Below are 288,358 nucleotides of genomic sequence, written 5' to 3' on the forward strand. Positions count from 1 at the left end.
AAATTGAAGGTGGGCCCGACCTTCTATGAGGGAGAACACAAGTAGCTTTGAGGCCGCCGCCGCTAGACGGCTCAATCCGTCATGGGAGTCCCCCAAAGCGTTGCTGGACACAAACTTCATCCTCTGCCTAAAGTTCGACCAGTTTTTGCGTGTTTGTACGCGTCCTGCCCACGGTGACGTTGCGAAATCAACTGGTTTCTCGTGCGTCCGGACGTAATGGAAACGTCGTACAGTCATCGTCACTGCATCGACCACCATGGAGGCGTCACGACGCATCTAGTCGTACGGGCAGTGGCTCCAGGCAACACAACTCATCGCTGAAGAGGCGTTCTCTCGTCTTGCACTGAAACTCGTGTAGGAAGCGGCCGCAGCGAGGTGCCATTAAGTGCGTGTCCACGCTACACAACCGACGCCAACGGCGCCTCGTCAGACATGATCGTGTAATTATCGATCGCGTTTGTTCACCTCTTGAAGAAAGCAGCTATAGAGAAGAGAAAATAGCATTCATTGCTGTTGTCTGGCTGTAAAAAAAAACGCGAAGCAACTATCAACATGAATTCGTTTGGTTACGCGCGTGCTAACAAACGCACGTGCGAGCGTGTATGTGCGAACGCGCAGCATTTGAACGAACTTTGTGCGCTTACATGTGCGTGTTTACGCATTAGCATGCATGCCTATAGTACCAACGCATTGCTATAGTACTCGAATATGTACGCATACGTGCCCGTGTGTATTCTGTGCGCATCCACCGCACGGAACTTGCTACATTTGATAGATTCGGGTGCCAGTATAAGTGTGCATGCAAGGACATTCCTACATTTGGAGGCGAACCAGCCTGCTTTGATAACCGAATATAACTTCACTATCCCGCCTGTTGTAATTACACACATGCAGCGGCGTGCCACGTAAGAACGAGCATTTGTGAATTTGATTACGAAACGTTTCACTAATAAGCAATTGGTAATCACTTCCGCTGCCCCAAGAGCATCTCCGAGAAGGCCTCAGGCCTGATTGTCTCATGGCAAGTTACCGCACAGTGGCGTGGATATTTGGTGGCATGGGACCCGAATATTCAATAATTCCTGCCTACAGTATGGAGACAAGTCAAGGCGCCCCGCCATTGGGGTCTAGTGGCTAATGTACTCGACTGCGACGACAGCGTTTCGGTGGAGGCAAATTTGCTGTAAACCCGTGGGCTCATATTTGGGTGCACGCTAAGGAACCAAAAGTGGTCAAGATCTCCGGAGCCCTCCGTCTCTCATTATAGTATGGTGGCTTCAGGCCGTTAAACCCCACATATCTATCAATCAACAAATCATGGTGACTTACGAGTCTTTTCGTGTTTCGTCCATTGATAGTATTTTGCATCTTTGCTCACCTTTTCTTTAATTATAAATTATTCTCGCAAAGGGCAGATACTATAGCACACAGATAAATCTTATGCACTTACCTATTCGTCAATATCTTCTCTGACTTTCAGTGAGAGATATAATGCGCGCTAAATAAGACGTCTTTTCAAACTTAGCACTCGGCGATAGTATAAAATGGAAACCTAAACACTAAAAAGAAAGAAAAACGGCATCGACACGCATGAACTAGCACATCTAGGGACATTTCGCGTTGATTTCCCACTCATTGAGCAATATCTACGTATTCTGCCACGGCGAAGTCGACAGTTTCTCGCCACGGGCATTCGAGCGTGACGTTAAAATTGCACCACTGGCGCCGCAGTCAACCGTGATCGCCGAAGCAACTTACATCTGTTGAACAGGATCAGCGCATCATGCGGGTGTTTCCTTTTTTACCTGATTATAGCATACGCTCTGCAAGGGCGTTTCCCTCACGGTTAAGCTTCGCTTGAATTCAACCGTACACTGAATGCCAAGACATATATAGGAAGCGCACGTTTATTTAGTTGTCTCGAGAAAACGTGTCACAATTTCGTAGACATTTTAGACATCATCTTCGCGAATTGTCCGCCCTGTCAATGTCACACAAGGCATTCATTCCAGACGGGTTCGGAGCGGCCACTTTTTTAGATTATCAAACTGGATTCAAAAGAAAAAAGAGAAAACACAATGAAAATGTAGCATTTTTTCGTCTATAAGCCATTTGCACACTTAATTATGACTGCGGGGTGTGTACGCATACAGTCTCTATACATATTTCAGAGTTCGATTGTCTGCCCAATTAAGCCATTACAAAATTTCGGTTCAGCCATATCATCGCGTGCGGGTGCTGTATTTGAGCATAAGTGAAAGACAGTTGATTTCAACGCTGCACTGATTTTTTTCTAGTGTGTCTGATGCACTTGGCACAGTGGCTCTTTGAATATATCCCGTTCTGCTGGCGAGCGCGAGGTTATCAGCTCGCCTCCCTGCGGCGCAGTGATGTGTTGACGAAGTCGAACGGAGTGTGCGACAAATATTCAGGGTTGATTCAAAATATTCTCAAGATACTTCAGGGACGTTCACTTACATAAACTAAACATTACCTTTCGACTTTAAATCGTAGTAATGAGTGAGCGGACTAATACTCTCAGTCTATTAGTGCTGATACTATCTATCTATCTATCTATCTATCTATCTATCTATCTATCTATCTATCTATCTATCTATCTGTCTGTCTGTCTGTCTGTCTGTCTGTCTGTCTGTCTGTCTGTCTGTCTGTCTGTCTGTCTGTCTGTCTGTCTGTCTGTCTGTCTGTCTGTCTGTCTGTCTGTCTGTCTGTCTGTCTGTCTGTCTGTCTGTCTGTCTGTCTGTCTGTCTTCCGCACAGCAGTACAACTAATATGTAACATGATCGTTTGAGAAGAGGACATGAAGAAGCGTAGAGACAGCAATTGGTGCTGTTATACTCAAAACGAACGAGCCCAACTGTATAAGCTTACCAATACCACTTGTATTTGTTACAAGAGAAGGCGTGGTATGCGAGTAACAATGTATCTTGAATGTTCACTGCACGAACTATGTTAAGGGCAAACACGAATGAATTACTGGTACGAGACTGAGCCTGTCAAGCGAACTTAACCATCGCCCATACGTGTCTGCATTTTGAAATTGACGCGTAGAGGCACGTATGTATATTTTCGAGAAAGTTTAGTAACAGTTGAGGATCAAAGCGGGAAATACTTTCAGCATGCATTAAAAGGCTCCAACATGCCGCCAGGAAACATACTCCTGCTCCTCATGCATATGAAGCGGAACGTATTGTGGGGTTAGGTGCACGGTACCCTCATTTAAAACGAGCCTCACCCTTTTCTCAAGGCTTTGTAATCTTCATTGCTGAAAGGTATGTACGAAATATTTCTTTTAGTACCGTTATCCATCTTAGCTAAATACCCGGTTACTGCGCTAGTTACCAAAAACTACCTTTAACTACTTAGGTCATTCACTTCAAAAACAAACCAGCAGCGTGTACTTAAGCAGCGATAAAATCGTGTGTTAACTTACCACACCGCACGTGCGGTTCCAGCCCGCAAATGAACTGGGTGATGAAATAACAGACAACGGGAAATGATCGAAGACATTTTCCGTAATCAGTTATAGGGCAAGCGTACGCCTAATACCGCGTCCGGACCCACCCTAGCTGTCGAGATTCATCGAAATCCTTCTTCGGGGGCCGAATCAAAGTCAACCGCTACGGGGCGCAGCACGGATCGGCGCTGCTGCACGTGGCTTCCGTCGCAGCAAGTAACAATTAAGGCTGATCTTTCATAGACGATGACGATACATGCGCGCGCGATCAAAGCTCGTACCTCAAGCCATTTTCCTGGGTGGAATGTCGACAGCCGGGACGCCTCTTTAAGCGGAGCAATTAAAGTTGGGGGATCCCCGAAAAGAGCTAAAGCAGAACCACGGCCTTCTTTGGTGAACGCACAGGCTCCGTAGTCGATCCCGTTTGATAAAAGGTTCGCGTGTAGTTTTTACGGTAACGTCTCCGACCTTGCGACGCCGGGGGGCTGTCGGTGCCGCTGCGAGGCGCTACCAGCCTCGGGGTTAAACGCCCTCTCTCGGAGACAGCCCGGACTTCCCACGGTCCCCCCGCTAGGCTCTGCGCAGCCCGCACTTGCGAAACGGGGACAAGATGAAGAAAAAAAAAAGGGTGATTACACCGACGTGCTTGACATCTCGAAACGATGTCCCGCGCGTACCCCGTTATTAGAAGGTCCCGTTTTGACCACGGGACATCGGACCACCGCCGACGGACACAGGTGGAACCTCCCCTCATCCCCATCCCTTCATGTTCCTTCATGTACACCGCGTTTCGTCGCAACCATCGAAGTAAACTTAATCCCACACAACTCAGTAGTAAGTGCGCGTTTCGAAGCTCTGCTCGTGTGGTGAAGCCCAAGGCGTGCCATTTGAATCTACACGTCTGCGAAGCTAACACCGTCCTCGACGGCCCGTATGCATTACGGAAACGCAGTCGTAGCAACGAACTCTGCGATTCCCGCGGGCGCCTTGGCGGATAGCCTATAGTAGGCGCTACAACACTGGTCAGTTTTAATGAGAGGGAAGACAGCTCTTCAGAAGTCGAGGGGAAACAGCGTGTTTGCTCACGAGTGCTTACAGCGCCTATACGTTGCCGACGGCGCCAGCTCACTCTCGATATTTAATGAGGGATTGCTCGCAAACCCTAACTGCCGCAAATGTCATTGCACTTTTGGTTTATTTTCTCTATTAGCGCAGCGTTTGGCGCCGTTTAAATGACCTCTAGCATACTGGTGGTCCCTCTCTTTCTTTTGTTCGTTCTTTATTTCATTGGTTTCTTTCTTTCCTTCCTTCTTTTGTTGCGCTAAGCACTTTCGGTCCCGCGGACAAATGATTATTCGACACATCTCTAAATCTTCGAACGAACGGCTTGTCCTTATCTGGGTGTACAGCCTAAGACGGCGGATCGTTCTTCTTCTTCCTCAAAAAAAGGCGCGCGTTCCCACGGAACGCTGACGCCGGAAAAGTGGCGGGGAGTTTCGTCCCGCGATAAGCCCTGCGGCGGCTAAGCCTTAAAGTTTCTGCATTGTGCGGCGAAAATGAAAAGGCGGTCCATCCGTAATGCGCACGAAGTATCATTTACCAGTAATTATCGGCAATCTCTGTATTTATGCTGTGCCATTACATACAAACACTGTCTCGCTCGCAGAATCGTTTAACCTCTCAATGACTGAGAAAAAAGGTAGTGACCTTTAAGTCCCTGTGCCCAAAAGTTCAAACACAAATACTAATAGCGCCACGAAGACTTTACCGCAATACCTATATACGTTACGTATATTAAGGCTCTCGTAGGCATTCTTTTACATTTCATTTGACATCTTAGCTTAATTTATTGATTTACTGATTGATTTATTTAGGTATCCCCTCTAGCAATTTTTATTCACACCATCTCAAACATCTCACCAAGCACTACGCAGAAAGGAAAGCACCCGGGTATGCGACCATGTTTCATGACTACACCAGCCTGCGGCAAACAGCATGCACTCAGCTTTTTGATATACTCGATTCCCATTCGATCATTTCTTACTCTTATTATTTCGATAGCAACTAAAGCGACACTCTCGGTGGGTTTTCAGCGTCGCCGTCTTGTCTCGCGTATGTACATGTATCTACATCTACATAAAGGCCACAAATTAAAAATAATCGAGAGGAACAATTCGCCGAAGCGTGTGACCGGCGATTCTCACCTCCGACCCCTCACTTCACATCGCTCTGCGTTAGACGAGTCCGCCACGCTGTATACATCTTCCAGCACAATAACGGCAAGCTATTCGCACTTTCCAGCACCTGTAGGTGACGCGGAGAGCGTTTCAATACGGCTGGTCGAGAGGTGATGGAGGCTACCCGAAAGCGTGTGCGTCTCGACAATCAGGCGGCTTTCGGGCCTCTGGTATATCTCTAAGCGCTAAACACAGAAATGCATTGTCGCAGGAGAGGCAGCATTTATCGTCGGTCACGTTTTGCAAACTCTGTACGATATGCGAGAATTTAGAGCGAACAGCGGTAGCACTGATTAGAGTGCCTCGATGCGCGCGCCCCCGCTCAGGTGCTGCTATACCTTTTGTACTGTTTTTTTGCCATTGTAGTGCCTGCAGCGTCTTCGGTCAGGTGTAAACAAAGCACCACACGTGCGTTTATGGCGAGATGTGTGGTTCCCCGCACCGGCTTAGCTGCGAAACGATTGTTCAAAGTTATTGAGTGACACGGACGCAGTGAAACAGGGGTGATTTAGGAGATAGGAACGCTGCACATGCGATTGCTCTTCGCTCGTAGCCCGTCTTTTGTCATGGTGCAGCACGACTACGACGCGACCGCACCAACCCATCACCATCTTCCGAAAAACTCCGCGCAGTGGCGCTAGCTGATCTGGAAAGTGTGAATTAATATACACCATTGGTTACGCAGAGCTCGGAGGTGCTTCAGCGTGTTCCCTGATTGATTGATTTGTGGGGTTTAACGTCCCAAAACCACCATTTGATTATGAGAGACGCCGTAGTGGAGGGCTCCGGAAATTTATACCACCTGTGGTTCTTTAACGTGCACCCAAATCTGAGTACACGGGCCTACAACATTTCCGCCTCCATCGGAAATGCAGCCGCCGCAGCCGGGAATCGAACCCGCGACCTACGGGTCAGCAGCCGAGTACCTTAGCCAATAGACCACCGCGGCGGGGCTCAGCGTGTTCTCTACCACCCGCGAGATGAGGCCATCGCCTCACTGATCTCCGTTTCATACATCAGCTGCGACTCTAGAGAAGCATTCCAAAAAGTGTCCGTCAGCAAAATTCGTAAGCCTCCGCACGTCTCGCGCTTGCCTTTCATCGTTGTCAAAGCTCGTGCAAGACGAGCAATAGCGTGTGCGTGAGGCGTCGTGACGGGCTGCCAATCAAACCCTAATAAACGGAAAGAAAAAGCTGCTAAAAGATTCAGGACAAGTTATTGACAACCGTGCAACTATAGTTTTTTTTTACGCTACAAAGTAACTTTCCTTATTACTCAGCCTGAAAAAAAAAGACAAATCACGTTGTGGTTGGGAAAGTCATCGAACGATTTCTTGGTGCGAATGCATCTACTGCAAGATGTACTGACAGCCTGCATCTAGACACATTGTACTCCGTTTCATACATCAGGCTACGTCTGATGTATGAAATTGGGTATAGTAGCTCGTTGATAGGCTGCTGTTGTGTTCGGAGGAACAGCAGCGTTTGAGAGTTAGATCAAATGCACGGAACGCCGCACGCGGTGAAATAAAAACAGAAACACAGCCTAAGCACTAGGGCGTTCATTCGAGCTTTCGGTGTTGGAGCTATGTGTAACGAGGCCAAAAACATATTAGGCCAGAAGTCACAACCCATACCCTTACATGGTTCCCGGCTCATATGGGAATCATTTACGAAGGAATCATCAGTCTCAATAAGTCGGCACACTTTAAGGCGGGAGGGTTAGCTGTCCGCGGCCATCGGAGACCTCTGGGTCGACCTGGAGATTTGGTCAATAGGGATCCGCCGATTATATAAAATGAAATTACCGGGATCTTGCTCTGAATATGAAACAGTTTCCACCTCTACAAAGGAAGCTAAACAGAGCGCAAACGCTGACACTGGGATTACTTCAAACGGAAACGTACCCCATAACCCTGCCTTTCTCCACAAGCTTTATCGGGACGTTTATTCATCTAACTTGTGTACGAAATGTGGCAGCTTAGCCACATTACACCACATGCTCTGGGGGTGCCCGTCGGTATGCGGCACCGACACAGCATCGTCCAGCAAGTAAGACTCCGCTATGCGGAATCCGGACAGGAAATCGCAACTTTGGTTTATCCAGCGGGCGCACGATACGGTGATAGGTCTCGGCCTTACTTTCCCGTCGTGGGGGCATCCCGCCATTTGCTAGGGCAAACGTCCTCGGACTTTCAAGATTAAGGTTGTTGTTGCTCATGCTCGATAATTTAAAAACAGAAAAGGTAATTTCAACATAAATGTGGAATCAAGTCTCCATCGCTAAACATACGTGAAAAGAGACAGCCATATCACATATCATACGATTGTACCTCTCGATGACGCCGTAATTCACACGGTGGAGCATCGTGGTGAACCGCGCACCCTTCCTTGAGGAAGAGGCATCGCGGGAACCACAATAAGCCGAGAGCGTAGCGCCATCGCATGGGTAAGCTTCTTGAAGAAAGCACGCGGCACGCGTCCAGGGCCAAATCCGGTTGTCACTCAAGTGCGCACATACGCCTCTTCTATCACCGCTTTCAGGATGAGACGAGCTTAACGAGATGTACGGTGATTGTAACACCCATCCGGCAAAGGACCGCTGCTTTAGTATACATGCAGCAGAAAGAAGGCCTCCTCTTGGCGAAAGAATGGACCAGCGTTGTAGCCTTCTTGACGTTCGTGCCTCCCTTCTGCTCAACGGACTTCCGTGCAGCAACGATATTGGAGGCAAAACGGTGCATAGAGCTGATAGCCGGATCTGGACCTTCCGAAGTTGGTCGGAACATATAAGGGCCGTAATCTGCCGCTCTGGTTGAGCTTCACGTTCCTTGCTAACGCTTTATTGGGAAGCATCACAAATACAGGTGCAACCGGGGTCCAGCTACAGCTCAGGCCGACACACACGCCTTCCTTAAATAATGATACGCTTTCCTATAGCTCTTTGAATGATCGTTCATCTGCAACTGTACACCTTTGAGACAACCAGCAAATATAAGAGAGATCGAGGTCGGGATATTATTTCACTGTTGAGATCAATTGACTAAATATTAACAAAACACTTAAGGTTATGAGTCACTCTGGAAGCTGGAGCAATTTCGTGTGGTGCACTTAGCAGCAATGGATATTATCAAGATAGGGTACACTGTAGACACGAGTAAAGTTAGTCCGTGCTATTAGACAAACTACAAGAAACGCGGTATCAGCTGATAAACACTGGAGAGACTCTTGAGTGAGAACAGCGATGGGGAGAGAAAACTTAATAAATGAGTCCCGTGATGCGCTAACAGACCTTCACATCGAGAGAAATCAGAAGTTTGTTGGCTCGATTAACTGCTCTCTGCGACAATACATTAGAAAACATGACATGAAACGTTGCGCAGGTAAAGGAAGACGGTAAGTATACTAACTAATTATATTCGCTCGACACGAGTGAAAACTTCTTCGAGCATATCAGCAACGCTGTGTTATCCGTTATAGCTTAGAGGTTGTCGCGCTTAGTTGATGGCATTAAATTGTATCATGACACTCATTGCGAACGGACGAATCAGACGTAAGATTATCAGGTCCCATCAGTTGCGTCAGATAATAATAGGCGACTCAGCTTTCTCGGCAGTGCACCGAACTAAAAGGATCAGGCGTAACGCTTCGAGAAGTGCGCGTGGTGTTGGCATCCGGCTGCTGTCGAATGGCTGGACGGACAGCACAAAAACCGAACGGGCGGGTCGCTGCGGTCGCGGTGAGGATAATCGAAACGGCCGAGTACAGGGCCGACTCGCAGTGGCCCTTGGCTGCCTTTTGTCAGTTCACGGCACCGCACCACCTAGGGCTTGATAATTTCTCAACGCTTAGGGGGCTTTCCGGCAGCGGTCATGGCTCGTCAGCCATTGTTAATGAACAGTCGCGCGAGGCTTGGGCAAGTGGTGATGCACCGATTCCTGTCAGTACCAGCGGTAATACATGTCTGACACTAACATACATGTCTGATATCCCGAGTCCAGCATTATATGGAACGCAACAGTGTTGGTAAAGTTTTTTTCGTATGCTCACTTCTTTCTATATTCATATTCTTTCATCCATTAATCCCCTTCGCCCAGAATAGGATAGCGAACTGGATAAACGTCTGGTTGACGTTCCTGCCTTTCCTTCCTCTTTCTCATCTTCCTCCTCCGGAATATACCTATACGCGCCTGCTAAAAGCTACCTTGTCGAACGTGTAGAAAGAAATAAAGAAAGAAAGAAAGAAAGAAAGAAAGAAAAAGAAAGGAAGAAAGAAAAAAAGAATGAATGAATGAATGAATGAATGAATGAATGAATGAATGAATGCTTTGTACTATACGCAGCTGCCAAACATGCAGGTGTGTTTGAAAACGAAAAAGCTAAGAACAGGCGCACTCTACAGCCTTCTGTAGACGACGTCGAGTTAGTATCAAGTTGTATCAAAGTATGAAAGCAGCAGTCTAGTATATGATGTATTAAATACGGTAGCTGCGATCCTAATATTTATGAACTGCAAACTGAACTTATTTTTATGAATTAACATTTCCGTGACGTAACCTGCCGTGAATAGCGTTGATATCTCCAAGCCTATATATAACCGGTCGTTAGACATGTGACCACATATTTTGAAAGCCCCTTGCCCCACCACGGTGGTCTAGTGGCTAAGCTACTCGGCTGCTGACCGGCAGGTCGCGGGAACGAGTCCAGGCTGCGGCGGCTGCATTTTCGATGAGGCGAAAATGCTGTAGGCCCGTTTGCTCAGATTTGGGTGCAAGACCCCCAGGTGGTCGAAATTTCTGGAGCCCTCCACTACGCCGTCTCTTATAATCATATGGTGGTTTTGGGACGTAAAACCCTACATATCGCCCCGCCGTGGTGGTCTAGTGGCTAAGGTACTCGGCTGCTGACCCGCAGGTCGCGGGTTCAAATCCCGGCTGCGGCGGCTGCATTTCCGATGGAGGCGGAAATATCGAGGCCCGTGTGCTCAGATTTGGGTGCACGTTAAAGAACCCCAGGTGGTCAAAATTTCCGGAGCCCTCCACTACGGCGTCTCTCATAATCATATGGTGGTTTTGGGACGTTAAACCCCACAAATCAATCAATCAATCAACCCTACATATCAATCAATCAATTTTGAAAGCCCCTGTTTGTATTCTAAATGTTCTTGACCATCTGCAGGAAAAAATGTTGATATCAGTGACTATACCAATGTCTAGTGCTTGGTACTATTAATGAGCTAATGTATCTAAACGTCACGTTAAGGAAATGAAGCTCATCTGTATAAAATTAGGTTTCTCTTTGTTTGTTTGTTTGTTTGTTTGTTTGTTTGTTTGTTTTTAGGTTCTCGTTACTATATCGTTATCTATGAACACTTCGGGGTAAAGAGTTATGCGTTTCCTCCGAGACGGACATGGCATGACGTCTAGCGTCGGTCGGGCGACCATTTATGACTGGCGACCAAAAAGCGACTTAAAGTGAGCGATGTTCACACCTGCGCATAAGACATATAATCCCATCGCTGCACACATTTCTCGTCTGCTCTCATATGTCTTGCATGATTGAGTTTCCTATTATTACAATAAAGAGAACTCCGGCGCTAATATCAATGTAAAACATGCAACACATAGCGCTTCAGCCAGCATAGGAATGATGGGTTAGCACACGAATTTGTCGAAACGTCCTTCTTTCGGCTCTGTTTGGCTCCATGTAGCCCACCTTCACTTTGTCGCAAAACAAAGTTCAGCAAGCGTTCAGAACTTCTATTTCCCCCAACTTGAATTTTTCAGGCCCACCAATTCGAATTGGCTTACGAAATTAACAATGGTTATTTTGTATTGTACAAAAGAAAAGCCAGAACATAACGATAAACGAAGCAGGTTCGTCTTAACCTCAAGCACGAAGATTAGCCAAATCCACGTACTGCTCTATCATGGTGTATGAACGATCGCAACGCCAAAGTTCCCTCTAGTAAATATTGTAAGTAACTCTATGACTGTCATTGCCCCATAAATAAAGTGATTTCGTGCTTTTGCGCATGCGATTGGTTCAAAAGTTTGCGACTGCAGTCGCGCAATCACGATTGAAAAAAAAAACTGAGCAGTGAGTGACTGAACCAAGGCGTGTCGCTTTGCAATTAAAGCGGTCATTCGCGACCGTTCGTGACCAGTCGCTTATTCCGATGGTTTGAAACGCCGTAATGAAGTGGGGATGCGATTTATTGTACGCTCAGTCTACGTTTACCTCCACTGTAGCACATCCTTATACGCATCCACAGGCTTCCTCCGTAGGCATCACATTTCTATCTACACACCCAAAACACATCGTGTACCTGTTACCACGGTGTCAATGACCAGTAAGCACGCACACTCGCGGCCTCTGCTGCGTGAAGTGCCTCGATCATTGCAAGCATCATCGAATGACCTTGTCGGTGTCAACGAGTGCTCCTCAAGGCGCCTCCGTTTGGAGCTGCCATTCACGATGCTCTTTCGTGGGTGAACTTGTGATGATTCGCCCAAGATGAAGCTTGATGAAACTGACAGAACCAATGATGGCCGGTTAGAGAGGTGACGCGTCGTTTGCTATTATTTTCCCTTCATACATACATATAGAGATAACAAGTAACAAGATATAGGGTTAGACAGTTTTCTTCCTGTTTGATACATTAATATATCGCCACTCCCATTTATCTCACGACCATTGTCCAGAAATACACCGTGCGATTTGAGGCCTCTTCGATATATGAACCCAATGCACGCGATGCATTAAGAATAGCTGACCTCTTCGAAACTCATGGAGTTCGTACGCCCGCACAGAATTACGTGTGTGGCTACACGTACGAGATGTGTGTTTAGAAAAATTGTGAACGCTTTATACCACTATGCGCCCTCTACTATGGGAGAGCACAAGGCTGTCCCGGTAAAGGCCAACGAGTACTAGCATACTGGACAAATTAGCTTCAAGAAGGCGGTGCTCACAATGACGTATGCGCTTGTACACGCCACCATTACTGGCGAGACCAGCACTCCCAACTCGGAATATGCATTCATCTTACTGTAGCCAGTGAACAACCGCAAGTTATGATTGCTGTTCCGAACAGTGCAAAAGAAACGGATGTAATCCGTTTCATAATATTACAAAAATTATATCGAAGTGCTAGGAATAAAATGTAAGATCTGGTCGCCATGTCATCATAAATTCTGCTTCTGGCTTTCTTTCTCGCGATTATGAGCAGAAAGCGAAGTTGCACCATCTACGCCGCGTGTACTGCTGTTGATGATGTATTGGAGTCAGGGATACCGAGTGATTAACCCGACTTTTTTCATCCTTTTGTATTATTCCTTTGAGAGTGCAGAGACAATAGGCCCACACACACGTGCGCACACCTTACAGGGATTGTCGCAAGTATACTCATCCGTATTCTCTCTCTTTTTTTAGATGCGGAGCATCTTATACTCGCGCCTTGTAGTGCGCCGTCCGCGCCGTCCGCGCCGTCCACACCGCTTCTCGAACATTCGACAGCTGACGCGCGCGCATGCGCCGTCGCGCCGTCGCCCACTCTTCCACCATCTGTGCATCCCTTCCTCCTCTACACACCGCGCGCGCTTCACTCCTCCACCATCTGTGCACCCTTCCTCCTCTACACACCGCGTTCGACATCTACAATTCTCCTGATTCTCCAGTGGACGCGCATGTGGCGTCGCGCTTCGAGAACATTCAACAGCTGACAGTGCATGCGCCGTCGTGCTGTATATATACTCAAGGTCGGCGCTCGCTCGCTCAGTTGCCGCTCGTCGGTTGGTTTGTACGGCGCGTCGACGTCCAAGGTCGCGGTGAAATGAATTCCAACGAATCCACAAACACAATGATCGACGTCCCTTCGACCAGCGCCGCCCTTTCGCATACGTGTGTACGTGTTCACTCATTTAACACCCCCTCCTACAACCACGTTAACCAATTTAGCCATCGACCCAAGTAAGTCGCAATTTAACACCCCATTTCACAACCACGTTAACCAATTTAGCCATCGACCCAAGTAAGTCGCACTTTAACACCCCGTTAACCAATTATATGCTCCGCATCCTCCTCAGTGTTCCCCCGAGGGAAGCTGCGGGCAATTTTTTTTTACTCTAGAACAATCTGCACAAGTCTGGCAGCAGCAGCAGTCAGCAAGGAGGAGAAAAACCGCCACTTCTTGACAGCAGGGTCGCCTCCCTTTCATTAACAATGCAGAACACACACAGAAACAGCTGGATCCGAAAGTAGGCTGGGATATAGACGCCATGACAAGTCGAGCGAAATAAACGCAGAGTGCGCAACTCTCTCGAAAACTGCAAGTGGCTAAAACAGCAATTGGACAACACGGTCGCTTGAGCTCAGTCTATATAAATATATAGAAGATCTCTTCGAGTGGTGGGATAACTTTCTTGCGTTCAGTGCGGCAGGATCAAGCGAGAAGGCCGCCACGAATCTCGTCACTGCCTTCGGAATCGAATTCAACGAGCACAAAGTGAAAGAGAGGCAAAGGCAAGAGCGGGCAATGGGAAGTGGCACCAGAAAATAAGACGCGGAAGCTTCACCTATAGACGAGGGCCACGCCACACGAACTCGTCGCTGACTTCGATGTTCTGGCAAAAAAAAAAGAGAAGAAATACAAGCGAAAGAAAATGAGACACGGGCGCGGAACAGCAGTTCTCTTGAGACTGCGAGTATAGAAGAAGAAGATCTGAAACGAGCAGCATAAGACTGTGACACCGAACAACGCAAGGGCGTGTCTTGAACTCCCCTCCGACCGGGTCCGGGTCTCGTCGAGTCGCGGGGAATCACCGAGGCCGTGTCCCCTGCCGCGGTGGCCGTGATCGCTTCTACGGTCGCGGAGATTCGCTGGCGCACGTTCAGTGACCGCACGAGTAGCGGTTAGGATAAGCATAAGCGAAAGAATGAGGACGTAAAAAGAAAAACGAGAAGGAGGCGGTATAGTTAAAGGAGCGCAAAAGGGAGCGGCAGAAGAACATGGAGACCGTTTAATCGAAGGGCAGTCCTCGTGCTCAGGAGTAAAACGACCCTCGCGGTATTGCTCCAGCCGCTGCCTCTTGTTACGGAAAGCCGCCGGCTAGAGAACAAACTGCCCAGAACAGAAAGTCAGCCGGGAGCTATGGCGAATGAAAAAAAAAGAAAGAGAGAAGAAAAGTGTTCAAATGAAGCCTTGTGCCCCGTGGCAGTACAGAAGTTTCTCTTGGCTGAAGGCACGTGCAAGGCCATCACCATTCCATTCTATTTACTCCAGTTGCTTAGGTCGATTGCCCTCCTAATTTATTTTCCTTTCTATTTCAGTCTCTGTAGTGCACAGTAAGAACAAGTGGAATGTAGAATGCGATCGAGGGATATGCTAATCAGGTGGCCGGCAATAAAGTCAGCAACTCAAGTAGCCACACTGGTGAATTGGATAAACTAACTGTATGAAAAAGCTTATAAAGCCAAACTCAAGAGAAGGGCCGATCCCTCGAACGAATTCCGGAACCATAATGTCGTTTTGGTGCAGTATGCTTGTGAAGGTTGTTTCAGGCCAGCCATGGTTGCGCATTGGTTTTAGTTACTGCAAGATCCGTATTCCCGAAAAAACATCTTCACGGTAAAAAATATTGTAAGATAATATTTCAGCCAATCACACATCATTAGCGAAGCCGGTTGACCAATGGGAAAACGCACTTACGAAAAAAAAATTGTGGATACTGCGTCAGCTGACAAGCACCGCGTTTCGGGTTTGACTATACGCCTCTCAGTAAGCGCATCCTGTTGGGACGGAATGCAAAATTTTACCATGACGAAATCCAAGCGATCAGAGTTAATCCGGTGCCCTTCAGTCACGGCGTATTTCATTGTACTGCATCGTGGCGTTAAGCCGTGCCAATCGTCATGCACTGCGAAAGAAATGGGAAGCGCAAAAGTGCGTTAGTTGAAATATCAATCATGTGGACCAACCCGACCCTGCGCCAATGCTGATTTCATCGATTCAGCCGTGGGAGAAACTACGTTTATACTCATCGGTCTGCAAAGCCACAAGCGGTTTCACCTCTATTTGTTGTACGTGCGGCGCCCAAACGTGTATTCTGTGGCTCTTCAGACGAACCGCTGGCGCCGCGAGATCCTCCCCTTTCATTATCGCTCGCGTCCTTGACACGATGCGCGTGGAGACGAACAACGCTCTCTGCCGGGGGAGAACAGTCGACTTTACACTAAGGCCAATTCATGAAGGACTTCGGGTTCGGGGCATGATCGATCATGAGAATATAGAGAAAGAAATAAGAGGATATAATGGGGACAAAGGATTTTCCAGCCGCTGTTGATCAATGGGCGACACGTCTGTGGTGCTTTGTATAAGAGCGAACAGAACAATGACGCCACGTTCTTGGCGCTGATTAGCCTTTCGAGCGCCGTCATCTCTTCATCCAACGTCGACTACGTTCGTTGGGCACGGACGAAGTGCGTGGCTTGCTTCGAGACCACGAAGACTGAACAGTTGGTACGTTATCCCAAAACGAAATTCTAATGCAGCTTTTTTTTAACAACGTAGCATCATTTACTAGGCTTTCCCGCTAATTCGCATCCGCTTGTAGATACAATACGCTAAATAGGAGAGCAAGGGTAGCAGGAAGGATGACCGTCTTCGAGAAATATATCAGTCTATGAAAGATATGCTGTATAAAGCAATAAATGGCCCCATCGGCCTGTCTATACCACATGCGCCCCTTTGCATTCAAGTCTAGCGAGTTAACGAATACCTTAAGCTGTTCGAGGGACGCTAACGAGTGCTTTTCGTTGTAACGTTTATGGCGTCTCGCGTCAACCTCTCTAAGCCCATTTGTTCTGCTTTATATTACTCCGCTTTCTGCTCAATCGCTCACTTTTTGTGCGCCCCCTCGTTCTCCGTTTTCTCAAAGGAGCAGCTACAAAGGTCCAGTGGACGCCATGCGAGCGCTATCTATTCAATTGTCTTTCCGCTCTGCTGCCTTCACCTGGTCGCTGCCAGACCGACCTGGCGGGCTTACGCCAACCGCGCACAGTCTACGCACTCGCAGTCTCTCGACAGCCCCCAAACTGCGTCCAAACACACAGTCGAAAGACGACGGCGAGCATAAAAGTTCTGCCATAATGTGGAGACAAACACACACGCACACACCTGCCTCGATTTAAAACGCTCCCCGCCGGCGCTGAGGCGACGCTTGATGAGAATGGGCCGGCCATCGTCATTAAAGTACTCTGCAACGCACTTTTTCTTTTTCTTCCTTTAATCTCTTCGTTCTTGCTTCATCATGCAGGCCTGCCAGGCCTAGTGTGCCTGTAAACGCCGCGCTATTTCTGCCGCGATTCGGCCGGTTGTCCACCCATTCGCGTGAGCAGGGCTGGCCACTGCACAGGAAGTGGGCGATTTCGTCGCCGCGCGAAGGTCGGGTCACACCGGAAAAAAAGCGAGGGGAGAGCGCAGATTAACGCTCCGTAGCAAAATACGCCAAGTGCGCGTATACTATATAGCTGCGCGGTGGATGCATGCTTCATGCTGCGTGAGTGCGTGTGTGGAAAGATGCGGCGCCTCCGACGAGGGACTCATGCGGGGCAGGTTGCTCTCTGGGAACAGGTGTAATCCAGACCGGGCGGCCGAACGGAAGTGATGTGTGTGTTGCGTCCATCGTAAAAGGCTCGACCCGAAATGGGCAGTGCATGTGAGGGCGGGTGTGTCGTTGGGGCAACAACGCTATAGTTTCGCTGCGTTTCGTCCCGTATAAAAGGGCCGTCTTATAAAGAGAATAAGGCTATCTTGCGAAAGCTTCTCCCACGTGCTGACCATGTTGCTTTCTTTACGTATTCGTCACTGAACGACTCGGAGAGACGGTGACCATTTTTCGCTTTTTGTTTCTCTTTTTTTTTGTCCGGAGAAAAAATTAGTGTGCAACCCGCTTCATGAAACTTGTAACTATTATATACTATGAAGAGGCTCGATCACATCTAATGCTGCACGTTTAAATCAAGCGGGCATCACATTTCAGGTTGACTACTTTTTCACTTCGTACGTTGTGTCCCACAAACAGTTCAAGTGACGCAGCCATTACAAGTATATATACCTCGTTTTCGGAAGTTAGGTTTTCTGATCGGAGTAGAGAGCACAAACCGATTATTCTACGTAAACATAAAACCTTTCAAGGCATGCTATATTGTGGTCTGCCTACAATGTATGATGAACAGCGATACATTTCACAAGCAATAATTTTTTCGACATGAATAAAACGTGCGTTCTTGACACACAAAGCGCTTGGCTCGTGGCCAAAATGTATGCGCTGAAAACAGGCGTTGTTCAGCTAATCTAAGAATTTTCTGGTGTACCGCAATCTATTGAATGTGTCTAATTCGTTTTAGTAACATTTTTCGCGGACCATGTTTAATATACAGGTAATATACGATCGATATACTGCATTGGTGACACATTCAAATACTTTCAAATTGCGTAAATTTGTGTTGTGGCCTGCGAGGGCATGTGTGAAATAAATACAATGTTTCTTAGGCAGGACATGGTCCCCTTTCTTGTAGTTCCTTTGAATACACTACGTAATTTCTTATTGGGAACAGGGAGTTTCAAAAGAAGGAAAGAACCAAAAGAAAGAAAGAAAAAAAACAGAAAGAAGGAAAGAAAGAAAGTAAGAAAGAAATAAAGAAAGAAAGAAAGAAAGAAAGAAAGAAAGAAAGAAAGAAAGAAAGAAAGAAAGAAAGAAAGAAACTTAGCAAAATAGCAAACATCAGGACTAAATAGGTGCCCACCAGTTCCTCTGTACCTTTAGCATTGCGCGTCCAGAGATAGCTAGCCTTAATATTTATTTATTTATTTATTTATTTATTTATTTATTTATTTATTTATTCACACTCACTGTCTTTGTTCTCTTTATCTGAAGAATTATCGCATCCCAGGCCAGACAAGTCGGCGCAAGCGTCCTGGGAGCGAAGCATAAAGTGAAGAAGAGGATGACGACGAGGAAGATGGGGACGAAGAGACTGTGTGCCGGTTCCTGTTGATGACAGTTTTCTGTTAGCCATGCACGGAACAAATGACGGCCTAGAAACAACGCTGGTGTTATAATGTTGAACACTCTGCGAAATATGTCGTGATTGATATCACATTAAGGGGGAAACCGAGAAGTCGGCTATCCTGTTCGCCAGGAATAGAAAAAGATGCAAGACGCATAACAAAATATGCTCGCGTACCCTGATCTGCAAATGTGGTAGACAGTGATTTATAACTCCTTATTACTAAAGGTAACATCTGACCATGTACAGACGGGTCCATTGTTAAAGGGAACAGCTGCATGCACAGCACATTTGGTTTTCGCTATCTTACAGAAGCATAGTGTGTTAGATTTGCTTAAGGCCTCTGACGGTCGAGCGTTCTATCTCCCTTAACAACCTAGCGTTGTACATTAAGATTGTTCCTTTGTACACTTGCTGTTAGATGGCCAGCAATATTGATGGTGTTCATTGGAGGTGTTCATTGATGGTGTTCATTGTTCCCTTTACCAGTGAACCAGACTGTACATGTACAGCATTTTGCAAAACCTGTAATACTAATGGGAAGCAGATTTAACGAACCAGTCGCGCTCTAATATTCGTCCCTGCTCTTATCTTAATAACGTGCCACAGTACCAAGACTTTCTTTTGTTGTGTGTAGCTTTTTGGAGTCGACACAATACGACGCTGTTATTTGCTCGAGAACATACGGGCAGGACGTGTGGCCTCCCAAGCAGATGATGATCAACACAGCAGCCACCCCTCTGCCTTTAGCACCCTTTCAGCGACCCGTATACTCCCGCGGTGACGTCGCATGATCGAATGCGCGCGGCCGTTGTCAATTAGCGAGTCTCGACACCCCTTCTCTTTTCTTCCATAGCTACCGTTTCCCATGAAACCGCAACACAAGAGAGACCCCCGTTCGCGCGTATAGACACTACAGAGATGCACGCGCACACACGGATCCGAGCCGCTAACTTGGTCGGCACGAGCTTTGTGCGGTGACCCGTTCGTTTGTGTTGTGTGAGTACACACAGTAGACACGCGCAACTTTCGGGCTCCAAGGTCGGTCACGTTTTTTGGAGCGTCCTCGGTCGCGCCACGCTCCGAGCTCTTTTCTGCCTTTTGTGGGCGACGTGTTGGAGCGGCACGTGCCAGCCGTTCTGCCCAAAGGCGCCTTTCACACTCGCAACGCAGAATGGAGGAGCTGGGGCGCACCGCTTTGTGGTTTTACCGCACTCCATGCAACCCCCCAATCACCCTGCTGTGTGCCGTCCCGCGGCGGTGCTCCTGTGGCTGACGCATGTCTGCCGGTGCCCCGAGGCCACCTTTTGGGTTCAGGAACTCTGACCTTGGATTCGAAGAGTGCCTCCGTCGTTCTTTTTCTTTATAACCTGCTTTTTTTTTTCTTGTGACATTGTGACTCTCTTTACTCCTTACAATGAGGGCAAACTTTTTTGCTCGGTATTCTCTCTACGTTCTGTTTCGTTTAACACTGGTGTTGACTTGCTTTTGGCGCCTCTTTTGTTGACTTCATTCTGTCCTTTGTTGAGCGGTACCATTTGTCGAGCTGTCGAAATGCATCGTCACGCAGCTCGGTCAGTGTGCTTTTCCGGCTTCTGCTCACTGAACCAGTGCTCTGGTGTGCTTAGAGGGGGACTATAGAAGAATGGAAGCGATTGGGCTTAGGCATCCTCCCTCCACGTTGTGGGCTGCATTTCATTCTCTTTTATTTGATGGTGACAGATTGAAAAAAAGGGGTACGTACATTTTAAGTGAGTTGTCAAAGGCTTGGTTAATAGCAACCATGTTATTTACATTTTTTTTGCTTCACCTTTTTATTCACGCAGCCGCGTATGCGGCTTTTTCTTTTTCTTTTCATTTTCGAGCGCGTACTCTCACGTAAGTAACTGCTAGAGTTCGACATGAGAGGACTCACTTCGCGGCGTCATGGTCAACTTCCACAGAGTGAGAATAAACCACGAGCCCAACATGAAGCGTATACCGAACGAGACAAACCAGATCTGTAATTCATGATATTTTTATTGGGGAACCTCTTTCACCGTGCTATCAAGAACTCTCGGGAATTTTCGCAATATCGGCGTTTCCCGGCACATAATCGTTCTACATGCCGCCACGAAAGATTGCTAGAAAGACACAGCCTCGTACGAGGGCACTCGCAATGAAGGTGGCTATTATGGCACTCCTGTTCCTACGGGTTCTCTCCTTCTCTCTCCCATATTTTTGCTTCTTCGCCTTGACAGATCAGTATAGCCACGGAGAGACAATGTATTATACGCTTAGCGAAGCGACCGTTGCAAACTGAAGTGTACCCGAAACTGCCCAACGGCCGCCACGAAGAAAGAGGACGAAAGGAGACCTTGCGAAACTCGTAATTGCCGCGTTTTTTGATACGAGACGGCCGCACCTGCCAGAATGAGGCAGAAAAAGTCAAAGAAAATGGGCGGAGGCACGCGTTAAGAGGTAGGGACAGGTAGAGATCTTCTAGCTGGCACCATCGTTGGCCTCCAACGTTTCATTCATTCACGCATGCCGCGACCAACAATGGGCACGCACGGGGTGGTTGGGCAATCTCGGGGAGCGGTCGAGAGGGGACAGGTGAGTCTTCCAGGGAGGACGTTGACGTTTCCTCCTCCCGGGTCGTTCCTTCTTCCGCCGTCGATGCGAACCTGGCTGGTTCGCCTCCGGCAGAGCACCCCAAATGGACGCGGAATAAGTCGAGCACAACCGCCGCGCCCGGGTCAGCCAAGCGCGACCGTCGCCGCTGACCTTGCCCGTCGCACCTGCTCCGCGCGTACACCTCCGCGAGATGTCCCGCCGCGACCTCCTTTCGCCTGTCCGGCAGTGTGTGCACCGAAGCCGGCTATGCGGGCAGTACTCCCTCGCACCCTCTACTTCAACTTGGCGTGGCGTTTTCTTGTTTATGGAGCCCTAGTCTTCTATGATAGCAAGTAGCGAGAAACAAAATGACTGAGAGGCACAAAGCTCTTATTTTTAAGCCCATGTCCGACGCTCACGTCTAGTTGGTCGAGTTCTCAGCCAACATGTCTTTAAAATGCGTTGAACGAGAAACTGTAGATAGCCCCACGGAGTAGTTAAATGCACCAGTCCATCCATAAACTGGAGAGTGCACGTTTAGAATGAACGGTGACGCCATAGGGTTGGAAAAGAGTGGCTGGTGACATCCGGTATTTTAGAGAAGCTGGCATGACCGCAAGGGTAAGCGCGACTTCAAACCTCAATGCTGAACAGTAGGCGGCGGACATGAGAGAGTGTAATGCTGTAGATATTTACGTGCTATTAACGAGAACGTGTGCGCATCTCAAAAGTTTAGAGCGTATTTCTGCTCATGCGTACGCGTATTATGGGGCATTACGTGTACATTCATGCAGATCAGTGCATGATAGTAGCATGTGGTAGGTTGTTAACTAGATAAAAATTATACAAAAGGAGAGTAGGTAAAAGAAAGTCCCTACTAATGGTCACCCTGTTAACGTATCTAGCACGATCAGCTAACAACTAAACGGTAATAATCACTAAATTAGAGAAGGGAAGGTAAGGAAGAGATGTAGTGTCAAGACGTCTATGTACATTTAGTGTTCACGTCGAAGCACTCTATAGCATCCGACCACGCTTACGACACGAGAGTACTCTGAACAGAATGAACGGGCAAGAGCATGGCTCAAGTCAGATCACTAGCAGCCCCGTGAGTCCGTGGAGTATAGCAGACAGCTCTAAAGTCAACCCACAGTCACCCACTGACTACTAACTACATTCGTGACCAACTCGGTAGAAAGCGAGGGCGATCGCCTACAGCCGAGCCACGCTGAATAACACGCTTATTTCGGGCACGGACGGGTCGGAGGTGCCCCCGTTCCTGGAAAAGAGGATGCCAGAAAGGACGCGAGAATTATTTTCTACCGATTAACAATCTTCGGCGGGGCTTCAAGAGGGCGGCATAGAGTCGAGGGAGATAAAAAATTAGTAGCCTAAAAATCAGCAAAAGAAAGGGGGGGAAAAGCGGCGCCAAATAACATCCCGAGACCTTGCGCATTCTCAGGCACCCCTTCGACCAGCGCTCCTTTCTGAAAAGGCGTTCGTTTTGCCTATACCGGAGCTCTTGAACCACATGATAACTGCGTCGCCCTCTACACTGTACCCCCTGCTCCTCTGAGTTCCCTCCTTCCAACACCCGTTTCGCGGAATTGAAAACAAGGCTCCAATAATAAACTGCACAAAAGGAAGCCACGTCCAGGCGGACTCCCCTGGTTATTATACCGTACTATACTTTCCTTTTTAGCCGTATTTATAGTTTTGTTTCCGTTCGGAATTCCAGGTCCGCGCTTAAAGAGCCCTTGGTGCTCGGGGTTGCGGTTTGCCAGACGTGGGGTGCCCCCCTAAAAGCGGAGGGTTGTCCTCCGGTTCGTTTTGTCGGGCAAAAGAATCGCGCACCGTGGTTCTAACGCAGTGTGTTATATACTGAAGGAACTAGATGAGGGGGGGGGGGGGGGGGGTGTCATCGGTAGTGAGTGGAGGGAAGGAAGGGAAGGAGGGATAGTTGCGGTGGTTCAGTTAGCGAGGGTGATCGGGCCGCCGGGGCGGCGGCTAGACTGTATACGGCAGCGGTGGGCACACTCGAAATCATCCATCATGCTACGGTGGTTTTAGGATACGCTCCGGCTAACCTCTCCGCTTTTTCCTCTCTCCTTCATCTCTCGCTTTACTTGTTTATATTCTTTCCCTAACATCCGGGGGTGCACAGCTCTTCCTCTCTCCCTGTACGCAGTGGTTTACGTTCGTTTTCTCCCTTTGACAGATTGGCTCATTTTTTTGCTTCTCACATGATCATCGTTTTTTTTTCCTATCCACCCCGCTCTCGGGTTTTCAGTTGCACCCGCCGGCCAGCTTCGCTTGGAGGCCATGCGCGCGGTCTGGTTATAGTTCGGCGACCACAGCACGTGGTGGACCGCGTGGTGGTGGAATAGACAACGTGCGGCCTCGGGTTCTCGTATGCGATAGCGCGCGATTATTATGCGTGTGTGTGTGTGTTGGGCGGTGAGGGGGGGGGGCACTCTCATCTGCATGTAACGAGGCTGACTGTTGGTCGGCGCGCCATCTGCCGCCGCGACGGCTGATGATGTCCTCCTCGCGAGGAGCTTCGTAACGCCATGCATGATGGCTTTCGGATTGTCAGGCATTAGGGCGCGCTCATGAATGCACGATGCGCGTCCACTGTTCGGCCGAACGTGATTTACGCGCTGGAGTGTTTGAATAAGCGTCGCGGAGAGTGGGTGGCCTCGCGTTGAGGGCGTTAAGAGAAAAAAAAAAACGAAAAAACAAAACTATCACAGTGTCTCAAGAGGAGAGGCGTATATATCGAGGACCCCCGAAGAGAAAAAAAAATTGAGCCGGATGAACGTCGTCGATTTCTATTATATCAGCGAACAAGTGTAAATAGTACACGTCACTCGGTGCAGCAGCAAATGAGGAGTTGTATAAGTCAAACACTTCACTGTTCACGCGCACGAGGAGACCCATTGAACAGGTGTCGTTGAAGGTTGGGTTTCAGCTTGAAGGACCATGTAAAAGATGACGGCTGTAATAACGTTCTAGTCTGTATACATACCACTCTTTTTTGTTTGTTTTTTTGTTCGTTCTTTTTCTTTGCACAGAGGTGAGAGGCGGGTGTTTACGAAAGGATGTTCTAATAAGCGTGATGACCTAGGAAATACAGCTTTGGTGAAAGCAGCCACGACACACCCGCAAACTAATCGCTGTATGTGTTAAAGCTATATTTTGCAATATTACATTTAACAAACTCATAAGGGCACGTGGTGTTTCTGGAATAAAATCTCACCCTTCTGCTTACGGAAGTGCGCCAGGCGCTCCTGATTCTATGTGACAATGAACAAGTACTCTGTATGTCGTATTGGGTTGCGTAGCGGGGGTGTGCCATACCAGGCCCATGCCCCCCATTTCCTCCCCAAAATCTTTTCGCATGACGTACAAAGCGACAAATGACCATTTTAAGCAGGATCCCATCAATCCAACAATTCATGGCAAGCGCTGCGGGACACAACTAATCAGCCGTGTTTTTTTTTTTTGTATGGGCAAGATTACGTCATTACCTGATACTCCAGTGAATTTCGTTAAAATCTCAAGCAACGTTCTCTCTCTCAGGCACCCTTAATCTTCGTAGTTATAAGCTGTGTCACGATGGATGGTTTGGAATAGTAATTGCGAATGCCTCAATCGTTTGAGTATTTTCCTTTGCTTTTTTTTTTAGGGCGCACCTGTAACATACAACAACGTGGCCATAAGCAGCACCTAAATGGTCAGACTCCTCGCTTCACACCCAAAATTATTCAGACGTTCAATAAATATTTCTTCGGCAGATGTACTATCGGCGTCAAGCAAAACGCTAACAGCGGCAATCATTAGCAGCAGTATATACTGCATGTATATTCTCCATCCAGTCATCACAATACACATACACCAAACTGGAGCGCTGTACTCCTCTCAATGACAATGACAGGACGGTGCGCAGTACGCCAATGCTAATGCTTGCCGTTGTTGGCGTGTCATTTGTCGCCGATCGTACTTACAAAACCGAAAGTCCCACACCCCTCCCTGTTTTTATTTTTTTTTTCCTTCTGGAATGTATGGTTATAACTGTGCCTAAAGTCTACCGTGCAGACATTTCTAAATTAACTATTTATAATTGCGTCCAGTTTATGGGATCGCTGTATAGTTAAGGAAAGAGGGGTGTGCCGGGCATCTCAGGGTACAGAATATATACGCCATTAACAGAGTATGGTAACGTAATATACAGGGTGTTTCAAGAAACGTGCCCAATATTGTTTAAAATCGGCAAAAGATTATATTTGCTCGCTGTCTTCCCAGTTACTTTTCTTATAGCCGCATGCATCTTGATAGGGTTAAATACATCATTTGGAGCAGTAATTAGGAACGTTAAATTCATTACCTTTTTAATTAGTTAAGGTAAACAGTTACGTCAAATGAGACGAATGAAGTGCTTGATGCCAAAAACCCATTGCCACTTTGTGATTTCAGAAAAGGGGCCTCTAGTAATAACTACAAAATAATGAAATGCTCTTAAATTCTGAGGCGAAACCGAAATCAAAAGGCCGATGAGACGACTACAATGACGTCACTGTTCGAAAGGGCGGTTACAGGGTTGCAGTTTTTTTCCCCGTTCGTTGACGTATTATCGCCATGTGTGCTGTAATTGCCAGCGCAGCCCACACATGCACACAACGAAGTCGGTTGATGTAACAACGCTCCTTCATTACAGTTGCGCTCATTGGTGTTTCGGTTTCGGTTTTGCCGCAGAATCAGGGAAAACCTCATTAATTTGCAGTTATTACTATGAGGCCGCTTTTCCGAAATCTCAAAGTGGCAATGGGTTCTATGCATCATGAACTTCAATTCTCTCATTTGACTTAACTGCCTACCTCCACTAATTAAAAATGTAATAAATTTTGCGTTGTTAATTACTGTTATAAATGATGTATTTAAGCATCTTAAGATGCCTGCCGCAAAAGGAACGCAACTGTCATGACAGCGAGCAAATAGCGTCTTTTGCTGATTTTAAACAATATTGGACAACTTTCTTGAAACATCCTGTATATACCGTCCTGCAATTAGTCTTCGCTGCACTCGTTATCTTAAAAACACGAAAAAGCTTTACAGCATGTAATTATTTGGCGCTGTGAAAGTATGTCGTAGGTGAACACGCACACAAAGAACAAATTAAATAGTCGAGCACTTAATTTAACGGAATGACTTAACTATGCATATGTTAGCTGGGCAATGCAGATATCCACAAACGTTGATTTAAGAGTGCAGCCTCGAGGATTTACGAAACGGTGAAGCAAGTACGTGATGTGAGAGGGAAGAAAGAAAATGATTTTTTATTATAATACATTGCTCCCAGTTTTCATAGTACGACGCCAACAATAAGTTCCACCGCTGCGGACAATAATGAGGCTATCTGCCTGATTGTGGCGCCACCTTGAGAACCGCATAATAACGTCGTCCGAGCAGCCCACTTACAACGGGCTAAGCTGAACCCCTAAAGCTTAATTGCGACCGCCGCAGATGATTGCACGTAAGCACTGAAATCCACCGGTATCAGACACTGTACCAAGTGTACGGGCCTTCAAATAACTGCATATACAATGGAAACCAGTACATGGCGAAGTGACGTGGTTTTAATGAAGCCGCCGTAGTCTTAAGGACTCCTTAACACTTTGACAGTAAAAAAGTAGCAGTATAATAGGAATGGGGGTGGGGGAGCATCGAAGTATACACTAATATGACGGGCCAATGAAAAGCGTTTTTCCATACCTACTATATAGTGCTGGCGCAGAGAACAAGGAAATGACAATTTCGCGACTGTTCTGTCACGTATATACACTTTTGTTTCTTGATCGAAACGACAAATCTCGTTGAGCGAGTTCTCCAACGGGCCGTATAATTTCGACGGAAATGGACCGCAGAGGAGAAAGGGCATTATTATGCGAACCCTCTGGAAGACACATCAGAAAGAAAAATAAGAGGAGGAGAAATCGGGTGGGAGGAGGAAATGTGAGAAAAAAAGTTACGGCAAACCGCCGCGCTGCACGCTGATGCAGTTGCTCATTGGGCACTTGGCGCGGTCGAGTTAATAGAACGAGACCGATATTGCTTGGCTCGATTCAGCGCGGCGTGTACACCAAACAAACCGCAAGAAGGGGGGGGGGGCAAGGTTGTACCGCGTCAGGAGTGCGACCAAGAATCGAGAAGCACTGACCGATCCATCCTCCTGGCATATCTATATATACTGAGTACTTTTGCGCGTTGGTATAACGTCATTGAGTACGCGTGTGAGTCGCGAGCGAGGCTTCCGAGCTAATGACCGTTCAACTGCTCCCAGAAATGACCGCGTGGCATTTACTCTATATAGCGGCAATCAGCTCCTCAGTGCGGTTAAGCAAAAGCGGATAGAGAGAGAGAGAGACCACCTCTTAAATTAACGAGTTCATTATTCGGGCCGTATAATTGCTGCCTGTGTCCCATGCTTTCCGGTTTAACTGCAACTCCGACTTCATACACACTCCGCACAACCTCTTCCACGCACTCTCCCTTCCTTCTCTCTTCAAGTCCCTTTCGCTTTTAATACGACCGCTCCGGGTGGCTTCGGCCCGCCGCTGTGCGCAATCACATCGCCGCACTTGCCTCACCATTCATGTACATCTCTCGCGGCTCATTTACCTGGATTGTGCACGTAAATCCCGCGAGGTGCTGTCGCAGTATGTGTCTCTGCAGCACTCGCAATACAGACCATGCACGTGCGCGTGCTATAGAAACGGCTTCACGAAATAGGTTCCCCAGTGTGTGTGCGCTTTTTTGTTGTTTTATCACGCAAGTTTATATGCGCTTATGCATGCAGAGTCTCGATGTTCGTATCAGCCAAGCAGATCAATAGTGACCAGCATTTACGAATACACCACCCGATGAGGTCGTATAATGAAGCGCCGTCGGGAGGAAATGCCATCATCATCATCACAATCACCATCACTCCTTTCATTTCTGAGACAGCAGAGAAGGTGGTTAACGAAGGCTACCTTACTATAACATACCCAGGAAAAGTAGCGTGAACGACTCGCTTTGAAGCCGATGAAGCATAAACTGTGGAAGTAAATCTTCAAGCTGCCGGAACTTACGGAGAACAAGTCTATATTTTGCGTTTGCTACCGGAGAAGCAGCTTTCTGCGAAGTGGAAATTGATGACGTCACTCGCGTAGAGCTGTAAGTATGGAAGTGTGTGAGCACGTTCTTGGATAGACGAAATTTACGAACATCTCGTAAGATATCGCAAGAAATTTAATGTGAAAAACGCAGGCTGGCCGGGTTATCATGCAGTATGTAGGCGATGACCTGCGGCATGGCGGCCTGCAGTTGGAGCCATAATTATTTGCCCCCTCGTTCTCTTCTTTTTCCTTTAGAACACAGCTCTCTCAGATAGCTGCTGGAGATGGAGAAGGAGTGTAATTGCTTTCCCGCTGCCCTGCTTTAGCTTAGCTTTACATAGCCGACTCGACTTTGCGTAAATATGTACAGGGGTGTCAAATATTCCCAGGCAATGCGTGGGATAGTGATCTGAAAACTTTTCACCCCCACCCCCTCACCTCATAAATCATCATCATCGTCGTCGTCGTCGCCACTATCATCATCAACAACAACAAGACTGCGCTCACTGCAGGGCGAAGAACTTTCCCATGTTCCGCCAATATACCCGGTCTTGTGATTTCTGCTACACCTGCCAACTTCTCCGTCTCGTCTGCCCACATCATTTTTTGTCCGTCTATCATTCATTGCGTTTGCCTTCTCTTGAAATGCAGTCAGTCATCCTTAACGGCCAGCGGTTATCCTTTACGTATACGCCCTACTTTTTCGGCCAATGCCTATTTCTTATCGATTTCAACCGTGATTTCCTCAACGCCCGTTAAGCGCCACACGTTAAAGCCCCAGTTTCTCCGCCTTAAGTGACTGAACCTTCTCTTCAACTACCAACACTCGAACTTCCATGTCTCCTATTACGTTTATTCGACCAACTTATCGTAGGTGAAGAGGGTAAGCACCGAGAAACCATGTAACTAAAACAATATGCTCAAAACAAATACACCTCAAAACACGCCGAGAACGGTGCTACTCTGTAAGCTACGCACCTGCGCGTTTGTCTCGAGGAGCTAGACAAAAGCGCGTCCGGATAAAGGGTTGCCGGTCTACTTCGTAAATTTCAGTTACCCATGGCGGCAGACTTTTCGCAACTTCACAGGCGTGCACCCTGCACACTATACTGTGCAACATTGCTGCAAACATTGAAAACTCCTCAGTCTTCTGCCAGGGCTCGCCTCGCTTTTGGCACCTGCTGGAGAACTCGTCTCGCCGAATATTGGCAATAAGGACAACTCAAAGTGCGCTAGAGCATTAGATGACGCCATTATTGCCACCTAAATAGTTTATTTCTCTAAAGATGCACATCATTGGATGATTGGTTCATCATATTGAATTCACTAACGAATTCAAGTGCCACGTGAATCTGCAAACCCACTCATTATCAGGTCACACCACAGAAACAACCTCGCTTATTTCGATACGTTTCACCAGCGAGAACAAGTAGTGGAATAAGGAAGAAGCACAAAGGACGCTCACGACACTTGAAGTCAAAACATACAGCTCAACTTCCAGCGTCATAGCATAAGACGGCAAAATGAGGTCGAATTACTCGAACTTCCGCGTATACAGCGTCACTGCTGCAATGTTCTCCAATTTCGTGACCATCAGTGCATATAATTTGCAAAGTATCTATTAAATAACTGTCCAGCAAAATTATGCGTGCTTAAAAAAACTGCGCAGGCGTCTTACACACAGTGCAGAATATCATGTGCTCAAGGACAATTGATTTTAGATGCGGAAGCATCTTATACTCGCGCCTTGTAGTGCGCCGTCCGCGCCGTCCGCACCGCTTCTCGAACATTCGAAAGCTGACGCGCGCGCATGCGCCGTCGCGCCGTCGCCCACCATCTGTGCCGCGCGCGCTTCTCCTTCGAGAACATTCGACAGCTGACAGCGCATGCGCCGTCGCGCCGTCGCCGTCTGTGCCGCGCGCGCGCTTCTCCTTCGAGAACATTCGACAGCTGACAGCGCATGCGCCGTCGCGCTGTATATATACTCAAGGTCGGCGCTCGCTCGCTCAGTTGCCGCTCGTCCGTTGGTTTGTACGGCGCGTCGACGTCCGAAGTCGCCGTGAAATGAATGCCAACGAATCCACAAACAGAATGATCGACGTCCCTTCGACCAGCGCCGGCCAAACTGTTGGCGGAACCGCTTCCGCATCCTCCTCAGTGTTCCCCCGAGGGAAGCTGCGGGCAATTTTTTTTCATCGCGTCTTGATACGTATACTTCCCACATGAAGGTGTTTGTGAAATGCAACATGCTTCGTGCAAGCAAGAACTTACACTGAACACTGCATCATCTAAAAAAGAGAGGCACGTGTCTCTATGAAGGAGAAATATGAGTGGGAAATTGCGCATTTGTACAATCTATATGGCGAGATGACGAGTGTTAAACAGCCACTAGTTATGGTTGTAGTGCTTTCCACCATTCCCGCGTTGTCGTTTTCGGCGCCATTACCATGCTAGTCAGCGGGAGATTAGATGGCGATACAAGTATACAAGGCCCCGAAACACATCGTCGTAAAAGTATATTGTTAATTGACGCGATAATTACATCACATCGATCTAATTTTGACGTGTGCGAGTAATGAGCTAGCGTCGCTAAAGTGCAATAATAACGCGCGTTTGGCTCTGCTTTCATGCCCCGCAGATAAAGGCTTATTTTCAAAACGTTCGACATGCATTGATCAGATCGATGCGTCTTCAGAAGAAGATTGAACTCGTTTTAGCTACGTCTCTCTGTCCGTCTCTCGCGCCCTCGGTGGGTGGTCACTCACGAGCACCTTGTCTCTGCACCTTCTTCCGTAATTTTTTAACCTCAGCGTCCTTTCGAAGAAAACACCGACTTCAAACAATTTCAAACTGCCTAGCTCCCTTTGCCTGCAAAGCGGGTAACATTTACTTTGGGATAATTGTTTCTACTCCTTTACTGGCTCATCCCTCAGGCCACCAGAAGGCGCCACGAGGAGCGTTATACCAAAAAAAAAAAGCTTTAACAAGAAGCACGTTGTGTTTCTTGGCGACCGAAAAACGGACCGCGGGCACATGGTGCCCGCAGTGCCCACAAGCGAGGCGCCATCTCTTGCCAGCCTCAGGCAACTCATTTGCATATTGAGAGCGAAGAGCGGGCGAGTCGTCTGATGCCACCAGAGGACGCACGAGTTGCATGGCGCGCGCTACTGAGAGAGAGAGAGAGAGAGAGAGCGAGTGCGCGAGAGAAATCAAAGTTGCAAGCGCGACCAAGAGGGCGGGGCGTGCGACTAACGCGTCACAGCCGGTAGCGCGCGCGGCATTCAAGCGCGTGCAGGCGGGACACGTGCTCGCAAAAAAGCCACGCGCGCCTTCGCAGCCGAGTGCGGGAATCGGCGCTGCGCGAGGCGACGCGAGCCAACGTCACGCTCCATTCGTCAGCGCGCGTGCAGCATCCCCGATTTTTTTTCTCGGTGGATCGTTTTATATTGCTCTGTCGTCGTTAAAGGGACCATACCGACAAAGAATTTGATCTAATCAGACTGGTTATGTGTTTGCTCAAGACTTTTGATTGTTAAAAAAAAATATCGCGGACGCTGAAGTTATTTGTTGAAATGAGCAGCGCCTGTACCCAACACCGCTTGTCTTTGTTCATGAATTTATTTTTTTTGCGATTTTTTTCGTGGATCGTTTAATATTTCTCTGTCGCCGTTAAAGGGACCATAACGACAAAGAATTTGATCTAATCAGACTGGTTATGTGTTTGCTCAAGACTTTTGATTGTTAAAAAAAAATATCGTGGATGCTGAAGTTATTTGTTGAAATGAGCCGCACCTATACCCAACACCGCTCGTCTTTGTTCACGATTTTTTTTTTGTTTCTCTGAGTCCATCGCGGTGGAGCAGTGCTCGGTGGTCGATTCGAGCATTGCGCGATCTATCACATGCATGGCTGTCAGATTTCGACGGAGGCGAAATGTCAGGGGTGTGTGTACCTGGCTATACTGTGAGATGGCGGTGCACACCAGATTGTCGGGATTTACGGAGGAATCCACCAAGGCATTACTCATAATCAGATCGCGGTTTACGGACGTAAAAATATAGATATTGTTATGAATAATAATAATAATAATAATAATAATAATAATAATAATAATAATAATTGTCCTGTCTCAATTAAGCTCCATGAAACATATCACGTTAAGAATTCAGCTCCTTCAGAGTACAATACTGTTCATGTGTGTCGCCAAACCAGGAACGACAACACGTCTTGAAGCTTGCATGACCAAGTTTGAGCTCGCGCAGGAATTTCAACGCAGCGTCGCCACTATGTCATTATGTACTTACATCTCTGTGTATCACGCCAATATATGCTCAATATCTTTTAAGCCTGAAGTTTCTCAACAATTGCGAAATTGATCAGTGTCCCCCGCCGGTGGCGTCAACACGGGTGCTGTACTCATCACGATATCACAGCACTCCTACATTTATGACGTCGTCATGACGTCTGACTCTATTTAGCCATACACCATTGACATATACATAAAAGCACAACACATCCATGGTCTGACATGAAACGAAAATAGCTGCATTTCACAGCTTGACTGGCCCCTTCAGCGATAAAATAGCAAAAAAATACAGAACTGAAGGCAGTGGCAAACGACATTACGAAAAAAAAACATGCATATGAGCCATGATAGGAAATAATAAAAATGAAGCTCTGCAATATATAAAAGAAATATTCATAGCAAAGCAATCTATACCTAATGACACTAATTAAACTACACGGAGATCACCCAACTAACGAACAGCCCAATCTGCACATCCAATGTAACATATCAGCTTTTCATAATAAACGCTAACCCTCAGTTGTCAATTTCCACTTGTTCATTACACTTGTAAACAGTAATGTAATGTTTCTAATCCATGATTAGTGTGATGGCATGGCACATACCAGGTCTCTGTATAACGAGTGAGGTGAGTGGCAGGATTTGGTTTCAAGTCGGCCAAAGTACGCAGAAGAGCACGTCCTCTGCGTATTTCTGCTTTAAATGATGTCAAGAGCTGCTATTCGTAGTAACTGTCTAGCCTTAAAATTCTCTAATTTGGAAATAATGAAGCAGTGTGTGCCTTATTGGACACACCTTAAATCCACCATATAGGACATTTTTATAGCACTACCAGGATATGTGAAGATGCTTTAGGTGCATGGGGCGTCACGTTACGTCATCACATGGAGTCACGTTTCATAATGAGACGCAACATGTTGTCGTAATCACACGACAACACTGCTTGGTCAAGAGTGAGCCGATCCCGGAGGCTGTAAAAACAAGTTGAGGTGCAGACGGTCGCGAATACCTCAGATCTTCGAGGCATAGCAAATCTACGTTGCGTTCTCAAAAAAAAAAACTGTCATTTAATTCTTTCCGGGTAGTCCTGACATGCCACGTATACGACTCTCTAATAGGAGACACGTTGATTTTCTTGTGAGTTACGCCACTCTCAGAAGATAATATGACTCCTCAAAGAGAGCTGACGTGCCTCTTCAAGCAGAGTCACATTCGTCGCAAACCAGAACTCCCTAAGGAAGAGTCAACTATTTTTCTTCCAGTGTAGTTGCAGAAAGCTGATAGAAGGGGGCACGTGAGATCCACTACATCGGCTTAAAAGAGCTTTCGCCTTCAAATTGACAGGAGGGTGCATCAGGAAACCTGCGATATTTATCTGTGGTGTCCGAAAATTTCAGCTGATCCCCCACATTCTAGGAGTCGATGTAAGGCGAAACAGTAGGAAAGTATAGTGGCCTACACCACACTTTTTTTATTTTAGATGTGAAGCAGCTTTTTGACTAGCCTGTGCAACGCTGTCCTTCCGTGTCTCCGTGCCAACGCGCCTCACCGTGCTCTCCTCATCGCAGTTGCTGGAATGATGCCAAGGTGGTCCAGCTGCAGCTGCGCGTTGACGTCACTCTCACCCTCCCCCGAGGCAGCTGCTGTGCGAGCTGGCAACACACTTCTCTCTCGCTTCACTCTCTCCACTGTTCGCAACGCTCGTCTGCACGTCGAGTGTAAACACCATACTTCCGGCTCAATTATCTGCAATGAAACTTATACGAAATCCAACCGGTCTCCCATCTCTTTGCATTTCCAACAAACGTTTACTCGAGTAAATACTTCGCCGAGTTTCGTTTCAAACCATTCTTGCAGCACGCACGTCGACGCCCGTTGCAACGGGGTCAATGCCGAACGCACCACTGATACATTCCATCGGCATACCTTTCGGTGATATGGTCCATAATATGTTTATTGTTTTGAGCCATGCTTTGCCTGTTGGACCAACGTATTAGCGCACTAGGTATTGAAGGATTACATACCATTTCATTTAAAGATGCAGAGAAAAATGAAATGCTTGGCATCTTCAGCTTCCCGCGTTGATGATTACGCGCAATACTACTGTGCATATATTAAGAAACGTTTTCAGAGTAGCAGACAGATCGAATACCTACGGCAAACGACGATGGGCTCCTCTCAACTCCATACGAGCAATTGCACGAGTACAATGGAAACAAGCGTGTGTGTGTGTGTGTGTGTGTGTGTGTGTGTGTGTGTGTGTGTGTGTGTGTGTGTGTGTGTGTGTGTGTGTGTGTGTGTGTGTTTGTGTGTGTGTGTGTGTGTGTGTGCTGCGAAAAGTGGAGATATATAGTGGCCGATGTGATATCAGCCTCGTCCTCTCCACACCAAACCGGTAAAAACAAACCTGAACAAAGAAATATTGATGCACATGTATACTAATACAAAGGCCATCGGGCTCCAGTTGCGAAAGCACAGTATGCCTGAGCGGGCTCCTACTCCTGCGCCAGCTGATCTCACATAGTACCAGCACTGTTCTTACAGCCTCGCAAGCTGATTAATAAAGGATAGCCTCGACGATAGGCGAGCATGCAGTGTGAGAAATGATAACAAAAGAATGTTTGGGAACAGCATCAATAAAGAAAACAACGGCTGCATTTCAGCGCCCGGTTTTGCTCGTCGACGCTGCTGGAAGCCGAACCCAGTCCGTGCCTCCGGCAGCACGCAGAGGGGAACCGCTGCCACCGCCCCGGAGGGAGCAAGGAGCACGCCCTTTTTGAGAAAACGAAACAGTGCGCACACACAATAAGCGCGGCTTAACACGCGCGCGCAGACTGCACTCGCCCTTGCGTGCTTGGTGTGACGCTAAGAGGAGCGTGGCCGGTGCTGTGCCGTTATAAGCGGAGGTGGCCAGTGACCTCGTGTGACCTTGTCTGACCCCTACTCCTCGAGGAGGGGCAGCAGGACCCGCGCTGCCGCCGTAAACCTGTTCTCTCGGGTTGCGCTCGAATAAAAGAACCAGAAAATGAGGAGAAGAGAGAGAAAAATCGGAATCGTTTCTTCGACTTTTGCCGAAACCGTGCCTGGGCTGGCCGCGGAGAGTCGCTTGCCGCGCGCTGCCCGTGCCATACATAGAAGTGCGGCAGCTTGGGCTAGTTGGTATGGCATGACGATAGTTCTAGCGCGAGAACAAAACGACGACAAGAAGGACGTGTCCTTCTTGTCTCTGTGTCATCGTTTTGTTCTCGCGCTATAACTATCGTCACGCCATACAGCAGCACGGCTGTGCTGCACGTTGGATGATGCTTCACTCTTCGCGGTGGTGATTGTTTCTCCGTACTGTAGTAGCTTATGCAGCGAACTTTGCTTTCTTATAATTATTAATATTTGGCGGGAGTTTCGCGTCCAAAAAAACACGATATGATTACAACGGACGCTGTTTAGTGGTGGGCTCCGGAAGTTTCGACTACCTTGCGTGGGTTCTTTATTGAGCACCTAAATGTAAGCATACGGGTCTCTGGAAATTCGCCCTCGTCGAAATGAGGCCGCATTTGTATGCAGGCAGGATGCTGGAGGCTCGTTTGCTTAGATTTAGGCGACGACGGGCCGCGATTCGATTCCGTGACCTTCGGCCAGCAGTCAAGCAACATCGCCACGGTGGGTTATTTTTTAAACTATTGCCTTTCTTATGGCTCTCCTGGGGACTAGAAAAAGAGAGAGGAGGGGTTTATAACGCCATAGCACGCGAGCCTTAAGTGATATTGTATATCCTCGCAGTATGTCTGCAAATTGGAAATTACTGCGTTACTTCGAACACGGGAATCGATAAACTTTTCCCAATATATTGTACATTGCTCATAGTTTCCGGGTGCGTTCAATTTTCTTATAATGGCTAGAATGGTTGGATAATGGTCAGATTCCGCCTCCCGCCGGCTACTTGTAACCAAACATTGGCAAACCATCTGCACTTTTGTCGAGTGGAGCAACTGAAAATAAATATACTCGTAGCTGCATGGCAGCCGTACTGTATTCTGTCCAAGTCCACACGTGACAACTGCAACTGCACAGAAACTCTCCACCCCGTCTCGTGCCACTGTCCCGACTTCGGACAAGATCGCCGGGCTCTCCAGTGTGTTTTGAAAAGACTGGATGATCGTGCGTTTACTGAGGAGAAGATCTTGGGTGCATGGTCTTCCAAGTACCTCAGCCCAGAAAGCCGGACGAGCGCTTCTGCAGTTCTTGAAGGCAACATCAATGAGCGACCGCCTGCGAAACCCTGCACTGTGTATGGTGTGCAATGCTCATCACCTTCTCTCTCTTTCTCTCTCTCTTTTACTCCCTCATTACCCTCTCCCCACGTGAAGGGTAGCAAACTGAACTTAGTCTAGTTGACCTCCCTACTTTTCTTATATTTTTATCCTCTTTATTTATCCCCCCCTGTTAGTAATTGACATGTCTACGCAACGATTCCATATCCGTGCCATTATAGAGGACGCGTTCGAAATATTCCACTACATCGTGTCGTCGTGGTTTAAACTCTGACAGGAAAAGCAATGGCTTCGCTTTGAAGTGATCTCAGGCGAGTAAGGGAACTTGCGAATTTATACATTCGCTTTTTTAGCCAAATCGCAATCGATTATTTCCAGTCCATTCTATAGCACTGACCCGTAACTTGAAAATATTTGGTCGTGGTTAAAACAGCATACGTGTCTTTTGATTGCTCAGTTATTGAGCAAGACGCGTTGCGATGAATGTTGCGGAACGAGATATGCTATCATGCAAGTGTTTGGAATTACGTCTAATTTTCTTCACTTTTTACGTTCTGACACACCTCTCTGAGCGCCTCATTTTTACGAGTACACACATATTTACATGTTTTCCATATTTGAGCATACCGTTGTTTCGCTCCTCGATGACAGGAAAAAGAATCCTTATTGCTTGATGCAACTGTACGTGGTGATTCGCAAGATTAACGCTTTTTTATTTTCTTATAAACCATGCTGTTCTTTTTTTTTTTCTTTTGTCAAGATTACATTCCCTTACTGTGCAAAAACAAAATCAATGAAATAGTACCCTTCCGTTCCTAGCCGATCAAGCAAATGTTAGGGAAATACTACAGCGAGAAGTTAAGCTTATGCAGTGGAATTCGAAAACGAACAGGTTATACACGAAAAATAAAGGATTGAGCTTACTCGCCGTGAAAACCTACGGATAGCGAAGCTGCAATGATGAAAATAAATAGAAATTGACAATTCCCCATATGTAGCACGGAGCTGAAAGGAAATCCACATGGTTTTCTGCGAACTACCTAGTTCCCGAAAAATTCGTCCTTCTCTGGGGATCGAACACGGGACCAACGCCTCCTTGGGGGGGAGGGGGGTCGTTCTACCTATGGAGCTAACCAGGATAATTGATAAGTCGGGTTTAACGTCCCAAAACCACCATATGATTATGAGAGACGCCGTAGTGGATGGCTCCAGAAATTTCGACTACCTGGGGTTCTTTAACGGGAGCTAACCAGGAAGCTATAGCGATTGGTAGTGGAGGAGGGGGGGGTATTGTGAATTAATCGACAACTCGAAGTGCACGAACACATTCATATTTTTGTAAATCAGCTCTGTGGAAACCCCGGAAGGCGGCGGAAGGAACAAGAAAGAAAAATTTGCAGTCATGACTTCCGGTACAAAAAGTCACGATCATCATCATAATAACTTTTCGCATCATCATCATATCGTTTTTACTATTGATACTTCGATGAAGACGACAACTAACGGCATATAGGGTGACTAAGACAATTAACGCGCTCTTCTGGCATTTACGCGCAAACCCATGTCGAATTACAGTGTCAATTAACGGTCAAAATATACCGTATCATCGATCTCACAAATTTCTGGGTGTCATAGTCGACAGAGACATATCATGGAGCCCTCATGTGTCGTATTTGAAAAAGCGATTGACAGGCATATGCCATCTTTTCAAGTTTCTCGCTGGAAAGACTTGGGGAATGCAGCCTAATGCTATGTTACGACTGTATAGGGTGCTTTTCCTTGGCTTTTTACGATAGTCTGCCTGCATTATCAAACACCACCAAAACAAGTCGACGCATGATACAAAGCGTTCAAGCACAGGCGCTTCGAATATCTCTAGGTCTGCCTCAGGGTGCCTCAACGATGGCGACTATAGCTATAGCCAAAGACCACCTCGTGCAGACCCATATTGAAGTTGAAGCTTTGAGAACACACATAAGGCATGTGGGCCGGACTCTCCATCACCACCTAGCCTCTCTGCCAGTGGATAGACCTCATACGTCATTTTGTCGAACAATAACTACACATGGTGACTCCCTACCAACTGGTTTTACGCCCGCGGCGAGACCTTCAATTCCTCCATGATGCCTCAAACAGCTAGTCATCTACCTGACAATACCAGGCATCCAAAAAAAAAAACGAGATTTCTCAATACCAGCCCTCAAGCAGCTCGCATTACTTCTGCTTTACGAGAAGTACCAAGACTGCACCCACGTCTACACCGACGGCTCTGTCCTGCCAAACAGCTCAACAGCGGCGGTCGTTATTCCAACGCACGCCACAACCATCAAATTCAAGACAGCTCATGCAACCACAACAACGGCAGCAGAGCTTGCAGCGCTTCGCGCTGCGCTGCATTTCATTAACGACCAGAGCACGCAACGGTGGATGATTTTCTGCGACTGCAAGGCGGCACTGCAGTCACTTTTGTCAAATCTACGCCGTGGTCCACACGAGCAGTTGGTATTTGAAACAGCAGAAATACTACACCATATAACAGAGAAAGGGCACCACGTTATATTTCAGTGGTTGCCAAGCCACTGTGGAGTTATCGGTAACGAACGAGCTGATCAAGCTGCCCGTTCAGCCCATACAGAAGACAACGACCAGTCAATACCTCTCTCAAGGACGGACGCTGCTAGGAGGCTCCGCATGCTTGCTCGCCAACGCTCCCTGGCTCTTTGGAATGAGCCTCTCTTTACGCATGCAAGATTACAATCCCTTGATCCAACGTTAAGCATGCAGCTTCCAACAAAAATTCGACGAGGCGACGCTACTGCTCTGTGCAGACTATGGTTGGGAGTCGCGTTTACCCGTGCGTACGCGTTCCGCATAGGTATGGCCGACACCGCCGACTGTGCACACTGCGTAGATGAAGAAACAATTCGACATATCCTGTGTGACTGCCCGAAATACAACCTGGAAAGACAACACCTTTCTAATAAACTAAACAGGTTAGATGACCAGCCGCTGTCAGAAGAAAGTATACTGCGCCATCGTCATGACTCATCGTCACAGAAGAAAGCCGTGCAAGCGCTACTGGGCTTCTTACGAACTACTGGCCTGACGGAACGCCTGTGAGTGGACTGATTTTGTGCGTGCGTGTGTGTCGGTGTTTTTCTCTTATTTATTTTTTTACTCTCCCTTTCTCTTTCAACCCCCTATTCCCCAACCCCAGTGTAGGGTAGCATACCGGATACTAGCATCCGGTTAACCTCCCTGCCTTCCTTATTTCTCGTTTCTCTCTCTCCCTAACGCCGTTACCAAAACCGATTCGTAGTGTGGTGGCAATGCAAGTTTTTGACGCGTAAGATACAGTGGCCGAGGTTAGAAGGGCAAGAGTAGGGGCTAGTTGGTTGAACATTGTTGAGACTCACACCGCGCTGGAATTAAACACACAAATAAAAGACACACTGAAGCACAGGTAGGACACACACGAGCGCGAACTAACAACTGTTTATTCGATGGAAATGTTACACACACATATAAAGGTTGACAGGAAAGAAAAAAAAGAAAAGAAAAAAGAAAAAGAAAGAGCGTGAACATGCGCACTGCCCACCAAGATAAAGCACCCATCAATGCTAATCAAATCCAGCCTTGTCAACTATCTAAAATGTCTACGTAAAAAAGTATATTCATTGTTTGACAAATGAATAGATGGCACACTAACACACCTGTCCTCACCAAACCTGCGCATCATGAAAGCTTCAATAATTTCTCTTTCCCTTTTGTCTTCTGATCTGGATAAAACAATGGTCTTTTCAAAGTCCGGCTTACACTGACACTTCATGCAATGGGTAGCTAAGTTACTGGGGTGACTGATTTGCCTGCAGTTATAATCATGCTCGCGTAAACGTGAGTTAAGGCACCTACCAGTTTGCCCAACGTACCAATTTCCGCAAGGCAAAGGAGTACCATATACAACATTTGTTTCACATGGAACAAATTTGTTAACATGCCTAACCGAACATATGTGGTTGTTCCCTTGGTTGCCGCTGTTTACTTGGTGACACAGTGAAATTAATTTGTGAGGTGCCGTAAAGGTCATGGGTATGCCATGCCTACTTGCAATTCTTTTCAGTCCATGCGAAATGCGGCATTTCGCATGGACTGAAAAGAATTGCAAGTAGGCATGGCATACCCATGACCTTTACGGCACCTCACAAATTAATTTCACTGTGTCACCAAGTAAACAGCGGCAACCAAGGGAACAACCACATATGTTCGGTTAGGCATGTTAACAAATTTGTTCCATGTGAAACAAATGTTGTATATGGTACTCCTTTGCCTTGCGGAAATTGGTACGTTGGGCAAACTGGTAGGTGCCTTAACTCACGTTTACGCGAGCATGATTATAACTGCAGGCAAATCAGTCACCCCAGTAACTTAGCTACCCATTGCATGAAGTGTCAGTGTAAGCCGGACTTTGAAAAGACCATTGTTTTATCCAGATCAGAAGACAAAAGGGAAAGAGAAATTATTGAAGCTTTCATGATGCGCAGGTTTGGTGAGGACAGGTGTGTTAGTGTGCCATCTATTCATTTGTCAAACAATGAATATACTTTTTTACGTAGACATTTTAGATAGTTGACAAGGCTGGATTTGATTAGCATTGATGGGTGCTTTATCTTGGTGGGCAGTGCGCATGTTCACGCTCTTTCTTTTTCTTTTTTCTTTTCTTTTTTTTTTTCTTTCCTGTCAACCTTTATATGTGTGTGTAACATTTCCATCGAATAAACAGTTGTTAGTTCGCGCTCGTGTGTGTCCTACCTGTGCTTCAGTGTGTCTTTTATTTGTGTGTTTAATTCCAGCGCGGTGTGAGTCTCAACAGTGGCCGAGGTTGAAAAGTTTCACGTGGCTTGGCGAGAGCCTTGCTGCGCATGCCCGAGCAGCGGTGACGTCACACGCCACACAGATGGCGCCGGAGAAGGCCTAAAAGCTTCTGGAGTGACGTGTCACTATAGTGAGCAGGCACTTGACTCGCGTGAGCTCAGATCGCTAGTCCTTCCGTCCATCCATCCGTCCGTCTGACTGTCTGTTTGTCTGTCCGTCCGTCCGTCCGTCTGCCTGCCTTCCTGTCTGCCTGCCTTCCTGTTTGTCTGTCTGTCTGTCTGCCTGCCCGTCCGTCCGTCCGTCTGTCTGTCTGTTTGCTTGTGTGTCCGTCCGTCCGTAGCTCACGCTGCATATAGCGTGGCATAGTCGAGCTTAGCAAGTGTTAATGCTTCTACAAGCATCAGTGAAATATACCCTTTTCCCAAGACATCACTTCATTCATACTCAATGAGTGACGTCACTTAGTTCCCCAGGTAAACTAGTTAGACATAAATTTGGCATTTTACCAATTGAAAGCGTAAACACCAGTGAAACAGCACATTGTAAAGCGACGACGTTTCCACAAAAAGAAAAAGATCGAGAGAAACGACGATCAAACGACAACAACGTTACACGAAGCGCTGCCCGCGACACACACTGGCGCCGCTCGCGTGGTGTCTGACGTCGCCACCGCAACGCCGAGCACCAAAGGGGGGCGCAATATATATGCACGGCTTTGCGTAACGCACGTGGCCATATCCGCGAGCGCAGACACGGACAGAGAGGGATGTCGCCAAAAGGGAGAAAAAAAAAGATTAATAACAGAATATTATGAGTCACACGCCAGCAAAGAGGAGGCCTTGGCTTCTCTCAGCCTCCAATTTTTATTCCTCCTCCTCTCCTGACGCATCTGTGCTGGAGCGAGTTCCTCGCCTTTTTTTCCCCTTTACTGCTTCCTCTTCCCTACATCGTGGCTTCCGGCGTCCACGTAGGGAAGAGAAGGGAAGGGAGGAGGGCAAGCGACGGGGCATCGCGACGACGCCAGCCGCACATACGCATGAGCGATGGTCGCGGCCTCAACCGCAGATAGGAAGGAAGCGGAGCTCGGTCGCGGTTTAAAGCCCCAACGGTGGTGGTCGGTCGCGCGACCCCCGAGGTTCGACCCTTGCGGTCTTAACACTGCACCCCTCGCGCTTCGCCTCCGTTATAGCCGCCCGCAACGAGCCGTGGGTCTAGTGAAAAAAAAAAAAAAAGAGCGACCTACAAAGCCAGCTCACGACCTCCCTAACGAAGGAGAAAAGAACGAACAGATAAATTGGGAAGGGTGGAGAAATGGGGGAGAGGGGGCGCAAAATACCCGGAGAATATCACTCGGTGGCTTCCCGGCGTTGTGCGTCGTACAGCGGGGGGGGGGGGGGGGTTACATATGATGAGGGGGTGGTAGAAGCGGACGCCCCTGAGACTGGGAGGGCGAAGGGGATGCATGAAAGGAAATGCGCGCGTCTAGAGAGCTCGGGGGTCGCGGGGCCTGTGGTCGGCTGAGGAGCGCATATTAAAAAGCAAATATTCAGGAGCCACGTAGAAAATGCCCGAGGGAGAACGCGTGCGGCTGACTGAATGAATCAAAATATGGCCCCGAACGACCGGGATAAAAGGAAGAGAGAGCGATGTCGCTGAGCTATAGGGGTGGTGCGACTCGCTGACAAAGCGGCTCGGAATGTTGAGGTCATTGAGGGTGATAACCCCCCCCCCCCTCCTCTGAAAGAAACGGCCCGCAAGTTCCGTGTGCATCAGAAACGCGCATGCACCGCGCGCGATTGCGAACTTGGTGAGCTTAATGTCGCACGGTGGATGGCGTCATGTTCTTTGACATTGCATTTTTTTTCTTCGTTCTTTTTTTACTGCGTATGCGTAGATTGTACACGCTTGTGCCACGCAACTCAACAAAACACGATGTTGTTTTCTTTACCCCTATACGCCCTCCTACCCCCCTTTTTTTTTCTTTTAAGAGGGAGTGAAAATACGAGCCATTTTGTTGACAGATGCGCCAGGCTAAATGGAACTCTTTGGTGGCCGTGAGGGGCCCTAGTGTTGTGGGCTAATGGTGCGCCTTTTTCACGCTACATTTGTATCAAACTGTTCAATAATGACCCTCGGAGCTGTCGTAAAGAATTAGCAAGAAGCAGTTATGTGCCTGCATCCTTTGATTTTCCTCCGGTTTGGTTCTGTTTGCAGGGAGAACTGTTTCTTCTCGACTCCGCATAAGTATAGAACCAATTGAAGTCGAGAAAGGCAGAAAGCTGGATGAAGTCGAACGCGCTATAGTTAAGTCAGAGTGAGTCGACCCGCTTGGTTATGTTATTGTAAGTTCTGATGCCTTCGACTGCCGCGTTACAGGCCTGCAGCGCACGTTCTTTGAACAAGGTTCGAGAGCAAAGAGAGTGTAATCCGGACGGAGTGAGCTCGAAGTTGCATCCTGCTGATGGCGATTGGTTACAATGCCCTTTCGGGGATTGACTTTAGTGGTTCGGATTCGGGAGTTGTTCCAAACGAGTTGTTATGCTCCTACCACATACAGGAGCATCAGGAACGTGGATGCGGCCCTGTGTTAGCGGAGCGTCGTACTTAGTCATGTATAGCTGATCGCAATAAAGCCACTGTTCTTATGGTTGCTTCGTGGTGAAAGGGAAGTTCCAGAATATGGGGACTTACATATCTACATATGTGTACGTAGAGTCGGCAACGAAGGTCTTAAAGGCCAGGAGCTGAAAGACAAAGTGGAATATTAATGCTGTTTCGGCAGGCAGCCAAGAATTCAATCTGCATACGGCCTGTTATAAAATGCGACTGTGTCGTTCGACCAAATGCAGTACCAAACTGTTGGAAAAATTCAAGTTTTCCTCAGTCGTATAGGGATCTATAAACTTTTGACGCCGACTGTGCATATCAAACTGAGCTCCCATGGAGCTGACGTGTTTCTGGCTACCACTAGAAATCCACAAGCTGTCCGCTTAGGTATACGTGTGCGTACGATGGAAGCAAAGAGAGAGGGGTTGGCCGCTCCTCTAAAATACTAGAAGGAGGTGGGGAAGGGGCAGTAGCCTGCCCCTTGCGTTTGTCAAGTCATGCATGTCTTTTCCTTAACAATAATGACGGGGCCATGCCCCTGATTACGCATTTCAATAACTGTTTACTTCACGTATTTATATAGCTCAAGGAAGTCAGGGACTAAACGCTATGTCACTAATAGTGTTGACTAGGGGGAGTGGCTGCTGAAGGAATACTTGCCCCTCGTATTCAAAGACATTGCTACAGTAAGAGGCACGATTTTGGCTGCCCAATGCAGGCAGCGTGGCTCAACATATATGAAGGATACGAAAGTGTAATATAGCAGACAGGTTGACTGTTGGTAATTCATGTGGTGCTAAGTGAGTATCCGTTTGGCAGGGGTGGCCATACGTTGGCATTTGGCGCACTCTTCGGCTTTCGTTGGCAGTTAGCCCACTATAACTGTAAAAGTCGCCTTGAAGCATTCTTCCGTGAGGGAGCTCTATCAACTGACGCCCAGAAATTTGTGTGGTTGAATTACGGTTGATTACACCTTAATTATTCATGCGTTTGCGCATAAAAGCCACGTGAGCGCATCACACATACCGTGCATCAAAAAGTGGTTGATTGGCATCTGTCGTCTACTAAAGTTCCTCGCAGGGAACACTTGGGAAACGTCCCATGCTGCAGCTGTACTTTTTCTTGGTTTCCTGTGTTTCAGCTTACCTGCATTGACCACCGCAAGCAAGACAAGCCAGCGAACGTTACAAAGTGATCAGAACCAGACACTCGGGATACGCCTCGGTTCGCCTCTATATATATATAGTCGACGGCGGCTATATACTACGGCGATTGCTGGCGACCAGCTTGTCGCGACACAAATTTGCGTTGTAATATTCAGGACACATATAAGGCATCCTGCTCGTACTTTTCGCCACCACCTATCCTAACTACCAGACAACAGTCGTCTCCTTGGCCAAATGGCAACCACATATCGTGAATTTTCACCAAAATGCTTCACGATCATCGTGAAACCTTCTCTCCGTGGGGCCTATATATATAGGAACATCGGGTTAACCAATACCTTCCACCTAGAAATAAGCAGATATGTTGTTACCTGCTCTGAAGTAGCTCGTGCTACCCCCGTTATAAGAGGAGGTGTACTATACTCCTATACACCGACCGCTCCGTTTTGCCAAACAGCTCCACCGCAGCTTTTGTGACACCTAAAAGGGCTCACTGCGCTTCGTACCTGATTAATTTTTTTTGTGCAGAAGTGCTCTAAAATTGACTATTTTCAGCAACTCGAAGGCGGCACAGCAATAAAGTTACAGGGCGTTACCTCTCACCGATATGTTACGGGGCTGGTGACTTCTGTACAAAATGCATTTACAGAGGAAACACCACAGGCAAGAGTCACAATGGCTGATCGGCACACTCGCGCGCCTGCCAGCTTCTGCCCTTCGTCTTCTTTGACTTCATCTCCGTAACAATATATATTCTGTCTCCTTTACGCCGCTGCCTGCGCAGGCAACAGCATGGTGTTCGAAATTGCAGAAGAGACACACCATTAAAGTGAGAAAGGACATGAACTAGATTTTCAGTGGCTTCCAAATCAATCAGTGATTGTCGGCAATGAACGGGTCGATCAAGCAGGCCGTTCCACTGAAACAGAAAAATATTAAATGTTAATTGCGCTCTCCAGAACTGACACCCAGCGGAGGCTTCGTGCGCTATAGAGCTCACGCTATAGAGCGCTATAAAGCTTAATCATATGGGGGTTTTGGGACGTTAAACCCTACATATCAATAAATCAATCGATCAATCAATCAATCAATCAATCAATCAATCAATGCTCTATAGAGCTCGCGAACGCGCCACGTCGGATTGGAACGAGACACACTTCAAGCACGCTCTATATAAACCTGACTATCAGTCTTCAAATTCCTCCGGGACTTCGCTGATGTGGCAGTATACCCTACTGTAGAGGTTATGGTTGGGTGTCGCATTTATCCGTCTGTACACCTCCCCTTGCGATCACTGTGGCAGTGATGTAACAAACGAGCAAATTTTGTATTAACGTTCACAATAACTGTTCGTTGAGATAGTCACTTTGCAGTGCGTTTGGTCAAATGGATGACCAGACTATTGTGAAAGACAAAAAAAAACTATAGAAAGGACTTAACGTGAGAGAAAAGAAGGTCAAGCAGGTGCTCTGCGCACGCGTTTAACAGCAGTCTCCCTGATTGGGACGTCGTGCATGTGTGTCCATCTGGGCATGCATTCTCTGAAGAATTCGCGGATATGCAGCAGCCTTGTTCGTTTTTCTTCAGTTCTCCCTTTCTGTCCTCCTTTGTCGTTCTTGTTCGCTTTTCCAGCGTTTTCCAAGCTTTTTACTCTTCATCTTTCTTCTTGCTATTCCCTCACCACCTTTCTTTTTCTCTCTCTATATTTCTTGCTTGCCTCCTCTTTCTAATAAAATTTTTGTGAGTTGGTTTCATTTAAAGTGTTCCACATTTAACATCATCATAAAGGCGCTTCGAAAACAAGAGCTAGAAGACGCCTCTTCGGCGCGTGCGCTTTTGTGTTAATCTGGTTTTGCCCGCCTTTTTCCAAAGACGGTGGTATACAGCATACGATCGCAGCATACGACAGCCCGGACACCTAAATTGATCTGCACTTAAAGAGAGATAATATATTGATTATTAGAGCTACCATAGAGCTTAGTACTGAGTGCCACAAAGGAACCACGAGTAGTCCCATATAGTGTCATGGTAGATCAAGGCACTTCTAGACGATCAACTGGACGACAAGAAGTTATTCAGCTGCAAATAAACTTGGTGCCGCTACACCATAGCATGTTACGGAGCTACAGAAGCCGCATTCAGAGAATCTCGAGCACTATATTCCAACCACTAAATGCCAAATATGCCAACCATCATTGGTGTTGAAGGACGTATCATGCTTGCGATAATAACGAAAAAAAAAGCTAATCAGTGAAAAGCAGAACTCGCGAATATTACTTGCTGATATATGTCACCTCACAAATTAAAAACTAGATGTTCATGTGCTGTTTAAAGTTGAACCATGTGGGGCCATAGCGTATATAAGTAACTAAGTTATCAGACAGATCACGGGAAAAACCGTTTATACGATAAAAAAATAACAGCAAACTTCGAAACGTGTGCCAAGACTACACGAGTAGATAATGAAGGCAGGAAGCGAAAAAAAAAACATAATACAGGAAGGGGACACGTGCGCTGTCGTTGCAGATTAGAGCAAAAAATAAAAAAAAACAAAGAAATTTCTAAGAATAGTTTAAAGAGCAACCAGTATAAGTTACAAATCTGCTCGTGAGCATTTTCCCTAAACCAACTGCTATTCGAACAATTCAAACGCAATACCCCGTCCGCCCTTCTTGCCAGGAACAACATCGCCGAAACCGCAGGTGCGTCGCACGCGCGCCCCCACTCGTGGTGAACAGGAGGCACGCGTGGCAGCGATGATGAGGCGGGCGACAAAAGCGCCGCTCAAACACACGACGAGCCGGCAGTAGCAGCAGAAGCGACAGCGTTCCGCGACCTCTCAACTCGGGAGAGGCGACCCAGGGTCCCGGGTCGCGCAGGTTTCCGCACCTCTCACCCGCGTCACTGGCGCCTCTTCCCGCGCCCTCCCAGCGCCTCAGCGGCGAGGCTGCACGTTGCCCGACAGCCACGCGCGCTGCTGCTGAGGCGGCGGCGGGGGGGAGTCCGGGGAAGGCGGGACCTGTGCGCATGCGCAGCGGCCCGTCGGGTGGCCTCGGCAGCCAATGAGCGGCGGGGTCCCGCCCGTGCCCCGAGAGATCCCGCCAGGGCACGACCGCGGCACGGGGGGGCGCCGCGCAGAGACGCACTAATCGGCCCCGTGAACCATGGCCGGCCGGAGGTGGCCTCCCGGCTCCTGCTGCTGCTGCTGTCGCCGTAGCAGCACCCCGTGCGCGTAGCGGGCGCGTGCGTTGGGCGCGACGCCACACCATGGCGCTCGCCATGACGCCCTGGAGAGACTCCGTCGACCCGGCCGACCTGGTGATCGGCCTGCCGCCGCCGCTGCCCCCCGGTACACCGCACTCCTCGTCGTCTTCGGACAAGAACGGACAGCACGCGAACATCGAGTGCGTCGTGTGTGGCGACAAGAGTTCTGGCAAGCACTACGGCCAGTTCACCTGTGAGGGATGCAAGTCGTTCTTCAAACGCAGCGTGCGCCGCAACCTGACGTACACGTGTCGCGGAAACCGAAACTGCCCCATCGACCAACACCACCGGAACCAGTGCCAATACTGCCGCCTCAAAAAGTGTCTCAAAATGGGCATGCGTCGAGAGGGTACGTGTCTGATGGATCGCGGGGTCCTTTTTTTTTTTTTTTTGCCCGCAACCCCTACCACCCGTACCCGAATTCGTCGTCATCGATGTTCGTCGTTGTGATGCCTCCCTCCCCCTCCCCACCCGTTCACTTGCTCGGATGTTGCATACCTCCCTCCTTGCCTCCCCCTTCCTTCAACCCCCCCCCCCTCAACCCAGTGTCGTGTGCATATTGTTGCCCCGTGCCCTCGCTGGGGGGTCGCCGCTCCTGCCTGCACCGGTGTGATCTGCGATGCAGTTCTTCTGTTTCGTTTTTATGTTCGATGTTTGTGTGCCTTGTGCTGTTCCACGGCGCGTTTGACGACACGTGATTGCGGGCCCGGCCACTGCGAAAGGTAGGGTGTATTTTTGCCACATTAACGAAATCGATCCTCTAAAGACCATTTTAACCTCACCGAGAGTGTGTTTTAACCTTGAAGCGATTGACGGACGCAGTTTCTTTTTTTTTTTTCTTCGGTCTGACTCGTCGAGCTAGCTCGTCTGTGCCCGACCACGCGTAGCTGTTACATAGCGCTTGGCCTTGCGCGCTCTCGGTTTTCTGTTGCTCGTTCGCGCGGCTCAAGGTCACGTCGACAGCGTGCTTGTCGTCAACTGCTTCAGGAACTTGCCCTACCGCTAGGAAGCGCGTGAGAGTACAGCAGGATCTTCGCGCAATTGCATGCGCACGGAACGAATGATCACGCCTGCGTGGGACATCGTGCACGCCCGCAGTCCCACGGATGGCTCTGCGATGTGCCGTAAAAGCTCGGAGTGCTGCTGACTCCGTTGACACCGTTCGTTTTCACTATAACCGCCAGCCTGCCGCATCTGGCAACTTTCCAATGCAATGTCGTCGTGCTTCGGAGCCTGTTTGGCTCTGCGCTGTCTGCTTCGCGATGTGTATTCATATCTGCTTTATTTTGTTTCCGCGGCAGCCTCATGGTCAATATCCTCGATATTATAATAAACAAATCACATTTATTGTGCTGCAGTTGCAGGTGAGAGTTGGGGAGGTTGTGCAACGTACCGGTCCAAAAAAAAAAAATTGATGCACGCGCAGAGAATCGACTATCGTCAGTGCCACAGAGTTGTGAAATTAGAATTCTCTCCCATACAATTCGGTCGCGCGCGCAATGCGAATTAATGAAAAGCGCGCTTTAATCTCATTAACTTGTTTTCTGTTCATTAGCAAGGAATATTAATAGGCAGCACCTATTAGGCAGCTAGGAACAAATTTCGATATTTTGGTGGATAATGTCAAGAGTGTTTTATTTCGTTCCGATCGCCTAAGGCGTCTTTACTTCGTTCTAGCACTGGACACAATCGCCGAAAACAACAAAATGCAATGTCAGTTTATGCACGTGTCCACCGCACAGGGAGCGAAAGGCGTCGCCAACACAACCTTCGTAAACAGGCCGAATGAATGCATTGCCGTGCCTCCTATACACCACTGCGCGTGTGTGTCTAATTTATGGTTTGAACCGAATGCGGCGCAGCTATGGGTCTAAGCAACTATGGGTCTAAGAGGGTATAAGCAAAGTACATGTCACTTGATGTGTGAATCTATTCACGTTGGCCACCACGTGGCATTTCTTGTGAAAGTGTTAGTCAAAAACTGTATATGTTCGATGGGAACCGAAGTCAGTCAAAACACAAAAAACATATTTCGGAATAAACTTTCTGCGATTCAGTGTTATATCGCTTTTGAGAAGGGTCCATACATATAAACGTGGGATCGTTATCCAGTGCTCCGAACCTCGTACTTACATTTGCACTCATATCACCGCTGACCAGGGGCATTCGAGAGGAAACGCATACGTTAGACACAGCAATACATTAAAACGGTTGCCTATTCACGTATGCTTACAGCTTAGCTGATATCTCCTCCCTATAGCGCTCGGATTTGTCTAACAAAAAACTGAGAATACGCCTTCCTATTCTAATAATACTTATGGGTTAAGTGGCGTGCTATACAAACGAGTGAATCCGCACAGTTGAACACTTGAAACACCAAAGCAATACCACCTCTAAGTTCCTTTCTTCCAGCGACGGAGCTGCTTTCACACTCTCCCCTCACCCTTTAGCCGTATATCAACGAGTTGCGGGAAAGACTTCGCTAAATACCCACTCGGGCTGTTTTTCTATGCGACCTTGTTCCCTTTATGGCTCGTCACTTCTCTGTCGGTCTCTTCGCTGTCGAGTGAAATGCGCGCCGCGGGGTTCCTAATCCTCTTGTCACATCCCCCCCCCTCCCAATTTTCATACTTCTCATTTTTCTTACGTTTTCATTTCTCTCTTTCTCTAATTCTCGGGGTCGATTATGGGGCGCCGTCGCAGTATATTGCCGCGCTTTATCCACGCGGCTCCGTCTTAGCTCCGCCTCGCGCGGGGTACACCTGTGGAATGATTACGGCCATCCATATCGTTCGCGTTTGCATGTCGCTCTGCGGAGGCTATGCGCGGCGAGGACGGCCTTCACTTTGCCCGTGCGACCGAATGCCGCTTTCTTTCTTTCTTTTTTTTTGGCAATATAATCTCCGTGGGTATACATATTCATTGATTCAGAGAAGCAATCGTAAAGGAATGCGAAACGAAAAAAAAAGAGAAAATGTGGTACGGCTTCAAAAAGATAGAAAGAGACAGGGAAACGCGAAGTTGCCTGGTCTTCTCGGTGCTGACAGGCGAGTAATATTGAGAGCGCTTGCTCGTCATTCGCTTTCGTAGCGCACGCAGCAGGCGAATCGTGGTACGCCGAGTGAAGAAGGACAAATGCGAGGGAAGTACGTTTTCTAGGCCTCGTTATGTTGCACGTGAAATGCGGGTACAGATTTGGAAATGTAGAAGTAAATAAATAAATAAAAATATACAGCAGTGTGGAAGAGCATTTGCAACAAGGTTTTGTTTGAAGATGTACGTTGATGTATGATACTCTATTGTGAATGCTCACGTGTCTCATACAGTTAAACCAGCAAAAAATAGCGCGTATATTTTAAATTACACGGTCAAGACTGTTATCTAAAGGCGAATTCTTCAGTGTCTTCAATTGTGTATATACATACACTGCAGATATTGCTGCATGTAATATGTGTTCACCAACCAACCGAAACCACTCAGCAGGGGCGACTGCGTGACTTTTTTCTTCTGTTTCTGTTTAAAAGTATGACTGTCATAATCAATATTCGTGCCACTCTTGCAAATTCTTTTATCACTTATTATCTGACCACATGTGTGCCGGTTGTTTCATGACAGTCCGCTGTGCGTGAAATCTTCCAAAGATTGATTGCTTGAATGATATGTGGGGTTTAACGTCCCAAAACCACCATATGATTATGAGAGACGCCGTAGTAGAGGGCTCCGGAAATTTCGACCACCTGGGGTTCTTTAACGTGCACGGGCCTACAACATTTCCACCTTCATTGGAAATGCAGCCGCCGCAGCTGGGATTCAGTCCCGCAACCTGCGGGTCAGCAGCCGAGTACCTTATATCCACTAAACTGCCGCGGCAAGACAATTTTTTTAAAGACGTCACTGACGTATGTAGTGTGATTTTGGTGTTTAGCTGCAGGCTACGTTTACCGTGTATTGTTTTCTGGTGTTCGTGCTAAATGGGAAATCAGTTCTCACGTTTCTCGAACTCCACAAGGCATGCTATATTTGGCAGAACCAGATTTGCTTAGCTGCCCGAGTTTTCTTCGCATGCGGTTCCTGCCGTCAGAGTTGCACTTTCAGGCTCTAGAAAATCTACTTTGGGTTAGCGTTATCTGCTCAGTTAGGGGCAGGAGATGCAGTGTACCAGGTTGAAGGGTAATTTATTTGCGACTGCATACGCGACGAGTACAAGTATACCAGACAGATTAATAAGCATACGATGAGCACCATGGCAGCGATGGCCAAGTGAATTAAGCATAACTTATACATTGCTCTCAAACGTTAACGTTGTCTAGTCAATAGGGAGATTTAGAATAGCGTTAGCAGACGTTGCGGGCGCCATACCAGTTTTAGAATAGCGTTTGCCCCCCACCCCTCCTTCCCGAAAACACAAATGCACGATGGCAGCCACAACTATAGCCTCGACAACAGCAAATTGCGGGCCGCACGCTATTTCGAATTTTCTGCGGGCGAACCGCAAGTGCGAACGGCAGGTCCAGTTACGACGCATGCACAGTAGCAGCGACCGCACCGCAAGTGCTTGCAGTGCGCTATTTTAAAACTCCCGAATGAGGGACTGATTATGCGTTGAACAAGAAAGTGCTGCTTGATTGTGTGGGGCGAAGCACCTTTAGAACGCACAATATGTCCCTCCGTCCATAAACCGTCGCCCGGTGCCTACGAGAGATGTATAGAAACCGAAACTTCTGTTGATTCATTGATATGTGGGGTTTAACGTCCCAAAACCACCATATGATTATGAGATACGCTGTAGTGAGGGGCTCCGGAAATTTCGACCACCTGGGGTTCTTTAACGTAACCGAAACTTCTGTGAACAATAAAAAGGTTACCAAAGGCTGTTAACCTTAAGTGACAAAATAAAAGGCCACAACACCGAAAAAAATTGGACATTTGATTGATTCATTGATATGTGGGGTTTAACGTCCCAAAAGCACCATTTGATTATGAGAGACGCCGTAGTGGAGGGCTCCGGAAATTTCGACCACCAGGGGTTCTTTAACGTGCACCCAAATCTGAGCACACGGGCCTACAACATTTCCGCCTCCATCGGAAATGCAGCCGCCGCAGCCGGAATTCGAACCCGCGACCTCCGGGTCAGCAGCCGAGTACCTTAGCCACTAGACCACCGCGGCGGGGCGACATTTAACCACCCATCAATGAAAGCATATGATATAACAAAATATTAACTATGACAAAATAAAAGGCTGTTGGATCGAACAAAATAGAAGGCCATGATTCAACATCTGATGCACACTGCTTCGCCACATCATCAGCATTTACTTCGTTAATATGCGTGACTTTTTGTTGTTGTTGATGATGATGTAAATTAGAAGGCGGCTGTACTTTGTCGGCATATTTCGCGAGACATGCGGGCAAAGGAAGCAACGTCCAGAGGTGCGCCGTTATTGTCTAAGGAACGATTTTTTTTCTCATCCGAAGAAAGTCACACTGTGCGGGTACGTTGAACTGAGTACTTTCATCCTCTTTCTCTATCTCTCTGCTCACCCAAGTCAAGTACTCGTACATACGTTCGCGAACTAAAAAACCGGGATTACATACTGATTAGACAATGAAAGGAGAGAATTCTTCAACTATTTTGTTTTTGTCTATACATATATACTATACCACTCCGTAATGCCCACTGGAGCTTCATGCCCGACCTGTCGCCATTTCTGACTCGTTTCATTATTGTCTTATGCCTATGCATATACGCAGTCCTTCGTAACGCAGTATAGTATAAGATATGCAGGGTTGCACCCAACTGAGGCTGGTTTGCACATGACTAGTACTGCGCTGTTTGTTCCGATCCGACACTGGCCAAGTCGACTGGCCAAGTTGACTTGGCCAGTGTCTAGCTGAACACACAGGATATCAATATTTGCTCAAGGCGCCGTGTGTTATTATATGTTGCGACCATGTTATGTTTCGTATGTGACCATATGTTGCACGAGAGAGAGAAATAGAGAGGAAAGGCAGGGAGGTTAACAAATCTTGGCGCGGTTGGCTACCTTACACTTGGGGTGAGCTAAAGGGGGAATAATAAAAAGGAAAGAGATAGAAAAGAAGAGGAGAAAGAGAAGAGGAGAGATGGATGAATAGTCAGCTCGATACTACACAGCACGTTCTCACGTTGTTCTTTCACAAGCGCTCGTGAAGTCTGGTGGTCCTTGGGAAGCACAAGAGGGCTTTCGTGGCTTTGCGCGTATGCGAAACCGTCGGCCAGGGTCCCAGGATCTTCTTTCCTCTAAGCGGACGTGAATCCGGCTGACGGAGCTTGGCTTCCATAATACGTCGTCGTTTTAGACTGGTATGCTGAGCAGTGGCGTGGAATGTGCTCAAGCGTTTCCTCGCAGGGGCAAATTTTGCATGCCGAACTGCTCGCCATTCCAAGGAGACAACAATAAGCATTCGTTAAATGCCACGGCCAACCTCACGCGACACAGCAAAGTTTCATCGCGCCGTGGGAGCCCGGATGGCAAACGAAGTTGCAAGTTTGGGTCGATCGATTACATTTGAGTGCACGTCAAAGAACCAGGTGATATATGAATTAAGACGGCCTCAGACACTATAGCGTATGCCTTATACTCAAATCGTCGTTTTGGCACGTAAAATCGAAAAGGAGAATCTCTACATATAACAATTTTGCTTGTTGCGTGACAAATATATATATATATATATATATATATATATATATATATATATATATATATATATATATATATATATATATGTGTGATTTCTTCATGTTGTTACACATTCACGTGTGCGCGCAGACACCGGTTTGCTGATGCCGCATGCACTCTCCGTGAAGATGTATTTACTGCACTGCAACGTGGATAGTTGATAAGCAAGCGTACGCGAGTCTTTTGAAAGTGAAACGTGCGCGCCCCCACGTGCTGTATATGGCCGGCGATGTTTTGAGTGCAGATGTGCGGCACGTTGTGAAAGAACTGCGGGGCAAGCCCGCCCCGCCGTTGCTCAAGCGTCTCACTTGGCATTGTCCCCCCCTCCGGAGGAAGCCTTGATAAGCCGTTATATGCATGCGTGCGTCGGCAGTTTATCACGGAGGAGATTGCTCATGTTGCGACCTTGGATTATCTCCGGCGGTTCTTTCTCATTTTCCTCCCTCGCTTTCTCGGGACGCGTATATATACTCCGTCGTACACAACTTTCCTTCGTTTTATTATTAATATTTATTTTTATCTCACTTTCACTCTCGCCAAGCTCACTCGCCCTTGTGGGCAACACCCTCTCAAGATGCGGCTTCGTGCGTATGTCGCTGTAGGCGCCTTTTCTTTCGTCAAGATCCATGACTTCCCGCTATTTCTTTCTTGTTTTTAAACTTCTAAGTACTTCGTGGGGTGATGTAATGCATTAACTAGGCGGGCAACATGAATTATAAAGCCTGGAGGGCGAGGGCTGAGGCATGACTGGCTTTCCTGCACGAGGCTATGTACTTGACCAATTAGTGGCTGCGTTATGACTATAGACGCCCCGAGATATATATATATACAGTAGGTAGCGCGGGACAATGATTTCATTCGCTGCAGTCTAAGAAGCTGGGATGTCGGTTCCAAACATTGTTACGGACAGGCCGTGCACCGAGATATAGCGAAGACGCTTTGGTTTATACACCTCTGCCGTCAAGTTGTACAACTCGTATAGGCGCGATGTTGGCCACGACCGATCTGATATCTGTGATGTTCGGGAGAATGAAATGTGTTCGTTATGAATAGGTGCGCCAAGAAAGTGTGGTCCCCAATGCCAAAACCCTCCGCCGCGACTCTTCGAAGCGTATTCACAGACGAAGCCTTAACGCATATAACTGCATGCGAAGGAAAATTCTACTCAACCCAGATGCTGCACACCAGGCGGTAATAGGAAGTAACACGTGCGAACCAGCTAAAATGAGTGATCTTACACACTAAACAAAAATGACCTGAAATAACCTCAAAAATTGGGTAAACCCTTTGTCCTCTAGCGCACTACCTTTCCTGGGTTTTTTTTTTACCACCTACTACCGAGGTAAAAATTTACTCTCGTGCTAACTGAGTTTTTGAACGTAGGAAGAGTAGTAAATATTTACCCCAGTGAGGTTTTCAGCGAGTATAGAGGGAGTAAATTTTTACTACCTTCACAAGGTTTTTGAGGTTATTACTGGGAGTTATTTCTGGTGGTAAAAAATAAAAATTTGACGGGTGCATTCGGCCAGAGACGACAATTTATTGAATAGCAGAACTGAATGAAATTATTGAATGGCAGAATTGGTGACACATAGATTCACATACAGACAAACACGCACACACAACAAATGCCGATTAATACACCACTAGAACAGACTGCACGCGTTTCTCGACTACACTTTGACAATCCGGTATATATATAGGCACGACTTTTTGACCGGCCAAGTAGTACCGGTAGGAGAGCTCTTTTTTTCCATCGATTAACAACAACGCTTGAAGGTGCAAGCGTAAGCTTCAGGTGGGCTGCAGGGCACTAAATGTCACACCGACCTTTTATTATAAATCTACACGATCTCACCTTTTTGATTATCCAATAATTGCTTGGCACACCGGGCTCTTTGCCCCACGCGTGTTAGCACTGCTGATGCACAAGTCCATAAAATATACCTAAGTACACACAAACCATGGTAGCTCAATTATTTTAGTTGAGCGATGGTGCACAAACACAGTAGCAGCACGTATTCATCACAACGGGCGTAGCGGAGTGGTGCACGCCTGCACACAAGCTTCTTACCGACGGCGTTCTAGGCCTTTTCGAGGAGCACGGCTATCCGATGAAACACAGCTGGCGATCACATAACACATATCCTGTGCGAGTTTCATCGTCATTTCAGACACAGATGAACACGTGACCGCTATCTTGCGGAGACGGGGCGGTGTATGCATACTTCCAACGAAAGACCACCATCCGGGCAGGTCCGGGTTTTCTTCGTGCTCACCGGCCGCCGCTTGTTGGTTCCGTCTGCCTCTTATCGGCTTCGTGCTACATGTTTGAGAACAGTTGGTGCATGAGGTGGGCAATTCGGGCAGCACTTTACTCGTGCAGACATCGCCTACTGTGGAACAAAATATATGCGATGCTTCTTTCACCTGCCCCGGCGACACACTCCCACTGGTCACTGGTGGGCGCGGCTCGGTGCCGACGACAGAGTGAAGCATTTTGCTTATTGCTTCTCCAGAAGCACGGACGATGACACCAGATTGATTTTGTTACCACTGGCAGATCTGGAGATATCCGCGAACTGGAGATATCCGCGACGTGCAGGTTCGGAGGCGCTTGGAAGAGCATGGTCGCTCGATGATGTAGGAAACACGTGAGATCCATCTGCCCAACCAGACACACAGATACCGAGCTTCTTGCACTGTCTGTCTCCAAAGCCACCACCGAGCAAAAGCAACAATTTGCGAAAATATGCAGGACAACTTTCCACAGCGGGTTTTCTTTCTTTTTTTCTCTTTTGAGAGGCCTCCGTCTTTATCTTTTTTTTTTCGTTCAAAGAATGCTGTTCTCGCTTGTTGTGCTTATGCTGCCCCCAGTTCCAGTAAAAGTGCGCTGACTCAAAGTCGGTCCAGAGACACGGCGATGAAAAAAAAAACAAAAAAAAAAACATCTGTGGGCTTCGCGTACCTTCAGTATCACTGAGAGCGTCACAAGGGGGGTATGGGGCGAAAGCCGCCGAAGCAGCTGCACCTTGCAGTCACGTGGTAATAAACTCTGAAACGCAGGTTAAAAATCACGTGATAGAAAACTCCCTAAGTGGTAAAACTGGATTTTGACATCCTTTTACTACTTGCCTGAGAGGTGGTGGTAAAAGTATGTCATGTACCATATTTTACTCCTACGCGAGGTAGTAATTTTAAACGCGAGAGAGTTTTCAGAGGTCATGAGCCGGAAAAACCCCGAACTCGGATAGTTCGGGGTTTTTCCGGGTCTCGGAAAGACAGTAGCTATATATAGCTACTGTCTTTTTTTAGTCGTACAGCCAAAATATTCTGTATTCCGATTGTTTGCTTGTACCGTTACGTATGTTTGGTGAGGGAACTAATGACGTCGTCAGTATTTTTCATATTATTTAGTTATTATATTATTGTACTGACAATAAACCTCTTGCAGTACAAATAAAATAGGTTCTATCGGACATATTATTAGTTATGTCAAACTTAATAATTTGTTAACACTTCGTGCGAGAAGGGTAGTTTGCCACCGCAGGTGCTGTACACAGATTCACATGTGGTGTATCGCGGTTTCGGCAGACACAAACAGGAAAAACGTCCTGAAGACGTGACAAGCGACCTCAAAGCGCGCGACATAGTATTCACAGGGTACACCACGCTTCAAACACGTGACATAAGTAAGCTGACCTGCACGGCTTTGCTAATTTGATTCGAATTGCAAAATTAACCTGTTACGATAGAAGCGAATCAGCAGCCGCGGCGCCTTTTACAATCGCGCTAATCGGTTTTCGATTCGCAATCGCGCACGGAATCTCTGCTCTCAAGTACGCCCTCCTAATCAGCTTTACTGGCGCTCCACTCCCACCATCTTATACGCAGCATCATTTAATACCTCCGTCGGGAATTGATAGCGATCCCATGGTCTCCGGTGCCACGGAAAGAAAATTTAAAGAGTCGGAGCGTCGTACTCTTATACGTCCCATGTCCCAAACTCTCGCGCGTTTCGAGCGCACCGATGCTGTAATTGCAGCATCGGCTGCTGACCCGCAGGGCGCGGGTTCGAATCCCGGCTGCGGCGGCTGCATTTCCGATGGAGGCGGAAATGTTGTAGGCCCGTGTGCTCAGATTTGGGTGCACGTTAAAGAACCCCAGGTGGTCTAAATTTCCGGAGCCCTCCACTACGGCGTCTCTCATAATCATATAGTGGTTTTGGGACGTTAAACCCCACATATCAATTAATCAATCATCAATCAGCTGCAATTCCAGCACTAAGTCTCGGCGCATGAAAAATATGAAAGCGTCCACTTATGCCTCTTCCCCTTTTTTATTTATGCCCCTGTGCCGCGGTGCGGACATGCAGAGCCGCGGTTCTCTTATTCTTCTTGTTCTTGTTCTTCTGTTCTTCGCGAGCTAAGCGTGTAGTACGTATACACGGAGGTGCACGCCGGCGGAGGGATAGGGCGAAGAAGCGCCTTATCGGGAAATACGTGCCGACTTGACCGTTGACGGCGGCGGTCGGCGCTATACGGAGACGTGCTCGGCAACCAAACGCGAGTTGCGTGAACCGGCGCAGCGGCCGGAACGCGGAAAAAGGCGTGCCCTTCCCTTCCTCTCTGACCCTCTACGCTACTTCAAATAATAATAGGAAAAAGTGCCCGTAGGGAGGTCTGCACGTATTTAGAACAATTTCGCCCGCCATCCGAGCGCGCGGTGAGCTTCTTATCGTCTCAGCTCTAGCAGTCGTTTGCCAGCGCCAATATTCGTGCCGTTGTGACTATGTATAATATGTGCCGTCACGTCATGGCCTGACATGTATCATGTGGTGAATGCGTGCTGATCGCTTTAGTTTCAATGCAAGGTACACCCGGCAATACTGAACTGTGATGCTCTTATATATTCGTCTTTGAGCGTGTGACGTCGACATAAAGCGCTTTTCAAACACTGAATTCTGTGCTCTGCTCCGACGTGTATACTGGGGGAAGGCCTGTGCGTGCGGAGGGAGGGGGGGGGGGACGCACAGTTGCGCCGCTATTTCAATGCAGCTCTGACTCGGAGCTTCCTAGGCATGCGGTCGAGAATTGTATTCTCAGTGTGCGCGGTTGTCCCGTTACGTTGGGGCTGATGTAAATGCATGATGATGATGATGATATGTGGGGTTTAACGTCCCAAAACCACCATATGATTATGAGAGACGCCGTAGTGGAGGGCTCCGGAAATTTCGACCACCTGGGGTTCTTTGACTTGCACCCAAATCTGAGCACTCGGGCCTACAACATTTCCGCCTCCATCGGAAATGCAGCCGCCGCAGCCGGGATTCGAACCCGCGACCTGCGGATCAGCAGCCGAATACCTTAGCCACTAGACCACCGTGGCGGGGCGATGTAAATGCAAATGCATGTCAATCCTTGATTTCCGACAGATTACTATTTATTGGTATATGAAATATATTATCGACATCTCTGTCGGTTTGGGAATGCATTAGTGTAATTGTTACGTACAGGCTATCGGATGGTGCTATAATTTATAGCCTTCAGATTGAGACGTCCAACCGTTTTATCCTTTTTAAAAAAAAAAAACCAAAATCGCCGCGTCGCAATTTACCACTATATGACTCATCATTCTGATTGGCAGCCGGGAGCCCGCGTCTATACCCTCCGAGCACTTACCCCCTCATTCTCTCCATATGCTTATATGCACCGTTCCACAGCACCATGGCGAAACTTCGCGCTCAACCGGGCAACACAAGGAAAAGCGCTACACTCACGACTGGTTATACTCACATACTCGTATATGAGTAAGGGATATGCTATGCGCAACACGTGCGTGATAGTTGGCGCGGCGTCGATCACAGGTCCGGTTGGACGCGGCGCCTTCAAGCGGCGCTGCGAGCGTTTACACGAAGAAGGAGAGGCATAGATTGATCTACGCGGAGGGGAAGGGTGAAGCAGCATACGAGACTCCCCCTGGCGGGCATCGCAAAATACCTCTCGCAGCGGCGAAACTTCCGGCGTGTTGTGGCTGCTGCCGTTCGCGCGTCGCCGAAGATCATGCGCGCGCGAATATGCATGACAATTCCCTGCAGCCCGAGCCTCGACGATTGTATTAACCGTATGCGCAGAACCAGAGATCTTCCCGAGGACGTTCTTCTATATTCCTCCCGGTTCGTCGTCTACATACATTGCTCGCGTATGCAGTTGTGGCTATCTTTACGGTTCCACATACTGCATGCAAGGCGGCGTCCGTCCGCTATATCTGGCTCGCTGCTGATGGCCTTCTCTCCCGTCAGCGTATGCGCAAACGGGCGCGAGGGTGCCGCCGGCGATGAAGGCGCGATGCCATATATGCATTGCGTGTCCAAGACGTTATGCGCGCAGGTTCAAGAGAGGGCGGCGCGCCGTCATTATAGCCGGGCAGGACGCGGGCGCGATTGAGCGGTGATAAATGGAAGATGCTTCGAAGCCCTCCCGTTTTCGTGATATCATAAGCCGAGGGACATTTCTCCTCCTTTTTTTTTTTGTTCTCTACTTGCGTAACGTCTCTTGTCTCCTTCTCTTCGATTAACCTCTTTCCATAGAACGTTTACCTGTACTCCATGATACAACCTTTCATGAGACGCCGTCGCAACGATCTCGTATATATATACTCAGCCGCATGGCGCGCTGCTCTTTACGGCGATCTATATTGCAAGAGCTTCGCTCTTCGAGACGAAGATCGCTGCGGGAATGTGACACCTTGAATGCTGCTTATCTATCGTGTCTTTTCGATTACGCTTCCGTGCCGCGTTCTAGGGCGCGGTCAAGGTGCACTTCGAAGGAGCGTGCTTCGGGGTGTGCGCGGCCTTCGACACTCGAGATAACATTCGCTGCAATCAGTGGTGTATTGAAGTGGTCTTTTGCTCACTGTATACACTATCCTCATTGCTTATCGATAGCATCACTGGGAAGTACACACGCGTATACTCTCGTCTAGTCAATAGATGCAATTCGTCGAAGTCAAATGTTGTTTGTTTTAATGCGATAGCACTAATAGGGTCGTCCTGTCCGTGACCGAAAAATAGAGAAAGATGCAAATAATTCATTATAATTATATTCAGTTCCAGTAAGAATCGAACCCAGGCCGTCAGCGTGGCCAGGAGGCACTAGAGATTGACGCTTTTGCTTAAGACTGCTTCGCAAAAAAAAAGTATGAATATCATGCAGTGATAGAAGTCTTGTCAACGCATGCAATATTGCACGGAATAAGTGTAGAATCGCGCCAGGGGAGCTATCCTCGCAGTGCCCATCAGTGGACAAGTCCACTACGGCGGAGTCCATTCAGTTACTCGAAGTGACGTACCAAAACGTAACGGAGAACAGATGTGGATGAAATGTGCTGTAATGTACAGTAAACAAGCTTGACAAGTGTGAACTTGCGTACGAACATGTTGAGATATCTGAAGAACAATGCAGAGAATGCATCAGGTGGGTGGTCGGGTTACACCTAACTAAAGTGCTAACGTGGCTAGAGTTCATGCATGGCCTCTTAGATGTGCGTCCGAGAGAGGACTAGAGGCAACTCTGGCGCTATAGTGTCTATGGGAGCTGCAACGCACGGCGCTTCAGCGAGCATGCGAATGATGGGTAGTACGCACATTTGTCTAATTTTTGTACTTCTGGCCGGCTTCTTGCTCCGTGTGTGTCCGTGTGGCTTGGAGCTGTTTTTTCATGAAAACATAAATTAGCAAATGTTCACCGTTTGCGCTTCACGACCTTATTCTTTTAGGCTTACCATTTCGAATCAAGTCACTAAGTTGAAAAGGGTTTGTTTTTTTTTTCTTCAAAACAAAACCGTAACCAGCAATAAACAAAGCCGCAAGCACGATTCGCCGCCCCCAAGTACGATGACTAGGCAAATGTGTGTACTACCCATCATTCCCATGGTCGCTAAACGATCGTAGCGCCGGAGTCCCCTCAAGTTAATTTTAGGAAACTCTATGGTTCTATGACTAAACGACCCGGTGCTGATACGTATATCAGTGGCTCTGCGTTCTAAAAAAAAGGCTTTTGTTTCTTCACATTACCGCCAGATAGTGCCATACCTCATGCAAGCAACACATCCAAACAGGAGATTATCGTCTTTCGGTGTTCTTTGCAGTGATTCACGGAAATGCAGGACCATTTTTTTGCACGGAGAACGGGTTCAAGTGAAGTCTCAACCATTTTGAACTGTCATCGATTAGAAGCTATTGCGTTCATGAATCCGTGATTTATAGATGAAAATGACCAGACACATGTGCGCTGCGCTGGCTTCACTAAAATGTTCATGATCAATTAGTAAGAACTTATAGAAAATGTCTATAAAAAGTTCGAGAAAAAAAAGGGTAAAAGGTGGCAAAATGATGATAGAAAGGGGATTAAGCAAGACGCTGCTGGAACATGACTGAAGTTTGTTCCTAAATGTAGACGAATAGCAAGCATATTCGTATGATGACAGATTACTCTCGTGTTATTTTCAACTGAACAAAAATTTCGAGAAAAACTGGCAGGCATGCAGGAAGACAGGAGAGTTCCCGTCTTTTTCTGTACGTTTACGCTCGTAGGTTTTTGCTGAAAGGATGGCGCACGCAACTTACCGACGTCCTCATTTCGTCAGATGCGTGCCAATAAGCTTATCTACGTGGCTAATAGCTTGCGCGATACTATCTGTTAAAATTGATCACCGAACTCCAAGCGCTGGACGTGCGAGCGTCGGTCGCATTGCCACGCATGCACGGTACAGCAAGAACGATGCGGTCTCGCGAAGAGCCTCTTCTTAGTTGTTTCTTTCCGGCGCGAGGCACATAGCGCACTCAAAGCGGCCGCGGAATAACCCGGCATTTCGGCGTGGGGGTGTGTAAGGTAACAGATGAACCCTGGATACCTGAAAGGATTAAAGTACCGCTAGGAGATTAGCCTCCCTTCGCGAGACGTTCGCGAGCATAGCGGTCGTATACAGCCTAAGGTATTAGCGGGATTACAGAGCAACGCGGGAGCGTCTTCCGCGCTGGATCGGAGGGACCGGGTCCGCCTTTCTCCGATAAGCGGGCGGAGGAGAAACGCTGCATGCAGTGTGTGCCGCCTTGCGGTGCAGTCACTGCGAGCCGCAGTGTAAAGCGTGTATACACCCGACAAAGTATACGCGCCGAAAACGGTCTTCGTCATGACGGATGGTGAATTTAAAATTTAAATGTGGCGCTTGTATATGTACCCGTGGACGGCAAAGCCTTGCATGTGGCTCTCCTATATGTGCAAAAGTGCAGTTGTACGCAATGAAGACTATCAGTATTGGGAACATGTTGATCGAGTGCACTGGCGTACAACTGCCCGAGCGATAACCTATATACCCCGCTTAGTGGTTAAGTCTGTAGTAATCGGCATGTTCTTTGGCCTCACGCACACATTCAGTCATAACTTTATTGTTAGAAAGTTGCTCCTTCCATTTGTAACTTTCTGAATCTTTTACGAGCAATTAACTCATATCCCCATTTCATTGACGCAACTATCGTGGTAACGGGGCGTTGGATTAGTGGATACAAGAGCAAGCTATTTGCATTCCGGGTGGAATGAAGGGTCAATAGTCAACTCCCGCCGGAAATTGTGGTGAGCGTCAATGAATGAACAAGCGGCTCTAACAGCAATGTCACACACCGCGAAAGACAAGACTGGACTATGACTGAGTGTGCGCGCGTGTGCTGCCGAATGTGCTGTGTTTATCTCTCTTCCCTCTCTGCTCTCTTTCATCTACTCCATCCCCCTCCTGTGCGCAGGGTAGCAAACCGGCTGCCTAGAGCGGGTTAACCTCCCTGCCGTTCTTTTCCACCTGTTTTCCTTCCTTCAAAGAAAGAACCTGGGAACGAAATAATCCAGCACCCTTCAACAATGGTTCAACTTCAGTAGCTCCGTACACTTACCATGTAAAGTCAGTCAGTCAATCAATCAATCAATCAATCGAATGATCGATCGACCCGAAATAAGAAAGAGCAAAGCTTTTTTACGTAAAATACGCTTGGTTGCAGCATATATCTGTTGCCCACTCGACGCTGCTCCTGCTCAATAGTTGTGCTGTGAGTGGTCAATTTCATTTACACTTTTTTTTGGGTTCTTTATTTTCTGTATCGTAACTATATAAGCAAACATCAGCCGATGCGTCGCGTGAACAAAGCGCGCGAGCTGTACGTATAGTTCTACTACAGACCCCAGATACGTGCATACACCTGTCGGAGTGAATGACAAAAGGCGCGGGCCGCTAAGCGGTATACACGAGTTTGTTTTGTGTGCAGCCATCTCTCCAGCATGCCTCATTAACTTCTAGTGTTCTATGTAACAGTGTAGACAAGCGTGCTCGAGTGGGAAAGAAGCGTACAAGCAACCAACCGACGATAATGAAGACGTGTTCGTGGCGTACGTGGATCGTATTGTTTCTCTGCCATTGAGACTACTTCGAAATACTCCCCATTCATTAGCGTAAATATATACACACGACATTCGAAAGCACGTGTAACTAGAATGATAACCAGTCTGAATGGATAATTACCGATACGTATATACAGGGGGCTGATGGCGTTTTCTTAAAATATTATGAGTCTATATACATCAACATAACCTGTCATATAGCAAATTCACGGCACCCGGTTAAGAAAACAGACCGGATGTTTTTTATAGGCAGGAAAGCTGTCATCTTTCGTGATATTTACTTCAGCAAGTAGTACGTGTTCTGTTCCCACCATGCCCCGCCGCGGTGGTCTAGTGGCTAAGGTACTCGGCTGCTGACCCGCAGGTCGCGGGTTCGAATCCCGGCTGTGGCGGCTGCATTTCCGATGGAGGCGGAAATGTTGTAGGCCCGTGGGCTCAGATTTGGGTGCACGTTTAAGAACCCCAGGTGGTCGAAATTTCCGGAGCCCTCCACTACGGCGTCTCTCATAATCATATGGTGGTTTTGGGACGTTAAACCCCACATATCTATCTATCTATCTGTTCCCACCATTATTGTCTGTGTTACTATGATGGGTGTTCCTTCTATTCGTTTTATAAACATCACTGTGGTAGTTTCTATCGGGAACTTCGCAGCACATTCATTTTTGCTTTGAAACATCAACGCTGAAGGTATACACTTGCACGTCCTCGGCAGGCAGTTATTGTCTCTCTTACAACGTCATGGACATCGTTTTACTCTTGACCATTATTTCAATCAGCAGAACACCCACGCATGTGCCTCTATAGCAAGCGCCACCACGAGTAAAATTTAGATGGAACATCGAATACTTGTTTAATCAACGATTAACTCTAATGTAGTGATGTGAATGGCTCGCATCGAATTGCCAGCAATGCGTGTACACTTGAGCAGCTATAGCGTCATCAACATTTTTGAGCTCTCCAACTGCATTTAGCAGTCACGGCCTTTAAACGGTGATTTCACTGTTCCTGTCTATATGACTCATGACTGTATACGGGTTTGCTGTGCATTGTGCTGTTTTTCTACGGTACAATTTTTCTGTCTTCCCGTTCATCTTTCTAACGGGTGCATCAGAGAGCGCATATAGCTGATGCAAGGCACGTCTCCGAGTCCGTGTATTTATTTTTTTCCACTTGTCCGTTCGTATGAAAGACCGTACGCCAGTGCGTCCCCGTATACGTCAAGTTGATGCAGCGGGACGCCGTTTGTAATTTAACTGTGCCGATCCGCATGCAATGGACGCCCTAATCTAACGTTATTAGGCCATCTCGATAGCGTCGCGCGACAGGCGTAGCGGGTACCGCGCGGCCAGAACGTCCCTGGGACCACCTAGAGAGCGCGGGGAGCTTCATCTCCCGTTCCCATGACGCTCCACGGACACGCCCGCGTGGCTTCCGCACCGACCTGACCTACAAACAAATCGCAAATGCCTTTACGGGGTGACAACGCGCGTTCGAGTCCTCGGCAGTGCTCCTGTTTTGCCGGAGTGAGCCCCCTCGCATTCCCCGTCACCAGTCTGCGCGGACGAGTGGTATATGGGATGTGCATGGTAATGAACGGACAGATTCACCCCCTTATTATAGCGCCAAATTCGCATCGATTCAGATGCGCGTGGGTGGCGCGATGGTGACGCTCTTCGCTTCGGAAGAGCAGTAAAACGTGATTTGTGGGCTCGTTAATGTCTTGCGGTAGCATCGATGTCTCTCTAAAGCGATCGGCACACGGGGAGAGTCCATGTGGTTGAACTAGCGATAGAGGGCACACTCTGTTTCCAGGGCACTGCGCATACGAACAAGTCCCGGAACCATGCACAATCGTGAGTGCATATCGCGAACCCGAGCGTATCTAAGGTACTATCGTTACTGGTCGTGCATATATTGCGAGTGACGAGATAGTTTTGTTTCTTGAAGAATAAGGTGTTAATCGCTTGTTCGGGCTCTTGAAGTGTGATGAGGACTTATCTCAAATGCTTTTTCCGTGATTATTTTTATGTTTATTTAATACAGACTGTACTGGCAAGTGTTACCTGTTTTTGTGGTATCTGCTTTGTCGTGCTGAGTTTTTTTGTTGGTGTTAACCATATCAGGAAACGCTTGCCTTATGCATGGTGAGCTATGAATTGTTCAGCACTCACGAATCGGTCATTATTCTCTGGAAAGTAGACTTTTGTCGAGTAGGCTTTCAAACTTGGGTGATAACAAAACGTGGAATTGCATTATAAACGAAGTGAGAACACTAAATAGGAATGCTGAGTTGTGAAGTAATCGCTGCGTGCAATGCAAAGGTACTTTAGAAGCACGCTAGAAGACACCGCCATGTGTCGCTGCCTATAAGCACGTGGGAGCGAACATCGATGCTATAGGGAGAAGCACCGCCGACAGACGCTCATTCACTGCACCTAACCGTCCCATACCACCCGGGCACGTAATTTTACCGGCGTGGTTTCTCTTCACGTGTAGATTCGTTTTTTTTTAACAGCGAAGCAAGCTATTCGTGATCGGGCCTTTTATGTCCGGGATCCGTGGTAATTACCGCTTGTGGGCATCATAAACAGTTATGCACCACAAACAATGCATAAATCCTACCACTTACCACTGGTCCACCAAAAGTGAAGGCAACAGTTGCCCAACAAGTGGGTACGTTCACACACAAATCTGTGTGGCCAATCAGAATGCTATCATCATCATAAATGTGCCTGTGCAACGTAATAAGATCAATCCCTCCACCTGCAACTTCCACGAAAGAGAAACAAAGCAACAGTTAGCTCAACAAGTGACGTGCTTGTTACAGACCGCTGTCACGTGGTGATTTGGCCTTATAAAAGTTGTTGCGTATACTACCACCGCAAAGCTTACAAAAATCTTTAATAAAGAGAAGTGATACAACATATTGGAGCATCTTAAGCGAACGCTTCTTTGTAAACATGTGTATAACAGTGGTATGGTCAAGATACAATGAAAACAATACTACACCTCGAAGCTTGACAAATAGCGTTTAATCAAGAGCAGTGGCACGATATATGTGAAAGGCTTGCGAAACTAGAACGCGCTGACGAAGTAGAACGTCACCAGCTCCGCTGTTTTTCGGTCTACGCGAGGTGAGGCTCGTTGTATTTTTTTTCCAACTTATAGTATCTGTTGACCAATTCTGGGCTGTCCAGAAGGTCTACGATGCGTCGGGAAGGCTTGGCCTTCCTGTCCCAACGTGGGAGCGGCCCGCAGTCTTGCCCCTATAAAACGGTGTGAAGACTCTTCCGGACTATCTATCTATCTATCTATCTATCTATCTATCTATCTATCTATCTATCTATCTATCTATCTATCTATCTATCTATCTATCTATCTATCTATCTATCTATCTATCTATCTATCTATCTATCTATCTATCGATCGATCGATCGATCGATCGATCGATCTAGTCCGCTTCACGACCAAGCGTCTCTAAAGGGCATGTTCAGCGAGCATAAACCGAAACTATGAAGTAGCATTCCGCGCTATTCACGGCAGATGTTTCTTTAGCGAAGTTAGTTGCCCGTGGCACCTCGCCGATTGTGTGCCTTGCATTTTCTCACGAACGAGTCGTCATGCCACGCATCGCAGCGCCGCGTGCGTGCCCTCGACTGGGCGCCCACTTAAGCAGCGGCGCCGTAGCTGTTCTTAATGATCCCGACACACCGCGGGGCCGCGCTGGTGCGGTGGCGAGCACTTGCATGGGTATAGTGTATACGGCGAGGCAATTTCGCGTTCCGGCAGTGCAGCGACACAGCCTTTCAGCCGCAAATAAGGTGCGATTCTTCACCGGCATTTGTCGTCTGTATGCACGTTTTACTGCGCTCTACTGACACTCTTTTAACGCCGTTCCTATGGATGCGAGGCAGCGCATTAGCTCGCGCCACGCTGTCTGACCGGTCGTTGCAGTCCTGCAGGGGCGCTGTTGTATGCCACAGCCGTCGTACATATTTCATCCCATTAACGCTTTAAGCACTTGTGTATAAGTTTAGACCGTGTCTCAGTGCGTTAATTTTCGTGTACTAAAATGCCGCTGTGTAGTTACAGCGCTGGGTGATTCGAGGGAAAACTTCGCAGTAGCCGATTCATTTCAGTGCCGTACACTGTACGACCGGCAAATGAAGGCGATACGAGAAAAGGGGTTCCGTTGCGGTTCGACCTAAACGCCACTGTGCCCCATCGCATTTTTGTTGATATCTTATACGGGCCGTATTGTGGAGGAATGCCGGCAAAGAAGATACGATCGCTTGCGTCAAATCCTGATCTGTGGAGAAGCCTGCTTATGCTTCCAGAGGGAGATATGGTATGAAGACAAGCAAGGAGGTTAACCGGAAAGCAAGTATTTGGTTTGTTATCCTGCACTGGGTAAGGGGTAATGGTAGACAAAAAAAGTAAAGACAACGGTGTGAGAGAGAGAGAGCGGGAGGGAAGCGGCAACACACACACTAGAATGTCACAATCGTTCGACGAGGTGGGTCGATCGCAGAAACTTCAGGAGGGCCTTCGTCGCTTTTCGGCGTGAAATTCGATTCTTCCGCCATTCCAAAATTAATTTTTCGGAAGTGGCTGGTCTTCGAGGCGTGCAAATACTGTTGACAGGGACTGTCTCTGACAGCCGCACTGAAGGCACTGAGACAAAATACACTTTGAAATCTCTGCTTTCGCTATGATTTGCTCGTACGGTAATTTATTCCAGCTTGCCCGATACGTATACCAGGAACTTACAGCCGTGCTGGAACTTCTGCTGAGTTACGCAGAAGTCGAAAATGTACCCCTCCTTCTTTCTCCCTCTATTAATACTATTCTCTGACTGACTCGCTTGACTGTATACTTGATGCCGGAGCCTGCCGTTTGGGTCGAAGGTGCATTAACGTTTGCTTCCGTCTGTTAGATATTTACAATGATCGCTTTATATAACAAAAAATAAAAAAAACTGCTTGATTCTACCGATGTTGTCTGCGAATTAAATGGAGATTTGTAGGCAATTAAGTAAGCAAAACGAAAAACTAAGCAGACTGAGCAGTCAGCACGACTGGCGTTCGCTTCTGTCCTCTCACTTGTTGCGGCACGAGGCACCAAATGTTAAATATAGCAAATGAAGGAAGATATGTGCGTAGTCATCATCATTGCAATTCAAGTAATGGGCAATATAAGGCAAGATTCGCTTGAACACAAACGCATTTATATTGTAATAAGGGACACTATGCTTTGGTTCATTCACATCTATCTATCTATCTATCTATCTATCTATCTATCTATCTATCTATCTATCTATCTATCTATCTATCTATCTATCTATCTATCTATCACACACACACACACACACACACACTATTTCTCTCTCCATCGTTCTCTCTTTTTATGGATTGCATACGACTCACAACCAGGAATGTTGCAGCTCGCAGATAATGTGCCTCTACGCGCATGTCCCAGTTCCGTGTATTGTCGAGGCCACCTGCACCAACGGGTGGTAAGGCACCTTCGATCCTGATGGAACGTCCATTCCGCAGTTTGCCGCGGGGCATACCGAGCAAGAAAAAAAGAACGAAAGAAAGACTGAGTTTTCGCCTTACAGTCGACATCCTCATCATACCTGCGGGTGTCACAGTAACCGGCGGAAAGTCCGCATTACGCGAATTGGCAGGCACCGCGCGCCGTGGCGTCGACGTGCGCGCGCAAAGTGCGGGCCAATCGTCTCCCTTTCCAAGGACGACGCGGCGAGCTAATTATCTCCGAATGACCTAGGCCCGAACGGCTTCTTCTATGCATAGCCTGCCCGGCGCACTGTGTGTCCCTCCCCCCGCCCCCCCCCTTTTTTTTCTTCTTGGCCCTTCGACCGTTTGAGCGTCGTTGTGTTGTCTATGTGGGCGGCCAGTGGCGGGCTGAGTGCACTCACTGGTTATCACGGTGTTATAATTTATAGTTTCTCTGCTACGTCGGCGTAATTTCTTTCCCCTTTGCGAATCAGTGATTGGCGCAGTGATGTACCCCGTGTACTGAACTAACTCGATTTCGCTGCATTGTTTCTGTTGAAGCTAGAACATCTAGCTGGTGCAAACTGGCGCCAGTGCTATCGAAGGTGGCCAATCTATTACGAAAAAAAAAATCGGTTGGGGGGTTCGCAACGATGGCTCGATGCCCCCAAGTGCTCCTAAAGCCATGCTACTAAAACTAAAGAAGAAGAACAAACAGGGGAGATTTATTGCAGTGGCGTCTTTTGTTGTGCTCGTTACGTGCAACTATTCGTTCGAACAATGAGTCCACTTTGTCTGTCGTGGTGGTGTGTATGTAGCTGTTACGACCGGTGCTCGACTACTGATCCGAAGGTCGCGGATTCGATACCGACCGCGGCGTTCGCGTTTCGATGGAGGCGGAATGGTAAAGGCCCTTGCATACACAGTAATTTTTTACACCCTTAAGGGTGTAAAAAGGTGTTTTACAGATTTACACCCTATTGAATGAATGTAACACTTTTTTCTTTGCTGGTACACCCTCAAAGAAGGGTGTAAGTGGCATAAGGGTGTTATTTTGCCGTTTGTGAGGGTGTTGACGAACAGAAGGGTGTACACCTATACTGTGCGATGTCGGTGCACGCTAAAGAACACCAGAGGATCGAAATTTCGGGAGCCCTCCACTACGGCGTCCATCGGGATCACATGGTGGTTTCACGTTAAACTCCAGATTATTATTATTAACGAGTGCACTTTTTTCTTTAATCGCAATGCAGGAGCTCATATTTCAAAAGGCTGACAAAAAAGCACGTTTCGCTACATGTCCAACTCTTAAAGCTTCCTTTAAATGTGTCTGCCTATCATTCACGTTGTAGATATGCATAGTGATGGCCGACAAAGATTGTGCCACCGTTGCCTTTTACTGAAATGGATGCTTGAAATTACAACAGGTGATCTCAAAATTTTTTTTCGATGATGTTTCGTGAGCTCAGCAGAGGGTACATTGCAATTCAAAATATGTCAATGGTGAAACGTAGCGTAGAATGAAATACTAAATGGTTTTTACGATAGTGCGCATGCGCAAAACTTCTTCAGCTGTCATAGGCTTCTGAGGAATGTCCTCGTTGTATTTGGCAACGTCCCGCCAGTTGTATTGCCAGCAGAACGTGCCAAACATCTTTCTCGTCACAATTATGTTCCTTAGGCGACTGGTATGAGGTGCATTCCTTGCATCTTGGTTAATTATTTCTCGCGGCGCAAGATCCCTAACGAGGTGCGTTAATTAGAGTTAGGCGAGACGTTGGCACCGATCTAACGTTGCAGATTAAGAACTGTCATATTTGCCTCAATTGCTCGCTTATCTTTTCTGACGTTCAATTTTTTACGTGTTTATACCTCTGGACGCCGCATCACGTGGAGCTGTAATTTACACGGCTTGTTTGGCCTCACTGCACGCTTTGCGCTATGCAATGATCTTAAAGGATATCGTGAGAACTCGAGTCGATATAAGAGATATATATTTGACAGTTCAATTTGTTTGCAACTTGACACGGGACTGAGGCATGTTGCCCGATGACCTGTATTTTTTTGTCATGACATGCGGAGAGAGTCAATTTTTACCATGATGATGAAATGGGGATGAGAAACGTTATATCAGTGATTTCAACTTATTGGAAACTCGAATTGTCTATGCTTTATGTGCGGAACTTCCAATGGAAATCTGAAATATCTCGTTGAAGACGCGAACCCTGGTTGTCCATCACGTTCGCTGCGTCGTAAATGCGGGTAGTTCGATTTTTTTCTTTCCTTAGAAATATGATAGACGCGCTTCCTTACATTACTCTACAGCCGATTTTGTACGCTGGCCGGCATTAGACTTCTATTCGTGATTTAGCCAACGTGGATTAGTTTTTTCTTAACCCTATAGCGCAGTGCCATAAATCCCGGAAAATGAAGGTTCGGAAAGATCAACTGTACCTTGTGTCATCCCCAGAGAAGAATGTGTGCGCAGGCATGTATCGGGAAGCCTAGAACAACTGTACAAAGAATTCCAAGTGGTTACGAATGTTGCTATTGTGGAAAGGCAACACGAAAATGAGTAACGAAGAAATTTCCCTTAATGGTTGCTGTTCAAAGCGGTATATTCGTAGTAGCAAATTCTTCGATGAGTTCGTTCGCACGTACAGAACGTATTGTAGCTTAAAAGGCATTGACGAAGGAGATGAGGAGACACCACGTGTGCGAAAATAACTGGGTTTATTTTGTTATTGCGATAAAAACTTGCCTTCAAGGCATAATAGTTTTGCGTGTATGTGTATGCGTATTAAGGTGTGCCGTTAAGCCTGTGCTGTGTATGAACTGAAGTACTGTCTTGTGAAATGTGAGATTAACTTTACGCTTCACGCTTTAAGTCATGTATCTAGGGGATGTAACTGACTGTGTCGGTCTGTCGCACTTGACTGGGTTTATTGGGTCACCTCATAGCGAATCAAACAAAACGATTTAAAACACAGTCGAGGGCATGCGCCCAGGTTCTTCGCGACAAAGGAAAAGGAAATTAAAAAATGCGCGTCTTGGTCCCGAATGAACGCATCGACAAGCCGCTGGCGCGATAATTCGTGCCGTGTTTTACAGAAAGCTTCCAACGGTCAATGTCTTTTGCTGCACAATGACCGGCTGAAAGCTTTCAACATATATATATATATATATATATATATATATATATATATATATATATATATATATATATATATATATATATATATATATATATATATATATATATAATGGGTCGGCGCTAATTGAGTTGCGTGGCGTGTAAATTGCTTCCTTCTTGCGCTATGGGTATAACCGTTACTGGTCACATGACTATGCAATTCCATTAAATATCTCGTTGCGCTGCATATTTTCACTTCGTGAGGAGGCAGTGGCAGTAGCCAAGGATGGCATGAAACAACAACGAGCCGTGACCGAATTTCGGCGAAAAGGGGGCAGTGCCAGCGGGCGTTCGTGGAATTGGTGGCTTGTGCACCTTCTTCGGCGACTACTGACGGTTAGCAACGTTATGTACGCGAGCAAGTATCCGGAAGACAGCACACGGCGCCCGGACCCCCCATTTGTTTCAAATACTGAAACGATTAGGTGTAGTACGCAAAATGCAGTAAAAGCATGTTAACAGGAGGCTCGAAGGGCGTTATAAAATTCTTCGAGTTAAGGACACAGGATAGGGCAAAATTCGAAAATGTTTTTTATTCCTTCGAAGATTGGGTAGGGTGTTCCCTTGTGCATATTTTCCACATTCGTGCTTTTCTTAAAGATCATTTTTTTCTGTGGCCCAAGGCCAGCTTTTCAGAAAGGAAGGCGTGAGAGGAAACGCACCCTAGGGAAAGCCAAGCCCCTCAAGTGCGCTCGGTGCTTACGGTCTATTTTTCTAAAAACATGTACATGTACAAAAGCACAAATGCTTCTCAAGTGTCAGCTGTATAATATATATATATATATATATATATATATATATAATATATATATATATATATATATATATATATATATATATATATATATATATATATATATATATATATATATATAAGAGAACCAATGAAATGTAAATAAAAAGAAAGAAAAGTGGATGAAAAAATTACCAACTGTGAGCAGGAATCGAACCTACGACCTTCAAATTACGTAGTTCGAAGGTCGTAGGTTCGATTCCTGCTCACAGTTGGTAATTTTTTCATCCACTTTTCTTTCTTCCTATTTACATTTCATTGGTTCTAATAACTTCCCCTGTACATTCCTTGGCATTACTGTCTGTTATATCTCATTAAATTGTGTTAAAACACGGAAAAACGAGCCCTTAGGTATACACTCCTTTCCTTTATTTCATTGAACGAGGGTCTCGTACTGGCAGACTTGGTGTGTTTAGGTTGTATAAGAGGGACAAATAATCAGCTGCCTGCTCATAATAAGTTCACGTGCTACGTGACGCCAAACATGCGCATAAGAGTGTTTTCACACTCGCCATTTGGCTTATAGATGGCGCTGACTGTCACTCCTACTTCTAAATTCACAGATAAACCCAAAAAAGTGGATGGAGGGAGGGCCGCCGTGATAGCTCAGTGGTTAGAGCATCGAACGCGTAATTCGAAGGTCGTAGGTTCGATTCCTGCTCACAGTTGGTAATTTTTTCATCCACTTTTCTTTCTTCTTATTTACATTTCATTGGTTCTAATAACTTCCCCTGTACATTCCTTGGCATTACTGTCTGTTATATCTCATATATATATATATATATATATATATATATATATATATATATATATATATATATATATATATATATATATATATATATATATATAAGGCAGGTGAGGACAGTTCGCCCATCGTCTTCGAAGCACATATCGCTTCGAACACTTTCAGCTCTTATAGCTTCATTACACCTTGTGTTTGTCGTGCTTGTCGATAGGTTTAGACGCTGAGTGTAAAGAAGGTTTTCAGCAAGTGTGACGTTCACGACAACTTCCACAGTTCTCTTGTAAATATGATTAAATGTCAGTGACGTACTGAGTCGCTGATCCCTGAAAGTGAGCTCTTCATCAATGAGCATCGCAGCCTTTTCAGCGTCCTTCGAGATAAATTGCGTGCAAGGTTACGATGGATATGCTCGAATAAATATTACTATTATTTGTAATGAGTTAGAGCGAATAGTGCGGGCGAACTGTCTGGTGCAAGTGTTCAGTTAATTCGGATTGCGTCGCTGACCCTTGTATTCTAGAACGTTCCTTCACTCAACGCTTCACCTTCACTTGAGAAAGCCGATGGGAGCGCCGTCTCTAGGCCTGGCAAGTCACTGCATATAAGCGATAATCTGCTGCGATTCTTGAGTTGCGCAGCGTCATTTTCAGCCGAGCGGTGGCGCAGTGCTCAACTCTGTCAATTGAAGGGTGGAAGTCGAGTCGAGGAGCGTTTGTGAATACGGGGGTGAGTCTTTGTTGTCCTTGTTTAGGTCCAAAGTCTCAAGGATTGCGACAACGATATTGTTTTTGTATTTACTGATGGCAGTATCACACCAACCAAAATTCACAGATAGGATAGAAGACTGGCCAAACTACTTTAAATTTGCTGGAAAACGTTGACCGCGGTCGATAATACATTGTGCATAGAGCTGCACGACAGCTCACAAACAAAGCAAGGCCTTCCAGAACCTACAAAGTAAGAAAGTGAGTTTTGGAATAATTAAGAAGCATTCAGCTGCTAATTGAAATAGTTTATGGGCTTTTTTACAAATTGTGTTTGCTTATAAGCCGTTTTCTAACATAAAACTATCTGAAAGGTATGTTTTTGTTTATATGTGTACTACTATTTTATATGGCCCCGCCGCGGTGGTCTAGTGGCTAAGGTACTCGGCTGCTGACCCACAGGTCGCGGGTTCGAATCCCGGCTGCGGTGGCTGCATTTACGATGGAGGCGGAAATGTTGTAGGCCCGTGTGCTCATATTTGGGTGCACGTTAAAGAACCCTAGGTGGTCAACCCTCCACAACGGCGTCTGTCACAATCATATGGTGGTTTTGCGACGTTCAACCCCACATATCAATCAAATCAATTGCTATTTTATATGCTTTGCAAGATGACCCGCTAAATATTTTTCGTTTTTATTGTGCATCAATGCATACAGTTTCTGTGTTACAAAGTTTTACAGATGCCAATCAACTCATAATGTAGGTAATCATTGCTAAAACTTCGAACTAATTCTAATATTTGTAAAATTTAAACTGCTGCTTCAGTTAAAAGAGCGGAAAATTCGGAATGAAGTTGTGTATAGATTATGTAAGTGTCTCTTTTAGTCACGCAGAAAACGTTATATCAAAATGATGAAAAATGCATTGGGACGTTTAGGACCGAAAATGCATAGGACGTATAATTGAGGAACGCAAAAATGTGGTGTCCTTTAGCGGAGTTCGAATTAGTGATGATTGATATGATTGATATGTGGGGTTTACCGTCCCAAAACCACGATATGATTATGAGAGACGCCGTAGTGGAGGGATCCGGAAATTTTGACCATGTGGGGTTCTTTAACGTACACCCAAATCTGAGCACATGGACCTACAGTATTTCTGCCTTTATCGGAAATGGAGCTGCCGCAGCTGGGATTCGATATCGCGACCTGCGGGTCAGCAGCCGAGTACCTTAGCCACTAGACCACCGTAGCGGTGGTCGAGCACTAAAATGAACGGACGTCGCGTCACACTGTGTGGGCAGAACTCAAAGAAGCCACCTCTAGACTAGTTATCGTTAATTAGGTATGTGAATCTCTAATTGTGAACGTAATTGATCAGTCAGGGATGCGCCAGAAACAAGCAGCGACATGTATTCATCTGAGCAGTGAGCTTTAATGTCGATATGTATGACGCTAATTATGCTCTATAACATGATCATTTACGTGGCGGAGCTGGCGCAATCAAATTGAAGAGCAATTACTAATTTGCTTTTCTTGTGCTTCTTATGTTATGACTCCATGAGTAATATTGCAGCTGGTCCAAAAGCTCCAGTGCAACGTCCAAATTTCCATCTATAGGAAGAAATGCTGCTGTTTTGTTGTTTTACATCTCTAGCGAATTTGGTTTGGTTTGGTTTTGTGACACATTGTGGTTTCTCTGGGCCGACTTCTACGAGGAGCGATAGAAGGCAGTGGGCTTCTAGTTCGAATTAAGCGCTGCGGATACCGACGCGTTCAAAGTATTGGGAGTTTTCCGCTCATAGAAATACACAAGGATGTGCTGGGGCCAGAGCGTCAGCTCGTTGTAACTATGAATATGAATGAACTGAGTTTGAATGAACGAGTTTTTAGGTACCAACACGCGGGCAATGCTCTCTGTGGTTCAGGCTCAACGGCGTGTCGGTCAGCGCAGAAATAATATTGAGACAAGTCATGACTATTACCAGCGTCCGCTCTTTCTTTGAAAGCAGGGCATTAACACCTTCCGCGTAGGAATAGGGTAAATAATGATCTGGGAGGTTGTGTTGGAGAGTACTAATTAAAAATAGATAAATACTAATTATTTGGGGAGGAGCTTAGAAGTGACTCAACAAGCATTGGCGAAAAAGAAACTGAACATCGATATAAAGTGTGCGTTCGTATGAAAAGCACAATTGAAACACCAGTTTTTTTTTTTTTTTTGCTCCGATAGCTTCAAATGTCATATAGGCGTCAATATTACGGAAAATGTGTTCGCGGTAATGCCTATGTCAACGCATATTGCTCAGCTCTCTGAGTTTATTGTAAACACATTGATGTGCTATACATCGTTAACGGATCGTTACTCTTGTACAATATTCTACGTGCACTAAGCTGATTTAAATAAACGTGCTTACACATAGTTCCGCCTTCTCTCGTGTGTCAAAGCCAACTTGAAACACGCTATTGGCGCGCCGCATGTTGTGTTATCAACATAACTTCGTATAGCCCACTTTCATAGTCACTAATTGTGGGACATTTTAGGGTACCAATGCTTACGTCAGTACAATAGTTTTAGCAGTTTCTAGTTAAGAGTGCAATACAGTAGTGGATCCCATAGCTGACCAGATGTTCGCGGTGCGTAGGACAGATACGGCATGGCACATCGCAGTCGCCATAGACTCTTAGTTTTGTTTCTTACGTCGCATGCAGAACTCCTTGTTTCGTCGTGTTCTTTCGCGTGCACACTTTGCAGAGCAGTTGCCTTTAGTGAATAAGTAAGGCTATTCTATAATGAAGTCCATGTAGCAGTGCAACCACTGCAGATATCGTGACACCGAGCACATTTGACGAGACCCGCAGGTCGCGGGTTCGATTCCCGGCTGCGGCGGCTGCATTTCCGATGGAGGCGGAAATGTTGTAAGCCCGTGTACTCAGATTTGGGTGCACGTTAAAGAACCCCAGGTGGTCGAAATTTCCGGAGCCCTCCACTACGGCGTCTCTCATAATCAAATGGTGGTTTTGGGACGTTAAACCCCACAAATCAATCAATCAATCAATCAGCACATTTGACGATAACGCCTGCGTTCTTAATGTGTATACACGTGACTGGCCCTGCAGCCGTGAGGACGCTGCTTTTGGCCGATTATGAAACGACTAGGTACTTCTCTTCATTTACTCGAAGCGTCTTGAAGCTGGCGAAATCTCCGTTGCTTCCACCGAGGTCAGATAACAAACCGGCCGCCTCGGATCGCCTTTGCCGCGAGCGTCAGCTTGTCAAGAGAGCATACATGAGAGAAACGGACCAGGGAATGGTGAGGTAGCTGCATTTATCTTTATAATGTCTGCGCCGACACAGCCGAATGTATCAAACGCCACCTCTTCCATTGGCGGACGCATTCATTTTTCCACTTCGCCTAGTGTATTCCGCATTGGCCGACAGGCTATCTTGTGTTCCTAGTTGGCTCCGCGTGCACGCAGACCTAGCCTGGGTAGCAGTAGATTCTTCCGAGCGGCCATTACGTGCCGGGGGCACGTCACCGGGCGTCCATTGAGTTATCGTCGCCCAGGAGAGCGTTGACTGGGCGTGACGCTTCCCTTTTGCCGACTTTACATCCGCGATGTAGTAGCGTACTTGCGCGTTCGGCGGGAGGAGAGAGTTCCGGCAAAGCGTGTGAATTCACGCACTTTGCTTAGGCATCCTGAGACCCCCCCCCCCTCACTTCGTGATCCTGCTCGCGTTTGCTCGCTCGCAGGCGCGGTTTTAAAGAGAAGCATCGCCAAAAGCAGCGACCGCCGACGCCCGGCTATCAGACGGCCGTAATGACGGCGTTGGCTCGGAATGCCCCTCCTCCCCTTTGGTTCGCTCGGCACGCACCACTAGCACCAGGCCGGGAGTCAGCGACCCCCGGAGTCGCCTTTGTCCCTGGCAGCCGTTAACCTTGGTCCCTTCCTATCAGAACGCAAACAGGGTCGGTCGGCGCGGCGGCCCGGTTCGGAGGACCTTTTTCTTTCTTTTCCCGCGGGACTTCGTTTGGCCCGGGTGGCGGCTTGCCCTTGCTCGCTGCTGGCTTGCTCACTTGTGTTATCGAGGAGAAGAAGACCACGAAGCCGTTTTCACCCTCTCCCTCTCTCGTCCGTGGTGTCACCGGGGCGGCTGACCCCTCCCCCCCCCCCCCCTCCGACTACTTTTGCTTTCCGCACGTTTCGTCACCGCCGCCTGTGTAGAGTTTTATGCGCGGATCCCTTCCGCTGCAGCCACCTGACGTGTGCAGGAGGGTTCTCGACCCAGCTGCTTGCGCTTACGTCACTTGGCACTCATCGAGTCTGTTTTGGGAGTGTGGGACTCAGCGCTTTTTTTATTTGTAAGATTTGTTAAGGTCGCAGCGAGGACATAAATACATCCCGGAAGCAGGATACGAGGTGGCAGCCGATACCTTTTTGTCTCCAGTAAGGTGGGGTGTACATCCTTGCGAGTTTTGTCGCAGGAGCTAAGCAACATTGCGGTATCGAGAAGTTCTTGCTGTTAATCCGGCACCTTCTAATAAATTGACAGTCTCGTCTGTGCATTGGGTCATGTAATCAACAGAACTAGTTCTGGCGGAGTTTGGAGTTTTATAGCGTAATTATCTTTGGTAGCACAGGGTTTCTCCAATAGCATATCTCCGTCAGTTCTCCCGTACATGTATGTTAAGCAATAACCGAACTAGCCGCGTTGTCACATTGATATTATCACCATCGTCTGATTACTTGTATATCAGCACCAAATGACGATCTGGGAATCTGATCTCTCATACCTGGCGTCCAGAAAAAGGCCAATTTGTCGTCACCGGCTCTTAAACAGCTCACACTACTCTTGTGTGAGAAATACCAAGACTCCACACATACATACACTGACGGATCGGTTCAGCCGGACAGCTCTACAGGAGCAGTAGTGATACCAAAGTATACCACGACAATTAAATTCGTGGTATACTTTGGTATACCACGAATTAGTGATACCACGACAATTAAATTCAAGACATCTCACGCAACAACATCAACGGCAGCAGAATTGGCAGCATTTCGTGCCGCGTTGCAATTTGTAGTTGATCAACCTACACGCAAGTGGACTATTTTCTGCGACTTGAAGGCGGCACTGCAGTCTCTACTATCAGCCTTACGCCGTGGACCACACGAGCAGCTGGTACTAGAGATAGCAGAGGTTATACACCACCTGACTGAGAAAGGGCACCAAATTACATTTCAGTGGTTGCCCAGTGACTGCGGAATCATCGGCAATGAACGGGCCTATCAAGCTGCCCGCTCAGCCCACACAGATGATCATAAACTGCGACTACCACTTTCTAGGACAGATGCTGCACGAAAGCTCCGCAGGCTTGCTCGCCAGCAAGCCACATCACAATGGAATCAGCCACACTTCAAGCATGCCCGACTGTACTCGCTTGACCCTACGCTAAGTCTTCAAGTGCCGTCGAGGCTTTGCCGAGCAGACCAGACCCTGTTATGTATGCTGTGGTTGGGCGTTGCGTATACCAACGCCTACGCTTTCCGCGTTGGGATGGCCGACACCGCAGCCTGTGGCTACCGTGGCAAAGAGGAAACGATCCAACATATTCTTTGTGACTGCCTAGCGTATAGTAAACAACGACTATGCCTTCGCAAGGAACTCAACAAATTAGATGATCAACCTCTGTCGGAGCAGGGAATTCTGCAGTATCGACAGGTTGCGACTTCACAGAAGAGGGCCCTGAAAGCGCTACTACACTTTTTGCGATCGACCGGCCTTACTGAATGGTTGTAGCTAGGACGCCCTTCCTGTGTGTGTTTTCGTTTTCTTATGAGTGCGCGTGCGTTTTTTTTTCTCTATCTACCCCCTCTTTCTTGCCCCTACTTCCCCGCCCCCAGCGCTGGGTAGCAAACCGGATGCCAATATCTGGTTAACCTCCCGGCCTTTCCTTTCTCACTCTCTCTCTCTCTCTGATCTCTAATCCAAACTGATCACCAATATCAGCTAATCACGGAAGCCGGTGGAGCGTAGATCGCGTAGATGTATTCTGATATGTAGAGTAGCAAGATACTCTCAGAACAAAATAAACATGACGAGTTTGCCGGCTTTGGCACGGTCTTACAGTTGTAAATTGCAATAGGTTGGCAGTGTTAATTTCTTTGCCTAGACTACGGTCGAACGTTTTTAAGTTAGCGTAAATCAAATTGGTGAAAGCTAGTCCGCATATCCCGTTAAATTTTTTGCAACAGGGCCACAATAACCAAAATCGTGTAGGAGAGCTATACTCGAATTTTCCGCGCGAAGTCTACAGCGAGGCCCATTGTCTTTGCAGATCACTCGTGGACGAAATCCAGGGTAGCGACACCACACTGCAGGAACAGCTTCGCGTGCTCGGTACCCATAGAAAGTGGTGCTAGGTCGTCCCTGCTAGGGCTGATCGAAGAGCGTACCGCAGCGCTATCTGAAGGTACGTTGTGCCCTTGCAGCAGGCTGCGATGCTTTTCGCATCATGCATAAATATACTTGGGAGAGATGCTCCGAAAAGCAAGTCGTCATTGGTGATATAATTAAGGAGAAAAACGGTTAAACATGTTTGATGCTTCCCGGTGTGTTCCTTTGTGTGTGTGTGTGCGCGCGCGCGTGTGCATGTAACTCCCAGCAAATAGCCTTCGTACAAGTGGAGCTAAAGAAACGGTAGAAGCGCATCGCTTTGTACGAGCTGCCTATGTCAGTATTGTGCGGACTGACGGGTCTCGGGTGCCAGCGTACGCGGCAATCTGTCAACCAAAAGAAAGCAAATTTAACCACGTTTCACTTTCAATTAGGAGTGCGAATGCAACTTTGGTTTGCTTTACGCCTCAGCGCAAGAGATGGGGGCATGTGATGGTAGCCTGGTGGCGTGGTAAACAATGTCAGACGTCATCATGATTGAGCAATGTCGCACCCAATGGTTCACTGCGCAAACCGGGCTTGAGCAATAGAAACAGTTGTCCCTGCACACGCCGGTACTTTCAAGACGTAGCTTTGCAGCGACGAACACCGGATATACTATCCCCAAAAACAATGTACCATCAAGGAACTGGAAGGGCGAAAGAGAATACTAGCTTAGATTAACGCTGAGCTTATTTGAGAAGTTCCGAGCCGCAAGCCAATCGGGACTTGGGCGCTTCGAGCAAACTAACGCCGCACCGTCGCTGCACAGACACGACGTCCTGACAACGAGCTGGAGCGCATCCCAGTGCCATTGAGCTCCCAACGACTGGTGCTCTCTCGATCGGCAACGCCATTGTTACGAAAGAGCAGCCCCAGACAACGGGACTCCTCCACGCCCGCCTACCGGCTCCCGACATGGAGCGCCGTTCCCAGCGCATGCGTTTCCCGGGAAAAAGTGCTCGAAGTGTATCAACAAGTGCTGTCGTCGGCCCTCCCCCGCGCGTCCGGGAGCCAGTGTCCACCCACCAACGAGGCCGCGAGCAGTGCCATAGGGTAGCCTTCCCCCGCAGTCGCTAAGAGAGCTCTCTCCTGAAGAGAGAATGGAAGGGAGAAGGGACACTCGAAGGCCGGAAAAGGACGGCAAGGGTGAAATTGGGAGAAAGAGAACGGCGGGCTTGAACCGCGAGTACGGAGGAGAGGAAGGGACTCGGAGTCCGAGACCGAGGAGGGCGGCAGCCCGTGAGGAGGAGGGCACGGGACCGCCTTCTCCTCTCCTCTTCGACATCCGCTCAGCTCGACTTTTTTCTTCCCCTTCTCTCTCCGAAGGCGAACCGCGGTTCGATTTTTCCGAAACCTAGCGTAGAGAGTCCAAACACCGAGAAGCTTCGAGTCCGGAGCCGGCGTTCGAGGTTCGCCGCAGAAGCCCTGGTGCCGAACGCCACCAGCGGAGCGTGCGCGTATACGCGCGCCGCAGGCGCGCGCTGGGCGCCGACACCCACGCGCACCCAGAGGATTGTTGTTCTTGGTGCGAGCATCACACGGCCATGTCAAAGCGGCCTGTCTGCGCCCGCGTCGTCGTCGCCTCCACGGCTCAACCATTCTACTAAACCTCGACGGCGTCGAGAGTTTCAACCCTCTCCACCGGAGCGGCAGAAACAGGGACGGCAGCATCACGGCTTTTCTGACGTGCAGTGTTTTCCCGCAGTGACGTTTCCTCGTTGAAATCCTCGCTGTCACTCCGAAGCGCCATTTGGACAGCTGTCACTCCACGGCGAAACGTGTTGATGTGATCAGTGTGTTCCGTGAGGCGCACCTCTCTCTCGTCGCTGTTCTTTCTTGGGCGCTTCTGAATGCGACTGCTGACATTCGGACTGGAGCTCCTCAGCTTTGATCTATCAACGCCGCCCTCAGCTCTGGAACCATCCATTGCGCTTCCAGCTTTAGAGACGTTCAGCAGTTCGCGTCGCTTCTGCACGGTCTAAGCGGCGCGTTTTACTTTTTTGTGCCGAGTAAGCTGCCTTCGCTGGCTCGGCTGGCACGCCGCTTTTTCATCTTCCTCAAACAGCGCTGCGCCGAAACTGCTATCGTATCACGTTCTAGTTGCCGTCTCCTCACGAACTTTGCAAATGACCACAGCACTCGGCCGTTCCCAAATACCTTCTTTGAAAATAACAGTCCCGTAGTTTACTTTTTTTCTTGTTAACTCGTGCGTCCCTAAGTTTCAGCGGTCGGCACGTGCTAGAGACAGCGACGCGGTTAATAAGGCGGCGCCATGTGTCTTTCCTCTGGCTCGTAAAACATGCTCTCCGCTCGACTTTCATGCGCACATCTTCGAAGAACGGACCGCCGCTTCGCGTAGAATAGTGGGGGCACTCTTTTACGACGGCTTTTGCCGCACGAACCATAGACAGCCGTGGCAGATGCCACTTGTCGAGGCGCGCTGGTAAGTTGTTGCTTATCGGGCCGGCAGCGCGTTTCGCGGCCACGGCGTTGATGCCGCCCGCGAACAGTCGTGTAAAGTTACTTGCTCGCGCCGCGAAGCGAGATCGCCCATGAATCGTGTCTGCTGTCCACCGACACCAACCACCGCCGGCACTGCTGGGCGCGGCTGCGGAACGTCTTTCGATACTCGGGGAGGGTGTATGCAGGCGGACGCCTCTCGTGCATCTGGCCTATCTTAGCTAGGGGTCAACAGCCGCGTCTAGATAACGCCCGCGCCGTTGTCCTTGTACCAAGGTCCCCAAGCGAAAGAAAGTGACCTCCGCGAGGCATATTCCGCTATCTTGCGGATCCCTTATCGCTGTCATACGGGAGTTGCCAAGCTGGACTAATTTTGGACTATAGCTGTTCTTCCTTGTGCGAGAGAATAGTACAACGGTGCCAATGTACATACGTCGAGTTGGTATTTCTCGCGTCATTAATGCATGGACGACCTCGAGCGTTGCCCTTTCAGATCATGTTCCTGTTGCTCGCTGCCGTCATCGCGCGTGGGAAAGCGTTCCAAGAAACTAAGGACTGCATGAACGAATGAATGAAACTTGTGTTCCTCCGTCTTCCAAGCTGAACTCACCATAGTGTTTTGATAGCTATTTAAACAGGGATCGCAACTTTAGAGCGCTATATTCATTGTCTTCATTGTCTTGCCTACGAAGCTCTACAGTAGGCCGTGTTCACAAAACGGGCGAGAAGACTTTAGCCTGCCTGGTGTAGTCAGGTGGGCAAAGCTGTTCTAGTCTGGTTTTTTTATCTTACAGCTGCTGATACGTTTACACTGCGTTCCTTTTCTACATATCTTATGAGTAATCGCCGAATGTGTATGGAAATAACAGGGTATCTGGACTGCTCAGTGTCTCTGGGCCTTGACCATTTAGCATTAGTCACAGAACCTTGCCGACACTCGGGTGTTTCGCGTGTTGCGTCATGTTTTTCCCCTGCTGTAGAAGAGAAAGCCGTACACAGTTCTGAAAGCAGTTGACGACGAGTCGCGGTCTGTTTAGAGCACTGCCACACCCTTCTTTCTGAGGCTGCACGCCTGGTATAGCATGCCATACCGTACCAGTGGAGCTGTCTAAACTGTTGCCATAATATAGGCCCCCAGCCAGCGCCATGCCCGTCAATCCGGCGTCCAACGCGCTCTCTGTGGAACGGCTAGTGCCCTCGACGACATCGTCGTCGTCTCCTCTGACGTCGGCCAATGCCATAGTGACGAGCTCGCCCGCGTGCACGCTGTGTCCTCTCGCAGCCGTGCAGCGGGGCCGGGTGCCACCGTCGCAGCATGGTGGCCTGCCGGGTCAGATGTCGCTGAGCAACGGCGATGCGGCGGCCGCAGCGGCGCTCAACGGCCACTCGTACCTGTCCAGCTTCATCTCGCTGCTACTGCGCGCCGAGCCGTACCCCCCGAGCAGGTACGCGCAGTGCATGCAGCCGAACAACATCATGGGCATCGACAACATCTGCGAGCTGGCTGCCAGGTTGCTCTTCAGCGCTGTCGAGTGGGCCCGCAACATACCCTTCTTCCCGGACCTGCAGGTGAGTCATTGTCCTACGTGCAAGGGCACCGGCTTTGCAAACGCTTACTTTGTATGATGTCTTGTGCAGTAACGTCAATTGGTATAGCTGTTCTGCACTTGCTTCGTGGGGTTGCGGAGATTTGACAAGATGTTACTGTGTTACTTCGTTTCAGTGGAAGCAACTGGCCATTCAATGGGCGTGAGCAGTTGAGGAAGGTGAACGCATGTGAATGTGGCTACTTACGTGCACGTCATACGCGATTCTGTGTCTGAACTCCGTATGTTGTGTCTTGGAATGTCAGAGCGCGCTTGGTGGCTTCCACTACAAAGCTATGCGTCATACTGAGACTTAGTATAACCATTCACAGATGTTGTCTAGCGCTATCCTGGCACTGGGACATAACGTGAGTACTTCGAACACTGGCAGTAATGTTGTGGGATCAAACAAGTCTTTGCATCAAAATAGTAACGAGTAACTTACTGATAGATGGGTATTACACATGTCAATATAGAAATCCATACAGGCCTCAGTTTAATTCGTTGCCTTGTGGAAGCAACTGGGGCAAGAGAGAGAGAGAAAGGAAGGCCAGGAGGTTAACCAGATAGTGACATCCGGTTTGCTACCCACCACTGGGGGTGGGGCGATAGGAGCAAGAAAGAGGTGGTAGATAAAGAGGGGGAAAAACACGCGTGCACACATGAGAATACGAAAACACACACAGGAAGGGCGTTCTGGCTACAACCGTTCAGAAAGGTCCGTCGATCGCAAAAAAGTGCAGTAGTGCTTTCAGGGCAAGAGTTTTCATGTGGGTTTGCCTTCTGCAGTTCTGTCAGAGCAGACTGTTTGGTGTAAGCTCGTGAAATAAGTAAACCATAACTTCAACTTTCGGGCTTAGCATTTATGAGCAGGCTGGGTTTTGTCAGTTTTGCAGAAGAGTATCAGGCTTGTTCCCAATGTTCGTTACTATATGATTTTTCCAGCTTGCTCGTTTCAGCCTTCGTCACTGGCATGCCATAATATTGAGGCCCTTAAGATTTTGAGAAATGTTTATGTTGTGAATATGCAACAAGCGAGAGACCTCGTTGATTCATCGTTCACTTCGAAAAACTTGACACGTATTCAAGGTCCTCCGATTGTCAATTCTGCAAATCCAGACAATACTATAGGTGGATATACCAGTGTCATTGCCGAAAGTTTGTGGCTGCCAAATTCGAAAAAGTACTTTGTTCTGCCTTCTCGTCGCCGATATTCAAACTATAACAGATTGATAATAACATCAACGCTAGAATCCCAAAGGCCTATGTCACTAGACTCTCAAAGCGGCATCGCACATTTTTTGTCTGCTTCACTCTTACCTGTGCAGCAGCGACTGTTGGTCACCTGCGTTGGTGTTGTTCAGGAAATAAACAAAACTTCCTTTGTTTCCGTGACCCCTGTATGTTCGCCTATATTCCTCGCATTCTTTCTATATTATCCTCTCAGCGGGTTTATCTTGCGTAATTGGTATGGGTGTCCGGTTAGCTAGAAATAACGACTATCGAGGTTCTAGTTCCTGTCTCTAATTTTTTGTGTGCTCTATATGAGGAAGCATTGCTAAGTAGCAGAAGCAAAGAACAAAGAGCAAGTTGTTTTTGCCTGCCGCTCACATAAACCATAGAGTTTCTTGAAATTAACGAGGGGGGACTCTTGCTCTGCGATCGTTCAGCGACCATCGGATTGATGAGTATAATACACAGATTTGCCTAGTCTTCGTACTTGCGGGTGGCGAATCGCACTTGTGGCTTCGGGTATTGCTGTGTTTCTGTTGTGTTTCGAAAGAAAGAGCGAACCCTTTTGAACTTCGTGACCAGATTTGAAATGGTAAGCCCAGAAGAATAAGATGGTGAAGCGCAACCGCCGAACATTTGCCGGTTTTTGTTTCGTGAGAACACAGCTCCCAGCCACACGAACTCGCGCGGAGCCAGAACTACGAAGATTAGATAAATCCGTCTACTGCCCATCATTCCCATGCCGGCAGAAGCTCTGTGCGTTGCAGCTCCCTTAAACACTGTAGTGCCAGAGTTCTCTCTAGTGTGTATTTAGGAAACTCTATGATATATACCGCCGACGCTACAATCGTCATCCTCCTTTTCCTCCTCCATGCATTTCTTTGTGCATCGCGCACTGAGTGTGTGGTCGCCAGAATGTCAAGCCGGCATGTGTCAATGAAGATGTCTCGCATGCAATATGCGAAAACCCGTTTTAGCAACTCTCTAAGCCGTGGGAGAGTGAGTGTGTGTGTTTGTGTGTGCATATATGTGTTTGTATACGCACGTGTCAAGATAGCCACGAAAGAAAGTGCGGCCACTGGCTAGCTGGGCAGCTCGCTTCGGTCCATCGTCGCAATTAGGAGCGTTTAGACCACGGATGTCACTGTGATCGGTGTGCGTTCGCAGCGTTACGTGTCATCTCGATAAAGTAAATGGATGCCCGACGCTCGCATACTGACATTTCGGAGTCTGTCGAGCAGCGTCCGCGACGTCTCAATCAGCTTAGCTTGTAGACGTATACATACACGTGTGTCTTCGGGGCCACGTCGGCTGAGGCTCACACGTCTCTGAGGCGCCGATCCGCAGACCGCGTTCCTCGACAGTTTTCTCGCGTGTTCGAGCGAGTGCCTATATAGCCTGTCGTCTCCGCATACCTGGACGAATGACACGGAAAGAAAAAGAAATAGAAGCCGTACGTGCTTGGCCACCTACCCGAATCTGCGCGCTCGTCGTGATGTGGCGTGTGCACTGCGCACGCGCGACGCCGCGTGTAACGGCTAATTTCACGGCGTCCAATGGGCTCTTTTTCTGCCTCGTCCCGAGTTATCTCGAGAACGTGCAGCGCCAATCGGTAATCGGCGTGAACGCCAGTTCGTCCTCTTATTCAGCCGATTCGACTCGCACCCGCACAATTTTGCCGCTTCCCCTTTATAACATCGCGCCGTCCGCTGTATAGACGTGAGAGCCTTGTCTGCGTCTTTGAAGCCGAGAAAAGAGAAGAAAGATTTACGTACCGAGAAACGTGGCGAGAGAGAAACGAAGCGACAAAACAGAACTGATTTGGCGACTTGTTTAGCTGGCAACACTCGCTGGTGCTTCGAGACGGGCAGTTCCTCTTTGGCCAGCCTTTTTTTCATGGAGCTTTCGACTTGCCTGCCAAGTCCGGATGACGTTGTTATTTAGGTGCGCTTCTCGTGTCTCCTTCGCCCCACGCGCCCGGGGGCACAGAAAAACAAGTCGGTGACTGTTGCAAAGGTAGCGCTCTTCTACGGTAAAGTTGTACTTGTCGTTTTGTTAACGCCACCCAATCGGTAAAAGCATCTACACCCTCCCCTCCCCACGCCCTATAAAAAGAAACCTGTCACAAAATTGTGTCGCACGCGTGGAGCTCATTTTGTGACCGTCATACACGTTAGTTCTCATTTTATTGTTTAAGTCACCGCTCGTTTAACTATAATGGTTTAGTGAAGGGCAACTGCGTTCAAGCTGTTCCTACACTCTCCAATGCCCGCAGTCCTGGTCTGTATACACCATGACGGTCTGTAGTAACATTACTACTGTGTGAAACGAGGCCGTCTCTGTAGTACAGATGCCAAAACGTCTGTCTTTTTTCTGTTTATGCCGAGAATGTCTGCGCCGTTTAATTGCAGCTACTGAGACACTCGCTGCAATGAAACGCCATGCAGCGCGGTTTTGTGAGAGCGTTAGCACGAAAGTGCTTCGAAGGCACGTATAGGGCGAGCCTTACGAACACGCTAGTGTAGCTAAAACAATGCCTGCAGGACTCTTGATGAAAACTAGACAGAGAGAAAGAGAAAGAAAGAGAGAAAGACACAGTCGGGTTGGCCGGCTCTCAAACAGACTAAGTGCGGGATCAGGTTACTGCTACTTCTTCGGCCTGGAATGCGAGACGTAAGTTCGGCTCATGAGAGATGAGTTGTTTTCACGCACAAGCAACATTTTGGTTTTCGTTCTTTCAGTTCTCCAGAGTAGCACGGTCTTCAAACAAAGCAATAAGGTACTCGTCGAACGTGGGACGCCTTAAAGCGAGGTGCTTACTTAAAGCGAGGTGTTTACTCAGTTCAATAAGCTTACTTAAATCCATTGTTGCGAAAGAGGGCTATATGCTCAGTGTACTGTTGCGTCGTACAGTTTTCGGCATTGAGAAGGTCATGGGAGGCTCCGGGGACAACACGAGAGGAGCTTATTTACCTTATGAATTCTACACAAAGTCGTACACAGTAAAACCTGCTGTAGGGCTAATTTTTTGTGCAGTCATACACTTTGATGCAAGTGCCGTCGCTTCTCGAAATCGAATGTCCGTGTGTAACTAGGTGACATGATCACACGATAAGGGAGGCTGAGCTTCGCATCGTTTCTGTAGAGAACTACAGTTCCCTCGTTACATTGGGTGTGGAACGCAGCTTAGGAAAATGTAGATAGTTTCTCAACATCTGACAGCGTAAAGAGCTGCGCAGGAAAGCCTTGCCCTTCTTGCGCGGTGCTCGCCTCTGCAAGGGCGAGTTGTCCTCGTCTGACAATGCATTTGACATGTCGCAGGTGACGGACCAGGTGGCGCTCTTACGGTTGGTCTGGAGCGAGCTGTTCGTGCTGAACGCGTCGCAGTGCTCTATGCCGCTGCACGTGGCGCCCCTACTGGCGGCAGCGGGTCTTCACGCGTCGCCCATGGCGGCGGACCGCGTGGTGGCCTTCATGGACCACATCCGCATCTTCCAGGAGCAGGTCGAGAAGCTCAAGGCACTGCACGTGGACGCCGCCGAATACAGCTGCCTCAAGGCCATCGTGCTCTTCACCACCGGTCAGTCCCACCTGTCTTTTTCGCATTAGGCGCCCAGTTTGGCCATGATCGATGGCCAGGCATATGCTGCAGGATCTCTCCTTCACACATCCAGACACATCCCCTTCCATCTTCACCTATCCGCAGCCTCGTCACGCATGTCTTAAATGCTTTACAGACTCGTTACTGACATTCTGTATTTTATTGGTTGTATATTTGTTTTATGCGAGGCGTCAATTGACCTCAGATTTCAGGGCAACGTTGCGCGTTAATCTTACTTGTGTGAAGTTCCCAAGGAAGCTAAAAATATGCTATATGTTGTTTGCGGGTAGTTACATAATGCTTGTCCTCCGACAGTGACACCGAGTCCACTGTCCATAAAACTCAGTTCTTCGTCAAAACCTGATAGCCAACGTCCCTTTTGGGGGCAAAGCTCTGACGATGTTCAGCACCGTATTTTCTTTCCGTATTTGGCGGTGACTTTGGCTGTTGGACGAATATGTCACCAGACGTTTTTGTGGAGGAGTTGATGGCAACACAATAGAACGGCTTCGCACACCCGCCCGTTCTGTCGTGGATTCTTGTCCATGCATAAGGGTACGAAAACGTTGAAAATATACGTGGGAATATGTCTTTGAAACTTTTTAATGGGCCAAATCAGCTTGCAAACGTGCGTTCGTATACAAACGATTCATGTTATGGGTCGCGCTGATAATGCTCCTAAGCTTTAGTGGTGACACGATGGCTATACATGATGAGCAAAGCGCTGGGATTTTGTCATTTTCATTGAGTGCGGTGATATTTCAGGAGGCAGCAGTCTAAATTCAGTCAGTTAACTGCAACTGTATCGATACCTATACGTACACGAGTTGTCTTTGATGTCGTGCGTGTTCCAGGAGCATTAACCATGCATTAGTATCCTAAATTGTCATCGCCTTGAACAAAATATTATATTAGCACGTACAGTGATCCGTCAGTCTTCTACATGAAAACCATGCCTCTGCTGGTCCGCCCTATACGGTGCCTTGCGCATGACTTAATTTTCGTCCGGTCACAATTTTGAAAGCTGCGCTGCCGGCAGAAACCCCAAACTGCATGATTACGCCTTCCCCTAAAATCTTTTAAACTCTTACACAATCTACCCGTTCTCTACATGCTCCATACCAAAGGAAGGCGATGTTTACCGCAGTCATCTTGTTTGCACTCGCAGCAGAACCGCGCGCTCCGCAGAAAAAAAAGGAAAGGAAGAAGAATGCCTTTGTCTTTGGCGGATGTGTGCTGTTGACCCAACGGCGGATAAACAAGTTGGCCGCCTTGTAATCAACGGACACGCATACTGATACGTAACACGGCCCAGGCGTGATGATCCGATTTGTCCTTATCTCAAAATCTCTAGCGCGTTCCTCACGACGTTAGGTACCTGCGCGCGCCTCCGCTTACATAGGCGTCGTTCAGCGGCGCCTCTCTCTTCTTCACCTGACGGGCGAAACGCGGCTCGTTATTCACGCGGACACATATTTCCATGGCGCTGCAGGGCCCTCGGTGGTGTGTCTATGCCCCAGCGTTTACGCGAACGGCCTCTGCGCCTCTCCATATCTTCTCGTTCTCAATGTAGGTCCAACGTAATAGTGGTCCGCTCGTCTTTCGCGTAGAATGGACCACGCGCGCCCCTTCGGCCTCAATAGGTACGAGCTCTTCGGAATCCGCTTTTCTGTCTCAGGCTAGCACGATACGAGACGTGTACGTAAAGGAGGCGAAGGAAAAAAAAGAAAGATACGCGAAGAAACCAAGTGATGGAGGTGAATAAAGAAAAAAAGATACGGGAAGAAACCAAGTGGTGAGCCTGCGCAGAAGCTGGTGGATGGCGGGATCTCAAAGTGAAGAATACCAAGGTTCCGCATGTCCACGCTTCATGTTATAAGAGAGAGAGGGGGGACAGTACAAGGTGTAGGAAATGGGAGTTCACAGCGGAGCCTCGCACAATCGGTTCAGATGATCGGACACGATAGCTGGGCGTCCGTCCTTTGCACAGTTACGCGCTTCTTGCCCTTATTTCTTTTTCTTCTTTTCGCGCCTTCGGACCTACATGTGGCGTCGTAATAACGATTGGTGCCCGAGGCGACCGCCCTTCTGTCTCGTTCGCACCTCAGGCAAGCTGCCGTACGAACGAACTACGGCAAAAATACATGCATAGAATGAGAAAGAAACAAGATCACCGTATACTTCGCCAAGCCCGAAGACAGCTTCGGGCCTCGGGACACGGCGGCTCCTGTCGGGGCCCGCGGGGCTACACAGAGCGCGTGCGCGAATTTCGAAAGCGCGACGAATCTCTCGTCTCGTATATATATCGCCGTCGTATTCGTGTATATGCCTGCGCCTTCGCAAAACAGCCGCCGCCGTCGGGGGTTGAGTGCTCCCGCGCCGCAGGCCGTCGATCTCTTCGATCGCCCGTTCGGTTCGGCAGTCGTGGCCTGTTATAAAGCTGCCGCTCTGGACAGTGCATATCGGTACTTGCGGAACCCCTCTCCTGTACAACTCCCGTCTCCTTCTTCATGTTCGCCGTCTAAGGAGACTGGTACCGTCCGTTGTGCCTCCTCGGCAATTTCCGTGTTGCCCGTTCAGTCAGCTGCTGCTGCGTAGTCTTCGTGAAGAGGAAGCTATGCAGCGTATATACGCGTCCACACGAGAGGGCCACGATGCAATCTATCGCACCTCTGTAGAGCAGCAAGGCCGAGAAAACTACGTGATCTCTTCTCTCCTCCGAGTTGCGCGCGCGCGTTTGTGTTCAAGTGTCTGAAAGGTGTTTCTTCTCTGTGCATCGGTCCGATACGCCGCCGCCCTGCCTCGGACACTGCGCCGTGTTGCGAGAAGGGGTCCAAGCTGTGTGTATTTTAACAATACTGATTGTTGGCCTAGTTAATACTGGCTTAATGACATGCTTTGGCCGCAAATAACACAAACACAATGTTAAAGAACACGCAACGAAAAGCACAAGTGGCATATGTCTATTTGCTGCATATTGAAAGCGAAAAATAACGATGCCAGCTCGCGAGATTCCCTGACGTTGCCTGACTCCCCCCCCCCTTACACACACACACACACGCACAAACCGACAAGAAGAACGTGGGCTCTGTCCGCATCGTCACGTCGCGTATAGTTGAATGCCGTAATTGAACACTGCGAAAGATATAGCAGCGCAAAACGCGATAAAAGAACCAGTTCTGCGAGTCTTTGTTTTCGTTGTTTCGATTCGCGTTGCGTAGAACAGCGTTCAGGGTTCTCAAAAGTGAAACTATAACGTAAAACAGCGCAGATCACGCCGTAATTCTTCATTGAAACACTATAAAAGGCGTGCCACAGACAGACGCTGGCTGAGTATTTGGACACTGAAACATGCAGATTTCTTGTACTGACTGATCGATCGGCTTCTGAGGGAACCTGCCTCGGACATGCATGCGCTTCGCGCTGTTTCAGTCGCCGATCTCGCTTTAGGAGACGTCCCATTCGCAAACTAATAAATAAAATAAAAAATGGCTGTTTATCTTTCTCCACAGAAATGCCCTACAGAAACTACTCATTCCCTGCTCGTGAAAATGTTGGAACGCACCTCTTGCTTGATTAAATGGAGATGATTGGCCGAACGCCGTATGTGCTCCTTGCAAAAATTAGCTCAAAAGTACGGCCTGACTTCAAGAACGGATATTTGTTGGCCTATAGGAGTAGAAAAGTGGACGGCGAACCGACGACAAAGAAGAAAACACCACCGTCGTCTCTTTGACAGAGGATCGGCCTATACTGAGCCTTGCTCTGGTATTCTGCCTCGACCAACCACTGGGCGAAACCACCTCGCGCTCGGTGTGGATTTCTTTCGACGACAGCCCGTGTGGCGCAGAGATCTCGTTTCGTCGCCTAACTATCTTCAGCCGGACCTTTGCGACCTACTTCCGGGTAAACGAAAAAAATATCAGCGTTGCATCGCGCGGCGATGAAACGGAGCACGCAAAGATATGTCACTGCTTCTCAGGAACGGACTTGCGGGGTCAGGTGGATGCAACGGGAGGAGCGAGACGGAATCAGAAACGGTGCCTCCCTTAATTTTTTCTTTTCCCTTTATTTCCTGCTTGCCTCGTTCTGATATCTACCTCGAAACTTTATGTTTCGTTCGTTGCGTGATCCGCGGTGGAGTCGTTCGGACATAGACGCCGCGGACTGCCGCTCTATAAAAGAGCGGACGAATTGGCCAACACAACTGCTCACACCGATGAATGCCTGCTCCGCGGAAATAAGTAGAATAAAGAAACGAAAATACTGAAGGGAAATAAAGTAGGAATGAACGTAAGCGAAGAATAGCAGTCTCGAAGGGTGTATAGCGAAAGAAAGGCTTCTTCTTGTGTAGCTCGGCTGGTCAGCGATTGGAGACGGTCCAGCGGATATCGGAACGGGGTCAGCTAGGTTTATTTTCTTTTTTTATGACGGCGGAGGCATCACTGACCCGCTTCGGCCCTACGAAAGCCTCCTCTGCTCTCCGTGTGTCCAGCAGCGACGGGCGGAGAGCAAACCGCCGAAGCCGCGAGGGTAGGACCAGTTTGGGCACTGGACTGGTTCTGCAGCTATACGGAGAGGGGAAGGGTGAGAGAGGAGCGCGCACCACGCGGCGTAACGACGACCGCGAGATGCGACGCTGTGCGAAATGGCACGCGGGCTTGCCTAAAAGAATGGGAATGGCCGGGAGGCGTCGCCTCGGGTGATGCTCGTCTGATCATCTCACCATCCGCAGGATAAGCATGGATTACTTATATGTAGCGGGGAGAGATCGAAGCAATCTGACTTTGAACCACGTTCTTTGCGTGCGCGGAGGGAGAGTTTTGCGTGAAGTGTGGAGTGAATTAGTACACATTGAAAGAAAAAAAATAGGAAGGAAGGTGTGGGCGGGGGATCTGATTTACTATTTTGGGGGAAGTCCTGAGTTGGTGTGTATATGACACTCTTGAGAGAGACATGTTAACACTCTTTTGGGCCAAACGATTTATGAGTCGAATTACGAGTCGAACAAAAACGAGTTGAATTACTTTTTTTCGAGCGTGATAGGTGCACATAAATTGTATCAAAAAGGAATTGAAGGCAGAGAATGAACGAAACGAGTAACCTCAGTGGCGCGTTAACAGCGATAGTGGAATCGAACAGGTCACATCCGACTGTAAGCGTTTGTTGTTAGCATGAACCGATATTCGTGCTTTACGGGATACGACATTAAAGATACGAGATAAAGGGCAATAGACAGAGGGATATCGGCACTGTGCCGAACAGTGCAGTGCAACCGTTGTAATCTTCTTTAATATAGTTCGTTAAGCACCTTGTTTGTTTAATGTGTCTCGCCTTGTAATAACTAGAGAAAAAGAGGGAAATAGAGAGAGAGGACGGTCATTTTGCACCTCTAAAACACGGATAACCGTGGTGCTATTTTCGTTTTTAAGGCAAAGGAATTACGAAACTACGCCTGTTGTTCTTTCGCGCCAAAACATTTTGCATCGGGAATGTAGCGGGACGTACACAAGAACACGACGATGATTGACGGCTTCGGTAGACCCCCTGGGGCACATTTGTAGAGCCTCTGCAACCTCTGCTTGACCTTGTACGGGCTTCGGCGAGCTTTGCTTGCGTTTGAGCTAGATGGTCACCTGTCACCGAGTGCGGGACTACGCATCAAAACAACAGCGCTGAGCCTCGTTCGCGCACACCAAACAGCCACGTGAGGTCGGGAGGCACTTCTCAGGCGAAGGAGAACCGGGCGCATCTATACGGCAGCCAATGGCAGCCCGTTTCTCGAGTCTCCCGTGAGTCCGTGTAATGACAGGGTCTGTGCAGGTATATCTATAGCTTATACACTCTCGATTGACTGCCTCTTCGTGCCATCTTGTATGCGAAGCCGTTTTTTATACGTGTGCCGCCGCCATGGTTAAGCAATGCTGGACGGCAGGAAAGCAGTTGGCGTTCCTGTGTCTCACCTATAGTGAGTATCCCACCCTCCTCTCCGCCCCAACCGAAAGACTCGTATTTGATGAATGTTCACCGTCGCAGTTTATCGACTCGTTTCGTGCCTGTTAACGCCGCGTCACCGTCACGCCTCGCGCTGCCTTTGACGGGCCGCGGCGTCACGGAGAAAAAAAAAGGGGGGGGGAGGGCAAGGATGCAGTGTAGGCTTTCTGGAGAAGAGAACCGGTTCAAACAGCGCGCGCTTTTACCGTTTAAGAATCTTCCGCGTTGCGCACCCACCGGGGTTTGACGCCCGCGTGAACCCGGCTCGCCACCCGCCGCATTCTCGCACGCACGGTTGTCGGCTATGTATGCCTCATCGGGGCCGCTCAAGCATGCGCGGATGGACTTGTAGATTGCCCGCCATTCGTACAAGACGAATGATCGAAGCGCTTCCCAAACTACTTCGCGCGCTGTCCCACGACTCGGTGGAAATGTGAAGGTCGCACGACATATCGCGCTGCAGCACACGTTCGACGACCTGCGAAGGTAGCAGGTTCGCCACCTGTATCGATGCACTACGTGCACTAATGCTAATCGCGGGAAATGAGCCACTAATGGTTGGGAATGCGTCTAATTACTTTGTTTCTTTATTCCGGTAGTTGGTCCTCGTTCTAATTTGGTTTTTGACGTGTCGCGCCACTCGTGTCGCCGAGCTGTGCTCTCACGTGCGCCCCCTGTGGGATGGCGACGCGACGGTTGCAAACTAACACGCCATCGTTATAAACGACAGCGCGCACGCATATGTGCCCGCTTTACGAATGCGCTGACGCACGCAGACTAAATACGCGCAGTTGGGAACTACACTAAGCCAGCCTTCATGGCTATATAGGCTTATCGTAAGGATATTTGCAGTAAAGTACAGCTTAAAACCAAATCGTTTGTACAGCACAATCGTCAGAAAGGTTAAATACACATTGCCACTGACCTACTTTAGTGTCGTGTAATTAGAGTGCACCCGTGTTCAATTGCACACCTCAAAGGAGATCGCCGAATGCTGCCTCAATACAACGCGATAAGTATGCGCCACGCTCAATTCTCTTTCTTGGTAAGTCCGGATTAAAACCTTTCCTACCGACTTGATATCGACGGTACTCACTGAATTACATCAAACGTCGCTGATGGCGTTATAGTATTACCACATTCACGGAACCATCTTACCTTTCGAGCGTCAGAACGGACACCTACGTAAGCGTTTGTTAATTCGATGGGGAAATGACCATGTATGTACGTTCTATCAGAGTCCTTTGGTTCTATGGTGGCACCGGTCCCAGAGCAGCAACGCCAATGGGAGTGTCTTTCAGGAGGAGAGGGACGGGCTGTGGCCTGCAGGGGAGAGAGAAGCAGAGGACATAGGTCTGTACAGGAAAATGCGCGTTAGCAGTGTGACGTCAGTGGACTTTATATAACAGTGTGAACTGCATGCAATATGCATGATAGTTGCGTGCGAGCGCCCATTGGCGCCGTCTGGTAAATACGATTGTGCGAATTGGTTTTCCTTTAACGGAATTTCGCGCAATTTAAAGGAAAAAAAAACCTGCTTGCCTTGCCTGTTGTCTTCTATCTCTTGCTGGGCAATATATGAAATATTTATGTTCCTTACTCTCCTTCCTTGAACGATCTTTTCCTTTTTCACCCGAGAAAGTGACAGGCCTCATTTCGATGCTTGGTTTATTGCTGGACCGATGTGTGCGACGTAATCCTTTTGCGGGAACTATACACTTGCGCACCGAACAAGATAGCGTGACTCGTACTTCTTTCTTCTGTTGTTCGCCTGCTTCATTGAACTGGATTATTCCTTATGTTGTTTGTTGGCCTGTTGACCATGCGCGTATCCTATTGTTGGTGGCAGTTGAAGCCAGCAATCCGAGTTCATTATGGGCGTAACACTTCATTCCTCTAGTTAACTGTATAGTTTGTTATGAAGTGAGCTGTTCACTTCACGAGCAGCCTCGGCTTTGTTGAAAGGCTATATAGCGATTTGCTGAGGCACTGTTCATGCGGAACGAGCTTATAAAACAGTCAGCCAGTTCCACGCCGGTGAGGTTGTCGGCCAGGGAAGGTGTAAGGCTCGAGTATATGCGACTCCGATAGCTAGATCCCGCACATGATCATCGTTGAGTGTCATCATCATATCCCTTTATTCATTTGTTCACTTCCTCCTTTGGTCTCATCATCTGTCCCGGACGCTCGTTTCAGCCACCTGCACGTCGACATTGTCGGTCCCTTTCCTTCATGCGGAAACCATCGCTACTTGTTAGCCTGCGTTGACACGTTCACAAAACGGCCTCAATCGATGCCTGTTCAAAACACAAATGCGGAGTCGACAGCTCGAGCACTCCTCACTATCCGGATGAGCTGAATTACGACTGACCGTGGTTGCCAATTCGACTCAACATTGTTCGATAATCTATCTCGGCTGCTCGGTGTCAACCTCATCAAAACTACCTTGTACCAACCCATCGCCGATGGACTTGTCGAACCTTTTTATGACCAACTGAAGGCGTCGCTCATGGCTTCCACTTTTTAATCATCGTGTACCAAACGCCTTCCTCTCGTTATGCTTGGCATCCGCACACTACTACTACTACTACTACTATCACTACTACTACTACTACTATCACTACTACTACTACTACTACTACTACTACTACTACTACTACTACTACTACTACTACTACTACTACAGAGATAACTACGGCACAGGGTAGACTAAGCTTTACTGTAAATATGTATTCGGCATTCCTGAATTGCATGGAAAAAACAAACACAATTCTTATAAACAGACCACGTTAATACGCATAACGCCTGCCTCTCACTTTCGTCACCAACGACGCGCCAGTGACCCGAGTGGGCAGCAAGGACGTAGTCGATTCCAGAGCAACTTCTAATCGTATGTGTATACACCTGTAAACTTCTGTATGCCCCCATCGCTGCCCGCGTCTCGGAGGGGTAATTTTGTCTTCTTAACCGGAAGCGAAAGAAAAAAAAACGCTAAGGACTAACCATCATTCGAACGAACGCCCGTCTAAAGAACGGCGCACCAGAAATGGCGGTAAACTGAAGAGACACGGAGCAAGCACGGAGCGAAACGACCACACTGTTGCACGCACGCAGCACCCTCGAAGTTCACTGCGCTTCAGTGCCTCGCGGGGTACGCGCGCTGCTCCCTGACGTCAAAGTAAAAATAGGGAACAGCGAGAGGGGAACCTGCGGTCGCGACCATGGTCCTTTGTTTTTAAAGAAGCGTGGGGACGAAGTTGCGTGGCAAGGGGTTCGCTGGCTGAAGAAGTAAAGCCTTCACTGCGACGCGTCTTGATCGCCGCGGCTCCTGTTTCCCACAGTCGGGACACAGTCTGTCGGCAGAACGCGAAAAAAAGAAGAAAACAAAAATGGCGTTCGCGTACGAACAAAAAGAAAAAAAAAACGAGAAAAGGTGAAAAACAATGAAACGGGCAGGCGGCAGTTTTCGCCGCGTTGGCCAGATTGGCGCGCGTCCACGTTGGTTGGTGACATGCTTCGCTGGCGAGCGTGGGCGCCCGCATGCAGTTTTTGGTATGGTTCTGCCGCGCACGTCAACTTTCGCCCGCAAGTGAACTTGCGGCCTCTTCAGGGTTCGTTGCGTGTTGTTAGAGGAGGAAGAGGAGGTCGCTCCCGGAATCGAGTAACTTCATCCTCGAAGCTGCACACACACGCAAACTCTGAGGTAGAATGAGAAGCAGTTGCAAAGAAAAGTGCGTGTAGTAGCGGTGGCCGGCAACATCCACAATTACCATTGATGACTTGCGCGCTTGTTGGTGCTGCCTTGGCTAGCTATCTGAAAGAGCTGTACAGCTTGACAGTTTGCTGCTTCCGTTGCGAACTTGTCTTGGCTTTCCGCTTCAAGTGGTCAGTGTTTGTTGGATGACATTGCGAAGCTCGAATAATATCTCTGCGCGATTCTTCTATATAAACAATGCAGGAGAGCTTGCTGTTTCAAACCACTGTACGAAGCACTCAGCTAAAAAAGAAGAGAATAGAAAAGCAAGCAAGACCCTGGCGACCTTTAACCGGGCCGTCCTGTAAGTCAAATCATGTTAAGAAAGCACTGGCACGTCACGCAGGCGTCCAGAAACAACCGCTTCTTTAGGCACACGTCAACGAAAGGGTTTAATCTTCTCATTAAGCCTTCAGTACAAAAGAGCGCACATTGCATTAGGGCACCAGCATGTAGTAGCACCAGTATCACGCTAGGCGCGCATCTTACAAAACGGAACATCTATCAGCGCCCAGAAAGACTGGCGCCTATACTCGTTCCGTCGCACCCTTCTGTTCCACCTCGATCGTCTCCACACCGCGCTAGGCTCGTTCATCGTGGGAGCGGCGAGAGACAGAGATCATCGCGGCCGCACGCGAACAATGGCCTCCGCCAGCCAGGCGTGTAGGAAGAGAAGGGGCTACGGCATGCGGTGGCTCCCGTAAAAAATAAGTAAGCCAGTGCTAGGCGCGCGTTCTTCGTGGCTCTTCTCTCGAGTGATAGAAGTCCGAGGGCGCGACGATGATGACTCGCACAGCTGATGGTTCCTCGTGGCTGAGAGTCAAGCAGCTTGCTTCGCCGTTGCTCCCGAGTTGCACCGCTCCTCTTGCCCGAGATCGGCAGCCTGATGACCCGACGTGCCGTGGGTGCTTATGGACACGACTCGGTTGCCGCGCGCACTCTTCCTCGCCGACACGTGCGTGTGTGCTATGGCGATCCTTCTTCGTCCCGGCGTGAGAGCGTCTGTGCGTGTGTGTCTGTGAGGCGTCGTGGCAACAACGCGATGTAGTGGATGTGTACGCTGGACTAGCGATGGGAGAAGCTACCGCGTGCGCAGTTGAGGCCGTCGCGAGGCACTCTTCTCTTTTGCGCTGGTAGTGGTCTGCTCCTGTTGTGCGCCCGGGGACAATGGCGCGCCGAGGGTTTCTCTACAGCTGCTGCTGCAGTATACGCGTGTGCCGAGCAACGTGGCCGCTGCCCAACGAGGCTGGACGAGGAAGGAGAAACCGCGCCTCTTGTATGACTATGAAAAGGAGACGACATCTTGTTGCTCCAGACCGCACTCTCTTGGTTGTCTAGGCCCTTACTCTGGGCCCGTATTGCCTTTGCTAGAATTTTTCGTAAGAGAAATCATTTTAGCCAGTCATGATGCGAGACGTTGGACTAGCCAAGCCAGCTGGCTAATAGCGAAGAACACTTGCAAAAGAAAAGCCTTGTGAAATGTGGCTCCTGATCGGCGTGCGTAGCTTCGCGAAAGCTTTCTTCGTGTGTGGCGCGATGTGCCCAAATACGTAAAAACGCAAAAACAAGTAAAAATAACAGATGAAGAAAAGGTGTGCGTATAATTCGTTTGCACACAGTTATGTTAAATGGCCACAACAAAAGCACGGTGATCGCTCTATTGAAGTACTGCAATGATGTATACAAGTTGTAGGAATAAGACATTAAGTTTTATCGTAAATACCGCAAAGTAAACGAGACAACAGAAAAGAAGGCGTTGTCCCGTTTGGTTGCGCTCTTCGCGAATAATTAAATGTCACAAAACCAACTCGCCTATCATTCAGATTATTAGAACACATTGTGCTGCACCTATATACTCCAATAACATTAAATTTCGTAAAAAATTTCTGGTCATAACGGCACAAAAGGGGAATGAATATGGGCACGTATCTCTTTTTTTTTTCCCTCAACTTTTCTGATGTATGTTCCGAATGCAGAGGTTGTCGAAATTCATTCAGAGATTAATATCGCCGACTTACGTTTGCCGTTTTCACGGTAATGTAAACGGCAGTTGATTTTCAAATATTGGTAGAGCGCTACTTTCGGCCGCTCTCAAACTTGCACCTGCGACTCTATTAAGACGAAGCCTCGGGCAATTACGCCCATAGTCGATGAAAGGCCTTATATAACCTCGAGATCGCGGAGTACATAACGCCGCGCCACTTTCTCGCTAAAGGGGGCGCTTGTTGCGGCAAGAAGGTGCGCCTTATATAAGATATACCCTCACTTGCGTGAAACAAGGCGCTGCGATGAATTGAGAAAGAGTTGGGAAGGGTGCAGTGCATGATAAAGGAGACCTGGGAGGTTGGGGCCGGGAGGTGGTGAGGCGGTTAGCTCAGTCGGGGCTGATTCAAATAGGGCAACTCGTTAGCGTCGCTTAATAGCGGCCCCTTCCACCTCACGACCCTGGCTTAGAGCACCGAGGCGCGCCTCGGACGCCTGGCTGGCCTCATGCAAATGAGGTCAGCTGGGGCCGATGAATGCATGGCTCGTGCCTAACGATCAAAAGGGCGCTGCAACGGAAGTGCGACGAGGTCCTCGGTGGGCGCGGGCAGCGTGACACTTGCGGTGTGATGCCATCATTGGCAGACCTACGTTCACGTTGACAAACATATCGATTTCTTGGTGTAGTTGAGGCGTACTAGACAGGGAACCGCACGTATACGTCGGCGCTTTGTTAATACGGCCTACCTATATTTAACCTTGTGTTTCGCCTCTGCTGCTCTCAGGTGTGTCAGCACCTGTGGCGAATCGTTGTTCGCGGTGCGGCGACCACAGTTTACATTTTCGGCGACCTCGGCTCGTGCTGAGCCTTTTACGCTCTGGAGTACACTAACATTGGCTACAGTGTGTAGAGAGATTTTAATTGTACAGCTTATGCCCATTTTCGTTTAAGTATTTTAGTACATCTAATTAGGATTACGTGTACGGAACCGCCCTGCCTTGTAGATGGCACCTGCGCCGTTGTATTATCAAGTGTTTGAATTTTTGAGTTTGAGTTTGAGCTTATTTAACCACGTGACAAGTACACGAAAATACAATGTATACGTGGTTTCGTGCGAAGGAAAAAAGCTTCATTTCACAGCTTGACTGGCCCCTTCACCCAGAAAAAAAATAAAAACTACAAATTTACAAAAAATTACTTCAACTACAAACTTACAAAAAATTCGTCTCCAAAACTCGGCAAAGCGTGTTATCAATTACTGAGTGCCTATAAATTGAAGAATCAATATACTCGCAGGCATACACGCGTCATATTGTGAATTTCTTAGTTCACTGAAAGACGCCTGTAAATAAAATTTAAAGCAGGAACATTTGACTACACAGCAAATCATCCGTCCTGCACCTCGCAAGGACATGAAAGTTGTGCGAAGTATCGAAATAATAGGTCCCAGAACGCACTCATATGGCTAGCTTTAGCCCAAACAGGGACGGGGAGCCGGTTTTTTTCATCGGTCGACGGAATGGCCGCAGGCCAATTTGTCGATATACCGGGACAGTTCAATGCCCCGCAGGAGACATACGCACACACGGGCAGGAGTATGATTGCAGAAAAAATGGAATAGGAAACACCGGCCCGCTGAAAAGAACACGAATCTGTAGAAGTGGGAGAGACGGGAAATAGATAACAAACACACTCGAGGAAGCAGCCCTATCATTGGCGCGGAGCCGTTTTTGGGCGACATTTAGCCGCAGATGGCGCGCCACCCTCTCTCGCTCGAAGACATTGCGTCGGGCCAAGAAGTCGTCAATGCTAATTGGACTCGGAAAGAGAGGGCGAAAAGGCGCAGCCGCAGGCGTGCACTGTAGAAGGGAAAACTCGCGCCAAGTCTGGAAATGGGCTAACGACTTGCGTTTTCACCGCTGCTGTCGAGCGTGCGCGCCGTTTGTGCAGGGACCGCTAATTTGGTTTGATGAGTGTCGTCCACATTCAGAGTGGGGAGGGGGGCGCGCAATCGGCTCGCTTGCGTCTCAACACTCGAAAGCGCTGCCCGCCGCGAAATATTTCTATCCTTTCTGGGAGAAACAAAAAAACGTGACCACTGTGCCCGCACGTGTTTGTAGGAAACTGAAATTCAGAGCAGTGTGGAGGAGAAAAAAAGGGCCTTGCCTGTCACGTGTTATTAGCGCACGGTTGACGGGAGCACGTGGTGGCTGTGTGCAGAGAAAGCTTCTAAAGAGGAACATTGCTTCCCATTTTTTTTTCAGAGAAGTTAATTTCTCTTTCTAGTTTCGTGCCAACTAATTAGGCATAAATTATGAAAGGGCTTTAACCTGTACTCCGCGTTCTCGATCTTTTGTTGTTGTTGTTGATGATGATGGTAATGCTAACGTATCAACCACCTCATAACAGTGGTTTCGTTTCACCGTCACTAGACTTCGTTCTTGGTTCTGTTTAGCTGTACTGTTCCTGTTGGGAAATATTTACTGTGAAAAGGCAGTTTATTCATGTCCGGCAGGAGTGGCTAAATCAGTGCCATGCTTGGCACGTTTCCTTCATTTCTAATACAAGACTAGAGAAACGAAATTATAGAAAGAAACAGAACTAACAATCATTGTCGGGGTCCTGCGACCCAACACCACGATATGATTAAGAGATGCGTTTCAGTGGAGTGCTTTAGAAATTTGGACCAACTGGGGCTGTTTAACTTACGTATAAATGTAAGCACACAGGCCTCCGCCATTTCGCTTCCACCGAAACCGGGATTCGATCCCGCGACCTTTGAGTTGGCTCTGCGCCTGCTACTCTACACTGGGGAAAGGGTACAAGGGAGCGAAATTGTATGATGAATGATGGGGTTAGTTAGGGAGATCGGCAGTGGCGCAACATAGCCACAGACCACCGTTGCGGGTAAGGAATCGGTAAAGAGGAATGAAAAATAGGATTGAAAGCAAAAGAAGCACTAAGGGAAGAGAACATGTATGTTCATACTCGCAGACAACGACATACAGGAGCACGCAATCACGCGCATATATAACGCACCACGTGCAGTTAACGAGCGCACATCTTTTCTTTTCGCAATGACTCCCATTTAATCGCGGTTCGCGTAAACACACCGCTCCGTTCCCCGCGTCCGTTTTCCAAAGTGCGTGCCTGCATGCGAGTCGCCAAATCGCGGCTGAGTGGAGGGTGCCTCGCCGCGTTACGACACGCCATGCAGCGGCGCCGAAGAACGCCCCTCAAGGTCTCGGCATCCACTCCCTTACGCGGGCCGAGCAGAGTGCTTATGTATATCTGTACGCGTGGCCAATTACGGAAGGCAGCTGCGTTGCCTATCGTGTTTTGGACAAGTTCGGTATTGCGCGCGTTGTGCCTTGCCAAGAATCTCGTGAAAGGTTTCAGAGTGGGAAGGTGCGCGTCCTTCTGCCCATTTACGTGCATCGTGATAATTAAATTTTTCAATATTTTTCCGAAGCTTCCATGAATTGGTGTTGGAATGTATATGAGTGCGTAATTTCTCCGAATAATTTTCCTTGGTTTGAAATAACAACCGATGAGTTCTCCAGGATTAATTAAGAATATGCGACGACTCCTAGTTTTCAAACGATTGCGGATATGTTGATTGGAGTCGGCTATACGCTGCGACCCGTCCGACCGAATCATCCTAGTTTTTCTCCTTAGATAATTGTTCGGAACAGTTCCGCGCATGATGTCGTAACCACACAACGCTTTTGAGCAGGTGCTCCGGTGAACGTTGTTGGGACGTCTCTAAAAATGGGGCAAGTGGTTCACGTGACCTGCTCAGAGAGGCATATACTGTGGTCCGCACAATGCTCTTCTTCTTAGTCGACACCACTAGTGGAACAGGCCATACTTTGTTCTGTATATCAATCAATCGACAAATTAATCAATCAGTACACGGATCAATCGCGTTTTTCGTACCACGAGAAAAAGAGGTGCAAAACTAAATATTCGAGCCAGTGTATAGCCGTTTTCGAACATCCCATGAAGGGAGCGATTCGACGCTCGTAGCAACTGCGTAAAGTTCAGAGGGTGTGCGCTAGTACTGTCTTCCTCGGGTATCATGTACGAGACCGGACTGTGGCGCGTGATCCAGACTATCCGATTGGCTTACAGCGAGCGTCTCCGATGCACGATGAAAGGAAATCCGCGAAGAAACGGAAACCACGAGGATAGCGCACATGGCCGCTGCCGATGCCCGAGTGGTGCGCGCGAGGAGGTGGGAAATAGGGTGAAGTACAGGAGCGGGCACCGTCGTCCTTCGGACTCTGGATGCTGCCGATCCGAACGCGAGAAAGGAAGCGAGAGCTGCGTGTCGGGTTCTCCCGCCGACGGCTCCGCCGCCGCAGCAGTCGAACTCTGTTCGGACGGCCTGACGACGACACGACTCCCGGCAGAGGAGGAAGAGCGGAAGATGTCTCGCGCGTCGGTGTAATTACGTGCAGCGCTGGTTGTCACTGGCTTCCGCTGAACTGCGAAATCTCGGGCGTGACTTGTGTGGAGTTGTTTGTGTTTGACGAATCGCGCAGTGTTTACGCCTTCCGCTTGGCTGCTTCGACGTTGAATATCAGTGAACAATATACGCTGTGCCTCATTTCCACTGCCCTCAGTGCACCACCAACGAGAGAGAAAGAGAGATAGAGAGAGAGAGAGAGCTCTTAAGCAGAGAATTTGGCCGGCATATATGAATCTCTGACTTGCTACTCTGCGTGGGCAAGGGGATTGGGGATTGAAAGTACAAATAGGGAGAGAGAGAGAGAGAGAAGATGTAAAGTTAGAAGATAGAATAAAATATAAACAAAAAAGGTGTAAGCGTCCTAGACCTCAACGAAAAGTGTGTGCAACCGCTCAGGCAATGTTGAAAGCATACATTTCGTCCCACCAGGACACTCGATTGCATTGATATCATCATGTCATGATGACATCACAAATTTGGCGATTTGTGACGTCATTGCGATGCCACATGACAGTGCCATTGAACACGTGACAACACGCCGTCATTGATGTCAGCATGTGACGTCATTCGTGTGGTCAATGCTCGACTTCGTATTTTTCAAAATACGTGATCGCTAAGCCGTTCGTCTCGATAAACTGTGGCATATGCTTGAACGGAAAACAAACAAACGAGGACAGGCAAGCATCAGCGGCGATGAATAGGTATACAGCTATGACAGCTTCGCTGTATCTGAGGCCTAACACTTCACTGCATGGAATGCCAACGGCTCACTAAGCCTCACTGCACGCTTCAACTGCGACCACCGATTCTCTTGGTGCTTGGTGGTGTCAGCTGTGGGTAGCGTGTCTGCGCTGGCCGCCGAGGTGTGCTGGAAACGGAAACACGATACCTCTTAGCCGAGCAGCTGGGGAGAAGGCGTCTGGCCGAGAGCGAGAACGGCCCGTCGTGGTGTTGCGAGAGAAGAAGCAAAATCAGGCGATGAGAACACTGGTGTACGGCGCAAGAGCGAAGCACCTCGCGCTATACTATATAGATGTATATGCCACTTTGCTGTATAGCAATCGATGGTTTAGATAGCGGCTTCCTATCACTCGTATTATCTCGGCATTTACGGCCTTTTGCGGCTGCGCGGGGCGTTCCTGTATAGCTACGTATATATCAATAGTGGCATCCGATGACGGGCCATATGTTAAGCGTTGACAAAAAGTAAATAAACAGACCCACTCTCGGTGAGACGTCCGTTATACCGCATATCCCCTGCACACTCCTTCCGTACGCATGCGACACGTGTCTCTAGTAACGCTTACCAGGCAACTCCTTACGAAAAATAAGTCAGCAAATAAAGAGGCATTTATGCGCACCCATGGTCGCCGTGAATCTGGGCGGTGCATGCTCGAGCGAGCTTTGAGAAGCATCGTCGTGCAGCGGGTAGGTAGGGCACGCAACTTTTAATACCCCTAAACCAGCAATGAAGAAGGACCTGTTGTTTAGGCGAACCGGGCGGCGTAATCGTTGCGATGCCGTGCACGACGGCCGTATACACATGCGGGCCTAGCTCGCACGAAACGGTACGCGCTGCGTGTTTAACCCGTTTGAAGCTGCGCGTCCCTTCTCTTATATATAGCCAACCGACGCCATCACAACCACTCTGCGAGGTGGCTATTACTTTTTGGCTGAACAATGGGGACGTTTCGGCGTTCAGTATCGCGCCGCCCTCAACACGGCCGCCGGTGTTATATCCGAAGGATCGCCGCGCTACAAAGGCGGGGGGAAAACGTAAAGCGGAGAAAGAAGAAGTTTGGCAGGGACGGCGTTTAAAGGGGTAGAACAGCAACAAACGGGCCGCAGGCGACGACTGGTCAGGCTCGGATCCAATACCACGTTACGCTGAAGGACGAACCAAAAAGCATGGAAATACAAAAATGGCGTATCTGGTAGGGCGATAGAGAGAGAGAAGGAGCATAGCACGCCGTCGGCAAACGCGAGAAAGCAACAACGAAAACAAGCAAGCAAGAAGAAGTGGAAGAAAATTGTTGGAAACTTCCAGGTACGGAGCTCGCTCGACCCATCGCTTGTTGGCTTGTCGTGTCTCGTCGGCGCGGCACATACTGTACTCCACCGAGGGAGTCGTCATTACTGTTATTACGTGGTTCAACTGGCTTGCTTGGCTTCGGCTTGCCCAGTTGTTCGCTCCATTGTTTCAGAGCCGAGCTCGGAGAGAACTAGAAAAACAACAGAAATTACGAGGGAGGTAGAAAGAAAACAAGTGCGCCGAGATAAATAAAGCACGAAATGACGCCGGCATTCGCCGTTCGCTGGACACTGCTGCTAGGCAAGTGAGGGAGAAGTGCGTACAGTGATGGAGGAGGATCAAGATGGAGTGTACGAGAGAGGCGGGCAGATATTTAGTTCTGGTTTTTTTGGTGAGAGGCGAATCCTAGCAGCTGCGTTAATTGCGGACGGGAACGCGCGCTCCTCGGCACGTGCTCTGGCCCTCAGGACAAACGACTGCGAGATCAAGAAACCAAAAAAAAGGGGGGGGGAGGGGAGTGATAATCCACGCAGATACGGCTGGGAATACACGCACGCGAGGTGCTGCCACTGCGATACGCACCCTTTCTCTGCCGTACAGTTGAGAAGGGACGAGTGATGCACAGCCTAATGCACTAATGCACAGCCCCGAACAAAAGTACACCAGAACCAAGGATGGTTCAATGCGTGACACTGGCGTGGTTTTCCTATCAATACGCTGGGTGAACTGGCAAACTAACGAGACAAACGAAACTGGGAGACAAAGACGAGTGATAAAGAAGGCGAGGGGGGGGGGGTTGGAGGGGAGACGGTTGCGCACGGCTTTCTTAAAAGGAGGCGATTTCTCGAGTGTGGGACCCCCCTCCAATTATCTCCCTTCACTCCGCGGCTCGGAACAGCGGCAGTGTCGGAATCAAGCACATAAAAAGGCGAGCCCGAAAAAAAAAAACGCAGTGTGCGTGAGAGACAGATGAAAGCAGTGCTGGCAGGGAGAGGGAGGGAAAACGGAACAAACGATGGACTACGCGCACAGTCCGTTCGCGGCCTCGGCGCTATGGCGGGCCTGCTCGAAATTGAGGCAATTGAGGCAATTTGCTTCTCTGCAGCTTCTGGCTTGGCCGTTGGCTCGACTACTTCTTCGCCGGCGCAGACGAAACAGTTCGCTCTTGCCGACGACGCCGTCCTTCCTCCTCGTCGCCTTCCCTTCAGAGTAGACGATGAAAAATGGAGGATACGCGAGACGCAGCGCCGCTTTGCCACAGTTAGACGAGCGTTCATTGATGTCGCAAGCGAAGAAAAGGCGGCCACCGGGAAGATGCAAGAGCAAGAAATGAAGCGCTGGTTGAGGGTTGGCCCGGACGCGGCAGACAAGAGAGGCTAAACCATGAGGGTGGCGCGAAATGCTGATCGATGAAAACAGAGACAAAGGAAGTGATTTCGCCAGACACAGCCTCTATGGTTCGTACAGTAGCTCTATGCTGGCCTCTTGTGGCGCTTTCGGAAATGGCGACCGCCAGAGGGATTTGGCTTATCTGTGCATTCACAGTCCTCGTTTTTCTATTTCCTTCATTTTCTGAGAACGTGAATTTGCGGTGCTTTCTGCGACGCCAAATGGCCGACTCCTCCGATGGAAAGCAGATAGACGGCATCGGTAGCGGTGAGCTTGCGTAGTTCGGCTGGATACGGCGCGTTGTCCTCGGAAATAAACCATATTAAAGATAGGATGAGAGAGGAAGAATGAGCAGCTGAACAATTGTGCACTCAATGTCTTTTGTTCTCTAAACGTGGAATTATTGCTTCTCACGGAAGAACTGCCCATCGCCTCTTTCTACTATAACAGCGTAAAGCGCCTCTCCTTAAGTGTAAAGGTTACCTTAAAAAATAAAATAATGTTCGTGGGACTAAGGTGTCCACGACAGCCTATAGCGCAGTAGGAATATGTCATCAAATCGTGTTGTGAATAAACAAGTTGAAAGATATAACTCCCTTCATGGTCTCGTGATCTTTACTTAGTGACATCACTCTATTACAAGCTATTACAACGTTGATCTTAAGAGTGGCTGGTATCTTCGCAACCAACCACACCCTCACTTTTACTCGCGAATACACAACGAAAATGTGTCAATTTCTTTTGTCTGCGTGGTGGTACATGTACACAAGCGCCAATATACGTCTTATACGATTTCACGCCTTCTGTAAATAATAATACCTGTGTATGCGCGCATACGATCGCGCAGAGCTGCCTCCGCAACGTCGCGTATCCTTCGTGGAAGGCGCAACAGAAAAAAAAAATAGTACGTACAAGACTGTTACGCGACCAAGATTGCAACGTGAGGAGTTACATTTCATTGCGCCCAGAAAAAAAATAAAAGTTATTTAGGCATTCCAGTGTAACGACAGGTTCGACTTTAGGCAGCGACCTTTTGAAAAAGGGCTTGTGTGCTTAGATATTGGTGAACGTTAAACAACCGCAGGGGGGTTGAAATTTCTGGACCTTTTCACTGCGTCGTCTCATTTTCATATCGCGGTTCAGCGACATGAAACCGCCTGAAGTATTACTATAAAAAACCCGGGGAAAAAGAACTCGCGTTACATTCGAGTAAATACGGAAGCAAGGTAGGGGCCTATATAGCCACCGCTCGAAATTGCGGCTGGGTCTCGTTTCTCTGGGAGGTTGGCAACAAGGCCGCGAGGCGCACTGGCCCCACGCACCTCTCTGCAGCGGACGGCCGGGCGCGATAACGACGCTCGAAAGAAAAGGTCCGGCGCGCGCGCTGCCGATATCGGCGCCGCCGCGGTGTGCAGACGGGTCACCGGGTCATCTTCATTTCGCGAGCATTACTCAAACCCGGCGCTGACAGCCTGCGAGAGAGCAGCCCTCCACGGCCAAGCGCTAACTATATACTGCGCTTCGTTAAAAGCGTACAGTGTGTGTGAAATCAACAGAATGGAACTTAGCCACAGTAAAGCAGAGATTGTAATTGTGAGTGGTGGCCCTTTCTGGGCCTCCTCAAACTTACTCCCATTGCAGTAGCAATAAAAGTTTTTTTTTTTTCAAGCAAGCGTCGTGTAGTCACATGGTAGCATGAGGCTGCATCTTATACGTTGTCGCATATGTCCAAAGGTATACGTTTTGCATCAATGCTGCCAGTGACGCACTTCACGATTCGGTGTCGTTTGGATGCGTCGTGCCTTTGTGATTCCGTAACCAATGGTTGCGACGGACCTCTTAACATTGAATGATTTGATCGAATGGTCACCCAGTCTATACCGTAACCTTTAGCGCGTTGTTGCATGTTACCCGCTGCAGCCTAGTGGGCACAATGCTCCTGATAGGCTGCAATAAACAGACACCCTCACTTTCTACAGTACTGCCAGGTATTACTGAGTCCGCGCGTGCGCGCATAGTCAGCCGCTGCATCTGAGCTCAAGGATGTGCCGTCCTGCTGGCACAATTTCTTTGTGTTAGTGCATTCAGGTTATATACGAGCATCACAGGCAGATCGTTTCATCCGGAGAAGCGGCTCTCGCTGATGAGGGTATTTATATGAGGCGAAGATAAACGAAAACAGCAAAAAGACTGAAAGAAAAAAAACGGAGAAAGCTGTAGCTCCTCCGAAGCCGCTCGAGCGCGGCGTGTCGAATGCTAATTTGACCGCTTGTTTCTAGCGCGCGTAGGCGATTGCGTCGTGTTTAAGCTTTCAGTGCCATGGTCTGCCCTTCGCTCGCTGTATGCTGCGCCGGAATTCTCGCGACCGTTGCGTCACTCGCATAGGGGGAGCCGCTTGGAATACAGGTGGTCAAACAAGCGGGCGGCGTTATTTTCTTACCACTTCGCCGTAAAATGGCCGCGCGCTCATAATTACACGAGCCCCATCGCAATCTGCGTGCACTACATGCCTCGTATCGTCATCGTCTTTATTTCATAAACTGGTTAGGTGTTACAAGAGTTAACGCGCGGTAAACAATTGCGATGCACGAGTACAAACTATAGCCAACAAAACCATCTTTGATAAAGCTGCGTTTTCCGTATGCAAATGCGTACAAGAGAGACATCTTCGGGCGATAATTTCTTTGAATGCGCCATTAACTGTGCTATGTGGTGCGAAGGGTGGTTCGCTCTAAGTCGTTGTAAAGATGAAATCGTGACGCATATAATGGGAGAAGGGAATGCAAAGAAAAAGTTGAGATGTGAACGCCTACTTACCGGATTGTTTCGAGTGCGTTGCATGTGTACGTTGTTAACATTGCAGAATATTAACAGCGATTGCATGCCGCACGAGTGTTTCGACCTAAATTCTTGTCATTTATTTCCCATTTTCCCATTTCTAATCCCCGTCCCGCTTCATTCATGCGCTCGGATTTGATTGCACGTTAAAGACCAACTCTGGCGATTTTTCGACCATGTCAAGGCTGTGGTGTTTCTATGTTTTTAAAGCACTCTTGTCACGAGCCCAACAGCTAATGTGCTCGGCAAATTTGAAAAATAATTTTTAGTAAGCAAAAATGTGGAATACCTAAACCGAAACCCAACTGAGCGCCCTGTCTGCGTATGACGAACTATTTGGTAGAGCCGGAGGCCGTATACTGGTTCCGCCGGCGCGGAGTATGAAAACTGGGAAAGCCAGTCCAACGAAGCACCAGCCAAACACCACAGAGGAAGGAAGAAAGTATTCCCGTGCTATACCCGAGCCAAACACCGCCGCTGTCGCCTTGTGGAAAGCACAATGAACGCTGTAGCGGCCAAAGCAGCAATGCCATCGGCTGCGTCACTTCCGTTGACATGCCAAACATGACGTCACACAAAGAGTGTTGCCAATAATACTGGCAAGGGAGGTGAGCTTTTCGAGGCAATTTCTAAAATTAATTTGCAAACGATCAGTGCATCACTCAAACCTGTAATTTGGCATTAACGACGAAAATGTACAAAGGAACATAACCAGCGAGTTTCATGGAGATTCATTGACCTCGAAAAATTGCCGGAGTTGGTTGGTCTTTAAGAACCCCAGCTGGTCGAAATTTCCGGAGCCCTGCACTACGCCGTCTCTCATAATCGTATGGTGGTTTTGGGACGTTAAGCCCTACATATCATTATCCTGCTTCATAGAGTAGCATAACGTGTGTGTGTGGGAACCTCTCTCCTTTTCCTCGTTGCCCTCCTAGTCTTTGAGGCAAACTGTAGCCTAACGTGTAGCGGTAAACATGCGTTGAGTAGACAAACGATAGCCACAAACAAGCAATGCATGTGGTAAAGAAATCAAGCACTGCGCTGACTGAACGCGATGATGAAACTCAAGAGACAGTGGGATTGGGCGTGTTGGTATAACATCATAAAGGGTGCTTACCAGCGCAAACGACAGGGCAGGAGTTTGCGTTGGTAAGCACCCGCAAACTTCTCCCTGTCTAAACGACAGGGAGAAGTTCCTGACTTCTTCGCTCCAGCCTCATGTTGTTCAGCGCTCTGTCTCGTCTCTTCTCCTGTCCCCTCCTGCCCTGTCGTTTGCGCTGGAAAGCACCCTTTACGATGATGAAGAGAGTTAACATTATCATGATGATGATCATTGTCATCAGTGAGCACTGGAGGCATATGTTTTTTTTTCCTGTTGCGATGAAGAACGACGAATAAAATGCTATGAATGGTTATAGAAAAAAGCAGCTGTTTGACGTTCCTCCTGAACTGCTTAGCTTTTAAGGCTGCAAAATATGGGTACTCTCATCAGATGACCATGGTGTTTTGTGCATTTGTTTAGAAAAAAAGAGGTATTAAGTTACATATTTCAAGAGTTATGGAGGTTTGCTGAACCAGCTATGCACTATTCTGCCCCACACTCCACGCCCCTGCATTGGAAGTAAACAAAAGTTATGTCCATCTAAAGCAACCTTGAAGACAGCAGCGATATTGAAGCTTGAGTATGGAACAGCATTGTGAAATGAGTCGCTTTTCTACTGAGCATTGTCTCTCTATGTTAGCATGTCTTGTCATGGGCCAGCTGCATATTTCTATTCTGCCATCTGTATACTTTTCATCTCATTTCCTCCTTCCCGCGTGTATGGTAGCAAACCGGGTGCAACCTGGGTGACCTCCCTGTCTTTCTTTTTTTTCTCTATCTCTCTCTGTGATGCCTACATATTTCCAAAATCCAGGCGGCATTGCGCTTTCTCTTGCAAAAAACAAAGGCAGCTTGCTTATCCGCTAAAGCTTGCTTCTCTGCAAGAAGAATCTTTGTGAGGAGAAGCTAACTTCAGGCATTATTTTTGTTGGGTAGTTTGCTTATTCGCTAAAGCTTGCTTTTCTGCAGTAAGCGTCTTTGTGAGGAGAAGCTAACTTTAGGCATGCTTTTTGTTTAGTGAGAGATCATCCGCATTTTTCAGGTAGATATTCCCGTGTGTAGTGAGGTGCAGCATTTGTATTTAAAGACCGATGTGTGATGTGGGCCGAAGAGATTAAAAAGTTCGCAGGTTAACGTGGCAGCAGAAAGCGCAAGACCGGGTTGATTGACGGATCACGGGAGAGGCATTAGCCCCGCATTGGGAGTAGTCGGGCTGATGATGATATGCGGATAACTGAAGAATAGGATAAAAAAAGAGTGTGTAACTACACTAACCTGCATGATGAACATCAGTTGGTTAGTCAGGTACGTTTGGCCAAAGTAATACTCGGCGTGCTTCTGCAACTTTCTCAAAACGCAAATGCAGGAGTACGCAAAAATTAGGCATTTCTTCGTGACTGTATGCAGGTTTTCAGCGCTGTACGTTTGAATTAGGAATAACTGCAGCTGCAGCTGCAAACGAGGCATTACGAAAATGGTGAAGTGGCAGTCACCGCAATTAGTGTGTGTGCAATACAGTCAGTGCGGTTGTTCGTGATTCTTCGGCAGCAAGCTCGTGGCAGTTCACTAAATTGTGTGTGAGCACTGGACGTTTTAGCACATTTAATTTTGTGCTAAGTTTCTTTTGTTTTTTGACTTGCGAAAATGAATGCAGAAAGTGCGAAAAAGGATGTGCAGTCACAATACAAACAAACAGCTAATCAACGTAGTTAAAATCGTTGGAGAGTGGCTCCGTACTTTTTCTAGCAAAAGCCGTCGTTTTCATGATCATGATGAAGATGATAGTCCTCATCTTTTTATTTCTTCATTCACCCACCCACGTCTGGTCACTTGACCTGCGTGACTACTACTACTACTACTACTACTACTACTACTACTACTACTACTACTACTACTACTACTACTACGATGACGACGACGACGGTAGGTAAACGTAGCGTCGCTGTAATAGCGGCATTGCAACTACGCGAACGAGATGCTAAGAGATTGAAAAGTAGCAAAACACTGACTCAGCATAGGCATATTGACAGCAAGAGAGGAAAGAAAGAGGCCACGACCCGTCGTGTACGCTAATGCCGACGGAGTTTTCTTCGTGCTCCATTTGCGAGATCGATTCGAGCCGATCGTCAAACTTGCCGACGGGCGGCCTCCCCGATACCGACGTCGTCGCCGACTGACACATCGCACGCCGCTAACGATGCACGACGACGCTGGCGAGTGGCCGTTCGGCTTGAGGGAGGAATCGCTCGCCTCCTTCTTCTTCCACGGATAGGCGTGCACCGCGAAGGTCAACCACCCGACTCCGCCGCCACTGTCTGCGTGACTGCGAACTCCAGGCAGACTGGCCAGGCCAATCCAGGCCGCCACGGCTCTCCCTTGTTTTCGCCGACAGAAGCGACCATTCCAGGGACGGTAGCCGTGCCCTCTGATTCCGCATGGGCTCCGTCACTGGTTTCGAAGATTGACCGTGGCTCTACTGCTTTTCAAAGTTGCTTGAAGCCAATGGATCGCACTCGTTACGCACCGAGTAGTGGTGCAGTCATGGCGTGAAGTTAACTTCTCTAGGAACTGTGCTAGAGTACTTATTTGGGCTGGTTGGGGTACATGTTCATGGAAAATGACAGAACAGTATGAACAGGACAGGGCGAAGCTCTGCTAAGCTTTGCTCCTGCTAAGCGCAGCTTTCAGTTCATGCCCGCTCGCGCAGTTTCTCGTTTTCTTCAAGAAATATTCCCGCTCTCCCTGCATCAGTGCCCTTACAATAAGTGGAACATGCTTGCCTCCCTCCCCCTCGCACACACGTACAGACATGCGCTCTAACGCAAGAAAATAGAAGTGGAGTGTTCCTTTCTGTGGAGTGTTCAGAGTGTTACTTTGCTGTGGTAATTGTCATTCCCCTTTCTTGTGACGTACGTCGCAAAACAAACACAGCACTGAAGGAGGTAGATACATGCAGCGCTGATAACACTGTACATGCATGCTCCTGAAATAGACTGCATATCTGGAAAGCCAGAATAAAACCTCCGAGTAGGAATTGCTGTGTCACACAAGTGTCAGGTCAAATAACGTCATTAGTGACCGTGGGCACAGGTCACAAGATGGCGACCTCAAGCGATGGCGGCTATTCATATGTTGATGTCACCTCGAATTGTAGGTGACGGCAAACAAGAGACGGGGCATGCACATGTGCACACAGAGAGTGAAGATACCTTGTATACTAACAAAGAGCACCGTAACAGCGCCAATAGGCGCAAACTGTAGTACCTGTCGCAGCGAATCGCAACAGCAAGATGCGCGAAAAAATCCACGGTCACAGCCAGACACCTCGCAACGATCGGAGGCGTGTACGCAGCGTCAGCGTCCGCTAATCAGTGCCGCCAGCGGCGGCTTTGATCGGTCCAGGGTCGCGCTCCCGGCCGCCGCACAGTCACTCGCCGTCACAACAAAGGCATTTCGCTGCGATTACGGCATCGCGAGGCGCGCTACCTTTGTCACGGCCGCGCTAGGAGACCGCCGACGCCCTTCGCAGCGCCCGCGCTAGGATAGCCTCGCCGCGTCCGTCTGTGCGTATGGCGTTGCTCCTCTTCTTCGAGCTTGCAAAGGTGCGGCGGTGTCCTTGACCTGGAACTCCCGGCAGGTCTGCCCCCCCCCTCTCTACTCTTCCACCTCCTCACCACAGTGGCCGCGAAACCGGTTCTTCGTCGCTGTGGCAAGTATGCTCCGTTCGGGTGGAGTTGAGTGCAGTGCTGCGATCAGCTGCATGCACAGTGGCCTCCGGCAGCCCTTTCCAGTGGAGCACAAAGAGTGCGCGCGCTCAATGGCCGTTCAGACGCCATATAAACTTCGGCTGCCTGTCAGTGATGTCACTTCTGTCGCCCACCGCGCGCATATTTCCCGCTTCGAGAAAGTCGAGCTGGCCTCTAGCTGCCACCTGTCCGATGCGGTGCCGACCATAATCGCCGCGACCGCTCTCCATTGAAAAGTGCGGCCGACAGGTGCGCAGGAGCCCTTGCTTTTTTGGCGCCCACTTGGGCTTTGGCGACACTGCACGGGACCGGTCAGGTGGATGGTGAAGGCAGAGCGCGCTCAGAGCGCGCTTGCGGGCCTAACGCCCAAACCGGAGGATGGTGGGGCTGGTCGCGCGAGGGAGGGCAGCCCTGCAGGGTTCCCTCAGACTACGAGGTGACGCGCGAGCCTTTTGGATGCACAGTGTAGCTCCTCCGCGGCTTCTTCCTCTACTTCTTCTTTTGTTGGTGCCATCGGCCGTCGCTTGCGGCATTCAAAGAGCATTATACACTTGTCAAGAGAGAGAGGGGGTTGATCTTCTTGACCTTTTATTCAGAGTGGTTGCGGTGGCGTCACAACTCGACGTAGCGGGCTGTGATAACGGTAGAGAAAGAAAAGAGACGAAGGTCACATTTCGATGAGGCAGACTAGGAAGCAAACGAGTCGACAATCGGAGCCTATCTATGAAAACTAATTTCTTTTCCGCTTTCGGTTAGTGTTCCTCAACCTCGCAGTATGCTTGACTGCCTTCCTTTTTATGTATGCGTATCGCGCCGTTAACTCCATTCCTTCTACTCGCAAAGGCAGGAAGCCGTTTATTATTGGGTACCGTACATCCAGAAATTTTATCCTGCCTGCTATTTCCAGACACTTGCGTAACACCACACCTCAAGTACGCGCGAGACGTTGCGTCAGGAGTTTATGCGGAGAGAACTAATTCTTTTTTGTGACATAACGTCGCTAAGACTAAAATATAGTTTTTTTTGCTGGATTTAGTAACCTGCTTTCCTTATATTTGCTGTTTCAATAACGACAGTCCTGTCGCGTAGACCTGATAAAGATCACTCCGACCGCCTCAATATACGTTAAGACTGAACGGAACATCGTGATGCATGCCAATAACGAAATATTTAAATAAACCAAAGGCACCGTAACGAATGAATAATAATAACTACTGGGGTTCCAGGTGCCAAGACGAAAATGTAAGACCCAGGCCTTTATACAGGGCTTTAGAAATTAGACCATCCGCTGTTATTTTACGTGCACACAACACGGGCCTGCAGCATGTTGTTTCCGTCTAAATTTGACCGCTGCTGCCGGGATCAAAACCACGACTTTTGGGCCAGTGGGCCAGCGTCATCTAACGAATTATGTGCTTGTATTTATAAGTAGTGGCACTCTGTAAAGCAGCAGACCCATCTTCGCGCCTGCCTGCTTACCTCGGCATTCGCTGCGCCGGTCTCCGTCGCCCGCCTGCCGACCACGATATTGCTCTGGACGTGCACCGACCCGTGTCTAAGCATGCGTACGCAGTAAGCGCGTCCTTCGCTGGTTCGTACTGTCAGAGGTCCTCCCGACCGGAGCTGCTACTTTGTGTCGGCCGCGGCGTCCTTTGCAATGCACGTATGCACGCTTAGTTCATTATATGCCACTAGGTTTTTTTCGAATCTTGACAGCTGAGAAACACTGCTTGCTCAGAACAGGCGAGGTAAATTTGATGTTTTTTTATTTATTTCCCGTTGAAACGGGGATGCTCATTAGAAAAGTTAAGTAAGTTTAGAGGTCACAGAGCACGCTGACGTTCTACTTTCAGAGATTGAAACGAATTTGATAGTGGACTACTCAGAATATTGTTTCTTCACAAGTAGGCCATTTGTATCATGTTTAGGTGCACAGACTTCGTTAAATTATACGATGGAAAAATTCTAACTTCCGCGTCAAATTTCGTTATTTAAATATTCTTTTGTCACGTTTGCGCTTCTACTTGCTTACGATTATAATGTACCGGGTTATAAGCTTCGTTCATTTTCTTATTTCGCCTTCACTACGGCACACATGACTGTTACGTCGTAACTCTAGGTTACACGTGATACGCGTCGCTGAACACTTTGAGTACACATGCTGATGCCTACCCAAAAAAATGAAATGGGAAGTGTGTTTCTCCTCACGCGTAGTGTTAGTGCGGAAAAGACCGCTTTGGCGAGAGTTTTGTGACGAGCTACGCACCCGCAGTTGTAATTCATTTTGGTGGCGCGTATAGCTTTGTACGCCGCTGAAAATAATCTACAACATTTAAATTAAAGCCTTTTTTTTCTACGCAAAGTAGCAAAGCAAGGTCATGCCTAGGCTATTATTGTGGCTGTGCATCTTCACGAGTTTTTTTTTTATATATATATACGCGCTTTTTCTGAATGACTCTCTGCTTGTAAAACCCTTGTCGGCAACCAACATTTGCGTCTGGCGTTATTTTTTTTATGAGTGCCTCGGTGTATTGACACAATGGGTGGAGGAAGACTTTATAGGTCACCGCCACGATCTCCTTGCCGCTTGTTTAAAACAATGGAGCGTAGAGCATACCTCAAAGACACGTGGGCAGCCTGAAGAAAGGCTCGCTTGTATCTGCTAGCCTTGGGAGCGAGGGTGGCAACGGGTAATGAATTGCTAATCAGCCAGCGCAGCTTGGTCAGTGCAGAATGTTGACGCTTGCTCGGTTGTAATATCAGACGCTGTGCCGCCTGCTTTTACGATGTTTCAGATTGAAGAACTATGCTGCTTATCACGAGATGGGGCAGTCCTTGCTGGGAATACGTACTTTCCAGACGATACCTGTCACTAAAAGGCACATAATACATGCGAAGCTGCAGCGGGAATTCCCACTTTAAAGCTCCTCCTACGTAGTCATTGTAGACGGCTGTCCTTGCGCATGCAGTGCATTTATTCGCACCTGGCCATGGCTTGCAAGAAAGGAAAGAATGGAAAGGGCTCATATTACCAGCGTTTTTTGGACCTTTTGATTAAGATCAAAGTGTGGTTGTATATATGTTAGCGAAACGTGTCGCCCGAAACGCACGAAATGACATAGAAAAAAAAAAGAACTGATAAGATGTTCTGCAAAGACTGTACGCGCAAAAGACTGTACATGCACGACACGCTCTACAGCTAATGCGTACGCGATAAACTGGCCCGCATGCAAAACATCACTGTTTAGAAGCGAGGTAATTAGCGGTTTTGCTTTGCATCCCATACGTTTTCTTATATGTCCAAAGCTACGTCCTCGCATCATTGGCTGATTGTATTCACATTACTTTTTCGTTTATTTTAAGCATTTTAAACATATTTGACTCGCGTTCAAAGTGAAATGAACCTAATTTCATGTCGAATGATGAGTCGCAGTGAATGAAGCATCACAGAACGACTGACACACTCATTCAGACCAGCCTAACGATGCACAACTCTTAAAGAGCTGTCCGCCTGCATCGCATAAGGCACCCCGAGCAGTCACGAATTGAGCGATAAGTGCGAGATCGCGCATTTCTCGTGAGCTGAGCGAGCGTGGCAATTTCCGATGCGAAGTATTGTTACGTCGCTCGTGGTCTAAAGGCTGTGCCATTCGAGTCGCTTTGGGAAACCGTTCGCGTCCCCCTTGGATGTATCTCCAGGCTGCTCCCCGTTTCCTGCCGCGTACATCCAAACAGAGCGCCTGTACAGCAAACCGAAGCGGTCATGACTCAGCTAATGAATTTTTCTGGGGAAACTTGGTCAGAACGCGGCGCGGCGATCTCGCTAATGATAATAAACGAAACGAACACGCCGACCCGGCTTCGTGTCAACCTTCGCCTCTGCACTCTGCAAAGGAAACACGGAAGAAAGAAGGAAAGAGGAACCGCAACCCGGACCGATCCGCTGGCCCCCTTTTCGGCGTCGATGCCAGGTTTTTCGCTCGAGCGTGGAAGTTCAGGACTAAAATCATTAAAAAGGAACATTAATTATTGGCAATGAAGGAAAAAGCACAAAGAGCGGCGGGGAGATATAGCGGCCGGAAAGCCTCCGCGGTTCGACTGGAAAAACGACAGACGGCTGGCCAAATGTAGAAGACGCGATCAAAACAAAAGAAGAGCGACGCCTGTGCAGCGTATAGTAGAGCGCTTTTACTTACACAGACCAACGTACAGCGAAGGGGAGAGGGAAAAAGATTCGCGGCCGTGGTAGCTTTGCGCACGCAGCAGCCAATAGCGGGAACCGAGCCAGTGGAGAAGATGGGGGAAACGACGAGGAGATGTAATTACTCCGTTTGTGTCCCTGTTCATGCGGGCTCGAACGCGCGCATTAGTATTGCTCGCCGCGCCGCATTTGCATACGTGTTGGCACGTTCGAACACGAGTTGCCTCGCGCGCCACTTTGCCGCCTGCGTTTCCCCCTTTACTTCGTTTGAGCACGGATACGAGGAACAACAGCACGAGTATATACTCACTCGGAGCGAATGCGCGGGAAGCCTATTTTTCCGGATGGCTCGCGAAAGAAAGCGAATGCGCCTGCGGCGCCGATGCATGCAACCCGGTCGCGCGGGGGTCCATTGTCTATTGATTCTTAATTACCGAAAACCCGCCTTCGAGCAAGGCTAGCCGGCCTTTTTCTCCCCCGATTGTTCTTACGCGCCGGGCTCTTGGCTTCCTGCTATCTTCGCGGCCTGACGTGCCACAGTGCATGGGTGTCTTCGCCTTTGCCTTGTTTTTTTTTTTTCTCTCGTTGCTTCGCGCATGCATCTCTGGATGCAGCGCTCAAACGCCGTACGGTAGTTAGGGTAAGTTCGTTTTTGGCTGCGGGGGCCGTCTTTGGCGGCCGTGCGCGAGGAGTGTTGGCGTTTCCGGCTATTTGGCGGCTTCTTTACGGCTCCGCCGAGGCTTTTAAGTCCGCTATACGCCATCACGCGCACTAAGCTCGTGCTTCGTTTCTTCAGCTTTTTGTGCCTTTGGGCTGCCGCGCTATCGCGCAGCCGTTTAAGCTCCCCAATATGTATGGCATATACGGCGCTTCGAACTGGCACTGTAGCCGCTAAGAGAGCGTTTAAGGCCAAGCTGCAGCGTTGTGGCTCGTGGATGATTCGCCGTATATAAGTGCACACAGCGCCTTTGTTTGCGTGCGCGCTCTTCCTGACCCATTTGCCACTTTTATGAGTCGTCAAAGTATAAACTTATGCACTTCGTCGCGATTGGTTCGTAAGAGGATAAAGAGCAATAGAAGCGAGTCGCGTAGGTTCGGACACCTCGTATGCATATTTTTGTTCGTATGCGGTACTTCCCATATGCTGAAGTGGCGGTTCTAAAATGATTTCAAGGATATGTTTCACACTCTCTGTTCCGCAGGCCACAATATAGAGTTAGTTTCCATTCTTATTTTTTTTTTTCGTATCGTCACCCGCTGTGAATGGGTAACGGACGCCTATTGTCGAGCTTTGATTGTGATCACAACACTTTGTCCGCGCACCTAAACGCGTCAGTAGAAAGAGGTACATGAGGTTGCAGACCAGGAATACCCAGTTCATGTAACGACATAATCAGCGCCTACAATTTTTTGGCAGTTCTTGTACGTACACACTTTTATTGAAACAACCAACGCAGTCAGCGTAAGGAATGCACGTTTAGTGACGTAACCGCTTATGTCAAGCGAACGCTGCCTAGAAGCATGCGATAATGACAGGCTAGGCGCTATCGGGGTCGCACTTTCCGCTTGACCCGCAGCCCCCTGTTAAAGATGGCTGCCGTGCAAGTGGTGGAAAATTCTGGTCTCTGCTTGTTCCTCGCATGAAAGAAGCTGAACACAGCGACGAGAAACCGCGCACAGCTATCAGCCTCATTTGTCGTTTAGGGAGGTGACTTGCTTTCTACGACTGTACTGTTAAGCTTATCAACGAACGAAAGATAGTAATATTGTAAGCCCCGCGTTCCACGTCGTGTTGTGAAGCGCTGTGAACGCCTCGCAAGTCGTGGTCGTTCACTATACTAGCACTTTGTCCCAAACTATCGGTACAATCGGATTTCTTATCAGTCGAGACCAAGGAACATGTGTCGACAAGGCCTGCTGCGTAGTTCCAGGCACCGGAAACAGCTAGCAAAACTCGCACACTGGGCACAGAACTCATGTTTAGCCGTGAGAGCAGGGTGCCAGTATTTTGCCAAGACAACGTCGCGCCTGAAGAATACGTTGACCATCGAAATTAAAGTTTCGTTGCGTTCAGCGGCACAAGAACATGCATCTTTGGTGGTCCGATAAATTATTGCGGAGGATATGACATACTGAGATTAACTTATTTAAGTCACGACTGGTTTGAGCACTGCTTTCAATCAAACCGGTAACGTAATTACTTGTTGCACTCTGGCACGGTTAATGAGGTATTAAACATGAAATCGCATGACAGTAATTACAATAAGGATTCGGAATGCGGCGTTTCCCTCGTGTGTTAAACTTGGAAATAATTTGTAGCTATGGGATATTGTTGAAAATATCTGGCGAGTAAATTTTCTAAGACGTCTCTGCGTAGCTCTTGTGCTATAATTACTTGTCTTCCTGAATACTAATTAACAGTAGCGTCGCTTGAGGTAACAGCATAACAGAGAACCTATTAAACATTAAGGAGGAGGAATAAATGAGGAAGGACAGGGAGGTTAGCCAGTTCTCATTAAACATTAAGACTTACCGAAACATGATTGATGGTGCAACAGTTTGTTGTCTTTTTTGTGTGTGCATTATTCTTTTTTTTTCGTGTGATCGGTTTTGCAGGATCAAATACGAACTTCGGTTAAAAGGGCACTGCCAAAGTTTACTGCGATAGGCGTGCATTGACAGAGATTGGTGATGTAGGCTTAAGAACAATCACCAAGTTAAAGCACTGTATAACGAAAATTAAGTGGAAATGTACAAAGATCCAAACTTAAATGCGTGTTCACAGTTTCTAGTTACACGTAGCGCATACCGAATGCGGCCTTTGTGAATTAGTTCATTTTTGTCCGTATGTTCGCATTATTGAATCAATTACTTACAGTGCAGTCATGAAGTCTGTTGCTAGAAGTTTCATAAAAAATAACGAAGATAAACTAAGATGCTTACGCTCTCACAATTTTGACGGTATATGAAAACAAGAACCGACTGCTACTTTAAAATATATATATATATATACACAAAGCAGCGCAACTTCGTGAAAACAGTGTCAGGGGTAAAAAATAGAAGAGAAGTTGAGCAGTTCTGAAGAAGAAAAACAAAAAAAAAGAAACGCGTATGAAGAAGATGCATATAAATCTGGTGTCACCGCGGCGAGAACTCCCAAGATTGTGCGAAACAATTAAATCGATGAATCACCTCTACTCCCTGTCCGAGCGTATGCAGTTTTTCTTTCTTGAAAAATAATAAAAAAAGCGATAACTCTTCAGAATGACGAGGGAAGTGTACAGCGTGCTGCCAAGGCTTTTTAAATGTAAGGGCGATAGAGGAAGCAATTGAGAATCATCAACTCCTGTTCCTTTAGAGTCGGCCGCCTGTTTTCGTTTCCTTATTTTAATTTTTCTATTGCGCGTTCTGGCTCTCTTTGCTTAGCCGACTGGCTGGCTGGCGCCGTCGTCGGCCGCGTAAGAGGTTATTAATAATTTTCATACGGCTGGCGGCGAATTCGTCGTCGAAATTGCGACACGACCTGGGTCGCCAGAACAGATTTGACGCCCCCCCCCCCCCCTTTTTCTTCTTTTTCTAAAAAGAAAATAATAAAACCGCGTCACCGGTTTTTTGTTATTATTTCCTCATTTCTTCCTCGAATGAAGTCGTGCCGCTTTATAGAAATTCGCGCGTTTTTATTTCGCGCAAAATTTTGTGGACTTGCTTTTTCGCGCTTCGAATGTCACAAAACCGGCTCTCGCATTTTGTCGCGCCCCTTTCCACGAGGTCCTCTTGATTCAGATTTTTTTTTTTTTTTTTGTCAGGAAGGCGTTCGACTTCTTTCTGCTTGGCTCATATTTTGCCTCTTCCAGTTTCCTTTTTTTCTGTTTATCATTTCGACTTTATGTATACGAGCGGCTGTCTATGCCTTCACGATCCTTACGTCTCGAGCTTTTTATTAATGTACGGTAAGCAAGGCGAACTTCGCGCTCAATAAGTCACCACCAGCGGAGGACGAACACGGACTAGCGGCGCTCCGGTTTCGTAACATATCGCGCCTCACGGCTCTATTTGCACAAAGCGAAGTACAGTCACGTATCGCGTAATCCCAGTTCTCAAAGCTCGGCTTAGCCCTCCCAAGATGTTATCGCATGTAGGCGATAAACACCTTGTTGTATTCTGTTATGCTTGCCTGAGTGTTTCCCACGTGTTCAAATCGCCTATATAACACAACGTGAGTGGTGTGGTTGTGCACTTTAGCGTTATATTGCTGCCAAGTGTTTACGTTTGCCTTTTTACATGCGGACATAAAGGTATAGTAAACTTGCGCAAAATATCGGAGGTAAGCTGTAAGAAAAGGGTGTATTTGAGGTAGATAACCTGTATTGTTAATGCGCTATAAATGATCGTGTTCTTGCAGTATGGGTCACATGACATCGACAGACTTGACAAGAGCGCCAACCTTTTTGTCTTTCGCAATTGTGTAATTATATAATATATTATTACTTCGGAGTTATGTGATTATGTAATGAAAGAATGCTGTACTTTATGTGAGAATGATCGTCATTGTTCTGCTAACTCTTCGATGGCTTGGCAGGGGCACAGCTTGGGAACACTCTCTCGCAAAGATTTGGCTGGGGTATTATTTCCACGCTACATGTGCACTTGAATTGCATCGAACGCCGTGAGCATCACGTGATCGCTTCACATCTTGTCTCCTTGTTTTCACCGTTACACTACCTGACCGCCTTGTCGCGAAAGTCATGTCTGTCACTCGATTTACCGTTAAATAGCCGCATGGGGGCTCCCTTCTCGTGATGCGCGTGTACAGAGACAGTCGTTGGGGGCCTTACATTAGAATTATCGAAAAACTAAACTGTAATGAGTAATCGTAGTTGAAACCAGGCTGTGTATGCACTATTCAAAGCAAGTGGGACTGATTTGCGCTCTCTCTATATATATTTCTCTCTTTTCTCAAGGTGATCCATTTAGCACCTAAGAGCTGTCCGCGATGTCGCGCCCCAGGAATTGCGATTTGTGTGTTTGTGTGTGGCGCGCCGGCGCGCTGTTGCTCAGTGCAGCGGGATCAAGTGCTCTCTCTCCCCTCTCTCCCCCCCTCTCTCTTCTACAAGTATGTATACAAGGCAGCTCGTTACGCTGGCATAACACGTCAACACAAGCGCGAGCAATAGAAAACACGCGCGAGCCCCCGTGTGGTGGCGTGCACGGTTGGAGGCGCACGTCAGCCGTCCGGGCGTGACGGACGGGGTGACAACGCCCCAGACTCTCGCACGGCCTTTGACGAACGTCCTATGCCACGCGCCTTTAGGATACCTTAATGACGTGCGTCACTATTTCGTTTTTTTAAGTACTCGTCCATCGTTTCTTCATTTTTTCCCCTCCGCTCGACAGAAAGCCGTCAAGATCTAACCCGCTCTTTCTGATTGACTGTAATAGCGGACGATGGCCACTTAACTTAGCGTTAATTGCTTTGAGTGTGTGAAATACATTGTACAGGGTTGTTTGCCAATGAAGGTATAAATAGATAGCGTGTTATGCGGTGGTTTTAATTGGACGTCATCAGATCACGACTATGCACAGGGTCCGAGATTTGCTTGTTACAACTGTTGTGTGAGTGTGAGGTCACTGAATTGCAAACATTGCTGCTACTGCTCTTGTTGCATTGAAGGAAGGGGGTGAGCATGAATCAAAGACAGAGAGGTCATCTTCGCTAGTACCAAATAGGAGATGTGCAAAAAACGTCAAGAGATGAGAAACTCCATCTAATGTCACCGATGTATACATACGACAATCCAGCGCAGCTTTTGTGGCATCCTGTAGCCTCTATGTGCGATAACATGCTCCCAAGGTTCAAGGAGCTTCTTTTTTCTTCTTTTAACCCTCCTGAGACTTCGCGGAGGCGAACTCTTTCATTGTGAAATGACAGCGATAGCACTGGAAGTGATCTATTTATATAGACTCACTGTATTATTCACACTATCTATACAGGGCTACGAAAAAGTGTCGCATGTAGCTCATTTCTCTCGATATATGCGCTGCGCTTGTGCCTTAATCTTGTCAGCTTCACCTCATATTTCTGAGGCAATTGGGGCGAATCACGTCCGTAGGCGAATAATTTCCCCACAGCTTCCCTTCAAAAGCTTCTAATGTATATCTTCATCAATTATTCATCTCTACCAGCTCGATTTTCCCTGTATGATTTATTGTCGAGCACTCTAATTTATCATCCGAAAGCTTATCAGGAAGCTGTATTAGCTCGTGCACACCCACGTTATCTCGTTTGGGTTTGCTTCTCTGACATTCGAACGCACCTATAAGTGTGTCAGATGCACTAATGATACAGGTTATGTTGGTTCATCTTACCACATGCGATAGAACGGCCGATAGTTTCTGTTTTCGACTATCGCGTGTCCCGGACTCGCCTGCCACTCCATCTCTGAACTTCAAAGTCTACAGGCGTGGCTCTGACCAGCGATAGCGGTGACCATTAGAGCCGCGATTACTCGGCATGCTTAGATCTCCTTCTTTCCTTCTCTGTCTTTGCACGACCCCTACCCCTTTTCTTTTTATTCTACGATTCAGGGTTTCGCAATTTATTATCTCCGTGTAAAGACGATCGCGCCCACAGAACGGGCTCCTAACCATGGTGGTAGCTTTTAGCAGAACCGCAACGTGGCCGAATTAATGGCTGAGGCACGCCGACAGGCTTATAATTGCTAGCCTCCCACAGAGATGTTGAAGCCGATGGTGCTCATATATCTGCGGTCACCCCTTCTGCTTTTCTTAGTCCCCTACGCCTATCTCTTTTGCACGATTGCCCTCTCTACGGCGGGTGCCTGGCACAACGTTATCTTCGTTTCCCGCCCCCCGCTTATCTCTCCTCCGAGATCACGCTCCCGTTATTTGCCCTAGCTGCGCGCTCTGCCGCCGAAGAATCGTTCGCACAAATGTGTGCATGCACGATCGCTTCGGAAGACGCATCCGTTCCATCTTCTAACGAGGACGGCGTTGTTAGCTGCGCTTGAAGTCCGCGACGTGGCGCTTCACTTTGTTTCGTGCGGCGCTTTGCAAAGGACGACGCCATTCCGTTGGACCCATTGCGCACACTGCGTGCACGAGGCATCGTGAGCTCTAGCCCTCACGTCGTTTGCAATACGGGCAGTCGTAGATGTCTTCATGCTACGGGATTCCCGCTATAGATTGCGGGCTTGAAAGAAACCTGCTACGACGGCGTGCGTGAACTGGAACACCGCGAGCGTCACTCCGTGACGTCACGAGTGTGATCACTATCGCTTGGCCATGCACTCGACGTTGTTCCGCGTTCTAGACGCCGTTAGCGTTATGGGTGCCTAACGGCTTACTTGTCTTGTCTCTCTAAATGTTCGCGCGTTTGTTTTGTTCGGCGGACACGCTCACCTGTACATAAAGGCAGCCTTATACATACCGTGAGCAGCATGTAAAGGACAGAATGGCCGTATATGTTGTAAGGCGTGGTTAAGACGTGCTATATAACCGTTCGCATGCTCGACATTATGTACACACGCATGTGTGTTGCTTGGTAATGCGCCTGAGAACCATTCGTAACACCGGAAAAACACGTCTTTTTCGGGGTTTTACTTGGTGAACGTACTAGTGAAGCTGTCACCGCGATTAGTGGTAAATGTCACTAGACACCATGCAGACGTTGTGCCATCAGAGACAGTTGTTTCCCGGAAACCGGCCACGAACTAGCACACCTCTCGCAGAGGTGTAGTGATATAGTCCGTGATACTCCGTGAAAAAGACTACCTTCACTTTTCACTGCCAAACTTGGGCATAAAATACCGTACGAGTGCACCAAGACAAATTTAGCACGACGTCTATAGACATCTACAGCAGAAATATCACAAGTAACACATTTTAATAAATACACAAGGCTTTCTTTGTTCGACGGGGCTGGTAAGCTTTGAGAATTACAATGTGTACAGAAACAATACAACAGTATTATTTCATACAGGTGCTAACTCGTGTCACAAAAGCAACCAGGCAGTGAGGAAGAGAACGACAGTACCAGCAGTTTCACGGTGTAGAAATATAGGAAGAAAAGGCGGCAACGTAATAAGCTATGGAATGAGGGGAATAACCAATCATCAACATCATCATCATCATCAACCTGACTACGTCCACTGCAGGACAAAGGCCTCTCCCATATTCCCCGCCAGTTAACCCGGTCCTGTGCTTGCTGCTGCCAATTTATACCCGCGAACTTCTTAATCTCATCTGCCCACCTAACCTTCCGTCGCCCCCTAACCCGCTTGCCTTCTCTGGGAATCCAGTTAGTTACCCTTAATGACCAGCGGTTATCCGGTCTGCGCGCTACATGCCCGGCCCATGTCCATTTCCTCTTCTTGATTTCAGCTATGATATCCTTAACCCCAGTTTGTTCCCTAATCCACTCTGCTCTCTTCTTGTCTCTTCAGGTTACACCTACCATTTTTCTTTCCATTGCTCGCTGCATCGTCCTCAATTTAAGCTGAACCCTCTTTGTAAGTCTCCAGATTTCTGCTCCGTAGCTAAGTACCGGCAAGATACAGCTGTTATATACCTAATAACCAATATGAATAACCAGTATGAAGTGCCAACCCCTGTCGGTGATCGAGCACAACGACGCGATCCGATGACGACAGCGGGGGGCGAGGAGGACCAACAACAGACGGGGAGACAGCGAAGCCAAGCACAGTTAAGCGCTCGCGACCTGCGGCAGTCCGTTATACGACTTGAGCGCGCAGCCGCAGAGGCTGCAGTCGCGGGCTGGCACCGCGCTGTTGACGACCAAAACATAGCGCGACCAACTGAGACGGGCGACGACGCGTCATCCACGCACAAAACGGCAACAAAACTCGCCGCCGCTTGTAGGAAGTCCCTCCGTCGCAGAGCTTCCGTGGACTGGCGCAGCTCGGCAGCGGTCCATTATGGCCGCGACTCTTCAGAGAGCAGCGCCCACTGAAAGCTCTGCTGGCAGTTGCGGAGGGGAGGAACTAAGCCAGCGAAAGAATGCGATGAGTAGAAAAAAGAAATGGCGTTCAGCGAGCTATCTGGCCATGTCTGTGGAAGATGAGGAGCAAAGTATGAAAGGGGCGCGCGCCATCGTCACAAATGGAGCAAGCGGGCGGTGGTGGCAAGTGCGGCTGGAAGGGCGGGTTGCTGAGCGGTGTTTGTGCGACTCGTCGACCGGGCCCGAGACCGAGGCAATAGACCCCGGCGTGGCATGCCGTGCAGCCTTCGTTGCGGTCGACGGCATTGCTTGATGCTGCTGGTAGATTATTTTTTTTTTTGGCGGCTTTTTCCATGCTCCCAGAGAGCAGTTTGTGTGAAGTGTCTTTTCGCTCGCTCGCTCTTGTTTGCGGTATCGCCGAGACAGAAAAAAACAGTCGTGGAAGAGCGGCTCCGTGCTATGCTGTAGCGCAGCCGAAAACGCTTTCTCCCATCTCGGCGCTTCTTGCTTTCATTTTTCAAGAGAAGAAGGTCGAATTTTCATTCTCCTCCAGAGTTCGTATAAAACGAGGAAAGAAAAAAAGAAAGAATGGAAAATGGTTCAAAATTATATGTAGGAAAAAAACACGACAAAATTCACACTTGTAGCAACCGCCACAACCCTCCTTTCCTGTTGCTGCGACCGCGCTGTTGCACCGTTGTCGCCCGTCCCGACTACGCTTCATTCAGTTCACGGCGTAGGAGGCAACGTCACGCGTGACGTCACAGCCTTTTGTTACGGCTCGCCACGTAAGCTGCTCATCGCGAGGCGCCAGAAAGAGCGCGCGCTGTTTCGCGTTGTGTATAGTCGCGGCTTTTTGGCGCCTATATTCAGCGGCTCCGGCGGTTTAGTTTCGCTTGGTTGGCGATGCTTGCATTTGTAAAGAAACACGTTGCGGTCGCCGCGGCGCGTTTGTGCTCGCGTCAGCAAGGGATGAGCTGCAACGTTCGTCTCGCAATCCCGACACGCATAGCGTGCGTTGGAACACCGCCGCGCGCGGGCTTGCTCGCACTAACGGGCACTGTGCATGCACTGATCATCGACACTTAACTAACGGTAACATCACCCGGTTTTCCCAGTGCAATAATCTTCTTTTGTCGGCCGTAAGGACAAACTACGGCAGGTTCTCAACCTTATTTACTAGCATAGCCATTTGGAATTCATTGCCTTTCGAATTGAAACCATCGCATAACATTCGTATTTTCACTTTGCGCAGTAAGAAATATTACATTCAGGAAATTATCAACTCATTCGATTTGTGTAATTAACTGTTAATAGCTCTCCACAGCTCTGTGCTATTTTACTACTTCAATTTGCCCTTGTATAATTGATAGCACTGATAATGAAACGTGTTGCATTTGTCACGTAGAGTTCCTTAATAATATTTTTTGTCTTCACTTGCTTTTGACTATTTCCTTGTTATTTTTCAATAGTGAGTATTACCATTATGTTGTGTATTGATCGTATTTTTATTGTTAATTAAGATCATTCATTATTACTCACAAGTCCGTATACTATTGCTGTATTTTTTGTAATTACCCCATCCATGTAGCCATAGGAGGTCCCCCTGTCAGTTTCTCTGAAACTTTGAAACCTCCTGTTGTAATAACGCTAACCATGTTACTCAACTGAACTATTTAATAAACTTGACTTGACTTGACTTGATGCCGCTTTGCGCCACTGTGACCCGTAGATATTCGGCAAGACGTTGTCGGTGACTAGTTATTTTCTGGAGTTTTTAGCAATGCGTTTGAAATTCGTTCGTTATTGCTGATGGGAAAAGGAAGACGAAGCGTCAACTAGAAGCTTGAGTAAATTGTTGCTCACTCTGTTCGTTTTTTTTTTTTTCAAACATGCACAGACCACCAGCCTACCTTTGACAGCGCAGAGTGTCAACAGCGTTTGACAGTTTTTGGAGTCACAAAATAACTCCTCTTTAAAGCTTTCAGCCAACATTCAGCACGCTTCAATCAACGCGGGCGTGAATTACTGCACGGGCGTTCCAACCGAATTCTTTGAGGTCCGCGTGAAACGTTCAATACAAAACATTTTCGCCACTTCATGTGAACTATAGAAGAAAGAAATACGACACTGGCGTTGATGAATCAATGTATAGTGGTGACTGAACCAAAAGCTTAAATTTCTACCACATGTTTCTTTAAGCTAAAAATCTCAGGTCTCTGTTATTTATTTCAAATATGGAACGAATCGATGTTTAAACAAAAGGGTGTCATGATCACAAGAGGGCCAAGGAAATTGACAAAGTCTTCAGACAGAAAGAGAGGGCGGGAAAAAAAAAGTGGCAGGTAAAGTCACAGGACAATATCCCAAACCCAAGTGAAGTGCTGTGTGTTGGCTATTGCCACGTCAGCCTTGAAGCTTGTATCATAAACAGTTCTGTTACCGCTCTGGTGAAGCCGCGTTACGTTCAGCACCTATAGCACTTGGAGTAAACTTCATACCTCAGCCCGTTTTTTCATCTTTAAATTCGTAAGCAAATGGTATTGAGTGGCTCCACGAGCTTTTCTCGAAAGATTGTGTAAAACGAGAGGTCATCCTCTGCTGTCTACACGTAAAGAAAACCGTTTTATGAAGATCAAAAACATGGTCGCTATATCGACCAAGTTGTAGCACATAAAAGGTGGCGTAAAATACATGAATATGTGAAAAATCGTTCAGCAAAGAGAGGACAAAATAAAAAACAAAAAAGAGAGAGGCGTCTGGAGACAGCTGCAGTAGATATCACTGCCCTGTTTCGCTCAAGTCTCCCTTACTCTCGCTGAACTCTTCCTCCTTTCCACTCCTCATCTCATCTTTCCAGACACCAGCGTTTTCTCCCTTAGTACTCTCCAAATACGGACACAGTGCGCATGCCTGAACCCGAACTGAATGCGTAGTCTCGCTTGATTTTTAAGGCGCGAAAGCGTGGTAGGGTGGCTGTTAAGAAAAACAATATATGAAACGAAGCAAAGATGAATGCAAGAGATGCGAAAATCTGGCAGCCGCCTGTTGTTTTGCGAGCATGGCTTCCATCATTTGCGCTGGCACTGGCGAGGCAGTGCCTCTCCGCAGTACGTATACTCTTCTGGGGATTTCGGAAGGGTCCAGCCGTAAGAAGAAGCAGGGAGCACAGTGCGGGCAACTCGCGCAATCTCTATACAAGCTGCAGCTCGAGAGACAGCGAGAAAATGTAGCTCCAAAAACAAGGCCTGGCCCCTTATTTTCGCCACGGTCTCCCCAGTACAGCGATTCCCTTTTCTTGGCCTCACAGCTTCCCAACCTTCTCGGAGCATAACGAACCCCCCCCCCTCTCACCCAGCGTGCCTCCTACCACCGAGCCTCTATGCAACCCCCCCACCTTTACTCTTCTTCACAGTCCCTGCCCTATTCCTCCCGCCTTCCGAACAAAGAAGAGAAAGAGAAAAGCTTGATAATAAGGTGACCGGAGCAACGCTCACACTCGTACGCAGTGAAAGCGTGAGCTATGAAGAAAAGAATCCGAAAGAATCCAACCAAGGTCACGTGCGCGCGGCCCCTTTATAATACTTGCTCGCTGCCACTTGCCGCTTTTCCGGATGCGAGAAAACGACTGCCTGCGTCTGTTGGCACTCGTTCTCTTTTTTTCACTCTTTCAAGTTGCATTCGACGTTTTCAGCACTACGTTTCTCCTTTGCGTCGTCGTTGTTTTCAGAGGTGCTTGCGTGGGTCCGGCTACCCGCACACTTGTGGAACGGTTTTGTGTTCGTCGCCCCGGAGGAGGATTTGTTCTGCCATTTTAAGAGCTCCCTCTCCCTGTTCCCCAACTCCTGGACGCCGATCATTGTGAGAGGAGCCAGGGTTGCCACTGAGTTTCGAGTGGATATCGCCAAACGACGAGCAAAAAGTCGCCGAAAGTCGCCGTTTCTCTTCACAAATTTCGCCAAAAAAAAAATTCGCCACTCTAGATACGTGTGAAATGTCTATGGTGAAAAAAAAATGCATATAATGTATAGACCCCTATAATGCAAACTCCCAAATTGTACGGACGTTTTCGCATTGCGCGCTACCACGGGAGCGCTTGGTGCGCCTGGTTTTCCCACCAGCCGTGAGATGGGCTTGATGACGCAAAAGTAACCACTCGTTATGAATGGAACGCTTATCCTATGCTTCCGTAAGAGCCCGCTTGTTTCACAGATGGAAGTGCGGTAAACTTAGGCTGAAAAGCGCTAAACCGTTGTTTGCAGACAGCTTCACGTCCCCATATACGAATTATATTGAAGGTAACACGACAGAAGTCTTGAATGAACAAATTATCAGTTATTCTTATACCGTTTGTATGAACTCATATGATTCCGGATGCCACTTTCTACTTGTCATATAGTAGCTTATATTTGCACGCTTTGATTCGATGCGTCTGAGGCACACAACAAGTGAACACGTAGACAATGTAAAATGTTATATAAAAACTATTTTATAGCGCACCCTCACTGAAAACAGCAGAAAACACTCAGAATAAATACACTTTTTATTGCACACTGGCTACGTATCGACCTCTCGGCCATAAATATTCCTGGTAAATAACCCCGACGCACCTCCTGCGTTTCACTGATGGGACACTACTGGTTATTGCTGTACACCCTGCTGGGTCGTTCGCCGTTCCGCTAACCACACTTTCTGTGCGGTCAAGCTTGCGCTACGCGTTCGCATCACACCGAGTTTGAGAAGGCTGTCCATGGAAGCCGAGTTCTTGGTCTGCCAGAAGGTTGCGCTAGTATCGAAATTTAATTAAACTCGACGTACCAAAGCATAGGGGATACTGCGGCAGTGAAGAAGTCAACAGACTATTCAGAACAGTTGGGGCTATGGATCCTAGTCAACCCACAAACGTAGTTTAACACCTCGCGGCGTGCGAAGTTGTCCGCTGACATATTTTGCTGGGAGGTTGCTGGTGGACGCACCAGTATTTCCGTGATTTATAAGAATTAAGAAGATATATACAAGAAACTGTATGGACGCACCGAATGGTGCGTAAAGTGCGCCTTTTGCTAGTGGGAGGGTCTGAAACAAATAAAAAAGCGAAAAAAAATCATATCTTTCATTTGTTCGGAAGACACTGAGCCTGGAATGGATAACCGTCTCGAAACCTAAGACAAAAATCGCCAAAAATTCGTCGTGTCTCCATTCATAAGTTTAGCTCGCCACGGGCCTCTCCGATTCGCCAATTTGGTGAAAGGTGACAACCCTGCGAGGAGGACGCCTGAATCGGGCCGCCTCGTTTACCCGACCGCGCTTGCGTGAAATCCGGACGTCGCACTTAAAAGGAAACGGCTCGCGCTGTTGTCGGTTCAATTTTGACGGTGGATCGACTTTGTTGGCGACCCGTCGCTGGCGTATATAAGGACGACCGTGTGCTCGCGGGAGCATGAAAATGACGGGGGCCGCGGTGCCGTTGACCTAGATCGAGCGTGGTCCGCCTTCCCCACGTTCGTGCTTGTCGCGTGTATAACTCGAGCGATAACTGTGAACTCTACCGCTCCACAATCGGAACGCTCGCGTGTCCTTCTTTCCTCTATTACTCTTTTTTTTACCACTTTTTCACTATTAGTTACGCCAGCAGGCCCATTAAGGTTTACTGGTGCTGCAGTCTGCGCCGGAGGGAGACTGTACACTTTCAAATGCGCTGAATGACCGCTGTTGGCTATATTAAATTGACGCACAAATGTGCTTCCACTGGCTGGCTCTTCGGAGGGAGCAGGTCACCATAGGAACAAAAGGCCTTTGTCTGTTGCTATCATTTTGCTCAGTCGAAGCCTGGAAAGAGAGAGAGCTCGTGCACAACCTCTCCCACTCCGTTGTACATGCTCTTCAACACTATAGCGTTGAAGAGCATGTACACTGGAGAGAAAGATGCACTTGGAGAGAGAGGGGGGTGAAGAGGAGAGGGAGATGTGCATGTTTTGTAGAGGATATACATATACTCCCTCTTTCTTTCGTCGTTCTATTCTTCTCTCCCATATTACAAGCTTTTCCCACACAAACGCTTTTTTTTAGTTACCCCCTCCCCCTACCCTGTATTCTGTTGGCGATTTTTTTCTCTTCATTTCATCCTGCATGGCACCTAGCAGTACTTCAAGAGTAGGCTACTTGGTAACGTTGTTGCAAAGTGGCATTCACATCGTGAAACATGTGGCTATATTAAGTATAGCTCACGAATTTCAGAAATGCTACAGATATGCGGGAATATGAAGGCTTGCTTTCGTTACTGCGGGAGAATGAACGGGGAAAGGAAGAGAAGAACACCTCGTAGCGCTGCATGCATGACGTGTTGAACTCAGAGGAAAATCATTACGCCGTTACGTGTATGCCTCGATTCGCATGAAACGGTGTTTCAACCTTGCATTGTCTCAGCAAGCACGGCAGGAATTCTCACCTTTTTGGCTTCCCGCTGCGCCGGTGTAGATTGTTGGCGGCAACTCAGCCATCTCAAATAATGCCTGCGAAGAAATGGAAAAAGATAAAAAAAAGAAATTATCCGTAACCCTGGCCTGTCTAACGCGAACATAATTCAAATCGCGCGCCGTGTGCGATACCGGCGTGACGTGCGTTCGCGCTCTGTAACTAATTGTCACGTCCTTGCCTCGCGAAGGTCCTTGCGCACGCAATTCATCAAATTCGCGCGCATTATCAATATTCCTGCAAATGGCGCGCGTAAGCGCACGCAACGGCCTCGCATGCGCAACCTCGAAGCTACAAAGCTCTTTCCGATGTCATGATGGTCACGCACGTATTCAACTATCGAATGGCATTCAGAAATCATTACGAAACGCTTGCTCTTCGCCACTTGTTATTTCATTCGATTCGCGTAATATCGCGATGCGGCTGCAGTGGTCGAAAATCTCGCTACCTGCTATCAGCGGTGCCGAAGGACTTCCAGGTGTCGTAGTGCGCCCTGGGTACCCGTTAACAGAAATTGTTCTGCAAGCTTAGTACCGGAACAATTTGACGCAAAGCCTCGGGTAGTTAGTTAGTCTAAAACCAAGAAGCATGCGACGATCCTAGACTGGCACACTGAGAAGGAGCAAACGAGAAGCGTGGAATTGCCGAACGAACATGCGTGCGCGACTATATATGGAGTAAACGTTAAAGTTTTAGGCACCTTCATCTTCTACTTTTCCTTGGCAGCGCGTTTCTCTGTATACCAGCATTTTTCTCATTTCACGACACGTGCACTTCTACTCGTGTTCGCTTTATGAACTCCCTCAGCAGCGCTCTCCTTATTGCGATGATTTAGGGGGGGGGGGGGGGAGGGGGCTTGGAAAAGAACCGCTCTTTCCAGACCAGCGTCTCAACTTGCAATCACTCTTGCCATATTTGCTGATTTCTTTTTTTTTTCAAGGAGTCAACATATTACTCTTCCTACGCATTGCTTCATTTTTTTTTTTTTGCTTTCTTAGGCGTCTGTTCTGGAACATGAGCGAGTGGGTGCCCTCTATGCTCCAAAACATCTTGCCCTCTGCACCCCAACTGTGAACTGGCTGTCTTCCCGTGTTATTTACTTTACGAAACTGCCCGCCTCGCCTTGCGCATGAAGTTTAGTGGCTGCTTTTACTTCCGCTCTCTTCGTTTACCGCGTTTATTGTTCCACGTACGTATACTGCGTCCGCTTCTGTAGATGTTCACTTATACCCTCTTCCTATGGCTGCCTCCTCGACTGCTCTTTCACATAGTCCTCGTTCTTTTTTTTTTATCTATCGAGACTTCGCTGCACGCCTCCCCTTGTCGTTCTTGTCTGCGTGTCAGCCGTCTCTTGAAAGTTCCCTTTCATCGTGCAAACTGCGCTGGTGTCTGTGGCAGAGGCTGCGGTGGTGAAGGGGGCACTCGCCGCCACTTGTGCGATGCCCGAAAACTCGGCGTTCTCGGAAACGCGCGGAGCAAAACAACCTCCAGCCGGCAACGAGACGAAGAAGGGGAGGGGCGTGTGGTGGAGTGTGCGTTCGGGTGTTGTTGAGAACAGCGCACTCGGCTTCCCCAAGTTGCTCGGGTGTTGCGAGCGCGTGTTGCAGGCGCCGGGGAACAGCGGGAACGTCTCGGAGTTTATCAGTAATCGACTCGGCGTGTTAAAGTGTAGTACTCTGCGTATCCACTGCAGCAGTTTTCTTGTTTGTTTCTTCTTTTATTGCGATAGCAGTTACACGGGCATTTTCCGCTGAATTGCGCCGTCGGCGTCGCCGTCACTCACCGTATATATATATATATATATATATATATATATATATATATATATATATATATATATATATATATATATATATATATATATATATATGTGTGTGTGTGTGTGTGTGTGTGTGTGTGTGTGTGTGTGTGTGTGTGTGTGTGTGTGTGTGTGTATGGGATATGGCACAACGGGAGCGTTGTCAAAAAGGATAAATATATTTATTTCCCAACAGTTTCTGGAGGGGTCCTCCCTTCATCAGAGGATGAATTATACTGACATGAATTTCCAAACTTCGAAGTTTGGAAATCCATACCTTCACAAAGACTAACTGGCCCATTGAATTATTACTTCCACTATATATATATATATATATATATATATATATATATATATATATATATATATATATATATATATATATATATATATATATATATATATATATATATATACATTGAGTCGCTTGACTTCACCACTCCGATCCTTGTCGCGTAGTTTAGGCAGTTCAATCAATAAGTTTTCTAGTGTTTCATCCGCGTAATTATTTCTACAACATTTCCGATGGAGGCGGAAATGTTGTAGGCCCGTGTGCTCAGATTTGGGTGCACGTTAAAGAACCCCAGGTGGTCGAAATTTCCGGAGCCCTCCACTACGGCGTCTCTCATAATCATATGGTGGTTTTGGTGCGTTAAACCCCACATATCAGTGCATCGGGAACAGACGGTAGGGTTCGCGCACACATGACTTTTCTGACCTAACTTCATGCACTTCCAGCCCTAAAATGGAAGACTGGTCGGTCCGAGTTAGTAATGGCTTCGTCAACATCATATATAATACCCCAGTGCTCACTTCTTTGCCCAACGGTGTATGAGAGTCGACTTCCATACCATTAAGTTCCCTAAGTTCACGCAATCTGTCTAGCGAAATCACATGATTAATTTCAATCGCTAAGATGTTATTGCGGCTATTCCATCTGACTTGCATTACTTCGTTCAACAAGAGTGCCTCTAGCTATACAGACACGGATTGCTGGTTGAGGCGTCTCATGTCACTAGCAAGAGCTGGCATGAAGAGGATGGGTCCGCGAGGATCGCATGGTGGACCCACTCAAATCGGGTGACGTGCTCAGAAATCGCCTCTTTCTCTTGCGGCTCCTCACAAGCTCGAAAGTGTCGTACCCGGATTTATGACTGCTGACGTAGCAGTATACTGTGTCATCGCTGTCAGTGCCGCTCTTCGAGCTGTAGCGCTTCCTCGAAGCAACGCCCGTGGTCACTCCGCTGTCTGGGAGTCTTGCGTAGAGCTCTACTTCCATCGCACACCAGCAGGAGACAGCGCTTGACAGGTGAAATGAAAATCGTTCACACACAAAAAAAAAACCATGGAACTTGTCTTGTCGCCTAGAAGATCTTGGCTCATACCCACAAGGGGGATTGGCCACACTGTACCTTAAAAATGTATGAACATTCGGCATTCTACCACGGTGGCACTTCGTCGTCGTCTTGCTCTATCAAACGGAGAACATGGTATATTTATAAGAGGAAGCCGACCGAAACGCTTAGTTAATTGCATTGGTGAAGGGATATTGACAGATGCATCCATTCTTTTTGCAGACAAAAGCGTAACCAGACTCAACAGTTCAAGATGACCTGACTCGAATCCCTTCATCTCCATTTGCACGCGAATCGCCCGCATACTGCCCAGTCTTCGAAATGTATGGCTTTCGAATGAAAAATTATCGGCCTTGCGAACGAAGGATACGGAAACAGCCTGGCGATTCTTCTAATGTGATACATATACTTAACAAATGCATCGCAACGAGTACTCCGTTATGCAAGAACGAACATATATTGAGGCGAAAAATCAGCTGTTCCGCTTACATGCTTTCCGTACAAGCATGTGCAAGACGGCATTTGTCACTTAAGTGTGTTACTGTCGGTGCAATGTGCAGGATTAGGTCCACGTGCGCATTTAGTCTGCATGATGTCCGCCATTCTACTCACCCACGCCTTACTGGGTTGTTCACGAGGTCAGTCGTATCATTCTCCGTCTTGTATGAAAAGTAAAAGAAAAACTGCGAGTTGATGTTGCTATATAGCTGTTCAAGTGTTCCCGCATAGCATCTTGAGAAGAGATCTCTCACGAATCAGGCTACATCTCTAAATGATGCAATTTTCCAAAAAATGCCCCATTTGCAACGCCAACAACCAACAGAGTTATGTGCAATTAGCGCTGCGAGTCAGCAGGTGGAGCCCGCAGCGCGAATCTTTATTTGTCAACTTGCGTGACGTGCCCGCGTGTCTCTGTTTGTGCGTTTGACAAATTAAAGCAATTATGCCGTCCGAGAGGGATTAGAGCACAGGGCTTGGCCGCAAGAACGGGCCAAACGGATGAGCTAGCAAATGCGGATGACCGTCGAACATCGTGCGTAGGATGCGGAGCCGGGCGAAATGGCGCAGGCTTGACCGCTCCATGGATGCGCCTTATATACGGTGGAAGCCCGTCCTTCGTGTGTCTCTGCTTATCTCAGCGCTTTCATGTTTTTTGTTTGTTTTATTTTGCCTTATCGGTATTTCTTTCTGCCTTGAGGACGACGCGCGAAAGCGCGGTGGGGCTCGGCCGCATGCAGGAAGTTTGGCCGGTTTTTTGACAGAGACCGCTGCGTTGGCCTTTAAGTAAGACGGATGGTGCGCGCGGCTCATATGGCTCTTCCCAATGGGATTCCCGCGGTCCTCCGCCAAGACGCAGCACCTCTCGTCTCGCGTTCTGCTGCGACGACGACTGCGCATGCGCGGAGAGTCCAGCACGTTTGTGCGGGCACTATCGTATTTGGGGCACGCGCTCACCGAAACCCTCAGTGACACCTGTCGCTGTCAGATTTGCGATAAAGGCGTCACGTTGCATGTGACCATTGCGCGTTTTGAAGGAGGTTAAGCTACATGCGTCGAGGGTGTAGTAGTTATTATTTGAGAACAAGGCTTTTCACGGCCACACTACTGCCTCTATCTTGTCTGTCTGTGCTGTTCTGTACACGTCTTGGTAGACACAACGTATAGGAAGGATTTGTTACTGTAGCGTCTCGCATTAGAAGAACAGCTATGGGAAGTGCAACGGGCCCGCGAAGTAACGTATAGACAGGTTTTCCGATCCCAAAAGGGAGCGGTGCTTCGGCATAATTGAAACTAGCGCGACCTAATAGACCCAAATAAAGTTTTTCTATCCGTTCGTCCATTGTCGGAGCAGGTATATATAGTACGCGATGCTTGCAACGTTGACAGAGCAAACATTTTTGTTCTACAGCTTTCCTTAACTTGAATATGTTTTACGGCAAACGATCGTTTTTCCGGTACTATACACGATACACTATGTGTCCCTGATGGGTATCAGTTCCTGATATACAAAATATGAAAGAAAGTAGAAAATGTATTAGTATCTGGGCTGCCGAAGTGACCCAGCGGGACAGCAACACAAGAGTGAACAAAGTTGTTTATTGACAGCGGTTATTGGAAAAACGGCAAATTGGGGTGTGTGCTTTGATAACAACAAAGGTGCTCTGTGCGCATATATCAAAGCGCACACGTGCCGATACGATACAGAGAAGGGTGACGAAAATCTGCCAGAATCGTTGTCTAAAACACCTGATGGAAAGTGCCATTCAGGAATGATAAGCAGCACTGTACATATGAAATGATACAAGGCGCGGGAAAGATTCAGCGAAATGGGGCAGCTAAACAGCTTGGATAAAAAAAATTTAAAAAGCAACAAATTAAGCTATCTTTAAAGATGGCAATACTATTTTACTGCACTCTTTTTTTATTACTGTCCCGTATGCAAACTGGAAGAAAGAGGTGAGTACACACAAACGCAACTAGAAATTAAACCAGCACTCTTACGCTTGTGTGCACGTTAAATGACGTCGTTTGTACACGAACAAACCTTTTACACTCGGTTTGCCGGATGAGGAAAGATTCCATGCAGCGTGCGCTTAAACGTATACTTTACGCGCGCGCCTATATACTGGCGGATAGGTTGTGTTCCGTGTATGACTATTTATAAGCATCGCAAAGGGGCGTGTACTCCGTAGGTTATAGCGGCCGCTGGCCGAACGCCACAGCGTGCGCCAGTCCTACGCACGCACACATGCGGAATCCGTTCCGTCTTTATTGGGGTCGCCACTGTCGCGCGGGCATCCGGCTCTGCGGGTACGCATAGCTTCTCGTCGACGTTGCGTATACACACGCGAGGCGGCGTTGAGCGCGCAAGCAGGTATTACCGCGCGCAATCCGCTTTTCAAGAAGCGTCTTTTGCCCATTCAGTTGACTTAGCGCCGCGGCCTCGGGAGGCGACTCTGCGCTTCCCGGTGGTTATCGCTGTTTAACTTACTTTATTGCGTAGCCTCGTCTACTTACGTATACACGTCAGCTTGAGCCCACCTTTTACGTGCGTGGCAGTGTTTCGCTGGCGTTCGTTTTATTTTCTAGCGTGAGCTATAGGGAGTCAACATACGTGTGCACGAGTGAGTGTTAACCTCGTTTCTGTATGCGGTGACCGTGCCGAATTCCGCGCTGTTCGGGTTTAACGAACTATGGCGCTGGCCACTGCAACTGCGCGACGTGGGACGTGATACATCGCGCAGGCGCATCAACGAAGGACTTATACTTGAACGTGGAAGGCGACCCGGAAGAAAATAAATTTTCTGGCAACTATACGACTGCGAACGAAAGGTCGATGCTTTACGCTGCGTTTAAATGGGCGTTCACTCGCGTTCTTTTTTTTCTTCTTTTTTTTTGCCAGTTTCTAAGAGACTGCAGTGGGGGATAGTAAGGCATGCGAGTGAAGCGCGAAGGACGGGTGGCCTAACGTAAAACGAGAGGGTCCAAGTAAAGGAAGAAAGTTAGAGGTTTGAAAGTGGCTACTCGACTCGGACACAGAAGGGGAAGCCGTTAGCAAGAATGACACAGCAGTAACGGTGCAAGAATCTAGCCAGCTGTATGGGTCTCTTGCTTGTGAAGAGCTCGTTGAGAGATTGCGAGGCATACAAAGAAGAAACGACTCGAGGAGGAAGCACTCTCATTGCAGGCTCCTCTGAGAAGGGTTGTACAGTTATTCGTTACGACGGGTAGAGAAGCAAGGGCAAAAAGCAAGCACAGACAAGGGAGGACATAGTGCAGGAAAGAAGGAAGATGGCCTGGTCAGCCGTTTCGACGCGCCGAGAAGTCTCTGGACAACCGAAGCGACGACCCCTTGTGCCCTAGACCTTTGGTTTCTTGTTCTTGTGTTGTGGTGTCCGTGGCGGGAGTTTTTATCAGCGGCGAACCAGAGGTGCCACTGGAGGTGCCACTTCTGGAAGCACGGGTGCGGTCGCACGGCCGACCGCACCCACCCACCCCACGTGGCCTGCGCGGCCCCTGATAGCGCGGCTTCGCTCCCCAAAACGCTGTTCGTGTGGAAGGAAGCGCGCCCTTTTTGCTCTCTTGCGCGCCCGAGTCGGTCGTGCGAAGAATGGGTGTTCTCACATCGCGCTCGAGTCGCTCGTTTTGTCGTCGGCTTGCCTCGGGTCTTTGTTTTCTGATCTCCTTTAGCGCTCCTTTCAGACGTGACAACACCGGTGCTCTGGCGCCATAAGTATCGACTCTAGTGTTGAAAGACGTCTGCCCCGCCGCGGTGGTCTAGTGGCTATAAGGTACTCGGCTGCTGACCCGCAGGTCGCGGGTTCGAATCCCGGCTGCGGCGGCTGCATTTCCGATGGAGGCGGAAATGTTGTAGGCCCGTGTGCTCAGATTTGGGTGCACGTTAAAGAACCCCAGGTGGTCGAAATTTCCGGAGCCCTCCACTACGGCGTCTCTCATAATCAAATGGTGGTTTTGGGACTTTAAACCCCACATATCAATCAATGAAAGACGTCTTCCTGTCCCTGGGTCGGACATCCCGATCCACGCTTGCGCGTGTTTCGTGTTTCTCTGCGTTTCAAAACACATTTCAGGCCGTCCTTAGTGGTGGTGGTGGTGGTAGTGGTTAGAAGAGGAGAAAGACACCTAATTTCTGCAGCCCGGTCGGGAGCACGGCGCAGTGCCTACCGGCGTTAGTCACTTAACAAAGCTCCGTCCCTGCTTCGTCCCCCTCTCTCACTTTCTCTCTTCAAACTCATTAACGCAGTCCGTCGCACTTTTTGCCCTCTGTGAACACCCATTTATATTAGGCAATAACGCGTGTACTCGTATTTTAGTTCATGCTCTCACATCTTTTGCGTCCCATTTCATTAAGCGCATGATAATCGTGGAAAACTATGTCTCGTACTCCACGCATTTGTATGTATCTATACTGAATCTTAGTTTCGCGGTCGGTGCAGCTCTCGCAGACGCAGATATACCCGGCTATCTTCATCGTGCTGTCTGTCTGCATAGTTCGTCCCACGCATCGCCACACGCAGGCATGTCTGCCAAATGCCCCTAATGCCCATTTTGACTCCGAAGGCCACCGGTCCGTGCTTCGTGCTCTATAGCTCATTGGCAGGCCGTCTGTGGACAGTATTCGAGAGAAAAAACCAAGGCAGTGATGAGAAGCGGCTTCGATTTGCTTAATTCCCGCGATGCGATCATTATCGTCTCGTTGGCATGGCCTAAAACAGCCAAACTTGTTTTCCCCGTACCGAATAGCGCACCGGTATTCCTGCGGTCCGGCTTACACGCAAAAACGCATCGCGCCAGTGCATCGCGATCGTTTTCGCCTCCACCATCCGCCGAGCCACTGCGCGCAGCTCCTTGCATCTCTCGCAATGCTCGCAAAGCGTAGATCGAATTCGATGCCGGCGCGAGATAACTGCCTCGATTAGCGAAGAGTGCCGTACTACGACGCCGGAGAACACAAGCAAGGAGTGAGTATAGAGTGGATTCCGAGAAGAGCTAGATAACGCAAAATTACGATGAAGAAATGGTATAAGAACGTGTATATACTAAAGGCAAAGGCTAGGGGGGTCGCTTGAACTGGTGTCTCGAAGGGGGCCCCAACGAGCGGAACCTTCACACGGAGCGGGGAAGTCGTGATCGTCGCTTCCTTGAAACCCTCGCCGAGGATTCCTCGTCACGTCGTATATGCTGAGCAGCTCACAGACACACAAACTGCTGCCAGGACTCGGTGGCAAGCGGCTCCTCCGAGGCGCCTGTAAGCCTCTCGAATCTGAATTTGTATGCATGCAAAATAGGCATTCGCCGGATGAAGCCCAAGTCGCGGCGAGCAGACAAGGCCAGTCGCGTTGAAGTGAATAAGTGACCTCTGCGCCGTTGGCTACTGATTTATGCCTGTTTCTTTTTCTCTGCGTGTACACGCGGCGAAGACGGGATGTCAACTGGTTGCCGCTTACGTGCGCACGTATACACGCGAAAGCTGGTGCAATGGCGGCGGAGTTTTTTGACATAGGTGGGCGCGCTTACACCGGGGGAGGGGGACGTGTTGTCTCTGTGTTCGTGTAATGCCCGAAAGCAAACACGGTCGAGTAATTTGTATCGATTTATAGTTTTCCTTCTCGTGTGTGGGCGGCATGTAAATTCCACCTTCTCTTTCGGCGTTTACATTCAGGGCGATGCAGGTATGAACGTGCTTAGTGAGACGGAAGATAAATGCGATATTCAAAACAGGCTTTCGCTAAACACCGGTTATGCCTATGCGATAGAAGAAAAGGATGAGCTGAGTGCGCACGCACATGTAACGCGATGATATCATTGAGCGATGACACGCCGACAAACTATAATGCAAGTGCCGCAAAGCAGGGCGGCCAGCGTATATACAGGCTCTCCAAATTACTATTCCGGCGCACGCTGCAAACCCGCGGAATACGACCTCATCGTTCACAACATCTCTGCAGCTAACGTGGTACACGGACCACCTGCGGCGCTGGCAGTGTCTCTCGGCGTCCAATCGCAACGGCACACCTCGCAACACTCGCGCGTCGACTCGATGTAAAAGCCAGGTTTACGCTTATAAGTGTTGCGAGGTGGAAGATAAGTGTGCCTGAAGGTATACCTTGATATTTCCTGCTGTCTGACTTCACCATACGGCCGCCGGATAACTTCCTGAGCACTATATATCAAAGGAAGACGTGTGCGTGTATATATGCAAACGCTGAAGAAACGCATTAAGCAGCGCAGTCCAGTTCCGAGCGTGCGCCGGTACTACTTTAAGCGTCATTATACTCGCAGTGAATACACTTTTTTTTTCCCTCAGGGGATGGTGATGTAGGCTTTGCAGAGGGTGGTCGCATTTGTTAGGTATTTGATACCGTCACTTTTCTTTGCGCACATGCGTTCGTCGTTCAAATGGGTCTGGTGTCCTTCGAGAGCTCCGTTTGGTCGCGCTCTTATGGCGCCTAAAATCGCGAAATGGTATAGTGAGAACTGCCGGAGGAACTCGTCATCCAGGTGTGGAAGGAAGTTATAGTGCGGTATCTTCTTCAAATATGGGTATAGAATAGGTTCCGTACTGTATGCTTTTGCGGGACAGCAGGTGAAGAAGCAAAGCGCATGTCCGTGTTGCCTTCGCTTTCTTTTCTGCTCCGCCCAAATTGCGACCTAACTTTGCGGACTGTGCTTTGTCGGAGCGATGCTGTGGAAGAGGCTCGCAGCACGTTGCATGAATGCAACATTAGCAGGTACTCAAATGAAGTTCACCTTAGCGCGCTCTTAATTGTGTTGCATATGTAGTGCTGTTTTCACGGTACTGGTAACGATTTAGTTTACCATGCAGTTTCTCAGGGAAATAGCGAGCATGAGATTGGTTAAAAGTGAAAACGGAGGGGGACGATTAGCACTGGGATATCTGGCTTACGTTTCTACTGATGACCGTTTCCTCATGCCGAATGCAATTGGAGGTACTCATAATGGCGCGCGGGTGACCGCGCCAAATGCTGGCTGGATGAAAATAACAGATGGTTCCTTACAGCGGGAGGACAAATGTTGGTCGACTGAGAGAGACAGAGGCAGGAGCGCTAAAGGGCGACACTAGAAAACAACCGTGAAAGGGGGGAGAGAGGACGGGTGTGGGCACCAGACGGGGCGAGATCGGGTGGAATGCCTCCTCTGCGACTGCAGCAGAGGCATCTCGAAGGAAGATGCAGCAGCCCGTTCGTGTCCGGCGTGGTCGGGGCGGGGCGGGCAGCCACAAAGGAAAAAAGATGGCGCCGCCGTCTCGTGCGCGCGTTCTCGCCTCCCTTCCCTCTTTCCTGGTGGAAGAAGAGGAGGGGGTACTTCTGCGGCGAAGAAGAGCCCCCTCCGTGGAATCCGGATACGAGGGACAGGTTCCCCGACGTAGCCATCGGTGTGGGCGAAATCGGCGAGCGGCCACGGAGGCACGCAGTTGCACCAGGCGCGCCGCGCGCCTTTTTGCTGCATGCATGCGCGCGCAATTTCGTGCAGCGGAGTTTGCAAGCATCGGCGCGGAATCGGTGCATGCCCTTAACCTTGTCGCTCGGGTTCTCCTACCACTACATCATCCTTTTACGACCGTGGCCTGAATGGAATGGCTGAGGTGGTTGCTTGAGATGACTCCATGGAAAACGAGGGCCTGGATCCTAACTCAAGTCGAAACAGTATGAGTTAACATTGGGGGCCTGTTTGGCATCAGGAAGTGCACGCAGATGTTATCGGATCTGAGATTTAATGAAAGAGTGTTGTCACTGTAGTGTTAGCTTTGTTTGACCTTTCACTGTACCATTACACTTCTTCCCAATTTCTCTCTGTCTCTCTACCCTCCGTTCACAGTAATAAACGTGTACAGTATACAAGCGTATCGATTCAAGAGAGCTGAGAGATTGCATTCAGCGCTACCGTACCGTTGCTGCCTTGGCACTCTCTGTATTATTTATCTTGAATCATATATGCTGACTTAGGCGCACTGGAGGTGCGCGATGCTTCTGGAGCGCAAAGTAAACAATGTGCCTCTCTGACGGTGCCACGGCGCATGCGCTCCTTCCCTAGCGGGAGAGTCGCGAAACATTGCACGATTTTCTTTTCGACTCATAGGCGCCGCCATCTTGCACTGTAGATTGTTTGTAATTGTTTGTTTTGTAGATTTTCTATGTCACAATATGAAATGATTGTCGTCATGAAACGTTGAATGTGCCGGCAAAGTGATTTTGTGCGTGTGAGTTGACCGTACCACTGTTTATTTACTTAATACGATTAATAAACTGCAACGTTATCAGTCCAAGATGGCGGCTCTTGAGCGCATTTGTAAAATGGTGTTATCACAGCTTCATATCTATTTGGGTGCACGTTAAAAAACTCCAGGTGGTCGAAATTTCCGGAGCCCTCTACTTCGGTGTCTCTCATAATCATATGGCGGTTTTGGGACGTTAAACCCCACATATCAATCAAATCAAATCAGCTTTATATCTCGGAGGCTTTTTGTTCTAGCTGACCCGATTGTCCCAGATCACCACGCGAATATCCGTCCTATAACAAAACGCCAAAGGGCACTACAAGAGGAAAATAAAAAGAAAAGAAAAAGAGAAAGCGGTTTGTGAGTGGTAGTAATATGTTCTGTTCCTTGATTGAAATGTACTTAGGTATGGATGCATGCATTTCTTCTTGCAATGAGGCGTGTCAAAGTATTCGTCAACGACTACATCGGAAGAAGTATAGCTCTATAGATGCGACGCTTTATTATTGAATTCAAGCGTGTGGGTTTGGTATCCGTTCCCTGACCAGTACCACGTTCCTATCCACAAAGGGAAAAGTGCAAACATAATCTTGTATAGCTACATGTGTGCACGTCAATGAATATCAGGTTGTCAAAATTGTTCCACATTCTTCCAGTGCATACGCCAATATCATAAACCGTGCGTTTCCTTTTTTTGTGTTTCGATGGAGAGGGATTACTTGAAGAGGGGTGGGGAGGGGAAGAAGCTAAGCAGCATCAATAAGAATGCAAAGTGACTCATTTATTGTCAGCAGTCGCACCGCGAGAAATGCTGACATTATATATATATATATATATATATATATATATATATATATATATATATATATATATATATATATATATATATATATATATATATATAAGTGGGTGAAAAGATAACTTGCCGTGGGCAGGAACTGAACCTGCGACCTTCGAATAACGCGTTCGATGCTCTACCACTGAACTACCACGGCGGATATCCTCCCAACCACTTTATCGTGTATATATGGTAATTTAAACGTGGGAGTGTCAGTCAGTGCCATCTGTAGATATGGGGGCGAGTGTGGCACACTCTTTATGAGCCTTTGTGGCGTCATGTAACACGTGGACTGGCAGCTTACCAATATATTGTTCCTTGTATACAACCTAAAGCACCAAGTCTGCCAGTACGAGACCCTCGTTAATGAATAAGGGAAAGAAGTGTATGCTTAAGGGCTCGTTTTTTTCGTATTTTGACACAATATTAATGAAATCGAACAGACAATAATGCTAAGAAAAGTATAGGGGATACCATGGCGTTATTGGCTGTTATATTTCATTATTATTGTGTCAAAACATGAAAAAACGAGCCCTGAAGTATATACACTTCTTTCCCTTATATAGCATTATAGGCTAGGTTAGGTTAGGTTAGTTTAAACTAGGTAGCGTCGTGAAACCACCAAAAACGACGTCATCTAACGAGATAGTGTTGTTTTATTGCGAGTACGAAACTGCGATAGGTGAAATATTGTGAAAGCGCACAAAACGGCATGAACAAGCCAGATACTGCGGCCTTTTGAGCAAAGTACTGCTGTGATAATCAAGACAACATGCGTAATTTATTAGATGGCTCCGCAATACAAGTCAGTTTTAGAGTTCGAAGCACGGTAAGCTTCTGCAATGGCACAGAGGATTTTAACTTTAGTACAAACTTTATCATGCTTCGAGTATTCAAGAAAATAAGAATGCGGTGTGGGGAGGGGTGGTGGCTCACAAGACTGCTGAAATTCGTGACCGTTGTCTTTACCGTCAGATAGAGGGCGCGCATAGTGGAGCCGTCTGCAGTTCGGTGCACTGGGTGCAATTTTCGGGCACTCGGTATGGTCCATGCGGCATCTGCGGCCTCTCCCCGCGCAGTGGTGTATCGCCGGACCGTCCGCCCCGCCGACTGGCTAGTCCGCTTTCTTCTAGCACCGCTTTATTTATCATTATTTTTTTCTTCACCTTTCTAATGGAAGCCTACTTCGGCCGAGATGACCCTTCTCACCTCGCCCGGTTCCTCACTTTTCCCGCTGGTGGCGCCTCCACAGACCTTGCGCAATGGAGCACGCCTGAGCTTTCGCTTCGCGAAATTCTTTGAAATTTCTTTGAAATTCGCTTCGCGAATTTCAAAGAAATTCGGAGGGGCTGCCGACGGCTACGTGGTAGCGTGCGATTGCGAGCACTGCTCACTCCTCCATAAGCGCGCCGGAGATTGTTGTTTGTGTGGCTCAGACTTTCGCCTGTAGGGGGGTAGCGCTTGGCATCTCTTGATGCTTCGATCGCAACACATTTAGCGAGATTAATGCGTTATCATGAGGTGTTCCCCCTGGCTGTGTTGTGTGTGACCGGAGCTTGTCGTGCGAGTGAACGGGTTTAGTCGTGCTAAGAGAACCCATTATTTTGGCAGAGTAGGAAATTTTTTGAAACACGCGCACTTCTCACTATTTCAAGAGACGTGAATCATCGTTCCTCTCCCGCACCCAACGCATCAGCTCGACTTCAGGGATCCAGACAGATGCCAGGTTCGCTAAGCCCGATCCGACAGTGTGTTTCTGGTACTTTTATTCTATATTTTTGCTGGCGGGGTAAGAGAACGCGAACATATCACAACAGTGATCAACAGATCACGATGATCTGTTGCATCACTCCAGTTGACGCCACAGACGCGGGACACCGACGGTCCATTTTCGCATTTGATCAGGAATCTAAGGATTTCGCGTTGAAAGAAGGTTATGTCACATCCGGCTGTGACCGCGCAGTAATTTATTCAGAGTGGTTATCGGGAGTCACGACTCAGGAGTGAGCAGCATGTGATGCGAAGATGCCGACCGTGCCTTGACCTCGTCGCACAGGCCGTAACAGGGTGCTTCCGACAGGGCGCGCAACAATAGGAACCGACATTGCGTGCCTACACTCGGAGGACGCTGTCGCTATTCTGGTCGTGTCAAAAGAAGCCCGCGCGTATACGTGCACTTGCGTCGCGAATAATGCGCCCTGCTAAGACAGCCGCAAAGACGACTCCGCCGCATACGATTTGTCTTATGTAAAGGTCTACAAGCGTGGGAGGGGGCAGGACCCGCACGAGCAGCGCAACCGGATGGGAAACAGCGTGACGACGAGGTCTTGCGCCGCCATTGTCATTCAGATTTGCGGCACGCGTCGACCTTGCGAGCGTGCTTTATGCCCCGCGAAAAGCTGCAGCCACCCGCGGGGTGATTCTTGACGCCACCCCGAAACCGAGAAGCTCGCGCCTCGTCAGGCCTTGGCGCGTATGCGAAGACCGAGGTGAGGCGACGTAGAGGTGAGCCAATTCAAAGGGGGCGCCACGCTATTCACGGCAAAGAAGCTTCGCGCGGTGACACCGAAGCTCGTCTTCTCCATCGGCACCTCCGCGTACACCCTGGTTGTAATGTATAGGAGGGCGCAGGGAACACACCGCGGACGAGGAGGACCGGCAATTCCACCCGGGCGATCCTGTGTGCGGGCGGCTTCGTAATGATCTCCGATGCCGAATTCGAGCACGAGCAAAGACGATTCGGACGACCCCCCCCCACCCCCCCCACCCTGCAGATAGTCAGGCCCGAGCAAAGCAGGGATGCTATACAATCAGCGTTGATGGAAGAAGGACGTGGAGGTGCCGTGATTATGCGCGTCGTATGCGCACATACACACGTTCTGTGCTGCCTCTACAGGTTGGCTTCGAGTGTGCAGCTAGCGGCTCTCTGGCGTGGCCCCCTTGGGCGACGTGAACCTCTCTAAAGAAAGAGTCGCCCTGGGCTAAGTGTGGCGGAGTGCGCTTACATAATCGCGCCTTGAAGTCTCCCTCCTTTATCATCCCTTCATTGCCAATATGCAAACGAAGGCGGCAAAGAGATGGCTGTTGAGCGTGTCTCTCTGTACGGCCTACGCGCCCAGAGCCGCGTACGTATGCGTTTACCTCGCGTTGCGGGCGGCGCTCCTGCGATGGCTATGCAGCTGCGTCTCGTGTGTGATGAAGGAGCTTGACTTGTAAGTAGGACAGGATATGCTGCTGATCCGAAAGCTCGGGAGAGTCCCGATTGCTCTGTGCTCCTCGTTTCATCGGTCGTGCGCTGTGAGGGTATTAGGAGGTTGGGTCACGTGGTTCTCGATCGTGGATTTGGTGCGTCGTTTCCCAGGCGGAGGATTTTCGTAATCCGCGTCATGGTCACACTGATTGTCGGGGAGTCAGGCGCAGGAATTAATTGGGGCGCGTGCATTTAGAACCGCGTGTCTTGGGAGGAAAGACACCTGCGTGCGCCTTACACACACACACACACACACACACACACACACACACACACACACACACACACACACACACACACACAGAGAGAGAGAGAGAGAGAGACAGACAGACAGACAGACAGACAGACTTCTTCTTCAGCCGAGCAGAGTCACGTTAATTACGGGAAATGGAGCTGCACACTATTTGCCCTCCGCGCCACTCCAAATACGGGTATACACGGCATCGAGTGACTTATATACAAAAGCACACAGTGGCGTGGCTGGCGGTGCGTTTCTGACAAGAGCCCAATTCGAGTTATAATTATCGCGCTCTCATTGATGCCCCAGTAGTCTCACCCACACTTATTGGACATGCACACGTACACGGTAATTGCGAGGCCGAGTGCTCGACGATCTTTACCTCGTCTTGAATGCCACACGTGTAACATCTCCTCGCCCGCGGAGAAGCCGAACGGTGGCCGTATTACGCTTTTCTTTCTGTATCAGCTTTATATGTATTTATATATAACCACTGCTCGCGTTCCTTATACGCAGTGTCGTTGCGTCACTCGGTTCTCGCGTGAGAACAGGGCTAATTGCTCGACATGACAAGCCCACTCTGAGGCGTGCTTAATTGGCGTTGTATGTCAGCCGGCGCAACAAAGTGGCGATTGAGCGACGACTTATATCGTCCCTGTGCTACGGAGAGCGTCAGAGATTATCCGAGCCACGTGCTGTTACACATGCAATCCACGGTTTTCGTCCTTCCCTCCCAACAGAGGCCGCACATGCGAGGCTTATCTCTCTCTCCATACCACCGTTGCCCATTTCCTCGCATCAAATTCGATACAATCCAGCCGCGTTGCTCTGGAATCTAAGAGTCGTGACATCGTAAACCCGCGCCATAAAAGAGGAAATTATTGGTTGTTCCCATGGGTTATAACCGCTCTGAGAAAGAAGAAGCCGCTATACGCCTCCTTCGAGGGTCATCAACGATGTGCTTGGAGAGCGCGCGCTTTTGCCGCCGTGGCACCCAAGAACTGTGTTGAAGTCGTTATAAGGCCGTTTGGTCTCGTAGATTAACGTCTCTTCCGCCACGCAGGCGCAGCTACGTTGTTCTGTTTGTACGCGGCGAGCAAGACACCGTGAACTTTGTGGTGCTTTTTTTTTCTCCCTCCTTTTTCAGCACAGTGACTTACACATAAGCCAGATGGGTGAACGAGCTTAGGCATCTGTTTACATGCTCATTGTTATTTGGAATACGATGCAGATAGCTTGCAGCGTGGCAGCGAATGACGTGTAACTTTTTTTGTCGAGCTTTTGTTGACGCGCTGGACACTGCTGCCATTTCTGTTGGTGCGTTGAGCGAGTCCAAATCAGCAAATTAAATAGTGGTGTGTGTTTTGTTGTTCAGTTTAGTCTTTACCAAAAGATGTACTGATGTAAGGGTAGACGTTACATAGCGACAAAACATCGAATTGATGGCAATAACTTCCAGTGCTCCAGTTTCTAATTGCTCGCGCCGAATAGAACTGATTACATTCTGTTGGCAGGACTGTATAGACAGAAAGAACCCAAGAACCATAGGCCTACGTGACCACCTTTAACTTTTGTGTAGTGCCACCGCTGCATACGCGCCAGCCGATTAACTGACAATCCTCCTTTTTTTTTTCTCTCTCTCGTTCTCTTCTCTTTCCTCTCTCTCTCTCATCTTTATGCCCCCTTCCATTCCCCCAGCGTAGGGTAGCAAACCGGGCATGTGCCTGGTTAACATCCCTGCCTTCCCTCTTGTTGTTTATCCTCCGAGATAATGTCATCCAACCAGCCACCTCAGGCAACGCAGTTCCGCTATGTGCGTGTCTCTTCGGGAACACACTACGTGTGATCAGGAAGTGACAATGGCGTTGGCGAGCATCTTTTATTTTTTTTTACCATGTACACTATATATACTTTCGTTTCTCAGACTTTTTCAAAGGTCTCTCAGAACGATCACGGTACTTTGAGCCTTGATGCGTGCGCCCTTCGATATCTCGCTGTATTCGCGTCGCCGAAACGTTACACTGCGTCCTCTTCGTTGACTCTTCTTCGCCTCCCCCCCTCCCTTTAACTTCCTTTGAACTTCTAATCGCCAGGCTGCCGCAAAGTGTGCGCGGTCGGAAGCCATGAATAGCGCATTAATCAAAGCGCTTCCGATCGAATTAACCTTATCGCGCTCATGTTTTCAAAGCCGGCAGCTGCGGGTCTCGGGGCTGGGGTTACAACCCTTCAAAAGAAGAGTCGCTGCCCTTTGCTCGTGGGTGCATTCTTCCATAAAGCGTGCCATTTTGCCGATAACCTTCGTATAGAAGCACTCCATTGTAACGGCGAAAGAATGTACCGTGTCTCGGCGTACCTTTATTATTTTTTTTCACTTTCCAGCCAGCTTCCACTTTACGTGGCATCGCTCGTTGAAAGTATGTGGCGGCCATATATTGTGCCAAGCTTAGCAGCGCAGCTCGCTTGTCCTTTCTGTTTGTATTGCACGTGGCGGTGGAACACTTCCTGTATATACATACACAAGTGTGTACAGAAATATATACAGCAATCAGTACGGATTTTCTTGTGGCTTCGTGCTACAGACGGGTGGGTGTCCTCTTTCTCTTTCTTAACCCTGCCGTTATACTTAAGGATTCCCGCAGAACTCATTTGCAGTCATGTATGCACGTTGAGCGTTAGCAATGAGTTCCACTTCAACTCTCGTTTTTTTTTTTTTTTAGCAATGTAGCGATACATAAGATCAAGTAGACTTTTCACAGGCTAGGGCTCGTAGTCCGAAGACTGTACGTGAACCCACGATGAAGAATCTAAGTATTAAATGCATAGATGCAACCGTCTATGACGTTCCAATAAGTGCAATCTCTAGAGAAGAGCGTGATACACGCGTAATTCTTAAATCAACGCGCGTTTTTTGTTCGTGTCCATATGAAACTTATTTGATCGATAGTATCACATAAGCGTATAAATTGAGATTTGTATTGATAGGCAAAAAAGCGGTTGACTACCATATATTTATAATTGCTCTTCCGTCTGTTGCAAGTTGAATATGGTTAAGGTACTGTTAGTTTCCAGGGAGAAAGGTACAGTGTTGTTCCGTCAGCGTCTGGGCGTAGCTTTCACCAATGCCTACTCATTTAACATTGGGATGGCCGACAGCGCGGAGTGCAACGACTGCGCCGTCGATGAGACTATTGAACACCTCTTATGTTACTGCCTGGCATACACAAACTAGAGGCTTCACCTGCGCAGTGTTCTAAACCAACTGGACAGATGTGATTTTACTGTCGAGAAAGTATTGGGACCACGGCACAGCCCATCCCAATTCCGAAAGGCAACGAAAGCGCTGTTGCTTTTTCTCAAAGACACCGTCCTGTTTCATCGTTTGTGATGTGAAACTGCTACGCGTCGGCCCAGTCAGTGACTTTTTTCTTCTCTTCTTTAACATTCATTGCCCCTCTCCCCTTCCCAATGCAGGGCCGCCTACCATGGCTCAGCCCTGGTTAACCTCCCCGCCTTTCTCCTTTACTTTTTTTTCTCTCTCTCTCATTCGTGAGTTGCGTCATGTGGTACTACAGAATGATCTAAGCACTATTGAACACAGCGACAGTGTTTGCCACTCTATAAGTCGTCTGTTCTTCTTGCGGTGGCATATGCTGCTCTGCCAACGTGACACCGCCTCCGCAGTGGGCTGCGTGGTACTTCAGGTGTGCTTTGCTTTCTGCTGATACTCTCATTATCTCGTTGCCTTCGTTGAAACTTCAGCGCCGTTGCTAAAGTGACGTGTGACAGCAAGGTTAACACAGCAATACATTAACGACACCAGAGTTGGAACACGAGCGTCGCAAATGAGAGAATATATAGTCTCCGGCCAGTTACAATGCGCAAAAAAAAAAGCTCACAACAAATGAAGTGAAGCTTCAGCAGAATAGCAAACAAGAACATCCTTGTTAACGGGGAGGAGATGAGAATTGCGTAAGGGGACGATGCGGACTTCAGAAAAAAAATAAAGTGCAGTAAAGAGGGAGATGAGAATTGCGTAAGGGCACTATGCGGAACAACAACTAAAAAAAAGAAAGTACAGTAAAGCGCGCGACCGGTGAAGCCTACAGGGGCGACGTGATGAGGAATGGAGCAGGAGGCGAGGAGTCCACTGAAAAGAGGCCGTCGGTCGAAGGCGGCAGATTTGACCACGCAAGATTGAATCCGCCGCTGAGATAGATACGGCGGTCGCCGAGGTCGGGAAAGGCGACGCTAGTGTATCGAGGGCGACGCGCAACGCGCCGAATAAAAGACGTCGACGAAAAGAAGATGAAGCAAGGACGGTCGTTGCTGTGGGGCGGGGGCCACCATAAAAGAGACGGCGGTGGCACCTCCGTGAAGCGTAACCGCTTGATAAGCGAGGCACGCATGTGGCCACTGGGGTGACGGGACACTACAGGAGAAGGATATATTTTTTTTTTTTTGGCTCTCTCTTTTCTTCCTTCCTGATGCGACAAAGTGATTACCGATAATGACCCTGTCTTCGGTCGACCGCGTTACGCTGAGGACTTTCCCTGCACAAACCGGTGGCCCCGCCCCCGCACACCCACTCCCTCATAGCACGTACTCGTTAGTAACTTTTCCTTTTGATATATATATATATATATATATATATATATATATATATATATATATCGTCTTTGTATACAACCTTCCTTGTGCCTGTGGCTCTGGATCTGAGTTCAGTCACGTTGCGGAGTCTTCGCTGTCAGACGCAACCTCGGTTCGCTAAATCTCTCTCATCATGCGAGTTCCGTATGCGTCTTGGCTGCCGAAGCTTGCTGCGCCGCCACTGTTGCTCTTGACGACCTCGACTGCACTTTGTTATAACTGAGTTGCATTTCTTCACGTTTTCTGTCTCTCTCTCTCTCTTTGTAACGTTTGATCCAACTTTAAGAGACGGATCTCGGCAATCAAGCGAAGGCATTGTTCCGATTCGGCAGCTTCGAGTGCGGTCATTTATATCTGCGTTGTATGGGTACAGCTGTTGAAAGTCCGCTGCTTTGAATCGACAGCGTGGCGATTTAACTGCAGCTTCTTCGCGCACTCTTGGTGTACGTTTGCAGTAGCCGAGTTCATATTGCTCTGGGAGCAATATTAAACCCGTTTCAAGTTTTATATATAAAATGGCCGTCGTCCATTTCGGACTTATTTATCAATATCTTGAACGTTTCGTTACCCTGTTACATATGCACACATATAAAATCTTATAGGATCTCTGTATACACTGTCGGTTCGAAATTATCTCTGACATACTGATACCTTCGTGACGCCTTCCGCCAAGTTCTTTTTTTTTTCGGGATGAAACTCCTTATGGCGTGGCTTGTGCGTCCCTCGTTGTCGTGCGTAACCACTGGGGGCACATATCCGAAAGAGCGGTCCTTGGAATGTCCGCTGTATGGCGGTACTTGTATATGATGAATACATGACGAAAATATGTGATATGGCGGTACTTAAGATGTTCACTAGAGAGACGGACGGACGGACTTACAGATGGAGGGACCAACAGGCAGATAGAGGGCTGGACGCACGGATGGACGGACGGGCAGAGAGACGAATGAACGTATGGACGCATGGACGGATGCACGGATGGATGGACGCACCGACGGTCGCACGGATGAACGGACACGCGGACGGAGGCATGGACGAACGCGTGGACGGACGGAAGCAAGAAAGAATGAACGGACAGAAGCACGGACGGACGGACGAACGCTTCGCCCCACCGGTCATCACTCACTCTGTGGATATGCTGTGATTTTTTTTTTTTGCCTTTCAGATTGCAATCGCTGGCGAATAAAACACACTTTGATGTACCCACACATTTTAACCTACTCGTTACACTTGATTATTGCCTGAAGCAATCTATATAAACTAAGAATGGATGAAGCAGGAACAGTTGCAGCATCATTTTAGCAGCAACTAGTCGAGCATGCATGTTTTCTGTTTTATTATACATTTAATTATAGAGCTAACGAAGCACTTGGTTTGCGCTTCTTTCTTTGCTTTTCTGCATTCCTCCTTTTTGAGCTTTTTCTTTTTTATAAAGAGGCAGGATACGGTAACACGGAACCGCTGTTTATGCAGCCATCACGTGCGTCGTATAGCTTTACTCTGCCTTCTCGATAAAAGAGGCGCGTTTTTGCCCCGAAGTCACGTCTACCGGTGCGCGATCTCGAATCACGGAGGCAAGCCGAGAGCTCCGGTTTCGGCAATCGATCGCACATCTCTCTACCGAGCAGTGTCGCATCTCCAGGAGCCGTGCTCGGGATTCAATTTTCTGCCTCGCAAAGTGGGTCACCGTGTCTCCTCCGGTTTCGTCGGTAGCGTCGCCGGCTCAGCCGAGCGGGAACCTCCTTTCTGGTTTAATTTTTTTTTTGTTTTTTCGTTAGTTTGTCACTGTTCCGCGTCTGTCATCAATATTAGCCAACTGTTAGTTTAAGTTATCGTTTTCCCCACAGCACTTTCGTGCACGGTGCTTTTATATATATATATATATATATATATATATATATATATATATATATATATATATATATATATATATATATATATATATATATATATATATATATATATATATATATATATACACATACTCTGAATTCCTACCGCCTGAAGCTGCATGAAAGTTTTCATCTCACTCTAAATTGTACAAATTGTGTGTTAATAATGAGGTGCGAATTCGGAAACGTGCAGAAACAGTTTTTTTTAAGAGGGCACATTGCTCTTGATGGTGAAGTGTTTTACACGCTTTGAGTACTCTCAAGCTGTGCGCCGGTCATTGTTGGCCTGTAGAGGAGGGACTCTCACAGGCCAAGTCTCACATAAGCCGTCCGGTTTGAAAGTGCGCTTCTCTGCATCGCATTCTTGCCCAAATGAAAGCAGCACTCTTCACGCATTAAGTTAAGATTAAATGCCTTTCGCCAAAGTCGTGGGGATTCAAGTTGCACTGATGTTTTCGTCACGATACACTTGCGTGTTTTGCTTTTGTTTTTCAAGCTGCTATAAACAGTAGCTTTGGCAGTCCGAGAAATACGAGCGATGTCGTGCAGAAAAACAAGAAGAGAGAGAGTACAACAGCAGAAAGTAACCCCTGTTAAGTTAAGAAAAAAAAGTGCGTCTTTTGCAATTCAACACATTAGTCAATATTCTAGTTCTTTACTCTGCCTGTACAGGTGCAGTAAAATCTTGCTGATTCGGCACTCATTAATTGGGAAAATCGGATAAAACGAACGTGTTTTGTGATTTTGACCTGCACACACATTGTTCAATGGCGTCAATATATTGTTAATTTGATCATTATTACTGCTGTACGACTAATTCCGACAATCCTCGGAGCGTGACAAGGCCGAAGCTCCGCTAATATGCGACACAAAGCAGCAAAAACGGCATTCGTGGACAGAGGGCACGGCCGGCCGAAGGCTTTCGGAAAGGCGTTGGTCGTTATCCACAACCACATTGCTGGCGCAATAAGTCATGGGTTGATAGCATGTTTTGGCTTAAGGCATGGGGTCCTGAGCGGGGTTCACGTTGTGAACGAAGTCGCAAATGACGAGAATTACGGCTTTTTTCCTGCTCTTGTGCAGGATTTTCGCTGGATGCTCGTATTCAAGAAAATAAAATGGCACTGATGAAACAGGCATTTGTTAGTTGTTTGCTTGGCACCTTGAATAATTTAGAATTTGATTAATTTGGACAGTTTTTCAGATCACGAGATATCCGAATGAACGAACTTTTACGGAATCTCGCGCCAAGTTAGACGTGGTCACAAAACGCTGCACATGCAGTGGTACGACTATACGTGCGCTGACTCAGAGTTTCCTGATGGTCTTGCAATATACATTCAGGTTTTAAGTCGTGACACACACGAAAAACTTCGCGACTCACGGTCGGAAGTAGCTATGTCTATTACGAACTCGTCCTCACCGCCAACTCTGTGGGCTGTCGCCCCTCTTACGCTAATACGCCAGGCCGCAACATTCCCTTTTCTCGTACACATCTCTCACCCCTCACACAAGCAGAACCGCATCTCGCGCGGGCGCCGAGTCTGCATAATTTACGAATGGAAAAGTGCGGGCCTTTCTCATCCCGAAGTGAAGAGAAAGAAGCGAAACGGAGCACAAAGAAACTGCGATCCCGCTGGACTTCCACTCTCCGTCTGAGAGATTCTCGACAGGAACGGCGAGCTGCGAAGAACAAGAGCGCAGGTTGGAAACGGCATCTGTCTAAGGCCTGAAGCAAACACGCGCGTGACAGGCCAACAAGTTGGACGCGCGCGCAACACCATGTTTTTTTCTCTCTCACTCACTGTCAGCTGTGTTGCTCCGCGGAAACAAAGCCCACGCGAAGCGGTGGCATCAGATGCAACGCCGTGCGGGACAGAAATCAGAGGGGAAGAAGAGGCCGCGAGAAGGAAACGAGAAAGCGGGACCAACGCCGCGATCCGCTTCCTTTCCTGGGAAACTGCGGGTGCAAGTCTACACTCGCTGCTGCACCAAAACATCGCGCCACACAGCGTTGCTCCAGACGGCTCGTGCTTCCATCTTCTCGTGCCGCCGGTTTCGTTCTCATGGACCGGCAAAGGCTGCGGCCTCTGTTTGTGTCTCTGTCCAGTCCGCTTCGCACTCAAATCCTTCAGGACCCCAGAGCGAGGGAACGAGGCACCTGATGCCGAAACACAACCGCCGCCAGCGCCGCTTTCTTTCTTTCTTGCGCTCACGCTTCCCCACGTGGTCCGGGGAGTCACCGCTCGGCGTGGTTTCTTTCGTTTCAACGCTGCGTGTTTTCTTCGTCTCTGGGGTGTCTTTTTTCTTCGTTCCCGCGTGGAATTCTATTTCGCCGAGGCCAGCATGCCATGCGCGCTCCGCAGGTATACGGCACCGTGGGTTGCTGCTCCGCGCTTTGTTGCCTTTTTGCCGAGCGCTATCTGACGCTCTTCGTCGGATCTCGGAATGCCGTCTCTGGTTATTTCTTCTTTGTTTCGTGTCTCCGTTCGCGCCCAGCCTTTACTTTTTCCGACAGGTATGCTGCTCGTGCGTCCAACCCTTTGTCTTTTCTTCTGGCCTCTTCGACCGCTATCTCGATCAGCTCTCGGAAATATTACTGTATGGACTCATCTTGTTCGGGCTCATGCCTTGTCGTTCTTTCGTTCGTGCGTGCGTGCGTGCGTGTGTGTTTTGGTGCGCGTGTGCAGTGATATAAATTTCATTGTCTTGTTTGTGGTGATATATAAAAATATACTAGCATATCTTAACATATAAGTATGCCAAACATTAACTACACTAAACATAAACACCACGTGCTTTCATATTCAGGGAGATAATATACAGTATACTATAGCAGTATCGAAATAAAGCGCTCTTGAGTGTTACTTGGGTCGACTGGTGAAGATGACGCGTGTGCTTCTGTACGGACAATTACACTTTGATGCCTTTGATTGATGCTTAAGGTATCAAAATCTTCGGCCTGCGAGCTGTCAATAGCAAGAACATAAAGGTTGTGTCCAGATTGCGGTTTACGTCCAAGCTGGCGCTACTTTTGTATTAGCCACCTTGATTAAGGTCTGTTCGTTTCCTGTTTCACATGCACTTTTTTATACCATTTCAACAGTAGCACGTTTGCCAAAACCGCTCAATTACGATGTAAATTAGGAATTACAACGTGCTAAACACGTTAGACTTGCTGAAATTAACGGGTGCTGTCGTCTCTTACTATATGCATGAAAACGCACCTACACGTGAGCGAGTTTATTGAAAGCAGCGCCACCACCAACAACAGCGATGGCAGAATTGATCAGTCATCCGGCGGGCCGTTAATGATATGCACTACTCTGTCAAGTTGCATCTTGTACACTCCGTCAGTACTACGCGAAGTACCGTGACATCCGTATGCTGGATTTCTTTGACGGAGAGCAACTATATCACATCGTATTCTAGAGTTATGTAAGGCAAAATGTACGCGCAACCTTTCCTTCTTGCTCATTTTCCTACTGATGAACCTTCCGTTGTCTTTTTCATTTCCCAAGTGTAGGATTTTAAATTCGCGAAGCGTTTTTCGTCGCAGCACAAAGGGAGGGACGTCCCGATTGCTGAGAGGCCATTTCTTACGTTCACTCGTGCTTCTTTTTTTTTGCTTCTGTATTCTCCTTTTAAAGAGCCAGTCGAGACTTTCGTTACTAGCCCTGCCATTTCTCTTCTTTGGCCCCAGCACTTCGCGCTCCGCGCACTTTGAGCGCAAAGCCAGGCAGACAAAAAGCGGCCCGCCGTCTGTGCCATAGCATCGAACCGCAGTCAGAGCAGGAGCCGAAGAGATATAGGTGGGAAAGCCGAAGCATACGGTTGGAATCTGATTAGAGTGTGATGCATTGTTTCTTGGTTTTCGGTGGGTAGCCATGCCGGAGAGCAAAAAAAAAAGAAAAAAAAGGCCAGGAGCAGGCGAGGATCGTGCCGCGGCACGCGGGGAGAGAGAGCCCCGCACTCTTGCTTATGATGTTCTAGAAAACGAGTTGTACTGCATTGGTTCACAGTGCTGCTGAAAGCTAATGCTGTACGACAGGTTTCTTTGTGTTTCTCTCTCCCTGTTTATATTTATTGGGCCCCTCGTTTTTTTTTAAATCTTCCCCATTGTTTGTGGGTCGCGACCGCAGAGAAGCTGCTGCGGAAAACTCCGCAAAATGTTACCAACAACCGCGCTTAAATCTTATGCAACGAAGAAAACAGGCTAAGTCACCGTGTGGGATTGACCGGGGGGATTATTAGAATCCGTCCCAGAGGGCGCTCTAGATTTTTGCTTGAGTGTACGCTCTCTCCGTTTTTAATTTTTTTTTTTTACAGTACCGTCAGTCTCGTATGTTTTTTTAATTATTTATACTTGTGCTTCGAGGATTAAAGCGTGTGTTGTGCAGCATACGCAAAACTTCGTTTTACTCGTACGTCTCGTAAACTTTGATCCCATGTTCCCCCGTGCTCCGCAAGATTTTCGGAAGCTGCTGCTTCTTTAGTAAAGGATGGTGAGAGGTGGCGAACTCGGGGGCATAGTGCAGCCTGAAAGGCTCTTGCTGCGTATTCTGTGCCGCATCACAATGCTGACAGTAAGCTGTTGTGGTAGCCTTGTTCCTTTTTGTCGCCTCGGACCACTAAAGGTTGTTGACGACAAGGTTATTTATTTTCAATACGCCCCGCAGAAACATGCCACGCGGCATTGGTTCTTTTATTTATTAGATGCGAAACAGCTTATGGCCGTGTTGAATCCGGCGTGTGTGATCAGCCTGAGCACGTGCAGCAAGTGCGCCAAGCACTGCCAGAACGCGCTCGCGCGCTAGCGCGTTCCGGACTGTGTATTAGGGTTCTGGCTGAGATGCCGTGGCCTCTCCTTTTACCCTCTCTCAGCAATCACGTGATGGCGTCGGGGAAAGAGATTCCGTAGACGCGCGTGATGAACGAACGTGTTTCCCGCGAGGCTTAGAGATGAAGCCGCGTGACGTGCTCCGACAAGGAGTCCGGAACGAGTTGTTCGAGCAACAGAAACGACAGTTCATGGTGTGTGCTCCCCTTCTCCCCTTGCAAAGATGCGCTAACATCGGACGAAGTGTCCTTGGCGAACGGAACTTTGAAGTCGACCCATGCGCTGCTTCGCATGCTACTCATGGTTCTCTTTAGTGGGAGGTGTTCTGGTTTTCTTTTTTTCGATTTAAATGGTAGCCTCGCCACGGTAGTCTAGTAACGTACTCGGCTGCTGACCCGCAGGTCGCGGGATCAAATCCCGACTTTGGCGGCTACATTTCCGATGGAGGCGGAAATGTTGTAGGTCCGTGTGCTCAGATTTGGGTGCACGTTAAAGAACCCCAGGTTGTCGAAATTTCCGGAGTCCTCAACTACGGCGTCTCTCATAATCATATGGTGGTTTTGGGACGTTAAACCCCACAAACCAACCAATCAATCAATCAATCAATCAATCAATCGATCGATCGATCGATCGATTTAAATGGTAGTCAAAATAAGTAAAGGTACTACAGTGTCATGTATGATAACATTCCTCATATGAAGCTACATATACAGCGGTAAGTTCACACTTTCCTAGAAACCAACGGAAATGGGTTGCGTGTGCAACTTATCGTAGTTTAATGCAGCGGCTCAACAACTTTCGCGGGCAGACTCTGTATGTAATAAAACATTACATTGACACATTATTATATGTTTAGCATACCAAACTTGGTAGAACAGTATCCATGCCGCTTCATTACGCAAGGTTGCTAGCTCAACCACGGCCGCGGGATCATGACGGTGGAGAAATGCAATGATGCTATAGTGCACCCGTTCGGTGCGCACTAAACGGCTGCTGCTAGGTAACGTTAATTTGGCGTTACCCACTGTACGGTGTTCCCCTTATTCAGACAAGTGTCATGGTTTTTTGTATTTGTACTTCAATCACGCGCAAGTAATTTATCTAGTTAGCAATGATACTTGATTCGTATCAGTTTTAGAAGTACAGTATTTTGGATAACGGCCAGTAATGTCTCTTTCTTTTTTGTAGCCAGGACGTAAGAATTTCTCTCTCTCTCGCCTTTTCTGAATTAAAAAAAACGATCAAAAAAGACCTACAAAGTACTCAGCGTCTATGTTTTCCTTAAAATACCGTGTGTGAAAACACCGATCATAGGTGGTCGTTAAATAGGCTAAAGTTTTTTTTTTTTTCACTTGGCACTTAGATTCGTTGCACACGGTTAGCCCGTTTGATTCAAGGCGCATTTCCGTAAAATCGAGATGATAAAGCGCCTGAGCTCTTAAATTTCAGGTGGACTTGAATAAGTATATTTAGTCATAACTGTTAAAAATAAAAATAGATAAAGACACGAAGGTGTTCAGTTTGTGTCATCGACTCAATAAGCTTCACATCCTTCGGTGCATGCTCTGCTTTCTCGGCGGGGAAAAGTTAATGTCATTAATTGCTAAGGAGTGAATACCTAGAAAAAAGCATTATTGCTGAGAACCTTCGAGTTCGTAATAGTTTGTATACCTGGCCCCCTGGTGCAAAAACGAAAGCAAGAACCTGTACCTTGCGGCTTGTTTAGGCATGGAATGAGTGGGAGATGAAGAGAAGAAACACTTCGTACGCCAGAAGGCGATGCAGGCGCAGCTGTTGGAGAGAAGGGCGAGCGGGGCGGGGGTAATGAGGGGTCCGCCGGTGATTAATTTCGATGCTCCGAGAGGGAGGCTAGAATATTTTTCACGAAACCGCAGGCCACGCTCGACGTGGTGCCAGAGCGAGGTAAAGTAAGCATACTACTGTACATAAGCGTGCATGTGGTTGGGGAGGAGACCTTGGAGAGTAAGACGGGTTATACCACGCACAAGAAAAAAAAAACATATATCGTTCTCGATATAGGGAGCAGCGCGACTTACGTTGGAGGTCTCTGTGGCAGTAGCAAACAAACGTAAGCGCACGCGTGTATAACAAGGCTACGCAAGAGAGCGCGGTTTTGAGAAGAGTCCGAGGGCAACCGTCACGAATGCGCGCAGATTCTGCGGACTGTGAATCAAAGTATGAAAGTTGAACGAGCGAATGGGGCTTTGCTGGGAGAAGAAGGGGGGGGGGGCTCTTGGAAAGCAAGATGGCGGCGGTGAATGTATGAGACGCGTGATATAAGCCAAGGGAGATGTGTGAGACCGAGGAAGAAGAGAAAGATGCAGAGCGTGTGTGTGTGTGTGTGTGTGTGTGTGTGTGTGTGTGTGTGTGTGTGTGTGTGTGTGTGTGTGTGTGTGTGTGTGTGTGTGTGTGTGTGTGTGTGTGCCAGAGATGAAGAGGAGGAATGTGGGGAGATAAGGCTTGGAAGAAGCGCGTATAATTACGAGGAAAACGGCGCGAGAAAGAAGAAAGTCACGACGGCGAGATGCGCCGCGCTTGTAAATAAACAGCGCGGCCGAGAACGACCCAGCCTGATGCATGCAGGTATACGCTTCGGTCGGACGCGCACAGACAGATAGATACGTCCGTGATTCCCCCGAAACATTACTTGGTTCTTCGCGAGGTAGACGTGTGTGTGTGCGTACCGAGTGTGTGTTTCGTCGTGTGTATATAGGATGCTGCTAAACAGGGGGACGAAGAGTGAGTACGACCCCCGTGCTGCAGTCCTGTCTGCTGCGTCCAGTGTGCCGAGTGGGTGGCATATGATGCCGCTCCGCTAATTTGAGGCTCGGCGCGAGGGGAAGGCGTTGTGGAGGGGACTCCATGCAGGCTCCTCGTAGCGCCGCAAGGCACGTGGGAAAAAAAAAAACGGCCCGGGGGAGCGGGTCAACGTAAGTGCGGTTCTTAAAAAAAGGTGGGTGGAATAGGCGCCTTTAATGAATAGACATTATTTAAGCTTTGATGTATCTTACTACTTGACGCTCTTTTTCTTTTTCGTTTCTTTTTCTTTCTTTTCTGAAGACTAATGCACGCAGTTCGAACCACGGAGGAGATTTCAGGGAGACAGACATTACCTCTCTGTATTTTTGTGTATTTGGCTCCCGGTGGTTCCTTCACCGGGAACGTTCTCCGCACGCCCCCTGGGGGTCATTGACGGTGTTTCTGGGTAGCACGGAATGCCCCAGCGCAAATTAAGAGTTATAGTCTGCGTATCAGGAGGAAAAAAAAACACACGTATGTACGTACATATGCGATTCAAACGGATGGATCAATGACTCTCGAGTTTTCTTTCCTGCCTTACTCGCTCAGTTCTCTTAGAAGTGAAGCTCAAGATTACTATCCGGGTCGACTCTAAAATAATCCCCCTATGTTAAGGGGAAACGTTGATGCAGTGCCAACTTGGAGCATACCCTTACAAAGCGCACTTTTCCAATGAAGCATCTGTCGCTGCGTCGCGTCTCTTGAAGTACATAAACGGTTCTTTTTCTACACGCACGCTAGTCAACTCTTCACACGCCAAGATGTGTTGTCCACCTTTCCGATGGCACATTTATTTCGCCGAGCAATATAGTACGTATTACAACCAACATGTGTGACTATGTTGTTGGTTGCGATAAAACGAGATGAAATTATCCTATACGCAGCAGTCATGGGCAATATTCCTTGCGTTCTTTTAGGTGGTCGTTAAAGAGCTAAAGTTTTTTTTTTTTCACTTGGCACTTTGAGGCACTTTGATTCGTTTTACACGAGTTAGCCCGTTTGATTCAAGGCGCATCTTCGTAAAATCGAAACCATAAAGCGCTCGTGTTTTAAATTTCAGGTGGACTTGAATAAATATATTCAGTCATAACTGTTAAAAATAAATTCCGAGTTGCCCACAGAGGCGTAGGCTACTTAATCAGATCAGGGTTTCGAGACACCGAGCGACAAAATTAAGAGTTGTGGCAACGACTAATTGTTCCTTTACTATATAACACCAAACTCTCTGATCGCAAAGCGTGACTGAACCTGCCCTGGTTCTGCGCCTGCGCAGACAGGTTCGCACCTTCTCCGCATTGCCGTACATGCGCTTGCCCGCACAGGTCTTCTAACATTTCCGATTCCGCCCACACATTCGCCAAGAGTCACGATCCGCGCGATCCAAAGCCTTGTCCCACAGCTCATTCGCGCGTTATATGTACGTTCACGCGTGCGCGTCTGTCTTCCGTGAGCCGCGTCGCTGTGTCGTATATATCTCAAGCGGCGCGCGTTGTTGCGGAGGCCTCTTGCCCACTTAAGCATTCGCCGGACGCTGTCGGGGAGATGACCGACTTCGGCGATAATTGGCGACGAATGGAGCGTTTCGGCCATTGCTAGTGAAGAAGGCGTGCAGGTTGCAGCCCTTCGCTTGTATAGCGCGTATAGGCACACGCTTTCCTCGAGAACGGTCACGCTTGTCTTTGGCTTACACTTCCTAAGCGCGCTCCATCCACGTTCCCTTTTCTCATCGGCTTGATTCGCCGATTCATAAACAGGCGGAGCGCGTGCCGCAACCACTCGCGTGGTTTCTTCCTGCATCTCGATGGCACACGCGCGAAAGCGGTGCCAAACGAGTCACACGCACCGGGAGAAAAAAATACAAAAAAAGCGCGTCATCACCCCCGCAAGATGCTTGACCCTCTTCAAGAACCGCATTAGTAATGCCGGCCAATAAGCGAAGCCTCGCTTTTCCGCTGTAGCCGCGGTGAAAGAGAGAAATAGAAGTTGTGGCATCTTCGCAATGGCGACTTCGCGTGATGAACAAAAGGCAAGCCGCTGTATCGTGGTAGAAGGGCGCCAGTAGCGGCGCCTCCACGAGCACGACGGCGTTCAGGCAGCTATAGAGACAGCCGCGAGACAGTATCGAGAAACGAGACACAATCAAACGAGAGGAAAAAAAAAACAAGACGATTATTAACTGTACACATGGCGATGTAAGCACGAGTGGTAAAGTAACTAGAAAGGACGGAGAAAAAGGTAAAAGAGACAAATGATACGTCGAAAACACCTTGAGTGTGATGGCAGAGAGTCTCCCCCTTAGCTGGCTTGCCTGCCTTGCCTGCCTGCCCTCAGCACGAAGTGAGGGTATGCGGAGATGCATTTGCATTTTTGGCAAGAGGAGGGTTGTTCATTTACTTCTTTTTCTGCGCGCTCTGTATCCGTTTATACGACGATGAAGAGACGGCTTCGGTATAATATCGCACGAGGAACACCTTTCCTTCTCTTACTTGTACTGCTTTTCTTTTTTTTTCGATGCGGGTAAGAGGGTGAATTCGCAGATGCGGGTGGATGTGAGAGTGCAAGGGATGGGGACATCGAGGAAGTTCGAATAAAGCCGAACACGAGTTGGCTGGCGCTCTGGCATGCGACGAGCGGCATCTACTGGATACCGAGAGGGACGGTGTATTGGCATCGCTACGTGTGTCGTGGGCAGTCGCGCTTTTAAGAATTACCGTAGTAAAAAAAAAAGAAGATGCCACGGAAGGCAACTGGCAATTCGTGGCGTGCTTGATAATTGAACGCACGTATATATGCGGGCGTGTGGGCGTTGACGTCATCAGCTCATTAAATTATTAGCGTGTTTATTCGAGTGCGAACAATGGAACTGGCGATGAATGGAGGAAGCACGTACGCTCACTCGCTGATTGCCGAGAGTCCAGAATAATCGCCGCGGAGACGAACGACGTCAAAGCTCAGTGGGAACTCAGTTTGTGAAGAAACGTCGCGAGCTGCTCTTCCCATTTTCTGGTTATTGTTGCACGTTTATCGCTTGACATCAAAGGTGCAGTCGGGTTTAAACTTTTGACTGCATCGGTACGACACAGAATAAATTTGTTTCTGGAGTTTTACGACCGAAACTCTGGTGTGATATGAAGCGCGACTTAATGTAGGGCTCTGAGAAATTTGATCATCTCGGGTTCTTTGGTGTGCACCTGAATGTACGCACATGGGCCTTTAGCATTTTTCGCTCCATCTGGAACGCGACATCCGCGCCCAAGGTCGAAGCCGTGACCTTCGGTTCAGCAGCCGAGCTACGTAACCACCACGGGTGCAGCTAGAAAATGTTGCGTAAGGTTGGGGGGCGGGACGTGCAAAGCACACCAACTACATTTCAACAGCTTGAAAGCTCATAAGCTGCGTTTCAAGTCATAAATGTTTACCTATACATTTTCTGAGCATCCTATACTCCCTCTGTGTGTTTTCTTGATCTCTCAATAAAATAGAGTGATTATTCAAATTGCCTACCTATATTACAAGCCGAGTGTTTTTCTTTTAGAATGGACCATGACTGCTCTAAATGTTATATACTCTTCCCACTCCCCCAAATATAATTGCACTAAACTGCACCCATATCTAAGCAGCCGTGTAATCTGTACATACGTCTTGCTTCTTCAGGGAAGATTAATGACGGGGCGCAAGACCTTTAGTAAGCTTTTTGGCACAGCCTATCACAGTTAACGCCCAAGTTTGGTGCCTTCGCCCTTGTTCAAGCAGGCACTACTGAAAGTTTAGAGCAAAACTTTCAATGAACGAGCAGGCGCCGACGTTTCTCTAAAGAAGCAACGTTGTTAGGATAGGTTGGAGCGACACCGCGTGAACGCGCAGATAAAAAGGAGGTTGAGGCGTGTAGCGTTTGTAGAGGAGGCGACAACTCAAAAGTGCAACAAGGATGGGCAGGAAGCCAGAGGGATAAGAAACGGAGGTTTCGTGATGAGGGAGGTTTGGGGCTTCGAGATGAGATAAGGAAGACGGAGCAGGGCTCGGCGACCACCAACGGGGGCCCGTCAAAGCGTCGTGGTCTGGACGAGCGGGCACCAGCAACAAAAAATACTTCGGCCGCGGCTTCCTATCTCGCCGACCGCACGCCGGGGGAAGCCGCAATTTGGCGCGGAACGTAAATCACGACAACTCGAAGGAAGCAAGCACAAGACACGCAAAAGGAAGTCTAGCGTGGGCGACATAAAATGAAGCGGCGCGAATGTACAGAAAAAAAAACGGTATGGAAGAAGCGGCTGAGAAGAAGATCGAACGAAACGGAGAAAAGATAGGGGAATGGTCGAATACTTCATACATAGGCATGCGTCGATGCTTCGCGGGAAAAGAGATGAAGGCGGGGTGGAGGGGGAGGGCAGGGTGAGGTCGCGAAGGGATTCGAGTGAAGGGAAGGCTCCAGAAGTGTGGGCAGGTATAGTGGCACGTCTTTCATGCTTATTCATTCGATGTAGTGGTCCGGTCGTTCTGGGGAGGCGGGATTAAGCGTCTGCTGACTATTGAACGCTCGAGAGACAGCTTCCGGAAAAGAAGCCCTCTTGTTTATACTCGATGGCACGTTGTTGAGTAGGGTGGTGTAGAAGTGCCAGCTGCCGGAATTTATCGTCTGGTATAGAGATTTCTTTCCTGCTGCTACACCGCTGGTAAACTTTAAACCGTTCGAGGCATTTGCTCAACATTAGGCTCAGTTAGGCTCAACATTAGGCTATAAATGTAACTTGTACTGTGTTTAATGCTAAGGGTACCATGCAATAAATAGAAGGCGTGAGTTGGCAAATGCCGATTCGGTGTAACTCGCCCCCCCAGGAGCACGCACCACCTGACTCGTGCGAGATGAAAAAAAAAAAATGCTGGGCCGCGCGTGACTCCGCTTTGCGTCGGATCATCGCGGCAAGAACAAGGATCTGTGGGTTCGTGCATGTGTACGGCTCCGGGTTCCTCTAAACTCTTCTGTCGCTGGTGGCCACCGTACACGTATTATACACTATACGCCCGACCCTCAAATGCAGGATGTGCATCCGACACCACCATTGGTACACAAGGGCCATTAGTGAGTACGACACCGGGTTACTGGGGTTGCGTTTCCGAACCCAACTCGGCTTTGAAGGCGTTACGAGAGTAGACAACTTCGTGCGCTCCCATTTCATTCAGCATCCGGCTTATTTAAATTGAATGATCTGAGTCGCTGCCGTTGATACTCCCGTTAGAAAAGTCGATAGCATAATCTAAAGTAGCGCACACGACTAAAGGCCTGACCACACGTCCCCTTTCCAGCGCGTCAGCGCGTGGCTGTTTCGACGCGGCGCCATGCCCTCTCTCTATAGAGAGAGAAGGTGTGGGGCTACGCGAAGCGGCGCGTCCTCTCTCTCTCTCTCCATAGAGAAAGGGCGTGCAGCTGCGTCAAAAAGACGCGCGCTGACGCGTGGCAACGAGTACATGTGGTCAGGCCTTAAGCAGTTACTTCTCCGACTATTCATGCCTCTCTTTCTTACTCCTCTTCTTTTCTATCCCTTTCCGTTCTATTATTCTCCTTTTCCCCCACCCCAAGTGTAGGGTAGCCAACTGAGCCAAGCTTGGTTAACCTCCCTGCCTTTCCTCTCTATTTATCTCTCTCTCTCTCTCTCGATCGAACAACTCGAGAAATTCACGCGAAGTAGTTAGCCTGTTCTCGAGCTACCACGAGACAAACAAAAAGCCTGCTCGAGATCAATTAAAGAGCTCCATCCCGACAGCGCACTCTGCAGTTAACTAATGACTACTCATGCCGCCTCAGTGAACACAAAAGTCATTCTAACATTCCCAATCATGGTGTTTCAATCCCGCTTCTTTCGCAGCTATCACGAAGCTTGCGCACGGCCCCTGCTCATCGCACGTGCGCCACTCCGCGCGTTCTCGGCAGCCTCGGAAATTCTCGGCAGCCTAGGAAACGAGGTGCGAAGCGCGGCAGCGCCCGCCGGTTGCCCTCGTCGAAAAAAGGTGCGACGCCGGGGTCGTTACACGGGCTACACACGCTAAGTGACAGTCGCTGTCACCGCACGGGATGCCCTAAAGATGGCATGCATGTATCGGTAGTACGTACACGCATTTACACGCTTCTTGTTTGCTTTTGCCACGCCTTCATCGCACCTCCGTGTTTGTGGCGTCGCTGTTACCGTTACGTCGCTTTTTTGCTTTTCTTGTGCGGTGAAGATTTTTTTGCTGCCACGTCCTCTCACTCCTTGTTAGCTGCACAGGGAGAGCGCGCAAGCGCGCTTTCTTTTCGTTTTTTCGGCGGCAAGACGACGTGCTCCCGCGCTTCAGAGACCTATACGAGCAGAGGCGGTGTTCAATCGAGCGGAACCGGAAACCGGCGTGTGAACGCGCATGGGGCGAAACGCGTGCCCGGCGCGATCTGTTCGTTCGTGCGGCGCGACGCGCATCGCTGGTCTGCATCCCGAACGAATGCCGCGCGAGGCCCTCTCCACAAGTGCTGGCACGCTGCGGGATGTTCCTCGCTTTGTAGCTCCGGTTTTGGATTCTCTTCACCTTGTTGGCCTTTCAGCGCGCTTGCGCAATGAGGCGTTGTGTTGGCCATGCACATTCATTGCGTTAAAAAAGAAAGTGTATCTGACGTCATTGAGCTGCGAGGCACGGTTGGTCGCCACATGTATGCGCACCTCTACAGAATTGCAGCGATAAGATGATGCGACACGGGCATCTAGCTACAGTGATGACCTTCAATCTGTTTGGTAGTAAGATTAGTGTCCTTTGTAGATATCCCAGATTATTGCGCCGGTGTTCTCACTTGATACTACTACCGAATGAAAGCGTATTACAAAAGTTGGCTGCTTCGCATTGCTTAGCTTTAGGGCGACGAAAAAAAGATGAAACGGTGTATGTGATAAATGATGAAACAGAATTACTTATAACAAGGATATGTATAAAATTACGGTGTAAAAATTAATAAAATATTTGTATAAGAATAAGAGTAAACGTCATGTCTAATTGGTAGGTCGTCGTTTTCTTACCTTTAGGGATATTAAGAATACTTATGCCCTTGTACATTTAGTCACTATAAAAAGAAGATGTGCTTTTTATGCCGTATTATTGGGGGCCATACCGTGGAAAATTTCGGCAACAGCCAAGTAATCGCCGCCTTTTCAACAAGGCATCACCTGTCCAGCGCAAGCAATAATAGGAATCGAAATGGGCCCTTTCGGAAGGAACTCCTTTCCGGCAACGAGTGCACTTCGATCATTTTGCAACCTTTGTGTATACGTAGCACAGTGCTGACCCCTCCCTCCTCCGACGCCCCGTACTGAGCCGCCTGATGACCATAGAGCGCGCCTCATTGCCGCACTGCGTCCCGGACACTCCGAAAGAATGGAAAACAGATAGATATCCCCAGGCTTCACCACCTCGGCTGACCGTAGGAAACCGCAGTGCGAAAAAGCACCGCCGCCAGGGGCTCTCTGTGTCGACAAGAGGCCCTGGCAAGACAAAGTACCTCATCGGTGGCATCGAGAATAGGCTGCCCGCGGCCTTATGGACACGAGCCCCTGGACACCTCGCTAGGGAACGTGGCCCTGGCGTTGCGGAGAGCACCGGTAGTGAATAAGGCGGGGGGAAGAGGGGATGCTAAGAATACTCTCGCAGGCGACAAACGCCCGAGCGGCTCGCGCACATAAGCAGCAAACGACGCGTGCCCACAAAAGGGAGCCCAGCCGTATCCAAAGACAAAAGGCCCGCGTGAAGAAGCCCGAGATTGGAGCGGAGAAGTGTAGGCTAGGACGAAGGAAAGAGAAACGAAGAGGATGCAATGGAGTACAAAAGACGAGGTATAAGACAGAAATGCGCGGCAGACAAATAACACGACGATGTGTACGGCACGTGCGCAGAAAAGCGCGCGCACGCACAGACAATGGGAGCATGCCTTTTGACCAGAAACAGCGGGATGGCGTGAGCGCCGCTGAAGCACATAACAAATGAAGCAGCTCGGGGAGATCCCGAGGGCGCGACACGCAGAACAAGGCGCCTGGAGGCGTCTTCGCCGTCCTATAAGCGATTCCCCGGGAGGAGCACTATGCGTGGACTGCGGCAGTCGACGACACCTCGGGGACCCCGTCCGCGGCTTTGCAGTGATGCTACGATCGCGAAAACAAACAGATGGACACCCGTACGAACGAGCTGCTACCCATCTCGCCCAAAGTTCACCCCCGCGAACTGCATCTCGCTCGTTGGCATGGTTCGTCGGTCAGCGCCGAAGAAAACGACGACAGTTGCTGGGTAGAGATGAGAGAGGGGACGGGGGGAGGACGTAGGACGTTGTCGGGGAACGCTGGGACATTTATAAAAGCCACTGGAGGTCGGTCGTTGTGGTGGCAAGCGAAAATGGGGCGATTAGGTGGCCACTGAGCCGAGACCCCCTTTCTTTTCTTTTCTTTTTTTCCCATTTGCACGAGCATCGTGGCTCGTTTTGTCGGTGACGAGTTCCTTTTTCTTCTTTTGTCATAGGCAGTCGCGTGTAACATCCGGGGCAGCGAGAATGACTGTCAGTTGCGGTCGTTGTACCGTAGTTGTTTTTTTTTTCGCACTGTACCTGCGGTCTCTAGACTCCGCTTGATATGAGCGATCAACGTAGGGATTGTGGAATAACGTGGGTAGCTTCCCTACTATCGCGACAGCGTTCCGTCGTTGCCGGTCGCTGATTGCTCCAACTTACGCGACCGCTGAAAATGACCACGTGCCGAGTAGGGCTGAAGTCAAAATGGGCGAACAAGAGAAGTGGTAGAGGAAAGCGATTTGGGTTTAATGGTTGGGAGGAGTGTTCCCGCACATATTCGAAATGCGCAGCGTAAATGACATTGCACTAGGAAGGTGTTAAGTTCATTGGACGTGCAGTTTAATTTCTCCCCAGTGGAACCGATGATAAAAAGAGCACCGCTTTGTAAATACGACGCCACAAATTGAAATAATTAGCATTGTATGTGCCCACCTTGGTGCTCATCAAGTTGCAGATTCCTTTATGAGCATGACAACGTAACCCTTCCGGCTCGTGAAACTTCCGACGCGCAGGTCCAAGTCCCCGGGAGGACTCCTTAAAGTTGGCTGCCTCGCACCAGAGAATTCCAGAGCTCCCAGAAATGGTCGGCCTCGCGAAAAGCGAGCTTCGCCTGGAGGATTGACTCCCGCGCAAATGTTCGGGCTCTTGGCGACGCGGTCGCCCGGAACAAACGCCGAAGGGAAAAAAAAAGATATAAAAGGATACGCCAGGGAACGGCGGGTATCAGAGCGAGAAATGGCCACACAGTGCCTCTCCGGGCCACAACATCGATGAAATCGAAGAATAAAAAAAAAGAAAGAGGAACGTACGGAGCGCCGCCGTTCCCTCGAAAGTCATATAGCGAACAGCCGACAAACAAACAAGCCAGTGAGCTAGACAGCAAACATGCAAAGCATTGCTGGAAAGCCAAAGCGTCAGGGCTGGGAGGGTGGACAACTTGGGAGCAAAACGCTACAAGTGCGCATAAGGGAGCGGACATGCGCAATACTCTCCGCGGCCACGACTTCGCTGACGACCGTATAGTATTTGTATTTGCTTACAGACTCGTTCGTCGCCGTTGCCCCCCTCCGTGCGCAGAAGAGAAACGCCGGCCACCGACGTCACAGTTCTCCGTGAGCCCCTCCTCCTTGCTGTCATTTTCTTCGTGCCACACTCCTCCACATTTCGGGCCCGCGCTTATTTACTTCATTTTTCGCTGTCGCGTCCTCGGCTCGCTTTTTCGTCCCCACTTTCGCATCAGTTTCGCTCCGTTTCGGCGTATTTTCTTCTTCTGTCTCCGTGTATTTGTTCGCATCTCTTCTGGGCCGCCCCTTTGCTGCTTTTCGTAGCCCAAGCCCCGAGATTACGAAGCGGCTGCCCCCTGTCGGTCGCCAGTGCGCGCGAAGACATATGGCCTCTCGCCGGTGGAATCGCGCCGCGCCAAAACTCGCGAGATATCCATAAGCCAGGGTCTAAGGGGGCGCGCGGGCGTTATAAATATAAGGATCTATTCCGCGAACGCCATCTCGAGGCAAATACACAAACCACCACTGCGGGGCCCTATATCCCTTATGACTCGCCCTCCCACCTTTCTCGACTCACCTAACTCCCCTGCTACGTACCAAGAGTCCGCTCGTGGGAGCGCGAAGTCACTCCTTTTCTTGTTCTTTATCTATACTAAGTTTTACTTTGCTAAAAGAGAATGAACGATGCAGGTACCACCGCTCCATACTCGGGCCGACCCACTCCGAACCCGTCTCTCCCACTCCTCTCGGCATTTCTGTCTCAAACTCGTAGTCTACCTAAGTGCGCCTTTCCTACAGCTTGCCAGAAGGTGTAGGACGTTCGGAGATTCATACATGCGCACAAAGTCAAATAGAACAGCGGCTTTTCTGAGCGACGCGACGAGTAGAATGCATATGAGGAAGAAGCAGCGGGAGGGGGGATAGGCCGGAGTGTCGAGCACGGCGTCGCGCATTACTCTCCCCCCCCCTCGACCTACCTCCCCCACCCTTCCTCCACGCCCCGCGAGAACGAGGGGAGTGGTGGCAAGGACATTTACATCTCGCGAAACATATCGGCACCGTAAAGCACGGGCCGGCGACTTCGAAGGGCGCCGCTGAACTGCGCCGAGAAAGAAGGAAGAGATGTCGAGAGACAGGTTCCGCGAAAACAAATACGCTGGAATGCGGGTCGCATTGTTTCTTTCCCTGCCTTTTCTCGGATCACGGGGCGCCGCTCCCGTTTCTTTTTTTTCTATTTGTTGGCCTCCATTTCCGTTTGTTGGTCCAATCTTGGTCGTTTCTGCGTTTTCGTGCACTCGGCTTCGCGGACGTTCCGCTGGAAGGCTGTATTTTTCTTGTCGCTTCCGTCCTTCGTGTGTCTGAACTCCGGAGGATGAAGGGCCCTATCATTCGCATACATTGGAGAGAATATGGGATCTTCGGGGGCGAAGCGAGTAAAACGTCGTGTTTATATATATTCGCCCACGCAAAGACGGGCGAGCGTGCTTTAGGGAAGACGGAGGGACCGCCGTCGTTGAGAGGGGATGGCGCAGCGCGCGTTGTGGTCTGTCCCGATCCGAAGCTTTGCGACTGCGTGCGTCCGTCGCGGACGCTCCAGAATGGATGGCGGTGTCCCGAACGCATACGTTGTATTCGGCCGCGAATCGCGAAGAGACCTGCAACGTGCACTGCTGGCCTCACCTTGTGCCTTCGGGAGGGCGCGTGGGCAGCCCAACGTATACGTTGGCGCGTAGGCTCTGTGTTTATCGTGTTTTGCGCGTCGTATATTGCTCGCGCGCGCGTGTATTTGTTCGCTTACGCTGTTGAGAAATGTCGAGACCTCTCCCGGACGTAACGTGGCGAGTGTATATATGGGCAGTGGAGCTGAGAGGCACCTCAGAACGGCAGATAAACGATCTGAAAACTACGACCTGAATGTCGAAGTGAGTTTGTTCTCCTCGGGTCATAAACAAAAGACTGTCGGGGTGAAGGGGAATGCATAAGTTAAAGGCCGCAGTTTCTTTTTTTCTTTCTTGAATTATTTGCGCCACCCATTGTTCTTATTGTTGCCGGCAGCAATTTATGTTCGGTCTCTTTCGTTTTATTATTATTATTATTTGATTTTCTTTACTGGTGCATTTGTGGACTTCGGGCCACTACCTCATATAACGACATTTATTCTCACGAGCACGTGAAAAACGAACCTAGAGAGATTTTCGCGACGTCGCTCATTCAGTCTGCCCGCACATTTTCTCTTTCGTTAGTGCTCGCTGAAGTCTCTATACTTTGATCTAGGTACTTGGGGAAAATCTAGGGACTTTAGTTCTCACCTAATGCGTTGAATACACGTACATATAGTAATAGAGGTATAGCAAGAAAGTAGGAGATACTAGCCTTAATGGAGGAGAGATGATGAGTGGTTAAAAAAGAAACTGTTGGGCGAAGAAGAGAAATACATTTGACAGCGTTAATATAGTAGTACAGTCGGTAAACACGTGCTAAGGTCCGTATATTTGGAAAAGAACATTGTTTAGCTTTCTGCGTGGACTTACGTGTGTGAGGCCATGTGTAGTCAGCACGCGGTATTTATGCGAGTCGTTGATCGTTCTGTCGACTGAGCCCTTCTATTGTTTTGTGCTTACGTAATGGCGTAGTGCAAAGTGTCTTGACCATATGCACTTTTGTGCCGAGTGTTTACACGTGTATCTCTCACTCTCTTACACGCATTATTTCACTACCCTTTTTTTCTTTCATGTTTGCACCGTAGAACGACGTCTGCGTTGTTGTTGTTGTTTTAACTGTTTTGCTGTGGAGAGGTTGAGGAGCCTATTGCCTCGGCTACTCCATATCACAGAGTTCTGCAGCGAAAAATAAAATAATAATACAGAACGGTACCCAAAAATTAACAATGCGGAAAAGGAAAAAAAAAACACATAATAGTACACTGAAACCAGTTCAAATAACATGTCAATACACAGTTTTCTTCACGCAGTTCACACAGTCATAAACTATTTTCACGCACACCTTACTACTCTAATGCCAGTATATACATGACCACACTTTACATAATACTCATTTCTGGCTGTCAGTCATAGGCGCTTGTCCAGTCCGGTCTCCACTAAAAAGTCTGTCAGGAAGATTATTGCCTTTTTCTGAAGATGCATCTCAGGCCATGGTCCAAGTAGTTTCTTTATTGTGAGGGGCCGTCTGTCCAAACTTGCTAATTTGTTCTTTAATTTTTCTCTTTCTTTCGCGTATTTAATGCACTCCAAGAAAATATGGCGAACATTTTCTTCTGCATGACCACAATGGCATTCCGGTAAGTTGGATCGATGTATCTTGTGCAGGAAGCTGTTTGTGTATGCAACTTCCAATCTAAGTCGGTGGATCAATGTCTCTAGGTGTCGTGGAAGGTCTGTCGCTATGGAAAATTTTCTGTGTGGATCAACTTCATAAAGTACCGTTTCCTTTGATTTAGGGCTCTCAAACCACTTCTCCATCGAACAATGGTTAGCTCCTTGCGATATAAAATGTCGAATATCCGTCCCAGATATAGGGATTGTGCAATCCCGTCCTTCCTTCAATGCTTTCTTCGCGAGACTATCAGCATCTTCATTTCCCTTTATTCCAATGTGGCTGGGTATCCATTGGAATACGATGTTGTGACCCTGCGATGAGGCATATTCCACAGTTTCTGCGATACATTGTGGTATTTCACCATTTCTGTAGGGTGATCTCACATTTCTGATTAGTTGAAGAGCAGGTTTGCTATCAGTGCATATCACCCATTTTCGTGGATGTGGATTCTCGCAGATAAGCTTAACTGCTTCAAAGATAGCCACCAATTCTGCTGTCGTCGATGAAGATTTGTGCGATAATTTGTACATCTTCTTTTCCTGAATTTCGGGTATAAAGACCGCACAGGCTGACGCTTCTTCTGTGCATGATCCATCTGTATATATCTTCGTTTTTTCATTATGCATTACATGAAGCTGATGAAGTACCAACTGTGCCGCTACTAGAGGTGCCATGGCTGCTTTCTTCTCTATGCCGTTGTGTTCGAACTAATAAACCAATAAATATATGCCAGGTAATGTGCTTTCCAACTTACAGAGATGCTATAGAACATCACGCTTAAACATTATGTGTGCCCAATAAATGCACTAGCTTTGTTTCGCTTGGGAGTGTTGCTTTGGAATGAGCACTAGTGTTTACCTGTGACGTATCCGAAGGCATCGCGATATAACGAATAGCAAGAGTTATTACGTCTTTTCTTTCGCATGTATTTTTTTGTGTGCGTGTGTCGGAATCCACTTGACCCAGGACCATTTTGTGTGCAGAAGATACTAGGACCTTGGGCATCTGCATCAGTTGCGCAGAAAGCGACTAAAGCACTGCTACTTCACTTAAAGTCAACAAACCTGAGCGACCGCCTGTAGACTGTTTGTGCTCCCCGAGTGTGCTCGTGGCTGTGTGTACCTTCTCATCTCTCTGCAACCTCTTTTCTCCCCTTCATCCCTTCCCCAGTGCAGGGTAGCAAACCGGATGTGCATCTGGTTAACCTCTCTGCCTTTCCTTGCATCTTTATATCTCTCTCTCTCTTTTGTGTGTTGATTGCTACCTCAAAAAGAGCGCATTCTCGTGCGCGAGTTCTGCCGGTCGCCGCTGCGAGCGCGCGTGTCGACCCCCGGCGTGGAGGAGCGTGCGCGCGATTGCGTGCGTGCTGGTGGTGATCGCGAAGCGTATGCAAATTAGGCGCGATCGCACGGGCTTCTTTGGTCGGGAGTGCGCAAGTAGTAATTAGCTCTCGCGAACGAGGACGCATTAAATTCATTAGCAGAATCATAATTCAGACGAAAGCAAACTACCGCTTCGTGGAGGAAAAAAAAAATAATGGAAAGGGATAGCGAGAAATAAGTTTGAAACATAAGTTTCGAATAAGTGTGTGGAAACGCGAGCACTTTAACCTCGCCCTGTTTCGCAGTTTGAAGAAAGCGTTTATTTTTTGTTTGCTAATTTTAATAGTCTTTTTCTAACAAAAAAAAAAGGAAAAACAGAGGGTTTGGAAGGAGAAGCGGCTGGTGTGCAATTATGGCACCGCGAGTGAGAATTTCGGCACTTTTTGCGGGACTTCGCCACGATGCGAGTTCTCGCGAGTTCGCGCAGTTCTTCAAATCGAATCAGACTGAATGATTGCTCGAGTTACCGCTTCTGCTCCTGTGCCGCCTTGCTTCGCGATCTGTATGTGCTTTCATCGCGTCGCGGCTCCTTCATTAGTCCGCACAGCAGTTTCTCTCTTTCTTTCTTTTCTTTTTTTATATATAAAAATAAAGAAAAGTATTGCGCGAACTTGAAACATTGTTAAGATACGTTGCTCCTTTTGGTTTTGTTCATAACGCTGCCTTCAACACCTGCAAACTTATGAGAACGCTAAAGCAGTCTTGGAGTGCAGGGCGTGGTGCTAAGCTTTATGGAATCCTTGTAATATATTTCCGGGTTTCCTTAAAAAATTCACCCGCACGCTTCCGTGTTGCGAAGAGAGGCAGCTCGATAGAAGAATTATATAGCCCTGTATGGTTTTTAAAGCTATACCGTTTTTCTAACCTTTTTTTTGTTCCATATTTATAGGAGCATACTTCAAACTTAGAACCCTTAGTACACATCGTCCGCCGTAAAGTGTTGCGCTGGGAAGAGCAAGGGGTCTAATTCCGACTCCGGCCATGGCGGTCGCATTTCGTTGGACCCCAAATGCAAAGAACACCAGTGTACCTAGATTCAGGTACACGCCAAAGAACCCAATGCCGCCGATAATAACACGGTGTTTTCTCCACTCTATATACCGCGATATCACATTGCGGCTTTGGCATGCAATACCCCTGAAATCATCATCGAGTCTAGAGAATTTAAATGTGATTTGGTAGTGCATAAACATGCTTTGTTTAAGCAATTTCGCACCGAAGACAGTTCGCAATAATAATTTCGGTGCTCATGTTAACAATGTCAATAAAGAGCATGGTTTAGTGAACCTCAGCCAAGTCATTCCATAGCAACTTGGTTTTTCGCGCTTCTTGGGTCATTACATATTATCCCTATAGAGCCAAAGTCTATTAACGTTTCGGCATTCATATAGTAATATTTATTTGGCATTGTACCAGCCTTCTTCTATAAGCACGTGCCTCGTGGGACTTGCTGCTGTTTTCGCACGTTAACGGAAATGATTATTAACGCGTAGGCAGCGAGTTCCCCTCCGCGCTGCTATTATTACTTTTCAGGGAAAGCGGTGTTTTCTTACGCACTCGCGGATGTTGGTCGTGCATAAATTACGTCGTGAGTGTATTCGCGACGTGATTATTCAATTTTCTGTAACCTTGCCGTGTTTCGTTTCCATTATTTTTACCGTTCTTTACTTCGAGGACGTGAGTATAACCGAAAAGAGAAAAGAAATGTTGTTGCAATATAGTAGGTCGTACCGACTGACTTTCACTGCCAAGCGATGCAGCTGTCAAGGCTGTTGGGTTTGGAGCAGGGAGCCTTGGAAATTGAAAATTAAAAATTAGTTTCTCAATTCAGATTGAATCGCAGTGACTTCTTCCATTTCATCTTTACCCGTTGAAACGAGACCTCTGTTCATTCATCAGTCTTGAGTAAAGTGTGTTCATTTGGCTAATCAACCTTGAAGGGTTAATCAACCTCGGAGACAAATGATATAGACTGTGCAAACTTTTGCTGTTTAGTTCTGTGCCTTATGCTGTTCAATGTAGAACGCTTGACCATATTGAAGGCGTCATGCTGACGATGGAAGCAGTAAATTATCACTGAAAGAAGCCGGCATTTGTTCCTATAGCGATAACGAAATATTGGAGTTGGAATTTTCAAATATGCTGACGATGGAAGCAGTATAAATTATCACTAAAAGAAGCTGGCATTTATTCCTAGCGATAACGAAGTATAGGAGTTGAAGTTTTCCAATAGCGGGCACAAAGTGAAGGAATGGTGTAAGCCTTGCGTAAATTAGCTTGCACATTAGGCGCATGCGCATTAGCACGCTGTGTGATTTTGTTGGTCGCCAAGCGTTATCTCGTCTTATTGCCCTAAATACCTTGATTGACATTGTTCGTTGGCGCCGTAACGTAGCCGTGATGTGTTCGAGTTCTCGGGAGCAGTTTATGTGAACACGCTCGCGGAAACGAATGGTGGACAACCGGTGACGCGTTCCGTTTATGGGCATGAGTCGTCTCTTCAACCGCGTATATACAGTCCCTCTCGCGTGCAACTCAGCGGGCAGTTGGCCTGACGTTCTGTGCGTGGCAAGGCAATCATTCTCATACGGTTATGCGCCACGAAAAGGCTTGCTGTGTATACATTATAGGCACCATAACGTAGTGTCGAGCCGCTTATATAGTTTATACACAGCGCAACGATGCCGGGGCATCGCACAATTTGGCGGCGCGCGTGCACTTTCGCCGGACACCTGAGCGCGAATCCGGGGCGGCCACCCGAACAGCCCCTCGATGAAGGTGCGCGCATTCACTCCCTTCTTTAGGACTAAAGTGCGGAGCAGGCGGATTCGAGCGAGTGCACGGTCACTGCGAGCGTGCAGCTAAACTAATTTCCGTCCCTGTGCCGACCGCGGTGATCCTGCCTGTGCGGTACTCTCGCCACGATAATCGTCGAGTTGGCCGGTGCTTTGTGCATAGCGAGTGACTTCGTTTACATATAGCACGCCAACCTCAAAATGCGTTGGTAACGTTAGGGGGGAGGGGGCGCTTTTTTCTATCTGTGTACTATAGGCACCAGTCGAGCCATCTACCGTATACATTGTCCGCGAGCATAGGACTATATTGAAAGGGCTGCACTTTGGCGGCGAGGTTCTCACTTTATAAGACAAATTCCTGAAGTGCGTCAGTGTGAATATACTGGTGGTATGGAAGCGTTTATGTCGGTTTAAACCTACCACCGTAAATGGCTCCGGAACGAGGCGGAAACTAATTGTGTACACGTGGCAGAGGCGCTGACTTGCGACATATATGTTTGCTGCGCGGGTTCTCAAGACGAACAAGCTTGGTTAACTTCAGTTTTTAATGGGGTGATCGATTATGCCGTAATGCGGCGGGTGGTGCAGATTGCTTTGCCTGCAAGTCTGGTACTCTCGAAGAACATTGCTTGTTCAGTATTTAAATATAAACAAACGAATACAAAAATGTACGTTCTCGACGCACTTGATGCGTCTTGCGCCGCGTCCTTTGTGTGTGGGCACTAATGCAACCTCTGTCCTCCATCAACCGTGTGCTTCATCGTGCCTCTTGAGGGGAACTCAATGTAACGCAAGAAAAAAAACAGAAGTCTCCGTCAAGTAGTCTTCATGTATCTCTAATAACGTACTTCGTCTTTGCGCGTACGTTGCGGATATGTCCACCGTACAAAAAAAGAGTGAAGTCACTATTGAGGGAAAACATAACAGAAGAAGACACAGAGCTTTAGTTATACACCCTAAGACGATTCGAAGGTGAAAGGCACCTTTTTTTCTTTTCAATCTATATGCCAATCTTGTCTCTTTTCTCCTCCTTACAAAAGTTTCGTGCACATGAAGTGACGTCATAAACTCTCTCGATTTGCGACGTCATGGTGGCGTCATCGCGTGATCACTTTTTGCATCATTAGTAATGACGCAGCTGCCGTATGGCCAATATTCGCGCTCTATAGGTGGCATCTAATTCTCTCGCCTTAATAAAGGCGTTCAGCACATAGCAGACCCGAAACGTGGCAACGAGGCTCTTAGCGCGTTATACACGGTAACCTTCATTGGGCTGTTGTCGGAATTCTCATTCTCACGTACTTTTATTTCACCATAAATAAAGTCAATTTTCACCTTGCCTTTGAGAACTTCACACGGACTTGTTTGTCGTTATCACACGTGATCCCGCGAGAAAGCGTTAAAATCTGTTTTGTTTGAAAACCACGTCGTGTATGTTGACATCGCTTTCTTGGTGCACTGCCGTGAAGCCGACGCAGTTCGCGCGCGGTCAACTGCAGCCAAGGCGGGTCGGGTCGTAAAAGCGCGCGCTGCCGCCGTCTAGCCACCGAGATCTATGGAGTCGGCATAAACGAGCGATTAATCATGCTTTTTTCCGACGCGCGGACACAAGCCCTGTCGCAACAGTGATGCCCCTTTGTTTCGTAGCCGCCCGTACCCTGCGGGTGAGGCTGATGACGCAACAGTGGCGCCGCCTCGCTGTAATTTCTCACACTCCGTGGCTCGAATGCAGAACGACCAGCTCAAATCTGTGACGTCCGTTGGCGGCCTACCAGGCGTGAAATCTATACCGGTCTTTAAAAAAAAACAAACGAAAAACGTCGCTCCGTACGCTTTCGCGCGAATTAATTCGCCTGTCGCCTGGGGCTCTGGTCAGGAAACTATATGACGCTTGCACGTAAAACCAGATCGGCAGCGGACGCGATCCGCATTGATAGAGCGAACGTTTTGATTGCAGCAAGCTCGTAAAATCTCGTTCGCACGCGCGTTTACGTGGTTATAGTTTTGCAAACTGAAGTCGTGGCCGGTTGTTCGCTTCACTCGTTTTACGAAACGTGTAGGGGAAAATAAAAGAAAGACTCAGGTTTAGATTCAAACAGCTTTTGCACTACGACGGTCGTGCCCTGAAAAGCGAGGTGCATATTTTTTCAAAGTTCTAGATTCGAATCTTGCTGTAAGATGGGAACAAAGGGAGCTTAGTATTCAGATCGCAACTTGTCCGCTGCAGGGTATACACCGTGCTGCTATACTGTACATGTCGCACTTCGCAATAACTCGACTTTGCGCAGTTGCGGCAGCGTTCAGACTTGCATAAGGATCTTGCGAGTTACGCACAACTGGTATTCCTATGCAGAGCCTGCCTCAAACGTCGGCACACGCGAGGAGATCGAAAAGCCGGTGAATAACACGAGACACGGAACGCAATGCGTTTGATGAGCCACGCTTCAGCGCCCGCCATATAAACGCGTGTGCACCGGCGATTCTCTGAGAAAAACAAATACGGAAGAAAACGGGTTTTCGAGAATAGCGTGTGGTATGCTTGCATATCCCAATATAGGGCGAAGCGTACATACTGAACGTATCTCCATGCGCGCGCGTACCTCAAGGCATGAACAAAAAAAGTGAAGCACAAGTCAAGAATATGAATAAGTTCATATCGCAGTGAAGGTTCATTACCGTGTGGAAAGCATTTTAAGATGCTCAACCTAGACTCTTGTTGTTTTGTTTTGTTTGCAGCACATCAGCACCAAGCGCTTAAAAGGCAACTCCCGTCTTTCTTTCTTTCTTTCTTTCTTTCTTTCTTTCTTTCTTTCTTTCTTTCTTTCTTTCTTTCTTTCTTTCTTTCTTTCTGTGACTCTTTCTTCCTTCCTTTCTTTCTTTCTGTGTCTCTTTCTTTTTTCTTTCCTTCTTTCTTTCTTTCTTTCCTTCTCTACTACTTTACTAAGGATTTCTTCTGCAATGCATCTGAGAGGCACGCCTAAACGAAACGCAACTGTACGCATCAGAGTGCTCTGCAAACCTTGGCGAAGGAAGTTCAGCGAGCTGCAATAAGAGAGAGCGCAGGGTGTGTTTGCGCGATACACGCCGGAACTGGCCATTGTCGATTCCTAATGAGGAGGACTTTGAGCGTCTCGCTCCCTTAGCCTCGCTCCTTCCAATTATTCCGCGCCTAATTGAATACTGAATCGCACTTGACGCTGCTCGTATCACAAGGTCCCCGGCTCCATAGCGGACTTAATCTCGCACTCTCGATGCGTGCCCGGCATTTCTGAACAGGGGACGGAACGGAGACGCAGCAACGGCATCTTGTTTATTTGTGCGCTCATTTATTTACTGCTCTTTATGTCTCGCGAGGGTCCGCTTGGTGTGGACAGGTTGCTGCCCCCCCCCCCTCCACCTCATCCACTTCCCCTCTGGCTGTTCTCTAGTTTTTTCATCCGCTACATAAAAAAAACTTACCTTAATGGAGTGGCTGCTTGTTTGGCTCCCTGGCAATATTGATACAGCGCGTAAGGCTGACACTTGCTAACTTCATTTTTTTTTAAGACCTCTCCTTCTCGCTTTTTTTTATTCAATCGTCCTCTTAATCAGCAACGCGTTCAAAAGATGAAAGGCGGTGCTGTGAAGTGTCTATTGAACGCGACAAACTGGATGCTGCGCGAAGGAACTACCACTATTAATATCGAGCGGTAAAAAAAAATTACTGCATGAAGCGCCTTGTTGAAGATGTAAAGCACAAAATATGTTAGAGACTATTCACTGAAGTGTGATTTCGATGATTTGTGTGTTGTGGTTCTAGGTATGGTTGGAATATGGACCGCAAACAGGTCTGCATTTTTTTTTTCTTGTGGAGATGACCGAATGTATATGCGTGTTTATTTTGTTCTCAGCTGTCTTTTCATATGTGCCGCCACGTGTCGCTTCTAACTTCGTGAATGGAAGAATAACAAGCGCTGAGCCCACATAATATAATTAGAGCGCCAGCCACTCGCCACCTTGCTTCTTATACGACTGCTTGAATATATTTGTCCCACACGAGATGAAGTCATGAATATTCAGGCAAGGACGTGAACGGCCTGTTGGTTCTGTAGTCTATACAAATGGAACGCTGGACAAGCAAATTACAGTGGCGTCAAGTCTTGGACGAGGTTTTTGGGTGCGCGATAGCTTACGCACGCTGTAGTTTGTTTTGTTTTGTTTTGTTTTTCTTTTACGAATGTGTTGCTCATACTTTACGCTGCAGTTCGAATGAACACGTTGGCTGTGATATGTGGACGGAGTCTTGATGCTTCATACTCATCTCCTTCGTTTCGTCATTTTTTTTTGATGTTATCGATGACTAGAGGCGCTTTTCTCACACGATTCTCTTTCGAAAGCTTGTCATAACAATATGGTCGATCCCACTCCATGGGGTTCAGGAAATACAGGTTAGAATCTTCTGTGTTTCGTTATAGCCTCCGCTTCGTATTCGCTAAGCTTATCGGTTAGCACCACGTCGTTGTTTGTGAAGCCATCGACTCTCACGAGGCTTAAATAAAAGAAAAAAAAATGAAGCCGGGTTGGGGGTGGGCGGGAGTTGTGGTACACAGCTAAGGAAACCAGCTGCTGGGAGACACTGGAGTTATAGCGACGTTTCCTATTATAGTAACACAACCACCGGGTGAGCTGTCGTTTCTCTCCAAGCATTTCCGGGCGAGCAAGTTTCTTCTGTCTTTTCCGAATATTCACAGACAAGAAAAAAGTTGATATGAAATCTGTGGTTCTAGTTCAAGTTAAGTGTTATAGTAGATATGTATGATATCAGAACATAGGTTTCCTTCAAATGAGGACCAGATAACTGTCGGGCTATTTACTAATAATTGAACGAGTTGATTGAAAAATTTCTACGTGACCTCTGAAATAAACTTCGGCGGCGTGCCGAACGCCGAAGTGCTAGTGTCGACACCCACAACATTTTTCCTAGTGCATGAAACTAACGGGACGTGTAAAAACAAAAAAAAACGCACAAATAAAACAAGGACGACCACAAACGCTCTAGTGTATAAAGCAAGCTAGATCATGCGCTTCGGCAAATACATAAGTGCAAAAAAGTCACGACGTGGCACGCTAACACACATGTGGTTGGAATTTCTCGGAGTCACTATTAGAAAAAAGGCTCACACACCGCAGTTGCGTAACAGCATACGCACGCAACGCAGCTGTATAGTCGCGCGCGTATTAACACCACCTCTGGGAAAATACACGGCGGCAAGAAAAGGCCGCTGTATGTGGTATATAACACGGCAGAAAATAGCCTCAGCCAAGCCTCATTTAGCTGGGATTTTCCTCTCTCTTCCCCATCCGTGCGTTTCTAGTCCTTTATTTCACGAAGAACCTCGTCTCTTAGGCCTATTCGTCCTGCTGGCGCCCTCGTGTTAATTGCTTTAATTGTGCGCGGCACAGCTTGCGCTTACGGGCCGTCGTTTATTATTCTTTTTTTTTCCCGAATCGAAAGCAACGAAGAGAGAAACGAGGTCGCGAACAAAGAGGAGTAAAAGTGACAACAGCACGCTATAGATGGCGGGGCCGTGGCGACAGCGCAACGACTCTCGCCGAGCTTGTTTTAATTAATAAAGCGGGGAGAGAGACACGAGCGACGCGACCCCAGCCTTTTCTTCGCCGCTGCCGCTTCTACGTTGTTCGCGCACTGCGGCCATTTTTATTTCTAATCTGGACTTCTTACACCCTTCCCCATCATCGCGCTTTGTCTCGCCTCCTGCAGCCCCCTTCTTTTCCCCCTTCAACTAGCAATTCTTAGTTCCCTCGCTGTTTCAGTGGTGGGCCTCGGGGGCATTCAGAAGGCGGGGGGCAGCGCTGCTAGAGAATAAAGCAGGAGAGGCAGTGGGCTAGATTGAACGCTGGAGTACAAGGCGGCGTCGCGCTTCCGTTCCTTTGAAGCTTTGTCGCCGCCAGGCGTGCGTGCATGCATACCCTCCTCTAGAGCGACTTATGTTTGTGTGCTCCTCGCCCCCACCCGTGAAACAGCTGCGATTGTTTTGTCTCTACGAGAGCCCGAGAGTTGTCAACGGGGGTGGGCGACTTCACGGGATTCGTATGGCGGATATATGTGGAGCAATCGTCGGCTGCGATGCCGGGGAAAGAGGCGATGCGCTGCTTTAACCAGGCTGCGAATGACGCTGGCGTTGCCACGGATATCTGCGTTTCTTTTGAGCCGGAACTAACTGCCTGTGTTGTGGAATAGGGTGAACTCTGATTCCCTCCCAACAACAACAACAACAACAACAATAATAATAATAATAATAATAATAATAATAATAATAATAATAATAATAATAATAATAATAATAATAATAATAATAATAATAATAATAATAATAATAATAACTGCGGTTTACGTCCCAATAAGCACGGTATGATTATGAGAGACGTCCTAGTCGAAGGCTTCGCAAATTTTCACCGTCTGGATTTCACTGACATCGCACAGTACACAGGCGTCTATCATTTCGCCTCAATCGAAAGGCAACCTGCATGGCTGGAATCGAACCCGCGACCCTCGAGGTCAGCAGCCGATCTCCACTGTTCCACCGAGCCGGATAATTCCCACTGCATGCTGGAGCTGTTGCCGTAATCGTCGTTGTTGCCGCCATTGTTGTTTTTGTGCGGCAGTGCCAACACAGGAAAACAATCCCTTGACCTTCCGATTATAGAGCAAACGTGAGTAATCGTGCGTTGAAAAAGAAAGAAGTCGACTGTGCGTTATTCGAGTGTATGATTATCGGTTTATCAGATAACTGATTCTTTTCAGCTCTTACAGTCGTGTTGTTGTGTATTCCTCTCTCTCTAAAACATACGGCACGCTGAAGTTTTTGCAAAAGACTATTCATCATGCTCAGTCGATCAATCAATCATTCATTGAAGCAATACAATACAATGATTAGCAGCATTCCCGAAAGCGCTTTCACAATCTACATTGCTATGTAATAATAATAATAATAATAATAATAATAATAATAATAATAATAATAATAATAATAATAATAATAATAATAATCCGGTCAGCTGAAAATCAAGAGCAGCCCTCCAAAAGAGGTCGCGAAAATTGACTGCAGTAATTTTTGCTTCATGCAGGAGCTGGTGATTCGGGGTATTGGTTTCCGCCGCCACAGTCTGTAGAAATGATTGCACCCATCATTTACTCCGCGACATCGACGATGCACTCGCGCAAGCGGGCAACACTATCTTGTTCGAGGGCGTATACTACTGCCTCGTGGTAAAAGAGAACGAACGGCGCGGACCATCAGAGCTGAATTTAATAGCGTCCCGGTCAAGCCGTGGCTCGGCACCTGCGCCGCAGCCGATCACGACTTGACCTTTCGACCTGCGGAGTGAGATCGCCCGCCTCCGCTTAATTCACCCTCTTGTCCACCGCGTTTCATCCGCCAGCCATTGTCTTCTTCCCTAACTACTTTCTTTTTGTTGTTGTTGTACCCCCGTAGCGAGGACGCTTCTTGCATTCGTGGCCCAGATGAGAGAAACCAAGACTACCGCGCCGCCACCGTTTTTTTTTTTTTTCGTGACCCACCCAGGCCGCTCGCAGTTTTCGACGTGGGACGAGAATAGTCGGGTTATATCGCGGGTGTGTAGTTAGCCACGTCCCACGAACAAACAAAGGAAAAAATAATAAAATAAACGACTACAGGAGCCGTTCCGTGCAAACGCGCAGATCTCGGGCCAAAGGGGACCATAGACACAAGCACGTAGTGCGGGACATGGTAGTTTAGTTTTTGGGCCGTTGAGCCTACATTTACGGAGTCATAACGGAGGGAAGGCCCGCGGTGCTGAATCGCTGACGAAGGCGCTGCTGCCGTCGAGGCGCAGGAAAAGCAAATGACGACGTCGAACGTGTGTGCGCGTTCGTCGAACGTCGTAAAAACTGCGCCGCGCAATGTCTATACGCTAAGTACTGTCCACGTACCGCGCAGTAAAACTATATGAGCAAAGCGGTGACGCGCAACACACCCATGTTGCCGTGCAGCTTCAGCTGCGCGCGCATTATAAAGGATTCCTAACGATGCCCGAAAAGGTCGCGCGCCGTTTAACCCCAGCGGCCGCGGCACTGTACACGCCGGGGGTCAGCGGAGGTCACAAGGTGAACGTGAGAGAGAAGCCGTATATATGTATATGCACGCGCGCAACGGCTTTGGTACAGCCGTTCGACACCGCCCTCCCGAAATAGCAACGTATAGTAGTACATCGCCGCCACCCAACCAACGGCTGGAGGAAGCCTGCCATTTCGACCGAAGGCACATTGCAGAAGGACGTGTAGCGTATGTATGGACGAATACGCGCGCGCAGTGCTGCCTCCCCTCTAATCTTCGGCGCGAGACAGACAGGTACTGCGCCTAGGACAAGATGCTTACACCCCTGGCCGGGCCAGAAGATAATGCGGGCAGAAGCGAGAAAGAAAACAGCGAGGGAAGACTTCTCCCGACCAGCATGGGCGGTTGCTCCGCACCGGTTCGGCACTGGTGCCGTGACACAAGACGTCGGGATCAATTAAGCGCACGCGGCCGGTTCCGCGGCTCTGCGCAGAACCGTTAGACGCTTGCATTCGACCTCCCTGCTTTACACTGTTCTTTTCCTTTATCGTCCTGCTTCTTTTTCTTCTTTTTTGCGTGTATGCATGTGTGTGGTCGGACGAACGGACGACGGCTTACATGCTTCACCTCTCTCGCCTTGTCGACCATAAGAGAACGGAGTGCTTTTTTTTCGCTTTCCTTTTCTTGTTCTTTTGCGCAATGTCATTGTTGTCGAACTGTACTACGATCTCCATTACCATTGTAGTCCGTCCTCTGCGCAATGTGCCTATGCCTAACAGGCATATCGCCAAAGAATGCTCCGTATACTTGAGAATCTGCTTTCTCGACGTTTTCGCCGAAACGCTCGTGCTTGTTACTGTCGCCGTGCTTGCACGAGTAGCCTCTACAATAGTTCAGAAGACTAGTCGCAGTGTAATTGTTGGCGCACATTCCCGGACTCCGGTTAGTCCTGATGAAAAAAAAAACATTAGTGAAAACGAAAGCATCGGCCAATGACACGCTATTTTAGTAGATAAGAAGAGCCTACATCCGACACTGGTCACATTTTATTTAATAAACCGTCATCATTATGCGTGACAGACCCAGTGTCGTTGTTCGCGATGTGCGTGCATTAAATACGTGGACAAAGTCGTTGCAAAAAAAAGAACAACAAAAATCAATGTCGGTGCATATTGTCTTTCTTGTGGCCGCGTGTTGCTGCGGCGTCGTCATTGCCTGATCTTTTTCGGTAACCTAAGTCTAACCTTCCTTCCTTTTCTGTTTGATGCAGACGCCTGCGGCCTCTCAGACGTGGCGCACATCGAAAGCCTGCAGGAGAAGTCCCAGTGCGCGCTCGAAGAGTACTGCCGAACGCAGTACCCGAACCAGCCGACGCGGTTCGGCAAGCTCCTGCTGCGGCTACCCAGCTTACGGACAGTGAGCTCGCAGGTTATTGAGCAGCTCTTCTTCGTGCGCCTGGTAGGCAAGACGCCCATCGAGACGCTGATACGCGACATGCTGCTGTCCGGCAGCTCGTTCAACTGGCCCTACATGCCGCTCCAGTGACCTCCGTCGGGGGTCCACGCGACGTTGGACCCCTGGGCATCCTCACTGCTGCCCACTGCTGCTCCCCTCTGGCAACCGCTGGCCACCGGCCCCGTCGCGGCCACCAGTCCTCTGGCTGCCGAGACGGCGGCTGACGTGCTCGGCGTGCCTCAGGACCCGTTCCGCAGGAACGGCAAGCAGCTGTGACCTGCTCCTTGCAAGCGCATCGCGAGACGTCGCGCGGCCATCCCATTCCACCCGGTGTGTTGTTGAGACGGCGGCACCAAGAAGGTCTCCGCAGTGAGTTGTCGGTTCAAGCAGCGTGCGGATACGACGCCCTGCAGCGGCTAACCCGTGGCTGGCAGCGTCTTGAGGTTCTTCGTCATCCTGGTCCTCGAAGTTATGCCTATGGTCCAGGACCTGTGCTGGATCGAGGCGCCCATCCCGTCATCGTGGTCGGCGTGCTGTATAGAGCGCGTAGCAAAAAGCGGTCAGTGCCCGGAGTCAGTCGGTGACCGCTAACTCTAGACTTACAACAGCAACACCGTCTTGTCGCCGGTGACCTCTTGACGTTCCTCGGCACCACTGTTCCCTCAGTTCCACCTGCTATGTTGGACTACTAGTAGATAACGTTTAGTGGCCTATGGACACGTCACTGACAAAGTCGCCTTGCCGCCGCTCTTTTCTCGAGTTTGCGAGAACTACTGTTGGCTGTCTGCTGTCCAGGGACGTGAAAGGGAAGTTGGTAGCTTGAAAAGGAATCATCTGGTCTCGAGACATGCGGATCGTGCGCATGGAAGCAATGATTGTGCTTGAACACGAGGTTATGCGAAAAACAGCGCATGAGCAACGTTGTATTGTACAGGGTAGGGCGCCAGGAGGCTGCTAATTTTCCAACTGTTCTGCGTTGATTTTTCTATTGAATGTCACAGTTCAAGAAAAAAAAATGGCAGCAGTGGTGGCATCTGATTCGCGTTTTCCATGACCCTCAGGCATTCGGGCGTGCTGTCATCGAATTAGAAAACTACAAGACCTTGAAGAAGCCCCTGATATGTTCAAAGCGCTGCCTGTCGGGGAAGTCCTGTGCAGAGTCACATCTCAAGAACGTACTGCAGCTTGGCCGAGATCAGCCCGTGGTTCTTGTACTTAGACTCTCGCTACTCAGCGCTGTTTATAACTGCAAAGAAGCTCGCTTCTGCCCTTTATCATGCTTGCAGTAAACTGACAGCCAGACTAAATGCCACTTTTCCCGTCTGCTGCCACATCACCGGTGATATCAGTGAGCTAACCATAGTTAATGTCAAAGTCCGGTGACAGAATATAGCCGACAGAAGCCTGCGTCACAGCGGACTGTGCGACGGTGCAGTGTCAGACGCAACTCGAGTTTGTGAACGGGCGTGTGATGAACACCGACAAATGAGGTACAGCTCAACAGTTTGGACCGCAGTTCTCGCGAGTCGCAGAGAACAATCACAGTGTGCAGTGTGTGTTCGGACAATGCATCTTTTGTTCTTGTAAATACGTTACTGACTGACGAGCGGACCAGAAAAAAAAACGCAGTGAGCAAGACATGTTGCCTTTCAGGGCAAACGCTATAGCGAGATATCCTTTTCAGTGTACAGATAATGCATACCTATTCGCTCTCTCTATTCCCCAGAGTAACCTGTCGAAAGTGTTGCTGCTGTTTCTCCCATTGTCCGCTGAATCACTTCCAGCTCATCGCTTCGATACCATACCATACCACCAATTGCTGGATAGGCTGTCTCGAACCTTTCGAGTGATAAAACAGGGAGTCGTATTCAAATGCTCGGCTTGCCTCGCGTGTCAGAAGATTCACACCATGGGTGCCAAATTTACGCATCAAACCCTCGTGCGAAGGCCAAATGCTCATCCATTCTCATTCATTCACATCCACAGAGTGGACCTTGTACGCTTAAGATATGAGATTCAGTAGTTGCTGCTTATTATTTGCCCTCGTCTTACTGCTGCTCTGTAGAGAACATCTACGAAAAAAAAGCTGCATTGAAGGCTCTGCGACCATAACATCATCCTAAAATGATAAGAGAACATTATTAGCTCATTCCTTCGCACCTCCGGAGATAAGTGAAAATTTCTTAGTGGTACAGCCCGTGGCGTACAGGTACCCTGGTTTTTAGAGTGTCTTCAGTATCATGTGGGTTTCATCTTGTAGTGTAGGCACGCCGTTGTTATAATTTGTCGTCTCACCCCGTCATCTCCTAGCTTTCGCAACATAAAAACATTAGTGCTGCTGCCAAATGAACGCAAGTGTCGCCGAGCATCGAACACGTAATGGCATTTAAAAACAGTCCACAGTTTTTTTTTCTGAATTGACGACAGTTTTAGAAATATACATGCCTTGAAGTTAAGCGATCGTGACGTCTGGCCTTTTGATCTACAGTGATGTTTCTCGAAGTTTCGGGCGCAGGTTACGTAACGCCACCACAAAGCCGTCTTCGTTTTCACTTTCTTATCTTCATGTATGAATCGATGGCAACACACGCGACATTCTTATCGTCCAAATTATTGCCGAATATCTCTGAAAAAGCACCTTTCTTGAGGACAAATTGCAGGGTAACAAATTGAGGTGCTGGTTGCCCCGATGGGATTTCTTGAGAGATCCAAATTAGAATTTCTGAAGGAACGCTGAAGTTGAATAACGTAGTCCTTGTTTGGCGAAAGTATATCTGACCATCATATTTCGCTAACTCTCTGCATGCTCCCTTCCGAATGCTCATAAAATTGAGAAAGCCCGAGCTGCCCGATCAGTTCTGTAGACAACTCGTTTTTTGGAAGTATGAAGCCACGGCGCAGAGACATCCACTTGTTGTGAGCTTCCCTACCGGCTCCCTCGTTCTTCTAGGCCATAGCTTTCGCTTCATGTATGGTGCGTCATAAAAAAAACGCGTCCCCACACACATCTCAGTGACTGCAAGTAACGACTGCTAGTGTCTCAAAACAGTTCAGCAGTCGTTGATCTCGGCGACCTTCGACACCGTTGGTTACACTGTATAGTTCTTGCGCTCATTTTATCCCATCTTTCACACGGACAGACAGCCAAATTAAGCCGTTATATGATGAAGAAAAACACTCCACAGCCGAGCTGCATTCGTATACGTGTGTACTCAATTATGTGTGCCTGTGTGTATGTGTGAACGTTGTACACATTGTGGTATTTTATCAGTGTCGATACAGCGTCTTTGTCCTGTTCTATCTGCCCGCTTCTGCTTTGTGAACCTCTGACATTTTTAGGGTAAGAGAAAAAAAAGAGAGAGAGAAAAGATATCGCCTTCCCTTGCGGTGCGTTTATTCATGCTTAGGTGCTTACATAGCGTATAAAATTATTTAAACTATGGTCTGCGCGAAAGAAAACGTTGAAAAGAAGCGTTTCGCGATGAAACTGTCGGCATGATCCTATAAGGTACTTAAAGTGAGTTGCAGCTACCTCAGCTTTTCGATTACCTTGATTGACTTAATGCTAACCTGGAATCTAGAAGAAAAACACTAAAACTCATAATGATAGTAGAGACTCTGCATTGCCTTTTTTTACTAGCCGAGAGTCTGTTAGCGAACAAAGATAAGTGATCCGAGAACAAAGCTCATACTACTTGCCTGTGCTATAGCCACCATAGTCAGATTATACTTCTCTCTGGCCAGAGTAAAACGTAGTCCATTGGCGCAGTGCTTGGGGAGAGCGATCAGGGGTTCACACCACCCAAAGCCGAAGCCCTCTCTCAATGCGCACCTTTACTTTTCAATCTTTACGCACCGCCGGGAAATCTTGGCGCTGTTAATATGTTGTTGGAATGGTTTGTACACGAGCTGTGAATTACATTTCTTCTCTGTGTCAATAAGCGGCCATATTGTGACGGCAGACGTGGATCAGCGAACCAGAGTGTGTTTTAAAGAAGGACATTGATTGATTGCAGTGGTCTGGTTTTAGTCTGCTCTGTACAGAGGGGAAACGTTTTCGTTCTATCGCAGCAACAGTTGCTGTTCTACCATACCAGTGAGAATAAATAAAATCATATATTAACGGATCTCTAGTGCTGTAATCTCTGATTTATATCTTCCTGTCTTGCCTCAAACCTATGCGCAACCAGCGAACATCTTTCGTTTTAATGACGTTGTAGAAAGCATGGTTCTTAAGAACAACTCGTCTGCAAGTGCCCGGGCTGAAGTAGCTGCCATTTGCACACCAGCCCTTAAATGTTCAAATTTCCTGATGTGGCATCGGTTATAAGAATAAAAAAATCTTTAACGTCGCTTTTATTGTACAATATGCAAAAATCTGGTAACGAATTATAGCGAACCTTGCCTTAACACGTCTTTTTGTCTGGACGCTGGTACGACAACTTTGTTTTGCACCACCTAGTGGGCGTACTGCTGCACGCCTGAAAACATTACTTGCCGAGGAATAACCTATTCACTCGTAAATATGGACAAATGAAAAGTAGCTCAAATAATCTTAATCTTTATGAAAAATATGACGCGTGCCACACTGAAACTTGTAGCTTATGTACTCGTGAAAACCAGCAAGGCTGTCTTGCCGTAAAGTACACCACAGAAGTGGCAAGACCTCTGATGGCGTATATTCAACTCGCCACCCAGCGTAAGCGTCAACTCGGCTATAATGCGATGCTAAGACGGCTATGGTGTGCATAGCGATATGTAACTGTAACGGAACCCAGCCGTTCTTGTACTAGAGGATAGCACAGGTGAGACCTTGAATTACGTGATTTTACTACTTCCTAGTAATTACACGCCGTAATGGTCAGTCAAGATTTGTAAATAACGCCCGCCAGCTTTGTACACTGTATCGCGCTTCCGAATTGAGAGGCGCTCGGGAAGGCGCTGAGCTTACCCACACTGTTCAGAGTGTTCCGGCTGGTGTGATTCGTTGATGTGATGAAACGAACAAAGCAAGGCAACGATAGAATGGAAACGCTTCCTCTCTGCCCACAGTGTGTTTTTTTCATGTGCGCGCACTCATGCTTCAGACCGAAGGTGGTCCGCGCACCCACACCCACCAATTCGTCATTACATAGCGCAGTGGAGAGAAGTGATAATGATCACAATAAAGTGCAATTTTTTTTTCCTCGAACGCCGTGCTTCGTCCTGTTGTCAATTGATGCTGGCGTATGCTGTGCATGACTGCCGAAACCACTCCACGGAAATGCACGGCAATGTAGCTTGATACCTCGTTACAGGCTGACTATATAGACGGCGCCCAACTCGCCAAGTCCCGAAACGTCGTACTATTTCATGTCCTCTTTGTTGTTATTTTCAGCTCGTTGCAATACATATACTCATCTCCCACCACATTTCCTTAGTACTGAGAGAAAAAGGGACTAGAAGAAAAAAATCACGAGGCCTGCGCGAAACGTGCAGCACCGTCACAACGAAAACGGGAAAGCGGTCTTTCAGAGACTTTTTTAACACTCTTTGGGTAGCTGCCGCGAGCACACTTGCAGGGCACTCACTACGCATAGAATCAGTGTGTACTAGGCAGGCATTCGCTATGCCATCCTTTGTCATTCTTCGCACAAGCGTGGTACCCACTAAACACTCGCAAGCAATTTTGTGCATTTTTCCATGATGACGACGATGAAGGATTATGCCAGAAGCTTTTGTAATCCGGCGCGCAATCCTCCACAGTGGATATGTGCCACAGTTATTCGGTGAATAAGATCGACCTTTTGTAATGGGTTGGAGAATTCGACGACCCACGACTCGTTGCGCAATTCACACGTTGTGATACCTGGTGGTTGCTTTGCTGTTCCATGACGCTTCATTACTCATATTAACGTGATTCCTTTTCCCGACATCAAGTCTGCCTAAGGCCAGTTTGCCAATGAGTCTCAAGCACCGGCTGGCTCAGTGGTAGAAAATACTGGGTTGGCACTCAGGAGACCCGGGTTGGAATCGCACTGTGCACCAGCGGTGGCGGCGACGGATAACTACGGCGCCACGCGCGACCCTTGTCGTGATATCATAACAGCTTTCGCTGTGAAAAAAGAAAGGCAGATACCATAGAAAATGCAAAGCTATGAAAGTTACAAAGACAATGCATAGTTTCGCAACAATGTCAAACTATCAAGCAGAAAGAAGATAGAACAGACGTACATGGATAATAAAAACAATGTGGCAACGATTTATCAACTCAACCATTCAGGATGCAAGCTCCTCTTAACAAACCCCTGATGTATACCTACATATATATATATATATATATATATATATATATATATATATATATATATATATATATATATATATATATATATATATATATATATATATATATATATATATATATATATATATATATATATTGTAAGGATGACAGCGCCACTGGGGCGCGCTATAGACTGCGAAGTATAGAGGAAGACGAGGCAGAAAAAGAACAGCCCCCCTGCAGCAAAGGCAGTGTCTCTTTGTCTCATTTCATTACACTATATATATATATATATATATATATATATATATATATATATATATATATATATATATATATATATATATATATATATATATATATATATATATATAGTTAGGTAAGGAGTGAATACCACCGACTAATTGATTTAAAGTTTTCATGTTTTACTGGCAAAAAAAGAAAAAAAGCGCGTATCTTTGATTGTCATGCACTATTATTAATGATGAATGCAAGTATTTCGAATTAAGGGAAAGAGATCCGTCTTTATCCCAAAGCCAAACTCGTGCACACGCCGAAAGTCATTGTCGACGCCGCGGTATACAGAGTGATCGCATCGCTCAGGGTTCGTCATCGGGTGTGGGAATAAGAGAAATAACAAAAGCTACCACGCGAGCCTTTCATATTTATCTCCCCGCAGCCGTCCCGCCTGTCATGGGCATAAACCGCGCTAACCGCTGCGCAAACCGACCAAGCGTCGCAATCCCCGCCGCCGCGTCGCGGGCACGACCCGCGTATATTAGGGGCGCCCATGCAGGGGCCGTATATGCACCGGAAGCGTGTTTTTGGAGCACGCAGCGGGACGTCTCGTCGGCAAGAAGGCTCGCTTGCTTTGCACGTAGCCTAAACGTTATTGCGCACCATTGGTCCGAGTGCAGAAGGGATAAACTTAATCGCACCGAAGCGTACTCTCTTTCAGTATCGCAGCAAACAATGGGAGGGCTGTATTTCATTCTGAATCTTCCCTTAATTCGTTTGTTCCGATCATGACTTAATATAGCGATGTCAGCGACCACACCATCGCCGTCGTTTATGCGAATCGAGTGTACGTCGTAAATGCAGTGAAGACGCTACAGTCTAACCTGTAACTATGTACATACATACAAGCTGCGTACATACAAGAAGAAAAAAGAAAACGCCAAGCCTGCGTGGAAGGTGCAGCACAGACACTGCGAAAGTTAGAGGAGCGGCCTTTGAGAGGCTTTTCTAAACACTCATTGGGTAACTACTGCAAGCACACTTGCTGGGTACCCACTACGGCATTATTATTAATAATTTCTGGATAGTAGGCAGACATTCGCTATGCTACCCTTCGCCATTGTTCTCAGAAGCGTGGTATCCGCTAAACACTTGCAAGGAATTTTGTTCCAATTGTTCATGCAGTGGCTGACGACGATGAGGAATTATGTCTGAAGTGGGTATGCTCCGCAGTTAATAGGTGATCAAGAACAAGCTTTTGAAGTGTGTTGGAGCATTGGACGACCCACTGGTTATTTTTGTTCGCATTGTTTGACGCCTGGTTGTTCTTTTGCTGTTCTAAAACGCTTCATTACTCATAATAAAGCGATTGTTTTTCCGGCATCAAGCCTGCCTAAGGCAAGTTTGCGAACAAGTTCCAAGCACTGGCATCGCTCAGTGGTAGAATACTGGGCTGGCACGCAGCGGGCCCGGGTTCGAGCCCCACTGTGTCTTTGGTACAGAACCTGCAGGTTAATTATATACCAAATATGGAGGGTGATGAAGCAACTCACCCCTGAAATTATTTTCGCAGACTGGTTAGTTAACGTCAAGCTGCAAGTCGAAGTCGTTTTCTCTGGGGAGTACTGACCTTAACCATGCGGCACCGCACCGTTATTTCGCTGCAGTTCTATTTAGAAAACGTAACAATAGCTTTTCCTCTCGTGGTGCTTAAAAATTTTTCCTCCACGTGTCTTGACTACACGATACCCACTTATCTATTACATTGCCTCCTTGCAGCCAGTGCCTCGGAAGACCCCCGAACTCTCCGTGCTTCACGCTCGTCGTACACGTTTCCCAAGCTTGCTCTGTCACGAGGCGGCTCGTCTCGTTGGTATCGGCGGCGTTGCTATACTTTTCTGCGCCCCTCGCTATCCGAGTGACGGATCGTTACCGACTGACGCGGGCTAGCTACCGCGCTACGCGGCGCCAATCATCGCTGCTGGAGCGGCGCGTGAGGCAATCACGGGAGCGTCAAATGCTCGGAAGACGCGGCGACCCCTATTCTAAAGGCGGCGGCATCGTCGGCTTCTCGTACGGAGCAGAGACAGCGGGCAAACAGTGAAGCGGGGAGCTCTATAGCGATCCTCTCGCGCGTGCGCATCGCGGAGCCTTCGCCGTGTCGTACAACGGCCGCGTGCGACAACCAGGAAACGCCGCCACTCCTGACGTGCCAGAACTAATTTAAAACAACTGTCCACTGAGCGGTGCGATGGCCGAACGTTGTGGATAGATAGAGCCAGAGAAAGCCGCCGTGCGTGTTACACCCCCCCCCTCCCCAACACCCGCCATCCTAAAGCCTTCCCTCTGTACACGTCACATTTATCGCGCCGAACACGCGAAGAAGGAAACACAAAGGAAGTTGAACGGCTTTTGAGGACGAGAGAGGAGGGCTCGCGCCATTTTCTTTCTTGTTATCTTGTGTTCCGCTAACCGGTTGGTCAGTGGGATCGCGCATTAGCCGAGTTTCGTGAGGCACCGTTTTCTGCGCGGCGCGATATGTGTACACGCGCGAAGGAATGCCAACGCAGGAAAAAACCTCAGTGGGGCAAGCTTTAACTGTGTAGAGCCGAAATGTATGTTGGAACGGGGAGAGCTTGCAATAAGGGGCACGAGCTTCGGCGCATTTACCGTCTGCATGCTCTAAGCGACATCTTCTGCCGTTTCTGTACAAGTAGGAGCTTGCATGTTCATCCATACCCTGCATTAAGGGTGACGCAAACGGTCGTTATAATAGCTCGTCATGCCTCACTTGTCTGTAGTTTTATTGTACCTCGAAGATACGTTTGTGAGAATCGTGTTCAACAAATATTGCAACCAAACCTTTTTGTTTTGCCCCCCGACTCGGTCGTCGATCTTGTCGGAGACATTACTGAAAGCCGAATGACTGACTAATGTTTGTCTTGTACGAAATAGGGCGAAAAAAATGAATATTATTCGCAGCACCACAACTGTCACACGTCAACGAAACTCAGGAGAGTTCTGTTCTTTGATTCGTGTAGGGTTCTCGAACACCAAAAATGTTTCTCATGCTTAAATTAAACAACACCTGCTACTAAAATGAAGTAGTTCTAACCAGCAGGAGTGAGTGACCTTTAGCTTTAAAACGTACAAATTGTGAATCAACGCTATACAATATAATCTACTGCGCTCTTTCTAAGCCGTACATTAGTGTGTGTGCATTCCTTGAAGTACAGATAGCCATCAATGCAAGAGTACACCGTAACGAGAAAGACTCAAATATTTAGAACTTGCAAAGGTTCTATTATTTAGCCTTGAAGTAACTAACGTCTGCATCAAAAGAAGAATGCACAAAGAAGGCTCACGTTTTCCGCTTTTCTGCTATAGTGTGCAGTCTTGGAGAGAGAGAAAGAGAGAAATAAATAGAAGGAAGCGACAGGGAGGTTAACCTGAAAGAATTGGTTTGCTACCCTGTACAGGGGAGGGGAAATAAGGGTCGGAAAGAGGATGGAGATAGCGAGATATAAAATAAATTAGGAAAAAAAATTCACATGCATACACATGCAGCGCGTTCCAATCTCAGTCGCTTGGAGAGGCCGGTTAAACGTAAGAAGCGCAGGAGCGCCTTCACAGCCTTCTTCTGCGACATAAAGTCCTGTGGGTAGCGCAGGATTCTTTCTTCCGAAAGAGTCTAGTTATCCGGTTCGTCTAGTGCATTGCAGAGTGACTGTCTCCTCGAGCAGTATTTTTGGTACTCACACAGAATGTGCCAAGTTGTTTCGTCACTGCTGCAATGGTCGCATGCCGCAAAATCGGCCATCCCTATATATGCGGAACGCGTACGCACTGGTATTTCCGACAGCCAACTATAATCTGCACAGCATAGTAGCGTCTCGTCGGCGAAGTTCTGGAGGAATTCGAAGACTGAGCGTTGGGTCTAGGGTGCATAATCGTGCATGGGTGAAATGTGACTCGTTCCATTGCGACGTGGTGCGCTTGCGAGCAAGCATGCTCAGCTTCCGTGCAGCGTCAGTTCTGGAGAGCGGTATTCATGTTTGATCGCTTTCAGTATGGGAAGAATGGGCAGCTCCTTGGCTCGTTCTTTGCCAATTATTCCAAAACGACTTGGAAGCCATCGAAAGGCTATTTCATGTCCTTTCTCAATGAAATGGTGAGTCTTTGCTGCAATCTCTAATGCCAGTTCTTCGTATGGGTCGCGGCGTAGAGGTGATAGAAGGGATTGCAGTGCCGCCTTTGAGTCCTTGAAGTTTTCCTCGAACTATGGCAGGTGTGATCCACTGTGTTAACTCGAGACAATATCGCACTCCAAGTAATGACTTTACGGTAATTTTGAAGAGATGGTCGAAGCTAAGCAATGGCTCTAATATAATTTTGCTACCACCTGCGGTGCTATTATAGGCCTTATATCCAACAACGTAGTCCTCTGACCAGCAACACTGATGACCAGTAACAGTCACTTCTTAACATGATGAATTCGTCTTAAGAAGCTCCCCTCTTGCATTCGCTTCTAAAAGCCATGGCATACCACCAACACACCTCATAAGCAGGCAAAGTCAGTCGGTGCAGTCGACACAACGACCATCCGGCGGGTTTGTTGCACAGTGCCCGCTCAGAATCTCAACTCGCGAGCATGCGAAATGCGCTAAAGTGAACCATAAATGTGCTCACACAGCAATCCAAGGGTGGCACTTCTAACACGAGGCCACGGCGCCAAAATGTACAGCCGGGAAAGGCAATAGCCGAAGCGGCAACTCGTGGTTTTTTGCCGACCCCTCATTTGTGTTACGCTTGCCCTTCTCACGCTTCAAGCGCGCGTGTTCGCCGAAGCACGGGCTCGCACTCGTCACGAACGCTCGGCGCAGGCAGCCAAAACGACGGCGAAGCGCTAGTTGCTGGGCACAATGAAAAGTATAGGAGAGCGAGGAAGGAAGTGCGAGCCAAGTGGAGGGAACATAAAACGAAACTTATCAACGAGAGACACGGAGAGAAAGGAGAGTGGCGGCAGAGCGCGCGTAGAAAACACTTTTTCCGTTTTCACCCTCCGCATGACAGGAACCCGCAACATTGCCCGCACGGACGGCGTGATCAGGCTGATCTCGAAAGGCGCACTCTTTGGAACCTCTCCCTGCGCGACTGTGCGCGAACTATGTCGACTGCGGGACGAGCACGGAAGACTTACGGTCGCGCGCTTCTCCTTTTTCCCCGTCGCACGGACGACGAGTGGACCGGGCCGGCCACTAGGTGTACGCCGGGCCATCCGCCAGTGGTATTTACAAGAGCGCATCGGACTGACCCGCTAAGGGGTCGCTGAACCGTAGCGCGCTCGACGGCCGACCCCAAAAAAAGGAGGCGCGCTCTCGCCGCATGCATGCCTCCCCTCGTGCCCAGCTCGACTTCGCCTTTCCTCGCGCCTCTACCGTAATCGCGGGCCGGCTGCATGCGATGTGGGCCGTCCTGGACGCCTGGACGCTGCGTCGGAGCGGTGACTGCCGTAGCGGGTGCCGTTGCGCTCGTTCCCTTGAAGCGATGGAGGTGGCGCGCGTTGTGTGTGGCAGCGCCTCTTCTTTCTTACGATACATTTTATGGGTTGTTTCAGAGCGATCCTGAGGCTCCGGAAAAAAATTATGTAGGAGAGAAATTAAGTGAGGTAAACAGGAGAGGAAAAGCGGGCACCGGTTTAGCATAACTTGTATGCTACGATGCATAGAGGAAATGGGTGATGGAGGTTGAAAGAAGAGGAAAGACACACACACACACACACACACACACACACACACACACACACACACACACACACACACACACACACACACACACACACACACACACACACACACACACGCACACACACACACACACGCACACACACACACGCGCGCGCGCGCAATTGTGCGGTATACAGTTATTAGGAGTCTACAGTCACTCGTGCAGGTGTGTTGTCCCTAGAAACGTTAACAATGCCTAGGATGCCGGAATTCTCGATGGTCAAGCACTACTACTACAAGATGAACGGGCCGGTAAGTGATAAGAAATGCGGAAGATGGTTTAAATGCCTGCTTGTTCTTGTCTCAGAGCTTTAAAGCTGTTGAATTTATAACGCTACAAACTTGGTCACAACGATCTCAAAATGACCATCCGAATATGCCACTGGAATGACTGGCCTTTGGAAGAGTTGACAATCCATGCTAAGGACTTGATTCCGGGGAAGTACACAAGAATTACATCTTCTACGTATTGGTCAAGCACCGTCATCATCTTTGCACTGCACTTTTGCCAATGCGTGCAAGTAACTACCCTGCTTCACTTTCATGATATGTCGCAGTGTTCTTTGAACGTGAAAAAGATTTACCTACAATCCCCGTCAAATGCAGCATTGTCTAGTATGTTAATGAAAGTGTATTATTTCTGTCGCTTATGACGCTGCTTGCTTTCTCGAATGCACGTAAAGGTATTCTCGAGTCATCACACTCGATTAACCCTCCATCGCATGTACACACGCACTCTCTTGACTCCTGTCACGCTCTTTACCCGGGTTTCAATTTATAGCTGTTCTCTGCTAGAGAGAGAGAGAGACAGTAAGAGAGGGTGATATTATTATAAGAGACTGAGAGGTCGACCTGAGCTGGTACACGCTGACCTGCTACTCTGCACACGACGGAAAAAGAGAAAAGAAGAGTGATGAAGTGTGGAAGATGTGAGGCGAATATAAATTAAACGGGTAACGCAGTGCTTCTCGTACAGTCTAGTGTCCAGTCGAGTGCTCTTGGAGAACTTCACCACTGCACTTATTGAAGCAGTTACTGGTATTATCTAATTACACATTGCGGATAAACTTTCACTTGAAGAGTTCCCACTCCGATGTCTGCCAGCGTTAAAAGCAGTATCTTCCATAGGGAGCGTAGAGTGGGCAATCATAGAATAGTCGTGCTAATGTCCCTCGCACTTGGCAGCCCTCGCAGTTCGGGCTGTTCACACCAGCGGCGTAGGTAGAAACATGTTTCAGGGGACACGCCCTTGACACGTCACAAGGTCCAGGCACCTAAGTGAGGTCGAGTAACATTTTCGGCTCTGTATCCCATGGAAAAACACTATGGCTACACCATTTGTCCGCACGGCCGACGAGCTGCGCGTAGCGTCGAGTGAATCCGGTGAAGGACACAGGCATGGCTTCGGTTGATTCCATCGAGAGACTTGCCTGGGTCTGTTTTTTGCAGACGCATGCATGCACCGATGGCCTGGTTGAGAAGTTGCTGTGCGCTAACTCTTCAATGGTCTCAACAAATGGTCTACGTCATTTCGCGAGTACAGTGTTTTTGCGTCGACGGGCCCCACAGTGGCTTTCGCTTCTGCATAATCCAGCTCGTTTCCTGCCAAGTCACAGTGCCCAGGAACGGCTTTGTGCATACAGTGCAGCCAACAAGAAAAGGAAGTTTTCAGGTTCTGTAATCCTATGCTGTTTTTCCCCTGTCACCATACTTATACGGACATAGTATTTGCCTACGAGCAGACTGTGTCTCGCAAAACTTAAATCAGAGTGGCCGTGTGGGGGATCGACCCAGTAGATCACCTAACACCATCGCGCATATAATTCCACCATGTTTTAACCCCAAATGACCGCACAAGTTTCTACGCACTGCAGGGCTGTCTCTCTTCACACAACCATGTTCTTCGATTTCAACAAACACTAACCAGCTTCGCACGTGATGTTTCAAAATCCCTGAAGGTCACCTATAGTGCCTGGCACTGAGCTTGTATTCGCTGGCCACTGAAGAATCCACCGAGTGCGTCACACTGTCACAGTCATTCGTGTTGTAAGCACGCGTGCTTGTTATAAGGTAACCACATTCGGGCGCATATAGTTACACATGCTACCGGCTCTCTTGCCTGGTCGCTGCCCCAAGCGCGGTCACCCCGTCGTTTACAGGGCACAATGGGAGGAGGGATGGTCACGCTCGTGCGCAGACGTCCAGTTTGCCGAGCCTGCCTCGGTCACAAGCTTTTCTTTTATTCGTTTATTTTTTTTTATTTTTTTCTATCGAGATCCTAAGGAGAGTGGCAGCCGCCCGTGACTGAGGCATGTACCGTTGTTCCCTTGACGAGTGGCCTGCAAACCCGCTCTCGTTGCTGCGTGCTGCAGTGCCTGATCTTCGTGCACTGCCGTCGCATTCTCTCCGTATCTCCTCTCCTGGTTTCTCTTGCTTTATTGATCTGCTCGCGATGGCTTCTCGCTCGGACACCCGAGCACTGCTGAGAGGGTTATCGGAAAGGCGCGCAGGTCGTTAGCGCAGCAGGGTGCATTGCTTGACCTGCTCTACACCGTACGTGTACGTATTCGGTTTCTTCCGCGCATACTTCCCGTAGCTTCATTTTTCAAACGCGCCCGATGTGTATGGTATTCTTAGCTATATTCCCACGCCACTTGCGCATTTGGGTTCGACTTCATCGGGAATTGATTACGCTGCGGGAAACTTCGAACGCACGGCACCGTAGGTGAAGCTTCCAGTGTTGGATTGTTCGGCTGCGTGTGCATTATGCTGCGTTGGTAGCAGGTTGTAGGTTTGAGTATACCTTTCGATATACGGTGACGATCGTCGCTCCACAGGTATATTTTTAAACACAGACGACAGTGCTATTGCAATTTATATCTTCTTTCTTCATTTTTGTCCATAAAAAGGAACTTCGGCAATTTAACCGGGCCATACACTATATTCACGATATCTAAAAATAAGTATAAAATAACAGTAGTTGATATCGACGTCTGGCCATTCGGTGGTCGTCGTTGGCAGTATATTTCAAACTGAGTAAACAACGTGGCTTATATTTTGTTTAGCTGGCTCTTCAGATATTAAAAAAAACACAGAACTCAACGCATATGAAAATTAAAAATTTCCAGGTTATCTTCGTTTTGTCAAAGAGAACTCTCTCGGTGCTCTTTACATCCTATACATAAGCAAGCAAATAAACCTTAGCATGTCCGCACGCGTGGCGATGCCACCATGCATCACATGAATGGCAAACCCTTAGCTTCAAAAACACCAGTGTGTGAAAAGAGGGAAATTTTCAGAGGGGCATCCGGCCAAAAGAAGACGTGTACCTCAATCAAGACGTTTAAAAGGGACGTTTCTTACATGAAAGAACTGTGCGATTTAGGTTCAATACGAACGCCATATAACGCAGAGGCTCCCCACAAACGTCGAGGTTGGTCCTCCTACGGCAAAAGCCACATTGTCAAAGAAACAGCGTTCATCTCGCTAGGTCTCTTAGGGGAATTTCATACACACTACCTTATCACAGCTGTCACTCTCCTTCCTACATTACGACATCAGCCTCCTTTTCGATTCAGTGAATCCAGAACGCAGTGTACGGTTTACAAAATAGTTGTAAACACAAAGAAAGAAAGACAAGAAAAATGACGAACAGCGTGGAATAAAGAGAAGACAAAAAAAACACATAACACCGTTCCCCGTCCCCGTGTCTTGAAACACAGGAGTTGTCGGTGGCTCATGCTTTTCACTTGTCGCGCATCTGACGCGAGTCTGTTGTCTCCCCGTCAAAGTGCGTGGGGACATAAGCGACAAGGACAGCGGCGAAGAGAGCACCGACGTCACGGGTGCCAGCTGTGCACGCGGAGTGCGCGCACGGCTTATATATGCGCCAGATGCGGAACAGGCCAGGCTGCGCCAACGGGCAACGCACAAACCGAACGGCAAACGCGGAGCTGTATACATACAACGCGATAAAGAAACAAAACGGTGACGAACTGGCTGCCGGCAAAACGGCCGGCACCGCCAATGCAGTGAGGAGACGAAGCGTCGTCGTCACCACTTTATAATAATCTGGCAACAACAAGGGGCCGCAGCGACGTCTTTTCGTTGCCAAAGCATCCGTCACGGCGAGAGAAGGGCGACTGCGCGGGCCCCGAGGAGACGTCGAGCCGAAACCGCGGCGGGCGCTGGGGTCTTTCGCTTGCTGCCCTCCGTCTCGCCGTTGGGGTGTCCCCCCCTCTTTTCCCGCCCACTCGGCAACGCGGTGGCGAATTTTGCTTGCTCTCATTTGCAAGTTATTGGCCCGGGACTCAGCGGCGCGTCTCGCCGTACTGTGCCAAGGCCCGAGCCGGCATGCGGTGGCAGCAGTACGGCTGCGCCGCGGTGGCAGCAACAACGAGAATGAAGGGGGACTTTTCTTGCGTCTCGCTCGTGTATGTGGTAAGCGGGGCGCGCTCCCGCCTGTTGCCCGGAACTGCCCGTCTGTAAGGGCCAGGGCTGCATCGTGGCATAGGTCCCTGAGCACCCGTGGCTTCGCCTTCGGCCCTGCCAAGTTTCCGCATATACGTGTATATGCTTGTGTCTGTGCGCGTGTGTTTCGATGCGAGTACGGAGCAGTATAGGTAGTCGTGGGTGGGGGAGGGGGGGAGCGAGGGTAATGCTTCGAAACAGGTCGCCCTTTCTTGCTTCTGCCGCTTAAGAACTGCGATATACTGCGAATAGAGGTTCTTTGTTTCTTTTCCGACCGGGTCCTTGAGAATAAGTTGATAACAGCTTTTCAATAACCCTCCAATATTCGGTGGCAGATTTCGGACAGCTAAGTTCCTGATCATCATTTCCATGAACGTGCGTTGCGTTTTCTTTGCGTTTGCTTCATTCAGTCAGGGGTATTTGCAGCGTTTTACACTGAGAGAAAGAAAGAACTCGTTGGCCTGTATCCTTATCAAGAGGAGTGCACAACACATTGACTAATCTATTATTATTATCATTACTTTATTACGAAAAAACATTACAGCAAGAATACGCATCTTCATTTACAGAAGTGTTCTCAGTTCCTCCTGTGTGATCTATTGAGAGTGACCCGATACCCGCGCCTTGTTCGCAGACGCAGACATTTGGAGAGCATACTACCAACCAAGCTATTGTTTCACGGGAGAACCTTTCATTAGAAATGAAAGTTAGTGTAATCGGCATTCGTTTATGTTGCGTACGCTTTTCGGTGAAACGCGCGGTTCTGCGAAAACAAAGAGGTCTCTCGCACTGGCGCGATTCAACAGAAAAGCTTGTTGTAACGTTCTGGGGCTTCCGCTGGAAGGAGCGAGCTCATCAACTCGCCGGTCGGCGTGATGTCATGCTTCCGGTTTGCGTGGGATGCCTCCGGAAGAGACGTCAGCGTGCTGCACGTTCGCACCCAGTGGTCTTGGCGCGTGCACGCAGACCACCCCGCCACGCCCTGGTGTCAGAGAGCGGCGCCGACGCAAACGACAGGACAGGAAACGGAACTGCCACTGGACCGAACGAGATGGAATGAAAGGGGCCACGGTACACGGAGTCTCCCGTTACGGGAGAGACAGCGAAACGCGATTGCACCCCGCTGCTTCGGAGGCTCTTTTGCTACGGTCGAAAAGGAACACGAGGATGAAGGAAGCTGGTCACGCTATGGCTACGCGCGGCTTTCATCCTCATATACTATACAGTCGTGGTTGTTTCCAAGGTTCCGATATCGCTACAGTACGCCAATGGCTCCCGTAGAGTACAAAGGCCAATAGGTAGAAACATCTTTCATACTTCCGGGTTCAACTGTAGGGGACTTGTCGCGACTTACTGCGCACACTGTGCCAGAGCCACGTGGGCGGTGAACTGGCAACATCGCTTTCTAAGGTTGACAACAGCTGCGATATATGCCGAACACTCGCTGGCTAATAGCACCGTGTGGATGTCTCAGAGACGCCGAGAGCTGGAAAACGTATTTCGCGTGACTATCGACTCCTATGACCCGAATGCATGCTCTTCTAATGAGTTTCACAACCTCAGACAACGAACTGTTCTCGGAAGCAAATATCTCAGGACGTTGACTGAATAATTCTGCAGTATTACGAACAAGAAAGAAAGCAAGGAAGAAAACGTATATGCTGAAAATCGGGAGGTTAACCAAAGAGCCTCGGCCTGGCTACTGTACGCTGAGATATTGGCAGAGGAAAAAAGAAAGATCAGAGAGAAACAGAAGAAAAAGGAAGAAGGCAATGAGCAGTAAATTAGCTGAAGAGTGTAGGAAGCCATAAAATGCGCCTCTTTAAAGTAAGTATGTAAGAGCGCTTGTGATCGAATGCACTGGCGTAACCAGCGGGTGGTACATCAGGCCCATGTCCATCCCCAAAATTTCTTTTCAGCCATGGCATACAGAGCAGAAAACGACCATTTACCTGCCCGGCTCCCACTTCTCATAAAGCAGGTGCCGCCCCCCCCCCCAGCCCCCTTGGTGGGCCGTGGGGTCTTGGTCTGCGTCAGCCGGTTGCCACTTGACGGTCAAAGTTGTAGCGAGTGAGGGGTCAAGAAACCATTGGCAACTTGTCGGCCTACCTTTGCGATCGAGCCAATGAGTCGCGGCGGCAGCCGATTTTGTTCGCTCAAACCACAGCAGTTGACAGCAGCTCGATCGTGGCGCGCAAATGAAGTTGTCTCGTGTTTTAAATGCGAAGCGTTTCTTAGTGAACTTCGGCGACTTTGAACGTATCTATCTATCTATCTATCTATCTATCTATCTATCTATCTATCTATCTATCTATCTATCTATCTATCTATCTATCTATCTATCTATCTGTCTATCTGTCTGTCTGTCTGTCTGTCTGTCTGTCTGTCTGTCTGTCTATCTATCTATCTATCTATCTATCTATCTATCTATCTATCTATCTATCTATCTATCTATCTATCTATCTATCTATCTATCTATCTATCTGTCTATCTGTCTGTCTGTCTGTCTGTCTGTCTGTCTGTCTGTCTGTCTGTCTGTCTGTCTGTCTGTCTGTCTGTCTGTCTATCTATCTATCTATCTATCTATCTATCTATCTATCTGTCTATCTGTCTATCTGTCTATCTATCTATCTATCTATCTATCTATCTATCTATCTATCTATCTATCTATCTATCTATCTGTCTGTCTGTCTGTCTGTCTGTCTGTCTGTCTGTCTGTCTGTCTGTCTGTCTGTCTATCTGTCTATCTATCTATCTATCTATCTATCTATCTATCTATCTATCTATCTATCTATCTATCTATCTATCTGTCTGTCTGTCTATCTGTCTATCTGTCTGTCTGTCTGTCTGTCTGTCTGTCTGTCTGTCTGTCTGTCTGTCTGTCTGTCTGTCTGTCTGTCTGTCTGTCTATCTATCTATCTATCTATCTATCTATCTATCTATCTATCTATCTATCTATCTATCTATCTATCTATCTATCTATCTATCTATCTATCTATCTATCTATCTATCTATCTATCTACGAGACCAAGATTAGTATGGAAGGTTAAGTAGGTTTGACGAATAATACTCACTGCTCATGACACGAATAATGTGATAATTCCGCCGCGTACGTCGTCAAACCTTTTCAGCCAGACGTGTGGCACATACCCGCAAGCCTGTATGCGGCACAGGTATGCGAGTATATGTGCCACAGGGGTGTGACGGTTTATGGAAGATTTTCCGCAGCGGCGTACGGGTGCCGCCATGTTTGATCATGTGACCGTAACTGGCGTCGAAAATAGGCACACGTCTCGAAAATAGGCAGGCGCAGTGATGTCCGCATAACGCGTCGGCGTCAAATGCAGCATGTCGCATTTCGCGCCGGTTGCTGTAGGACCGCGCCGACGGATGCTGGTCGCGCCTGGCGTCAGACTATAGAGTGCTCGCGTTTTGCTAACGTAGCGTCCCTGTGCCCAGCGTGCGCGCGCGTCAACATTACGTTGGTGTATATTGGGCCCATCATGATGCACTCGAGGCCGTTTTGTTAGCTCCAAATATACCTAATTTGGTGTTAGGTGACGTCACTGAATGCCGAAGGTACATGACTGGTGCAAACATTATATTCATGAGGCGCATGTCATCTAAGAACATGACAACATACCACGCTCATAGCATGCTCGCGGCTGTTTTGCTAGCCCCACATATACTAAATAAGGCATCACGTGACGTGAATAGATGACGAAGGTAAACGACAAATCCAAAAATGTTAATCATGACACCGAAGCCGTGTACGACATAATTAACCTCCACCTCGTAATGGTGTGGTGATTTGAAAGTGACATATCAATGTTCCTCATTCATGCTTCGCATATCGTCAATTCCCACTGTACGTGGGATCTGCCAGTTTTTTTTATTATTATTATTATTTATTTTGCAAGCTGTCCTAGAAGCTTGGAAAAAAAATGGCACATGTGAGACTTTCTTTATCGCAAATAATGTAACGGAGGTTTCCAAAGATGCTTTCCGACGTTACGAATTCAATTTTTTGGCTAAATTCAATAGTTGGAAATTTAGTTAAATCATCCTAATTAACAAATTAATTAATAAGAAAACAAGCATTGTCGGAAGTGCGAAACGTGGCTTTCAGCAATGTGCAACGGATGTCACTCGCCGCCTCTAATATTGTATTTTGAATATTAAGGATAATATTGAATATTAAGGATATCTTAATATTCACCTGTGGGATGATACAGCATTCACTAACGTGGCTTTCATGTTTTGTAATCCACGAACTGATTGTGGCATCGTTTTGCTCCCCAGCATTCATCAATCAAGGGAGTACATAATTTCAAAGAATGCGTGTGTTCTCACATAAAGGAAATGACAGTGACATCATAGTGACCCCAGAGGTCTCTTTCGCATCATCCGGGAGCTTCTTTTCATACGTCTATCATTTTGATTTATGCGCCTACCTTTGCCATTTATCACCGCTTCTTTCATCGCTCTCTAGCAAGAAGGAAGAACCCATCAAATGACTCGCAGAAAATTACTTAAAGTAGGCTTTTCCTTTACTTCCTCTTCACCGTGATCGGCCCAATGCTGTTCGCAAATGGCTTTACGTAATGGCTCGCTGCACCAATTGTAGAGCAAAAGTGTGTCATCGAGCAAGCACGGCTTCTCGTTGTTCTTTGACCTCAAATTACTGGCTTTGGTTCTGAGTTGAAGAAAATTTGCTTCGTGCCTGCACATTCAAAGGTCTTTGTCCAGTGATACCAAGACGATGAAGGAGGCATCGCGAAGTCGGGTCAGATACAAAACAATTGAAGGTGTGGTGAGTAGCAACTACTGCCCGTCCGAACGGCACGAAAACTTCATTTGCGATGCCAAATCTCTCATAATAACACGAGTGACGAGAAATAGAAGCCCCCGTTTTTGAGTGGTGAAGACCGATGCACCGTTAATACCCATTTATTCGTTTTACCGCTCGTTAAAACAATGGAACGAAGACCATATAACCAGATAGGTGGGTTTACGCTAATGACCGTATGTATTGTCTTGGTGCGTCCATGTTTGTGTAAATCGTTCTTTATATTATTGATTCGGTGTCTTTTCAGGCAGGTTACAAACAGCGGTAACAAATGGTTAACCTTCACAATGGCGTTATTTGTGACCTTATCAGGTCAGACTCGGTTCTCCAAGAGACGTAATAATTCTTGGGTCTGAAATTAGGTGCAGCTAAATGAAATCGAGTGGTACGCAAGAAGCCCTTGACGTAAGCATACGCGGGGTGAATAAACCGTTCTGCTAGCAATCATGACATAACATCGGAGACGTAGTTCTTCAGTTAGAATGGGGTAAGAAAAGAGAAGGACCAATAGAAGACAGTATGGTTGACACGTACTGATGTCGTGGGAAAAGAAGTTCAACAAATGACGACGTGGTAACTGTTTAGTGTACGCTATAGCCCCCCCCCCCCTCAAAGGCCCTAAATTACAAAGTGACCTCCGTATTGAGTCAACTTCGTGAGTGGATGGAACTGCCGTCCGACGCATTACCCACTGAGTTCTCTTTGTACGTACCATAGCTCTAACGCTATACCGTGCTTCAGAAGAGTCCAATACACCGGAATTTACCACTGCGAACTCCTAAACGCGAAGGTGCTTAAAAAGGCCCTGAAACACTTTGTCAACCATGGAATAAATTCGCTGGGAGAGCTCATTACCTCACCAATTCAACGCCACAAAAATTTCAAGAATCCGTCTAGTGCGAGTGGAGTTACAAAGATTTGTCGCATGCTGCAATGCATTCTCTCTCCTCTCGTCCCGGCGAAAGCGCTGGAAGCTAAGCAGGGAGGGACGGCAGGCGCAAAGAAAAACGTCACGCACGCGCGCCTCGTGACCTTGAACCTTTCTTTCTTTTTTTTAATGCGTGGCTTTTTCAGTGTCATCCCGTTCGTACGCGTGGACAAGTCGCGGCCTCCCGTGGCATCCCTGTAACGACCGAGCACGCCACGTTCAAATCAGCCTATGGCTGAAGATAAGCTTTTTACGAGTGATTTTTGAGCACCTTCCGTGATTTGTCGAGAGAAGAGGTAGCAATATTTAGCTGACTTTGATAATTTATTGCGAATTCCAGGCCACGTGCTGCTCTATAATATTTGGCTCGCGTGTTGTCGGATGCCTGTACTACCGATCGGGAGCGTTTTCTGACCATGCTGAAAAAGTGTTGCAGGGCCCCTTTACGCTATAGCCGCTATTTGTGCTGCCTGTCAGAAAATGGGTATATGTCATTGTGCGGCCTACCAGATAACTATCGTCATCATGAAGTAAATGCACCACAGGAATTGTGTAAATCCCACTATTCTCTACTGGTCAACCAAAGATGAAGAGGAAAGCAATCGTCATCAATAGGGTATGTGCCACTATGTGGCCTACCATAAAGCTGTCATAACAAACGGGTACGTGCCATAGAAATTTGGTGAATCCACTTACTCGCTACTGGTCCAGTAAAAGTGACGAAGGCAACAGTTAGCCCAACAAATGGCGGTGAAGCGACGGCGGCTAGCCGAAGACGCCGAATACGTACAACGATAGAATACTATACGAAAGGCAACTGCGGCTGCGAGGAGACTCCGAAGTGAGAAAGGCTTCAGCTAACGACGACGTGCCCGTAGATGTACGACAGGTGCGAACGCTCGATTTCAGCGCGACGTTTTGTCTCGGGAGTATAGATCTGTGTGGTGCCTTATAGAGGAGGACGAGGAGAAACATTTCTTTGGCGCCATATGCATGCACGGGGCTGATGTTCTATCAGGGGTTTAACTCGAGTGTCTCTGCGCCAAGATTCAACGTTGAAACAGTCTAATACCACCGAACTAAAGCCGAGAAACCACCTAGAAGCAATCTAGAAACAACCTGTATTCTCTAGCTGAGGCCTTGAAACAAGGTAGAGACAACCATATTAGTCTTCAGAATCGTCTACAGGTTCGATGTTTGAAGCATTGCGCCGCTTAGTGCAAGCTTCGCCATTTTGTTTTTCCATAGAGATCATAAAACGTAACTTGATTACAACTTACTGTATTTTATATTAGGGGCGAAGCTCCTGAAGCCGTGAGTCTGTACATGGTTGTCTCTCTTGGTACGTGACCACTTAGTTCATGACTCACTTAGAAGCTGCGGACGGACGGACGGACGGACGGACGAAAAGGCGGGCGGGCGGGCAGGCAGGCAGGCAGGCAGATGAACGGAGGATTCGTGGTTTGAACCCTCCGAAGCTTCGCCCCACTCTTGATCATTCTCTCCATGGGTAGGCTGCGATTTTTTTTCCTCGTAAGCTATAAATGTGAATGTGGTAAATTACGAGCAAATTTGCAGAACGGCGGCCGCACAGGCACTTCTCCCATCCTTAAACTACTTTGTTGAATTGCAGTAGTCATTTCACCTTGGCCTTGTCCGTAGCCTGAGTTATCTGTTCACAAATAGACGAAGTCACAAATGAAAGGCAAGTAAACAAACGATTGTATGAGGGGTCTTCTGGCCTATGTACAAATGGGATAGGGGTGTGTAAAAAGTTTCCAGGCCACTATCCCGTGTATTTCTGTGGAAGCGTGGCTGGGAACGTTTGACCAGGACTGTACATTTTGAAGCTTGAAAAGAATGTCATTTTTCTGCACAAAACTTTTTTTGACATTACAGTGTGGATAGTGATTATCATGTGCCCATGTGCCGGATAAGTGTACAGTGAAAGAAAAATAAAGCACGAAATATGAAAGAAAGCGAAGGAAGCCAAGTGCTCCACAAAATGCTTGGAAGAGATCAAAGTCTTACAGACGTAAGTCATGTTTCGGCGATTTAGGTCTGATGAGAGACAAAGAACAAGAAAACAAATTCCGCACAGCACCCAATTCATGTCTTAGGTTTATCTCCCTACTTACTTTCTCGCAATACTTGCTTTAGTAATGTTTCTTGTTGCGGACATTGCGGTCATTTTTACCATCGATATTATTCTTGACTTGCTTTGTCCAGCTAGCCTCGCATAGTTGTTTCATCGCTAATGCCGAGAAAAGTGCTGAGTAACGATGACTGAACAGTAATTAACGTGTCGTCAGGACGAGTATAAAGAATGCCTTCTCGTAACATCAACCATGCAAGGATGGGGGACTGATGCATGTCTCGCTGGTCACTGCAAAAACGGGGCGCCGACACTCGCGCCTCTTTTGAATTGAGGAAGCCCTTCACATTTTCCTCGTTGTACGTTCTAGCACCGCCCCAGTGTATGGAAAACCCGTGGCCCACAAAAATGCGGAGAGCACGCGGAGCTCGTTTCCGACGTCGGAGTACTGCCGCTCTGTACTCCCCATCCTTCTCAAAATGCTCAGTTGGCGAGACGCACATAGTGGTTTCGCAGCGAGATCAACGCGTGCGCTCGCGGTGGTTGCCCGTCGTCGTCTCTCTTCCCGTGACAAACGACCACTTTGTTCGCTGGGGGCGTCCGTTCTGGGGGGCGAAGCGAAGCCAAGACAAGCCGGGTCGGGCCAAAAGCCGCGAGCTCGAACCGCGGCCTCCGGACAACAATGGGAAGGGGCCGACCGCGGCGGCGTCTGCGGTCGCCCTCCACCCTCTCTAACTGTCATCCGAGCAGTTCCCGAGCGATGGAAAGAAAGTCAGATGCATGCAGCATAGCTGCCGGGGCCTTGGAACTTCATTTGGCCCTTGTCCGGAGTCGGGAGCGCGGTGGAGGGCAGCGGGATCGCGGGGAGCTCGCTGTTGAGGGAGTAAGCGAAGAAGAGAAGACGAGGTGGCTGGGAAGAGACGGTCGGTTAGCTGCCGGGAACGGGGGTGTTGTATTGAATGGACTTCTTGTTATACTAATGCCCGACGATGTGCACGCTGTTAGACGTCTCTACTCTGCACGACCCGTTATCAATTTGCTCGACGACCGCGGCTACAGCTCCGACACGGGACGCCACCCATTTCGAGCTCGGGATTCGCCGCTTCCGAGGCGCAGGATGTTTAGAGCGAGCATGGCGTCGACCACGCGGAGTTGTCCACCCCGTTGTTCTCTTTGTTGTTTGGTCCGTTCGAAAAACGCTCGTCCCGGCATAATAGGCTCTTCGCGAATCTGCCGCAGCACTCGTGATTGAACGTAATGACCTTTTTTTATGAATGCGCGTATCGTATTGCGACGCGGTGGCATGGATCTGTGATGACCAGCGTGCTCGGTCGCATTGTCTCTGCCGGTTCGTACGGAGACGGAGATTTGATAGATGTGAGCGAGGCGCTGTACGGCGATTGCGGAAGGGAGACGGAGCTTCTGTTTCTGTCCGCGTTTTTTGGGGGGCGTCTTCCGTCTCGTTTCGAGAAGAAACGCGGACAATGAAAATGCATAATGACGTAGTAGAGGCTGTCCCACACAATAGACCTAACGACACTGTGAATATTACGAGCAGTACGGTAACATCTGCTTAGGAATGTATAAAAAGACAACTCGCAAGACAACAATAAAATAATAACCAAGAAAATTCCCTTAATACGTACTTGTTCCCTTCCGAGAAAAGGTTTTCACAACAATTTGTCACTGTAACGATTTATCAGTTGATGAGTATTTGTACCAAAGGGCTACTTATATAATCTCGCGGTAGCAGATACGTCATGGAAAAATGTAGTATACAAAAGAAAAGGTAGAAAAAGACAAAGGATTTTCCACGCAACAACTAAAGCCTTGTATAGTCCTTCGCGCTGAATCAGCGACTATAGAATGCTCGGCTGCCTACCTGAAGGTCGCGGTTTCGATCCCGGTTTGTGGCGGTCGCATTTCAGTAGAGGTGAAATGGTAGAGGCCCGTGTTCTGCGCGATGTCAGAGCACGTGACAGAACCCCAGATGCCTGAAATATCCAGAGCCTTCCACTACGGCGTCCCTCATAAATCATGTCTTGGTTCTGGGACGTGAAATTCCAGATAGTATTAAAATTATTACGGCCTCGTGTAATTACTAAGAGCTGTGCGAAGAGTCTTCGTTTTCAATAGACACTTGTAGCGAAAAGTCGCTTACGCTCAGCTCCGCGCATATGTAGCATCCCGAGGCAGTGCAAGAAAGTACATATATTTCCGTTTTTCGAATGAAGTCCTCCTATGGGAGCCCTGCGTCCAGGTTTTTAAACAACGCCAGACTTTCATTAAAGTTGTTTCCATTCATGAATTGACGGCCTCGTCTTGCCGAGACGTGGTTAGCATGGCTGCAAAACGACGGCCAAACTATAGAGAAAAATGATGCACTTTCACCGCTCGATCAAACGGAGCGAAAGATGCGTTCCGTGTTCCGCCACTCAGAAGATCATTCTGCGCACGTGCACAACAATAACTCCTACGCGCGTGTGTCTAAATTGCTAGCACCATCAGGTTTTACCAGAGAGGATCGTAAACGCTGAGCTAAAAGAGCCTATATATGTGCCTAATACGAACCACATAGAGCCCAGGCCGACCCTGCTCTCGGTCTAAACCAGAATAAGGAATTGAGGAGTAAGGCCTGGTGTTGCTTTTCAAATGTGCACTGAGTGCAACAAAGTGGGCAGCATAGCGTACTATGAAAAAAGTATAAGCTCATGGACAACGGGAAAAGAATTGGAGTCAGCCCGAATCCTGGACTTCACTGCATTGGCACTCTCACACCGGCGACCACGTACGCTGGTGTATTCCTTGGGTTAACATTTTGCTTCATTGTGCTTCCGAAGCGGATCGCGGAGGCCACACATAGAGAGCTGCTTGATTGACAGATGCTCCGCCAGGTGTCGCAATAATATGAGCTTCTCCCACGAAGATCACCAGCTGTTTCATTGAGCTCATTCGAGTAATTTCTGACCGTTTGCAGTCAAGGAAACCTATGTTCCGGTGTCACGTGTATCGCATATAACTCTTCACTTGAACGAGAACGATCAACTTTGGACCAAATTTATTTTTAGAACAAGTTCTTTGAATATTCCGGAAGCCGGAAGTGCTTGACCAGAAGTGCTAGGTAGAGAGCCGAATGTGTGGCTCGTTACTCGTGTCACTAAAGAATTCGGCAGATCCCCTGTACCTATGAGCGCACCATGCGAATGCAAGGCAAACCGGCTCTGCATTTCTTAACCTGCAAAGCGTTATGATGTGGCGCTAAATATATGTACGAAAAGTACACACAGACACATCTTAAACAGCTGCGTATGTTTCACATAACCAGTTGTTTGCTGTTGCGTAACGGCGCGAAAAGCATCGTGGACATTGGCAACAGCAGAAACGATAAGATCATATGAAGCGCTGCTGTGCGCGATCATGGTAGCCGTGGACACTACTACATAAATCTAGTTCAGCTTATGGCGCCTAACTACAATTGACGTTAACCCGACGTGACGGCTATGTCTTATGGAATGTTTATAAAATTGAATTGTGAGCACTGCAACCACAATTGTTGTTTCACGAACATTAAGCTACACTTTGTTCCGAGACCTGACGTGGCCCTGTGGAAGAATACTTGATTACCGCACAAAATGTTAAGGTTTGGTTCCTGCTGGGATTCTGACATATATTTGTTACGTTAGTCCGATGAACGCCGCCGATGTCAGGTTTTCTTTGGCGCTCAAGCGTTAAAATTACCCATGTACTCTGCTTTCCTGGGTAGATATAGACGATTTTCTGTAGCCGGTTTGTTCAATCCAAATTAGATGACACCACTGCACCGTGGCCGTCTCCCGACCGTGGCTTATGGCAGCGCTACTCAATGTGTTTCCACCAGCACTTCACTTCCCCACCGCGGTGGTATAGTGGCTAAGGTACTCGGCTGCTCACCCGCTGGTCACGGGGTCAAATCCCGACTGCGGTGACTGCATTTTCGATGGAGGCGAAAATGCTGTAGACCCGTGTGCTCAGCTTTGGGTGCTCGCTAAAGACTGAGGTGGTCGAAATTTCCCGAGGCCTCCACCACGGCGTCTCTCACAATCATATGGTGGTTTTGGGACGTTAAAACCAACATATCAATCAATCAATCAATCAATCAATCAACCAATCAATTGGCGCCTCGCTGGTTTCCATCCTAGTCCCGTCGCCTGCGCACGAGAGTAAAGCGAACAGACGACAGCGCCGGGAAAGCAGACATGGTGGCACCTATATGAATGCAGTTTCCTTCCGCCTCAAACTTTTCATGTCGTCGTTGTTATGCCAGCGAGTCCTCGTCAAACGACCGTGCCTCTGAAAAAGGCAATCTGGGTCAAGGACAGCCCGCAGTCGGCCTGGCGCGATCACCTCGGCGGCGTGAACACGCGCGGCGCCCCTCTGGCCCACGTGCAGTGAGTCAGCTGCGCGCGTGACAGCGAGCCGGCGTCCGCGTGTCTGGTGGTCTGACGCATGGCGCGGCGCGCCATTGGAGGAGTCTGCCCTGACGACAAAGCGGCGCTTCTGATTGGACATTTTGGTTGGACCCGGTGTAAATAAAAGAAGCCCTGCGGCGCGTCGCGATCGGCAGTCCTATGCGAGCGAGAGGAGGCCCCGTGTCGGAGAGCCGGCATGTGTGTGAGTCGGCGGTTTTAGGCGAAAAGCTGACCTATGTGTTAGAGAGAAGAGCTCGGCTTTTCGAGTCTCTGTCGGCCCCAGTGCCGAAATTGTAACGCCTCTGTATATATGCTGTACATAAACCTTGTTTAACTCACCGTCGTCTCGTCCGCTCGTCTTATCAGCTCTGCGCAGAAGCAGTCGCGAGCTGATAAACATACTCTACGCAACATCGTTCTGCGCTGTGAGGCCCGTAAGTTCGCAACCAACGCATTTATTGACTTCTATGTACAGGTGCGAGCCACAAAAGTGTGCAGACCGCGGGATTTGGTGGCTGAAGGCATCGATCCGCTATCTCGTGATGAGATGCTTGGTGCGGTGCGCATGCGCGTCCCGCCGTATCATTTCACCCCTCATGTCATTCTCTCCAACGCGCTCGTATAACGAAACCAGGGTGTCGCTGTCTTTGCTACATCAAACTTGTGCCTTTTTTTATTGTTACGTAGCGACTGCGACGGCACTGAAGCCAGCGTAGTCGCAACGTACGAAAAAACTCCCAAGCATTTCCCCGAGGGTGAACATGGTTAAGTGCGAATACACGGGGTGATGCTATGAGGGGTATTTATTAAATCGCACTATTATATTTATTAATTACACCACACCACAAATTATATTATATTTATTAATTACACCATTACACCACAAAGGCACACTATGGTGCCTTTGTAGTGTAATGGTTCCTGGGAATCGCAATTTGATCACACGGGGGAGTTTACGTTAACTCACTGGCGAATGCCAACGGATTTTAACTTTACTCCCCCTCACGACCCGCTCTCGACGGGAGACTGAGAGAGAAGGCGGGCGCGCGAGAGAGAGGGGTGCGCGCGCAGCTGCAGCGAGCGAGGAGAGCGGAGGAGCGAGCGAAGGGGGAGGGGGTATAAGGCGCGCTACTGACACCGATATCAGCGTCGCGTCCGTGGCTTATTCGGTAGAGCGTCGCGCTGCGGCCCGCCAAGTCCTCTTTTTTTTAAAGATAGAGAGAAGACTGCGGACGCCGCCGAAGGCGGTGGATGGTTTGGGGTCGCTTATAAAGTGTATTCACACTTAAAGAAAACGGCACAAATTTGATGAAGCGAAAACAGGGACACCCAGTTTTGGCTACGAACGCATCGGAGAGAGCGACAAGAAAGGCCCGCAGCAGGGGTCCCACCGCTAGGTAGCGCGTCGATGCCTCCGGTCACGCGATTCCGTGGTCTGCACACTTATGCTCACGCCTGTACGTTCTAAAGCTTCGAGAGCAATGCACGAGTCAGTATATTGCATAGTTTTCAAGATTCATTCTCAAATTGTCGGCTACAAGGCTTATTAGGCATGGCTAAATAAACACCACTAATCTCAACAATAAAGGCAGAACATACCTCACGCTTTGTACCCAGCCTGAGATTACTTGAAGCGATGGCTGATTTTGTCGTTTATTCATTGCTGTGAAGACTGTGGGTGAGTAGAAAACGCGAGTTCGGATCGAAGCGGGTGGGTGCATTTGCATGAATGCCGTCAGTTAGCTTCTAACCCCACTGGCACATACGGCCATGGCCGCTTCGCTGGCACAGTGTGTGGGGTGGTGGGCTGTTGCGACGCGCGCCTCCGACGACGTTACGAAGGGCGCCTCGAAATCTCACCGCTGCAACCACTGTTTCGAAAGACGGCGACGCCAACACGGTCCCGAAGGCGCCACTGCTTCGAACTCCGCAGGGAAGGTCACCAGCCGTTTGGTAGCGTAGGTTTCTCAGCTCGCGACTGCTTCTGCGCAGAGCTGATGACGAGCGGACGAGTCGACGGTGAGTTAAACAAGGTTTATGTACAGCATATATACAGAGGCGTTACAAATTCGGCACTGGGGCCGACAGAGACTCGAAGAGCCGAGCACTCCTCTCTAACACATAGGTCTGCTCTCTAACGGGTCCGCCCTGACACACACGTCAGCTTTCACCTAGGACGGCTGATCGCGACGCGCCGCAGGGCTTCTTTTATATGCACCGGGTCCAACCAAAATGTCTAATCAGAAGCGCCGCTGGTCGTCAGGGCAGACTCCTCCAATGGAGTAGCCGCTGGGCCGCGTTTTTCTTTCTCATCGAATCTGGAGAGGCTGCGCTGCAGGTGGCTGCACCCAAGGACGAGTGACGTCGCAAGGCATTGCGTCAGACCCGCCAGACAGAAAGACGCCAGTTGTTTACTCGACGGGCTCGCTTGCACGTGCGCTGACTCACTGCACGTGGGCGCCAGAAAGGCGCCGCACGTGTTTACGCCGTTGAGTTGTTCGCGTCAGGCGGACTGCGGGCTGGCCTTGACACAGATTGCCTTTTCCAGAGGCACGGACGTTCGCTGTCGACTCGCAGGCATAACAGCACCCCCGCCGCCAGACAATGCGCCGAAAACACGAGCCGCTTCCACGGGGCTCGTATGTCAGGCGTGCTCGTTCGCAAGGTCCCTCCAGGTTCGCCTCCAGGGCCATGGGGAGAATACAGCTCCAGACTCTGTTCCAGGAACACGTCCCATTCTTGAGGACGGATCCCCCCAGCTCCACTGGCTTTTCACCACAACTTGTCGACCAGCTTCACTCGTCTCTTCTGACCACCTTCGGTTTCAGCACAGAACGGATCGACAACAGACAACACGCGACACGAGCAAGTGCCCTCGGTCACCCGACAGAACACCAGACAAAGTATAGTACAACATATACCTATCTACGTGTCTATCGGAATTTCGTTCCCTCTACATCAAGAGGCACATGTGGGACACAAGACTCTTAAAATGACAACTCAATTTTTCCCCACGTACAACAACGTAACGAATTAGAATACAACATAAAGTTGGCTCCTTGAGCTCACTCTGAACGAGAGCGCTCAGCCCAGGTCGTGATGAGGTCAAAATTTTGCCCCGAATCGCCAGCGAGAAACCGAAAGGTTGAGAGGGTACTGGCTAGAACGCACTGCTCAATGCACCTGCATTAGGGTTAAGCTTTCCCTTTTTTTTAGCGAACGTCAAAGTTGTACTGTTGGAGCATCATGCTCCACCTTAGTAACCGGCCACTTTTAGGCGACGATTCCTATGCGGCACCAAAAGCGGCTCACACTTGCGACGTTGCACAGGGGAACAACGATACGGCTTGCTACGGATTGACTCCTCACCGCTTAGCTCGATATCGTGTTCGATCACCCTCGTGTTTCCGGGGCGGTCCGAAAACACGTCTCCAAACTCGGAAACAATCTTTCTCATGTCCTCCTGCTGGACTTCACTTAACCTAGGCTTTAGGTTTATCTGCTCCCAGATTACTTCCGATCCCCCTTCGATTACCTCACAAGAACTAAAAGTTTCTGCTCTCTCTTCCTCTGAAGCATTCAACAACAGATTTACGACCGCTTGACTATGAATGTATGGTTTCATCAAGTTACTGTGGTAAATTTTGTTCGGCCGCCTTCCTAATTTCACTTCATAATCGGCATCAGAAAGCTTCGATACTACTTTTGCGGGCCCTACTCAATCAACCTCAATCTTGTTCCTTTTGGACGGCTGCAGCAGCATTACCTTACTTACTACTTCAAAAGCGCGCTTCTTCACCGATTCGTCGTTGTACTCTTTCGACAAAACTTGTGCAGCTTTCATGTGGCTTTCTACTGGCGCTTTAATCGAGAGGTCCTCGCGCTGCTCTTGAATGAGCGTCTCTGGATCAACCCTCGACTGCTCGCTCCAACTTTCCGCTACAGGCGAGAGCGTTGCAACCCTCTCACTCTGACTCAATGGCGCCATGTCGTCTCCCCCTACGCATACCGCGCCGGTCGCTTCGGCGACGGGCCGCTCGCGTGACTGCTCACATGACTCCCGCGGAAAATTTCCTTTCTGGGGTTCCGTCGACCCGCCGACAAGGTCACTTGAGAGTTCACCGCATTGAACAAGGTCAAGCTTCCGGGAAAGCTTCCGCGCTTGCGATCGCGTCAGGGCCATGCACGCTAAGTTGGGGAAGAACGATTTGCCCTGCTCTTTGAGAAGCTGCTCTGAGTTGTTGGAGAAAAGATAAGGAAAACGATCATTTAGCGCGGCAGACACAGCCGCTTCGGTGCGAAGCTTACCGAACAGGCCTTCAATGACAACCGTGGCGATTGGTAAGGAAACGCTCTGCTCCTCGGCGACTTGCCTGATCCACGCGCATTCTCTTGTAAAGTCATCCGGAGACACCAATGAAGGATGGACAACGTCCATGGTTGCCGCTGAGTCTCTAAGTGCTCGGCACGTTTTCTCATTCACCCTAATTTCTTGGAGATACGGCTCCAACAAACACGTGTTTTTTTCTGATTCTCGGATTGTTGCGAAAGCAAACTTTTCCTGACAGTTTCTCGCGATGTGCCCTTCCTTTTTGCAGTTGTAGCAGATTAGCGGCTTCCGTGATTCAAATGCCCGTGAGGTATCAGTGCGTTGTTTAGGAACCTCACTCGATTTCTCCGCTTCTGTTTGCCCTTCCCCTACACTGTCCTTCGTAAGAGACGGGTCCTTCTTGAAATTACGGTGCGGAGCGGGTTTCCGTTGATCAGGTTTCTTTGAAAAGCCCCCTTTTCTTTCATCCTTTTCAACGCGCACTGCCCTGCTATGCAACTTTCGGCGAGTATAATACTCCTCAGCTAACTCTGCTGCCTTGTTTAGCTGTACTTCCCCAAGTTTGTCCTGCAGCCAAAGCTTAACATCCTCCTCGATGGAGCGGTAGAATTGCTTCAATGCAACGCATTCCACCACTTTATCGCGGTCGTCATAAACACCTTCGCCCTTGAGCCATTCAATTAAATCGGCTTTAAGACGAAACGCGAAGTCAACGTGTGACTCATTCCCCTTTTTAGCATACCGGAACCTTTGCCTGAAAGCCTCGGGTGACAACTTATAACGTCTCAAGAGCACTTCCTTAACCTCGTCGTAGCTCTCAAACGCCTCCCTCGACAAGCAAGTTATCGCGTCGGACACTTCGCCGGGAAGAAGAGCTAACAGGTTCCGCGCCCAAAGAGGCCGCTCCAAAGCGTTTCGCTCACAGACGTGTTCAAACTTGACGAGATCCTTCGCCATGTCCTCGCCTACTATGAACGGTGGCAATTGGTCCCGAATTCTATAACCGCTGACCTGAATCGTCGGAGAAGCTACGCTAGGCGCCTGCGAACACTGTAGGAATGCCAATTCTATTCGTTTCAGCTCGAGGCGCTCCTGTCTCTCGGCTTCCTCACGGCGTTCTCGCCTTTCAGCTTCTTCACGTTCGCGAGCTTCTCACCTTTCAGCCTCCTCGCGGCGTGCTTTGATATCCACCCAGGTCTCATCGACTTCCTCAGCCGACACTCCCTCATCCTTCATGATCTCAAGGATCGCTTGCTTTCGTTTCGCACGGCCCAAAGTAATGCCGAGTTCCTCATAAATTTCGATGAGTTCCTTCACTTTAAGGTTCTCCATCGTTCACACTAGCCTCTTGCTGTTTGCCCCTGTTAAGAATCTACTTGCCGTACCCACTATAAGTCTACTAGCAAGACGCGCAAGCAATTTTTCACACTCCCGTGTTTACCCCCTCCGCATTAACTTTGGTTTCAAAGCGCTTCGACTTGGCTTGAAACGATCAAATCTCACTTCAATGCTTCACACAGCCCTTCTCTAAACTACTACAACCTGAGCTAGAGTAGTCTGGTGAACTGAGGGGAAAACATCAGGCACTCACCGCATCGATGTCGCTGACGCCGGCCGATCCCGCAGCTGCCAACCACTGTTGCGACGCGCGCCTCCAACGACGTTACGAAGGGCGCCTCGAAATCTCACCGCTGCAACTACTGTTTCGAAAGACGGCGACGCCAACACGGTCCCGAAGGCGCCACTGCTTCGAACTCCGGAGGGAAGGTCACCAGCCGTTTGGTAGCGTAGGTTTCTCAGCTCGCGACTGCTTCTGCGTAGAGCTGATGACGAGCGGACGAGTCGACGGTGAGTTAAACAAGGTGTATGTTGTTGCGAAGCGCACCTCCGACGACGTTACGAAGGGCGCCTCGAAATCCCACCGCTGCCACCACTGTTGCGAAACTCGGCGACGCCAACACGGTCCCGAAGGCGCCACTGCTTCCAACTCCGCCGGGAAGGTCACCAGCCGTTTGGTAGCGTATGTTTCTCAGCTCGCGACTGCTTCTGCGCAGAGCTGATAAGACGAGCGGACAAGACGACGGTGAGTTAAACAAGGTTTAGGTACAGCATATATACAGAGGCATTACAAATTCGGCACTGGGGCCGACAGAGACTCGAAGAGCCGAGCTCTCCTCTCTAACACATAGGTCTGCTCTCAAACGGGTCCGTTCTGACACACATGTCAGCTTTCACCTAGGACCGCCGACTCACACACATGTCGGCTCTCCGACACGGGGACTCCTCTCACACAGGACCGCCGATCGCGACGCGCCGCAGGGCTTCTTTTATTTGCACCGGGTCCAACCGAAATGTCCAATCAGAAGCGCCGCTGGTCGTCAGGGCAGATTCCTCCAATGGGGTCGCCGCTGGGCCACGTCAGACCCCCAGACATGAAGACGCCCGTTGTTTACTCGATGGGGCTCGCTGTCACGTGCGCTGTTGACTCACTGCACGTGGGCGCCAGAGAGGCGCCGCGCGTGTTTACGCCGTAGAGTTGTTCGCGTCAGGCGGACTGCGGGCTGGCCTTGACCCAGATTGCCTTTTTCAGAGGCACGGACGTTTGCTGAGGACTCGCTGGCATAACAGCACCCTCGCCGCCAGACAATGCGCCGAAAATACGAGCTGCTTCCACGGGGCTCGGATGACAGGCGCGCTCGTTCGCCAGGTCCCTTCAGGTTCGCCTCCAGGGCCATGGGAAGAATGCAGCTCCAGACCGTTCCGGGAACACATCCCATTCTTGACGACGGATCCCAGCTCCACTGGCTTGTCGTCACAACTTGTCGACCAGCTTCACTCGTCTCTTCCAGCTTCACTCGTCTCTTCTGAGCATCTTCGGTTTCAGCACTTGTCGATGGTTCTGCAACTTGCTAAGAACGGTTCGACAACAGACAACACACGACACAAGCAAGTGCCCTCGGTCACCCAACAGAACACCAGACAAAGTATAGTACAACATATACCTAGCTAAGTGTCTATCGGAATTTCGTTCCCTCTACATCAAGAGGCACATGTGGGACAAAAGACCCTTAAAATGACAACTCAAATTTTTTTCCAACGTACAACAACGTAACGAATTAGAATACCACAAAGTTGGCCCCTTGAGATCACATTGAAAGAGAGCGCTCAGCCCAGGTCGTGATGAGGTCAAAATTTTGCCCCGAATCGCCAGCGAGAAACCGAAAGGTTGAGAAGGTACTAGCTAGAACGCACTGCTCAATGCACCTGCATTAGCGTTTAGCTTTCCTTTTTTTTGATAGCGAACGTCAAAGTTGCGCTGTGGAGCAACATGCTCCATCTCAGTAACCGGCCACTTTTAGGCGACGATACCTATGCGGCACCAAAAGCGGCTCACACTTTCTACGTTGCACAGGGGAACAACGATACGGCTTGCTACGGATTGACTCCTCACCGCTTAGCTCGATATCGTGTTCGATCACCCTCGTGTTTCCGGGGTGGTCCGAAAACACGTCTCCAAACTAGGAACCAATCTTTCTCAGGTCCTCTTTCTCAGGTCCTCCTTCACTTAAGCTAGGCTCTAGGTTCAACCGTTCCCAGATTACTTTCGATCCCCCTTTGATTACCTCACAAGAACTAAAAATTTCTGCTTCCTCTTCCTCTGAAGCATTCAACAGCTGATTTACGACCGCTTGATGTTGAACGTAGGGTTTCATCAAGTTGTAAATTTTGTCCGGCCGCCTTCCTAATTTCACTTCATAATTTGTATCGCAAGGCTTCGATAATACTTTGGCGGGCCCTTCCCAATCAACCTCAAGCTTGTTCCTTTTGGACGGCTGCAGCAGCATTACCTGATTATCAACTTCAAAAGCACGCTTCTTCACCGATTTCTCGTAGTGCTCCTTCGACAGCACTTGTGCCGCGTTTTTGTGGCTTTCCACTAGCGCTTCAATCGAGAGGTCCTCACGCTGCTCTCGAATGAGCGTCTCTGGATCAACTCTCGGCAGCTCGCTCCAACTTTCCGCTACAGGCGAGAGCGTTGCAGCCCTCTCGCTCTGATTCAATGGCGCCATGTCATCTCCCCCAACGCATACCGCGCCGGCCGCTTCCGCGACGGGCCGCTCGCGTGACTGCTCACATGACTCATGCGGAAAATTTCCCTTCTGGGGTTCCGTCGACCCGCCGACAAGGTCACTTGAGAGTTCACCGCATTGAACCAGATCAAGCTGCCGCGATAGCTTCCGCGCTTGCGATCGCGTGAGGGCCATGCACGCTAAGTTGGGGAAGAACGATTTGCCCTGCTCTTTGAGAAGCTGCTCCGAGTTGTTGGAGAAGAGATAAGAAAAACGATCATTTAGCGCGGCAGACACAGCCGCTTCGGTGCGAAGCTTACCGAACGGGCCTTCAATGACAACCGTGGCGATTGGTAAGGAAACACTCTGCTCCTCGGCGACTTGCCTGATCCACGCGCATTCTCCTGTAAAGTCATCCGGAGACACCAATGAAGGATGGACAACGTCCATAGTTGCCGCTGAGTCTCTAAGTGCTCGGCACGTTTTCTCATTCACCCTAATTTCTTGGAGATACGGCTCCAACAACCGCATGTTTTTTTCTGATTCTCGGATTGTTGCGAAGGCAAACTTTTCATGACAGTTTCTCGCGATGTGCCCTTCCTTTTTACAGTTGTAGCAGATTAGCGGCTTCCGTGATTCAAATGCCCGTGTGGTGTCAGTGCGTTGCTTAGGAACCTCACTCGATTTCTCCGCTTCTGTTTGCCCTTCCCCTGCACTGTCCTTCGTAAGAGACGGGTCCTTCTTGAAATTACGGTGCGGAGCGGGTTTCCGTTGATCAGGTTTCTTTGAAAAGCCCTCTTTTCTCTCATCCTTTTCAACGCGCACTGCCCTGCTGTGCAACTTTCGGCGAGTATAATACTCCTCAGCTAACTCTGCTGCCTTGTTTAGCTGTACTTCACCAAGTTTGTCCTGCAGCCAAAGTTTGACATCCTCCTCGATGCAGCGGTACAATTGCTCCAATGCAACGCATTCCACCACTTTATCGCGGTCGTCATAAACACCTTCGCCCTTGAGCCATTCAATCAAATCGGCTTTAAGACGAAACGCGAAGTCAACGTGTGACTCATTCCCCTTTTTAGCATACCGGAACCTTTGCCTGAAAGCCTCGGGTGACAACTTATAACGTCTTAAGAGCACTTCCTTAACCTCGTCATAGCTCTCAAACGCTTCCCTCGACAAGCAAGTTATCGCGTCGGACACTTCGCCGGGAAGAAAAGCTAACAGGTTCCGCGCCCAAAGAGGCCGCTCCAAAGCGTTTCGCTCACAGACGTGTTCAAACTTGACGAGATACTTCGCCATGTCCTCGCCTACTACGAACGGTGGCAGTTGGTCCCGAATTCTTAAACCGCTGACCTGAACTGTTGGAGAAGCTACGCTAGGCGCCTGCGAACACTGTAGGATTGCCAATTCTAGTCGTTTAACTCGAGACGCTCCTGTCTCTCGGCCTCCTCGCGACGTTCGCGCCTTTCAGCTTCTTCACGAGCTTCTCGCCTTTCAGGCTCCTCACGGCGTGCTTTAATATCCACCCAGGCCTCATCGACTTCCTCAGCCGACACTCCCTCATCCTTCATGATCTCAAGGATCGCTTGCTTTCGTTTCGCACGGCCTAAAGTAATGCCGAGTTCCTCACAAATTTCGACGAGTTCCTTCACTTTAAGGTTCTCCATCGTTCACACTAGCCTCTTGCCGTTTGCCCCTGTTAACAATTTACTTGCAGTACCCACTATAAGTCAACTAGCAAGACGCGCAAGCAATTTTTCACACTCCCGTGTTTACCCCCTCCGCATTAACTTTGGTTTTAAAGCACTTCGACTTTGCTTGAAATGATCAAAGCTCACTACAATGCTTCACACAGCCCTTCTCTAAACTACTACAACCTGAGCTAGAGTAGTCTGGTGAACTGAGGGGAAAACATCAGGCACTCACCGCATCGATGTCGCTGACGCCGGCCGATCCCGCAGCTGCCAACCACTGTTGCGAAGCGCACCTCCGACGACGTTACGAAGGGCGCCTCGAAATCCCACCGCTGCCACCACTGTTGCGAAACTCGGCGACGCCAACACGGTCTCGAAGGCGCCACTGCTTCCAACTCCGCCGGGAAGGTCACCAGCCGTTTGGTAGCGTATGTTTCTCAGCTCGCGACTGCTTCTGCGCAGAGCTGATAAGACGAGCGGACAAGACGACGGTGAGTTAAACAAGGTTTAGGTACAGCATATATACAGAGGCATTACAAATTCGGCACTGGGGCCGACAGAGACTCGAAGAGCCGAGCTCTCCTCTCTAACACATAGGTCTGCTCTCAAACGGGTCCGTTCTGACACACATGTCAGCTTTCACCTAGGACCGCCGACTCACACACATGTCGGCTCTCCGACACGGGGACTCCTCTCACACAGGACCGCCGATCGCGACGCGCCGCAGGGCTTGTTTTATTTGCACCGGGTCCAACCAAAATGTCCAATCAGAAGCGCCGCTGGTCATCAGGGCAGATTCCTCCAATGGGGTCGCCGCTGGGCCACGTCAGACCCCCAGACATGAAGACGCCCGTTGTTTACTCGACGGGGCTCGCTGTCACGTGCGCTGCTGACTCACTGCACGTGGGCGCCAGAGAGGCGCCGCGCGTGTTTACGCCGTAGAGTTGTTCGCGTCAGGCGGACTGCGGGCTGGCCTTGACCCAGATTGCCTTTTTCAGAGGCACGGACGTTTGCTGAGGACTCGCTGGCATAACAATGTACAGCATATATACAGAGGCGTTACAAATTCGGCACTGGGGCCGACAGAGACTCGAAGAGCCGAGCTCTCCTCTTTACCACATAGGTCTGCTCTCTAACGGGTCCGCCCTGACACACACGTCAGCTTTCACCTAGGACGGCCGATCGCGACGCGCCGCAGGGCTTCTTTTATATGCACCGGGTCCAACCAAAATGTCTAATCAGAAGCGCCGCTGGTCGTTAGGGCAGACTCCTCCAATGGGGTCGCCGCTGGGCCGCGTTTTTCTTTCTCATCGAATCTGGAGAGGCTGCGCTGCAGGTGGCTGCACCCAAGGACGAGTGACGTCGCAAGGCATTGCGTCAGACCCGCCAGACAGGAAGACGCCAGTTGTTTACTCGACGGGCTCGCTTGCACGTGCGCTGACTCACTGCACGTGGGCGCCAGAAAGGCGCCGCGCGTGTTTACGCCGGTGAGTTGTTCGCGTCAGGCGGACTGCGGGCTGGCCTTGACACAGATTGCCTTTTCCAGAGGCACGATCGTTCGCTGTCGACTCGCAGGCATAACAGGGCCTACCGGCTGGGAGAAGGCCAGTTATGGTCACGTGATCAAACATGGCGGCACCCCATGCGCCGCTGCGGAAAATCTTCCACAAACCGTCACACCCATGCGGCACATATACTAGGATACCTGTGCCGCATACACGCTTGCGGGTATATGCCACACGTCTGGCCGGAAAGATTTGACGACGTACGTGGAGGAATTATCACATTATCCGTGTCATGAGCAGTGAGTCTTATTCGTCAAACCTTCTTACCCTTCCATACTAATCTTGTTCTCACAGACAGACAGACAGACAGACAGACAGACAGACAGACAGACAGACAGACAGACAGACAGACAGACAGACAGACAGACAGACAGACAGATATGCTCAAAAAGCTTTGGTTCGCTAAGAAATGTTTCACACTTAAAAGACACTCAATACAGTGAGGGCACCCGCGAATTCAACGAGTGTAGTATGTACCAGTTCAGTTACGATAAGCACATCCGGCAGCCGAACCATGTGGTATACATGCCCCAAAATAACACGTATCATTCAAGCACTTTCAAGCCCCCCAAAATGCAGCGTCACCCTATCGTTCAGTAGCCGCACGCGTACGGTAATTATTACCCTGTAACTGTGGTGGGAGTTGCTAAAGGGATGAAACCCCAAGCCGCAGGGAATGCTTACTAAACAATACATGGAACCATACTACGTAATACACCCGTAACATTTTCGGTACGCCTATAAGTTATCGCGTATAGAACTGTTCTTCCGACAGTCCAGCCGCCTCTTTGTAGCATGATGAATGGCCAACATAACAGGCTGGTGGAATAGCGAGCTTTAGTGCTACACCCCAGGTAGCGTACGCAACGTCATTGCGTGCGTAGAACACCATGTTTTGCTTATTATACATGAGTATAAGCTGTGAGCACGCGCTATTATGCGAAGCTTGTTGCTCGTACGTACTAAAGCTCGAGTACCAAGATAGATAGTTTTATTTAGGCGTACGTAGGCAGATGTGAACAGTCTTACCTTACATGCATGCCACCTCAAGTGATTTTAACTGCACGTGCGCTCCAAGAGGGACCACGTAACAATAGACACATTTAGTGGGGCGTACGTAACGAGCCTACGTACGAAAGAAGAGAAGTGTGCATGCGTAGTACGTAACGTATATATTCCATGAATGCGTGCGTACGCCGAAAAATAAAAAACACCACGTGAGTATACGTGATGAGGTGGAGCGTACGTGGCGTGACGCTCTCGCGATATCTCGATTGAAATGGGAACCATATGGCAAAATTACAGCGATGGCGTCGAATGCAGAGAGCAACAAAGGCGGCCCAAATCGAGTATATATTGCTTTGAGGGACGATGTTGCGCTGCTATCGGAAGTACAAACGAGCGATCCATTTAGGCATCCGGAACAAACCGGCGTAAACCATGGATCCAAAATGATTCGCATTGGCTTGGATGCTAGCGGCCATTAAGACGGCCGCTACCACACGAGTGCGCTAAAAACACCCAAGAGCTGTTTTATTTGTAATAACATACATCTAGTTGAACCAAACGTGTCTCAGTATGGTCAATACGGTGGGCTAAAAGTGTCTTTGAGCGCTTCGCATGCAGCATACACAACGTACCGTACTGCGTACGTAAGCTCGTTACGTACGCCCAACTTAAAATGTCTAATATCTATCACGAAGTCGCGATCTGGCGAAACCCCCGTTCATGTGCGTAAGAAGCGCACGCAAATAAATCTAATCTCAAGTACTACAATTGTGAGGCCAGCGCATGACCACTTCATTCTGCGCACGCACACTGCTTGCACACGAACTCTATACCTGCGCCAAGTGGCTACGTAGTACGTGTAACGTATTATGTAATGTAACGTAGTGTAACGTAATGTATTATGAAGATAATCGCTATCTTACCTCTTGAAGCTGTGCTCCTCGTCTCCTTATCCCGCTGGGAACACTCCGCTGCATCGTCAAACCACGGGAAATTATTTCGTGCATTGCAGGTCATTTGGGAACGCCCGCAGGACCCGAGTGTTTGTGGTGGATTTTACTTTCGTAACAATTTCTTCGACTGCATCCACGGCGACCACGCAGAACCGCGAAACATTTAGTACACGGCCCCTCCTTCCGTGTTCCGGCAAATCAGCGCCGTCACCGCGCGTTCAACTTTTGGACCGATGTGCGCATGCGCGCACCTCTGCTGGATGGGCGATATCAGCGATGGCGCGAGCTGTAAAAGATAACACCGCGCAGTAGCTTGTCCGTGTGCGCGAAGGCTGCGACGGATCGGAATGAGGCACCCACGGGCCACGGCTCTTCTTTCTTGCGTCGCACAGGTCAGTTACATTTCGAAATTGCAATTTTGCCGTCTTAAATCTGATGAACGCTTCATTCCGTGCTTCCATGCTATACGCTGGTGCAGCCATGTTGTTTGCAACACTAATGTAACCATACATTTTTGAGATGCGCATAATACGCTTAAGAATTTGCACGAGTGGTCGTTGTGCGAGTGTTATACCCAAGCTAACAAACATATGCGTATTGTCTAGGGAGCGCAAGACAAAAGACTATGGTGTTGCGACGCGGTATCAAATGTGAACAAAGTACTTAAGATTGCTAAAGAGTAGACATTCATTCTAAGAAGGAGGCAATAGTACCAGTGGTTTTACGTGACAAAACCACGAAATGATCACACCACGGCGGAGGGCTCCGTAAACCTAGTTCTAATGGTGTTCTTAAACGTGCTGCTGTATCTAAATACATCTGCGTCGAGCATTCCGCTTCCACGGAAATGCGACCGCCGCGGCCGTGTTTTAACCCACGTCTTTCGGGTCGGCAGCTGAGCCCTCTAACCTTTGTACCAGAGGTTACGTCGGCCGTAGTCCGATGTAAGAAAACATTCACATCAATTCAAAAGCTACTAAAGGCCACGTGCGCACTATTAGCGAGGTTGTGTGACGCAGAACCTCGCTCCCACCGCGTTACGTTAGTTTTAGTTGTTTTACCTTCTGCCGCGATTGAAAGTGCCGTTATCAAAGGCATACAATATATGGAATATACTGAAAAGAGGCTTTCTTTGCCTTCAAAATTGATAAGAGTGATATTACATGTATACATACAACTGCAACTGGCCCATGCTTCACCGTCCGCCGTGGCAGTGCAGTTGCGGCGCTCGGCGGCCGACTTGAAGACTGTGGGTTCGCGGTGGTCGCATTTCGGCGGCACAAAACACTAACCAGTGCCCCGCCGCGGTGGTCTAGTGGCTAAGGTACTCGGCAGCTGACCCGCAGGTCGCGGGTTTGAATCCCAGCTGTGGCGGCTGCATTTCCGATGGAGGTGGAAATGTTGTAGGCCCGTGCACGGGCCTGTAACATTTGTGCTCAGATTTGGGTGCACGTTAAAGAATCCCAGGTGATCAAAATTTCCGGAGTTCTTCACTACGGCGTCTCTCATAATCACATGGTGGTTTTGCGACGTTAAACCCCACATATCAATCAATCTAAACACTACCCAGTGTTTTATGAGATGTCAGTGCTACACCTTAAAATAAACCAGATGATCGATATTTCTGGAGCCCACCATTACAACGTGTCTCATAATCATATGGTGGTGTTGGTACGCAAAACCTCAAATAATACATATTTTTCTATGAGTCATCAGTAGTTTCGGGTGCATGTCATGTGACAATATATAGTTATGATGTTGTAACAGTGTGGAACTGCTCAGTCGTTTCGGCCTTTTAAAAAACGAAGACGTCTTTAGCGCTCCAATGTTTTTCCCACAACATCATGTATGCGCACCTCTCAGTGCTTTAGCAACGTGCGCCCGATACTTGCTTTTTATGAGCGGTGTGCGAGCTGTCAGTGTAGGGTAGCTTTTTTTGAGTGAAAATTGTCTGCTATCGCGCTTTTCAGAAAGAAAACGCGAGCGAGCGGATATCACAGATGTTGCTTTCTGTAGGCCAGCGATAAGCGGCCTGTTGCAGTATTAGTACTCTGTCACCTTAAAGTCTCGTTTCTTGCCTTCTTTTTATCTGCATCATCTTTTTATCTTCTTTTTATCTGCAATACGCAGATAGTTTAATCTGCGTAATAACGGTACACTATAACATTCCGTGCATTACGGAACATTGCATTCACTGCTCCCTGTAATCTGACGAACTGCCGCTCTTGAATTTTATAGACATACAGCGTATAATCAAGAAGTAGTCAAATAATTGTGTATTGATAAGAGTCGAAAGTACCAGCGGCTATTTATATGCAGCCATAGACTTTGCCTTTCACATTTGAAGACTGACTGCAGCCGTGCTTGGGCAGCCGAAAAAAAAAAGTGAAGCAGTTAGCCAACAATGGTCCTTTTAAAAAAAAGGTGGATAATTACGTAAATATTTTAATTCAAGGGCTAACTCAGAAGCTGTCATAATGAAAATGCTGTGACGTTTTACCTTGCGCTAATTTTTCACCGTCGGTGGACCGTTGAATTCTCGCAAGTAGGCTCCTCCGTAGTGCACAGTCACACAGACCTAGATCAATGCTCGTATTGCAAGAAAGCTAGCTTGCGTGAGCTGTTCTAGAAATTTTCGGAGACGCGTGAAGTGTGAGATTGTAGAGTTGAATATGCCACGGTTGTGACAACTTGTAGAGCGTAACTCCGCGTAAGAGAATGCTGCAGGAGGCAATTAGTTGGCGATATGTGATCGATACTGTATACAACGCTGATCCGGTTGTTTTTAAGGATAAAGCCTTTGGTGCTTCATCAAATGCGAGAAAATACCGTGGGCCTCTACGGCAGCAGCCCGAGTGTTGCGAAAATTCATCTTCGCCATGACGTCACAGACTGGCAATGTTTGTGACATCCTTGTGACGCTATAATGAAGTCTCGTAGCATGACGTTATCACGATGGCGTCATCGCGTGACATCATTGCTTGATCCAAGGTGCACCGATCTCGGAGGCTGTGCTAACCTAGATGAGGCGTCGAAAACTTGCAGCGCCTCCGATCACGGAAGCCGTGCAAAACTAAGTTAGGAGCAGCGGGCTTTCGAAAAGACGCACGGGAGCCTCAGTACATAGACCAAGAAAAATGAAAGACGGCTTTCGCGTTCGAGTCGTCTTTGGTGAAAAGTATCAAGGCGTCTGTGAGCTTTTGTCATCAAGCCAAGTAGACACGTTGTGTCTGGAAAAAGCGACCCGCAGACATATAGGATCACAAAATTTAGAACGCGGCGGACCCGCAAACGAAACTCCAGCAATCAGTTTTCCCCCTTTAATAAAACGTTTCCTGTTAGCGATGGAGGATACTCCTTTGCTGTGAGGAGCACATCACCTACTAAGTATTTCGCTAAATGGGTTCACGTAACCATAACAGCAGTGTTTACTCATACGATGGATGGAACATTTAACCAAGATCTACATTTTTAAGTGTGAATACACTTTATAAGCGACCCCAAACCATCCACCGCCGTCGGCGGCGTCCGCAGTCTTCTCTCTATCTCTAAAAGAAAGAGGACTTGGCGGGCCGCAGCGCGACGCTCCACCGAATAAGCCACGGACGCGACGCTGATAGTCCCCCTCCCCCTTCGCTCGCTCCTCCGCTCTCCTCGTTCACTGCAGCTGGGCGCGCACCCCTCTCTCTCTCTCTCGCGCCCGCCTTCTCTCTCAGTCTCCCGTTGAGACAACACCACCTAAATGAGTTCTAGGTGGTGTTGGTCGAGAGCGGGTCGTGCGATGGATGTCCCGGAGGCAACGCTACCATCTCGATATAAGGCGCGTTACTGACACCGATATCAGCGTCGCCAACGGATTTTAACTTTACTCCCCCTCATAGCATCACCCATGTGCATTCGCACTTAACCATGCATTCGCACTTAACCATGTTCATCCTCGGGAAATGCTTGGTTTTACGCATCCGCGTTTCGACAAACACCTTCAAGAAAAGTGAACGCCAAGCAACTAGCCAGAAAGTAAGGCGACTGCTATGAAGGCGCCTTGTTGTTCTTTACGGATACATAAAAACGCGCTCTGAAGCGTAATCATAGAGAAATAAAAAAAGGTGAAGAGTGGACACTCCCATAGACCCCAGCGGCCCAATCGACTCTAGCACACCTAGTGGTTGATGAGAGCAAGTGGCATGCGCTTCCGGTTTCGGCTTCACTGGCGCAAATTTTGAATTACTTTACATAACCGACGTTTGGCTATGACGAAAGTTCATGATTTCAGACCACTATTCATCGCCCAAATGGATAGTTTTTGTAGGTCGTTTTGATTTAGCGATTCCCTGTATTGTTCAGTGGTTCGTGCGAATCGGTCATGACGTAATTTTTATTTCGATTAAGTTATAATAAAAAAAGATGCAGGTAATGATAATTCACTACAGTTTTATTCATCGCACTTGTGTTTTTCTTTTGGAACAAGTGATCAATGTATATATCAGTCAAAGAAACAGAGCATCCGCAATGTTTTATTCAAAGGCAAGGTAGAGTATGAGAATATAAAAAGCACAATATGACAAAGGTAGACAACAAATGCATCTCGCCTTACAAATAAATTGTAACAAATATTGTGACAAATACATAGAGAACACAGACAACGCACACATCGCTAGAGTTGGCAGAAGCCGAGAAGCTGGTGAAGTATGACACACCGGGCCAGTGGGTAAGTAAGGATCTATGGCAAAAACACAGCGCACAATGCTGATGAAGAAGGAAGAAGTGACATATACACAGCAATGAAGTCGCGAATCACGCCTGGGCTTAACCGAAATAATGCATAGAAAAAAAGAGCGCACAGAAACCACACGACACAATATAGCAGAAAGGCAAAGGTGCAGTGTGCTGGCTGTGCTTAAGAACAGCTAGTCCAAAATGAAAAAAAGCAGACTTGATGCCTGCTTGTCCTCAGAAAAGTAGGGCTTTGCAGCTTGCTCACTACGTGAAAGACAAACTTTATGCTACAACACTGGCAGGTCTTGTGGCTTTTGTTATGCGTCGCCTTCATCAAAAACTTAAGATCCCAAGTGATTTGCGTCTGGGTGTTGCTGTGACGCTTGCGAGCTAAAATAGATTGTAGTCATCACTTTATCCAGAATTGTGGACTAATTGGTGCTACGAGAGCGGTATTACAGGGCTAATAAATAGCAGAAGGAAACTACTTTGGCTCATTATTTTTCACAAAGGCTATACATCGTACGTTATCACTCACAAGCTATATAAAAATAAAATGGCAGCGTCCGCAGCCCCATCAAACGCTACAAGTTTGGGTATTCTTTTGAAAATTTTGATGGGCAAGATGAGGAGGTTGATGAGAAGCTAAAATACGAAAAGCGTGATAACATGAACCGTGCCCACTTCATACTGTGTTCCTTACCCGCTCGAAGACATTTCAACAAGCGGTTTTGTTATCGATATATTACTTGAGCTGGAGAGATAAAGCATACACAGTGACCAAGCGACCCACAGTAAAGTGTACAGTTCGCCCGCATTTGCTACAAAAATACAGACAGGATACCCAACATTCTTTTTAAGGTTATGCAAATCACTTCGAGCGAATACACAGTGTCCCTACTCCTCATAGCGGGTAACCAAAACAATGTATGCAACGAAGGAGTGGTTGGTCCAGTTGAACTGAATATAAGCATACAAGACCATAATGAAGTCTGCTGTAACGAAGTAATAACATAACAAAGCTATTGCAGGATTCGGCTCAACTCGAATACTTTAGTGTAAACCCGCCGCTAATTGCTAACCTTGAAACTTGTCAAGCTGTATGCCCGAGATTGAAGACTGGAACCTAACCCTGTCTAAGTTTCGGTTCACAAAACGCACATGCCAACATAAACGAACCCGGCAAAACATTTTCAGAAACTTAGCGCGACACCCAGCAGAGCAGAAATGAAAATCGCCAACACTTGACAGATGGTGATACAAAACATCGCACACTTTCAGGTGATGTGCAGTGGCCTCAATTATGGCAAGAAAGTGAGATTCAAGTTGTTGTACGTATGCAAAAGCTGCTTCTGATGGCACAGTGAGATTCCCAAAAAATTTGCTGGGGTTGTGGTATGCTTTGAGCATTGTGAAATACTGGTGGGTAGGCTATGGCTGTGCAAACTCCTCATTATCCACAAGAGACGCACTGGTGAGGGAGAAGGGCGAGAGCTGCTCCTGGAGGAGGTCACATTCATCATCCTCAACATTTCCGTATTCTGACTGCTTGAAGAGCTTTCTTATGCAGATGTGCTTCAGGCCACAAATAAATTGTGCTACATCGTGGTTGGTGTTGCAACCCTGTTTTTGCCTAATGTGGCCAAATATGTTCTCCAGAGGATCCTGTTGAAGCCTGCGTGTTAACAGGTATTCAAAATTGTAATTTTTGGAGAGGTCGTCCCATAGTTGACAAATTGCCTGAATTGTAATTTGCCAACCTACGATGGTTTGTGGTTGACGTCTGCCAACAAACTGCCATGATGCAATCCAGGGAAGCTGGCTCGGAGGAAGTCAATCAGCTCTGAATCATTTTTCATGATTGCATACCGCAGCTTTTGCGAAGTTCTTTTTTTACTCGAGCTGTTCAAGGCATTGAAAATCCTGTCCAAAATTGATCACAAAATTGAGCTGTAGTGATGGCCGAGGCAGGCAGCACCTTCGCATACACCATTGCCGTGTTAGCAATCGAAACTGATGCACTGAGGACCTGAGTTGCTCTGCTGACCTTCATATTAGAAAAAGGTTTCTGATGAACGTGCCGTTCAGTCAACTTTGGAGCCAATCGCAACCGCAACTCATGTGAGGATTGGTAAAGGCTTACAATGTGCGACCAGTTAACGATGTCATCCCCAATGTATAACTTGTGTGCTTGGACATTATTGCGCGTTGTTTCAATTAAATGTGGAACATCAAAAATGTAATATAACCGCTCACCATTAACTTCAAAAAAGGCTTTGCTACAGTCACTCTTAGTTGGTTAGCGAGACTTACATTTGAACTGCCCTGGTCACAAATGACTGCTTTCACTGCAATATTAATGCTCCTAAGCTCCAAAATGAGTGACACCAGCAAGTTATGCATAACAGATGATGGTGTTGATGTGTGCCCTAGAGTAAAAGCAACCGGTTGAACCCACTTTCTCGACACACCAACAAGCAGAAAAACCAGTGCTCGATCAGCGATGGTTGAAGTGCGATGAGTGCCATCATCTGTAAAACCCGGGACGTCTCTTGAAGCATCATAGTACAAATTCTTTTTGAGTGCTATTTCGTCGAAAACTAAAGCGCACACTCGGTCCCGTTCATTCCAAGCTTGAGTATTTGTTGCAATGGAAGAAAGGATTCCTGGAATTATGCCTGGAGTCATCTTTACATTAGCTAGCCACCTCCTTAATGAACGCCGGGAGGGCAAAGAAAAATATGGAGCCAGAAATCGGTATGCTCGCGGACCTCGGAAGTTTAAGTGAAGAGCGAATTTCTTGAACCACACGGGAAACCGCTTGCCCTTGCGTTTGGGCCTCAAGCGAACATGTGCAGAAAGAAGTTTAAAAACCTTCTCGGTGACGTGCGGTCGGATAACTTCAAGGGCCTTTGAAGTCGATGACGGTGCTTGGTGAGGCTGTCTCTGCAGTCTTTTGATAGTTTCCGCTGTGATGCTACTTTGGCTTGCAGATGTTTAATGGTTCGCTTGTACTTCATTGATGGAGACATTGTCGCTGGCACACAGGAACGCACTGCAATAAACAAAAAAGTTGATGTAAAAACGAAGAACAACTAATCCCATACGAGCACTTTCCTCGCTCTTTCAGACCCAAGGTGCACAACTTTCTGTGGTACAAAGTTTTCGATTCCACTACCTAAAAACAAACCATTCACAATGTTGACAATGCACAAAAAAATGAAAATCACTGAGAGCCCACCCTTACATTTTGTAAGTGCACACCTATTGTCCTTTTGAGGATAGTTTCCTCAGAATGTCCTAAACATAAAATAGCACATTAAAAACTGCTGCAATAAAAGCATAGTCACCATTATCTCTAAGGCACTCAGGCGTGGAGCTGTTGGCGGAGACGTCTTCTGGAGGGTCTTGTGAAGCTTGTTCAGTGCCTCGGACAGTGCTGTCGGAACAATCTTGCGAGCGGCCTGCGGAAGTCTCTATATCAATCCACTCTGGTGTTGAAGTGAACATACAACTTACCGGCCACACAGGTTCCTTTTGTGACAGCTGAACGACTGGTTAAGGTTTTCTCCGGCAAGACGAAATCAGCAGAAATTCTTTCACCAGCTACAAGGGAGCTGCCACCTGCAGAGATTTGGTCAACAGTCAATTTGGGTAAAAAAAAAAAAGAAATCGCGACACTGAACGCATTCTGTTCATCGGGGCACCTCAATGTGTGGGAGCCGCTTTTTGAAGCCTCTACCGCAGGTCCTGAAGAGATGAAATTACGACAATGTGTCAGTAAGAGGCTTAAAATAACACAAACTGAAGCTCATCTGCACCTTGCAGTGCAGCTTCTGCAGCCATGTCACAGTCACTACTTGAAGCGACGCTCAGAGAACCTGCATATATGTGCAGTTGGTACAAGTTACAAAGCTTGTAGCATGGGGAAACTTAAACAGCTCTTTCAAACGCATCAATTTGTCGAACGTGGAAGAAAAGAGACGGCACCAACTAGGAAACAAGTAATTTGTGATTTTTGGAATTATCAACAGTGGCAGCTTTCACTGATGAAAGGTATACGTACATGTGCACTCAGGCTTGAAGATAACGTGAAATAGCCCTTTAAAGTCTTTCAAAACAAGTTGCGCAGGTCCAGAGCATCAAAACATGACAGAAATGTAAAGCTGCTGTTAGGAAGGTAATAGCGCACAATTCACAGAATTTAAGACTTTCCAAGTGTTACTTCTGTAGTGAGGTTTCTCCATCGGCTACAAAGATCTTCACCGTTAACTGTCGCCACTGATTCAATACAAGTGGCTGCTATTGCACATATTTGAGTTTCAGTCAATCACATGGTGCAGCTGGTTGCACACTGGGAACAGCCATTCTTGTAAGCCTTGTGTGCCCAGGGTCCATGAAACTTTGAGCAGTAAAATGGTCGCTACAAACCCTGTACGTTGCGTACAATAGGCTGGCCGGCTTACTCGGGAGATCATCGCGTCCAGCATACTGCATCCATGCTTTCATCCTGCATTGGCAATGAACTATCAGCTGAAAGGGGAAGTGCTTGAATAGTGATTTTTTATTGTTACCCTCACTTAGCAAGTACGAACAGTAAGCCTACAGACATGCAAACCATACAAAAGCTTTAACACACCTGCCGTCCCGTGGTATGCGGAAGAAACTCGTCCCAGGCTTCTTGTGGGTTCTGCCATTGTTGAAGCACCACGATACACAGCAGTAGCTGCCGTAGCTTGGACCGCCGGACGGCATGGCATCAGGGCGGTATGAAAATGTTAGCAAGTGGATGCTTCGCTGTCAGATTACGAAAAAGATATGTGCACGTCATAAGTGTACCAGCAAACCCCTTTGAATGATTAGCTAATCGATGCACAATACAAAACTAGTGATACATCTCTGACCCATAAAACTCGGACTTACAAAGATATACGTCAAGATCACGTACAAAGATCTTCAGAAGTTTCCAGGCCGCTATCCCTTGTAATGCAATGGTATCGCGGCCTGGAAACTTTAGAACACCTTCGTGCGTACGCAGTATCAGCAGTACATTGGGAAGAAAAATCGTAGTTGAAATTTGTGCGGTAAAATTATATTGGAAACGTCAAAAAAATTTGTGGGCAGCTTGCACTAGTGGCACAAGGCTAGCGAAGAAACGAAGATGATGGCCACTTGGCTAGTCCAGATTTGCCTCCGGCACACCAAGAATTATTCGTGTTCCGAGCCTTCTGGAAACGCGTCGTGAAGCATGCGAGGCCCAGCGAACGATTCTCAATATTTTGCACCGAGCCACCGAGCCTATGACCTAGCTGCCCAGCTATGCTCAGCGCACAGACGCAGCACGCGTCGCCTCGGCTTTATGCCGTGCCGCCTTTGCTATACTGCATACGTTGCACAATGTTCCCGTCTAACCGCCGCATAGAGCCACAAACTTTCTTTTTAGCGAACCTCCCAGTCCTTACAAGCTTCAGAAAAAGGTTACAACTGCGTGAATGAGACGCCACGTAAGAAACAAACTCGCACACACGAAGCGCAACGTGTGTGTGTGTGCATCTTTCTATGTTTGTTGCATGGTGTCTTTATCGCGCAGGCGTAACCGTTTTCTGAAAAAATGACCCAACAAGACCAACAACATGTCATTCAACAAGCTTCGCTTGAAAACGTGCCTCACCTGGTATCTCACGCTTGAAAACGCCGACGCAGCCGACGTTGACGAAAGCGACGAAAGCTTCTCGCCGTCAGTCATGCATGGGCTTGTCGCTGGGTAGATGGTGTTTATGACAGTACGGCTGAAGAAAAATAATCGCGTAAGGTGTGTTGAATAAATCGTTTTTATGTATAAAGAACATACCAAGTTTGGGCGTGTAATTATTAATTTGTGAAAACAATTCTGTTGCATTGATTATAACTGTGTTTTTTTTTGCGCTTGCGCCCTCTGAAGTTTGGTGGGAGCACTAGTTCGTAACGTAGTCGTGACGCACTTCCTAAGGCCAGGTTTTGCGGAGTGTCCGCTCTTGTCTTCTTCTTTCTCTATGGCGTAAGCGCAACACTACAGTTCTCGAACTTCCGGCAGAAACTCGACAAGTAATGTCCGTTTCACACGGAAGAAGGTGGAACTCGATGCTGCAATCAAGATTGCCACAGGACTTTGCAGTGCGGAACGGGAGACCAAAGTATTGTGTCTCATCGGGTGAAAAAAAAAAGAATGAACGCGTTTCCGGGCTGTTAGTTGAGATTGTTGTCGGTGATTACGACTAACTATTACACAACCATTTCCGCTGCTGAGTAAAACCTGTGTACCCTTGAAGCGAGGTAGGAAATTACTCCGCCACTTTTCTCCGGAGAGCCATGTCCTGCCCTCTTTTCTTTCTTTTTCATTCAATCTGTTTCTCTTATTGCGTTCTTGCTCTCAAACGAGCACATCTTGCAACGTACGGCCACCCCGATTCATCATGTGCGCATTCCGTTCACGCCTAAACCCTTCACTACATGAGGAACTCTGGCTTCTCAAATACCGGTTAAGTAAAATATATGCGCTCGTTCTCCCTCTGTCACGTTAGGAACGATGGGTTGATTGTTAGGACTATAACCTTTCGTGCGCAGGGAACGAATGAACGATTGGCTTCGTGAGCTTGCAAAAAAAAAAGGGGGGGGGGGGATCGCTATCTAATGGACAACTAATTTGTTGTAAACTGTTGAGTATTTAGTGCTAGATCCCGCTCGCTTCTGGTGGTGCAGAATGAATAGCTGCCGCGTCGTCTCGATATCTACGACCGCTATTGAAACCGCAATTATAGCGAGGATACCCTGTGTAGTTTTACGTGGTCTTCTTTCGTTGCACGGAACTGGGCTGTAGGGATCATAGTAATAATACTCCTACCTTTCGAAATATTATCTTACGCTGTCTTGCTCCAATGTCGTTCCGGCTAAAACAAGGGCGTGTCAGTGTCTTACAGTGTGGGTTTCCTTCTTTAGTATGGTATTTTTGTGTAATTATCTCATTTTATATAATGCGCGGGTAAATGATGTGCCCCACGCTTTCTCCCCGAAGTCATTGATTTTGATTAGAAGAGGATGCTGACGTCCCTTGATTGTAACCTTTTTACATTACGCGATTGCACCCACGATTGTAACATTTTTTGCATTATAATAGTATGTTAGTCAAGTAATGCAAAAGTTTTGATCTGCTGTGAAACATTCTCTCTGTCAAACATTCTTATAAAAACCATCATCAGTGCGCCGTTGGTTTAAAGTCAAATTATACCGTGACAGACAGAAAAGCCAGAAGAAATTTATATGAGGCATTTTCTTCTTTTTGAGAAAATAGTGTCCTAGGCAATCACTTTTGGCGTGTAGCATTAAAACTATTGTTTATCTTCTGGGAACTGGCGGATGTTAGTCACACCTAAGTTAAAATACACGCTCAATTATTTTCCGAAATTTGCGAACTGCGTTTTGGATGAATTATATTACGCTTCATATTGCAGCATAGGACGAGCAGTCAGTCGTCAATGAGTTTGCAAAGCAGATTCACTCGGAATGAAATGCGGTTGAAGCGAGGAGTTAGAGAGTGTCCGAAGTAAAATGGGCTATATAGACGATGGCCGGAAGAGTTTTTCGAGAAGCTTGAATGCTAACAGCACGCACGCACGCACACACACACACACACACCCACACACACACACACACACACACACACGCGCACACGCACATACACACAGACACACACACGAGTGGGTCAAGTATTAGAGGGAATACCTACAGCTTTAAACGTTCACAGCAGCTGCACGTACATTTCACCCTACGTTTGATGGCCCTTTAAGTTAGTTTGCTTAGCTTTAGTTGAGCTGTTCTGAATGGCTTCGTTCAACATCTCTACGTCAAGACACTTCATTGACCGCGAGTCTCTATTAGCGTCCGAGATAAGAGCAAATTACATCTGCTGCACAAACTTTCGAAAAGCGCCCCAACATCCAGCCGTTACTTCGCTATTTGTAATAATCTCAGCAGCAACCCAGTCTCTGAAAAACGAGATGTGGCGTCCCGCAGACTACCACTGATAACATGTGCCTTCTCTGGTCGAGAACACGCGTTGTGCATCATCTCCGTAAGCTATAGACCACAGCTAACCACAACGATCAAGTTATATGAGAGAAGCGTTGTTTGATATCTCTCCTCTCGTGCTCCATGCCCTTACCCGTGTAGGAGCGAGTGGTGCCGCGGATAAAATAAACCGAGGCATAATGAATGAATTCTTCTCCCCTCCACAAGTGGCGCTGGCGCTGATGTTTTTGCCGACCTCCCAAGAAACAACTCTGGCACGCGGCAGCCTCAATCTTGGAGAGATGATAAAGCGGCTCTCCGGAGCTCTGAAAAAAAAAGATATATATCTGCAACGAGTAAATGAAGCACATATAAACAAACACTTCATCTAGGCTTAAGCGAATCCGTTGCAAACGAACACCACAAGCCCGTGTGAGAGGCAACTGCTTACGCCGAAGGAATAACCATTAAAGGCAACCTGAGCGTAAAGGCAACGCGCTTTAGCAGCCCTCTTTGAGAAGGAGGAAGCGACTTGCCGCGATGTACCTGCCGTCCGTGGCAGCTGCCTACGGCGTTGCCAGGGCGAGGCGCGTGTACACGTATGGCCCGGCTTTCCAACGATGTACTAACTCTCTGCTCGTAGGACAGCGTGCGTTGCCACGATGCGCCGGTGGTACCGTGTCGCGGGGTCAGTACGAAAGGTCGCGTGGGTCGCGACCTCCTGCAGGCTCCTCCCATGCCCATCGCCGAAGCGCCCTCTGTGGTCAGCAGGAGCGCTCGTCCCGCGCACGACAAACAGCAGCATCAGAAGCAGCCAAGAAGGAAGCGCAGGCGGCGGGACCCCTTAGTGCGACAGTTGATTAAAACACCCAGGCGTACTCACGTGCACGCGTGCATCGCGTGATCGCGTACGCCTTCCTTTTTTTTTGTTCGCATTTGCATGGCCTCTCTCCTGCTGCTCTTTTTTCTGTTCTTATCATTCTTGTACTTTCATTCATATTTTTTGTTCGTGCATAGTGTATTGCTGCCACCAGTGTGCGCTGCTATGCACAGCATGCCACAGATGAATGCACCTGTCTCGCTCGAAACAGCCGGGCCGGCCGCCTTCGAGGTGGAGTGCTTGCTAGTTCGGCTGCCCCTTGCATGCCCGTGCGTGCCACGGAATGTACTTATACGCCGCGCTGCGCAGTTTATGAAGGTGCGAAAAAGAACGGGCATTCGAGACTGCGGCGCGTGGGGGTCATTCATATACCGCTGACAACGCCGCGGCCTGTCCCTGAATCGCGGCTGCTGGACCTCTCAGTGCGTCGCTGTGGTCGCTGTACACGAGAGCCGCCGCGGAACAGCCAACCGACGTGTTTTACGATAGCCAGAATCAGGGCAGCAGCTCTGGACAAACGTTTTCGCTTCGTGTGAAGTGTTCCGACTGGCACTGTGGTGCCAACGGCTTGCAAGCTTAAGAAACTGGATCTATAGCGCACAAGGACTCTCGAAGTTGTGTGAGGGTGCAACAAATATCATTTCGGCAGTTTTAGAAACTATACCTTTTACGATTTGTGAATGCGAATGAAAATTCGAATACAAGTCATAGATAGCCCCACCTGCTGTTCTTCTAGTGGTTATGGTCCTTCAATGCTGAAGGTCACGGGATCGAATCCTGCGGCCGTGTTGTCCACATTTTGGTGCATGCGAATTGCTAAATGCGAGTGTGCTTCTATGTAGGTGCACGTTAAAGAATTCCCCAGGTGCTCGTGATTTCTGGAGCGCGCCATTACGGTGTGTCTCATGACCATATCGTGCTTTTTTGGACGCAAATCCTCAACCGTTGCTTTAAATCAAAGCCCCAACAACGTCTACAGCTCGTGGTATTGTCGCGCGGTGATATCCACGTTTGTCGTGACGGTGTACACGCACAATCTACGCCTATAAGCTTAAAATGTAAGATGCTGTGGTAGAATTATTTGTTTTAATGGGTATTACGGCATTACATGTTTACGGGTATTACGGTATTACATCTGAATTCTATTTGCTCGCAAGTGTACCTGCGAAAACATAATTTCGATGTATGTAACGGAAGAGCACTAACGTGTGGCCACTTTCTAACTTTTTTAAGGGGCAAAGCTCTTTACGCCACGGGTCGTACGTCCCGTGTCGTCCTAGTAGCCAGTTGCATTGCATCGCATGTCCATAAGAACGGTGTCACAGCATATCCGCGGAGTGAATGATAATGAGTGGGGCAAAGATTCCGTCAGTCCGTCTATGCTTCCGTGCATTCGTTCGTTCGCCCTTTTGTCCATCCGTCCGTTCGTCCATCAATTTAGGGTGGTCTGGCCTCGTACTTCTGAACGATTTATTGAGCTTGCACACATCGCTGGACGAGGCACTGACGTTTGCCACTGACGTTTCCCTCGTTGGTCTTACGCACGCGCACTCATATTACCACGAGGGCGGGCTGCGGAGAGCTTCGCCCCACTCGTCATCATTCACCTCGTGGATATGATGCGATTTTTTCTTACTGCTAGGTGTGTCCATATAGTTAAACCGTTTGTTCAGTTTTAAAAAAAAAGCCTGTGCTTTTGTATTGTTGCCTCCGAATCTATATGCTCTTTATGTATGTCCATATTTTGTGACCAGCATCGTAATAAGAAATCCCTATCGCGCCAGCACTTTCACTCCTTTTCGCATATTCACAAATGCTCGCGGTGTCTCAACTTCCCTGTTTTCTGGCAAGTTTGATCGATAGCTATACGCAAGGCAACGCTTAAGCGGCGACTCCGATTTCTGGATAAGATCGCCCGTATGAGCGCGAGTTAATCATATGCGTGACTCCGCGCGCATGCTATGTAGCTGACTATTTCTCGATGTATATTTAAAAAACATGTGCCCAATACTACAAAAAAAAAACGGCCGCATCAAATGACATCCGCGTGTTTCGAAGCGCAAACATTGATCATGACTTTCCCCGGGCATGTGCCGAAGGCGAAGGCTCACTGACATGCTGCCAAGAAACTAATGCATACATGCTATCGTGGGCGCCAAGCATTTCTTGTGCGGGCAAAGGTTCTCGAAGAAAAACACCCACATAACGACACGTTTTACTATAACGCTTCGCTAAACATGTTTGCGAAGGTTGCAGAAGAGTGACCAGCTTTCTGTCTCTCATGATGGGCGGCTCGCACTGAAACTGCTGAAACTTTCTACGGGCGTCTAAATCGATAATCTAAATTAGAACCAAGAAAGCGGCCGGGGGCGATAGCATTGAGTGGCAGGTGATGTGCGTGTGTGTGTGTGCGCGTGTGTGTGTGTTGTTTGATGCAAGGGACTAAAATTATGTGCTACACAGGCATCAACGTAATGAGCTCCAAACACTGGCGCAAAGCAGCAAGGTTTCGAGATTATCGCAGGCATGCCAATATAGTCTGCGTAACTCAGGCAGCGTGACAGAAAAAAAAAAAACGGGAGGGGGTGGGAAAGGGGGTGGAAGTTTCGCTACATCGCTTTTTTTTTCACCCATGAACAGGAACGACAAGCTGTGGTAGGCAGTATTGTGCAGGGTACTGCGTGCTCCTGTCTACCTGTATCGACAGGATGGGGTAGCCGAGCATTGATGTATTGGTTCAGTTAGTTATATTTATTTTAGACTAATTAGCTCAACCTGCACATCGGCATCATAGAGAAGATATATATACATCAGCCGTATTTGCGGCTGATTTGGTACCTTCTGTAGATGATTGATTGATATGTGGGGTTTAACGTCCCAAAACCACCATTTGATTATGAGAGACGCCGTAGTGGAGGGCTCCGGAAATTTAGACCACCTGGGGTTCTTTAACGTGCACCCAAATCTGAGCACACGGGCCTACAACATTTCCGCCTCCATCGGAAATGCAGCCGCCGCAGCCGGGATTCGAACCCGCGCCCTGCGGGTCAGCAGCCGAGTACCTTAGCCACTAGACCACCGCGGCGGGGCTACCTTCTGTAGATGCTCTCAGCTGTAAAGTCATTTTCGCATTATGACACGCGCTGATTCTGCGGATTGTTTGTAGTTAGTTTAAAGACGACTGACTGAAAGATGGCGCTGTGCTCGCGCGGTGGCACTGGGTTTTAGGGACCGGGAGGGAAAAATAGACTTTAAGCGGGTAGACTTAACTAGAAGGAGGTTAACTGATTGGTGGCTAAAGTCAACGCACGAGTTAAAATTAAACCCTTCACTGCATGCAAAGTATGAATCCTCAAACTCACTTTTTAAAGAAAAAAAAATAAATCTAGTTTTTGGTTAATTAAGTATCACGGCTTGGTGGTGCTAGCCACCGCCCGATCTAAAGGGTACAGCCATATCCACCCACCCATCCATCCATCCATCCATCCATCCATCCATCCATCCATCCATCCATCCATCCATCCATCCATCCATCCATCCATCCATCCATCCATCCATCCATCCATCCGTCCGTCCGTCCATCCATCCATCCATCCATCCATCCATCCATCCATCCATCCATCCATCCATCCATCCATCCGTCCGTCCGTCCGTCCGTCCGTCCGTCCGTCCGTCCGTCCGTCCGTCCATCCATATATATATCCATCCATCCATCCATCCATCCATCCATCCATCCATCCATCCATATATATATCCATCCATCCATCCATCCATCCATATATATATCCATCCATCCATCCATCCATCCATATATATATCCATCCATCCATCCATATATCCATCCATCCATATATCCATCCGGCGCCCGCACTGCCACCTGGTGGGAGTAAGTTTATTCGGGTGCATGGGGAGGTGCACTTTTTTGTGGCTATAGCTTGGTTCTAGTTTGGTCGGCAACACAAGGATTGTGAGGGACGTCCGTGGGCACGATTCCGCGGCTCAAGGTCATGGACTCTCGGGATCAGTCGGACATTGGTGACACCGTATTAGCGGTAACTGTTTGTGTTATGATGTTGTGACTGTGTTTTGTTCTCTCTGTGTTTTAGTTCTATCAAGTTGGACTTCGGTTATTTCGAAGATGCGGCTAGTAAGTTCGCCGTTGTAGATGCTTTTTAATAAAGGTGCACGTGTTCGTTGTTTGACGGCAAGGTTGTGTCCATGTGTTCTAGGAGCGTGCACTATGCACTTTGATACCACAACCTTGCTGCTTTATACACTGAAAAAAAAGCTAGATGTTGGCTTGTTGAGCATTTAAATGCGTGGTCGATCCACCGTGTACCAAAGAGAGGAATCCGAATGCGAAGTCGCGACATGCTGTGCACTCGTGAAGTGACGCATTGCGAGGATTATAGGCGAAGACCTTGGGTGACAAATGGCTCACGCTTAATACGTTATTGTCTGTTATGTATCAGCTTCTTCTAATATATTTTATATTACTTCAAACAGCTTATATGTGCTAAGAAATTAACTGATCCCGATTGTTGGTACATATTTTATTTGAAATACTGTTGTTTTCACGCTAAATGTCGCAGTTGTAAAGAACTGGAAATATATCTGAATGATCGTATTTAGGATCAAACAATAATCACTCTGTTCCAGTGTTTAAATCAATCTGCCATGGTGAGTTTCTTCAAGTGTGGGGACGGTATTTGACATGGAGTAAAGAAGGCGGGTTATCTCCCGTTTTCAAGGCATACGAGAACTTGGGTATTTTTATTGAAGAAAACGACCGTCCAATAAAATAACACGTTGCTTCTTCTGTGGCTGCTTCAGTAACACGTTGTTGCCTAACACGTTGCTAAATGCAGTAAGCAACGTATTCCCTCTTGACCCGGAGCAAACGCAGAGCCGTGTACTGATGAGCCGCTCACTCCTGCAAAGGTTACAGAGTATTGCAACATTTCTTTCATTATTAAAGAACAAATTGACCCCAAGGCGACACATTGAGTGTGCAGTCAAGCCACAGCTGAGCATGGACAAGATGCATGCTATACATATGTTTTAATCCAAGCTTGCTCTGCGCATAAACGGGCTACGCCGGTTTTTACACGCTACCAATGTCATGTTACAGTTCTAATGCAAGAACATTTATCTAATACAGGAACATTGCACAACAGTCTTTCATCCAATCCTCCCTTTGTTATACCTCCCATATGTATGGCGTAGGCTCTTCTGCCGTGAACTGGGCAACCGAGGAGGATCATACGCAATAACGGACGCTGAACAGTCCACACTAATGCGATAGAACTAACATTAGGCGGCTCGCGGCTTTCCACATGTCCGGTCGCTGGCTCAAAGATTGTAAGTGACTCCGGGGATTCCAGTAGCAAGCAGGAGGCCTGGCAAAGCTCACTGACATTGTTCACAGATCTCCATTCTCAATGACGTCACACCCGGCGACGCTGTACCCTTCGTGACGGCTGCTTTGTGCAGGTTTTCTCGCGCTGCGTGCTATGGATAATACAGAGTAACGGTCCGATCGAGAGATGGACGTGGGTCCTCCCCTCTAAGCTTTCATTGCAGCACGCAGTATAGGCGCACCTCGCACGTACAACGCGGGAGGCAGCTGGAGAGTCAGTGCGTATCACGTTTCGAACCGCGCCATTATGCTCGTACGCCATGCCCGAACGGCGTTCCCACGTCGAACACGAGCAAACCTCTCAATAAACGAGCGCGGTATATATGCCAAGCCTCGAGAAAAGCGCGTATAATGCATATCTGGACAGCGGCAGAAAACGCAAGGGCCATCCACCGCTGTGGCTCTTGCTTCGGTCGACCATAAACAGTCGTTTTTTCCACGAGGCACATATAACACCATTGCGGCGCCCAGGGCCCCCACGTGCTTCCTTCGGGGCCGCTTCCCCGCACGGGCCGGGAAAGCTTTTCGATGTTCCCAGAACCGCACACCGTAGCCTCGGCTGGTGGCAGGTATCAGGTTGCAATGTCCATTTGGAAGCAGTTCTTCAGTAGCGCGGTTGCTTCGGTGAAGCACATTTGGGCGCAACGAACATCGCATTCACTGTGAACGCGTAGCATCGTCGATGGCCTTGTCCGGTGCGAGGATGAAAGAGAAACGAGCACTGAAGAGGGGCGTACGCGAACCACAAATGCTCCCCATGGCATGGTCCTTCAAATGAGACTGCGAGATGGAGCAGCAGAGACGAAGTGGCAGAACAACGTCGACGAACAACAGCCGCGCGGAGTATTTGCTGCATGGCCAGGTTGTTAGCGCTGAAACACAACACGACGGTGAAACACGGACAGGCAGCATAGAGCTACCGTACAGGGCGTAAGTATAGGATCCCTTTCAGGAAAAAAGTCACAAACCGCAGGAACTAAGTGGCAGATGGAGAGAAAGAGAGTGGCATGGGAACAGGGGAAATTGGAGGAATATTTGAGTTCCCGAAATGTATATATCCGCCGAGTCATCACGTAATTGAGGAGTCGCCGTCACAAACCAGAACTGCTCTCGTGTTTTAGATCATATGTTTTTTCTTGTAAATTATTTTCTCACTGAGGGATTATTTAGAGGTTTTTTTTTCTATTTTCTTGCTGCGTGTACATTTCTCCTCCCAGTGCGGGCGATGTAAGAAGATAAAATAAAGTATGAGGAATGGCACCCATCCGTTTTGGCTGACGTCTCACCGTATCGTAATGGTGCCTGTTTTGATGACGTGGCAAATCAGATCTGAAACCGACGCGATACGGCATCGCGATAGCCGAAATATAGGCCAGACACAGACGTGTGCCGAACGCGCAGTTTCCGACGGTGCATGTAGTAGTCTTGTGCATCCTCATTTCGACAATGTGTTGCACTTCTAACATGTGTGATATAGTGATAACTTTCTGCAGAGAATCCCACAGCCCGACCAGTGCCACGTAGGACTACCTGTATACGGAAGACTCGTTTAGCAAGTTTCCTTGAAGCACTTCTGTTTCGGTGAGGGAAAGCACAGGAGACTATAGGCAAGGAAGATCAACCCGGATGGAATGTACTGGCTGACAGAATACAAAAAAGAAGAGACTTTGCTTATACTGCATGCCTTTGTTCATGTCGTATCGCTGCGATATTTTTAATGGAGTTCCGGAGTTTATGTGTAAGAAAGAGGGGATCAAAAACGAAAGAAAAATAAAGAGACATAAAGCCATCCCTATAACGAGGTCGCAGCACCGTCAGGCATCTCGGGCTGTGGATCCACTGCGATGTCATGTGCCATGCATGTGCCACCTGCCAAGCGTTAGGCGTACATGGGGAGAAATGCGTGCTCCTCAATACTTGTGCGTATACGACCTTCAATTTGTATAAAGCGGTACAAGGCAAGCGGACAGTTTCAAAGTTTATGGAGACAGCGAAACTGGACGATTGTAAAGACTAATCTGGTTGCTGCTAGGTTGTTCATAGGCCTCAGGTAGGTAATGCACGTTTTTTTTCTTGCGATCCTTCTATGCTGTTGCAGGGCTTTTTAGTTAGCTGATGACATCTCATTTGGTTTGGTTTGGTTTGCTTTTATACAAGGCAAAATTGAACAAGATTGCCTTGGGGGACACGACTAAAGGCTAAGTAAAAGCCTGACTAGGTCGTGCCACCCTGGCAGCAAAGCAGAAACATACCGCAAGTACAGTACTCAGAAAATTACAACATCACGTGTTATCTTACACGGGTACCATAATCAAACAGGAACTGCCAGAAGTGTGAATGAAAGAATAGAAATATAAACAGTCCTTATTCGAGTGGTGGCAAATACAAACAAATGCATGTATTCTATGAAATAAATTAACAAGAAACATCTTGACTAGAAAATCGAGTTGCTCTACAAGACAAATTAGAATATAATAAACAACAGGCAAGGGGCAATAATGAACAAGTTGCAACGAATACAAAAACATCATTATCTACAAATTTCAACAATCAAGAAAAGCATCGCTTTCATCCACTAGGAACTCTTTCGTTATTTTTTTAAATGATCTAGCTGAAATTCCGTCTAGCTGAATTTCTAAGTTGATTCTCAGCGCAGAGATGTTTGAGTTAAACCACAGAGAGTTACAGACACGACCTTGAAGCTTGTGCACACAACAGACAGAAATTCGTGGGGAAACAAAGGGTGCGCACCTCTCATTTATCTATACGGGCACGTCATATCGTTCGCGTAGGCTCCTCGTCGCTTTGGGGTCTTTTCGCAGCCGCCGCTGCCCTTTCCTTTCCCTGTAGTGTTCTCTCGTTGTACGTACTCCGGGTATTCGGCTGACAGCCGTCGCTTCGCAGCCATTTAGTCCCTTGCATATTCAATTTTTAGTGGACCAGTGGTGAGATGTGGAATTTACCCAAATTTTCGTGGCAGATACCCGTTAATGACAATGATAGTCTTTTTTTTTGTTCGTCTGACAAGCAAGGGTTTGCTAAAGGGCCGCGCTGTTAAAGAGAAAAACGCTATACAGACTTCTCGTTAAAACATATGCAATATTGCTGGCACAAGTGTAGAATCGCCCAACGCGTTGCACCATGTGAATTGCGCAAACAGTGGGTGTTTCAGAGGTCCGCCCATTGCAAAGCGCTTAGGAATAATTAATAATCGCCTTCAGGAATAACATCAGCAATACGTGAAGTAGCCTGCATTGCTTTAGGGATGAACTTCGCTGATTGGAGTATGATGTGTTATGACGTTGTGGGCACTGCGCAACGGCACTTGCAGCAGACGTGCGTTCTGTAGCGGAATTTCGAGCTGCCAATGTTACGCGCCGAGAATTTCCCAGCAGCATGATTGTGACGTCCAATGAAAATCGATGCCTGGCAAGCGAATGGGATGACATTTGGCTACGTGATTGCGTCGTACTCGCAAAAGCGAAGTTGAAGCGTTCCCAAGCACTTTTTGTTTGCTTGTCTGTTTGTTTCTTTGTTTTCGACTTAACCGCATGTCACGATAAGATGCAATTCATTTCTTTTTGATGCTGCTATGCATACTGCGGTCAACAACGTCATCCCACAACAGCGCGAGTTTTATTGATTAGGGAAGAAAGACTTTGCTTGACAGAATAAGAAGAAAAGGTCCGGAGTAATTAGGAGCCGTCAATCCTAAACGTATTTTTTTCCTTCCATTACTTAAAACGAGTTAGCCGTTAAAAAAACGTTAGCCGGCCCCGTAGCGCGTGTCACGACAACACGCTATGTATCTTGGTCGTGCAACCCTTGATGTTGCGAAAACTCAGTGAGCAGAGAAAGCTTGTGTGAGGGAACTTTCGATCGTTGTTTAGTCGCCCTGACATATCACCATCTTGAAAAATGAAGCAGGCGCAACTCAACCCCGAGTTCAGGCGCATCCGGGCACGGCGAAAAACAAGCAGTGCACATTTGGTTTTTCACTTTTTTTTTAAGTGAAGATGGTGAACTTGGGGTAATGGCAGGGAAACTTTAGGACCTCAGAAGTTGTCATCTACAGATGCAAGATAAGAATGAGGGCAAAGAAAATACATGTGGAAGCTTGTAAAGTACAGCGAAAAAGGATGTGCAAAATACCTCTACTTGGGGGAAGAACGCGAACAAAGTACTAGGCGTTTCTATATTGTTAGCATTGTATTGTTAATCAACAGTTTTTTTTTCGCCCTTTTGATTATCAGGTATTCCTTACGCGTGCACATGGCTGATAACCCTCTCTGTGAAAAATGTCGTAACGAGGATTTGCACAGACTTCCAAGACAATCTCTCGTAGTCGATATAGCCCACCTTGACAACAAACCAGAGGCAGCATCAACCAATTTAGACAGGTCTGCGGATTAGGGTGATGAAGGCATGGCTAAAGTTCTTGAAGACAACAGGCTTGCGCCAGCGAAGATAGACTAGTAGCGATATTGTGACTGTGATGAGTGTGTCTGTGAGTGTGTGCTCCCCTCTGCATTGTTTTCTGAACCTTTAACTTGCAAGCACCGCCATCTTTTCCCCAGTGAAGGGTAGCATACCAGTTTTTCTATGCTGGTTAACATCCCCGGTTTTCCACCCTCTGTCCTATTCATTCGTTCTCTCAGAAAGAGTGAGAGAGAATAAAGTGAGGGTAAGGCAGGGAGGTTAACTATAGAAAGTGGAGCATCCAGTTGGCTACCCTGCACTGAAAAAAAAAGAGAGCTGCTTTGCTATAGCCAGAAATAGGTATTCTACAGACGGGCCAGAAGCAATATATTTGTCCCGCGACAAATTAGTTTTCAACTGGCAGTGGGGAAAGTAATTGGTCTTAGTGTCTTACACATACACTTGCGTGAAGTATTATGCCCCCTCCCCCCTTTAATACCGACTAAATTTTGGGCTACGCGAACCATTACTCTCAAATCAAGGACGCTCGTTCGATGATTCGCTGGTTGTCCGAGAAGACAATCGATGTTGGTAGTTGAGCAAAAAATCACAGCATATCCGCGGAGTGATTGATGGTTGATGGGGCGAAGCGTTCGTCAGTACGCCCGTGCTTTCGTCCACTCTTTCGTTCTTGCTTCCGTCCGTCCATGCGTCCGTCCGTGCGTCCGTCTGTGGGTCCATCCATCCGTGTGACCGTCGGTGCATCCGTCCTTCCATGCGTCCCTCCGTACGTCAGTTCTTCCGTTCGTCCGTCCGTCCGCGCGTCTGTTCGTGGCCCATGCGTCCGCCCCCCTGTGTGTATGTGAGTCCGTCAGCCCGTCCATTTGTATGTCCGTCCGTCTATCTAGTGAACACTCCAAGTACAGCCATGTGACATCTTTTCATTATGTATTCATCATATACACGTGCCACCATCCAACGGACATTCTAAGGACCACTCTTTCGGGTATGTGCCGCTGGTGGCTACATACATCATCGGAGGACGAACAGACCCACACCCTTAGGAGCTTCGCCCCTAAAATATGGTAATGTGATTGGAGCAAGAGCATTGCACAGCTTTGGCGGTGTATGCGAAAGAAAGTGCAGAAACTGTCGGTAGCAATCCACTATATACGGAAGTTCGCACGTCGCTTCCGTTTCATAGGCTGGTACCCGAGACGAGACATTCAAGCGAAACCGGAAGCAAACTGTTGCGCTGCGGTAAACCGCGACCGTGACGGCAGTGGTTTCCGGTCAGCATTCTGTCCAGTCCTTTTAGAAAAGCCAGCTGCTGAAAACAGGATGGGGCCGCGAGGGGTCACCCTTTTGCGGCTTCGGGCGCCCACCGGCCTGACCTGCAGGGGTCATCGGCTCGAACAACGGTGAAGGAGAAAGAATGCGTGAGTTATGGCTCTATTCACGAACCAGATTCGTTCGTGCACTGCGTATTCTAATTGGTGATAAATGACGTGCTAAGGAACAAAGCGCCTTGTGCAGCTTAGGAAATGTTCTCATTAGGGAACAATCAAAACGGCGAGCAACGTGTTTTCGCGATGTCGAAGTAGGGTGCTGACGTAAGGGGGGGGGGGGGTTGAAATTGGTTTCGAGAAAAAAATGGGAAGGAGAGAAGTCTATCAAATACAAAATAAATTGCCATAATAGAATGGCTTTCGTATATAGGAACGTCCATTGTGTTGGATACAGCTTATTGAAGTCTAATATTATGAAATCTATTACTAACGAACTTCAACAGTTGAACTAAATAGTGAATGCGGTGCTATGTAATAGTATGCGACAAGCGATTCGTTGTTGCACTTTACCAACACATTTAGGAGTCTGTTCGTGATGAGCTGTGCTGAGTGAGCTGTAACATAATAGTTTGCATTGCATGACCACGGTATCTAAATAGTGAGGAAGTTTATAGTTTATTAACATTAGGTAGCACTCTTAGAAAATCGGTTGACAATTAAAAGCAGTTCTCTAAGCCTAAATGGCCTTGCATTACAGGACACGCAGTTCGTCAGCCCTGTGTTGCTTTTATCTGCCTCTACATATTGTCAAAAAAGGCAATAAAAAAATAGAACTCCCGTAGACTCTCTCAAGAAATATATTTTGCCCTTAGAGCTCCCTTTGACACAGACTCACTGAAACTGTCCTCAAGCGAATGCAGTCGGACTCAGACACACTAAAACGTTCATCAACAGGACTCACTCAGGCTTAGACTCACTCAAGTTTTCCTCAACCGCATTTTATCAGCCTTAAGCCTTGATATGAGTCAGTCTGAACGAGTAGACTAATGAATCAGTTTGCTGACCTATACCGCATCCTGTTATTCCGAGTCATTTGTGTGAACTGTGGAATTTCACCTCGCCTGTGAAATAATTCACTACGTCAGAAAGTTCAATAAAAACACCACTTATTTTCGTGGGTCATACTACTGTAAGAACAATAAATTTGACCTGTACCCACGTGAGATTCCCGAAAGCATGATGTATAGAATGCACAACGGGGGTGATTTTTCAAAAATTAAATCCTAATGGTATCGTCTTCAATACCTCCTGGTCAATGTGTTATTTCATATTAATCGGAAATGGCTGACGCTGTCACATGGTGCACTTATTCTCACAACTAGCATGCATGACTGCCGCCTCAATAAATACCAGACATGGCGGTCTAGTGGGTATGGCACTCAGCTGCTGTCCGAAAAACCTTGAGATTGGATTCTGGTCCCGACAAAGAAGCAAAAATACTTGAGGCCCGTTTGCTTAGATTTACTAAAGATGCACGTTAAATAATCTTAGGTGGTTAAAGCTCTCCATTTACGGTGTCTTCCTTAATCACGTCGTGGTTTGAGACACTAAAGTCAAATAACAATTTACGTCAGAATGAAAGATCACAGTATGGACAACATCTAAAACGACAATTTTATCAACAGCAGTGCCCTACTTACCAAGAAATTAAGGTCTACAAGAGTACATGCGCCGCAGTATGACATTCTCAAAATGATCCCGAGTACGTCTGACGAACCGCCTACAATTAATCACTAGTATAGCTGCACTAAATAGAGAACCTTCCATGTATCAAGACACGCAATAAATTGCTGGTTGTTCATTTCTGTTTGATTCATGTAAAAAAGAACCGCCAGACGTTACTATGACGAATGGTGCGAGTGGTTCAAAAATTCGAATTTCGCGCGGTTAAACTTTGCAGGTCATGCCATCTAGCGGAGCCCAGTTGAACCAAAACACGTCTGCCATATCGGAGCCAATGGCAGGAAATTGATCGATGGCCGTTGATGCTGCGGATCCCGCTGCTTTTTGTTCTGCTACTACTAGTGTCGGTAGCCGCGCAGTAAAGCCGGGCAATGTTGTGCTCAGCAACAGTGACGTGAGATGGACCACTTTTTTAGGCGGACAATTTGAAGTATGCTAATTCTATGCGGACTACTAAAACGTGATTCATTTCGGAATACGCCCTTCTTTGCCACAAAAGTATCACTAGAAGGTTTCTGAATTGCTAATTCAACAAACAACGTAGTCTTAATAGTTTCCTTTAGTATCTCTTTAAACCAATACAGTTGTTTGTTACTATTATGACACTTGAATAGCCAACGAACGTGCCGAAATTCGGATTCTTTTCTTCGGACGACTAAATTTCCCCGTAGATTAAGAAGTCACGTTATAAGTGCTTGTCTGTTCGAAAAATTGACACCCTGTTTCATTCTCTGTCTAGCTTTGTTCACTGAGCACGCCTCTTACCATACACCCAATTTGACTCCGAAACCTGACGAAACTTCGAAAGGTCTCATTCTCAAGATACTAAAGCACCGCGACAAGGTGTTTTCAGTTTTGTACACGTGCTGCTGAAGCTGTGCCAGGCAGGATGTAAAAACAAGTCGCTCGCTATTGTTGGAAACTGAGGCGTGCCGTTTCCCACGTGCTTATCGACACACAAAAAAAAGAGGCGAATATGGCAGCCGAAAACGCACGCAGAAAGGAGTTTAAACGCGCGTGCGATGGCGGCGAACGAATTAACTTCGTGCTACGAGACATTGACTCTCGCGTGCTGTATCCATGGTTTTCCGGTCGGTGTAACGACCCAGCTTGCCGCGCCGTAGCAATCGAAAAGGAGCTGTCAGTGGCACGACCAGGAACAAGCGTTCCCGAGTCGATAGGTTCAGCACGCCGTTGTAGATAGGCAGCGGGCAAAAGCTGAGCGGGCGACCGACCACGAAGCTGCTTCGCTCAAAAGGGCTATACGCGAAGAGGCGAGAAACACGCTGAGTAGAAGACCACGATTCGATCTCATCGATCCGCGACTGGGCCCCGTCCGGACTCCGACCCCTTTTCCTTCGCTAAATCCCCCGCCAGTCAGCTTCTCTCTTATCCTCGCTCGGAGCGCAGTGCACACACGCACACTCCTTTACGGTGCTGTCGCCGACTTTCTGCCGTAACTCCGAGATTCTTTTCTTTCGAGCGACGTTTTCGCATCGTGTATATTCGGCACTTCTGTGATCCTGACATCCCGGGGCAGCGCAGACAGGCGAAGATGTATATCTACCGGAGAAGTTCCCGCCAACGCCGAAGCCACGCTTTCCTACTCCCCTTTGTACACCCGTTTTGTCCTCGTCCGCCTTCGAAAAGAACAACAGACGGCACAATGCTAGCGGTCTCTAACCCTCTCTCGGCCCGACACCTCCCTATCTTTTTTTTTTCAGGAACAAAAGGGTGTGCGCAAGTTCCCAGAACGTGAGGAAAACAACTGCTGCCCTCCCAACTTCGACACGAAAGCCGGAAGTGCGCGGGAGAATGAGAGAAACGTGAGGGAAAAAAAGGAAGAACACTTAGAAAGGAAAGAGTAGGGTGAACTTGGGGAGAATAAAGGGAAAAGGCGGCAAATAACGGGAGTGCACGCGGGCGGCGCCCGGACGAAAAGGGAACAGAAGTCATCGGTCTTGCTCCCTTTTTAGGAAACATAGGGATATCGGGGTCCAAAGCGAAGAGGGAGCCAGAGCGCCCTCCGATCGGGAAGGCTTGACATCATCTGAAAAGAGTGGGATCGGGTGGGGGTGGAAGACACGGAACAGCGCGATTCTTCGAGACTGATATATAGGAAAAAGGTTTTGTCACGGCCCCCTTTTCTACATCTCCTTGTCGCCACCTCTCTTCTGACCCCTTTTTTTTACCGGTTTGCTCATCCGCTTTTCTTTCCGTCCCGTAAGACACTTGTTCCCGTTTTTCCTTTCTATAGTTTCCTAATTTTTTTTTCCTGCACCACGCGGAATTCGAAAGAATCGCTTTCAATTTTCCAATCGCTCCTTATATCCGCCGCCTTTACGCTTGCCTACCCTTTGCTGCCTTGCGTGGGCGCCCTTGGGGGATTTCTTTCTCCCCTTTATTCAGGCGGGGAGTGGTGCTGTCACTGCTTTTGCCTTCAATGACATGGTCGACCGTTGCGTCGTCGTAACCCGCTCCCGCGCGGAAGAAAAATAGTCGGACGGCCCACGGCTCTCCCGAATTCACGAAGACAGATGGAGCTGCGCTACGCTCCTGTCCGACGCCCTGTGCTGTTGCAAGTCGATAGACAATACCCAAGCCTTAGAGAAGCGAGAAGGGCTCGCATCGTGTGCGTGCACCTTGCGTTTAGCCTCAAGTAACGCAGACCCACCGTATTAGGACTTTGCATGTTCTGCGGTATAACGTTTTCGGTAAGAGAAGCCGCATGTTTGCTCGGACGATGTTTCACTTGCATGGTAGCAGTATTTACGTAAGTGCTTTTGTAGCAGATTACCAGATAGAAAATGATGGTAGTAGGGTTCGCCAGCATTAGAACAGCACTGTTTGTTCCACTCAGATAATTTATGTTAAGTTTGACGAAGAAAGTCGATACGGATTACTACCATCCCACTCATGTAATAATAAAGGGCAGTATAGAAAATGATCCCGTTCTAGAGATGAAATTTTTACGTCTTGACAGGTTTAGAAACTTCTGCTATGACAATGAACTTGCTATGACTCGTATCCTTCTCTAACTATTATGTGCTGAAGTATCATACAAAATTTTTAGATTGAATATTTGTTCAGAAATACAAGTACTTAAAGAATCCATGCAAATCGCTTTTCTGATGTTTATATCAGAGCCCTCACTAGAGACATTAAATATTTTCTGTAACTGTGAATATTTTTTATAAAATAAATTAATAAATTGATAAACTAAATAAATAAACATTGGAAGTTAAAAAGAATATTTCTTGTGCTCGTTTTTTTTTTTGTTCGCGCCTTTCGACATTTTCGAGAGAGAAAATAATCCTTCACTGAAAGGATGAACACTTAACAGGTTTGTAGAAATCTCTGGCGTGCTGCTCAGCATGGGAAAGGAAAGCGGGGAGAAAGACATGAATAGAGGAGTGATTGCGTAATTGGGCTCAACGCAGTTAACGATTGGGAAATGAATGTATTGACGGAATTCTAGGAAGATGTATGGATGGAAGGCCTAGGCTTGGGACTGCTTCTCGGGCCCGTTGGACAGCCCATGGTTATCCATCTCAGCTGTACTGAACTGGCTTGCACCCGAAATAACTTATCTTCCTATTTCTAATGAGTTAAATATCGCGCGGAGCTTATAGAAAGAGAGATAAATAAGCATTTATTCTGGAAACAGTGCTCCGAGCAATGCCCGGTGTAACGCTAAAGCTATAGTGTCTGCGTCGTGTGTGGCTTTGCCACATTGCACATATCTGCAGTGAAGCAGCCTTCTTTAGAAAAGTGGCGGGCTTCACTGCAATGTAACAGGACCATAAAGGGAAACAATTAATTATACAGTCTGATAAGTTGTACTCTGAAAAGGTAAGAGAGAGAAATTAAATAAGAACGCTGGGAGGTCAACCTGGATCGCTACCCGCGGGAAATAGTTGCAGTCTGCAAACTCCACTGCCGTTAGTGCCCCTCTGAAAGAATTATTGATAGACAGGAAAATCAATGTCAAGTGCCTCCCTTTTAAATTACCCACGTAAATTTTCATTCGTGCCATTAGAGATATTAAAACTTGATAGGGCGTTACACTTGCCTTAATATATACACGCCAACGAAATGTACGCTGTCACGGCAACTGGTGCGGGAGCTTCACTGTGGCTTCACCACCCGAATTTTATTGTTGCGCTTTTGCTGCTGACCAAGCGATTTCTCGCCAGAAGCATGGCGTTTTTGTGTTTTCATGAACTAAGCCTGAATCACAGACACACTGATTCGAACAACCACACCAAACTGCCTTTATTTCCAACACTCATCCATAACCCTTCTTCTCCCAGTACCGATGATGAAGGTAGGTTGTCGAAATTTCTGGAGCCCTCCACTACGGCGTCTCTCATATTCATATTGTAGTGGGGAATTTGCAAGGCACTGACTAGTGGGACCATCGCTCTCGGAGTGCGAAGCGCGAGTGTGTGCACGAGCTGTAGACGCTGGACGGCTCAAGCATTCCTGTTCCTACCGGCTGCCTGCTTACTACCTGGCGTCGCTATTAAACTCCCTTGCAAAGTGGTGGAAGTGTGCTGGGTACGCAAACCTGGAACTTCGAAGCCGGAAGCTGCCCACTGCATCAGCAATGCCTGATCAGACGACCGAGCAAGGCACCCCCCTGCAGAGCACGGCCCAATCTCAACTGGTCATCGTGCCTACCACCCTGCGCCAACGGGATCCCCCCTTCTTCAGCGGCACCGAGGACCAAGATGTGGAAGACTGGTTGCAGCTGTTTGAAAAGGTGAGCGCCGCCAACAAGTGGGACGACCCCTCGAAATTGGAGTACGTCCCATTTTATCTCAAAGACGTCGCCAGCCTGTGGTTCACAAACCACCGTACGGAATTTACCACTTGGGCCGCGTTCAAGACCACCCTTGCAGCTGTGTTCGATCGCCCCGCAGTGCGCAAACTGCGTGCTGAACAGCGCCTACGCGGACGAGCGCAAAGGCAGGGCGAAAACTTCACTAGCTACATTGAAGATGTTATCGATTTATGCCGGCGCTTTAACCCTGAGATGACCGAGCAAGAAAAGATCAGGCATATCTTGAAAGGAATAGACGATGATGCCTTTCAAATGTTGCTGGCAAAGGGCCCAAGTACCGTATCCGAACTTGTAACCTTGTGCCAGAACTTGGAAGAGATTCGCAAGCAACGTGCATTAGTTCGGAGGTCAACGACAGCAGACGACTCTCTCGCTTCCCTGGCCGTCAGTGGTGACAGCACCCTGCTGGAGCAGATAAAAGTATATGTACGTGAAGAGGTCGCACGACAGCTTTCGTGTCTCTCGTATCTGCCGACCACCGAAGCACCAATGAACCGTCCAACGCCGACAATCAGACAGGCTATTCAGGAGCAGGTCTCCGAGGCGTTGCCATTACCTACGCCTGCCTCTCCATCAACACCTGTTGCCGCGCCACTGACTTATGCGGCCGTCGCGGCAATGCCTCCGCCTCGTCTGCCATTGTATACGCCACAACCTGTGCGACCTTCTACCGCGCCGTTTCCAGCTACACAGCAGCATGCTGGAAATCCTTGGCGCACTGCTGACAACCGGCCGATATGCTACTTTTGCGGGATTCCAGGCCACGTTGCGCGTCTATGTCGTCGGCGCTTCGCAGCTAATACACCAAGATACCCTGACTACTCGTTTCGGCCTTCATGCCACGCGCCTCATGTGCCACCTGAAATTCACGAACGCGATGCGCAAGCTGTTTCCAGCACCCGAACCTCCGCTTCTCGACGTTCTACTTCCCGCTCACCTTCCCCTTCACCAAGTCGTCGTTCCGTGTCGCCTATGCGTCGACGACCCACCTCCATTGAGACGGAAAACTAACTGCCGCAGCTCCGGAGGCACGAGCTGCGTCATCGTCTAATCGTTTAAGTCCTCGCCTGTCTCCCACCAATCTTATCGATGTAATCGTCGAAGGTGTACGAACACTTGCACTCATCGATACCGGTGCCGCGATATCTGTGATTAGCCAAAGACTCTGCCGCTCTCTTCGTAAAGTGACGATGCTTTCTCCCGTAGTTTCTTTGAGCACTGCGAGCGCCCAACAAATTGAGCCCGTCGCGGCTTGTACGGCAAAAGTGGTTATTCGAGACGTGTTGTACATCATTGAATTTCACGTGTTGGCTTCATGTTCCCACGATGTCATCCTAGGATGGGATTTCCTATGACGTCATCACGCCGTCGTGGACTGCGCTCGGGCCGAAGTGGAGCTGTTACCGTTTCGTGATGCGCCTTCTGTTGATGCGGCCGTATCTAGTGTGGCTAACCTTGTCGTCGCGACGGACATAGACCTTCCTCCTTTCAGCGCCCAGTTTGTCCCTGCCTGCTGCACTTCACTTTCTGACGCTACCGTCCTATTCACGCCATCACACATCTTTGGTAGCCGCCATCACACATCGCTGCCATTCGCCGTTCTTGCGCTTTGTAAAGACACTACCGGAATATTTATTTCCAATCCGAACTCGTGCCCCCTCAGTTTGCGCCGCAACGAGACGCTCGGCCATATTCAGCTTATCGATGAAGGTACTATCGTGCCTGCCGATTTCTTCGACACCAAGCCGAATATGGAACTGAACGCGTTGGTTCCTCACTTTGCCTCGAACAGTGTGTCCTCCGATGCATTTCATCGTTCTATTGACTGCCATCTAGCCCCGGCTCAACGAGAGCAGCTTCTTACCCTGTTACACGAATTCAGGCATTCGTTCGACTTTCCCCAAGCGGTTCTAGGAAGAACGAACGCAATTGTGCACACAATTGACACAGGGAAGAGTACTCCTTTGCGCCAGCGCCCCTATCGTGTGTCTCCGGCAGAGCGTCGCGTAATTGCAGAACAAGTAGACGACATGCTACAGCGTGGAGTCATCAAGCCTTCTTGTAGTCCTTGGTCTTCACCAGTTGTACTCGTCAGAAAAAAGGATGGTTCGATACGGTTCTGCGTAGACTACAGGCGACTAAACAACATTACGAGGAAAGATGTTTACCCTCTTCCCCGCATAGACGACGCTCTCGATTGTCTCCAAGGTGCAGAATTCTTTTCCTCGCTTGACCTTCGCTCAGGCTATTGGCAGGTCCCAATGGCTGAGTCTGATCGTTCAAAAACGGCGTTCGTCACACCAGATGGTCTCTATGAATTCACCGTAATGCCATTCGGACTCTGCAATGCGCCCGCCACATTCGAGCGAATGATGGACAGCATTTTACGCGGTCTCAAATGGAACATCTGCTTGTGCTATCTTGATGACGTTGTGGTCTTTTCACCCGATTTCACTTCGCATCTCACTCGTCTGCGTAAGATTCTACAGTGCCTCACAAACGCCAGGCTTCAGCTTAACCTGAAGAAGTGTCACTTCGGGGCTAAACAACTCACCATACTTGGTCATGTCGTCTCGAAAGCCGGCATTCTTCCCGACCCTGACAAGCTTCGTGCTGTTGCCGAATTTCCCAAGCCGACTACTGTTAAAGAACTACGGAGCTTTGTGGGCCTGTGCTCCTATTTTCGTCGTTTTGTCCGGAACTTTGCCTCCATCATCGCTCCACTCACCAAACTCCTTGCTGGCCCTGCAGATCTTTCGAATTGGACAGAAGCCTGTGACGAATCCTTCACAACACTGCGCCAACTCCTTACCTCACCACCCGTACTGCGTCATTACGACCCTACTGCGCCGATCGAAGTACACACGGATGCAAGTGGCGTCGGCCTTGGTGCAGTACTCGCGCAACGCAAACCAGGTTTTACGGAGTATGTGGTCGCCTATGCCAGCCGCGCCCTCACTAAGGCAGAAGCCAACTATTCTGTTACTGAAAAAGAGTGCCTGGCGATTGTGTGGGCGTTAAACAAGTTTCGCCCCTATTTGTACGGCCAAACTTTTGAAGTGGTAACAGACCATCACGCACTGTGTTGGTTGGCTTCACTGAAAGATCCTTCTGGTCGCCTCGGACGTTGGGCACTACGCCTCCAGGAATTCGACATACGCGTCGTCTACCGATCGGGGCGAAAGCACTCTGACGCAGATGCGCTTTCACGATCCCCCGTGAAATCTGATGAATCGGAAATATCAGCCCTTGACCTTCCCCTGTGCTCCGTCAGCGTCACAGACATGCCATCCGAACAGCGGAAAGACCCTTGGATTGTCTCGCTCTTGAATATGCTTTCTGACACATCAACTTCCGGTTACCCTCGTGCTCTTCGCCGCCAAGCAACGCATTTCGCCATAAGAGATGGCCTGTTATACCGTCGCAACTATCAAGTGGTGGGTCGTAAATGGCTGCTAGTCATACCCAGCCATATGCGCTCTGATATCTGCGAATATTTTCATGCTTAGCCTCAACACGCACACGCCGGTGCGCTAAAGACGTATGAACGGATCCGCCAACGTTACTACTGGCGGGGTATGTACACGTTTGTACGCAAACACATTCGCTCATGTTCCCTGTGTCAGCAGCGCCAGACATTCCCTCATTCACCCGGTCAACTGCAGCCTTTACCATGTCCTGCACGCCCATTTGACCGTGTTGGGATTGACCTATACGGCCCGCTACCGTGCTCTGTTGGTGGTAATCGATGGGTGATTGTGGCTGCCGACCATCTGACAAGGTACGCCGAAACGGCAGCGCTACCTTCGGCTGGTGCTCGTGACGTTGCAACCTTCATCTTGCATCGGTTTGTTCTTCGTCATGGTGCACCACGGGAGCTCCTGAGTGACAGGGGCCGTGTATTCTTGTCCGAAGTTCTGCAGCAGCTCTTACATTCATGCCGCACGGTACACCGCACATCGACAGCCTACCACCCTCAGACGAACGGCCTAACGGAACGTTTCAATAGAACTCTCGGAGACATGCTCGCTATGTATATTGATTCGGACCACTCCAATTGGGACGTTGTCCTTCCTTTCGTGACGTATGCCTACAATACGGCGATTCAATCAACAACGGGCTTTTCTCCATTTTTTCTTTTATATGGTCGTGACCCATGCAGCACACTCGACACAATTCTGCCATACAATCCTGATGCCTCCGAGTTCAGCCTAGTTTCTGAAATGGCAGAACATGCCGAAGAGTGTCGTCAGCTTGCACGGTCCTTCACAGCCGATAATCAAGCCCTCCAAAAAGATCGCCACGACCGTGATCTTGTTCAGGACACATTCCCCGTCGGTTCTCTCGTGTGGCTCCGACTGCCTTTCCACTCTCCTGGACTGACTCCCAAGTTTGCACCGAAGTATACGGGCCCTTACCGCGTCATACAGCACCCTTCTTCTGTGACCTATGTGATTGAACCGCTCAAGCCATCCACGGACAAGCGCCGCCTTGGTCGTGAGACGGTCCACGTCAGTCGCCTCAAGCCCTGCTACGACCCTCCTGTTCTCTCGTCACCTTGAGTCGCCAGGATGGCTCGTCTTGGTCGCCGGGGTATTGTAGTGGGGAATTTGCAAGGCACTGACTAGTGGGACCATCGCTCTCGGAGTGCGAAGCGCGAGTGTGTGCACGAGCTGTAGACGCTGGACGGCTCAAGCATTCCTGTTCCTACCGGCTGCCTGCTTACTACCTGGCGTCGCTATTAAACTCCCTTGCAATATGATGGGTTTGGAAGGTTAAAACCCAGATATCAATAAAATAAACCAATGATGGTGAGTTGCCATCACGTAGCGCCCTCTCTTGGCGACCTTCACATTGTAATGAAAGAGTAATTTAAAAAAAGAAAATGGAATGGAATGGAAAAACTTTATTTTAAAAAAAGAAAAAAAAATCCTAAACGGTAGGACGTGGTAGGACCAAAACTGAGCATACAATTAAGTGATGAAAAATAAATAAATAGATAAATAAATAAATTGATAAATGCACAAGCACAACTGAAAAACCGGCGAATTGGGTTCAAGTGCGAGAAGGCAGGTTAGTCTACATTCCCGTGTTCGATGGTGTCTAGCTGGCTATTTTCTGAAATATCACTGTAGTGAAAAGCTTCAGTGCAACGACTTCTTTGACTATAAAAGCACTGATAGTGCTCATATTACCAAACATCAACAGAAACTACTATACTACTGATATTTCTACTACTACTACTTTTACGCTAGCACTCCGTCTATAAAAGCAATATCTCTCCCAGTTATGACTTTAGATATTTTGCTAGTGAAGGCTGAATGAGGGAAGCACTTAGTCAACTCGGTGTCAGTGTTCTGGTTTCTTGAGGAACATCTGGTAATAAAGCTGCACTATTCTCTTGTGTACAAGTACCAGTTCAAATTTCTGCCAAGTCCGGCGGCGGCCACGCCAAGCAAGTGGACGGGCCCTTACTGCGGCAGCGAAGACACTGATGTCTGCTCACAAACAGGTGAGGGGCATCTGACGATGACTTCGAGCTTGTAACGAGCGGAAAGGCGAAGAGACGTAACACCAGAGCCTCTACATCCCCGATCCCACCGAATCAACGTGTGAAGTGAGGGCTCGAGGCCAACACCATCAGTTTAGTTCCTGCTAAGCCCAACGACAGTATGAAGCACCTCAATAGGTAATCTGTTAAGGTGCTGCTCGAGGAATTGGTGCCAGAGGAAATCAGCAACATCAGAGTGAATCCGCGCAAGAATGTCATTGTGATTGATGTCTCACATGCTGCCGCACTGGAAATACTACGCAACGTCACAGAGCTGGATGCAATGAACGTCTACTCTAATATCCCGTTGGGCTCCAACGTCGTCACCGGTGTCATCGATTATGTTGACGCTGCCGTTCCCAGCTTCGACTTGAGTTGCCTGGTCAAGCCAGCCGATGAATCTAGTGACATCGCCAAGGTTGCTTGTTCGGGTACCTCACGCTGCATGAAAATAGATTTTAGAGGTAACTCTCTACCTTCGCACGTAAAGGGGAGCCACTTCCGACACCCTATAAGACCTTTTGTCTCAAAACCACTGCGATGTCACAGCTCCTAAAGCTCACTCACTTGACCAGCATACGTATGCGATGGCAAGCAAGTATGTTCTCGCTGCCTTAAAGCCCATTCCGTGGACACTTGTCAAGCCAATGTTCCGAAGTGTTCAAACTGTAACGAACCCCTCGAAGTTTTCTCAAAAGATTGCCCCAAACTAAAAAAAAATAGACACAGCTCTATTAAGACAAATGGCGACAGACCACACATCGCGTCGCGAGGCCGCCGAAACCGTCAGAAAGCGGCGCCGTCAGCGTCAAAGTTCTTCAGAAAAAAACAGTGCTTCTGCATCCGTAGCACCCATTCGACGCCCTGTTTCACCATCTCCCTTTTCATCCGGATTTCACTAGGCTGTTAAGAAGCAGACTGCAGTGAAAGACACGGTTTCTGCATATTCCCCTTGGCCCACATTGCCAAAGCTGCAGCCAGTTGGATCAGCGACAGTCGGTACTGACAACAACGCTATGGACACAACTGGCACAGTTTGGCCTCCGTTGCCCGTGTCGCAGTGACATGTGGATTCACAGCGCCCCTCAGCAAGAGTAAAGCCTGATTCTCCGACTGACAAGCTGCCTGAAGAAGATAAATCAATCCTGATTGTTCTTCAATCCCTACTAGACACAGTTCGAGTGTATTGGCAGGTTCAAGTCACCACACACCGAGGCCGTGCAACAGGCACTAGGTGTTCTACGGGCAGTGCTTGTAAGCCTTCATATGGCACCATGAACCTCAATATACAGCGGAACGTGATACGCCAGAAGTCCTGCTTCCACTACTATAGAACGCAGCAGTCTAGTTTAGACTCACGTGTTCTTTTGTTCTCTTCTATCTCTCTCTTTTCATCCCCCAATGCCCTTCCCCAGTGTGGGATAGCAAACCGGATGCTCGTCTGGTTGACCTTCCTGCCTTTCCTCCCTCTACGTACTCCTCCTTTCTCTTGTGTAACTTGACTAGCAAACATGGCCGATCTGATAATTTCTCGTGTTTAAAAACCGCTTAAGTGTTCTTGTTTTAACTGTTAAAGAGCTCCTTTCCTTGCTTTTTTTGTCCTGTGTCCTTCTATTCGCAAAAATATTTTTTTTTACTTGAAAGTAAAAAAAAACTTTTCTAATCGGTTGAGATGCCTCACAAATTAAAATATAATGCATCGAGGCAAAAGCAAGGAACCCATACTTACAAAAAAAAATCTGAATTCGGTCTTTGCTTCGTCATCCCGCGTTTCGTAAATTTTTGTTCTTCAAGTCGAACCACGCTTAAAAGGTTACAATTAAGACCTGCCTTACCAGCAATGCCTATTGTAATAACTCACTATATTTGTCGTATATTCGGGCGCAAGGAACCTCGGTGGAACAGTGGCTAGGGCTCTCGGCTGCTGACCCAGGTCGCGGTTTGAATCCCGGTCGTGGCGGTCGCATTTTGATAGAGGCGAAATTTTAGCCCGTGTACTCTGCTATTCCAGTGCACGTTGAAGAACGCCAGGTGGCCAATATTTCCGGAGCCCTCCACTACGGCGTCTCTCATAATCATATTGATGTTTGGGACGTAAATCATCGTGTATTATTATTATTATTATTATTATTATTATTATTATTATTATTATTATTATTATTATTATTATTATTATTATTATTATTATTATTATGCAATCCGCCTCGCAATAACGGATGTTCATTGTAGACAACGATTTACTTCCGTGACCGGGAGTCATGTTATACGCACCACCTTTATAATGTTCCTCTCAAAGAAGCCGTTTCATCCGATACAGTGTGCAGCCGTTTCCGGCACTCGCGTGATGCGGTATAACGCGGTTACGTGATCTTTAGAAAAAGTGAGCGAAAATAAGCGCCAAATAACACAATAGAAAGCCGAGTATGGTCTGAGGACTTTTAACTGACTAATGCCAATGTCCCCTTTCTTTTCCTGGGCACACATCCATAACGCTTGACCACATGTAAGCAGCCGTTCAGAGATGGGAAACGCGAGAGTGGAGTCTGGGCAAAAGAGCGAGGAAAAAAAAAATAATGTGAAAGGCAGCGGCGTACATATTATGTCAATTTTGCCACGCACATGAACAACCTTTGACAGAAAAAAGGAATAATAAAAGAACACATACTGGCTCTCCCTCTCCCGTTGACTCCAGAACAAAGGCAAGCGGACAAAAGCAGCGTCCTGGTTGCTTCATGACCAACTATATGCCCATTATTGAAAAGAAAGAAAAGGAGACTCGGACAAGGAAAAAGCGTAACGTAACATAACCTCACTGAGGCAACCTCACTGTGTGATATACCATGGTCCCTCAAAAGTATTGAGGGACCATGGTGATACCCAGTCGCGTGCGCAGCTACTCACAATGCCCCCTGGCGGGTGCCCTCCGCACGAGTAATAATAGCATGCGCTCGGCTCGCGACGGGAGAATAAAGGAAAGACTAACTGCGGAAGGCATTGTGGCAACGGGAGAGGACGCCGAACGTGGCAGTTCTGTAACCAGACACTCTCGACCCCGGGACCGCGACCTAAGGCCTCTGGGGGGCTCTTCGCCGTCCAACAAGTTCCATGCAGTTCGATGTCGGTAGTGCCAGAGTGCCATGCTAAAGCGTGCATCCTTTGCAAAGTATTTGAACGAGCGCCAGAAACGGGCTTGTATCGCTGTGGAAGTGTCAAGTTTGCATTGTACGAGCTCCCAAAACACGAGGACTTGTGTTGATTATACGACTGGCATTGAAGTATGCCTTACTCGTGGCTTAATTACTACGTTCTTGTCATTCAGTGTCGAGGACAGGGCAACAATGATGGTAGCGCCAGATAACACCCCCTGAACCGATGGTACAATCTCAAAAAAAATATTACTTGAAACACATCGAGTTGTTACATCATTCCTGTTTAAGTTTCCTTTGGACAATCGTGTCTTCTTGTGACTGACTTCGCTTTTTCAAGAGGAGTAAGCTGCACGCCGAAACAACTACAAAGCAACGAATTATGAGGACTATATAGCCCAAAAAAAGAATTATTCTAAGCGGACTTTCCGTTACTTTGGCGCAAACAACGCTGCACTGAACTGAGTAAGTGCGTCGTTGTCCCTGCGAATGCGCGCGCACGCGCCTCATCATGAAGAGCTGGCTTTGCCGCCTTCCCCTCACTCGTTCCCTGCGCTTCCCCACTTTTTCCCGATGCCTGCGGCTTTGGAGGCAGTGGTCGCGCGGTCACACGATTACGCGGTTTGTGATGTCATAATAGAGGACCCCCGTCGAGTCGCGGGAATACGCCCTGTTAGGACCGGCGCCAGGTCTGACAATGGATCGGCGTTCCTTTTGATGTTCCTTTTGAGTCGCCAAACGGGTGGGCGGCCGGTGTCCGCCATGTATTGTTCCCACCTGGCCGGAGGGTGCGGCGTCCTGCCGCCGCGGCGCCGTGAGCAGTTCGGGAGACCACCGGTGCAGCTTCTTCTTTGGAAGATGACGGCGGCGGCGGCGGCCGGGAATCGTCCCGCTAATTGAACGAGTCGTTCGGCACCCTTTGAAGCTTGTTTACGGCGGCCCTTTCGATGGATGCAGTCATCAACTCCAGACCCCTCGCCCAGCGACACACCTTGACGGGGGGGGAGCCGCGTTCGTGCCACATGGCCGTGCGGTGACCACGCTTCAGTTTTGAACGTTCGCGTGGACCGTGCGTGCTCGTCACCCTCGCGGGTAATGTGTGGTCCGTGATTGGACGGTGCCATCTGTACGCGGTCCCCGATCTAGGGATCTGGGGAGGACAGACCCTTTATAATGAGCCCCCACGGCTCATTCGGTGCTTTTTCGAGTGGAGAGCTCGCCATGTACGAAGAACGCCACTATATATCTAAACTTTCTTATTGACCTCTCTCTAATGTAAATAAACGTCTGTTCTCTGTTTTCCCATATAAGCATTGCTTCTCGCTATAAGGGACGAGTCCGATGGGAGCCAGCTACCAACGACGAGACCCACAGGACCCAGACCACAACAACTGGATGGCAGCGGTGGGATCGAGCTCATCGACCAGGAGGCAATGCTGAGACCTGCTGTCTGGAGGACCTAGAGTCGGACAAAACTGCTTCGTGGCATCTCTGACAACACGGGAAGGAACGCGTCCGAATTCATGACTGCATAGGGTGAGTGCACTGCTTTTCTTTGCTGAGATATCACCAGGCTTTGCGTAGGATTGTAAACAAAGCAGTGATTTGGTAACGGTTGACGGAAGTATTGATAGTACGTCAAAGTTGTTTAGTTAAAAGAGTTAGCAGCACCAAGGACCGCCATGAATTTGAAGGGACTAAAAAAGCCAGAGTTGTTAGAGTTGGCCCGAGAGCTGGGCCAGGTAATTGCCGAGACGAAAAGAAAGCAGGAGATCATTGACGCCATCGAGAAGATCGGGGCAGATGACGATGAGCTGAGCGAATGCTTGGAGGCTATTACGCAAAGGAAAGAGGAGCAGAGGCTCCGTGAGGAAAAAGAGGAGCAGAGGCTCCGGGAGGAAAAAGAGGAACAGAGACGTCGTGAGGAGAAAGAGGAAAGAGAACGTATCGATCGTATGGAAATGAAACGCCTAGAAATTGAACTAGCAAAGGCTCAATCAATGAACGGAGCTAGCGCAGTGGCACGAGAAAGAGAGCGCCGAATGACAGATTTGATGCCATCCTACGCGGTAGGAGGGGACATGGGTCTTTTTCTGGTGCACTTTGAGCGCACGTGCGAGAGGGAAAATTTTGCTAAAAACACGTGGCCCCAGCGCTTGCTTACGCTGCTGCCGTGTGAAGTAGCTGACATTATAGCCCGTATGGGTAAAGAAGACGCAGACGACTATGACAGAGTCAAAGCGAGTCTGCTCAAAAAGTACAGACTGTCAGCGGAGGCGTTCAGGCGAAAATTTCGTGAGATCGAGAAAGCCAAAGACGAGTCATACCCAGAGTTTGCGTACACCTTAAAGGTAAATCTGGAGGAATGGCTTAGAGAGGAGGGTGCGCTTGGCGACGCGGAAAAGACTCTGCAGTGTTTTGCGTTGGAACAATTCTTTCGGCGTCTACCTGAAAACATTAGGTACTGGGTTCAGGATAGACAAGGAGTAGATACTATCACGAGAGCGGCAGAGCTCGCAGAGGAGTACGTAAATCGCCGTGCCCTCGTAGGCAAGGATGTCCCTAGGAGGGAGATTAGTAAATATCGGGCCGACAAGCCTCCGCGATGGACAAAGTCGGGTCGGTATATGCCGAAGGAGGGTTTAGACTCCAAAGGAAGCGGTGATGAGAAAAACAAGAGAAAGGAAGAAGCACCCGAGAAAAGGGCGGAAGGGCAACAGAAAAAGGCGTTCGAGGCCAAGAAGCCGATAGTTTGCTATAACTGCCAACAGACGGGGCATATTTCTTTGGGTTGTAAGAACCCGAAAGTTGTGTTAATGTCACTCTGTAGTAATGACGAAAACATGAAATTGCTAGAACCATACATCCGAGACCTAGTCGTGAATGGCCAACCGTGCCGCGTGCTCCGCGATTCGGCCGCCACTATGGATGTAGTGCACCCGTCCTATGTCGAGGAGAGTCAGTTTACAGGAGAATGCGCGTGGATAAGACAAGCAGTAGAGACAAACAGTGCATGTCTCCCAGTAGCAAGAGTCCGCATCGAAGGCCCTTTCGGTGTTCTAGACACTGAAGCTGCCGTTTCGGCACATCTCCCAGTGCAATACCCGTATTTGTTCTCAAATAAATCAGAGTACTTGCTGCGACAAAAAGGAATTGGGTTCAGTGAGGGTATCGTACAGGCCTTAACTCGATCCAAAGCAAGGGAGCTCGCCGCTCAGACAGTTTGTAAAGATCCGGTGGCAGACGAAACAGCTTCAGCGGCAGAGCCTTCTTTACCTGGCACGAAACTGGACCGCCCTATAATGGAGCCTCAAAACACAATATCTAAAGAAAGATGTAAGAAACCGGATGAATCCGAGGCATCTCGAGAAGTAGAATGCACTATAAAGCTGTTAAATGTAAGTCCTACAGAACTGATAGTGGAACAGGAAAATGACTCCACTCTCCGTAACTTAACGCCAGACGCGAAGGAAGGGGTGGCTAAGCAAAACATTCAGTTCACCAAGAAGGGGGGCGTCTTGTACAGAAAGTACACGAGTCGAAAAGGAGTTCGGTTTAATCAGCTAGTCGTACCGTATCCTTTCCGCAAGGAGCTGCTGCACCTGGTCCACGGAGGTTTGTGGTCAGGGCATCTCGGCATCAAAAAAACAAAAGAATGTTTGTTACGGGAGTTTTACTGGCCCGGCTGCTTTCGGGAGGTGGAGGCATTTGTAAGAAGCTGCGACACGTGCCAACGCGTTGGCAAGCCAGGGGATAAGGCTAAAGCACCTATGAAGCTGGTCCCCATTATCACAGAACCGTTTCGCAGGCTAGTTATAGACACAGTGGGTCCACTTCCTGTAACGCAGTCCGGGTACCGGCACATACTCACAGTGCTCTGCCCGGCCACGAAATTCCCGGAAGCAGTACCGTTAAAGGAGCTCAGCTCGGAGGAGGTAGTTAAAGCGCTTTTATCTATCTTTGCACGTGTAGGCTTCCCCGCAGAAATTCAGTCCGACCAGGGATCTGTTTTTACAAGTGCACTAACCTCGACATTTCTAGAAAAGTGTGGCGTTAAAATCATCCACAGTTCAGTGTACCACCCTCAGTCAAATGCTGTAGAAAAGGTACATTCAGTCATGAAACGGCTGCTACGCGCCCTTTGTTATGAGCAAAAAGAGGATTGGGAGGCTTGCTTGCCCGCAGCTATGTTCGCGCTTCGGATCGCTCCTCACGAATCAACAGGGTTTTCGCCTGCGGAGCTTGTTTACGGACGTGCTCTTCGCTCCCCACTTCGCATTGTTCGAGAATCTTGGGAGGGCCGGGCGGACGACCCTTCGGTAGTAGCATACGTGCTTGAGCTGTTAGACCGACTTCACGCAGCTCAAGAACTAGCGGAGCAGGAAATGCGCAGAGCTCAAAACAACGCTAAGCGCTATTATGACAAGACAGCCCGGACGCGAAGCTTTCGAGTAGGGGAAAAAGTGATGATACTGAAACCCTCACTGAAGAATAAACTTCAGGTCCAGTGGGAGGGACCTGTTGAGGTAGTTCAGAAATTGTCAGACACAAATTACTTGGTTACTGGACTGGGAAGGCGTAAAACGCAACAGGTGTACCACACTAATCTGCTCAAACCGTACCAGCAGAGGCATGCCGTTGTAAACATGTCGCTCAATCAACCGGAAGAAATGCCTATTGATTTCCCGGAGTTAACAACAGAAAACAAAGACATTGGCGAGACTATTAGTAACCTGGTAGAGCAGGCGGAGTTGGAGCCAGATCAGAAAGCGGAACTGAAGGAACTATTGTTTGACTTTAAAGAAACATTTTCAGACACACCTGGCAGAACCAAAGCCCTAGTTCATGATATTGAGCTGACATCTTCGGAACCAATTCGTTCTAAAGCTTACCGCGTTTCCCCGAGGCAACGGGAAATAATGGCCGCGGAGATAAACCGAATGCTCGAGCTAGGAGTGATCGAGCCAGGAGAGAGTGATTACACCTCGCCTCTGATCTTGGTTGAGGTCCCAGGGAAAGAGCCGCGACCGTGTATTGACTATCGGAGGCTCAACTCGATTACAAAGGACCAAACTTATCCAATTCCGCATATTGAGGAAAGGCTTGAGCAAGTCAGCAGTGCCAATTTCATCTCGACTTTGGATTTAGTCAGGGGATACTGGCAGGTGCCTCTAACTGAAAGGGCTAGTAGGCTTGCGGCGTTTATTTCCCCGATGGGAACATTTCGGCCGAAGGTCCTTAGTTTTGGATTAAAGAATGCCCCTTATTGCTTTTCTGGCCTAATGGACAAAGTGTTACAGGGTATGGAGGACTTTGCCCTCCCGTACCTAGATGATATTGCTATTTTTTCTTCTTCCTGGATAGACCACATGAAACACTTGCGAGCTGTGCTATGTCGTCTGCGTGAGGCCGGCTTAACAGTGAAGGTTGCGAAATGCCAATTGGGGCGCGCTGAGGTAGCTTATCTAGGGCATGTAATAGGCCAAGGCTACCGCCGGCCGTCAGAAGTAAAGCTGGCCGCAATAGACAACTTTCCCCAACCACGAACCAAGAAAGACATTCGGTCGTTTCTTGGATTGGCCGGTTATTATCAAAGGTATATCCCGCGTTACTCTGACATTGCAAGTTCCTTGACAGACGCTCTTAGAAAGACTGAACCCCAGACCGTAAAATGGGATGGGGCCAAGGAACATGCATTTTCTACGCTAAAGAAGGCACTAAAAAGTCAGCCAGTGTTGAGCGCGCCTGACTACTCTAAGCCGTTCATTCTTCAGTGTGACGCCAGCGACCGGGGTATGGGTGTCGTGCTTTGTCAGAGGGGAGAGAACGACCAGGAACACCCTGTACTGTATGCCAGTAGAAAGCTTTCTGTTCGTGAGGAAGCATACAGTGCCTCAGAAAAGGAATGTGCCTGCGTTGTTTGGGCTGTGCAGAAGCTAGCTTGCTACATCGCCGGTTCTAGGTTCACAATAGAGACTGACCACTGTCCGCTCACATGGCTACAGTCCATGTCATCGAAAAACGGCCGTCTTTTGCGCTGGAGCTTAGCTCTTCAACAATACACCTTTGATATCCATTACAAGAAGGGTAAACTCAACAGCAACGCAGATGGTCTGAGTCGTTGTCCCTAGTACCCCGAGGGCTTCAAAACGATTTTCTGCTTTCTATCCTCGATTTGAGGCCCACTAGTTTTCTGTATTTATCTAAACATGTGTCAAGTGTTTTGTTTAATGTCTTCAAAAGTGGCTGATGTGGTGTTGCGACTCGGCGGGGGCCACAGGAATAAAGTTGAGGTAGAAGGAAATGACTTCCACAGGTGAATCTAAGTCTGGTGATTCTGAGTAGGGAATTGCCGTGTGCTTGCTCGTGTGTGGGTGTGCTTTCGGCGCAGTTTCCGCAGTTCCTCATTGGTGGTGGGCGGAAAATATGGTGGAGAGGGGTCACCTCATCCCTGCGAGCAACGCCCTCTTGGTCAATGATCATCGGATCCAGTGTTCGGGACAAAAATAATAGAGGAAGAGCCGACAAGCTGCAATACAGATCCCGCTGCACAGTACCTGCTGGCCACTGCACCTCGGGATCTTCTTTCCCCGGCGGAGAGGCTGTTAGGACCGGCGCCAGGTCTGACAATGGATCGGCGTTCCTTTTGATGTTCCTTTTGAGTCGCCAAACGGGTGGGCGGCCGGTGTCCGCCATGTATTGTTCCCACCTGGCCGGAGGGTGCGGCGTCCTGCCGCCGCGGCGCCGTGAGCAGTTCGGGAGACCACCGGTGCAGCTTCTTCTTTGGAAGATGACGGCGGCGGCGGCGGCCGGGAATCGTCCCGCTAATTGAACGAGTCGTTCGGCACCCTTTGAAGCTTGTTTACGGCGGCCCTTTCGATGGATGCAGTCATCAACTCCAGACCCCTCGCCCAGCGACACACCTTGACGGGGGGGGAGCCGCGTTCGTGCCACATGGCCGTGCGGTGACCACGCTTCAGTTTTGAACGTTCGCGTGGACCGTGCGTGCTCGTCACCCTCGCGGGTAATGTGTGGTCCGTGATTGGACGGTGCCATCTGTACGCGGTCCCCGATCTAGGGATCTGGGGAGGACAGACCCTTTATAATGAGCCCCCACGGCTCATTCGGTGCTTTTTCGAGTGGAGAGCTCGCCATGTACGAAGAACGCCACTATATATCTAAACTTTCTTATTGACCTCTCTCTAATGTAAATAAACGTCTGTTCTCTGTTTTCCCATATAAGCATTGCTTCTCGCTATAAGGGACGAGTCCGATGGGAGCCAGCTACCAACGACGAGACCCACAGGACCCAGACCACAACAGCCCATGTCTTCCGCGGCTGCGGTGAAGAGGGCACCCGAGTGTGGGACCAGTACTTTCGGCGATCGCATGCGGCGTCGGGAGGGACGTTTTTTTGTCCCGACGCAGCTCTGAAGCCGCTGCTCGCTGTGTTCATACATATTCCCAATCGCATCGGCTCCACGCGTAGGTGTTTGTGCGTGTGCAGCCGCCCGTGTGAAGACATTAGTCAAACTCATCGCCACATCCGCGCCGTCTCGCCCTTTCACACTCACGGCTTGATTCGCGTGCTCTTTCGCATGCTCGCCAGTACGTTGTATAGGTGCCAGTGCCCCGAACATGTAACTTAGTTCCCCATTTTTCTCTCCTTCAGTAAATGAAGTGCCAGTGAAAGAGAACGAAAGAAATGTGAATGAAAAAGCAGTGAAAACGGGACTGTGGACACCGTCGTTCCAACTACCCGTCAATAAATTAACCTTCTTTTTTTTCTTGGATTCAAGAAAAAGAGTGTGATTGTGACGAATGTTTGGAGTAGGCACCACATCCCTGTATTCGGCAGGAAGTTCTTCTCTACTGCTTATCATGTAGGAAATCATGTGGGAAAACACAGGAATACGCTCATTTTGAAATGAAGATTTCTTAAGTGTAGCACATGTTGGAAACGCTGATAATAGTACTAAATGCTAAAAAAGTGGCACAATGAATAAACAAGGCTGATATTGAGAATGAACACTGTGTGCGCTCACTTCCAAGTGTTTAGATGCAAGAACAATGCAAGAACAAGCCTTAAAACATGGCAATATATTATAAATAAAACATTTATTGACTGTGCCTTACTGCGCCACTGTACCTTGATTTCTTAAGTTACTATGAAGTCATAATATCCTAAGATACGCACTGTCGAATTTTCCAATTCTCCTTGAAGTATAAACTCCTTATGAAGCTTTGAGACAATAAGGGTCATAGTGAAATCTGATAGCAGCTCTGAACGGTTGAAACCGTGCGTTTGTCATGGCCACGAAATTTTCTCTCAGTGAACGCTTCACTGCATACTGTCTACCGTACTGTCAAACGGTACTGCGTCCGCACACATGATCATGACGGAGTTTCGTCACCACATGGTAAGATGTGAGCGAATACCATGTCACACTCAGTAGCATTTCTTTTCACTTTCTTGCCACACCCTAATTTTCAGTATTGCGTCTAGCTCACAGCGCGTGCCTGCTAACTTTATCAGCAGATCAAACCAGCTGTTACTTCGCAGCTCGTGCAGCCCACTCATCGCCAAGCTCACAATGCAGCTGTGTGGCGGTCAATGCATCTTATTTCGTACCAGTTTTAATGTGGGGCCCGTTTTAATGTGGTTCCAGCTGTTGCGTGTTTGAAGATATAGATAGATCACTGGGTTATCTGCAAGTCAAACACATGTATAAAGAAATGAGATTGGGTGTCCATTAAAAAAAATAGTTGCACTTCGCGTACGACCTCACGTGGAAACTGGACAGTGCTGCGCAGGGCCTTCCCTTAACCCCGGTGTGATTCAGCCATCTGGCGTGGTCTATGGCTCTCATATTTAGCTCGCGGTTGAAGCTTGGAAAGATTCAGGGCATGGACGAAACGAAATAGAAGAAGAAAAAAAAAGCTTCGTTAAAAGAAAAGACGCGCCATCGGCAAACACCATGGCGCGGTATCACGCCAATATATAGTCCTCATCGCGTATTGTGTTCCCTCCCTGACCTTATTACCTCCAATTATATTTTTTGCATTCACCTTCCGCACGTACCCAGAGAACTGGGGGG

General features: G+C 48.3%; 2 protein-coding genes across 2 annotated transcripts; one reads left to right on the plus strand and one right to left on the minus strand.

The window, feature by feature from the left end:
- The first annotated feature begins 48,894 nt into the window (after positions 1-48,894).
- Positions 48,895-201,701, plus strand: LOC119159548 (COUP transcription factor 2). Its single transcript, XM_037412350.2, has 4 exons — positions 48,895-49,366; positions 87,326-87,612; positions 92,184-92,442; positions 196,326-201,701. The coding sequence occupies exons 1-4, from the start codon at positions 49,021-49,023 to the stop codon at positions 196,598-196,600; spliced, it is 1,167 nt and encodes a 388-aa protein (XP_037268247.1). The 5' UTR covers positions 48,895-49,020; the 3' UTR covers positions 196,601-201,701.
- A 44,460-nt stretch (positions 201,702-246,161) lies between these two features.
- LOC142790218 (uncharacterized) lies at positions 246,162-249,175 on the minus strand. Its single transcript, XM_075885196.1, has 5 exons — positions 248,564-249,175; positions 248,259-248,434; positions 247,444-247,548; positions 247,275-247,388; positions 246,162-246,979 (listed from the first exon to the last, which is right to left on the minus strand). The coding sequence occupies exons 1-5, from the start codon at positions 248,677-248,679 to the stop codon at positions 246,765-246,767; spliced, it is 726 nt and encodes a 241-aa protein (XP_075741311.1). The 5' UTR covers positions 248,680-249,175; the 3' UTR covers positions 246,162-246,764.
- Positions 249,176-288,358: the final 39,183 nt, after the last annotated feature.

The sequence above is a fragment of the Rhipicephalus microplus genome, unplaced genomic scaffold (assembly GCF_043290135.1).
Source record: "Rhipicephalus microplus isolate Deutch F79 unplaced genomic scaffold, USDA_Rmic scaffold_83, whole genome shotgun sequence".
NCBI lineage: Eukaryota > Metazoa > Arthropoda > Arachnida > Ixodida > Ixodidae > Rhipicephalus > Rhipicephalus microplus.

What these genes read in the sequence shown, in the direction of transcription:
- LOC119159548 (XM_037412350.2), top strand. Translation starts at nt 49,021, where the DNA reads ATGGCGCTCGCCATGACGCCCTGGAGAGACTCCGTCGACCCGGCCGAC. An exon ending in CCTTCTTCCCGGACCTGCAG is followed by an intron (nt 87,613 to 92,183) that starts GTGAGTCATTGT and finishes GACATGTCGCAG; the next exon opens with GTGACGGACCAGGTGGCGCT. An exon ending in CATCGTGCTCTTCACCACCG is followed by an intron (nt 92,443 to 196,325) that starts GTCAGTCCCACC and finishes TGTTTGATGCAG; the next exon opens with ACGCCTGCGGCCTCTCAGAC.
- LOC142790218 (XM_075885196.1), bottom strand. Translation starts at nt 248,679, where the DNA reads ATGCCGTCCGGCGGTCCAAGCTACGGCAGCTACTGCTGTGTATCGTGG. An exon ending in TGTGCAACCAGCTGCACCAT is followed by an intron (nt 247,549 to 248,258) that starts GTGATTGACTGA and finishes AAATCTCTGCAG; the next exon opens with GTGGCAGCTCCCTTGTAGCT. An exon ending in TGAGTGCCTTAGAGATAATG is followed by an intron (nt 246,980 to 247,274) that starts GTGACTATGCTT and finishes TGTTTATTGCAG; the next exon opens with TGCGTTCCTGTGTGCCAGCG.